Source organism: Mugil cephalus, chromosome 1 (genome assembly GCF_022458985.1).
Source record: "Mugil cephalus isolate CIBA_MC_2020 chromosome 1, CIBA_Mcephalus_1.1, whole genome shotgun sequence".
NCBI lineage: Eukaryota > Metazoa > Chordata > Actinopteri > Mugiliformes > Mugilidae > Mugil > Mugil cephalus.
Genome location: NC_061770.1, coordinates 41,759,596 through 41,982,965, shown reverse-complemented (window position 1 = coordinate 41,982,965; position 223,370 = coordinate 41,759,596). Strand labels below are relative to the sequence as shown.

Genomic DNA, 223,370 nt, shown 5'->3' with positions numbered 1-223,370 from the left:
GCACACCATAATTCCTTGCAGTGTATGAGTGGGGTTGACTCACAGGCTCCTAATGGCTGCTCATAATCAAGCACCATGATTAAGCACTTGGGGAAGTGGGCACACACTGAAAATCCTTTGGAGATGTCCTTTCCCTTAGAGCTAAGTACACTCATTACCTCGCAACAGCGGGTACGTGGGTGCTTCATTAGCTTTTATGCCTATTTGCCTGTATTTGCTCATGGTTTTTCTGATTTCCATAGAGTGAAAAGGCGCCGAAGAGCCCTTGACTGTAACAGTTTGAAGTCTGTATGTGGACCAGGAAAGTCTCAAACTGTAGTAATTTCAAGTTTCATGGTCTCACTCCAAGCAAGAAATGGAAGAACGATTCCTTTTTTTCTACCAAAACCATCCATTTCGGTCTCAATAATTTTACATAATACTCTTTAAAATGACTGAGAATGGCATGAAAACTTCAGTAAAACACAAACGACTGCCCTGCAGCTCTGACATTACAGACACTTTAGTGCACTCATAAAACCTCCTGACTCTCAATATCCCTCCAGATACTGTGCAATGCAATAGCTCTTCCATTCTACCACAATCACAAATCTGTCTGATCCATAACTGTACTTTTGTTTCTCTTGGGGTCAAGTACAACGTTCAGTTGTGTCATTTAAAAAATCTTTTTTTAAAAATGACACTTTTGATAGGTCGTGTGTAACACAAAGGAAGGAAGCTGAACCTCTTGGGATTGCTTTGATTGTAGACTAATTACAATGTCAAACCTGACTGTGGAGACTTGACTTGTAGCTAGAGGACAGACGGTGGATGACATTCTCCACATGGCAAGCTACATTAGATATCAAGACAGATGCTTCAGCAAAACAATCTCATTAGCAAGAGCCTTCAAGGTTCTGAACCAATAACTGCAACTCTGACCACAGCCATCTGTATCCTAAAAACATCGTGGAGCCGTTCAAAGTGCATTATTAAGTCAAAAAAACTGCTAATTTAATTCGTAATAAAATGCTATTTTTCTTTCAAAAGCTGTCATATTACACAGGAATTAATTTGACTCAGCCATTGTTAAAGAGTTATACCTCATAAAAGCAAAGACAGCAGCTCCGCTCACCAAAAATACTCTTTAATTTTCCAAACTATTGTTCGTGTTCCTTGTATTATTCAGCAACAACGGTAGCTGTGCACATTCAAACCTGCCAAATTTGAGCATAAACATGCATACGCACAAACACGCACACCACTGCCTTGAGGCACAGTGGAAGATGGATTGCCGCTAAGTGTTCTCTGAATCATATTAGAGTCCATAGATTATAACCATTATAGGTAAACCTCCTGGCAAAAAGATTAGACTAATTAGTTCTCTCGTCAACTATGCTCATCTTTGGTGAAGCACATTCATGATGCATTGCCTCTTTAAAATTTAGAGAAGCAACTGGAATGCCACTTTAATCGAGTGCTTTACATCTCCCAATCTGTTTACCCTTGTCATCGTAATGAGACTTGAGATGCTTAAATGGCTTTCCAAAACGATTTATTGATGATGATTTTCTTAATATTTGTTTGAGAAATGCGTGGCCGCAAAAACACAAAAAGATGCACATGAAAACAGTTGAGCTGCGGTGACTCTTCCGCGCGAAAGACATTTTCCATCAACTTTGAGCTTCTTTTTTTTTTTTCTCCTCAAAATATAGATTTGATGATACTCATCTCTCACTCCTAAAATAAGCACAGACGAATGCCTGACAAATGTCCTGATATCTATCAAAGTACTATCTCCTTGTCTTGTTTTTCCCTATCCATACTGCTACTGACGATACATCACTGTCTTTGATCCTAACTGTCATAAATGTCTGCTGAATGTCACACAAGTTTTCAGACAGGCTGTCAGCACGCGTTGGGTAGACAAACACTGTGCGCACGTTGAGCGGTGGCACATCTGTGGATGTACCGTGCAGGTGCACAGCTGTGTCAAATACACATGGATGTGCAAAGAGCGCCGTGTGATTTGTATGTGCGTGCGCGTCTGGGTGCGTGTGTGTACATGTCTGTGCACAAGCCTTATCCAGAGAGGGATAAATCCAATCCATTACCTGGCGGGGCTCAGGGCAGCTCAATCGATGGCACTCTCAGTGGCTGCTGATGAACTTCCCTCTCTGACAAGGTGTATCATTCAGACCTGTCGCAGAGAAAGACTCTGTCTGGCATTTCAAAGCAACAAGGAAAGTGAAGGCCAAAAATTTTACTTGAGGGAGGCTGAGCAGGCTTTTTCCACTGAATGTATGTCCACAACGCCTTTGTGTTTACAAATGATTTCTCCCACACTGGTAACTTGAAGGGCTTCAAGTCGTGCTATGTGTCCCCATCACGTTACAGCAGTGCTCGGCAATAGTGAAAGCATGTATTATCAATTCATGCATGAGTTTTACATAAACTGTAATTATGTTCAATCACACTGAATAGGAACACTGAATAATATGCTTTTGGCATGTCGAATCTCGACTCATCTACAAGCATGTTTTCTTATCGTCTGGCTGCCACTTCCCTTCAACCTGAAAAAACGACGGGGATGGAGAGATGGAGGAGCAGTCAGTGTGAAGGAGGAGGAGGAGAAGATCAAATGGCAGGGCGGTTATGAGATGTGTGCCTGATGCCTTTTCAGACTGCACTGTTTTGGCCGGCGCACCAGTCAATCACAATTACAATTGCGAGGAGAGATGGGAGCAGTGGTGCAGAAAGAGCAGGAGTGATAATTACAATGCAAGGGACAAGATAATGGGAACACGCTGCACTCTCCCAATCATTTCATGTATCAGCTGCTGACTGACCCACCCCCACCCCACATACCCCCACTGACAACCAGCAATCACAGGTCATATTTGTGAAATCCAAAATGAATTAATTTGATGACAGCGATGGGGGTTGTGATCCGTCTCTGTGTTCGCACGTGTTTGTCTGTGTGCATAGTTTTGTCAAATGTCAAAGAATATTTACTTCTCCCTTCCCTTCTTCCTTGCGAAAAATAAGCATAGCAGGGCATGGCATTATCAAGACAGCATGGAGAAGAAATGGGCCACGAGCACAGCATCACAGGCAGCTTGTTGTGGGTGGATGTCACAAGGCAAGTCAATCCCCGCCATGAAAAGGAATAACATTTGGCTTTATACCCCTGCAAAATTGGGCATAATTTACACTGTAGCTTTAAATGAACGCAACCTATTAGGCTCCATTAGCATTGCAGACGGCACTTTCAAAACACACTAGTTGTTACTGGAGTCTGTAAAAACAAAAATTACTAGTTCAGGGCTAACATCTATATATCTTATTGGAGAGTTAAGAATCTAAAAGAAAAAAAATATATAAATCTAATGTTAAAAATGATAATCTTTGATCATTGCTAATCTTAATCATAGAAAGCATGCTACAATAAAGTAAGTCTATCTTATGTAACTTTATTACATGCTATGCATTACTACCATTCCTGGTCCCTGACTATGCCAAGAGCTTTGTATGTTATCTGCTAGTTTTAAGTATAGCCTGCTGAGAACATTAATCACAGGATCATCGAAATTAAATTTACCATAAAGCGTAAAGAGGCTTAATGAAAATTAAGTTGTTTATGATGTGCATGATTACAAGGGTATCTTCTCTTTACTGGGAGTACTTGAGATGAGCAATGGGATTGGAGTTATTTGGAAAGGGACAACTGTGACCGCTCAGTGATGCCTAAAAGCATCCAACCACCGGACATGGACACAATCAATCACAGCACCTTCACTGGGGGAAGTTGTTTGTATTTGTATGTGCACGTTCAACATCAAGCGCTGAGCTAGTAAGCTAAGTTTCAATGCTTTTTGTTTTCCTGATACTAATGTCGTACATTGTAAAATATATTTTGTATGTTTTAACAGCTGCACTAGCTGTGCGAAGCTATGATACATCCCAAACAATGAATTAAACATTGCTGTCGTTAAAAACTTCATCGGTTATCTTCCCCCCCACAGCTTTTTTCCCCCCATGCATCTTGAATGACTTTATTAGATTGCCAATGTTGAAAGTATCTACACCAGTGCCACCGTCCATAACTACAGCCTTGTATGCTGTACCCATTAATGTTTTAGTGGGGTATAGTTTTTGCCAAAATGCTGGCTTTTCTCTACCTCTGCTAAGCATTAAATAAATGGATATCAATTTCTAGAAAAAGTAGAGCTAGCAAAATGTGTGCAATTTTACAAATTCACACAAAACAACTAGAGTGGTGCATAGACCGTAATACCTGTAATAAATAAATCCATTCTGGATGAATTTCTAATGTTGGTATCAGAAGAACTATTACGTTAGACGTATTTATAAAAAAAAAAAAAAATTAAATAAAATAATCTGCATGACGTAACTGTAAACTGAATTAATGAATGACCATTTGTCAATGATTTAGGTAAAGGTCTTGACAATATTCAGTATATTCATTACGACAACACTACTGTCGGTGAAAGGTAAAGCACTGTAAGCATCTAAGCGCATCAACGTTGATAATTTGCAGCATTCAAAGAAGCAACACAATAGAATACAGTCACTGTAGACACTAAGAGTCTTTCAGAGCATTAATTGTGTCTGCCAGCACAATGTCAATCAACTTGCGCTTGCAACAAAAGCTGTTCACACAAATACGTGAGGAGTGGATGATGGAGATTATAAATTATATGCATCCATGGCCTGTTTAAACAACTGTCAATGACAACACTGCTTTTCCTCCTTGGTAATAAACAAATGACAAAAGTTATGTCACTTCACATTCAGCAAAACAGAGCATACTCTAAATGACTAGAAGGTAGATTACCTTGTTGACCTCTCATTCAATGTTGGACATTTGCATAATATATATGCTCGACGCTATCTCGTGCATAGATGCATTTGTGTACAGTGTACAGACAAAAAGGTGGAAAAGGCAGCGACCACACAGTTAAAGCTGCTTGAGGGAGAAGGCAGAGCTAATCCACGGTTATCAACACTTTTAAGCCTGCAGTCTTCAGAGCCATTTGCACCCCCCACATTTCTACTCCACATTGCCTTTTCACATGAAGATGCTTGTGTTTCCACCTGAATCCGTGACAGACTGACTGCCTGCAAGTGGCAGTGCGGTAATGGTTTCCAGGGAGACGGCAAAAGCAACGCTCCTAAATGTACCAGGATACAATGCGTCACGCCCCATTTCTGCTCTCAGGCACAATCTACTGAGTCCTCCATCCACCAAGCTTCTACTTGAACCTGTGTTTACCGCAGCAGCTCAAGCAAAAAGAACCGAGGATGGTGTTCCAGCCACTCGTGTGTGTACGAATAATTTCGCAGGCTATAGATGGATTATATAATCACACACACACACACACACACAATAATAATGTATAAAAATATAAAAAATGCAGTAGTATCAGCAATCACCACAGTCCGGCTGGTTGCTCACAGGGAGATGCTGTATAGTCGTATGGCCTGAGGTACAAACCACCTCCTCACCTGTCTGTGGAGCAGTGCTCAAAAACACTTCAATATTACTACTTTTAAAAAAAACTAAAAGTACCCATTGCACATAAAATGTTCTTCACAACATGTTGAATGAGGGAAAAATATATTTTGCAAGAATTAAGTATCAAATTATAATATTTCCTCTATACCGTATCATGGGCAATTGCTGAGCACCTCCAACACAGGCTTACATTTTAAGATGACTTAATTAAATGGCAGTAGTATGAGTTAAAACATAAAGGAACAAGTTTCAAAAAAAAAAAAAAAACAGGATAGCAGGCACATTTGTGGCTGATATCAAAGATTGTAATTGATGTGTTCATTTCTCTTTGTAACAATCAACGTTGATATCTGACCATACATGACGATACTTAAGAATTCTCCAAAAATAGAGAGAAAGAAGCTGTCACAGCATGTGGTCAGAATAACTAATCAAAGACAAATTCAGTCTCAAAGCCCACCTTAACAAAAGCATCTTCAACTCACATAACAAGTTCTCACCGTGATTTGTGACAGCTGATGTCATTTTTGTACAAATATATACAGTTTAATGTTAACAGCTCGGCAGGCTTAGCGATTAGAACCAAAAAGGATGAGAACAGTTTTCTAAATTAGTTTTCAAAAAAAAAAGAGAAAATATCGGCAAGGGGTCAAAGCAATAACATGCAATCAGCGTGGCCTCTGTGCAAAGCAGTAAGATTATGGAAGGCACAAAAAAATGTTTTCTCAGCTCGAGAAAGGATTAGAATTTCCAAATTGCAATTAAAAACTCAAAAGTCAGAGGGAGAGAAAGTTAACAGCAAGTACTTATTAAGGAAAAGACGTGTCAAGTTCGATGTTGTCTCTCTCTTGCGCTGTACATTTTTCCACCATTCTAATCCTTGTAATAGCTTTCGGCATGTTAAAGAGTCTAAGCTTCCTCCTTGCATGATATCGATTTGTTGCAGGTGAGGAAAGCCGGCAGCATTTGTTGCAGGTCTAGAGAAACAAACAGCGTGTCAGGAGAAGGCAACAAAAACTAGTGCAGACAAACAGCAACATGATGTCAGCACAGAATACTATTTTGGCTTGAAATTTACATAAACGTCAAACAAAATATCAGGAGAAATCCATGAATAATAAACTGAAGAAGACAAAAACAAAAAGAGAGACACAAAGGAAGGAACATGCAACACAAATAAGGTGTCATCAACCATCAAAACCATGCCACCTGTGTTTATATCTTTCTAAAGTCTTTGAACGAGGTGTGAGATTGGCGTTATGTGACTAATTTTAACATGTATCCTGCTGGTGTGGCACACCTCCTCCGATCCAGCACTTCCACAATAAAATACTCTGCTCGGTCTGTGTTTTTTCTCGCCCTGTAACACAACTCTTCCCTCTTGGTCTTGTTTCTCCAAACCATGCAATCATTATAGAGATTCTGTTTCAGACAGGGAAGTGGAGGAGGTTCATAAGTGAAAGCAGAGGACTGGCAAATGGCGTTTTGGCCACTCCAGTCTGAAACACAATACTTTAATGCCCCCTAGTGATAAATTAGGATAATGTCAATGAACACATCCCATATATTTAACCTGAGACCTTTGCATGCATAATTTAAATTTTAATAATATATATAAGGATTTTAATGAGAACAAAAACATCCTCATGCAGTTTAACAACAGTGTTTTATCCAAACCAGATATATGCAAAGGGAGGGCAGCCATTTCCACCAGTGCAGCCAGCATCTTCCACTCTCTAACCTCCATTAGGCCGCCCTCTCAAGTCTGAAAATTCGGAAAATCCCCGGAACAGGCTGCACTCAACCACTACATTTCTTCAGCCTGTTTGTATTTAGGATTCCACTGACCTCACAAGGTCTTATTTTTTTTAAATCTGCCAAAGCAATCAGATTTCACACTTTCTTCTGCCCCAAGTAAGAGGGCCTCTACCCGTAATCCTGTCCCTGCCGCTTGTCAGGATGACAACGAGAACAGAAGCCTGTGGGGTGTGTGTGGGAAGTCTGTGAGCAGACACACACGTGCACAACTGGACACACAGCGGTCTGCTGAAGAAGAAGTTCAGACGAGACGGTGAAAATCTAGGAAATCCACTTCTACTGATGGAACGTGGAGAAAGAAAAAGCGCTGGAGAAAATCGTGGAAATGACAGCAGTAAATATGAAGGTCCTTCAAGTTCAAATAGGACTAAATAAACAATATATAGAATCTAAGATGAAGTGAAACGGCTGACAAACATTAATCAACTCAAACTGCTTTGTCAGTCCCATTTGTACAGGAACACAGTGAAAACGTATCCCTCACGGTCAGAGATCTGGTCAGCACTAAAAATCAGAAAGTTGCAGCTTAATGCTGAAAATTCATTACTTTACAAAATGCTGTCGAACCCAAGAAAAGACACCTTAGGCACACCTGGTTCGTTCAGAGAACGATGAAGTATATACGTTTAAACAGACTTAACAGACCATGCACAATGCGTATGATTCCTTGACCATTTAAAACCCAACTTTCTATATAATCTAATTTCTTACTATGGTCATTGCACTGAACAGGAAGGAGTGTCTTTGTGAGCACATGTGGCAATAAATCTGATTCGTCTGCTGTGCCAGTGGACACTTGCAGCATTAATTACCAACAAAGTTAAGGTGCATACGTATATGCCCCTCTTCTCACTTCATTCCTCCAACAGTAGCCCCTCCCAACTGAGACGCAAGCATCACATTTTAAAAGAAAAGGAGCTAGAAGGATGATTTCATAGCTATGGCAATTAAATATGATGAGTGGCAGATCTGCATTGTCCGTCTGCTGCGTTGTTAAAGCTTTCTGCCGTATTTTCTGATAGATTGGGCGAATAAAACGGTGTTCATAAAAACTCGCTCTCTGCTGCCAGTTCATTAGGTACACTAAGGCATTCTAATATAACAGTCCTGCACTACATTTCCCTTTGTGATTCTCCGGAAAATCCATGCAAGTTTCTGCTAAAGTTATTTTAGCTAATCGTGTCACTCAACAGAATCAGAAACTTTTTAAAAAACAATTAGATTTTTATAAAGAATTAAGAGAAAGAATTAAGTCACAAGTTTAGGATACTTTGTCAATATTTCCAGAAAGTTCCTCGTTACAATCATTACAGGATGATTTTTTCCCCCCCTCTCAAAACGGTTTTCTTTAGAGACAAAGCCAAAAGAAAGTGAGAGGTGTTTACATTATGTTGCCTGGCCTAAATTACAAAATACTTTACTACTACTACGAAATGTTAACCTTGGTAGAACTGGGACTCACTGTGTTTTCGTATTTGGAGCCAAGTGTAGCTATAAACTCTGACAAATAACTGGAGACATTGACGCAAAAAAAGTTGGTGTTGCAAACTAAACACGACGTAGTGCCCACACAAACTGCACAATTGTATCCACAAGGAAGAAAACTGACGATGAATTCTTAGGACAGTCCCAACAATATTGGGGGTACTAGCATACCATGTGTACCTTACTAAGCTAGCATTTCGCTTAACTTTTTTTTTTCTTACACTTAAACAAAAACAACTTGACTCACCAAAAGAGAAGCTGTCGGGATGTTTTCAGATATCTTCGGGATGTGGTTTTCCATTTCATTGGTTAACATTTGTTTCTTACTCTCCGGCCGAAGTGCAGGTGAACCTCGGTAGCTTAATTGTTAGCTAATTAATGAATTGCGTTGAAAAGCATTTCTGCTTATCTGAACTACGTTGGAAACATTAACATTAATTATGCCTATCCAATATTGGCTTCGAATAACTGCACACACGTTATTAAACTTTCAATTTTGGACATTACATTTTGGAGCGTTTCCCGCCGGACGACCCCAGTGCTCACCAGGTGTTTCTAATTACCTGGCGGCTCCGCCCCTCAGCTGCTTTCTTACGCTACATTCAAGGGCCCCTTGAAAAATTCACTTTTACAAATTTGAAGGAAAAAAAAAAAGTTGAGAAAGGCCGCATGGAAAAACACTTGCTTTGTTGCTGCTGGAAGCTCAACATTATACATTGTACACACACAGCGATTGCTAAATGTTTTTCTGATTTTGACGTATTGCAAACTGCACACATTTGAGTTCATTTCATTTTAAGTGCCAAGTCTAACAACGGCATGTCAACGTCTCAATATTTAAATAGGAGTTATGTCAAATCCAATCCTGAAGTCCAGTACCAGTACCTTAAATGGACTTCAGTTCATATAAAAACGCACTCCACATGCTTTTGCATAGCCTGCTATAAATATGTAATATTTTGTACTTTTGCAGAATACCAAATGAATTAAAGCTTATCCACTCCCATCACATTCACCTGACTGTAAATGGGGCCTCTCCAACATCTGCTCCTTCAGGTCACATCTTGTCACTGTTGACGGATGAGATGTGACCATTTGCATGTACATTTCCAAGATTTTCCTGACATTTGAGGGAAACATCTGAGCTCAATTATTTCTGCGGCACGGCACGAAACATTTCGAGAGATAACGGCGGCGTTTCTGAAGGAAACTTTCCCTGACGAGGGCCGCGCTGACTTGAAAAGGAAATAAAATCCAAGCAACCCCTGAAAGAAACAGAGGAAGTCTGATGGAATAGAAAAAAGGGAGTATAGGGAGGAGAGAAGACGCATGGGGGGGAATTCAGCAAGGAAGCCAAGACTGAGGTAAGTTGACGGAGTGAAAAATCTGAATGAGGATGGAGAATGTGAGTGAGCTTGAGGGATGGTTTCGGAAGAGAAAGAGGGTGGTGTGTGCTCTGAGAGAGAGCAGAGGGAGGGGAATAGAAAAAAAAAAAACCAGACTGACTCTACTGACAGTGGAGCACTGAGCTCAGCTGATGGCCCCTAATGAAGTACGGCAGCTGCAGAGGAGGAGCCCACACTGACAGGCTGAGTCCCACTCTGACGGATGGTGGAGACACACACATACACCAGAAGACAGCTAAAATTCAAGCATACCAAAAGCCGTGATAGACAGTCCATGCAAGGAGGAGCAGAGCGATGAATGGCATAACGTATTCAGGATTCTCTGAATACATTGCACGGTATGCAGTCTCCCCTTCTGTCCTGCAGCGAACAATGGCAGAATTCCTTTTCCGGTCTGAGGCCATCATTTAATAAATCCTCTGTAATTGTCTTCCCACGAGACATAAATACGCTACGTGCTTCATCTGATTCATTACTTATTTTGGCAGCAGCAACTTATATTTGCTTTGCAATGTTTCTTGAGTTTCTAGGTATCAATGGTTCTGATGAGGAGTCGGTAAAAGCCTGAAATACCTGTGTGAGCACCTTTCATTGTTGCGGCTGACATGTGAGGGTCAGGGTGCTGCAAGATGAAAATACCGCGGTCTACAGAAAAGCCAACATTGCAAGCATCATGCATTAATAGTAATAATTATATATAAAAAAAACTAAATGTAATAAGGAAATCCAGACAATTGTGCAGATGGGCTAGAAATTTGAATCAAGTAAAAGTTACAGTACAGAGTGATATCAAGAGCTCGTATTTTGGTCGCAAAGTCCTCTACTTCCCTCTTGAGGAAGAAATAAGTACTGGATATTTGTGCACTTAATGTTCTGAATTGCAAAGATAACAAGGGGATCAAACTGTTCAGGGTGCTCCAAATCATTGATAAGACTTTGTCAATAATCTTCTATTTTATTTGACATTCCTGATGTAGGTAATGAAAGTGTGTTGTGTTAAAATATCCAAGTAAATTTCACTACTCACATAATTGGCTTCTTCGTTCTAAACGGCCGGTTTGGCTTTGAGGAGCGAGGAGTGAAGAACATCTGCAGCGCTCACCTGACGCCTGAAACTTACACTTCAACTGCAATTGGAGGACTTTGCTTTGTCCCTGTTCTTCGTCAAATGAATGGTGCTTTAACGGCCTGTTAATGGGCAGAAACTCTAGGTATGAATGTGGCTGATAATGTTGTTATTTTATATTACAGATACAATTGTTCATGCAATAAAAAGTATGATACCAACTACTAAAAGATAATTTAAATTAACATTAAATTAAAAAAGATATATATATATATATATTTAAAAAAAAAAATGCCAAGGTGAAGGTGCAACCAGACTACATGACTGCAGGTGGCAGCAAAACACCACACTCCCTTGCAATTGCAACAAGCTTCATGTTTGTTTCTATAGAGAACATACATTCATTAGCCAGCTCATTAGTAAAAACTAGTGCATTCTAACGTATCAGTCCTGCACTAAACCATAGCTTTGTTTGAAGAAAGGTGGTAATTCAGCTGCATGATCATTTTGGAGCATGTAGTTTGTGGTGCTGTATCATTGCATCAAATTAATCACAACAGGGATTTTATTATTTGACTGTCCCGTTAGTTCGTGGGCTAAGCTAAATAAATGAAGAAAAAAAAAATCTAAACCTGAATAAATGAAAAATTAGCATGTTGACAACGGATTTCTTCCAAAACAATGTTGATTTAAGATTAGCACATTGCACTATAAAATAACACATGGTGGGAGACACAGATATGGTTAAATAAAATTGTTTATTTAACAATTGTCAATCAATAAAAATAAAATTAAATGTTACAAAAAATTCTTTAAAATCGAAGACTTGTACAAATCATGGCTCCAATTCAACCTTGCCTCAACATAGAAAATACAAAAGGCACTGCGCATAAGTCTGCTGTATACACATATATATATATATACATATATATATACATATATATATATGTATGTAAGACATCCGAACCGACATTAGTAAACTAGCAAAAAGTACAACATACTTTTAATAACGCCCCCTGCAGATGACACTATTAAACTGTCCATGTCCTACATGGGCAGACTTGCATACAAGAGGAGATATTTTCTATGGAACAGCTCGCCAGAAAACTTGTAAATGTAACTGTAAGGAGTGTGAAAAGAATAAAAGTAATAATAAACCAGAAACACAATGCATAGACATATTAATGCAGTAAATATGTTAAGATAGAATATGTGCAGATGAGAGGGAATCGGGATGTTCCAAACTTTAACGCTGAACAGGCAATCAATCAATCAATACCCATCAGCTCGTAAGCCCCGGACACCCTCACTGGTTGTCAGAGTTATTTTGGTATATCAGGTCTCATTCAGAGACGGTTTGACAGAGGCAGAAATAGAAGGGCAACTATGCTGGTTATTAAACTTTGTGTAAGTATGTTAGCTTTCTCGCCCTAAAGATTGTGCAAAGACATCTCATCAGCCAAAAACCAATGTGGGTGTCCTGGAGGTTCATGTACATACGGATCCGTGGGATCCATTTTTAAAATCGTGCCGTTTAGTGTGCCCGTGATCACGCTTCAAAACGAACCACAATCCATGTCTGGAACGGGAATCTCTTGCGTTCTTCCAAACGCTGAGAGCAGGTATTTTACGTCAAACACAGACAGAATTGGGGCAGACACCTCGTAACACTGAAATGGGAGTAGTTCAACAAAACAAAAGCATTCCATAAGATGTGTGAAGTCTGGAAGAAACTGTTTTCCTCTTCGTGTGAAATAAATGTCTTTATTTCTCGTGTATTAAAGTGGCTTTATGTGACACATTCTTTACCAACATAACCCTTTGTATTTGAGCTCCAGAAGTCCAGCTTAATGTTTTAGGCATAATTCCTTTAGTACCTTTCCACTGTGCAAATAAACCATTCAAAGCTTTTAGTAGCCAGACTGCTATTCCTTTTTTTTTTTTTCTTTTTTCCCTAACAATCTCTTTGGCATCCAGTTTCACGACCAACTTTCTGCTATGACAAGCACATGAGAAAATAAACTGCATTTAGAAGGAGTCAAACTGTGGAGCGTTCGTAGTGCATAACGATTCCTTGTGGCGTCCAGTCGTCATTCAAAGTTTATTGAGCCCAAGGATCATAGGAAACCGTGCTCATCGAGTCCTTTGGGAGTAACTGGGTTCCACTTCGCAGCAGTCTTAGTAGTGGTAGTATAACCTGCAAAACAACAGTTGGAGAATAAGTAAAGCTTTTTTAAAAAACAAATATATACTTATAGTGCTAACAAAGTGTACTGCGCCGTTTGATACCTGATTCTGTTCTGTTTCTGGAAGGCTCTGGTGGCTTGACATCTGTCAAAGGGAGCCCCCTCCCTTCGACATCACTCTCCCCTGATGACGTGTGGTCCTCCGCTTTCATGTACAAGGCGGGCCTCTTATGATATTTGGCCCGGTAAGTGTCCGTCATACAGTTATCCACCGAAAAGTAAGTGGTGGGAAGAACCATGTCCGTCAGGGAGGGGGAGTCCGTACCGTCGCTGTGTCCGGGCCTCGGACTGGGTAGCCGCTCGTCGCTCTCGCTGGCTGACAGGTCGTTCCTGTCCTGGTCTGACGATCCCGACTTGGAGCTGGCGTCGGATGAAAGCCTGTGCTCGGCAGGTGTCTCGATCCACCGCCGGAGGGCGGTGTGCGAGAGGGGGGAGAAGCCATTTTTGGGTTCGTTGCGGGGGCTCAAGCGTGCTGGCACCTCTGGTGGCAGGGAGGGAACACCAGATGGGTCGACGTGGCTATTGCCAAAGGTCTTGTGGGATGGATGTGGGGGGTGGATGTGTGAGAAAGGATCTGTGTGGGTAGTCTCTTCTTGCTCGGAGAAAGGTCCGGCAAGGTCGTCCGAGCTGTTCCACTCAGAACTGCTGGTCTTTGCCAAGTAGGGAGGCACGGGGCTCACAGGGCTGCTGTCCACGTTTTCCTCTTGTTCGCTGTCCAGGCCGTCGTTCTTTTCAAAGATCCCCGGTGTGTATCGGAAAGCTCTTCTTCTGTTACAGGGCAAGAACACAAACATCGTTTTTTTTTACTTGAACTCGGCTGAAACGGTGTGCCGACACTACATACGTTTTATTTTTGTTTTTACCTTTGTAATTGTTGACTTGAGAGGTTGTTGGAGTCTTGCGAATCTGGAGATTTTCTTCCTTGTTCATCTGGAGAAAAACGGAATCTCGTGAGAAATTTGTAAACTCGTGGTCATCACTACCAGATGGCCGAAAACAGAGCCAGGTAACATCTGGTTTCTAGTGGAACATGGCTACAATATATTTTTTTTCTTTTTCCAGTGTCTCTGCAGCAAAGGCATGTTATCTAACAGGGGTCACGGTGAGGCCTGGTGCCTGGTGCTGGGAGAGGAAGTATCAAAGCAGCTTGTCTGGCAGAGAACCCTCAGGCCCCCTGTGTACCAGTCTGACTGTCTGAGCCAGCCAAAGTACGTGGCCCCTCAAAGGGAATTTGGGTTCATATCCAGGCCCTGTTAGCTTTGAGCTAACAGTCCTAATAAAACCAGAACCCTGAATGAACTCCAGCTGGTTCGGAAGCGTAGCTTTACGACAAACGAAGAGAAAGAGAAAAGAGAGTCGCGTTCCATTAAACTATTAAGGGCAATTACATCCTAATGAGATGTAACTAAATTGTGCTGCAGAGTTTGGCGATAACGGCTGATTTCACCCATCGAATGTATGTATGGAAACAGGTCCCCGCGCGGGGGCTGCCGTGGAGGTTTGCCAAGTTAGCAGGGGTGTGGGTGTGATTTACAAGGCCTGAGACAGACAACAGCTGACTAACAGGACAAGGAAGAGAGTGAGTGGCTGAGGACCATCTGTGATGTGTCAGCATACCCTCTTTTTTTTTCTTTTTTTCCCCCCTCATGCGTTCTCTCAAAGCATTAGCGGCTAAATCCTTTGTGCTGGCATGCAATTACGCCAGGGTCGGCCTCCAGACTTTAGATCCCCCTACAACACTATTGCATTTTTAAGCTGCTAAGTCCATGTGGCAATTCACTATTTGATGCCGCTGATCTGCAATGTTGGCAAGCAGCTGTAACAATATCATTCTCAAAAACAAAAAGGGACGCAGCCGACAACGCTTTCTCCTCCGAAAATCGCCCCAGGTTTTTACAGTCGCATGCACTTTCGCCGAGGGAAAGCTCGGAGGGGGAAGCAGCCGACGCGAGGTATCTGCATTGATAGCTCGGAAGGCCGTCTCTAAAGTTTTCCCAACTGCCGCCGTGTAATTATCATCTAAACTTTATGACAAATCAGTTCTTCAGGATCTGGCTCACATCCAGAGGAGACAAATTTCACTGGAATTTTGGTATTACCGCTAAAGCCGCGTGTGCCAGCAAAACAGATGTACTCTTAGTGTCCTGCTGTTTACATGGCCTACTGCACTTGGCTGGGAAACCTTCCATGTGCGGTGATTGCATGGATTAGAGTGGATCTCTGCTGCATTCAATATACTATCAAAACCGCAGCGCGTCCTATAACATTTCCCCGATATTCCCATATTAACTGAAAAGCATAAGTTATTAAACGGGATTAAAGAAATTTCATATGCATGTGTGTTTTTTTGTGGGTGTTACAGTTTCCTGTTTTAATAAGAAGCTTGAACTTCCTCATGTATAAAGCTCAGACCCTTTCCTGCTAGTTATGAATTGCTGTGATAAAGTTGAAGACAGGCGGGTGTTTTCGGGGGCTCCTGTTATTCACTATCAAGGACATTTAAATGAGGGGAACAGAAATCATCTCACATAATTTCAATTACCCTAGCTGCCAAAGTGTGACACTCCCACAGGAAATAATAAACGGGCCTTTATCAAGGCCAGAACTAGGTTTTGAGAATTTGAACATGCAAAATTTCTCTTTGAAGTTCCGTTGACGAGACAAACATAAATAAATAAATAAATGAGAACTCGTCACATTTCAGTTTCTGAGGCTGTCAAGTCGAGATATGAAGTTCTGTGTTCTGCTGTCTGGGGTATTTAAAAATTCTTCAACGTCAGTCGCAAGTGCGAAGCAGTTCGCAGCTCAGCTTGCCATGAGGACCTCAACAACTCTGTGCAGAAGGGAAAAAGTTACCTGTGCAAAAGGGATTTCCACAATATAAATCATCCTGTGGTGTGGATCTGGGCAATCAGATCACAAGTGGCCAATAAGGAACTGACGAATGAGGCATTCAAATGAAAGGATTTTGTCATTAAATAATGTATCAGCATGTGGTTAATTCCTAATGCGGTCATGTTGTATAAAGAGCCATGTGTGGTTAAGTATTTCCTCAATCACAGATGTCTTTATTTCCCTTCATTGCCGGAGATTACGGCGCGTATGGAAACTTCCAGGGCTGGAGTTATAATCTGAGTTCAGATTGCCCAGATCGGATCTTAATGCAGGTTCTGCACAGGCCCTGAATCACCTTCACCCCATAATGTGCTGCAGAAGATTTAACAGAATGGAGAACAAATCCATTTAATGGGGATATAAGATTAAAGTTCCTCAAATGGAAGCATTTATTAAAATACTATTGATAACTGCGGTCAAAGCTCGTGTGGTCAGGATGATACAGCTTTTCAGCCGTGTTTCTATAGACTCTTGATGACATCTGCAGGAGCCAATCAATCAAAAGTAAGATAAAGGTGCGATAGCACAGTCTAGCCGTCCCCTCATCTCCGTGACCTTTTACATCAGATCAAAGTTTTGTCATTAAGGTGATGAAAAAGGGCCCTGGTGTGGATTTAAAAAGTCCCTTCTCTAATGTCATAACCATCACAAGAATGAATGTGGTAAAAAAAAAAAAGAGAGAGAGAGAACTCCCCGCCCACACGATTGGGCTTTCAGAAAGGATTTTGGACTTTAATGGACAACTGGAATCTGCTCGGGCTTCACTGAAACTGTAGCTGACGCCAGACTACCACAGCTGAACTCGGGCCAAATTGAGTCTGGACACATTTACTGCAGCTTGTCAATACAATTTGCAGGCAGCGGGGCATAAATATCCCGTACTGATTTTAAAATCGCTACCGGTCCTCAAAAGCCCTCAGAGAGTTTTAGGCATGTTTAGGATCAGCAATTAACTATGCAGCACTTCAAGCCTTCCATTCAATTCATTAACTGGAAATACACACAAGGAGAACATTTAAACAAATTAAAGAGGGTAAAGGCGAGTAAAAGCAGCTGTAGGAACGGTCATATCTCCTTACAGGCACTAGGGGGCGAACAGCAAAAGTGAGTAAATAGGGGTTTCTTTGTTTTTCAGACAAACGTGCATTCTATTTTAAAGAAATATAAAAGCTAAACTTTAAAAGCCTTTGCAGCGGTGAAAAAATAACCAGAGAAGTGTTAGCCTCTTTGCCAGGAATTCATCTCGCATGAATCACTTGAGCTGATGCTCACAGGCCAATAACAAGAACAGCACTGCGCCTGTTTCCCTCAACACACTTGTGTTAAAGCTATATTTAACTCTGAATAATTTTAAAGACAGATAAAACTGCGGCCGCTGTTTCTGTTGAGAACTTTAAATATCTGCGGCACTGCATAAGAAAAAGGTACTTTATTTGAGCCGCGCTTGAGTACCACCTCCTGACAGGTCCGGTCCCGGCGTGTTCTGCATGGCTGGGCACAGCTGGGTGGCCCCCACAAGCCCACTCATCTTCCTCTCTAATTCGGGATTAACTTGGCGTTGCTCCCGTTGAGGGAATTAGCAAGGCATTTTTCAAAATATTAGTTCATTTAAAAGATTTCCCCCCTCTTTTCCTGCGCACGTCGGCAAGCTCGCGCCGGATGAAGAATGCGAAGGGTGTCTGGGAGACACTATTTATGTCATCTCCTCTCTCTCAATCCTGCCTCAAAGATTAAAATTAAATATTGCGACATGACTTTTAAAGGAGGGAAACTAAAGCGCATTATCCTTCCTGCTGCAAAAGACAATATTCACTGCAGTTAACAGTTAATAAGGACCTGGAGATGCTTTCTTTTTCCCCCTCGTCATTTTTCCTTTGTACTTGTATTTACAAGTTTGAGGAAGACAACCAATTAAAAGCACACAAAAATACAGCGTTGGGTTAGAAAGCCTGTACTCTGTGGGTTCTGCCTTCCTTTGCTGCGTGCCGCATAACATAAACTTTACTCAGGAAAAAAGGTCAAGGCCAGGCAGTGGGGAACCACAGCACACTTATTTCCATACAGTATCCCTTCAATCAGACTGCGACCTTAACAGCACTGATGGAACAATAAATCAAGGAAATTGCTGGGGACTATCTTAATGTTTCAGGTCGTTACAACACACGGAAGTCCATTGAGCAGAGGAAATTTCTTCAATGTCAGGGCCAAGTCTTTGTGAAAGACTGACGCTTCCATACGTTTTCACAAAGCGACGTGGAAAAAAATTTGGAAATCAGGGCAAGATGTCAATGTCAATGTTTTGCTTTTAGTCGTTTTTCCAGCTACTCACCGGCGGGAAACGTAGAGTGCAGCATGTCAGCCTTCGAATTGTCACTCCTTCGAGGAGGAAAGTGATCCCTAAAACGCAAAAAGAAACATTCAGGTGTCGAGGAACGCCGCAAGATTTTCCAGAGCATGATATTTATATCTACTGTGAGCAAACAGGAAATCAGCCCTCAGGATACGAGTCTAAATATATACAGTAGTATCTGATTTAAATCCAAATATATAAATAAGGATGTGAAGACAAACGCTTATTGATGTTTAACTGAGAAAACAGGTTGCTTCCTTCGATTGCAATAAAACCCACAAATTTCACACGTTTTCAGTATAAAACACAAGTCCTTAACCCATCTTAACCCTGTGTTGAAATAATAATAATTCAGGAGGCGCTTTACTGACAGGCCTGAATAATGCAGCAGCGGTAGAGGAAGACAGCCATCTACAGGCTCTCCCCGCTGAGTACAGGAGTTGTCAGCTAGTTGGGATCATTATCTCCAAACAAGACCTGCGCTACAAGCCAACAAACGACAGCCCAGCATAATAAGGTTTGCGCATCTGCCTTGTGAGCATTTATGTTAAATGGGTCTCGCTATTCTTAGAGCGGTTTGTTTATAATGTTTAATTATTTAGAAATGGCAGCACTTTTGAGACTCGGGTCCTCGGATGACTAGGGCATGGGATGACAAAGCAGCTTTCCGACGCTGGCATCACACAGCACAAATTGTGGCAAGCTATTTCTGTATCACACGTCAAAATGCCAAGGCTTTGTGCGCTTGGCTTAGAAAAAAAATGTGTGTTTTACCTCATCAGATGTAACTCGGGTATGGGCTGGAGGTCCTTGGAAGAAAGGTTCTCCACAACAGGTGAGTCGAGGTTTGCCGAGCCGTTGCTTAGCCTGTCGCTGCTCTCATATCCAGATTCAGTTCGTTGGATCTTCCAGTTGTCGCTGCGCACTTTAAGAGTCGCCGAGCCCTTCGATTTGTCCTTGTCGCTGTGGCCCCCCCGGCCGTCCGAGTCCAGAGAGCTTCGGCTGCCGCCGGTTTCGTGCCTCTGCTCGTCCTCGTAGATGGTCATGAGGCTCTTCGGTTTCCGTTCTTCCCGGCCTCCCCACACGTAATCTCTGTCTCGCTCTCGCTCTCGGTCTCGCGAAGGCGACTGGCTGCTGGGTCTCCTCCGCGGGCTGTGCTGCCGTCGATCCTGGCTCACCGGACTCCCGCCGCCGGCGCCGCTTAACACGCTGTCCACGTTCAGCGCCTCGCGCATGGGCTTCCACGGACGACTGGGCCTGCTGCGGCCGTTCCCCCCGCTTCCGGAACGCTCTCTGGAGTCCTGGCTGCTGTCCGTGTCGTACCCGTTGGACAGCTGCTCTATTCTCCGGTTGTTGTGATGGCCGCTGCTCGTGGCGGGCGCGCTGGGCAGCACCTGGATTCTGGAGTGGGAGTGAGGCGGCTCGTGGGACGACCGGCCACCGAGCTGCGGCGTCCTCTCGGTCCGGATGGGACCTTTTCCTTGGCTGCTGTACAGCCGGGTCTCCATGTAATGTTTGAAGCCATTCCCTGGAGGGGAAGCGGAGCGGGAGTAGGTCCTGTCCTGACCTGGTTCTGGGTGAAAGAGGGTTTAATTAGAGGTTAACCTTTTGGGAACTTGAACAGTAAAGAATATGATGGATTTTGCAAGAACACATCAACTATAACCAAGTAATTTAGCAATATATAACTGCATTTAATATGACTGTAATGTCTTTTCTGCTACACAAAAAGACTTTATGAGTAATGTTGCAGAGGCCAAAAACTGACACCTCAACACCAGGAAACTAAACTGTAGAAAAAGAACACAGCGAGCTGGGCAGAAAGTAAAGGAAGGGCATGATGACAGCGGAGTTCCTGACATTTATGTCCACACATGACAGGAAGGTGTAAATTAGAGCCGCTGTTGTGTGCACAGAGGGTCGCCAGCTCATGCACGGACACTCACGCAGATACCGGTAACGCATCGCAACCTTCTTTCCTTTTTATTATAAATAGCTACATGCGCGTTTCTCAAACGGACAAGCAACACGCCTGTACACGATGTGCCACAGATCTGCTATTTCGAAGGCATGTCCAGACTCAACGGCCGCTTTCAGAATACGAGACTCGACATCCTTCAGGACACTTTTTAGATCTAAATAAAAAATAGAAATTTCTTTTTAGATTTGTAAGGACATTGTAGCAGCAAGAGGAAAACATGTGAAGAAATCATCAATTATTTTCTTAACCTAAAGCTGTTTGATTCAGAGGGTGCATGCTTAGTATGGCAGTCATCACCTGAATGATAGGGAAATCTGATTTCTTGTAACCCCACGTTTGAGTGTACAAAAAAGTAAATTTAACACTACATATAACTGTCAGTCCTGGGAAATAAGCCTGCAGGAGATAAAGTCCCTATTGCTTTAGATTTTGCTGACTGCGTCCCACGGTTAAATCACTTCAAACGTGGCTGTCTCCCATTTTTTTCTCGCACATAGACACTACCAGTCAAAAGTTTGGACACGCGTTCTCTCTGAATTCAGCGTGAAGCTGTGTCCAAACTTTTGACGGGCAGCGCACACGCGCACGTCCAAATCAATCAGGGCGCTCCTCTCGAAAGTTAAATACAAGCTGCCCGAGCTTTCCCTGAGTGTTTCTGGGGAACACTTTTTGGCAAAGTGCTAGCCCGGGCATGAGCCGTAAAGTTATACTACTTGCATTAACTGTAGTGTCACCCCTAGCCTTCCCATTAATCACAGCCGTGACACTAGCCACTTTTAGCTCACCGCATTCGCTCGTAATGGGGTGTGAGCTCGGTGCTAACGCGGCCTGCCGCTGCTGACGCGGTGGTGTGTTACACTTAGTCCCCGCGCTGATACTTAATTGAAAGCAATCGTGTAGCAAAGGAGCATTAAATGAGCGCGCCAGTAACCATAGCGATTAGAACACGCAAACTCAATTTGTGAAATGCATGAGAAGAAGTTGCACGAATTTTGGAATTAAACCTCCCCCCTTTAGACTGAATCATGCGGTATTCCTCGCTGTTTGGGTTGATCTGCTTAGTTTCTGCTGCATTTGTTTGTTAATATTAATGTAGAGCACAAAGAGGGGATCCGATGGCTCTCACTATGCGAGGAGGGGGGGGGGGGGGTGGATCAAGGCAGGCCTCAGCAGACGTCAGCACTTAATCCCCTTTCTGACACATTGCTCCCAAACCGACGGTTACATAAGAGCCAGGGAAGTGGAAGGCTAGCCTTTTGTATCATAGCGCCCGGCAGTTCTCACGTGTACGCGTGTCGCCGCGTACGGCAGTCCACTCCTATAGATCCACGCTCCGCGAACAACAACAAACCTCTGTAGCGTGACTCCAGCCTCCGTTGACCGCTCCTATCAGGCTCTCTTCTGGATGAATTCATCCCCCGCACCTCTCCTGCTCTCTGGGCAACTTCACGAGAGATATCCCTCAGGCGACTCTTCGGATCAGCGGAGCCAATTTTCACTAGAAAACCAAAGATAAGTCAGGTATTTTACACATTTTTTTCCCCCCCGTTGGAGAATGAGATTTACGCCGTCGTTATTTGTTTAATGCTGACCTTTATAGAAAAAAAAAAAAAAAAGAAACTTTGCTGAATCAGGTGGAGAGTTCACACATTACAGACACTATTAAATGTACCGCCATCCTAGAGTACATATAGATATCTGCAGTCACTACATCCTTCCTTTTCCTCGCTGCCGTTTTCTACCTCTTAGCACCGTGCAGCTGCTGAGTGCGTTGACAGAGGTGAACTTTACAGCGCACCTTTGTGCTGAGCTACACGGTTGATTTTGTGCTTCACGAGGGGAAAGGCAGCAGAGAGGAAACACGGCCATGCTGAGGCTCCCGTGCCCCGTCTCTGGCAGACATTTGCTTCGACACGCAACGATCAGTCACGGCACCGGAAAATATGATCACACTGCGGTTCTGTTAGCTGTCTGAGATTTCAGAAGCAAACACGGGGAAAGAAGACACGACCGTTGGAAAACACCAGATGTTTTTTTTTGTTTACTTTTTTAAGCTATGTTTTTTGGGGGATTTCAGTTCCGAAAAGAGGAAGGTTTAACAGTTTCCAACGTGATGAATCAGAGCTTATTAATTTGACCTTACGTTTGACTTTGTTACACCCAAAAAGCTGTGAGCAACTGCTGACATTTCCCTGTCTTGCAGTCTTCTCTCCCACAGAATCACTATCAAGTGAAGCGAAACAGTTGAAGGACATCCTCAGCTTCAACAAAACGTCGTGTGCAATAATACTGAAGACAAAGCCATTTACTCATCGCACAAATCTCCTCTCTCTTCTGCTGATGTCCCAGCTCTTTGTGACCTCTCTCTCCTCAACAAGGGAGCCTAATCCCCTTCTGTATTGCTAACATGGCCAGAATTAGTTGAACGAAGCGAAGACATTTAATTATCTCTTACTCTAGTTGCCATGCCAGATCTGAGCATGTTGCCACTCTCCGAGGACAAACATATTTATAAATGAAGAGGGCTGGCAACTACAACCACACAGCATGACTCATCCCTCTTTGCATGTTTTCGTGTTAAGTTCAAATTACTGCAAACCCAAAAAAAAAACTTGCAATTTTTCCAGCCTTCAAGCTTTAATTCGTTCTTGAATCTCTCTTCCACCTATTCAGTCCTTGCGTGTTATATTCCTTTACCTGGTCCTCGTCCTCCACTGGTCTGGCCGCTGCCCCTGCTGAAGGTTGAAGGGGTCTTCTGTTTGAAAGAGTCGTGGCCCAACAAAGTAGTCAGGTTCTCTTTGGTGAGGTCCAATTTCTTGTGGGATGACGCTAGAGGCTCAAAGTCTGTAGAGAAGAAAAACAAAACATGAATATAATTGAACGTGAAGCTACGGTGACATAGTCCTCCTTCATTCATTCATTAGTAGATACACTGTCCTCAGCGCACACAAACAGAATTCAAATGACAAAATCCGCATGGTTCTTCTCGTTTTTTTTTTTTTTTTGGAGGATGATCCGGTTAAGTCCGATGCCCTGCCGGCTCTGACGGACAGTGAGGGGCTGCCACAGCTCGGACCTGGGGCACGGCCAGGGCGGAGAGCTGGAGGAGGATCTTTAAAAGGGGATAAACAACCTCCCCGAGCACACAAATCCACCAATGTATAATCCAAACAGCTGAGACTTTCAGCTGGTGTCATCAACAAATTTTCATTACCGCCCGGCAGCAAAGGCAACTGATTTGAGATCACATTAAGTGAAAAAGCTCTTTTTTTGAATTAAAAAAAAAAATCAATCACAGTTACTATATTTGCAATTAAAATCAAACCACTTAAACTTTTGGGTAAAACCTCCTGTTGCATTTAACTGGTTTTCTTTCATTTGCTGCTCCGCCGCCTGCACCACTCCACCAGCTAAATACTAAAAAAAAAGAAGTAGCTGCAAAGCTTCTCATTAATGGGTGTTTTATGGTAAGACATTACAAGCAAACAGCTCACTTGGGACACGGTTATAGCCACTGAATGCAAAAACAGCAATATCAACCAGGATTTATAAACATCAAGGGAATTTGATGCTTTTACTTCCATAAAGGAGCCTCATCTCGCCTGATATAATGACACCAACTATGATGAGGATATTTAACTCAACGTAACAGCTCTTATGGGAGCCACCGTACCTTCTCCGTTGACAGGAGGCTTGTGGTGAGACTGGCCGCTGTTCTGTCTCGAAGCGTCGTCCGTGCTGATGGCACTCCCGTCAGGGTTGGAGTAAAAAAGGAGGAGAGGCTGGAAGTGACCTTTGATGCATTTGCTGACCACATCTTTCCACCGGGAGCCAATCTACAGCAAAAGACAAAGAAAAGCTGAGTCGATGCACGCGCGCAGTAAATGCACAGACGTTAAACAGAGTAAGTCAGCACCTTTATGTGTGAAAAGGCGAAGTAACGACCCATAATCTTTCACGTGACAGTCATCTGCATCTACGCCCGTTTGCTGTTGGATTTTCATGAGGGATCCTCACATGGTTCAGCGCATCATAGATGTTTTTATTGTCCAAATGAAACCGCTTTTGTTCAATTCATTTTAGGATAATTCACTTTGTTGTGACCCCATTTGTTTTCATTTCACAAAACTAACGTCAAGGTCTAATGGCGTCACTGAAAGGTCACGATCCAAGTCATTCTTAATCTTATGCTTCTAATAAAAGCCACTTCTCTCATATTTACTGTGCAACTTTTTCATTTATGAATGGACACGGCACCAAGGCCGAATCAGACAATCAGACTATGTGTACGGTGCGTGTCTTGCCACAAAAGCAGGCCGCGGGGCTAACAGATGCTTGCTTGCTCCTTAATTAAGCAAATAACGGGGGAAGAGGGGGAAGGACAAAGTAGGTGGGGAAGAGATAGAAAAAATTAGGTAAAGAAGAACTAATCTTGCCTGAACGAAGAGACAAAAATAAATGTGCCAAAGGAGCATTAAGAGTGCCAAGAGAGTATGTACATTTAATGCAGGAGGGACTTCAAAGCACTTTAAATCAAGGGGGAAATTATACAATTTTGTTATTTTAGATTATTATTTCAACTAATGAGGAACATTACTATTATCTTTTAGGGCCCGAAGTCCTTACAGCAACATTTCCACTACTATAGAATACGTTCATCATTTCGGAAACATTTAAATCAATGCCAATACAAATATATGCGCGTCTTCAAAAACTGCAGCCACAACAGTGAAGCCTCAGCACTAACACCAGCTGTGATTTATAACCAGTGCATTCATCTGGAAAAGACATGTTGTAATTAGCACAATGTGTCTATTCCATTGTCTTGTATCCATTACAAGAAAATGATGGGCCCCCGCCAGCCAATCAGAGCTCCGAGCGAGTTATTGTGTTGCGTTTGCAAATCATTTTTATGCACTGGGAAAAAAAACATCGACTGGGCAACACTGCAGCAGTCATTTAGCAGCTGGGACTTGGGGAGTCGCAGAAAACGCTGGCGAGTTTCGATCCAGGTACGGACTTGGCAGGCGCCGGGTGCCGTAGCTCCTCCGTCTCGGCGGGGAGGGGTTGCACACGCAGCACAAGCCGATGATGGATTGACACAGAGCCAGCCAGCTGCTGCTGCTGCTGCTGCTGCTGCTGCGCCACCGTCCCCGCGACAATGGGGAGGATGTGCTCGCGCTCAAATGTGCACATCATGAGAATAAAATCAAGCGTTAAGGTAAAAGGGAAGATTCGTGAGCTGGTGCGCACGCGTCAACAAGCTTCCAAAACGCACGTACACGCCGGCGCGCTGCCGCTCAGCCTTCTCACTGACCTATAAACTTTAACCAGGGGAGTGACCCATAAAAAGTCCTTTACTGGTTAACTACACTTCACTACTGCAATCCTTCGAGAACATGGAGTTGGGGGGGGGGGGTTGCGGTAGAAATGGGGCTGGGGGCTTGGCTGACTCTTCAGTGCCATTAAGCCACATTCACCCACAGGCTCATGAAGTCTTAATCGATGCGAGCCTTATTGGATGATAATAAAGAGACGTAGTAATGGAGATAAGAGATTGAACACTGCTGCTCTTTGCTGCTGCTTCAAAATGTTTCATTACTCCCCAACTGAAAAAAACTAGTAATCTATACAAAGTGAAAAATAACACAAAAAAAAAAATCCTCTGGGAGTGCTTATATGTTGTGCTATATTGTTTCAAAACACTCCATAACAAATCATGCAAAGCCTTCTAGCTTAGTGTGCTCTTCAGCTCCACAGACACTTAGCCCGCAGTGAAAATAAAAGCTTTTCATGTGCATGTTGTGCTACCTCTTACCATAATCACCACATTACTTTGATCCACTATAACTTATCTTTATATTCAAGTCATCGAATGTCAAAGCTGTAAAATCTAAAGCCAAACATAATGTCTTCACATTACTTGTTTTGACTGAAGCGCATCCAAATCCAAAGCCATAAGAAAACAGTAAAAAGCCGCAAATCCCAGCGTTTAGGAAGAATCTGAAATCGGTGACTCTTTGGCATTTAGCTTGATCGATGATTTACACAATTAATTCTAACCGAGACGGTTAGAATAGACTCAATTAAGTCAGTGATTAACTGAGGAATGATTTCGGCACCGCTCTTTCTCACCTCTTTCACGGTCGCGTCATCAAAGAAGACCCATTTGGAGGATTTGGTGTGGAAGGCGAAGGCACAGTAGTGGCGGCTGGAGTAGCAGATCATCCCCACGAGCAGCAGCTCTCCCTTTTTGGCGTGCTCATCTGTTACCCTGTAGAAGAGCTGTGTCCACACACACGAACACACACACAAGCAAACACGCACATATAAATACATACACCAGCAATTTATCCACATCTGCGCGACACCAAGGGGGAAGGCGAGTGAGTAATGCTGATAGCTGGTGGGATCGGTTGCTCCATCTGTTTATAGATTAAGCTGAAAAGGGAATTAACCTGCATCGATTTGAAAATCAGTACAAATAAAGGCTGGTTGGAATCACTGCACTCACAGAAGTGCTCGACATCTTAGCTACAGCGGAACTCGATATTCTTAGTAATGCAGGTCTGTGCTGTTATGCCATATTTTCTCCTGCAAATAATATAAAGAAGCGAGCAGACGCTAGTTTCGCCCTCTCATGTTTCTTGCACAGCCAGTTCCCTCGAACAATAGATTTCAAAGTCGACGAGGTGGTGGAGGGCTCCCTTCGACACCCGGCGGAGTCACATGAAATGTTCCCCTGTGAATAAAGGCCTTTGTGGCACACTAGTGGGAGGGTGGGTCTGACAAATTCTTCTGATGCTTTGGAAACACGAGAGGGGGGTGTCAAATATACGCTTTAATACTTCAGTAAAACAAAAACTTCGGCTTGTAGAGCACATTTATTCATATTCGGACAGTCGATATAGTAGAGGAATATTAAGCGCGTCACACGCCTTTATGTTTTGCGTGAACACGGCTGAGAATTCGTCCAAATACATGGACGCCGTGCAGGAAAAAGGCCCTCACATCTGTGCGTGTTTGTGATCAAGGAATGTGTTCATATAAATACTACAACAAAAAAAGCAGTGTGTAACACTTTTTTTTTTTTTTTTCTCCATGTCTCGGTGATGTCTACTCAGCCCACATGTTCTCTTACACAGGCATGCACACACACAGAGTGACACAGAGATGAGGGGAGGGGCTTTTCAGACAAGCTGACCTAAGGCCAGCAGGGGCTTTTTGATCAGTGGCGTGGGCCAACTGGGCATTGGGCGTTGACTGCTTATGCAACGGCCCCGACTTACAGAGAAATAAATCCCCACTTTAGTTCCCACATATGGTCGCTTTCACCAAAATAAACTGCCCCGAAAAACAGCAGGAGAAGAAATAGCCGACGTTTAAATGAAAGGATTCCACTCGTCCCCCCTCGAATTTGAGATGAAATTATTAGATGATTTGTAAAAGTGTGCTCACCGCAGAGAGACTGAGGTGAGGCCCTAGTGAACGGATGACTTCCTCGGTGAGGTCTGACTGATCGGAGTCCCACACGAAGCCGATGGTAACTATTTCTGGGGAGTTCATAAGGACTCGTCTGATCCTGATCCTCTGGCCACAGTTGCTCTGGAGGGAAAAAAAAAAAAGTACAAGAAAGAGCGCAAGGTTACCCAAAAGCAACCTACTCCCAGTCGGATGAATTTCAAATAAAAAAATAAATTCTAAGACATCCCTCATCAAATATAGACAACGTTTTACACAGTCACACTGGAACACTTGTTGCAGCTATTTCACTCTTCCACATGATGTAAATGCTTCCAAAGGGCCACTTACCGGACAGTTTCGAAGGTCCCCGACCGTACTGGCCGTTTGTAACAGTTCCCCGAAAGACTCCTCTCTGCGCTGTTTTATCTGTTGGCTGGGACAAAACAAAACCGAAAAAAATAAAATAAAATGAGGACTAAAACTGTCAGCAGAAGCATAAAGAAAAAAAAACTGACGGGGACAAATTAAGATAAAGGTATGGTGAGATAAATAAATCTGCTGCAGGGGAAATCATCAAAAAAAAAAGTCAAGTTATGACCTGGTGAAAATGCAAAGTTTGATTGAAAAAATAAGTGAGTAAAGAGAAGCAAAGGAAGTAAGTGTGTGTGTGTGTGTGTGCCTTACCAGAGCGCAGTGGTGGAGACGTAATGCACCAGCTCGGTGAACGGCAGTGGGTCGGAGGACGCCCCACAGCTGCGGCACACGGACTGCAGAGAGGGGAGAGAGTCGGTGATCAAGAGGGCAAGAAACAGAAGAAAAACAGGGGGAATTTCAGCATGCACAACATTTTCCAAACAAGTGAGAACTGAAAGTAGCAGAAAAAAAGAAGAAGAAGGTTTGTATAAACTGTGGTAACTTATACAGTAGTTAGAAACTGTGAGCTATGCAGTATCCCTTTCAGCAATCTACTCAAATCCAGTTTCATTTTGGAAGTTATCAAACTCTATCGGACAAGGGCAATCCTCATTTAGGCCCTGATAATATTTGTCCAAACTGGTCGCCCTGAAGTTGAGGTGGAACAAAAGCCAACGATGGTGCCCCCAAGGGATTGAGTCCAAGGGTGTTTTATCTGTTTGCTTCAGAGATAGGACTGGTTCGGGGCGCAGACAGAGTCAGAGATGAGCATCAGCACCTCAGGGCAGGGTAGTGTATGTATGTGTGTGTGTGTGTGTGTGTGTGTGTCTGTACTGTGATATGCTTTGCTTCAAGTTATGTGTACACCATCTGTGATTTATCTGCCACTGCTGCAGCACAGTGGAATCTGACCAGAAACACCCTCTATATTCCACTGGGGGCGACCCGCTATCAAAACATGACGGATTGGATGTCTATTGTCTCAGACTGTGATGCATGTACCCGTCTGTGTCAGTGTGTGTGTGTGCTGTAATCCTGTCCATGTTAGGTCTGTCCACTTATCTGTGGATATGTAGAGACTCTGGAAACACAACATTTAAAACTAAAACACACGAGGACAACCACAAAATTAACCTTAACGTCTTTCTAAGACGCTTCGACCTGAACCGACACACAGCGTCAGAGCAGGTAAACGCTTCTTAAACTCATGCTGACCTGCTCATAAAGCGTCATAGCAAACTTCTGATGTGTGATGCAAGACTTCGAGGTGCAGGAATCCGTCTCTTCAGGCACAATATGCAGGTGGATCCTGTCCAGTATGTTCTCCTGTAAGAGAACAGGACACATTTCACACACGGGAAAAATAATTATTCAGGCTTTATACCTTCAGATCAACTTTAGAAGTTGTGCGGTGTACGCAGCAGCAGAAGAAACACATTAAAAGAGCAAGTAACGCTCCATTTTAGCTCCTTCCTGTTCCTACGGAGCATTTGTGAGTTTATAAAATATTAAAGCCGCGAGGCATGCCTGCAAAGGTTACAGGCTCAACTTCACAGCCTGTTAACCTGACACTGGCTAACTCCACACATAAATTCTCCACCAGCGCGCCGCTGCCAATGCATTACATGTCCAACGCTCCAGGCCAAAGATCTGTGCGGGTTAAAGCATTAAGACTGTTCATAAAAGACAGGAACTTTGGCACACAAGCCTCTGTCTTAGACGTAAAAAAATAATAATAATAATAATAAAAAATCCTGTTGAGTTTTTATTTGAGGAAATGTTGCAGACGATGAAGTGACTTTCTCTGTATGCAACTTAATTCAGTGTTAGGTTTGCAAGTAAATTATTAGAGAGGCAGAGTGACATTATATATATCACACTCGCATAACTCTGACAGTCCTCTCAAGTTGCGTTCCAGCAGAGACGTTGGATTTTCTCTTTTGTTTATCCATTACTGAGTAATTGGACTTCCTAAGCAGATAAACAATGATGGTAGGATAAAAGTCAGGATACATCTGTGCTGTTTGGATATACACTTAGGATGCAGAAGTGATAAACATCGTGACAGGAAAATAAACTAAATCTGATGGATAAAATTAAACATGGTTTGAAATGGATTCGACGGGATCTGTTTCCTATTCGAGTCAAAGTAAAACTGGAACAAAAATTTTAATTGCACGGGGGAAAAAAGAAGTTCGAGCCAAACGAGGCCGTTTCGTGTGCCAAAAAGATTAGAAAACCTGTAACTGAAACGCAATAACGACGAATGACTTGTAAAAAACCCTGGAAATGATGCGCCGTAACATGGCAGCACAAGACACAGCGTCGCAAATACAACTCTCGGCCCTTACATAACCTGTCACGATGATATTTAGCGCCAGTGTGGCAGGGGTTGATGGGAGGGACAGAAGCTCTTTCTGTGACCTCGCCGAACAGTTTGTTGCGGGCGCGCTACCCAAACCGTGTGGCAGGACAACACACAAACAACGCGCAGAAAAACCCTCCCTCCAAGCGCGCCGGCCTCCCTCAGGACGGGCCGAGTTGCCAGAGGAACTTACAAAGCACTCTGCGGCATCATCCATGAAGCCCAGCTGGAAGCGGTGCTCGTCCTTAAAGGTCTCTGCCAAGGCGTGACGCAGGTTGTCAGAGGGCAGGGCGCGCTCCCGACTGTGCTGGAACTGGGAGAAAATGCCCTGGAGACGAGAGCGAGAAGCTGTTTGCACACGGACGATGGGATATTTGCACAAAAAAAAAAAAAAAAAGCACTTGTGTCACAGTCAACGCTCTGCACACAGACGAGATACGTGACCCGTGGAGTCACACATCCACGGCGATAAACAGGAAGTGTGCGATTACATCTCAGTGTTACACCTCGTTAAATATGCAGCTCACCTTCAACGCGCAAAAAATGCACGACTCTCCCAGACAGAAGTGTCCAGGTAGCTGCCTCAAACTGCGCCTGAAGATGTCCAGCTGCCAAAGCACCTACGGATGAGATCAACAAGGAGGAGGTCAGCAGGCTGCGTGTATTATAATAAACAACCCTTATTTGCAGACTAAGCAAACCAAACAGAGTCATAAGTATAACGTAATTCAGGTTTCTAATTTACACTCCAAATTAGGGTTGGAAGTATCTCAGAAAACTCAACATCCTTGCCTCTTTTCTTGTGCATGGCATTTAAACATCACGCTAAAGTCATGAGTGAGAGGAAAAACTTCGCTCACGAGTCAAAAGTCAAATAATTTTCAACCAGCTCCTCGCCTCGTCTCACCCTCTGACTCACTGAGGGGGTTGTCTGCAGTGACATAATGATGAACTAACTCAGACGGCATCCCACCAGTCAGAAATCAACCTTCGAATCCATTTTAAGAAATGCTGGGAAGCCCTGACGAATTTAAACAGTGACTAAACTTGTAACATAACTGGTGGTTGTATTCCAAGGAGCGTTGGGTTCCTGGAAGAACACATCAGAATAAATAAAGCTTTAGTGCAGCTTAGCCGGTGCCAAAGGTTTCATTCAGCTGAAACGCCGTGACATACCTTCCGAAGAAACACGCTCAAACAAGAGCAACTGGACTTGTGGGGTTTCTTGAAAACGTCGTTTCTTTGAAAAACTCAAAAGTTGCACGAATGACCAGGTATTTACCTGTAATTCGAGGCATCTCTTTTGACCCTGGTTTTCCTCCCTAATGAACATTCCTCTAAAAACCCATTGTCGGCCAGACACTCCAGCCTCAAGGCGTGAACAGGGATGAAACTTCTTTAGGGACCGATGTTAAAACTGCGCGGTGAACCGATGAGACAGACCTACCTGCACGGCACTGTTGAGGAAGCAGCTGTTCTGGCCCGGCTCGTTCAGCAGTCCTTTGGTCGGGGCCAGAGACAGCATGCTCCCCGGCTGGTACGATTTCCCCAGATTGCCCCCCGGCTTCCTGAAGAACTTGACCCATGCCATTGGATAGTGAGGTCTGCCTTTGGACAGGTGGAACAGTCGGATGACAGGGCGGGTTGCTGCCGGGATCGGATCGGGTGGACTCCCCAAAAGTCTGAGGCTATGTTATTCCGAAAGCTGAAGTGGCTGTCCTGCTACACATGGGCTTTTAGTCCAGTTCTACAGTTCATGGAGAAGGCCCTTTAGGTAATCTGCTAATTCAAAGTCTTTCAAATTTAACAAAAAAAAAAAAAAAAAAAAAAGTCCAGACCAAAAAAAATTAAAAAAAAATTAGAATCCAAGTCTTTGTTTTGTCAAGACTCCAATAATTAATGGTATGAAACTTCGGATAAAGTGCATTTTGACCATTGTGGTGCACAGCTCAATCATCCTGTGGTGTCGCTGGTCACAGCTTGGTTCTGCGCCGTCCACATGGTCCTAGTGCTCGAGGATATTTAGCTGCAGTCAATTGTCCCTTTCCGAAGTTCAACGTTTTATCTTGGTCGTCACAGGCCTCTGATGGAAAAGAAGAGAACGAGATTAAATGAGGTCGATGAGATTGTAGAGAAAGTCACAGAGCTCATTATCACTTTGTGTTTGTCGTCTCCTATTTCAGCTTCTTTTTAGTTTTATAGTACGGTTACATTATCGTACCTTAAACGATCAAGAGCTTGTACAGAAAACAAATGCGCGTGAAAGACTCTCCACTTCTGTTACAACATTACTGTCAAACTGGGCTTTTCAGACATGTCAACAAAGCTTATTCATTAACTTTTACAAACACCCTTTGCACTGGAGGCATGACCTTAATTGCAACTAAATGTATTCGAAAAAACACTGGCAGTAGCAGCCAACAGACAAACACAACAGAGTCAGACTTTGTTCACGTTTTATCACTTCATCTCTAACTGGATAATTAATCTGTCCTAGTTCCACCTGATCAACAACACTCAAACATATAGAAAAACAAACAATAATTACATGTTAAGTTACCAGAATCCAAAACAATATCTTGAGTTTTTTTGCGATGTGTTTTTTCTCTAAAACATTTCATTCATTTCCAGTGCTTGGTTGCGATTTTTAAGGGTGAAAGATCTAATAGGAGTTCAAAACCTTTTTTTTTTTATTCAAGTACCTAAAATGAAACAGAATTCGAGTGTATAGTTGTAGCTCCAGATAAATTCATTTCTGAAGAGCTATTTGCAGCCTCAGATTTTTTTAAATCCTGTGTAATATACTGTTTCTTTTGTGTCCGGTCTCATAACTTTGCCGGCCACGGCCACTCTTTTATAATCTCAACCATAAAAAAAAAAAAAAAAACACACAAAAACAAACAGTGACTGGCTTGACCTATTTTCTATACGAGATGAGCGGTAGAGTACATTAGAAGAAACCAATGAAGATGGTGCTCAATTTACGAACACTGCAGTTTCAACGACGCCGAGAGCGGCACCAACAAAATCTACACCGAACGTGCACAGTGCAGAGCTGAACAGATTACTTCAGGAGGTTTGATGGATGAATATGTTTGTGCTGAGTGAGGCGGTGGAAGCTGTGCCTGCGTTATTACATTAGTATATGGCTCAAGAGGTCTATACGGTCACAACCAATAAGTTGTGATAAGCTTATTGGGAAGTTATTATTGGTTACTAATCTCGTCTCAAATCATAGACATGAAAAAATGTCTCCAGCACCAGGAAAAGTAGAAAGAAAAATCACTGTGCAGTAGTGATTCATGCTCTTTTAGAAGGAAACATCTAAAAAGGAAAAAAAAGCCTGAAACAATAAACCTCAAACATTTTGTTATTCGGAGTGAGCACCAAAAAAAAAAAAAAATACTGCCCTACTTAGCACAAACAATGAAACTTCCCTCTTGTGACAGTCTCCAGAGCCAAACAAAGTTTCAGCCAAAACCTGTTGAGCAGCACCGACACCCTGGCATTTCAGGAATCCTCCATGGAAGATGCTGTTGCAACAGCGATGCGAGTTACTTTGCAGCAGGTTAATCGTGCGACCTGAAGTTTAGTATTTACACTGTGGCGTTTACAGTCGTGTCGATTTTGGCAATACAGGCCAACGTCTCTGCCTCTGTGCTTTGCAACTGGCCTCCATAGCAACAGCATTCCAAAGCAATCACTTAAGCTCAGAGTTGCTTAAGAGCTGCTGTTTTCGGATTAGTTTCAGGGCCGCAGTGGCAAGTGGAAAAAAAAAATTACCATCCCACCTATATCCCACCTTTACCGGTGGCACCATGTGTCCGGTTGACATGTTGTTATAACCTGTGTGTCGCACGTCAACAGGCAAACGCATGAACATCAACTTTGTCACAGTGTCGTGAAATGGACAAACTAATTAAACTAGTCGGGTGCGAGGCCTGAAAATAATTCTTTAATCCGTCATTGTCATATTCTAACACCAACACGATTCTTGTAATTGCCGGCTGTCAATCACTTTGTCAGCTGGACCGATGATTTATTCTTATTAAAGACTTTTAGTCCCGTTTTTATAAGACGAAACAAAACAACACAAGAGAGCGTAGCCCCGGCCATAACGACTTACCAGCAGGTTAAAAACAAAGCCGCGCATCCGCACGTCTACATTATTCAACGTCAAACTGATGGCACTGCGAGTGAAGCCAGCACATGTTTTGTATTGTGACACTGCTGACAACAGCAAGAGTAAATAAAGCTCGGCCTTTCTGGTAGTACACATTTTATTGCATTACAGCAGTCCATTTGAAAAACTGCCAACCTCAGTTTTGTTAAACCATCCTTTTGTCTCAGCACAAATTGCACTTGTGGACGGTTATTCGGAGGTGATTTTATTACGCTCCATTGCTTTAGGGTGAAGAGCATAAATTTTACAGAGAGAAATAACATAACTTCATTACTTAATAAAAAAAAACAACTTTCCCTGTCATTAAAGTTTGTTCTCAGCAACTCAGCAACTATTTCGCCACATCAGAGGAGACGCAAACAACCGCAAAAATCAAATTAAGCACAACACCTTTCATTTGAGGAATGTAGTGGTGTCTGCGCTACACAACACGTGCACATTTTTAGACAGGAGTTGGCTGAGTTACAACACAGAAAGGTTAAAGCGACACGCAGAGTGGCTAACCTAGGATACAGATAAAGGAGTGAGATGTTGGAAAGAATGATGCACACACCGTCTGCACAGCTCGGCTTCATGTGTGTTGTTATAATAAAAGAATAACATTTTTTGAAATGACAGATTTCCAAATCAATTTCGGCTGAATGCAGCCGTGTGAAATATCCGCTCCCTGTTTATAAACTTAGGTGGAGAAAATGAGTCAGCTGGCTGGTGACAATATTGTCCAGATGCCAGGTTTACATCATAATCATAATGTAATCTAAAACTGCTGTTGACACCCGTCTGGGTCTCACTGACGAGCGACAATATTTTCTTGTGACGGATATTTCTTTCATCAGGCCGATGCTTACGAGTTAGCTCCCATGAAGCCTTCTGAAGCCCTCGTGTCATAATATAACCACGATGAGCACATGCTGATCCGACACCCATTTCTTTGTTCAACGCCAGTTTCTGTAGGCCTGCCTCGTAAACAAACTAACTTACTCAACTCTTTTATTTGGCTCCAGTGTGCCGAATAAAGCCATATGATCCTCGTGATCAGGTAAGTGTTTTAGCTCAACACACTAATGAAATAGAGTTGCAACAACAGCCAAATGTAATATTCAACATGAAAAACATATACAAAAGTTAAGCACATTATTAAACTTTCCTTTCTATCCTTTAAGAGGCACAATATAAAACAAGTGGAAAAATATGGCATATATTTTAATGAAATTTGTAACAATGTTACTTGACTGCATCCCAACATCAAGGAACCACGTTACGTCCCCTTTAGTGCACACCACGAAAATCTATTTGTCTGAACTGTGTCGTGACGTTTCTTCATTAAAATAATTATTTTTAGATTTTATAGACAAGAAAGTTGCAGTAAAACTGTTCAGGCTTGAGGCGATGGCCGTGTTGGCATCGGTGACGCACACTGCTCAAGACGCGAGATGTTACTCACTTTAATTTGTAATCTTCCTGGATTTAAAACGACCTTTCGAATTGATCTCGAGTGCTCGCTGGCTTTCAAAACTTGGGACGGGCTGTGTTTATTCCATGACAGATGGTGACAGACGGATGGTTCTTCCAATAAACAGCCCAAAAGTATTCGAGAACAACTTCCAAGACCGTTCTAATGTGAGATCTTCCACACTCAGTAAATATTATTGAGAGTTTTTCGCAGCAGATTGATGAGGAGGGTTCTTGGTGGAATGCATGGATGCTTAAATGTTAAAAAAAGTCTGCATCAACACAATCTTTCCAATTACTGGCCCAACAACACATTAAAACTGAATCATGAAAACAGCAAATAACATTAAACTGACAAACACATCAACTGCATCAAAAGACAAAAACTATACTGCCATGAAGAAATGTTCAATTACCAATATTCACTGACATAATAACTTTAAATTCAATAGTGAATGTGACAAAAACATCTTAATGATGAAACTTTCATTGTAACTGCTGAACCCTATGTGCTCACCATGACACATCCTTCTAAACTGAGTCCTTGTTGCTTGTCAATGTAATCACACATATGTAAAAAAACAACAATTACGCAACAATCACTCACTGGTTTTGGAAAGCAGAGCTCGAAATGTTTCGGAGCAGAAGCTAAACAAAAAGAAGCCATTTCGCTTTTTCCCTCAAGAGCACAACCGCAGGACGTCCGGTTTCTCCTCTGTAAACAAAGGCTTGCTCAGACCTGTCAAGCGGTCCGGGATCGACTCCCTCTTTTCCCTCGTCACGGGGAAAATGCCAAGGCTAGCACCTTGAAGAAACTCAGCCAAAAAAGCACCTAGTGCATCAGCAGCTTTGACAAGCCTGGGGAATCTGTAAAAATCCAGACAAATTTAGTGTGAAGGCGTGGAGACCATCATGCTATAATTCATCAATTAGCGATCCGTTGATGGATAGCCTCATTAGGAGAGATTCAATTGATCTCCTCTATATGGTAATGCCAGGAGCCGCTGATGAATCAATCTGCGGTAAATTGAGTCACACTAGTTCGATGGCTTTGAAATAGCAACAGCAGAAATAGAAAAGATTCCACGGACACTCTTTGTTAGAACGATTTAGCTTCAGGTTCACGCTCTTACAATGAAAACTGATGATTCTCTCAACATCATAGTTGCTCTAAACCCTCAAATGCTCGCCACTTGCTCACGAAGCCTTTAAATGAATTCTTAATCCACGCTCACTGAGACACAACGCACGAGGCTCGCCACGTAGCGTGGGGCAGCTTTCAGGCTCTCCGGAGGATTCTTTTTCCTCAATGCAGATCGATACATCTTCCCGTCAAGCTGCTGCATAACACACCTACATGACAGTTCACAGAAGCGCCTCTCATCACCCTTCAGCTGTGACCGCTGATGAACGGCTTCTTATAATGGAGATTAGACTGGAGAGAAAATAGGTTTTCTGCATGGCTTCTCTCTCTGTTATGCTTTGTAACATCTTTTTTAAAAAAAAAAACATTGCCACACCAAGTCCTACTTTAACAGGACTAAAAGTATAAATCACCTGTAGTTCACCTCTTTCACATCTAAACTTGAGCAGCCCACAGATGCATTTTCTTTACTTCAACCACGCACAGACTTGAATTTTCTGCAACATAATTAGATGCCATGGAAAGGTGAAGTAGTTGTTAGAGAAACAATAAAAAAATAACACACACTTTATGCTCCTCTCAGACACCACTTCTTTAAAAAGGTGAGATTCATTGGCCACGTCTGAAAATTAATTTTGTGCTTAAGTTTGGGGGGAAAAGAGCAAAAAAAAGTACCCTAATGAATGGAAGAAAAACTGCTGAGCAAGGTAACAGACGGTATTGTGTTGGTGGTTATAAATTGCAGGTTCTAAGGCTGCAATATTTCTTCTGCCAGATGCACCTCCAGTCTGAGTTTTACTTTAATGTTGAGTTATGCGCCACTGAGTTTAAAATAATCCTATAAAAAAAAAGAAAACAACAGAGATAGTTTACAGATTTCACAAATTTCCTTGCGAGTTTCTGCTTCCGACCCCTCTTTCAACATTTTAATTTTCTCGATCTTAAGACGCGGCTTTCCGCAACATTCCCATCAGTCTGTTTATCTTAATTAAGAGCCGCGACTGGGCAAACGCTCAAAAAGCCGAATATTTACAAAAGCCTGCACACAAGCAGCCACTGCATGCACAGGAAGGAACAACAAAACGTGACCCCGCATGCTTAAACACTGAACAAACAGCAAAACTTACGTGTGTAAAAAAAAAAAAAAAAAAAAAGAAAAACAATTCCCTACGGACTGCAGACATGGTTTAAAGCTTCGGGCAACAATACGGCCGTAGTTTCCTGTGTGGGCTTCCTGCTCTCCAACACACGGTCGCCGCGCTCAACCCTGTGAATCTGAACAGGTCACCAACGCCACGCTGAGTCACCCATTATTTCTCAAGTGCATCGAGCAGAGGAAAAGGCAGAACAAAAGCCAGGATCCTACACTGAATAGAATCTGATTGAAATACGACATCCTCCCCCTTGCTCTTGTAATTGCTTCCTTAATGTCCCCTTCGCTTGACAACAGCTTTCCAATAAGTGTGATGATGACCAACAACGCGGCTCTTATTTTTCAATTAATCCACTGTGAACCGAGGGCCATCCAGGCACGGCTCGGTAGGCAAACAACACCTCCTAAGAGTACACCAGGTGCTCTTGCTCAACGTGCTTGACTGAAGCCCTTGTTTCAAACTGGTTCTCCAGCATGCCTCCATATTTGATTCACTATTTTTGACCCTTGAGGAAATGTTCCCTCAACATAAAGGATGAGTGTGCAGGATGATCTCACTGCTTCATCATCCTTACTGTGCTCACTGCTTCCCCAGGAGCTTTTTTCACAGGGAATGAACTAAAGTGGGAGAAACCAGTCCACTGCAGGGGGGGGCGAGGTCCTGCCTCTGAGTAAGCTCCCACGAAGTGTTTCTGTCCCAATATAAGAACGAGGGTGTGCGCGAATTGCGCAACGTGAAACCTCACAGCTAACAACAGAACCAGAACAACTAAGTTCAGCCAAACATCACACAAGGAATAAAAAAGAGATAAAAGATAATACGTTTTTTTGTTGTTGTTTGTTTTACTTTAATATGTATATGATTGCGCATTCTAACAGAATCAAAAGATTAAACAGAAAATAAAAGCCAAGTAAGAGAATGAGGTTTAAATTAAACCTTGTTATTCCGGGGACATATTTTAATATTTAATATTAGCAAGTTAGCTTTTTAAGAACAGCAACAACAACGCGACAACGGGCGACTTTTTAAAAGGAAACACCGACCACAAGTTAGAAAGAAAAAAACACCGGTAATGCCGTGGAATAACTCTGCGGAGGTTTGAGACATTTTTTAAAGCACATTTTTACAACTTGTAAGTGTGTGCTAAGTGAAGCTAACGCTAGGCCTACCTGGCTTCCTACTTACCTGAGTTCCAGGTACGGGTACATTTCCGCCCCACGTACGCCTGAAAAAACAACAAGTTCAAGAACTGCCCAAGTTAAATAAAAAGACACTCACCTCCGAGAGAATGATACAATAAAAAAGAAGTGTGGTAATATCCTTTAGAGTGGAGTATTAGTATAATAATTATTATTACTGGTTGAGTTTCGAGTGACAGGAGCCGAAGGAGTCGCTGGTTTGAAATGTTTCAAAGGCAGAAAGTAAACGTCACACGGACAACAAAGTGTTGTCTCACGCCGCTTAAACTTCTCCGTCTCTCTTTCTTTCTTTCACTCTCCCTGGCTTTTCCGGAGGATTTCTTTTCTCGGGGGAGGAAAATGTCCACTCCTCTCAGCCGCCGCCGCCTCCGTCCACTTTGCGGTACGGTCCTGTTTTATGGGGAGGCGTGCGTTTGTGCTGCAGGTCGCTGGTGCGCGGCGGTAGTGAGCAATGGTCGCTCGCTCGACTCCGCCACCTGAAATACTGGATTAGAGATGTTTTCAGGGCTGAGATGTCAAACCCCGCCTCTTCAACACTGTATTTACTGCAGTCTGCCATGCTACTGTACACCGCTGCCACAGCTACAGCGCACACACACAGGCTCGGACACTTTTCATGTTTGCAGAGCGCCAACTCCACTGGCAGGCTCGTTAATGTTGCTTTTATGGTGCCGGGATTTGCACTTTGCAGCACAAGACAATGCCGAGTCCGGTTTACAAGTCTTGCCACTGCAAAACTGCAGCGCATGCACGCTTGACGTTTAGTTTGTAGCTGTTGTTTCACACCACTTTGCCTGGAACTCCCAGTGGAATACGTGCACGCATGCATTTGCAGATCATTCTGCAGCGGGCACCGCGACGCTTCCAGGGCTGTGAAGCGTTTTCCTGCAGGCTTACACCCCAACAATAGCGGCGGTCCTGACACTGATGATCATAAACAGTGGGGGAAAGTCATGTAAAGCTGGTGTTACCCGAACACCATCTGCCTGATCCTGTTATATAAAGAAAGCGTTTGAAATGGGTGTAGCTGCAATTAAAGCCGCTCTCCCTTCGTTTTGAACCAAGAAGTGTGCCTCATTTGACATGACTCAAGACTGTAATTTGAAATAACTCTTGAAATTAAGATAAATGATTTGGACTGCCTCCAAAGCAAAGAGAACACTTAAAGGTAATAACTTGTTAACACATACTATGGCCAGAGGGGAAATGTAACTATGTGGGTGCATTTACTCATGAAATGTACAATGTTTGATGTACTTTGCCTAAATATTTTCCATGTTATGCTAATTGATATTTCCTCTCCGCTCTTCTTTTATGATAAATCTGTTATTAGTTTACGGATTAATAATATAAAACATTAGTCAACTAATAAATGATGCAGTACAGTTAATAATAAAGCTACCCAACAATATATAATGTAATTAAGATGCAACATTAGTGTCACATTAAACAAAAATTAAACGCAATAATATGGATTCTGATAGCTAACATTCATATTTTACTAGAATTTGAATTCAGATCTTGTTAACAGGGGTTTTTCTTTTAATATGATGCAGTATTGCAACTTTTTAGGAGTAAAAGATCTAGGCCTTATTATCTCTTCCTAAAAAAAAACATACTGAGACTTAAGTAACTTTAAGTAATTTAACTACTTATTTTATTTAATTTAATTTTTAATTTAATTGCAACTCAAAAACTTAAACCAGACTAAATACACAGAGAAAATAACTTATAATTGCATAGAGTCATGAAACTTTGAAATTCAGTGCAGATCTTCCATTAGCTGGTGACTGATTAGAATATAATTAAGTATCCTACGCCACTTATTTCAGCCAGGACAACATTTGTGTTTTGGAAAAAAAAACACAACTCTGTGTTCAAAAACATTCGTCACTCATTAAAGCCAAGGAAACTCCATGTAATGCTGGAGTGTGCGCTTAGGGGTCACAATGTATCAGCGTGGTCCAGCCTTTCCCCAGGAAGTACTTGAAAGGGCCCATAGAGAAGACAATGCCATTTCCCTCTGTACACATATCCTCAAGGGACATATAATGCTTCCTCTTAAAATTAAAAAAAAAGTTCATCAGTGTAATAATAATCTGTTTGAGTGATGTGAGCAGGTTCTTTGTGTTATTAAGTACTGAACTTAGCACATATGTGCCTATGCATGGATCTGGAAATGTGCTGGATCTTTTATGAAACTATATTCTGTTGTGTTTATTCTATGGGGAAAAAAACTTTTGAAGACTTTTCTGAGATTTTTGTCAACAGGATTTACAGTGTATTTTTGTTATCTCTGTGTTGCTCAGAGCTCTGATGGATTCATATCGTGATCTCGGACATTCGCGCTCTGGGTATAGTCCCCCCTCGCTTTGAAATGGTGCCACTGAATATGTTGTACCCCCCCTATAAATTATGGATCAGACGCCTCAAAGAGATGAGGCCTTTAAACAAATTCCACAAACTTTACTGACCTCAGTGGACAGCATGAAATCCAGATGCTGAATCTAGCAATTTGTGCCCCGTCAGCATTGTTGCCTTTGAGCCAAATGTCTAAAAGGGACTGTATCATTGCACTAACACATCATTGGCTTGTCGGAATCCACTTTCGGTGGCTTCTGCAGAACAGTTGCTTTCAGATCGCTTTTTTGCCTTTGATGTGTCTGCCGCAGTTGTGCATCTCTAACAGCCCGGCTAAACACTGAACTTATGCATGTCTGTGGAGGGCATTTTAATTCAAGATTATTTATCAACACTTTTCCAGCTCTGCAAGGGGACGGTGCACACAGGAAGTGTCCCACGGAGAGCTGGTGTCTCTGCCCCGACTCCTCACCTTGAGAAAGCCCCAACGAAGTGCAAGGGGATTTGCTGAACACACTGAATAAACACTGCTCAAATGACAAAACTTTGCCCTTTCTTTGCCTGCTGCTGCGTTGGGAATTTCAATAGCTTGCACGGTAGCGACAAAAAACTAGTAAAATCTGCATTGTGGATTTAGGTTTACTTGTTTTATTGAGCTCTCAAGCCAAAGTCCCCTGAACAAGTTAACTCATGTTTCAGCGGTGTATAGATTCATTGATTATTTAAGTGGGTCACTGGGCAGCAAAGTTCCCTTTCACCTCAAATGTGCTGTGCTATTTGATGTGCGGTATTTTTAGCACTGCTGTCTGGCTTTTCAATCCATATTTACAGTACCCCGTACCCGCCGCAGGAAAGTTGTTTCTCGCAAAATAATAAGCAAAAGGTGGAGAGTAACTAATTAGTGACAATCTGTTCCTTAAGCATACTCTTTTAAGATGGGGGGAATGTAGTGTAAGTAAATTCGAAAATAAACAAAGCTGCAGCTTCTACTTCTTCTACCCGCTGGTTTCATGAGCTGCAGTAACAGCAACTGCAAAATTTAAGAGTCCAATTAAAATGTAAACTTAATCTGCTCCTGTCTCCGGCCCGGGTAATAATAAATGGCCTAGTTTGCGTGTCTGTTTTTGTACGTACGCGCGCAAATTTGGATGTGTGCAGTATCATGGGAAATGCAAATAATTCAGATGGAACAGCTTGTACTAATGAAAGGTAATGCGAGGGTACAAGTTATCCTGACCGTGCGCATAAACACAAACAAATATGGCATATTTATTTGAGAATACATTGCGGTGTGAGACTGAAAATCAAGTTTATCGCCCTTAATTGACACTTTCTGCAAAAGTGTATAGGGGAATGACTAAAGCAAGCAAAGCTTACGTCATCTGTTGTGTAGTGCTATTGAGTTACTACTAATGAGGAACCGCACAGTAGTGAATGTCCTGTTTTTACGTAACAGATTAGACATGCTTCAACACCACAATGGAGGCGACGGGAGGCGACGCCTCTGAAGCAACTCGTGCTATATTTAACTGGAAATGAAAATCCGGTAATGATGAGTTTTTGGAATGAAAGCACTCCTCAGGTTTCAGAGTAATACTTAAGTTCTTGGAAGGACATTTTGTTCAACCGCTCCTTCGTGGAAATTCCTTTGGGCGTAATCAGGACTGTCAGAAAACAGAGTTTGAAAAAAAAGGAAACAGATAAAAAAACAAAAAAAAACAAAACTGTTTTACTATCTTGCTTATGTTGTGTGGTTATGCTATTGTGTGCCATCACGATGACTTAGCGTTCCCACAAGCACGGCATGACATCCCAGCGTGTGCATGTGTATTTTGCCACATACCATTAGAACAGGTGAGACATCGTGTTAACCTAAGAAGAAAAGACTCTCCCGTGCGCATTTATTTTCCTTTTAATGATTGACATTAATTCACATTTTCTTCCCAACTCAGAGTAGCGTACTTTCGCTGCAAAAAAATGGATGACTTGAGCTTCATTTTTCTGGCAATCGACCATGTTACATTAATTCTGGAGGGCAGCCAAAAGGGTGACTGTGATGTATTTCACTGCTGTGTTTGCTGTATCCACGGTAGCTGCAGCACACGGGGGAAGCATGCTGTAGCCTTCCGTGCTGTCTGTTCAGAAAGTAATAGCCTTCATTGACTAAGATAAGGCACATTAGTTATTCTTTCCCCAGCAACATCATGAGAATGCGCCAAGTCCTCCCTATCTCCACATTAAGAACATTTAATGCTATTTTCTGCCCTTTCGCGGCTATATAAATAGCACATGCTCGTCATCCGAAGGTGCCAGAGATGCAGCTCGCCGAGGCACTTGTCATGCTTGCAGTTGGAAAGTTAATAATTCTTGACTGACGATTAACCACAGAGAGGAGGTTAACATGTATTGACCAGTCAGGAATATAGATGAGCCCCCTGGGGCAACAAACAGAGGCGGGAATACTGTGAGAGAACACGGCTCTAATTGGTCTCGAGGGCTTTTGCAAGCAAACAAGAACACACTTTTGAAAGTTCATTTGTACATACAGGCTAATTACTAGCCTAGCTGTGTGCAACCTTCCATGAAGTGCTTCTATGTCCTTATGTGTTTGATGAAACTGAGTCAGCACGGCTCAGCAGCCATTCTCCGTCCTCACGAATTCCAGATATATTGTGGCATTCACTTCGGAATCCCACAAACGTGTGCACGCTCACCCGTCGCCGTCGCCCGAGGGCTCTTGTTAAGCAGACGCGCAACCTCGCGCACCCAGCTGACTGATTTTATTTTCTCTGGGCGAAACATAGCTCAGCCTGTTGCGTCACTTCACCTCATTTCAGGGGCGGAATGTGCGCCCCGTCACCCCTCACCTCACCTCACGGGCAACCCAACACCACCCGGGTGACCCCCGGGGACGCTTTATGTTCTCCCGTATTTTTAGACATCCCATTGGGCTTTGCACCTTCCTGTGAAAATGACCACCTGCCAAGCCCGTCCCTCGGCCCCAGCGCGTCCATCATGTCATCAGACGAGAAAGACACAAACCAAAACGCTGACGCTCTAGATTAGCCCCATTTGTTATTTGTGGATTTTTATGTCGAGAGGTCGTCCTAAAAGAATATTACGAGGTTAATCCTGGATTCCACCTAAACTATGACAGGCAAGTCCTCAAAAGTGCGCGTGTGTGCAAAAAAAAAAGAAACCTGACAGAGACCCATATGTCTTCCTCTAGCTCATTTGCCTTTGCAGTTGTTATTTCACAGCACATTTGTTTTCTCGCTCGACCCATGCATACTTAAAGAAATCCTTCTGGGATATTGGCTGGTCAAGTGGCTCAACCTTTTAACAGTTCTCTGTGTCAGCAGCACACTGCACACTCAGTGTTGTGGTGCTGTGTGCGCAGATGGAAACCCGAGGGAGTTTGGCTTTAAAACATGACGGTGGATGCAACAGCAGTACTGTCCATTGTTTACTGCTGATGAAGGTGTAGAAAGCCAGCTGCTCAGACAGGGCTGGGTCACGCGGTTAAAAAAAAAAAAAAGAATTTGATGCCTTGTGTGTGTTGAACGCACCCCCAAAAATGGTGGTTTCCCCTTTTATCAAGTTAGTTGTTACATAAGAAGCTAGTTTCAGGTGTTTATGTTCCGTTTGTCTCAGTCCAAATGCAGTTTCCACAAGGATAGCCCTGTGTTTGAGCTCCGTGGCCCCTTTAATTTTTCCCTGACGCTCTTATCCAGAGAGCTTTCAAAGGCTGAAGTATTACATGTTTAGTCTCTTGCTCAAGGACACTACAAGAGTTGATTTCTGGAAATAGCTTCAATCACTCTAAACACTGGGCCACCCCATTGTCCAGGACAAACTCATAACTCATTGTCCAGCGCCTACTGTGCCATCTCATGCCAAGACAAACATGCCTGAGGGGAAACCGGTTGCGGTTTGGGACTAATAATCGAATCGTCTGGCTCCCTGACACCAGCCAACGCTACGGGGCCCTGCCAATAATAATTCCTTTGGTGCGCTTTGATAGCGGCCACGTTCAAAGTTGAAAGAGAGGTCATCCCCTCTCCTGATAAACACTGCTCCATATTCACTGTGGGCACTGGCACAGTTGGGCGGTGTGCTGTACACGCAGTTCTCCCGGAGAGGCTGGTGAGAGGAACTCTGACGGACTCGAAACAGGGAGTGGCACCAGTGGCTGCACATTCCAAAGGCCCTCTGACAGAGGCGAGGAATGCCGATGCTGGACTCACAGCTGCAAGAAATCTGGGAGGCATTTCCTAATTAATTTTTGGAGACAGCTATGGCTTTAACAAATTAAAAAAAAGGCCTTCTGCAGAAGGAAACCTACTACTGAAACCAGATTTCACAACTGCGGGAATCCGGTGACATTCGTGCCTTCTTTTTGTCTTTACAGCCAGTGGGACCATCAGTGGGCATTAACCAACGTGTCTTCTTTTTTAGCTTTTGCAGAAAGAAAGTCAGCACCTGGAAAAGACCTAGTAGAAACACAGAAGAATAAAGAATGACAACAAAAAGAAACATTTGTATAGACATAAACATAAAGAATACTGACAGAGGGGATCTGTAAGTCTGGGCCTAAGGTAGAAGAGTTATTCGGTTCATGTACATCCATGTGTAATTCAACTCCCAAACATATTATGCAGAAGGTCTGTGTTACTTCTGTGTCTGTTTATTTAAAATTGCAAGTCAATACTGTCACTTAACACCCAAAGTGGCCCCCGAGGACATTTTGGCTACACTAAGGAAGACTGGTGAAGAAGAAGTGAGCTGCTGAATTCAAAAAGATGGAGCTCAGTTGTAGCCATTTTAACAGTGAAGACCATGCTATTACCACTCAGTGTAAGTCTAATGTGCGGTTTATGCCTTTGAGTCAATTTGACGCCGTAGCTACGGCGACAGCCCAGGTCATACGCAGACCCGAAAGCTTGCAGCATGAAGTACGCCTCCCCAGAAATGTCGCCATGCGTCACAGCCACTCAGACCTCAAGAGTGACTGGTCTGCTTGGTATTTCCACGTTAGTATTTCCAGCTGCTTCTCGATATCTGCAAATAGTTTTGGATCCATAATAATGGAACACATTGAAGGAAGGTTAACTGAGGAGATTTGGAGACACAAACATTTGTACGACTCGTCCTCCAGACAGAAAAAAAAAATGGTTTAGAAAAGAAACCTCTGGAACATTTACTTCTCCACAGAAAAGAAGGTTTGTTCTGGTTATGAAGCAGTATGAAATGGATATATACGTATATTTTTATCCTGTTATATATGCACACAGAAATATATTAAAGGGAATAAATAAGCAAGAATAGAAGCAACACTGCTAAAATCATTTTTTTTATTCAGCAAAACACTTGACAGCACCACCACTAAAAATAAAAGTGTTTTACTGCGCCATGATCTATTTCCACTTCACTATAAATAACTAAAATTGTAACTAGAACTAACATCATCCGCAATGAAACACACCATATCCATGTAGCCATATATCCTGCTGCTTTAAACCAGGCTGTTTACTGGAGCCTGTTATGTGTGAGATACATTCTTAAGTACCGTAGTAATAAACAGATTCTGAGCAGCTCAGGAAGCTGCTCTCCCATCAGTCCCACTCTTTCCAGTGGGCATAGCCAAAAGGTGAAAGACGCATCAGTCAAGTCGTTCATGTCAGAGAAGCAGATTTGATTTGTCAGGCAGTGTAACCTTGAGGCGCGTTAGAGTGGCTCACATGTATCTGTGGCCTCTCATGCTGCAATAAGCGATGCACAGGACTATAACGCAGAGGCTCAAGTGAGCTTTCAGTGTAGCTGATACCAATTCACTGTGAAAATATCGGCTGCGGGCATGCTGATGAGATATGATGTCCCAACCAGAAGCGTGTATTCGTCCTGTCAAGACTTGCAGTGGCAAAAAACGAAAAAAAAGAACAAAATGACCGATGGGAATTTTTGATTCTACACCACTTTATTGAGCAAAACCCTGTGTTTGCACCATAAAACATTCTTATGCACATTAATATACAACGCGTTTATTCCAGCGGTGTGTCTGTCTACTATACATAGTGATTTGTTTGTTTCTCCCTGCAACACAACAGTTAACATGACTGGAAAACCAAGTGGTGCTGCATACATGCTAACTTGAACCCAACACGAAGCCTTCTCTCAACCTGACTCGGTCCCGACAGAAATGAAATGTCACCCCTCCCACCATAACCTCAAGTGAGTAGACAGCATCTCTGTGTGACTTCATTACGGTATCAAAGGTCTTCTGACTCAGGGATGAGCACAGGCTCGAGGGAAATGGTCGGGAGGGACACAGGACCACCCGTCGACACCCACCCCAGAGCAGCTCTGTTGAAGGTGGGTCGATTCACAGAAACGTCCGCCTGGAGCTCGGGGAGCTCCGGGAAGGTTTCCACCTGCAGGGGCTTGATGGGCGCGGGTCTGGGCGCCTTGCCGAAACCGCCGAAAGGCGTGGCCACCCTGGAGGTGACAGAGTGGTGGTGTTAAAAACAGCCGTCATGTGCTAATGAGAGAAACTCCAGTGACATTTGAAGTGATGCGACTAATTAAAGCTCAAGCAAAGACTTTGACCGGGGGACATATTCTAAGATATAGCTGCTTAGAGAGGCACTATGAGTCCGCTGAAGGACAATGAGCATTTTGCCCACTCTGCACTCACATTCATAATTTATCATTCAAGACGATATAAATTCTGAAACACAAAATGATATGTCTGAATAATGAAACATTTATAACCACTTTTAATCAATTTATTACAGTCACAGGTTCTGCTGCTTACAGCTTTACTTGGTATGGTTCGACCAGTGGCTTATTGTTGCTGATGGTACCAAACCCCTCTACCTCATCTCATGCATAACGGTCATTGTCCCACAATAATAAACATTTGTAACCCAGCAAAGAAAAGTTTAATTCTTTAAATTTGCAATGTTATGGATAGTTGTTACCTGTTAAAGCTTTTGTAACCTGGTAGGTCTTGTCGGGGCTCCATCTCAGGCATGCGGATGAGGAGAGTGTCAGCCAAGGTTGGGTCGTTGATGATGGCCTGCTCCCAGGGTGAATGGTAGGACTTTGGCACTGCTGTGCTGTTAAACCTCTCTGGAGGGATGTCTTTCAAAGGACCTCCATATCCTAGGTAAATGATACAACGCAGGCAGCGACAGAACACAGGGGTGTGACAACAATCAGGCACAACATTATGACCATCTTCCTAAAATTGTGTAGGTCTCCCTTCTGACTCCAAAACAGTTGTGACTCATCTGAGAATGGACATGGACCTGGTAACAGTGTGGTGTTAGTGGGGGCCCTTGGGTCTCATGGGTTGAGGGGAGGGGCCTTTTGTGGATGAGGCTTGTTCCAGTGCATCCCACAGATATCTGATCAGTTTGGGATCTAGTGAATTTGGAGACCAGGTCAACACCGTGTGGTGTTTTTCATGTTTTTTGAGTTGTTACTAAACCATTTGTGTGTGTGTGCCTGTGTCAAGCTGACAAGTGGGTGGTAAATGTCTAAGCAAGATTCACATGAATTCCAGGTCCAAAAGTCTCCCAGCATAATACTGTGTTGTCACAAAATGGTCAATGCTATTTACTCCTACTCCTCCTGTCTCTGGTTTTAATGTTGTGGCTGATGGGTGTACTTGATTTTTCGTGCTCTTACCAAGGCTGGAGATTCCTCCTTACAACGTTCGCAATAAAGTGCAATTTAAGAGCCTCGTTCAAAATCCTTTCTTGAACCATAACAAGCTGTCCAAAGAAAGACGATCCTTCTCTTTGATCACAGGCCAGTCAGCTGAGAACATTTGAGTGTCTCATCATATGATGTAGGAATGCTGTTGAGCTGTCAAAAATCAAAGGTCGTATTGCTTTGAAAAACACACTGAACCAAGAGAAAATGTTTGAAATCCGGCCGCGTGTGATTGAGAAGGAAAAAGAGGTCTGAAAGAAAAATAAGTACTGTGGTAGCGTGCGGTATTCCAAACCTCATCGTTTCGACTCCTTGCAAAAGTTCACAGCAAGATAAATCATAGGACAGCCTCCCTGTGTTTCGTGTGTTAGCATGTGCATGCCTGCATGTGAGTGCCCCTGCACGATCTGTGTGTTGATGGAAGAAGCCTATCCAAAGTACTATCCTTCAAACCCGGCGCTTCACTCAGGGGGGGCTCGCAAGCTGAGGCGTTACATAACGTGGGGCGTCGTGTCATGTCCTAACCTCTCACAATGAACAATCCCCCTTCCTGAGTTTATGTTTTCCCCCGAGGAGGAAGCAGGAGAGACCAAACAGACCTGCGGGGAAGTTTACAGATTTTTTTTTTTTTTTTGGGGGGGGGGCGGTAGGAATCCATTACAAAACATTGTGTAAAAGAGTTTCTGAGGTCACGGAATATTGTGGTGGTGACTGGGTGTTTGGCTCTAATGACTGCTACACACAAATATTCCTGCGCCTTCTCACACAGTCTGTGACTAAAGATATGTTTAATATTTGCGGAAAAGGGAGCGAGGTTTGTAACGATGACGTTTTAGCAAGTTTCAGCACACATTTTTGCATCGTGTTAAGCCCTATTCGAATCAAAAAATGTCCATGCGACTGTAACTCGGTTCGAAAATACTGCTGCCATTGCAGGAACCAGGAACATGCACCGCTGGGTCGGTGACTGCGCTATTTTAGGAGTTCTTACCATTTGATACCTAATGCACTTTGGCCTAATTTCGGCTGCAGCTGGAGTGACTTCATTCAGACACTGTAGGGTGGCGTCTGGTCCAGAAATAACACCCCACCCCAGTGCGGACATACTCATCCTCAAATCAGTACTGGTTTTGTGTCAGCTGGGCAAAATTAAGACACGAGGGAGGATGTGAGTGCAAACCCGATGGTATCAGGGGCACGAGAGGCAAACAGGAAACACTTCCCGTGGGTAAATTTTTTTTTTTTAAAACGATGGTAAAGCCCGATTGTAAAAAAAAAAAAAAAAAAAAGGAGAGCTGGGGGGAGAAAAAAAAAGAGAAAAACTGGGAATGTGGAGGAGTAAGCGTGAAACAGAGGAGTGGGATGACGATGCAAGAAAGGAGACAGGCAGAAAGAGGGTAGAATAAAAATGTGTAATCATATTCTGCCTGAGGCCAGCAGATTCCAGGCAAGAAGAAAATGTTTTCCTTCACGATCAAAGCCTGCAGAGTCCAAACAATGAAAAACCAGTGAATCCTTATCAAAACACGGCACATCCAGTACTTTGTGCGGAGCACATCCACACAACCCCTCCACCAGGAGCAATAACTTTTCTCATGAGCTGTAACAAAAACGTGTAATACAAACTTTATCAAACGCGTTAAATGAAAAATCACTGTTAAGAAGCTGTTTTGCTCAAAGAGGGAACAGGGAGGAGGTGAACTTTAGCTGTGGTATATCACTGCTACACGATGACGGATCCTTGGAACATGTTGCAATGCCCTGTATGAAGAGTGTTACCTACCTGGGGCAATACTGTTTGGATTTGGCTCCACTCTTGTGTCTGGTGTGTCAGATGTCACATTAGGTGGCTGGTTGACGCCCAAGTTGCTCTCGCCGCTTTGGCTGTCTGCGGCAGTCCCATTCTGGCTCTGGGTAACCAGCGCATTCTGAAAGGAAGATCAAAATAAAATCTTATCTGCTGAGATCCAAAGTTGACCACAGACTGTTCTCAGGAAGTTCATTGGTTGTAAATTGTAAATGTTCAACTGTTCGTTGTCCTGAAAACTTTAACTGCAAATCCTTCACTAGGGCCTTGTTATAAATCAGTTTTGGTCTGTTCCAACCAGCCAACTCTACCACGTGTGTTAATGTTCGTCAGATTGGCTGTAAATGTTCCACTTTGTTCACTGCTCGTCATAAACCCCTTTCTGACTGCCATTTGATAATAGAAAGCTGTCATACAATGGGTTTATTAGAGATCTTTTGCTGAAAACACTTGACTGCTACCACAGGAAACAACTGTACCACAATTGAACCAAAACAAAATGCAAAGAAGGGAGGGGGTTGGGTGTTGGGTGTTGAACAGCACAGTTCTGCAAATTGCGATAACCCTTATCCATATTATATGAAGCATCTTTAAAGCGTGTAATCCACAGGTGTCAAACATATGGCCCACGGGACGCCAAAAGCGGTCTAATCTATTCCTCAGCATGAATTTCCAAAGTGACATAGCTACATAGAAGACTAGGCATTTTTTCAATGAAAATAACTTCTACCCCTAATTTTAGTGGACAGTGGACAGAACACAACACTGAGACTCAGGACTACAGAGCAGACAGCAATGGACCCAAATAGCACTTTTTTTCTCTTTTCTTTGAAGGATAGTTTATTAAATGTAAACATTCTCCTAATTTACATGTTCTTCCTTGCACTAAAACAAACAAAAAAATTCTTTAGTTGTTATTACTTTATCTTTGTTATCTTAGTGGTCTGGCCCATTAGATATCAAATTGGGCTGAATGTGGCCCCCGAACTAAAAAAAGAGTTTGACACCCCTGGTGTAATCAATCATTTTGTGACAACAGTATTTCAGCTTCAGCTGACTGGCCTCCAGCTTTAATAGCTCACTCCCACATCTCTCATAGCATTTGATTTTTTGATCTCAGCTGACATCCTCTGAATTATCAGAAAGCATTCACAGTGCTACCACTTTATCCACATTTTGTCATGTCACAGCCGTATCCCAAAATTGATTACGTTTTCCTCAAAATTCTGCACACAACATCCCACAATGACAACGTCCATCCTGTCTGCCCTTGTCAGGGAGGTGAGCAAGGACCAGATGGTAACTCTGTCAGAGCTCCAGCATTCCTCTGTGGAGAGAGGAGAACCTTCCAGAAGGACAACCATCTCTGCAGCAGTCCACCAGTCAGGCCTGTATGGTGGAGTGTGGCCAGACGAAAAACATTCCTTTCGTAAAAGGCACATGGCAGTCTGCCTGGAGTTTGCCAAAAGGCACCTGGAGGACTCTCAGACCAGGAGAAACAAAATTCTCTGGTGAGACAAAGATTGAACTCTTTGTTGTGAATTCCAGGCGTCATGTTTGAAGGAAACCAGGAATCGCTCATCATCAGGCCAATGCCATCCTCCACAGTGAGGCACGGCGGTGGCAGCATCATGCGGTGGGGATGTTTTTCAGTGGCGAGAACTGGAGAGAACAGTCAGGATAGAGGGAAAGATGAATGCAGCAATGTACAGAGACATCCAGGATGAAAACCTGCTCCACAGCGTTCTTGATCTCAGACTGGAGCGATGGCACACAGCCAGGATATCAAAGGAGTGGCTTCAGGACAACTCTGTTCATGTCCCCGAGTGGCCCAGACAGAGCCCAGACTTGAATATGATTGAACATCTCAGGAGAGATCTGAAAATGGCTTTGCACCGACGCTTCCAACCTGAAGGAGCTTGAGAGGAACGGGCAGAACTGCCAAGCTTCTGGTATTCAAAAACACTTGAGGCTGTAATTGCTGCCAAAGGGGCTTCAACAAAGTATCGTTAATAAGGTTAATATTTACAGTATGTGCATATGATTTCTTAGTTCTTTTTTATTTTAATAAATTTGCAAAAATCCTGTTGTCATTATGGGGTGTTGTTAATCAATTCTGGAATAAGACTGTAACATAACATGAAATGTGAAAAAACTGAAGTGCTGTGAGATTTGCTTAACAAAAACCACCGGCTATTCGTCTGTAAGCACCTTCATGCAGCACAAAGCATTGTGATTTTTGTGGTTTTCCATACATATTTTATTGGTTTTGTTTGTTGTCGTTGTGATTTATTTGAACGTTGGCTTTAGTTGTGCATTTTCTACAGAGTGACAGTGAGCAATTACTGTAGCTGGTGACAGCAGTGTTCCTTTACAAACTGAGAAGAAATTGAGACCTAATACTAGCTAAAAGAGGGATGAATGGTAAGTACCAGTGAATTTGTAGATTTGGTCCTTGCTGACAGTTTTGCCACAGAAAATACAGAACTTTGAAGTAATCAAGGAAACAATGTAATAATCACAGCAGGCTTCAGTTTTACATATTTTCTAAACAGAGGCTGTCTGCTCGACCATTTTCTCTCAACATTCGTAACATTGTTTTCTTGGCTTGGATGAAATGCACAGGAGCCCAGGCACCCAGCTTTCATCCCGCTGGAAGATATTTATGATGATTTACTCCAGGACTTCCTCAGGAAATGTTGACAACTTGAAACAAAATCCTTCCATTGCTCGGAGCAATAAACAAACTGAGATATGCGAGTGTTTCTTGCTTCAAAGATGAGAGGGGGAAAACTTCCCTCGAGCCTTACAATTATTTTATCTATGGACTTCAAGGGGGCATTAAAAAGTACATGAGGCAGTCGCACAACTAAATGAAACAGGACATAACTAGTGCTGCTGATTAATTGGATTTAACAAAGTGAAACTTAGTTAATCTTGATTCAATTTGACTGAGAGCTTTGGGACATTAATTGCTTTATGTGCGACCAGGTCAGACTAAGATAAGTGCTGCTGGGAAAAGAAAATGCACACTTGGCTCGCTGCCCATCCATACACAAAGGGACATTAATAAAGCTACTTATGACCAGCTAGGAGACTGTTACAAGTACTGTTCAAGGCCAGTCTCATGCATGCAGCACGAGTCAAATAAACACTCGGACTCATTAATGTTTCCTACATACACCTTTTCACGATGTAAAGTACTGCGCAAATGTTTGTCATGTGATGGCGGGAGAAGATGCAGAGAAAAAAATGGACGACCCTGAATGAAAATGTGTTAGTTGGCTGCATAAACTGTGCATGAAAAGGAATGAAAAGTCTTTTTAAGAGTTTGACGAAAATGTCGTTGTATGTATCCTTAGTTATTACACACATTTTTTAAGGATGTGGTTTTGTCATCCTTTTGATATTATTAAGGTTTTTGCAGGATTTATTTTATTATATGACAGTTTCTTTATCGGCTCTTACAATTTTTTATTTTTTTTACCAGTTTAACATTTCAGTATTTATCATAGCGAGTGTTTTTTACACTTTACATTTCCAGGGCAGCCTAAGCTTGAAAGGACCTAATTTGTGTTTTTAAATGTGGACTTAGCTAGCAACTTCAACTTCATCCTCACACAGTGATGAGATCAGTATTCTTCACTAACTATTGTAAAAAATGCAAACACGTGTTGTTTTTCCGTGTTGTACATTTATTATTTAGCGGCATCTAGTGGCGGGGTTGAATATTGCCATCTGAATAGCCCTCCCAGGTGTGTAGGATAAGCTCAGGTGGCCCTCACTTTGATGTAAAGACACAATCTCTCTACAGACCGAGTTGGGTGTGGAACATGGTGGGCTTCGTGGAGATATAAAGGGAGCTAACAAAAATTAATCATAGGTAAATCACTCATAATTAAGAAGATTTTCTATCTGCGATCCCTCTAAATCCTATTCATATATCAAAAACATCTTTCTTATCACTCCAACCTCCACAGTTTTTCTTACATTGAACTTGTTGTTTTCATTCTGGATGCTCTCGAACGTGTATTTTTCTGAGCGCTTCTGGCGCATTTTGAAGAGGCGGGAGCCCCGGTTTGAGGCAAGAGACAGCTCCTCCAGCATGATGTCCTTAGGCACGCTCACTTTCTTCCCCAGATCCATCTCAGGGTCTGGACAGAACAAGAACGGACAAAACAAGAGGACTGAGTGTATTCAGCACAGTGATCAGACTTCTGACAAGACAAATTCTTATTCTCCCACCTATCGAACCTTGTCGAATACAAATTATGTTCACACAGGGCAAAACACCCTGTTGCTGCTTCTGCTACAAAAAAAAAAAAAAGAAATCCCTCTACACAAATCGCTGACTTAGCACTCCTGCCAATATGATGAACGAGAATTTGTCTCCCCCCGTGATCCACTCATGTCCACCGCTTGTTTTGTGGTTTGCTCTGCATGCTGATCATGGAGATGTCACAGGCCTATATCCAAGTGCGAGGCGCATAATTTGCCAGAATATCTTTCAGCTGTCAGTAGTCTTCAGAGCCTCGCTATCCCCGAGCCACACAGTTGTCCTCGCCCTGAAATAGCGTGTTCAAAGGACAACGACAAAGGGATTGGTTACTTTGGCCCATAAAAGTATTCATTTGCTTATTTATAGCCAGAGTCTTGGAGGGCAGGGTTGGCAACTGCCGCTTTGGAAAATAGTAGGCTCTTGCCTCCTGTAAAGTGTCAGTGTCCAGTGTGTTTTGGGCAGGGTGGGTAGGTGTTTACAGTAAAGTTAATAAGTCAGGGATTTAAATGCGCCTTGTAAATAACGGCGCTGAATCCGTGTCTACTATTTTTAGTGGCCGGTGGGTGCAAGGAGGAGACGAACGTGAGCAGAGGGCGACGTGGAAGCAGCAGCAAAGAAAGGATGCAACAAGAGAAAGCGAGAGGTCAGGGGGATTAGGAAAACTGGGAAGCGAGGAGGAAACGATACGGTTACCTTCCTGGGCTTGAACCTCCCTGCAGATTGCTGCCGCCTGCATTTTCCTTTCCCTGGTTGTCATGGTGGAGAACTGTGACATGGCTGCCCCTGGAGAGTCCCGGGATGATGAAAAAGAAAAAAGTCACAGGAGACGCAGCACATCAGTACAACCTGTTCAAATGTGTAACGACTGGCGAAGGCAAGGCCGCATGCTGGGCATTGATTAGCCGACATCAAGCATCCACGCCGCGCACCAGGACGCGCTGAAGCAGATAGAATTTATAGGGGCGGCGAAAAGGGCAAAGTTAGCACATCCCTTTAAATAACCTTGGGCTGTTAAACGCCGAGCACATGGGCTTCAGACATGGCAACCGGCCGTGTCAGGGTTCTGGGAATCGATATGTTTGAAATTACAAAAGCGGGCCAAAAGGACACAAGCAGGGAACGTGGTGGAAAGTTTACACCGAGGCGTCAGTCGTTATGGAACAAAGAAGCAGTGGAAACCACGGCATCAGGTCGACATCAGCCGTTTCTGCTTAGTAGATATGTTTAGAGGGTTATGTTAGCTCCAGTAAATGTGATTCAGAATCTCCAAAACAGTTTTTTGTTTTACTTTTTTATTAAAGTATGTTAAGAAAAGAAAATATTTGAAACTGTGTTACAAATTCCACCTACGACAGAAGGGAGTTTAATGACTAACGGGGAAAAAAAAAGCACAGGGAACAACAGGCAGGGAGAATCATGCTCTATTCAAAGTGAGAGTGTGACATTAGAAGTGGACAGCACACCTGTGGAGAGGCCCGAGTGATGGCTTACCTGGCCTGAAGGACCCTCAGGGGGTAGTGTCAAGCTGTGCCTGTCTCCTCAGGGTGGGACGTTAGAAAGGTGAGAGGCGAGAGGGTCAGACTGGGGAGTGCGAGCTGCGTGGGCGCTCCCGCTTCCCCCGATCCTGGGGCTCGTCACAGGGAGGGCGGGCGGAGGGGGCTGACGCCTGACCTTACCGACTGACTGACTGACTGACTGAATGAGTGGGCGGGTGTCAGTTTGTCTGTTGTCATTGGTATTTAGTTCACATGCAGGAGGGGGGCTAAATTTAGAGCGCCACCACTACCGCTCGATTTTCCCTCCATCTCTCTCTCTCCCCCGGCTCGTGTTATGAAGTCAGTGCAAACCACTGTGAGCTACTGTAATAACAGGAGTGATCTACAGAGTTGCTTTATAGTTATTCCGTGACAAAAATTATTAAAAACTATTTGAACTCCAATGACAAATAAAGATATAACTTACAGTTTTATTTCATATATATATTTACACCAATCAGCCATAACATTAAAACCACTGACAGGAGGAGAAATTAACATTAACCGTCTTGTGACAATACAACGTTCTGCTGGGAAACACTTGGACCTGGCATTCATGGGGATGTTACTTAGACACGTACCACCAGCCTAGACCGGACAGCAGTGACACTCCCTGGTGGCATCCCCCAGCAGGATGCAACCTGACACGCACACAAGCACAAAAACAATCTAGGAACAGCTCAAAAAACATGAAAAACAGCACAAGATGTTGACCTGGCCTCCACATTCATTAGATCCTAAACTGATCAAGTATCTGTAAGGATCTACTGGAACAAGTCTGATACACAAGGGCCCCTCCCCTCAACCTATAGGACCTAAAGACCCCCCACTAACAACATCCTGTATCCAGGGACACCCTCAGAAGGTCCATGTCCATTCTCTGATGAGTCACAGCTGATTTGAAGGCACAAGGGAGACCCACACAGTACTAGGTCCTAATGTTATGCCTGATCGGTGAACATCCAACTGTTGAGTTAATCAGATAAATCTTTAGCGAGTGTGCAAACAGTAATTAGGAGGAGCGCTGAGAATTCAGATAGTTGACAAACAGTATGAATGAAGAGCCGTCATGTAGTTAAAGGGATTCATGGTTTTGACAGTTTTAAGTAACGCCTGAATATTATAAACATAATGAGTAAGTGGCTAGAGTAGCTAAGAAAGTAATGATGGTTGAAATGTTTAGGTAACTGTGGTTTGTCTGCTTAAATACGCTTTATCTATAACTATTTAAGATGAAATCAAAGCCATTTGTAGCATCGTGGGTGTGGAGAGATCACTGGTGAAGGTGTTTTACCGTACCGTTAATGTGGTAGAGTCAAGGCAGACGCAACACCGACGTTGACTTACTGTACCTATACAAAGGGCAATACTGTGTTGCCACCTTGCAACTTGCAAATGGATTAAGCCGGAAGCAAAACCTCTTTTGGAAACCAGTGACAAAGCTTTAAAAATAAAGCTGTTTCAGCTGCAACTGTCCTCATCAGCTCTTGAGAACTGCCACGCACAGCGAACAATAAATACATTCAGTGACACGAACCATGCAGACCTGGACCCTCAAGGTCTACGTACCAATCAGATTCTATTTGTTGTGAGGACATAAGGATCAAAGCCTAATAGGGTTAACTCACTGTATAACGCCTTGCCCACTACGTTTTAATTGAGCTTGCTAAATTTAATTGACCCATATATTCCCTTTACTCGGTAAAAGCGACAACTAATGGAAGGCTGTTTGCAGCACTCTGCAGAGCTGGAAAGTATCAGGCTTGATGGTAGCATCACGTTTATTGGCAAACCATCAGGAACCCCATACACAGAAAAAATAAATAAATAAAAGTCTTAAAGCCATGCTAGCCTTGGTGCATATTCATATTCTGCCTCACATCCCAATCTTTTAAAAGGTGTTGATATGTATATAAATATATATAAATTTTTCAAATCTAAATTGCTCTGTTTATCCTCCCCAGCTCTCTTCTCTTATCTCTCGTTCTCTAATGGTTCGGCTACACCCGCTGTTATTATGTAACCGGTGGTCGCCATGGGAACGGGCTCCCCCTCTCAAGCTGACTAATCAGGGCAACACATCACACAAAATGCTTCATGGGTCGGTACGGCGAGCGACAAGTGGTCCAGAGCAGGGCATTTCGAACTTGGATTTACAAAGACAATGCAGATCGAGAGACACGTTGCCATTTGGTTGTATTTATTGAGTAAAATACTTCATGTGAATCCCATAGCTCCGTTAGCTCGGAACAAGCACATTTCTGATCATGTATTTTGACCATCGTGTATGTCGTTTGAACGGAAGCAGTCACAGGTATGCGGTAGTAAGTTATGTGAGACAGTTGAAAAACACAAAGCCACGTGATAAATGGTATTCATGTTTATGAGATCGCTTTGGTGAGGATCACATTATGACATTATGTAGCCTATACTCTGTGGAAACACAGACAGAGCTGTACCTTTTGGAGATGATTACAAGTTTATAGCAGAAGCTAAAACCAAATACAAACCCATAAACAAGATATTCTCTGTCCTTGTAAATATTTAATAAACTAAAACTACTCATTATTAAGATTAATCAACATTTCACCGTTCAACTTTCACCATTTAAATGAAAAGACTGCAACGTAGCAACTCTCTTGCTCTTCCAGGAGGTGAAGGAAAATAGTTGGAATGACCAAACATCCTACCTCCTTTTCTGCGAGTGCCCACATGCTGATGCTGTCATTAAGATGCACCTCGCGAATAAGTGAATTAATCTCACTTATTAGAGCTTACATAACAACACGTCCGCCCACAGCGTGTCGAGTTATCGCGCTAACCTTTCTCCCAGCTTCAAGCCTCATCTCTAACGCTTCACTAATTGCGCCGTGCCGCTCAAATGGTTTCCTGGCGCCAAAGCACTGCAAGTACCGTCCTCAAGTTTCACGGATGTAAAAGCAAACAAAACCTGCACAAAAAAAGAAAGAAAAAAGAAAAAAAAAGTGCACAATCACTCCAAGAACCCACATGCTAGGTGCATACATCCACATAAACCACAAACTGCAACAAACTAAAACAAAATAACATTAGCTTGCGTCTCGCTATATGCACAGCTTCCTTCTCTTTCTGAACATCCATAAGCCTTTTCTCAGGACACCGTAGTTGTTTATTCTTTTCTCCAGGTGAACGTAATATGCAGTCACTCAAATCTTTTTCTTTTTGCAGTAAACATCTCCACTAAAACTCATTTTACACAACATACCCATTACCTTTAATGATGAACTTCAGATCCACTTCAGTGTATCTACTAAACTAGTATGCTGTCAGCAACTCAAATAAGTCTCCATACATTGCTCAGAGTAATTATCAGTTTCTCACCTCACTTTCTCTCATTGTGACTATTAAAGTAAACGATTTAATCTAAAACCTTTTGTACAAAAGTTATAATGGCAAAACGGCAAAGAAAAAGTGTTCTGAATGAAATCATTTCCAGGAGAACCTCGTCAGTCTTTTCCACGGGTCACACTTATTATTAGCTCTCTTTCTTTACACTATTCTTTATTGTGTTACTTAAACAATGCTCCGACTTCACTTGCACATGTTATGGCGTTTGCGATTAATGGGACTTTCATGTCAAAGCTGAGTTGTAGCCTACCGCCGCCAACTCCAGTTGTTGCTTGTGTGCACAGGCTTGTACGTTTGCTTTCCAATGGGCCTGTTATACTCAGACGAGGACACAGACGGCCGCAGGTTTGTCTCCGTCGCAGACTTGTGCGGCTGCCACTGTCTGGGCAGGGACCTGTAACCGGCCGGACTGAATGTGGTGGAGGCGGGGCTCCTTGTTGTGGACATAAACGAAGGCAGAGGAGCTCGACTCGGACTGCGGCTCTGGCTCTGGCTCCAGGTCTGACTGCCTGTTTTCTGCGGGGTTTGGTAAGAAACCTTGGCCCTCCAGTCTGCTGGCGGTTCGGGCAGCTTTTTGCGCTGGGCTGCCAAGCAGACATTTGAGGCGAGGGATTGCTGGAGGTTCTGGGAAGTGAAGGCTTCATCCACGTGGCCCAGGGGATGCCTGGAGGCAGCCTCCCAGGGCGTGAGAGATTTGCGGCCCTTATCCAGCCAGGACGTCTGCCTTGATGGGGTGGTTGCGGAGGCCCGAGCTGGAGGCCGAGGGGAGGAAGAAGCTGAAGCTGACTTCTGGCCCGTGGACGGTCCTCTGGCTGGTGGGGAAAGGGAGTAGCTCCTGCCAAAAGCCTGTTAAGAAAGATCCAGACATGTTTATTTTAGTAAGGGTTTCATTTTTTGTTTGGCTGACTGGTCCTTTGGCCAAATCAAACTAGCTCAGAAAACAGTAACTCTTTGTCAGCCTCCTTCATTTAAGAACATTAATATTTGTAAACTGTATACTCTGTCTAAGTGTGTTTTATTCTTTATAAATTTGTGTTAAGAGGTAGAAAGCACAATACAATAACTAAAACAAGCTATTAAAAGTTCTGTTATCATTATTTAACGTGTTTTGGCACTAATTATCTATGGCACAGTAAGCCCCTTGAACCCAGTGCACCTCATTTATCCAAACAGAGTGGACTGCTTTCTTGTTAGAGCACATGACGTGAGTCACATTCCGTTTGTTTTCATTAAATCCCTATTGCCAGACAACAAACATCCGAAAGAACAATAAGATATTAAATCTCCCGCTGAACACCCGGACTGATGAGGGTCATGTCGGCGAGTGGAACAAAATATTTTTCTGTAACCGCTCAATGTCTCTTATAATACGTTCTGCTCTGCTGCATATCCAAGACATGCAAATAAGACAGTGCTGCCATCATGTGGTGAAAGATGTGCAATGTCAGCAAATGGTAAAAGACGACAAATGTTAAGAGTAGAAAAGAAGGGAATGTGATAAATAGACAAAAGATATGCAAGTCAAGGGGTAAGAAGTTATCCACAGACTAAGGTATCTGGTAACCTTAAAGTGCCAGCTATACTGGACTGTGACAGACACCATATATATATATATATATATATATATATATATATATATATATATATGATTGTAAGTGTATGTAGTAAATGTCTTTCTGCAAAATATGCAGAATGTAACACACTGTATGTTCGACCTTGTCCAGGTCTGTAAGAAATTAGCTTTGAAGATCAGAGCATCAGCGTAAATATGGATCATCTGTCCTGCTTTATTCTGATTAACACATCAGTTTATGAGTAACAAACTTAACCGTAAACCTCAGTTTTATTTTTCTATAACAGCATGTTTTAATTTATCTTATATGTAGGTGATAACAGGAAACTGTCTAACAAGCATGTGGAAGACAACGAAGATGCATGTGTAATCAGTCAATGAGGTAGTGGAGTCAGATTTCTCCAGATATAGCTGGAATCTACCAGCGGAAAGGGCCATTTGATATTAACAAATTCCTTCCCTTTTTGAAAACGCATGACGCAACACGGGTGTATATTTCAGCAGAAGGGGCCACTCACTTGACTTACTCGGTGAGGTCACCGCGAAGTCACTTATCTAATAATACCTTGCGGAAATGCATCATCGGGTAGTCATTCTGCAGGAATGTGCTTTGCGAGCAGTTTGAACTGCATTTTGATTTACTGTTGAAAAGTGTGTGATTTGTTACTGCTACACATGTCAGTATATATATAATACTAGTGCAGAAGTGATCAAATTAAACAAGATGAAGAGAAGAGTGATTAAAAGGGCATGCACAAAGGACAAAAGAAAGGCAACCAAACAAGGAAAAAAAGACAATTTAATGGCACTGCAGTGAATCATACAGAAAGTGCACTATGAAGAGAGACACACGAAGAAAAAGGAAAAAGGAAAAAGAAAAGAACATGAAGCAGCCTTGTACCAAAAATATATCTGTGAGCATTACCAGGCTTGTTATCTTTTCAAAAAGTATTCTTTTATATATCATTTGTCATCAGTTCATAGATATAAAACAATTCCAGGAGAAGGTGATATTGTTGGCTATCTGAAAAGACTAGAAGTTCTTAAAGATAGTAGCCTTAACTGGCTTAAGTTGAAACTGAAGCCTACTCTCTGGAACTAAGATTTCCCTCTCACGAAGGCTGGTTAAATATAGTTCCTAACCTGATGCAACAGCTGGCAAAAAGCTTAAAATAAAACTAACCCTCTTAAGTGTGTGCTATGGATAAGACACTGGGGACAGGCACTGAATAAAAAACATAATCTCGTTTTATGTTTCAGCAAGTCAGAGTGAGTTGTCACATGGAGAACTGCTTCCTTCTGTGGATAGAAAATGTCCCGAAACTCCAGACTTGTTAAACAGTCTCAGTACTGACCCCACCCTTCTCAGTAAGTTAGCCTTTACTTCTTTAACTTTATTCATTTACTTGATTAAACTTTATTTTATTTTGCTCATTCGTTTGTCAAATACTATTATGACCATTTAGCATTTTCTTCTTTTCCAAAACCAACTTTCCTTTTTTCACTATCTAGTACTATTCACCTTTGATTTCTCATCACTTTCTTTCAGTTCACACTGAGCATGATGCTCACCCTACATTCTTATACTGCCTCCTCATTAGATCCAATTTTCTATAAAAATGTCAACCGTTCAATTTGACACTTTTGAAAACATGTACTTACATTCTTATTTTCAATATGTTAATGATTCCTTTTGTATTAACTCTCAAAACTTTCAAGCTCTGCCCTGTGACACTGATAACTACGGGCGGAGGTAAAGACAGTCCCAAACATGTCATAATTCTATGAGAATCACTCTTTTTCAACTGCTGTAGGCTTCCACACTTGAGCTGAGCTCTTTTTGGCTGTAAACTTAGGCTTAGGAGCAGCTACAGTGTTTCCACCAGATGCAGATTCAGGCCTTGCAGCCACAGGGAAAGTAGGAGCAATATAGCTACTAGGAGGCTGTGGTTGGTAAGGTACAGAGGGAGTTGCCAGATAGGGAGGGCTATTGGCTGGCTGGTAGGGAGCCTGTAATGCCTGTTGGTAGGGAAGATTTGGAGACTGAGGTGTTTGGGGATGATAAGCAGGTGGGGCAGGTTGTTGATATTGTTGATTGTATGCTTGTTGGTACTGACCACCAGGAGGTTGCTGATAAGGGTTAGGTGGAGGGTAAACATTAGCTTGGGGTTGCTGATAATGACCATCGTGCATCACAGGCTGCATGGGCATCCCATAGGCTTGCTGAGGGTATGGGGCACTAAAAGGTCCAGGTTGCTGGACTGGGGCCATTTGCTCATATCTAATTGCTTGGTTATCACCAGGAGGATTAGGAGGTGAACAGCTAGGTTTAGGTGCAGAGGGCTTGGGAGCCTCTGGTTCTGGGCCAAAAATAAACAGTGAAGAATTAAGTTGATAGGGTTGATGCTTCATGACATCTATGACATTGAGAGGTTTAGGGGCAGGTTTCTTTTGGTCTTTTTTCTTTGCTTTGGTTGAAGGGCTACTTGGAGGGGGCTGCTTTGTTGCTGCTGGGGGATAAGATGGCGACTGAATGGGATTGTATGCCCGTGGAGGTGGAGCACGTACATTAGGAGTATATTTCCACTCATTCGGTAAGGAAGGAGCTGGTGATGTTGGCCGACTTGCTTTGTTTGCTTCCACAGTCTCAGAGTCCACAACAAACTTCTCCATACGAGACTGCCTCTTGGCAAACATGTCAGCTCCTTTTCCTCGGACGGCTGGCATCTCATAAGATGAACCTGCAGATGATGGGTTTAAGACAGTAGCCATTGGGTTGATGGGTGGTGAAGCTCTTTGACCAATGTTAAAAGAGTGCATTCGCTGAGGTGGAGATGGAGGGGTCCGATTTTGTGGAGCACTTTGCGGTGGTTGCCAAGGTTTTGGAGAGGGACGAGTGTTGACTGTTGATGAGCAAACATTAACAGGTGTTTGCTGTGACTGTGGTGTCCACGTATTCACAGGTGTCTGAGGTTGTGTCTGAGCTGGCCATGTATTCATTTGTGGTTGTGAAGGGGTCTTCAAAGTGGACTGTTGCCAGTTAGACTGTGGTGTAGGCTGAGGCGGAGCAGGTTGAGCCCACGGTGGCTGATTCTGGGCCTGATTTTGATCTTGGGTCCAAGAATTCATTGGATGCTGACCACGTTCAGCAGGGTTCTGCACCCATGAAGGCTGAGCCTGGGGCTGGGTAGGTGCTGGTGCCCATGGGTTTAAATTGGCTTGTGGCTGTTGCTGGGGTTGTGCTTGGGCTACTTGGACCCAAGGTGGCTGTGCTTGGGCTTGAGTTTGTGATGAGGGCCATGCACTGCTTGCAGGTTGTTGTTGCTGTTGAGGCTGAGTTGAGACCCAAGGTGGTTGTGGTTGACTTGGTGCTGGGCCCTGTTGCCACGTTGGTTGCATCGTCTGGTGCTGTGGTTGCTGAACCCATGGTGGTTGCAGCTGGGATTCTGGCTGAACCTGTTGAGCCCAAGGAGGTTGTCTTTCGGGTTCTTTCTGGGCTTGTTGCACCCATGGTGGTTGATGTTGAGCTTCTGACTGTAATGGCTGGGTCCATGGGTTCTGGGTTTGAGGCTGCATGGGTTCTTGGGCTTGACCCCAAGTTGGATGCTGCTGGTGTGGCTGCTCATGAGATTGTGTCCAGGTTGGCTGAACTTGTGACTGAGATTGTGGTTGTTCACAAGACTGGGCCCAAGGTGGCTGAGCATGTCTATCTGCTTGCTCCTGGGGCTCTTGAGTCCAGGATGGTTGGATTTGTGGGGTCCAAGTATTTGCAGGAGGTTGAGGCTGCGCTTGATTACGTGTGACCCAAGGTGGCTGTGATGGAGACTGACTTGGAGGTGGTTCCTGTGGCTGCACTTGAGCTGGATGCCAAGAAGTTGAAGATAATTGTTGCTGTGGTTGTGTTCCACCCCAGGTAGTCGCAGGGGCAGACTCAGGCTGCACTGCACAATTAATATGACCATTTTCCTCTTGAGCTGTCACTTGCAAAGGCTGTTGTTGAGGTTGAGGCTCTGGGGCAGTCCAAGCATGCTGTTCTGCTGTGGCTGTGTTGGCAGGAGTCTCCTGGGGGGCAGGAAGGGGAGAGGGCTCAGGGGCAGGTGCAGGGGTTGGCTCTAGTTCTGGAGCAGGAGTATTCTCTGTGGTGGGGGCAACAGCAGGTGTGGATAAGCTATTTTCAGCAGGCTGAGGCATGTCCTGGTTGGTAGTTTCTATTGGTGGTGACCAGGGAGGAGAGTTTGGATTGATCACAGGCTTTGGGGCAACTGGTGGAGGAGTCTTGTGTTTAACTCGCTGAGACTGAAGGAAATTACAAGCTTCAGCCCCAAGGCTAAGGTAGTCTTCCTCAGGTCCTGACTCAAAACCCTTCTTATCACTCCTGTTGAGGAGGTTCAGCAGCGCTGGGTTAGGGGATACTTTTGGAGCTTCCTTAAATGTGAACATAGGCTTGCCAGTATTCCTTTTCCTTGCATCTAATAAAAAGCCTGTCTTAATTGCAGGAGTAGAAATTCGTTCATCACGGGAAGCTATCTGCTCTCCTTGACCCACAGAATCCTGATTGGTCCCACTCATTGCATGAGAATAAGGGGTAGCCACCATGTTTTCTGCTGTGAAAGGCTTTGCAGTACGATTGCTGAAAGAACTCTGAAATTCACTGGTTTGATGTTGGACTGTGCCATTGACGTTTGAAGAATAGTGCTGCATTTGCTGCTGCTCTTGAATGTATTCTTGTTGTTGCTGATATATTTGTTGTTGTTGATAATGCTCATACTGCTGCTGTTGCTGCTGCTGCTGCTGCTGCTGCTGCTGTTGATGCTGCTGTTGCTGCTGATATTGTTGTTGGTACTGCTGCTGATGTTGGTAGTTCTGTTGTTGCTGATAGAACTGTTGTTCTTGATATTGCTGGTACTGCTGTTGGCTTTGTTGGTGCACATTTACATCCATGTAACCATGGCCCTCTGTTGTCGACTGCATGTAGGAGTGCTCCATTATTTTCTTTTCAACCTCCGGCACTCCGTCCACTGGTATCCCTTGGCGCCTGAGCTCCTCATGTTCAGCAGAAATCTCATCCATCCTCTGACGCCGTTGGGCAAACATTAGGGCGCCCTTGCCCTTGGTTTCTGGCAAACACTCCATTTCTGCTTGGTTGTTCAAGTTCCTTTCAATTTCAAGGAGACTTTTGTCCAAGCTGAGAGTCAGCACACCTCTGCTACTATGGACATTAGTGAGTAATTGCTTGCCCAGTTCAGAATTGTCGTCCGCCACAAGGGTAAATTCAACAGTTTCTCCGTTTTCCTCGTCCTCTTCGTCACTGTACTCTGGCTCGTCTTCCCCTGTGCCGTAGCTAACAAGTGTGTATTTCTTGGCCCTCTGACGATGTTTCTTGAACATCAACACTCCTTTGTTATTGGGGTTGGGTGGAGCAGCCGTGAGAAGAAGGGCAATACGTTTACATTTGGACTTGGCCTCCTTTACCTGCTTCTCAGACAGGCTCTCGCTACGCCTGAGCCCTGTATAGAAAAGGAAAAAAGAGAGTTCTGTGTTTAGAACTAGTTTAGAAAAGGGTCCTAGAACAGGAATACAAAAAGTTCTTCTCCTGGTTGAATTTCAGCTGAATTAAAGGTATTAATACCTTCCATTGGAGTAAAAAAATAATTTTACTATGTCTGTTTTGATTGATCAAATAAAACTTTAATTCTTAAAATAGTACCCCCTAGGACACAATTAGTGAAAAGGCTGAAGATTTTCTGTTCTTTGATCGCTGACTTAAGGACAACTTCAAAGCAGTCGCATGTGATATCTGCATTGCCCACGTAACTGTAGTTAACTAAATTACTACATAATATACATGTAGAAAGTGTGAGCTGGAACATACATTCAATATCAAAAGGGCTTGCTCAAGGAACTTAGTGACAGATGATAAAAATTTTGGGAAAAGGTAAAGTACAAGGAAAGCCATTTCAGTTTGTAACAGTACACCGACATCAACTGTCTGTACAAAAAGTTTTAAAAATACACACAATGTCCCAGTATAAGCAGAGACAGAAAATGACAACAAACTGTTAACAGTAAATGAGTGAACTGGTGCCAACAAAAAGACTATGAACTATGCAATTAATTCCTTCACAAAACAAATGATACATGAGTTCACGTATTTAGATGTCTTTTGCTGTATATTTATGTACTCTACGTTTGTAACCGTTGCTCCAAATGTGCTTGTTCAGCTGAACAGAAAATATCAGCGCAGAAAGCAATAATGAAATTCTGTGATCCGTGTCTAATACTGTCATGTTCATTGACAATGCACAACATTAAATCGGTCATTCATCCCCGTAAAGAATCCGACGATTAAAGATAGCCTGCATGCAATAAATCCATCAGGGCTAGAGTGTCTTCACCAGTCCTTATCTGTAAGTCGACAAGTCCTCCACTTAAAAATAAAGAAAAGTTCTTATTAAATCTATTGCATTTGCAGACACTTGGGCCAATTCAGTAACAGACATCACATGACAAAACCAATCTTAAACCTTTCAATAACGCCAGGTTGGAATAAAACAACACGTAGGCTTACTTTTTTATACTATTGCGGGACTAACCTGAAGGTGGAGGAGGACACAGCAGGAGTGAGCAACAGAGTCACTTATTTAGCTCAGTTAAAGCTCTCAGTTTGAAAGGATCAGGTAACGGTCTAGGGTAGCATATGCTGGTGTCTGTCAAAAGGCCACTTCTGCAGGCATCATCAGCGTGCTGGTGTTATATTTATGCCTCCTACATACTCTGAGGAACGCCTCAATCCATATTCACCGCGCCAACTATTTGAATTGATAATTAAAGAACCCCCCACATGACTTCTATTCTGATATTTTTGAGTTCATTTTTCTGACTGTCTCACTACACTATGTCTGTCTAGTGTCATAATTCACGTCTACTTCCATGCAAAGGACTGAGCACCCTCCTCTAACTGCAGTGACAGACGCATACTATTTTGAGGAGTACACACATCGGACATCAAGCTTGGGAATGCACACATGTTGACAAATGCGTATTCCCCCTTAAAGAACAGATCCTTACTACCCACACACTCACACAGAGAGTAAAGAATTGCACACTAGGATGATAGTCAGTGGTACAAATGAAAACGAAACAACGGTACTTACTGGCGTGCTTTGGTCGATGCTTATTGGGTTTGTCTTGATCCCCCTCAGACTCAGAGTCCTGCTCTTCTGCCTGTGTCGCCTCGTCTGAGGGAACTTCAAATGAGACGGTAAAGGACCCAGGAGCACCCTCGTACTGCACTCCTCCTTCTTCTCCTTCACTTTGGGATCCGAGACTGTCAGTGACCCTGGGGCCACCCACACTCAGGATGCCCCTCCCTGTTCTTGATGTCGCTTGCTGCTGCAAAGTGACCTCCACCTGCCCAAGCATTGAAGGAGAGCTGACCACCACTCCATGCTGGCCGAGTGGTTCTCTGGCAGAGCATGGTACATAGTGAGACAGAGTGGTGGTCTGGACAGTCTCAACAGCCTCTCTGTGCGAAAGCCCCCCCTCAATCCCAATTGCGCTCCCAAGGGAGGTGCAGCCGAAGTCATCCAAGGTCTGCTCAGATAAAGCCACCTGGACCTCGACCATGTCCCCTGGGGAGAAGCACCGCTGTACCTCCTCGTCATTCTTCTTAAAAACAGCCTCCCTACCTGTCTGATCGTCACATGTGGAAGCATATGACTGGGTGAAAACTAGCTGACGGCTCTCGGTAAACTCTGTGCGGCTCTCCGACTCCTCATGGTAGGCCTCGTCCTGGGACTCAGATATGTAGAGCTCCCTCGGTATCTGGGACCTGTGCTTTGGGGAGATGATGTGCAGGACGGTGCTCTCTACAGCCTCACCAGAAGAGGACCTCTCAGCACAGCATGTCCCTTCTGATTCAGTATCTTCAGGGGAGGTGGAGTTGCATCTTTCGGAGAAGAGGGGGAAACAGAAATGAAGAATGAGGCAAACCGAGTTCATCATTAATAATAATATAATGTTGCTTCTTATTTTACTCGCTGTGAACAGACTGAGTATTTAGGCTAATACAATCTGTATTTATAATATAAGTAAAGGTTACTTCTACATAGACGACGGGGGTAATGTCCACAAATCTGTCAAGCAATCAAGCAGATTTAGTCATCATGCTGTAAAGCTAATCTAAAAAGGTCAGGGCACTGAGGTGGAAAGTAATCACGTTTCAACATCACCTTGCCTAATTTACACTGTCAAGGTCAGCTTGGAGCAGCAGAATGGCGCTGATGTGACTGCAATGACTGATTTCAAGTCAGTTCCTCCTAAAAGGATCGAAGTTTGCCTCAGAAAGAGTTGCGTATCTTTATGTATTTCAATGACTGTGACGGCAACTGCGTGTAACTGTGTGGATCTGCTAATGCCCCACAGTCCTAAATGACACTACAAATAGCTTCAAACAACTGCAGCTCAAAAAGCAGGCACATTAAGGAACACGCAGCTTTATAAGAGGACACCTGATAAACAGACAAGCAACACCAGCTGATTAATGGCCGAGCAGCTGCATGCCAATCAGACGCACTAATCTTCAACACCTCCCCTCTGCCAGCTGGAAGGTCAGCACGCCTAACAAACATTACCTCATTACAGTACACACAGACATGCTTGCACATACGCACAGAGACGCTCGGGAGTTAGTTGAACTATGCGAAAGGGCACAGGTCATAAAACAATGCGCTATTAAAATGCTAATACGGCGGTGCAAGGATCAGTCTGAAAACCACGGCTCAGTTGTCACGATGCCCGGACTTTGCAGCGTTGTTCATTGTGTTTTCAGGGACGCCCCGTGAATCTGCCGTGGTGGATTGCATGCGTCACATTTTGATGAAGACCCCACAATGTGCGTTTGTCTCAACTTCAGAAGCTGCACTGCTTGCGGCCTCAAAAAGCACCACAACAACAGGCACACAGCGCTACCTCTTGATTAGCAGCTGCAGAGTGTCGATCGACGTGTCGATAAGAGCGAACACTCGCAGGAGGGTGAGGTCGGCGCATGGCTCCCCGTTGACTGACACCACCTCGTCACCGTCCCGCACTCCCGCCTGGAAAGCTGGACCACCCTCCTCTACCTGCAAAACGGGACAAAAACACAAAACAGAGCTAGTTAATAGTCTCAAGTGACACCCAACAAAGAAACTGTGTGAACTCGGATGAACGAGTATTCGGTGGACACGCTCCAAGCGTGAGAAATGTCCTCTCACCCTCACACACAGCTCAGCAATGACTGTGCAGCTATTTACAGGAAGCCGGAATAAATCATGCTTGAAACGCTGACAATTGCTGCTAAGGTCAGAAAACAGAAACTTAACCCTCAGGTCAGTGTCACAAATTCATTTTTAGAAGCTAGAGAATAGTAGTCTTTTAGCATCACTTTAGGTTTTAAAAATATGCCCTCTCATGGGTGTGAAAAAAGACAATCCAAGAAAATGAACTGCAAAATGATGCTCCAGTGAAAATAAAGAGTGGCTGATGCTGAGCACAGAGCTACGTCGAGGGACTCCTTCCTTTGCTTTCTTTAATTAGCCGTCTCCTTTGATGTGTATTAAGCTCAAGCCAGACCAGAACGCCAGAGTGTGCAGAGGGATTCTGGATCATTAATAATTTAAGGACATTAAATGAGCATAAATGAACTAAAAAAATACACAAAGTCACCCTCGAGCAAATCAACAGTTTCTACAACACACAGTTTAGTGTACAAACAGAGTTGCCCGCGTAGAAGACGCATCTCAGGTGTTTAATAATGAAAGCTACCTGGAATTCCAGCAGCGCCGCTGCAGATTATGACTGCAGGCCATCCCCATGCAGCTCCATTATAAGGGCACCTCTTTACAGAGTTAACCTAATGACGGATGGTTTCATTTTCTTGTAATTGGTTCCTGAAGCCTATAAAATGGTTCATTAATTGTGGATTTAATATGGAGAAATGCCCCATAAATTGTGAACAAAAGGCCACTCATAGCGCTAGGGGGGTGAATTATTACTTTACTACAATGCACTTAGAGGATCTGCAATCAGGTTCAAAGGCATTATGTAAATATTACAAGTACACAGTATTGTGTATTTATAGTATAAGGTCTGTAATGCTTCTTTGATTTCCTAAGAGCATAGTGAAAATTGCATTTAATCCCCCCACTTTCTGCCCGCCTCAGAACCACACAAATTATTTGGAAACATTAGAAATATTGAAAAAGCTGCACAACTCATCCAACTAAGTGAGGAATCGTAATCTTTTGGATAATCCCCCCAAGGGAGCCAGTTACAAGTTTGCAGAGTTTTCGACATCAGAATCGATTCTGGTTCATCTACGGCAGTGAGCATGATATAAGCGGCCACGTTAATCTGCCTCTGATTCATGTCCCAGTTTCACTACACAATCCTCTTGGTTTATTTCATCAATGATTTCCTGAGCAACAGCTCCAGATTCAAAGATTTCAAAACTGAAAATCATGATAAACACAACAGCAGAAAACAGATCATGTAAATCGTTCTTTCCGATAGCTAATATTGCACTGTGGGTTACGACTGAAAAATAAAAGTAAATAACTGTTTTTCACTATTCTTTGTTTTCCAGTGCACTGGTGGAAATACAGTATATATAAAATAATAGCTACATCCATACATTAGTGTTGTAATCAATTACCATTGTAATCAAAACTGTATAGTACTATAACTTTAAAATAAGATGTATTTTAATAAATGTGTTTTCCACAGTCGGTAAGATGCAGCTCATCTGTAAAAGCTTGTAGTTATCTAACCTAATCACTAGATGGCAATGTTCACACATGTTTTACTAAAAGGAACCAGAAGAAAGTCCCTGACGGAGCATAACTCAAATAACCCAATGTTATTTTGTTCCCCACTTACTTTTAATCATTAGAAATTTGCTCTACTGTTAACTCCATACTAACACTGATTATAATCTGCTGTGTTCAAACACAGATATAACCAGAGAACGAGAAAGAGTCCACTCCCCTCTATATACAAAATCATTTTACAAGTTACATTATAGAGCTGGTCGTGTAAAACACTCGTGGCGCCCTCCTTACTCCACTTTTTAGGAGTTAACAGCGGATAAAACAGGCCCTATAAGGCAGTCGCTGTGCATGTCCGCTGGGACTCACACCTCACTACGGGGAGGATGGTTTTTGTCTGGAATGCCACAGCAACCACCCGTGGTCCAAAAAAGGAGGGGAAACATTAGTTGTTGTATCTCCTCGCAACACAAAGATACACAGCAGCGTTCAAAGGAGGCAGATAGTGAGTGAGTCTTCTTTGACAGTGCTGCTTGTAAAAGGAAAATATATATAAATAAATGTTACTGTTGTTGTACAGTGTCAGAAGAGACACACAGTTTACTGTGTGTCCTGGAAAGTCCTTTCCAGGAATGCTGTCTTAATTATCACATTTACTGCTAGACTAATTACACAACATTATGTGCCTAAGGAGCCTGTTTTCAAATGATCTACGTGATAGACTTAAACACAACAAAAAAGTGGAGAAAATGCAAAAATAGGGCAGTTCCTGCCGTTTGCAGCTTTGAGCAATTATGCTTTTAACATTTCAGGTAAATATTTTCCAGGTGCCTTGCAGGCAACATGCTGTGAAAAGATTTACATTGAATGTCCTTTAAAATACTTCAAACTCTGGGTAGGCAGCGAAATAATGGCACTGCAAATATAAGTGGTTGAAATTCCTCCATAATGTGGCAAGGGTTAACCTCAGAGGTGGCGTGAGGAGTTCAGACTTCAAGAAGGAGGTCGGAGTGCCGCTACGTCTCCGTTGCGTCTGACGCAGCTGATGTAGTTCGGGCATCTGGCGAGGATGGCTCCAGGGCACCCCCCTTTACAAGTCTACCAGGCATGGCATGCTGGGAGGATTCCCTGGGTAAGCCCAAGCTTTGGTGGAGCAATTACAAATCTTGGCTACCTTTGGATCCCCAGGTGTGACCTATGACGCACTGAAAAAGAGAGGTTCTGGGGTGGGTTGATGATTGAACACAAGATGTCTCCTGCACCACTGGCTGCCTTTATGTTACAAATCCTGTCAGCAGGTGAAGCATGCACAAAGACACGCTTCAATTTTTAAAGAAAACTTTCGACCACACAGTTGTAGTTTAATACTCTGAAGGACTCTGCACAGTGAAAGTCAAACACTCAAGAGGAGCAGCTTAGTAGATTAACCTCAGAAACCATGAATTGATTTGCAATATATTGATATAACAACCAGGACAAGGACAAAGATATTCTACATTGAAGAAACTGAATATGGTTAAAATGGTTATGGTATTCCAAGCATCACATGACCATCACATAGTGATGAATTTAGGAGGACAGTACTACAAAATATGTATTTTAGTGTTGAACTGCATCTTTTTAACACAAAATGTGGTAAAATGCTAAAATACTCAGCAGAACAAAAGAGCTTCTTGCTGTAATTTTACAAAACATTTAACAATTTAATAAAAAAAAAAAAAAAAAGAAATCTGCCATCATCGGGTTGGTTTCATCAGAAATTAGACTCTGCTTTAGCTGGGACTGACGAAGAGCATGCACAACCAGGAAGACTGTGATTCACGGCCCAAACACAAAGCCGTTGGAGCCCTGGCCCAAACTTGTTTACATGATGTGAAACAGAAGGAGCAAACAAGCCCAGTCATCATCTGAGGTCACTGCCTTCTCTCAGGACCACAGTGAGGAATGGAACACAATGCCAGAGCTCTGGTAATGGTCGGAGTTGTTCAGCACTTTATCCTGTCCGGCGCTGAATAACTGAGGCGACGGCATTCTGCTGATTGCGTTGCAGCTTAATCAGGTTCCTATGGTGCACTATTAGGGCGAAAGCAGCAGCAACAGGAGCCCTCTCTGCTCTGTAAAAGGCAATCCTGCCAAAAAGGGGCATTCATTCAAGCTATAAATTTGATTTAATGGAACAGAGATGAGTTCATGGCGTATAGAAACCTGGAAACCTTGTCTTAAAAACACTGTTACTTGGTCATTCAGCGTCCCGGAACTGATCTGATGCATGTTGACATCTCACATACCAGGATGAAATACCTTAGTAATTAGGCCAAAATGTCTTCTTCTAGTTGGACGTATTTTATATATGTATATATATATATATATAGAATACCCCTCTCACAGTAAAACATGTTAAATTGGTAAATCTCCAACAAATGAGTGTTGCATGACGAGACATGTAAAAGTTACAGCGCAGCTTCTGTTGCTTTAAAACTGAGGTGACATCATCAACTTTGTACTCGGGCCAGAACTCCAAATAAGAGGGAAAATACAACCTCCCTTATATGGAAAGAACCGTTTAAGATTGGATACCCCGAGCCCATACACTACACAGCTTGTCAGCGCACAGCGAACAATCACTTTCTCTCGGGGAACAAAACACAGAACCACGGCATTCAACAGGCGCTTTGGAAAACACACTCTGTCAGAGGCAGGAGAGGCTCCAGCCCGAGTGTATTTGAGGTGATTTTGGTGTGTCGGCTCTCTTGGCTTTTAAGTCACTGACTTGGCTCTATGTCCACTCAACGAGAGGAGTTTGAAGGTATGTTTGGAGTTATGCCTTCCAGATGAGGTGGACTAAAACTCCCAGATGTCCCGGGCTCAGGCATATGCATCATTTCTAGCTACTTCACTTTAATAGGCCCACACTTACAGACTGTTACGTAACACATGAGGACACGGTGGAGGCTGGAGTACTCTAAACACCGCATTTATGCCTAAAATTAGAATGTAAAGTTTCACAAGACAATTAAAACTTAACAGTCACTGGAAGTCGGGGGGCATAAAAAAAAAAAAAAAAAAGGGGTTTTGTATATGTTTTGTTTGCTCGGCCTTATTGCTCACCCATGTGCAATGTTTTTTCCTCATAAATCCTTAATGGGGTATTTGTTTAGAATAATGAAAATGAATGGGGTGTTAAAGCTGCTGTGAATAGGCCAAATACCTGACATGAGCCAGGGCTATTTTTCACTATATAGGTTTATGAAATGTCATTAGTATAAGTATATATAAGTATAAAAGACAGAATTACACCATTAAACGTGAAAATCACTTCTGTAATCACACAGAAATCCCAACAAAGGTCACAAATGAACTTCACTTCAGATCCAGGTTAAGCGTCCGCCATTAAAATGATGTAGTGACGCTTTCAGGGTCTCTGAAGCTTTCTATCCGTGGAGCTTTGATGGGGCAGGAATGCAGCTTAACAGAAACATTTACATGTTCGCTGCTCAGGCGACAGTTGATGGGAGGGGGATCTGTACAACGTGAGTGCTCGCGAACATCCATTATGATGCCATATACAGAGACAGCTCTTCATAGTAAAGGCACCTGGCTTTACCTGTTCCAGTGCACAGACACGTCTCAATATCCACATGATTTATTGAAGCCGCTCTGCATGCATTTCTCCACAACTGACATTTTCATGGTAAAGTAAATTTATGCCGAGAACCAAACGCATACATTTAAAGAAGACTGGTTCCGTGTGATCTAAGCTGCAAATGATGGCAGACCCTCATTTTTTGTGGCTGTGTTATGTCCATCACTGTGCTCGCTTACACTGAAAAAGCTGTGTGCAACACTGTAAAGACAATAAGATGTTGTACAAGGAATAAACACACAACTAGATAGTGTAAAAGAGGCCGAATTTGTATCTGAAGCCGCGCATTATTTCCTGAAACATGAAAATACAAATATGCGAAATGAGATTTAAATAAAAGGCAAAGCTGACAAGCAGTAGCCCACAATTTACTGCAATAAAATGTCATTATAATATCTTAAAGAAAGGCAGCTTTGACAGCAGACAGATAAAATTCTCCACCTACAAGATTTATTATGGCATTATCAGGCTAAACAAATGTTAGGTATCCAAAGACTTCACATGGCAAAACTTGAAATTTGCCTCTTATGACCTATTTGAATGTTCTTTTAATGTCACATCCGCATTTTCATTGCTTAGCTGAACCCATGTCCCTCTTTTCTCAGAGTCTTCAGATTAGTTAACTCAGTTTTCTTTCTTGCTGAATTTGTTGTGACTGACACCAGATCACACTGCCTTCAGCTTCACACTCTCCCTTGGCCCTGACCATATAAGGGTGCCGAGGAATCTCTCACCAAAACACGGCCAACGCACACAAAAATGTAGCAACGCTCATTGCTCGGAATAATCCCTCTCCCACAAGGGTATTCAATTTATTTATTTTTATTTTTTTCCCCCTCACAGAACTTCGCAAAAAGAAAAAAAAGTGTGGCAAAACCTTATACCGGACGACCAAACAATAAAACTTATCATTAGAGAGAAAAGAAAAAGATAGATAGATACCTGGGAAACAATGAAGGGTATGTAGGTGACCCCTTCTCCCTCTTTTAGGGTGAAACCCCAGGGTGCGCCACCACGCAGCGTCACGCAGATGTAATCCCCGATGCCCATGCTGCGCGCAGGTTCTCAGCCAAACTTCCACACGGCGCTCATCGAGCTGTCAACCAGTCCTGCTGCACTTTACACAGACTGCCTCCCTTGCACCGCTGTATAATCCCCATCATCCGAGTTTCTCCCCGAGTCCAGCCCGTTTCGGAAACGTCACGACGCACGGACACGCCTGCAGCGTTTGCGTGCAACTGGTGGTTTGTTGGTGAACTCTCAACAGCCCGTGTCCTCTGTTCTACAGCATCAGTGAACTTCGCAGGAAGACTACTTTCATAAATGTCACTCGCACTTTGTAAAACCACAAAGCAGTTGACAAGGCAGCATACACTGGACAAAAATATCAAAAATCATGATACTGAGTTTAATTTCAGATTCCCTGCGCAAATATGAGGTCAAAGTTGCTCGCACGCAATCACCATATAAGACATTGAAGTACTCAATACGCCTAATGGTAGACTGTTTTTTTTTCTCATCCCATTTATACATTATAGCAGACGATGCATTAAACTTAAAATCATTGTGTGATCTGTGTGTAACTTTAAATGGCAGATGTGTTAAATTGTGACACTTATTCTTTCATGGGCTGTGAAGTGTTTTGTGTAAACATCCACTAATCCATTCATTGATCGTGCCCTAATAACGTCACTTTACAGTAAATTCTGGACTGTAATCCGTTTACCCCATGGTGTTGCTTCATACGCTACAATTTCCAAATTAGAATTAATATTATAATAAGAAAGGAAAAAAGACAGTTAAGAAAAAGGAAACGGTAGCCCATGTTTATCCTTCAGGTGACACACGACAACTCAGGTCCACAACATCTGTGCTGACCTGGTGCTGACGTGTATGGGTTCCCGTTCTGCTTTGCGCATGCGCACAGCGTAACCCCGTCAAGTTAGACTAAAGGCACGTTTCTCGCAACAGACGGTAAAGGAACTACTGTTCAAAATAAATCATGGCGTAGGAGTTTTAAAATCAACACCACTCATTTAAAGGTTAATATTATTTTACTAAGTTCTGAAAAGTATCATTTTTAGAAACTAGTTTCGCGTCGTCGTCATTTATAGCGTTTAATAGTGTATGTTAGCGCTTAAGGATTTTATTTTGAAAGGTACAACCGGACGCGGCGCGTCTTCTTCTACGCGTGAATTGACGCTGGGGATTTTGGTAGCGTAGCCAACACAGCGACCGGCGCTCTGGAGGAGTTTGACGTGGCACTCCGCTTTCACTGAGAGCTACAGACGGAGAAGAGGACTCTACCCTAATATTCAGGTAAATGCCAGCACGGTATTATTATGGAGCCACTACAAACGCGTAACTATGTCTCTGACAACACTTTATATGAATATATTCCTGCTTGAAATGAATGCGTGTCTGGTGCCGAGGAAAACTTTGTAGTGATTTCCGCGTAGCTAGCCAGATGTTTTCTGTCAATATGTGATCATATCTGATCAAGGTGCTGTCATGCTACTGCACCCTCTAAGTAAAACGTTGATCTGCATCGTACTATTAAAACTATGCTTTAGCTTTTAACATGTGCGTCAAACTGGATGTGAATTAAAGGAAATGAACGATGCTCTTTTTTTTTTTTTTTTGCCATCATAACGGTCTTTGACGTGGCAATTCTCGGAAGTGGAACATACATTTCACTATTGGACAACACAGTTAATCACGATTATCCTATTTTTTTCCCACCTTGTTTGAGGATTTCATTTAGGTGTTAAAATGGTTTATAGCGTTGTAATAAATGACAAATGTCAACAAAGCAGCTGTTGCTTGTTGCTGAGGTCAGTTTTGCAAAACTTTACCGGCCTTTCCCTTTAATAATTCAGCACTAACTCATTGACAATATGTAGGCCACAAACTATAAAGTTGCATGTGTATTAAATGGCCCTTATGACAAGCCTTTTCAGCTGCAGGAAGAGGAACTATTTTTTAATTACCACTGAATTGTACAGTAGTCCTGATAGCGAAAACAGAAACTCATGCATTTAGTTTCTTAAAGATAATATTTGCTAAGATAGGCTGCTTTATCTCTCCATGAGCAATGCCAAAGGTCCATGTTACACAGCGGCGATGACTGCACGAGGTCAAACATCAGTTGTTGCTGGTGTGGCCTGTAATCATGCTAGCTTTGTTATTACAAATGGATGCGTTCTATGCAAACCATCCAGGAATGTATTTAAAGTTAATTTAAAAATTCCTAATTTTCAACCCGCAGGTCGTCAAAACCCTTTCACCTTGGCATGAGAAGACAGTGACAGTCATCAACAATGAGTCAACAGGGTTATGTTGCCGCGCCTCCGTACTCCCAGGCCCAGCCGGGGATGGGGGGCTACCAAGGTGGATTTGGACCCGGTCCGGCGCAGCCCCTCTACGGGCACTACGGGGGGCCGCCCCAGGCATTCAATGCTCCACCAGCTGGTAAAGCACCTCTACTTTCATGTTTCAGTTGTTTTTTCTACGACTGTTACGTATTTCTTAGACGGATCGTCCATTTTCACTGATTCACTGATGTGCATGGCAGCTAACACGGCCATCAAGCCGTCCACTTTGTGTATAGGGTGCTGCTCAAAGTTGGAGACTCTATTTACAGGTAATTTAAGATCTCCACCTAACCTGCAGTTACCATCTGGCTTGAGTGAAGGAACCACGGGAGCATGGTTGTTATGCTTTCGTTTACAAGTCCAGTCTTGCTGCCGAAATCTGTGCATTTCAGCTCATTCGGCCAAAAGGCTTTCGGTTGTGGCATCGTCTCTCTTTAACGGCAGTAGAATTCAACCTTTTTTTATTTTTTTAACATTATTCTTACATTTAATATGATTATATTATATAATTTGTATGTTTGATTAATTAGGTTTATTCATTTTGCCATGTGTTTGTCTGGCCTTTAAATAAGTTATTGGCGTTATTTGTGCACACTGACACAAAATGATTGAAACCTTTCTGAAGTTTGTAAAATCTGATAAAAAAAAACTACTAAAGTAAAATGTGTAAAGAGATAACTCCAAAGAGAAATTAAGACTTCTTTTAACACCCAACGTGGAGATGCACTGCGACCGCAGTTGATAACAATTTCACCAATATAGTAAAAATCCTTGATGATTGTCTAAATACACTCACACATTGAGGACCACGCAGATAAACACATAACAATGTGTTACACACTACAGGTATGATGAAATCGCCGGTTTCTTCGGCTGCTGGCATGCCGCCGCCTCCAGCGTCCAGTCAGTACAATCCAAATGTCCAGCAGAATGGTGCTCACCCACAAAGGTAACAGTATTCATCAAACATCATTTAAAAAAAAAATCAACACAAAAGTTCACTTTGGCTGAATAAAACAGTAGAAATATTTGTAGCTATCAAATATTATTTCATAATATTGTGCTGAAACTTACTGCATTTCACTCGCCGTTCTTGTATCCCTCAGGTACCCTGCGCCGCCCGCTGCGACGGCTACTTACGGGCAGCCTCCAAACATGCCGTACAACAGCATGGCGTCACCTGGCCCGCCTCCAGCACAGCAGCTCACCAATCAGATGAGCCAAATGAACCTGGGCAGCTATGGTATTTGCACTAAAATCTTTTGATTACAGTCATTCAGTGTCAGAGATTAGGGGAAAAAATGACTGCTCACATGCTTCATGTCTTAATGGCGTAGCCCCAGGTCCCATGCAGAGCCCTCCTCCTCCAACAAACTCCGTGGCTCAGCAGCCTTTTCAGACATCACCTCCACCAGCGATGGGTCAGCCACAGATGCCTCCGGGCCCGCTGTCGCCCCACATGTCCCCCCAGATGTCTCCGACAATGTCACCCCCAGCGTCCATGCCAATGGGAGGCCAGGCAATGGCGGGCCCACCGATGGCAGGCATGGGAAGACCCTTCCAGGGTCCGCCTCCTCCAGGCCCTGGAGGCTTTCAGCAGCAGCCTGGTCCTGGACCTGCAGGTGCACCGGGATACCCGCAGCAAGCAGGTGACTGAACCAAAACTCACATCATTCAAAAAGTATTCCTAAAACCCAGATACATCCAGTCCTGAAAAGCAGCCAAAATGTCAAGCTAAAAGCTTTAAACACTGACACTCTCTACTTTTCGGTGTGTCTTTGGTTCCATTCTCGAACTGCTTTTGTTATGACAGAGCTCTATAATCAGTTCTACACATAACAACCAGTGAGTGCCCACTAATAGCCAGCACGTCTTGTTTCGATGGACAGGTCAGTTCGGGGGACTCATGTCTGGGCCCCAGCCAGGTATGCCAGGGGGCTTCCCTGGAGCGCCAGGCGGACTGGCTGGCCCACCACAGAAGAAACTGGACCCGGACTCTATCCCCAGCATAGTAAGTAGTGGGTAGACTATTAATCCTCCCGGGACTTGCTGCTGTACATTCACACACCAACACATCACGTTTGTAATTCCTCATTTTCTGTTTTGAACTGGGAGCTTATTAATTCCTCAAAGGCTGCTTGGCAAAGCAAGTACGTGTGCTCCGTTTGCTCATGGGTATTTTTAAAGATTTTATAATTAAACATTAGGTAATGGAAAAAGGACTTTTGTCTTCAAATTTGGGCATACACTACATCTGAAAACATCGCAAATTAAACGCTCTTGTAGCTTTCAGCGATGCAACGATGCAGCTGGTTTGACGCGGTTTGTGAGATGGCGTCGTAACAGAAACGTTGTGTCCTTTAGACTCAGGTCATAGAAGATGACCGAGTGAAACAAGGGGCGCAGGTCTTCAGCACAAACGTCAGGGGACAGGTTCCACCTCTGGTCACCACTGACTTCACAGTACAGGACCAAGGTGAGCTAAAATAACACCTCAACTTGCTCCCATTTATCTTCTTTAACACTTTAGCACTTTAAATTCTGTAACATCTGTGTGGTTTTATGAATTTACAAGCTTTTGTACAAAAGTTGAATCTGCAGTACTACACTACTCTTTAGGATAGCGGTGTTAGAAATGCTTCATGTCACGATATTAAAGACTTCTTTTCGCCCACTCCAGGAAACGCCAGTCCCAGGTTCATACGCTGCACCACCTACTCATTACCCTGCTCCACTGATCTGGCCAAACAGTGTCAAGTGCCCCTGGCTTCCATCATTAAACCCTTTGCCAGTTTGCCAAAGAATGAGGTAAGTCAGTGGTTGTACTCGCAACAAAGATGTTGCCCCATCAAAAGGCTGTCCAAAAATGACCCCCCTGGAAGAGAAAAACTGCTACTTTTGCAAGAATTGAAAAATGCCAGTAAACACCATTTATTAGAACTGGTTGTTCTTCCATACCACACTGAAGCTCTGGCTTTCATGCGTTCAATTATGTGTTTCTATTGGGGTGGATTACATTCTCCCATTAATAAAAAAAATCATATTTTATCAAGTGAACATTAAATCTAGCTGGTTTTGTTTTGCCTTGAAGTTATTAAAGAATATAAAAGTTAGTGTTTGGTTCTGTTTTAGTGTACACAGTTACTTCTGCTTTGACAGTTGTCTTATCCACTACAAAAGTTAATGTGTCCTAAGAATGACCTCCTTTTGGATCATGTGTGGTCCAAGAATCCTGCCTTAGATATTTTCCCCCCTCCACTTGCCTTGTCCCAGGCACCAACAGACCTTTTTAGGCAATGTTAGCTTTATCTCATCTGGCTTTAGGCTAATTAACTAATGTCAGATCTGCAGGGACCACTAAAGAAGAAAAGAGGCTCATGCAAAAAGGGAATCAAACCTAAGAGTGCAACATTATCAGATTTGACGTCTTCCAGTGCAACGGGGAGAAATGCTTGCAGAGTTAGCCAGACTTAATCAGCGCGTAGCTTAAAAGATTGTTTCTGAATGTTGTTTCGTCGTCCAACGAGCTTTGTTCAGTGCATGGGGTGAAGAGCCCCAAGATACTGTAAACACTTCTACTCCCTCGCATCCAGTTTCTGTTCTAATAATAAACCTGCGTGCTGCCCTGTCTGCATGTGTTTTACAGTAGTTGAGTTCATTTGAAGCAACTATTCCCAATTTATGTTAAGAAAGCCTTAAGTAAACAGCGTGAATCCAGGCCTGTATTTCGTGCTCAGTAGCAAGGATTTGGTGTAGCTTCATGCTAACCATTTACATTCTAAAACGCTCTGTGTATGGAAGTGCAGTGTATTGTTTGGCTGCCATGGAACCAGCGATGCTTCACACAGAGCAGATATACGGTCCGCGCGAGGGAATATTCAGGATCTCACAGCTGTACAGTCGTGGGTTTCCTTGTAAGGAACGGTTCTGGTGACCCGATTTACTTTTGGAACAGCCGCAAACAACCTGACCAATATGTCTTTTGTGCATGTCCCTGCGTAGACTCCTCTGTACGTGGTGAACCACGGCGAGACGGGTCCAATCCGCTGCAATCGCTGCAAGGCCTACATGTGCCCCTACATGCAGTTTATTGATGGAGGCCGCCGCTACCAGTGTGGATTCTGCAACTGTGTCAACGAAGGTATGCAAGTGAGCGCCGTGGTGCACTGTGGAGGAAAGATTTTTTAATATAATATAAAGAAAACATATTAGAAATCTAGAATATTTCTCTTACCTTAGTGCCGGTCTTCTACTTCCAACATCTTGACCACATGGGCCGGAGAGTGGACTTCTACGAGAGGCCCGAACTGTCTCTGGGATCCTACGAGTTTGTGGCCACTCTGGACTACTGCAAGGTTAACTACTCAAAATCTCTCATTCAATACGCGTGCACTGAATCAGAGTCATTTAATGAGTCATAAGAGATTCGCCACTTAAAATATATTCAGAAATACACTACAAGAGATTGAATTACTTTTTCTGAGGGCCCTTTCCTACGTTACTCAGCATGAGCTGATTATATCAAAGCAAGAGGGAAAAGTGCTTTTGAAAACACGCAAAAAAAAAAGACAATAAACTGTAAGTCTGTTGAGGCTGCGGCAGTTGAGACTAACATTCAACGGTCAAAGTAAGCCGTTAAAGCTGAGTCACTCGGCTGGCCTACTTTAGCTCTGTTTATTTAGCCTTATAAACAACCTGTGAGGGCCAGCTAATAAACAAAAGCCTGCAAGGTGAGTGTCTTGTCATGGATTGTAACTGTGGAAACATAACAGTATCTTACGGACAAGACCTTCACACATCTGGCACGGTCTCCTCGCGGCGACAGTTGGAAACCAGCACAAGGAGAAACCGATAAGAAGTGGAAGGCTTTTATACGCAATGATCAAAATTGAGGAATTTAGAGGACACAAGACTGGAACTTCACACCATAAATGTTTATTCTCTCGTTTGATTCTAAATGGTAATCTTTATGTCAAATGCCTGACAAACTGTTGCTTTCCCCACAGAACAACAAGGTCCCGAACCCCCCTGCCTACATCTTCATGATTGACGTGTCCTACAACAACATCAAAAGTGGCCTGGTCAAACTGATATGTGACGAGCTGAAGACTCTGCTGGAGAAGCTACCCAGGTAAGAACGCACACATGCTCAACCAGTACAGGCAGGAACATGCGTCTTCTGTCCTAACGTATATAGAAAACAGCTCATTCTGCAGATTCTCAGTAAATTCAGAGAGAACGACAACATTTCTAAAATCGCAAACTAGTCCACATACGACATGTGTCCCGCCAAAAAAGGTGCTTCCCTGAAGTCCCACAGCTCAAGCCAAGTATTTGTTCAGGTCTGCTGAATATTTCTGTATGAAGTTTTGCAGACGGTTGGTATCGGCGAGGGAGGGTCTGAAAGGCATCCAAAACAAAAGAGCTTTGTTGTTTCGGACAGCTCTGGTTTCGTGGGCCGCGTTACTCTGGATGTGAGATTTAGACTTTATCATGAAGACGGGATGAACTGCTTCACCTGGCTACTCCTAAAATAACTTCTTTAAGCTGCCATGACATCATCCTTTAGACACTTAGCCGAAGTGTACTTAAGATAAGCACTTCTTCAATCTTTACTTTTGTTTTTCACTAAATTAAACACACCGGACACCTCCATTCTTTTTCGTGTGCTTCTGCAGTATTTTGGCAAAATCCAAGGTTAATTCACTGGAGATAAAGTTAGACCTCAGTTGAATGTAATCCACAGACCAAGTCTTTATCATCACTGGTATTTAGTCTCCTTGGTTTGTTTGCATGATTTAAGAAGATTGACCCACCGGGGTCAGCTGGCAGTGTCAGCGAGGAATGCGTTCAAATTACTTTTATGGTTTTGATTCATAGTCGGCTTCAGTGGAGCTAGCCGCTTCAAACTTGCATCCAGTGTTCTAGTAAATGTCAGGGTTAGCTCTATTCCTTGAGCCGTGCTTAAACAGCTAAAGCCAAAGGAGCTTTTATTGATTTGACTGCGATACTGAGAAACGTACTCAGAAACAGACTCATGATTTAACTCTCTACTTAACATTAAAACATTAATAAACAAGCGCACATGGGATGTTATTCCAGTCCCATGAGGAAGTTTATGCGTGGCTTTTTGACTTGGATGGGAAACGGCCCTTTAACTGAGTGCACTAAATGAACCCGAGGATAAACCAGATCCTTCACTGTTTCCAGTTTTAGCCTTTTAAGTGATTTTAAATATCAACTGCGGTCGCTTTTTGTGGCTGGCCGTCTGCCAGGCGGCGGATGAGAGATGAGCGTTTCAGCGGACGTACTCGAAAAGTCATGAATTGCTTGTCCTCTTTCTCCCACGCCAGAGAGGAAGGCGTGGAGAGCTCGGCGGTAAAGGTCGGCTTCGTCACCTACAACAAGGTCCTGCACTTCTACAACGTGAAGAGCGCCTTGGCCCAGCCGCAGATGATGGTGGTGTCAGACACGGCCGAGATGTTCGTCCCGCTGCTCGATGGCTTCCTCGTCAACTACCAGGACTCAAGGGCCGTTATCTACAAGTAAGGGGCTGTTTTATCTGCCGCTGAAATGCCTCATTAACACACAGAAGCTGCTGAAAGGCACTCAGACCGAACCGTAATCCTCTCACTTCCCCTCCTCAGCCTCCTCGACCAGATCCCCGACATGTTTGCAGACACCAACGAGAGTGAAACGGTCTTTGCCCCCGTCATCCAAGCCGGCATGGAGGCATTCAAGGTCAGCCCGCGACATGACATCTGTCAACGTGGAGCGGACATAAATATTGTTTGCTCAGCTGGCGGCTTTCTAATTTGCCAACGTTTTATTGGCCGCGGAGTTTCTGACTCTAGTAAATGTACACATACACATACAACAACACGACAACACCGCTCGCACGCAGCGCGGCCAAAACGTAATGTTTTTTTGCAGAGGTAGCGGAGCCACTTTAAATCTAAACCAAGGCTTTACACTGAACCCCACCAAAGTGTTCGAGTTTGGCAGAATGCTTCAGACGCGGAGCCCTCGCCAGCTTGAAATCTGAACTCCCTCAACCGATCATTCAGCTCATTCCACCAAAATGACTGAAGCGAGCTTATTTTTTTCTCTCAATCCGGTATGTTTGTGTTTACTTAAAGTCCAGCAAACTCTCCCAGTGATATGAGGTCAGTGTTTTGGCGAACAGCGAAGGAAAAGTTCACACACTGCTTTTAATTGGAAGCAGTCGCATTGTTGCACAACGGCAAAGAGTCAGAGACTTATTTGGTTTCTTCGTGTTTGTCCGTGGGCAGACGTTTGTTTTGGGGCCTGCGACAAAAAGAAGTCACTCTTTTGCAGAATACTTGCAGGCGTCGAGTCTTGAGCGTAGCGTTGTGCCGTAACTAGAAACAATACATCACAAAGAAACTTTTAAACACCTTTTGTCACTTCTCTCCCCATCCAGGCAGCAGAATGCAGCGGAAAGCTCTTCATCTTCCACTCGTCCATGCCCACGGCCGAGGCCCCCGGGAAGCTGAAGAACAGAGATGACAAAAAGCTGGTCAACACGGAGAAAGAGAAAGTGAGGAGCGAAGTTAGATTGTGCAGCTCGTTCTGAACTCCTAACGCAGCAGCGGGCCGTGGAACGGAGGCGTGCGCAAGTCTGACTTCTACCTTTCTCCCCAGATGCTGTTCCAGCCTCAGAAAGGTGTGTATGAGCAGCTGTCCAAAGAGTGTGTGGCGCAGGGCTGCTGCGTGGATCTCTTCCTTTTCCCCAGCCAGTACGTGGACCTGGCCACCATGGCCGACGTGCCCTCGCACACTGGAGGCTCCGTCTACAAGTACAACAACTTCCAGGTAAAACGGGAAGCACGCACATGAGGGACGGTGGGGGAAACTGTTTTTAAATTTTTTATTTCTCGACACACAATCGGAGACGTTTTGCTGCCTTATGGAAGGAAGTTGTATCCGCGTAATGAGTTTGGCACAGAGCGCACGGTCTAATATAGAACTGTCCCAGAGGAATGGCGCAACCACAGGGGGAAGTTGTTCCAAAACAAAACACAGTATCAGCCACTAAGACCTTTCTGCTCTCTTAAAAAACAACTACGTCTTCTCAGTTGTGGTTTTTTGTGTGCGTAAACTGCCATTTTACTTGCCAACTTTACTCGTGATACTTAGGACTATTCGTGTGAAGGTATCCCATGAACTCCAATTGTGATTGACATTGAAGGGAATGGTGACAACGCTGCCATCTGCTGGTTAAAGCCACTGCTCATGCAGTATTTTATTTATTTTTTTGTAGATGGAGACGGACGGGGAGCATTTCCTGAGAGATCTGAGGAAAGACGTGCAGAAGAGCATCGGATTTGACGCCATCATGCGCGTTCGTACCAGTACAGGTAAGAAGCCAGACGAGGACTCTCTTCTTGTTCCGATGCGTCCTGGAGAGTTAAGCCTTCGGAAGCTCACTCTGCGCCGCGTGCCTCGTTTTCAGGTTTCAGGGCCACAGACTTCTTCGGCAGCATCCACATGAACAACACCACGGACATAGAGATGGCGGCCGTGGACTGCAACAAGGCTGTGACGGTGGAGTTCAAGCACGACGACACCCTCAGCGAGGAGACGGGGGCTTTCATGCAGGTACGCGCTTTCAAAACCGCTTCGGCCGATGTTTTTTTTTTTTTACGAGCTAAACCTCAGAGTTTCCCGCTCTTTTCCGTTTCCCAGTGCGCCTTGCTGTACACCACCATCGGCGGGCAGCGACGCCTCCGCATTCACAACCTCAGCCTGAACTGCAGCTCCCAGCTGTCCGAGTTATACAAGAGCTGCGAGACGGACTCGCTCATCAACTTCTTTGCCAAATCAGGTTTGCGCCATTTTAGCATCTTAATTTCAAAGGCCTGCAGGCAGGACACATGTTTTGTCCTCCCATGATGTTTAAACAATCTACCATTTGATGATTAAGTGACTCCAGACAGTCACATTTATCAGAGTGTAATGCAGAGCACAGACATACACTCACGCTTCAACTGACCTTGGTTAACTTGACTCCGTGTATTAGTCGATAATCTGCTAATGCTCAGTGATCTTTGAGTAAAAGAAGAGTGATTTATGGAAATAAGAACCACATGTGATCTGCACAGACTCTAAAAACAGATGTATTACTGACCTTCAATTGCCTCCTTTCATCCGTGCTCCTCCTCTTCACCTGCATCAGGATTCATATATTTTTTTTTGTCTGCTTATCTCGGCGCGTTCCTTTCCTCCCGTTCTCCTGTCTCTTTACTAACCTTATCTCCCGCCCACTCAGCTTACCGTGCCATACTGAACCAGCCTCTGAAGAATGTGAGGGAGATCTTGGTCAACCAGACGGCTCACATGCTGGCCTGCTACAGGAAGAACTGCGCCAGCCCCTCCGCCGCCAGCCAGGTCAGCGCGGCGAGAACTCCTTCGTCCACACGTGCGACAGCGCTTTGGGAACGAAAAACGATCGCGTCTGCCTGCGGCGTTTAACGCCTGTTATCTGTGTTGCAGCTGATCCTGCCCGACGCCATGAAAGTGTTCCCGGTCTACATGAACAGCCTGATGAAAACCGCACCCCTGGTGGGCAGCACGGAGCTCTCCACAGACGACAGGGCCCACCAGAGGCTGTCGGTCATGGCCATGGGGGTGGAGGACACGCAGCTGCTGCTCTACCCACGCCTCATCCCACTGGTAGGCGACAAACACTCTTCTCATTACAAGAGCTTCATCTTCTATTTATTTCCCTTGTAAATCAAGTTTGTGCGCATAAACATTTCAAATACGAGATTGCGTCACAGCAGAAACAATATCCATTGTATTTTTTTTGTTTTTTTTTTTGTTTTTTTTTTTTCAGCACAACATGGACGTTAGCAGCGAGGCGGTGCCCACACCCGTGCGCTGCTCCGAGGAGCGTCTTGTAGACTCCGGCATGTTCCTGCTGGAGAACGGCCACTCCCTGTTTCTGTGGCTGGGCCAGGCGAGCCCGCCCGACCTCGTCCAGAGCATCTTCAACCTGCCCTCCCTCGCCCACCTGCAAGGACACATGGTCAGAATTCTTTTCAAAGCACTTTAACCTCAGCGTACTAACTCTCCACACGCTTTAAGAGATATCAGATGAGACGTTTTACTTTTTTGGCTCCTGGAGCCACTCGTCTGCGGACAAAAAATGTCTGGATGGATCCAATATGCCTTGAAATTACACGTCCAGCTTTTTGATTATTGAAGTCAACATATCATGCTTCAGAAAATGATCTTTTTATTCAGCGTGAATCATTTGAACTCCAAAAGCTTAACCCGTGACATTTAATAAACTGTAGGATATTGTAAAAGTCAAACATGGCATTAAAGTATCTTCAAGGCAAAACTTGATTATACGTTACTGGTCTAAAGGTTAGAAGGCAGACATAATTGAGTATTGTTTTTTTTCCTGGGCGTACTTGAGTGATCTCAGGTTTATAATTCAAGAGTCTGTCCTCAAATCAGTGTTTAATGGTGATGTCAGTGCTCTTTTACGCAGCACTTGTGATGAATGAGTGCCAGTGACCTTTATTTTGGAATTCAACCCATATCTGTTTTTCTCAGTGTGCGCTCCCAGAGCTGGACAACCCGTTGTCAAGGAAGGTCAGATCCATCATCGACGGCCTTGTGGAAAAGAGGCCAAACTCTATGAAGGTAACGTATTTAAAGCAACGGCACTTTGCCCGAAAAATCATGCAGTTTTGTCTGTAAGTCCCAGTAGAACATGAGGTGAAGCGCATTGCAGCTTTTAATGACCTCTGCTTCCCTCTAGTGGAGGTGGGAAGTAAATGCATCCCCAAAAGCAACTACAAAAAAATAATTCAACTGCGCACACGGTCTCATGCACTGGAGGTTCACTGCTATTGAGCAGTTAATTCATAGTCATATATATATACACACAATGGATCATTGTGAATCCATACATGACTCTTAATCCAAAAAGGCCTGTACAGTCCTAAGACTTTGATTAACCTTTGATTAACCTACTGACCTTTATTTGCTATGCATTTTTATTATCTTCAAGGTATTTGGGATCAGTAGGACCTAAGACGTATAAAAACTAAGTAGTCACCAATGTGTGACAAAATATAAAAGTTTATTTTAACACCGGAACATGGCCATGCAAAAGCCAAACAATTGAGTCCTAATGTCCTCAAACGAGTATTTGCTAATTAGCAAAAAAATGCTAATTTGTTAAATTTGTGCGTCATCCAACTAGAAGGGTTAATAAGCAGAAATAAATACGTTTTAAATTTTGCTGCCACTAGATGGCAGACTGAAGCGTCCATTAATGAGGAAAATTGGGTTTAGATGAAGCAGAATAAGTTGCAATAGAACCTAAAACTTAAACGTCCCCATATGAGGACCCAGGGTCTGAGGAGGTTGAAGCAAAAAGTAAATATTAATGTAAAAACTGAGGCGCTAATGGATGCAAAGGAAGAAGGAAAAAAAAGCTGATGTGTTGAGTTCGCTCACCTCCTCCTGTCTCCTCAGCTCCAAATTGTGAGGCAGAAAGACAAACCAGAGATGTTGTTCCGTCAGTTCCTGGTGGAGGATAAAGGCCTGCACGGCGGAGCCTCCTACATGGACTTCCTTTGCTATGTTCACCGAGAGATCAGGCAGCTGCTCACTTAACCCCGCCCCCACCGTACTTGCCCTCCCCTTTTCCAACTGACCTGGGAGAAATCTAAAGGGACCACACACGAATCTCGCCGGGTCAGTCTCAGTGGGTTCCGTTTGAATCCTTTAGGGCGATCCGCAGCAAGTGTTTTTACTAAGACAGAGGGAGGAAGAAGGAACCAAGGAGAGCCTCTTGAGATTCAACCTCCAGACTCCAAAGCTGCCTTTGTCATCGTTTAGTATCCAACACAGTATGATCTTCAAATAGCAACTTGTCACTTTAGGGACCTCTTCATTCCAGAGGAGAGAAATGTACAAAACATGGAGAATTTCCCGCTTATATACTTTGTGAGATGGACTGACCGGAATAACATCAGCGCCAGGGGCTGAAATGCATCTTGGCACGAGGCCCATTGGCATAAGCAATACAATATCCACCGTGTATTCGACTGGTTGAAGTATTTTTCATTTCACTCTGTAGATTGTCTGGATCCGACAAGGGGTTATTTGTTGGCCATACTGTAAATAACCAAGTCTTGTTACCCACTCAAGAGTCTTAAATGATTTGAAGTTTTTTTTTTTGTTAACAATAAATGCGCAATTTTATCAGGGTTTTGCCGTCTGACTGGAAAATACATATCAGGAAATGTTTAAACGATAAATCCACACTACTTGTCAAATCATATTTCAACAGAAACAAAAGCCATCGGCTGTTATTACAACATAAGTGATCCAAAGTATTCAGTTCACACATGCCCCCACCAAAAATCTCATTCTTTGACCATTTATGGCCGAGATTTGATCTTCGCAATGGGCAGTGATGCGGAAAAGCTTTTGTTATGGTGTTCCGAGTACACAATGAAACGAACACAGCTGTCGCTCTACGTAAATGCCAACGCATGCGTCCTGATGAAAAATCACACTTTTAGTTCCCCCTGGTCCCTGAATAAAAAGAATATTTAATAAGGAGGGGCATGAAGGAGGCATTAAAAACGTTTAAAGTTCATGAAATCTTGTCTACAGTGATAATATTTAACATTTCAGTACCGTACCGTCTCATTTGTTTTTATTGTAATTGTTTCAGTGTAATTCATAGTCATTTGGAGAAACGTCGTCTTATCTTGTGTATGTGCAGCCTACGACAAGTTTTTACATGAATGGTGCGACTTGTTTTCAAAGATATTACCACCTGCCTTAAGTTGATGTAATAGTTGTTTGAAATATACACATGTCCTGGAGATATATTACTTCTGTTTGGTCTGTATGCAAACTTATCTCAGGTAATTTCCGAACCTTAAGATGAAAACAGTGATTTGAATCCAACTGGAAAGATGTTGCCTGTTGCCATTTCATCCCTAAACAGCATTTTGTCTAATTAAAGTCTATACTTTAACCACTGTTGTGCATTCTTTATTAACTGCATTTATCTTACAGGTACTATTACCTCACCTCCTGGCCTATATTAAATTATAGACCTGCAACAGTTACATAAAGCAAGATTTAAAGTCCAAAATGGTGATTAAAACTATTACATATAGTGGCAATAAAGTTAATCTTCTTCCTATTTTATGTCAGTTTATCCAGCCCAGGAAGCAAATTCAAGTTTTGTCTCAAAGTGTAATATCATGTCACCACAAGGGGGCGTGAGAAGTCTGTTCTCTCAGTCTGAACCAAGCAATAATAACAATATACTTATTGATCACTGGCCGTAATAAGCTTTTAATGAATGTCAGTCTATATACTTGCGTCTCCTACGGGGGTCACAGAGGATCTCGTTTATCTGAGCAGCTGTTCAGACAAATCCCATCAGGAATCTTTAGCGTTGCATGCTATTTACGGAAGAAATCCGTCCCACATCCGACACACACTGTATATTTGTGTGGAAATGGATAACAATGTTTTACCCTGTGAGAAACATATACATTTCAACGAAGCGACACAGACAACAGATTGAGGAAAAGGAGGCAGATATGATGCTTTTCTTCGTGGAAATAGGCACAAGAACACAACTGAGAAAAATGTGTCATCTTCTTTACTAAATGAATAGACATGCCTCACTGAGGAGATTTATATTTGTGACTGCAGCTCCCAGCGATACAATGACAATAAACATAATCAAATTTGTTGAAGTTTGATGGATACTTCCAGTAGTTAATATCCAAGACACTGCAAATAGGAAATGTCAGATTAAAACTTACTTATGTAACATCCAGACACTTCTCTCCCACAGTCCAGTAGATTCCAACGAGCAAGACGAAGTCAGTAAGTGAGGCTTCTACCCAGCATGCCTTGTGTTTGCTAACATCAATCAATGCTTTAATCGCAGACAGCAGGATCCAATCGGGCTGAACAGGTGTGTGCAGCTGGACTTCAAGTCCCTCAAGATGAAGAGCGGGAAGCTTATTAGCCAACAACCCAAAACATAATAATAGTACAAAGTTTGCATCAACAACCCAAACCCTGTCTCATTAGAAACAGTGAATTATAGGAGCAAATCTAAAGAGCTAAAATTCACCAGCAAGATGGTGAATTTTCATTTAATACTGTACATCTGACAATCTTTTGTACAATGACCGTGGTGCCATATAAATAACCTGAAACTCGCTCTTTAGTGTAAATTCCTAGACAGTGCCCCAAAAACAAAACAGAAACAAATAAAAACATATTGATAGATGGTTTAACTTTACAGGAAATATACACAGGTTAAATGAAATGCACTGAAAGCAGCAGTTATGTCATGACAAAGATACCGTTGTCTAACGTTATACTCATGGTAAATATAGCTACCTGTGTGCTTCTGTAGACAAACCATCGACGTTATGGTCCGATTTTGACATCAATACAATCCTTGCGTTGTTGTCTCTTTCTAGTTGGCAAGTAAACATGAACAACGTTGAAAAGTTTCTCATAGAGTTCTTATCTAATGCTGTATCTATAGTATATACAATTTAAAATGGTACAATGTATTATTATTATCCTTATTATTTATTTCGCCCCCTCTGTAAATGATTCCTTCAAAGAGCAAAGAGACAGACCGCAATGCTGAACTAAGTCGGGTACGAACACTCTGGAACCGAGAGCCAGTCTGGAATGTAAAAGCAGACGGATGCGAGCTCAGATATTTTGTTCTGGGATTTTAGACGCAGTAAAAAGTCACAGTGATTTCACTTGGCAGTAAATAAAACAAGTCAAGACGTGGAGCCGATCCAAACCCTTTCATTAGCAGTCTCTTTTTTATTCTCTCTCTCTCTCTATGTGTTGATTACGTCGGAGGCCAACACGGTTTGCATTAGACACTCCAGAGACAGGAGGAAATCAACCTTGAAGTTAATGTTTTCACTTTGATAATTCAACCTTTTCGCCGTTTTAAATTGTCCTATTTATTTTTCTCGGTAAACTGTAGAGGAGGCTGCTAATTCCAGAGAGTTCACACCACACTGTCTACTCCTAACTGTGGCCAACAGTAATGAACAATATTTATATCTATGGTCAAAAGTCTGCATAGCACACTGTACACAGTATGAGTCCAAGTTAGTTATTGGGCCAAGCTAAAGATGATGTTCTCCTCCAAGGCCTCCACTGTCAGGCCAAAAGTTAAAGGACATTTTCAAAGAGGTGCATTGACCGCATGATATTTTCATCCTGCAGGGAAACAAAAAGAAAAAAGAAAAAGAAGAAGCAATGTAATAATTAACGCTGAATTTATTCGAGCAGCATTAAGGAGCTGGCGTGTCGGAGATCCAGCTTACGTTTTGGCAACAGTCGATGAACTCGTCTATGGTTACCACTCCATCTTTATTCTTATCCATCTTCTATTGGAGACAGAAGAGAAGCAAATAAAGAAGGTTTTCTATCTGTGGCCCCATAAACAGAACAGGGAACACTGTCAACCGCACACTTGCCTGAAAGAATACTTCTACATGCTGACGAGGCGTCTCCTCTTTGAGGACAGGGTATGTACATTTTCCCATCATGTCGTAGATGGCTTTCATGATGTCCAGCATTTCCTGTGATGCGCAGAAAAAAGCTCCGTTCACTCAACAACTTGGAAACGTTTTCAAAAAACTACGCTGCTCTACTTATATAAATGTCTTTTTCTACAGTCAAAAGGTCAAAATTTGCCCAATGCTTTGGTTTTAAGACCAAATATTTTCAAAATGAATAGTTTCCCCTGCAGGCTTAGATGTGCTAGTAATTGCATAATATTCCATTACAGTTAATTCATTTGTCATGGGATATAAAATCTATTAAACCTGCGTAGATTTCTGTCTGGACAAAAGTCAGCCCTGTGGTAAAACAAATGAAACCAAACTGTGAGGCTGGAGGTATGCGTTCTTTCAGAAGCTATGGAGACAGGCTAATGCTAAATTATTGACGGCGGACAAACCTCTTTAGTGATATATCCATCTTTATTGATGTCGTACAGGTTGAAAGCCCAGTTGAGTTTTTCCTGGACTGTCCCTCGCAGGAGGATAGAAAGACCCATAACAAAGTCCTACAATGAGACAAAACAACAAGGACAACAGCAACAGTCTCGCTTAGTGTGTGAGATTCTTCAGCCGATCCCATATGTCAACATTCCTGCAGGCATAAGGTTTTATGTCATGTTTTAATTACAGGCAAGTGATGGAACAGCCAGCGTGGAGGCACTATAAATCAAAACTACCTCATTATTCAAATGACTGGCCCACTCATATTCTATGTTGGCCCTGGGGGAATCACTGTACTTTCTAACGGAGTGGACTACACGTTAGCCAGGGAAACTGTGGTTTGGCATGATGACAGCGTTTCTGTCCTAATGAGCAAATATCTGTCCTTCATAAATATTAATCAAATGTTGATAGCGTCTCGTAAACTTGGTTAGGCCGAATTAACATGACTGAGGTTGCAGGTTATATAATGCTCTCTGGAGTAATGTGTAATAGGAGTTTGCAGCGTCAGTACTTTGTACGTCATGTTTTTTTTTTTTTAGGAGTGCTGGACACTTCTTTTAAAACAAACACATTCAGCGTTGCACAGTGTCTCTGCCCAACCACCATGTCATTGCCTAGCAATCCACCATGAAGCGCTAGAAAACTATATGCTTCCACAGAAATAAGCTGACCATTATTTTAAACTGCAGATGACCCAAGAAATGGAAAAGAGTGAATGTGTGAGCCATTTGTGAATATCCCTGTGAGTCATCCCCATCACTGTGGGAGGAACACTAACTCAAGCTGGCAAATGAAAGTGGGCTTAAAAAGTATGTTTTACACACCATCTCTGTTGGAATTCTTGATCAAAGTAAAAGCTGAATATCCCACGGTAGCCAGGAAAAGCCTGAAAACATTGATTCCATTTCCAACGTGATAATCAGTGCAAAGTGGGATTTTCTGCTAAAGAACAACAAAAAAAAAAAAAATGTGGAGAATATATTGGAAATAAGGAACATGCTTCAGGGTACTGCAGTCTCCCTTCATCCCCTGGTGGGATCTCAGCGATAGAGTCCACATTGATTTATTGGTACTGGTGAGCTTCAACGTTTTTATAATAATTTGATGAAGGCAAAAGTGGACTGTGTTTCATATCAGAACATGACTTAAACGACTGTATAGAATAAACACATTATTAAATGCCGTGTAAAGATGGTTCAGATCATTCTCTAGTGATGAGTGAACCCACTTACAGCTTGACCCCTCTCCTTACCTCGAAACTCACAGAGCCGTTGTGATCTGTGTCAAACGCATTGAACAGGAAATGTGCGTACGTTGAAGCATCTATGAAGAGAACATGAGAGCGTCTGATTACAGCCCAGTTAACAGCAGCAGCAGAATCCACTACAAACAAGAAAACTGCTTTTCTGCACGACTTCAAAGAAACCAGCCCCGCGATGAGGGTGAAGGGAAACATGCTTACAGCCAAGAGTTTTTTATCATTGTTTCCTGTGAGCTGTGCCATTGTGTTCACTGGTCCGCCTTTCTTCTCTGTGAACATATATCAAAGGCTCCTAATGTTTTCTCCCTTCTTCCTCTGGTAGAATCTTTGCATAATGATGAGAGCCAACAGAGAGACCCTCACGGCTGAATGAATGCAAACTACTTTTCTCCCTTCTCCTCTCTCTATCATTTTCTTAGATGGAAGGTTAAAGTACTCTGGACTTGCAATTTTTGTAAACACGAATCAAAGACAATCTCTGCCAGCCCCGTAACACAGAAGAGCTAAGAAATGCTTGTGAGAGGGAAGCTGGAAAAGAGGAAGCGGTGGACACGGACCTCCTTGTGGGAAGAATTGTGAGTAGATGTCTTTAAAAGTTTCCTCGTTGACGACTCCACTGGGGCATTCCTGCAAGACAAGAGGGAATTGGACAGGTCAGATACCATCTACGTGAATGAATCTCCCCTCCTTTGATGTCGATGTTGAGCATGACTGAGGTTTAAAACCATTTCCAACATGGGAACATTTTATTCCGTCGTCTTTGTGACGTCCATGCTCAGTTTGCTGGTTTCTAAACCGCAAACCATGCGAGCCTCAATAGATAACGTGTTCGCAGCCATTCAAAGTCACCCACCTACAGCTGTACGGTAGCATTCAATAGAAAAGACTGAATACTCTTACATAAGTCCTCCAAGGAGGATGTTTTTGTCTCTTTTCAAAGAACTAAAGACATAGTGGACGACCTTGCGCAGAACAGCCTGGTGAAAACGGCAGGAAGTCACGCGGGTTAATTTCGTGCTTCTGGTGTGGAGCCGAACGCTGAAGCCTGTGGCAGGATATTGAATTCAGAAACAGAGGAAATGCTCCAACTATATGGGCAATCTCCAAGGCAGGACATATTTCTCTGGACGTTATAAATTGGAAACGGCCAAGGTGGAGGATGTCATATGAAATCTGAGATAACGAGCGGACTGCACAATGCGTAGATACGGGGTGCAATAACACCAGCACCTCTCCGGTAGATTGTAAAGATCAGCTAAGCACTTCTACATCCACAAAATGTATAGTTCACGTGTTTTCTGGCTGCTCTATTTCTGCGGGATCGTAGGATGTGTGAGGGAGAAACTGTTTTCTCAGTATGAGAAACTTTGTAAGATTTAAAGGGCATGCTCCTGCTTCCTGTGACCACGTGTGATCAGCCACTTTGGGAAACAGAGCGGCGAGGGAGAGAGAGAATGAAAAGATGAAGATGTAACCTTGTTGTCTTGCTTCAAACAGGCTTCTTTTGTTTCAAGGCTAAGAGGATGCTGCAAGGTTGTCTACACAAGTCTCTGGAGACTCTCCTCCTTTGTCTCTTGTAGGTTGAGGGGGGAATGAATTTTGGGGGGGGGAGTCAGACACACAGGAAAAGCAAGTTTGTCTCCTCCTTTGTCGTTTGGCAGTCAGAGGCCTGATTTATGGAGAATGGACCATAATAATGCACCACTGAGAAACTTATTCTCCCTCACGAAGAGAATAAATGGCACATAAACTTTATTGGTTATAACGGTGTGTAAAGGAGAACTTGATTCTCGGTTGAGAAAAGTACACAAAGAAGAAAAAAAAAATGATTTGCTTGCTTGTCAAGAGTTGGACTGTGTACCTGTCCACCGAGTTATTTTTCAGTGCTGCCAAATTTAATGAACATGCCATTCATCTGAAGAAGTGCCTGCTGGCCTAAAACGCCATAACAATAAAAGTTTAAGTAGGAGCTTCGGCTTGTCAAAAATATAACCAGATTGTTATACCACATATACAGTATATTTGCTGGTGGATCCCTTCACTTTCTGCACACTTTGCTATATAAAGAGTTAATGACCTTCACACTATTCAGCAAATTGTGATTTTATTTCAATCATTGAAATTATTCTTGGTTTGCTTATTCTTGTCTATACTACTTGCTCGGCGTCTCCATGTGGCAGATTTGACTGGTCCCAGATTAGAAGGTGAGACACCTGTGTATCTAAAAGGCTCGAAGCCTGAGCCAGGAGGTCCAAGCAACTGTAGATCTCAGATATTAAAACCGTAGCTGTGAGCACAGCAGGTCAGGACAAGAGTCTAAAAACCTCTCCAGAAGCTGTGACACATTAGACTGACAGTCAGCTGTTGGACAGTCTCAGGCTGGTGGTGAGCGTCTGTGGCTCCAGCTTTGGCAGGTTCCCCCCCTCACCCTTGGCACCAGTCAGACCCCCAGTCAGTCTGCGTCTTTTCAGCCGGTTCAACGTGTTGAATCGACAGCAGAACGAGTCAGTCAGAGGTTTTCCCCTTTACAATGACAAATGCAGTTTCCCTTTTTGGCACATTCCTTCCATGGCAGTAGTTCTTTGACACCTCAGTAACTGTCAGATGGAAGAAGTTGGCAACCATTGATTTTTTATTCTTTAAGTTAACCGAGAAAAATGAAAGCTATATTAAATATATTCAGTATTCAATAGAGATTGATTATGGATCATTATGGATTCATTAATGTCGTTTGATGGACTTAGATAGAGCCAAATGAAACAATTTAAAATGAAATAATAATAACTTCTAAATACTATTCCTGCAAAGACTACAGAGGAGTTTTCGGTGGAAACCTCGGCATCAAACATTTCCACCCTAAAAGCCAAACTGCTGTACAGTATTTGTTGTTTACTAGATCTACTGTTAATTAGAACAACAACAGCGCAGAGAGTGGGCTCCCAACTGTCAACCATCTGTTGAAGTAGTGGAAGGAAATGTCATCTGAGGCAGGACATTTTTAATTATACTAAAAACACATATTAGTGTGTGTGTGTGTGTGTGTGTGTGGAGGGACAATTACGGCCGTGAACATCACTAACACTGGTTAACATTAATATTCCAGTGGCTGTGGTTCAAACATCGATTGCAGCTTCTTCTTCTCACCTCTTGAAAGAAAATTAAAGGTGAGTAAAACTGATTGTTGGCTGAATCCACCTGATTGTATTTTATCACGTCTTTTTCAGTCACGTGACGACGACACTGGGAGCGGAGGCAATTTTCCTGCGTCTCATCTCGTTACCACGTACAATGCAGAGCCCCTTGGATTCAATTTAAAGTTGAGAGGAATAGTCACAGAGTGAATAAAGGTCCTACCAGGGTAGGCTTTGATCTTACCAAAGTAAAAATCAGTTATTCATACATTCTGTAAATTATAAATTTAAATTATATCCTATAAATTATAAAATCAATCCAGTGGAAATTACCCAGTTACGGACTAAAATTCTTAATGTTTGGATATTTTAAACTAGAATGTAATTCATTGCATTGCAGTACCTGCTTATGAACCTTTAAATCAAAACTGAAAGAAAGAAGAAGTGGGATAATATAAGTGATATGTTGTGTATGATGGGTGTAATTTTCCACGTACCCTTGGATGTTGTTTCATTATTTAGTGCCGTTCTCATTAAATGGAATGAGAGGTCAGAGAGCGTAGTTCGTTTGACGTGCTTGGAAAAATTAGCTCATCCGTGATAATAAAATCACAAATACAATCTGTGAAATGCAAAACCTCGCCAGGCATGAAATTTCTTTTGGAGACTTGTGAAGCGGTGCAGCTGTAAGATCTGTGGGGAATTAAACAGACCTGTGATCTGAGGCACTGTGGACTGATGGAATAGAAAGTATGAGATCATAATCTAATGCCAAGTCAAAGCACCAGACTGTGAACTGTGAAGCCAAGCCGGTTTAGTAATACGTGAGGGCAGTATTGTGTTATTCCTTGTAGAATGGTGTCAAGGGATTTATGCAACGATAGATTCTCTCATACCTTTAATATGACGCAGACCCACAGGTATTACTGTGGTCCCTGCTGGATATCTGTTTTTGTTTTTTTTGGATCCAAAACAAACTCTTCTGCGCTACAAGTGAAGGACAAGCGAGGCACTTTTAAAGTCTGTTGTCATGACGAACGGCTTAATTCTCCCACCTGTGCTAGAAGTATTTGATCTGCTTTGAATCTCAACGCCAAGGACAAAGAACCAAACTTCTCGTGGTGGGAACCACGCCAGCTTCTATTAGTCTGGCCGGCCTTAAAAGCTCCCCCTCATTCTGCCAAAGTCACCGGGATGGGGCAAGACAAAGACGAGCGGTTTGACCCCAGCGGTTAAAAAATGAACCACAGCAGGCTCACCACGCTGTGATTTAAGTGCAATTACTCTTTCTGTTTGTCCAGTTCAGACATCTACCTCCAAACGCAACATCTCCATTACACAGATATTGTGTAGAGCTAGACACAAACAAATTACAGACGAAGGATTTACAGCTATGCTAGTCGTGTAGCGCAGCTTCTTTTTTATGTCATGGTACGAGAGATGATTGCAAGGAGGAGAGATTTATGTATTGCTACGTCGCGGACAGCTGAAGGACCAGACAAATATTAAGATTTATTATGAATAAGCTGTGCATGTCAGCTGAATGGATGTAACTGCAATTCAGCCAGATATTTTTAGACAACTAACCAATCAACTGGCATTTCTGTCCTCAGAGCTGTGCTGCTAGCATTGCTTAAGCATGCAAAACACAATCAAAATAGAAAACATATTGGTGGGTGTCTATAATCAAATGCAATACTACCTCACTTGGCCTTGGAGACGTCAAGCTAAGTGCATAGCACAAATTAAAGGCCTCATTAGTACATTTCTTACCTTGTCTCTAGTGGAAGGGGACTAATGGGCAGGCTTTGCAGGGACTTGGCTGGGCCAAAGTGCAGGTTCAACAGGAAAGTGAAGCACCACGGGGATTCCACTATCACAGGACTCTTACTATCCTCCTTCATTGCCAGACAATTTGGGCTGAGTTAATTCTGGGCCATCTCATTACACCTCACACCAGAGGTGAGAGAGGAGCGAGGTGGATTTATATGGGATGCTCTAAAGGACTTTGACCTGGATTGTTCGTCAGTAATATTCCAGAGCGGAGTCAAGCTTTGACCCAATTATTCCTGACACAGTGAACAACGGACAATAACTTCCAGGGTAAATAAAACTATATATTTTAACATGTAGTCCTGCCAATGATGCAGTGAAGCCGCATTCCTCAGATGCTTGATCATGTACTGCTCCTATACAGGCAAAGGTCAACATATCTTGCAAGTAGAAGCACTCTCCACTAGAAAAGGTCATGAGACAATACATCGTTCGTATCCAAGAGAGAACAGAGCCTGCTGAGTCATCTGCTGAGGCTGCACGGTGGTCTTGTCACTTACGTTCTTGAAGCCGCGGTAGAGGATCTGTAGCTCCTTACGAGAGAAACGTGTCTGGGCTTCAAGCTGCTCCAGGCCCTCGGGGCGATGGCGGACTGCAGAGAGTTCAAGCTCATCTTCAACGCTGTCTGTGAAGGAGGAGGGAGAAGGTCAGATGTGAACCAATGCTGGTAAGAGTCCTTGCAAATTTGCATTATTAAAAGCTAGAATTAATGATATCCCATTACGAATCTAAATGTCAACAGAAGCTAACATAAATCCATATTCAAAGCGTCTAATTATCAAATGCAAGATAAATTAAGTGAATCAATCTTTACAAAAACCAAACACAAATGCGAACGCTCTATTCTTCTCAAAAAACAAATATGACAGGGCAGTAATTATTGAAGTGTTATTGAGACCCCGGAACACACTATGAGGAACTACAAGTCCTTGTGGCAGAGAACCTCCTCATGAAAGTGGGCAGCTGAACCCTGTGAAATGTTTTAATGGGCCTATAATGATGGCAGATGCTGTCTGGGCACTGTCACTGACTGCACTGTCCTCACAGCACGGCGTTTGACTCGTCTTGCTGGCGCAGGGCCTCTCATATACCTGAAGTGTGACACACTGTCTAAGTGCCTCATTAGCTCCGAGGGGTCTTACTGCAGCCCACAGCCAAAAGGCCCAGTCTTCTCACAGACCACAATTAACCTGCTGCTATAGAGCAAATGATGTGCCTTCATGAGGGATGCTAGGTAATATTTTTAGAATGGAAATAAAACAGCTGCTTGATCTGATTCTCATCATTGCTGTCCAGAAGGTGTAGACTTACATTTGTGCGTTACCTTTAACATAAAATGGCCTATTTGGTTCACACCACATCATTTCGCACATTGTGAAAGCGAAAATGTTCTACATGAAATGCAGCTCCACGTGTGTGGAAGTCCATGTGTGACAAAAGCCTATATTGAAAGTATGTGCCCAAACACCGGGATAAGCCACAGAAATATTTTTTTTATTCTTATTTTTTTTTAAAAAGCACATGAGACGACAGCGACAAACAACCATCAGAGACAGAGACAGACAGAGCCTTGGAGGAACCACTTGCTTTGATTACTGGAGGATGGCTTTTTGCCCGCGGAGCATGGAAAGAGCCTCAAGAGTCGAGCTCTCACCCCGCGCTTGTGGACAATCTGAGGGTAACCTGGGAAATACAGCGTTAGGTCTTGCGGTTACCACGGCAACTGACAGCCTCGAGACATTCTAGGAAACTGGACATGCAAGAGGCTAGGGAGCTATTCCAAGTGCATATAGACTTCGGGCTACCTCTCTGGTTCTTCAGGACAACAACGGTATAATGTGCTAAGATAGAAGAAGGCGCACCAGGCAGGGTCAAAAGGACACGAGAGATGACTTCTTTTTACGTTCGGCAGATGTAAAAATCTTGGAAATGATTTAGTGAAAGCATGAGAGGACATGTAAACCGCAGAAAAGGTCAAATGCCAAAGGCTCCCTGCAATGACTGAAACGACATGTATGGCCGCTGACGTATTTGTGGACATGCTTCTTAGAGTGAGTCAGCTTTTTGGAAGAGAACTGGGTCAACAGGGACATTTTTGCTGCATATAAACCTCCAGGTCTGCAGCTCCAAGCACGGCATAAATACAGGTCATGAGTCTCTAGTTCACTGGGTTACATTACTTAGTAATGAGTTGTACATCATCAGTGTGAAAGACAGGCGCGAACACGATATGCAGCCTGTGATCTCATGTCAGGGTGTAAGCTAATATCTCATCAGGTGTCATCCTTTTTCACACATAATCAAGCATGCTGCTTGACAAAAGCATTTTCCTGCTGTCAGTTTAACAAAGGCAGTTTAGTACATGACTATTCAGCCACAGTGGGCTATCAAAGATAAGAACTGACGACTGAAGGACACAACCTTCTCTTCTGTTATATGCAATATGTCCACGCTGGTTTAAAGCGAACAAACCCATTTCCCCTCTCACTCTGCTGTTCTGAAAAATTTCGTGTGAGGCTCGATGGCAGCAGTGGGTGTTAGGACGAGTCCTCGAGTGCTGCAAATCTTTTGTCAATCATCCAGCACTTTATTACAAGACTGCGCTTGCAGGTAAAAAAAAATAAAATAATAATAGTGGTGGAGCACATTGCATGTTTATAACTAGCCGACCAAACCAAAGCTGGCCGATGGGAGTTGTAAGAGGCCGCTATAAACCTGGGCTATAAAGGGATGGAGTTGTAACAATTACATCACAGAAGAGAGGCAGCGAAAATTGTGTCATAAATCTGCAACCTGGTCTGGAAGCGTCACTGAGGCCTGGTGGGAAACGAGCTATCTGCTGAACAACAGCTCAGTCTAAAAAAAACTAGAAATAGCAGTGATCACCTGTTAAAGATAAGCGAGCCTTAAAAATGTACAAGGGGTAAACAACAGACTGCGTTAATGGCCTACACACAAACAACAGAGCAGATGGTTAAAAGCCCTGGCACACATACTGACCAGCATTACTGTGCAAAGCAAACTTCTCTGCGGATCTGTGTAGCTGAAGGCAGGGTTGATATTGCCCTCTATAATAACCCAATAACTTTGACTTATAAAAGGATGAAGCTCTCATCCGTTCTCGTTACCTCCCTGACACACACCTTCCTACCTGAGAGCAGACGAGACGTCTGAGTGCCCTCACTGAGGTTGAACTGGACTGATGTTACCTTCGTTACTTGGATATATTGGTCTTGACAGCACGTGGCTTTATTTGGAAACATTACTGTACTACGGAGAGTCATCTCTTCAAGGACCCAAGGACGAAGCGGTGGCCTTCAGAACGGGTCTGTGTTTGGGATGCAGCGCAAACATTACGACTGAAAGAAGTAAATCCCTACTATGCGTAATGCAATTAAAAGCATGACTCCCGATGAAAGGCCGGACCGATACGGAGGCAATGCAAACTGATCTCCAAAGTGGAATAAAGCAGGGCTTGAGTGACACGGTGCTTAATCAGCCAGGAAAAGAGCATGCGGCCGTGGCTGTCTGATTAACTCTGCCATTTTATTTTATTGGTCAAATTGATCTGACGTTTGACTTTGAGTGTGATAACGCAGAAGGTGGCTCATGCGGCGCCTCCGTGCCCCCAACTCGCAAAAGGTCAAAGTTCACCGCTTCGCTGGCCATGCGACGCTTGCATCCGATTTCTTGAACACCATAAATGGGCGCTGTTGTCCTGAAGAAGTCCAGAAGCACATGAAATGAAGTCTGTGAAATCTCAGCAGTTTAACTGGTTCAGTCATTACGTGCACACGCACACTGTCATGCCAAACTTTTGCCTTCCTCAAAAGAAAATAAAAAAGATTTTCTTGATTGACAGCTCCTATAATAGCACGCTAGTGCTACAAGCTAGTCATTTTTGCCCTGGAGCATCACACAAGAATGAGACTGAATTCCCTATGAGGATCATAAATAAAGAAAAATATCAGAAAAGCTAAACCACCATGGGACATTGTTTAACTACCTTTGCAGAATATAGGCCATAAATCGGTCTGCTACACAGATTCTTCTTCAACGAGCTGACAAAAAATACGCACACCCTGATGGATGATAACACCCTTCAAAAAGAGTCCTGATTGATCTGTCATGGTTCAACTGCTGCGCTCCCCCAACACTTACAATTCATTTATCTCAAAGGTAAGGTCACGCTGGAGGGTGAAACCTCACTAGCCTTAAATCAACTGGGTCCCTAAACAAAAAGAGTGTAAATAATTGATATAATTGATTGAAGAGTATTTGCAGCAGGACACACGTGGCCGCTTAAAATCAATAAATCCTGGGTTCATTCTCGTGCTGAAGTGTGCACACTTTGATGATCTGTGTTGCTGAGTTTGCTGCTTCTTTGTTGCGGTATATGTACAATCAGGGCAGCACACGGGCAAATCACGGCCTGGGGGGCCACATGGGACACACAGAGCTAATATACTTATATAATATAGTAAATGCAAAAGTCCTTACTCAGTGGTGAGGCTCAAATGAAAATGATCGATGCAGCTTTACTGGAGGAAGTGTAGGTTTAATCTGTGTGAAATTGACTGTTAATGGCATTTAACGGACCCTACATTTTACTTCTCATCATGCGCCTTTCTGTTTTTGTTTTTTTACACAAGTGCTAAAATTGTGTATAAAACAACTCAATGTGTTTTTTTCTCTTCTTCTGTAGCAGCTTCTGTTAGTGTGTGAGGTCTTGACTTATAGAGTTGAGCCTCCTTCCTTTGGCGCGGCGGAGGCAAGAAGGCAGCGCTGACAAAAGTAGGCCACGACTTGAAGGGAGAACAACTTATCTTCCAACAGTAAGAGTGAGATAGTGTTACAGGCAACAACACCAAGGATGTGAGTCTTTACAGCTTCAGTAGTGGTCTGATCTTTGACCAGGATTCAGCAGTGGCTCTGGGTTACAGTTAATGGCCAGCTGTGTCTAATTCAATTAGTCTCAGTGACCTATCTAGGTTTCACCTGCTTAGAACAGGAAGAATTGTTTCCATGCGTGTAATGTGAAATCCTGTTTAAATAATGAAAAAGGTCATACTAGGCAGTTTTGTGGGGAGTGAGGTGAAAACAAATAATCACATATTATCTGCAAGCTACCTGAAATTATTCTCATCAGAGCACTGTCAGTATTATTGTACTGTGCCCTCTTACAGTGTTCTCTGTGTTCTACACCGTCTGCACACTTTGCACACTTTAACTTGTCATGGTTGCTTTGCACAACCCTCCCGAAAGAACATTTTTTGATTTTACTTGAACTGCATCTGCTGCATGGGGTTAAATTAATGATACAAACCTCTTGGGATTCCAACATAAGTGTTAACATGGATGGCTAATTCAATTATTTAAGACAATGTTTATTTGTCCCACGTATGAGCAATTACCTTGAGTATGAAATATATACAAAAAACAACAAAAAGACAATATCAAATTTGAAAGAATATACAAAATATACAAAAATTTACAGCACTCAGACATTCAGTGGTGGCTGGGAATTAAAGAATTGCTAAAAAAAAAATGGAATATAACATAATTGCTAAGATATTAAATGTGGACGTTGTGGTAGTTAGTGCAAAAAAGCAGATTATTGTGCAAAAACAAGAATCTAAGTAAAAAGAACATAAGTCTCAGGTGTGAGTTATTGTTAACTCAGGCTGGTGTTGTACAGCCTAATGGCATAATATATATTTCCAAGCCTTACCCAGAGAGAAATGATTGAATCAAGCATTTACATGGCTGTTACGTTCTAACATTTACTTATTCAAGAGACTATTAAGACGTTACACCTCCCCTGTCAATCCACTTAAAAGTTCCTTTCCGATCTGGCCAGTCTGAGACACATCAGCACGAGACATGTTTGTCCCGATAGGGCTATAATTCTGATCATTAATGGAGTATTAATCACTGATGTACTGATCAGACTTTCTATTATTGTCATTTGTGATTGGTTGCAACATCCCTTATTGTTAAAGCAATCAGTAATTCCTCACATTTAACAACTCAACTGCTATACAGTGAGACCTGCCAATGACACCCCACCTTCCTGTCACTGACTTACTTAACACCTGATCCAAACTCAAAAAAACAAAAAAAGATCTTATCTCAGCCTGAGCTCACTCCTAATATAGGCCGTTCTAAGTCTTGGCAATAAAACACAGAAAACCTCACCAGCAATCTGAGGCTATCAGGTTCATCACAAGGCCGTGCAGTCAGTTTCTACTGATGTCCATTTAAGGACAAAATATGTTAACGTAGTCACAAAAACAGGTACTGGTGAGTCCAAATGGCAGACAAAAGCAACATTACTTATACGCGGCCTGCAAGTTATTTTCGGGCGAGAAATTGAATTTAAATTCTTGGGTTCCAGTATGATTTTATCATTCATCACTTTAGGCATTAGCATACATCATCATAATCAGTAGTCATCATTTTCAGGATACTTTAAATCCCTTCTGTGAGCGATTTTATCTGGCAGTGGACAGCAGAGCTCCCATCCCGTCTTTCTGCATTTAAAGTGACTCTTTGGTGGTGGTTCCAAATGGTTTCTAGATCCGAGGTCATTAATCACTCCGAAGAGAGCTGCTTTTCTGAGCTTCTGAGAGAGAGTGAAGAGAGAGCGTCTTGCTGATGAAACTAATGTAGAAGGATAGGATGGTGGACAGTGACTTTTATCGGGAACTTTCTTTTCAATCAGGGGGCACCAACTTTTGTTTTAGATCCTAAAAAAAAAAAATCCCTAAATTTGTTAGGATAGTTTTTCTAAATGGCAATGACTAATAAGATGGATCTTAATATTAACACTAGTGAACATACTTATTTTCTGATCTCTTCTCACACATCAGGGATTAAAGTCAGTGGTTGCCAGGTGTTAATCTCTTAATCCTTAATCTGTCTCATGCAGAGCTCAAGGCAGGTGGTATCAAAGACAAAATCTTTCATCAGCAAAAACATGGATTTCAACCATAGTTCAATCAAATCATCTTGCACTGCAACACAGATATTTGCTTTCAACATACATAGCATCATAAACATAACATACTCCATAGAAACAAGTATGGAGAATTTACAGACAGAAGTAAAATTCATCGATTCACCTGGAAAAGTGGATTACTTGACTGGATGATGATGATGGAGGTAATGATTGGCCGCCGGCTACGCTGGCTCGTCTAAATCTCTTTCGATTTTGAATTTGAATGTGTTTCCCCTCATATCCCTTAAGGTCAGCTCAATATTAGTAACAGTCTGCACAACATTTTCCCGATGTCATTGTGCCAGTGGCGTAATTGTATAGGCAAAGCCTTTCGGCCCATTTAAATCTAACCCAAGAACCGGGAGATAGGAGGCTACTTTTTACTCTTTTTTTTTTTGTGAAAAGGGGACGAATTGGACAGCCAGCAATTAGCTGAAATTACAACCAGAGGCCAAGGGCAAGGGCGGCAGATGAGCAATGCCTGGCAGCCTGTGCTGGCACGACTGGCACAATTCCCAACAAAAGGCCAATGTGATTTCAAACTGGCCTACTCGTCTCAAGTTAAGACTACAGGCACAAGCCGTCTCCCAGCAGAATACTAAGAGGGAGAAGTGTTGTGTGGCCATTTTGATTTATTGCTCAAGTAATGCCTCTGCCAATGGTAAACATCTGCTTATAGATGATCCTCTGCTTCAGATGTATTGAGAGTCCATTGATGTAATAGAGATATACTGTATACATACACTTGGAGCACAGCCAGACTAAATGGAAATATAGAGTAGAATATATCCAAAGCCTTTATAAATGCGGTGCCTTCCACAAGCCTCAGAGGAATGCTTTCATTGTGCTTCACTTGAATATACACAAGCTGCAGCTCTGTCTAAATTGGAAGGCATGTTTTATCTCAGGTTTTCAACTCTACTGGAGCACTTATATTCGTACAGATAGTTACGTGGAACAGAATTGGGAGGCGTTCGGACCAGATGGGAATTTGTTAATCTATACAGGTGCATACTGAAAGAACTGGTACCATGTGTATGGGAGAGGGCGCATGGCTATCTGTGTAGATAAATATATACAGGCAGTCCCATAGAAATGTGTCATCTGATGTGCGCAAAGGCGAATGGACAAGAATTTGAATTTAGCTTCACTACAGTGGACTTAAGTGTAATGAATTTCCTCTAACAGCATCAAACATTTTCTAATGCACCGAAACTAATTCTAGCAGACATCCAGAACACCAGAGCAGCCAACGGTGGATATCTGCTAAATGCATTTCTACTTTTTGCGAGTGTTAGATCTGCAGATCTGAGTCAATAAGTGAAAAGCAATTCCAGCTCAGTCCCCATTGTGTAATGAGAAAGCATTTTATATCAGATAAATCAGATGGACGAAGAGGGAGGTGGATACGGATCAGGCCATTTGTTACCATTTGGTGGGCGCAAATACAAATAAGCCCTTAAAGTAGAGTCAAGGGGGAAAATATGTGATTGCTGTTATTTAATAACTAACCCTCTACTTTCTTACAGCAGGCAAGCGAAATGTCATTGCAACCGACTCGGGATTTGGAATTATGGGAAGGTGGGGTCGGTATCAAAACTCAGCTGAGCACCTTGGAGGCCAAATGTCGGCGCCACAGTCCAGAATATGTGTGAAGTTGTATTGTGAATCTACACACCCTGAGATACTAGATCAAGATTTGTGTCTTCTTGCCACTGATGAAAGGCAGATCCAAATAAATCAGGGTCCAAGGATACTGTGAACAGAGCTGTGTAAACAGCCAAATGGACTGAGACCTTCTGGTTAGCTACTGCAAGAAAGCAGTAGCTCAACACAGTGGCTCCTTACTGGCAAAAACAAATGCATTAGGCATTTATGTCTGCCATTAGTGCAATTAGCTACAGTTTGTATGGTGCCTCATGGACGAATCGTAATCAGTTTAAGTAAGATAATGAGGACAGCAATACGCTCTAGAAGCTAATTTTTCAGCGTTAGGATGGAAATAAAATGTCCTCATCTGTTGAGTGTGACTGACTGCACTGACCGGTGATCTGGGAACTGGGTGCCAAGATTCTTTATGATTGAGAGCCGACTCTCACGCTGGCCATAATGACACACCATCAGCGGATTGAGGCATTTATTGGAATCTTGGGGAAAGAGCAGTCTATGGTTTTAATTGCTATCATTTGTCACTTGGAAGTGCTTTAATAATAGTCTGTCTCTAAGAAAACCTTGCTGCTGTAATGGGAAAAAGTCCGTTGCCCTTTCTACTCCAATCATTTTAAAAATTATAAGACAAGACAGAGGAAGAAGAAGCGGTTTTATCACACTTCAGCTCCAAAGTTTAGAGCTTTCGTAGCAGGAAAAAAAAAAAAAGGATGTTCGAAGAGGAGAGGTTCTATATGACTCACTTCCAAGTGAGTTGTCCCCATTCCAGCCCCTGACAGGAAACTCGCGACTAGTCACTCAGAAAAATGCATTAATGGATGAATGAATTTTAATTTGACGAGACAGGCAGTGTTTACGTTTCACATAAACAGTCCAACAAACTCCCTTTTGAACTCGCATCACATTTTCTCCACATACCTCAGCCAAAACTTTTCAACATGGTATCCAGAGTTTCGACGTCTGTGTGGAAAAACGGCTCATGAAAATGACCAGGAGTGGATGGTGGATTACCATTTTACTCGCAGACGCTCTTACTTCTCTGACAGGGAGGCTTTTACTCGACACCAGCGTGTGGAAAAGCTGCTCGCCAGTTATGCATTATGTGAAGATTTATGGTTTCCAACACCAGCCAGTAATATTAAATTAAATAAAGTGATTTGTGTTTAAATATATTTTTCTTCTCTTTACTTATTATTTGTTTACACCATAGAGCCTGGGTCTTACTACTGTTAATATATGATATTTGGCAACTTCTATACACTATACAAATATTTTTTAATGAGATATGTTTTGCTCTAAGTACAACTCAACCCCACTTAAGCTCAACAGTTGAGAGGAGGGGCCTCTATGCATCATCCCACAGATATTTGATCAGTTTGGGGTCTAGTGAATTTGGAGGCCAGGTCATATTTTTATTTGAGTTGTTCCTAAAGTGTTTTTGTGTGTGTGTCTGTGTCGGGCTGCATCCTGCTGGGGGCGTCTGCTGCCATCAAGGAGTGTCATTGCTATGGGGTGGGGGTGCCTGGTCTGGTCTAAGTGGGTGGTACAAGTCTAAGTAACATCCATATGAATCCAAACGAATCCAGATGAAGAAATTAAACAAAACAAAAGGCCCATGGAATGGGCCCCATACATTTAGTTGAACTCCCACAGAATTCATTAGCTACGCTCTAAGGTTTGGAAGGAATTGCTGCATTATGCATGAGAACCTATGTCCTTGGTTTAATTATGGAAAATATTGTTCTGAATTCATGTGGCTACATGATTATACATAGCTAATTAAAGCCAAATTAGCGTACTGGTTTGTGTAGCCCCAATAGAAAAAAATAGAAAATCATGTGCAGCTTCAAAGCTCTAAAGATCATTGAAGGCTTACATAACATTTTATTCTTAAACATGGGGCATTGTTTTCCTTTATTAACACTATCACAGTCTGCTGACTGAGATCTGAATGAATGGAAATCACGAAACAGCGTCTAAAGAGGATGCACTGTTGAGATATTGTACATGATTGTGTACCCCTGCTCTAGTAGTATATGGTACAGGTCATTTAATTAAGAGCGCCTTTACGAACATAATCTGTCTCCTGCTCCCGCTCCCTCTCCCTCAGGGAGTCTTCAAGAGCTGCAATCATCCATATCAGGCCCTTGGGTCAGAAGCATCTGTCAAGCTTCTTCCATCAGAATGTATTACCTGTGATGTGTTCATCCAAATTGATTGCTTGATTGATACTTGTCCTTGCCTTCCTGACTCAAATTGACAGTCTAAGTCCGCTTGCTTTCTATAGCTTCTTTTCTTGAGCCACTGAAGACACCAGAGGGACCCGTAACTTAGGACGCCCAGGCAAAGGTTAAGTCAATCAAGCTGTGCTCTAAATAGGCATCATGGAAAATAGCCAAAGGGTAATTGGGTCAGTCGATTGTTGTCCTTTAAAATGACTTGTAAGTGGATGGACAATTACAGGTTGGAGGAGAGCTGCTCGCAAAATATCTCAAACTTCAGTACCTGTAACTGTGTCACTGTTTCTATATTTTAATCTTTTAAGGAGTTGCCAATTTGAATAATAAGATGTATTTCCACAATGAAACAATTAAATTTACTGAACTGATTGTAAATGCCATCGTTTGAAATAATGAAAAAGATGCTAACTACTTGTGCTGACTCAACTTCCATGATGGATGTGTCGCTCTGCAAGGAAAACAATCCCATAAAGATGCAACACAGCTTATACCACATCCATAAAAGTGTGTGTGTACAAACTGAAAAAAGTATGCAATGCACTTAACAAAATGAGCACCATGCTTTCAATAATTACTTTGTAATAAATGCAGAGAGATTAAAGACATAAATACAGACCCAGACTCTGAACTGTAAACTTCCTCTGTAAGGCCAGATGATATGATTGTCAATGACAGGCACGCCAGAATAGCTAAATCACAAATAAAGGCCACCCAACAGCAGCAGAAAGGTCATTCATAATAATGTATCATAAAAATTTGACATGCATGCTTGATGTTCAAAAGCGTGAAACAACAAGTTTGATAGCAGCAGCGAGGCTGTTTTGAGAAAAATGGTCATATTAAGCAGGTACAGTGTTTCCCATTTTCATTATTTCACATTAGCATATTCGTGCCAACCTTTGATAATTAACATTAAACAAAGGTGGCAGCAAACCCTTTTGTACTAGGGTGACGTAGCACAGATAAAACTGCCACTTTTGCCAATGTGGTATTATCATGTTGTTAGCTTTTGCAGATGACATGCTAAACTACTGAAACCACATGTACTGTAGGACCTAGCATGAGACAGCATTTGTGTGTGAATATAAGTGGACCCTTGGAAAAGTTAGGGTACCGCAGGATCCGTAATGGACATATGTTTTTGATTAGCTAATGGTGACAGATGTAAAACCATATGTAAAGCCTGAGCAGATTATCAAAGTTTGAGCTAAATTTGGAAATCCATGCATGACTGGTGGCACTTGGGATACTGACTATCTGTATAACATTTAGTCTTTTATGAGACATTTACACTGAGATACTGCAATATTTCAGAGATGTGTTTTGAACTATGCCAGATGAACGCCTACAAAAAGGTTATTTAGGTAATTATGGCAAATTATTACCATGTAGATCAACGTTTGGTTTTAATGAAGCTGACTACTGTACAAGTCAGCTGACTCAACAAAGTAACACACTTCCAACATCCAAAATACTTTCCAAGTAGTGAAAAATTAAAATCAAGGGCAGAAGTCCAAGTTAGTGCTGACACTAACTCTTTCTGAGTGTTGGTGAATTAACTCTGTAAGTGTTAGCTAAACACATTTAACTCTCTTCAGTTCTACAATGGTAGGTTCTCTGAACCTGGATATGACACCTCCTCAGGTGTTCATTTATTAGCCCCGCCCGTTTATTATACCCATACCTGGACAGTCATCCTGAGAAATGATGATAAAGCTTTGTTTGGTGAGTAAAAGTGATTCGTTTTACATATAGTGTTATGTTTGATGTTAGTATTGACTGTTCTCTCATGACCCGTACAGTGTTGTATGGGAACACTAAGCTAATGCTAACATTTGATTTCTACAGCCATGTTAAAGTCGGTAAATGCTAATTCATGGACAATTGCACGGTTAAAATAACATAGGTAGGTTATTACAGCTGTTAATGCCGATGGCAGAATCAGTAGTGAATCTAACAGCTAGAAACAGCAAACAAAAATAAACAAAGACACCTGTATGAATGTGTTGGTGTTAACATGTTTGACCCGAGCTAAACCATGCTAGGTTAGCACAATCAGTGCTGTTATAATGAGTAGAAAGAGTTTAAAATATCCTATAGGGACATTTAGATGTATTATTTGGGAGCTTTCTGTCTTCCTCATTAAATTATTGGTGAAGTTTAGATTAACAAGACAGCTATGGTAGTAAACTTAGCTGGATACAACTTTACTGCGCTTTTTAAAACCTTTGTTTTGTTTGTGTTTGTGCTATAGGAGCTACATGACTCATTACCACTTATTATACCTGATGTTTAGGAATGTATGTGGAAAGTATGATGTATTGTGGCGTCTAATGTCTTGTATAAACAGTTATATGAATTAGATGTATTTAGTATTTTATATTTGTCACTGTGCTGCCCGGTTATAGATTCACATCAAGGACACAGAGAACGTAAGAGACTTGCTAGATAAATATCAGTGCTAAGTAATCTCAGCTGTCTCAAACAATAATAGAAAACGGCAGGTTCACATCGACACAGCGTTCCATCCTTGTTCACATAGAGGCATTTTTGTGAATGTGTGCGATCGTGGGGGTTAGGTTACGGCTGAGGGTGTTGCTGTCTGCAGCTGAACATGTAATAATTAATCATTGCGTGACATCCTGATTAGTCTGCACTACATGAGGCTTTGCTCGGCAGTTTGCACTATTGCTTTGTAGAAGAGTGCAAGCAGAAATGTAAATATGTGTGCAAAGGATCTGGTTTAGGGCGTAAATAAAGGAAGTAAAACGTGTCATGACACAATGCATCCAACAGAATGAGGCTTGGAAATGTGAAGATAGATTTCTGGGGAAAAAAACAAAAGCCACATTTCTAAACGGGTAATTCATTCTCTGACAAGCACTCTCGTTATGTTGTTTTACTTGCCAAGTTGAACGAACACTTGGCCAGCTGCACTGACACTCTAACACTAGCCTTGGGACAGATAGCAAGACTACATGTGCACATCAGTTCAGCTACATTCATAATTAAACTCAAAGTGGTGATTCTTATGCTGCCTGCCAGACCATGCCACAGTAAAAGACTCTGAATGTGCACGGTCTGGTGCAACAATCTTGTAATTTTTCTCCAATATGGAAGAAAGCCAGTGACAGGGAGGAGGCCATTAAATTATTTTTCCAGGTCTGAAGTCATTTCTGTGCAGTATAAATGATCAGAGTATTAAATCACTGTAGGTCAGTTCCCTCTTGTAATGTGTGGTCTGCTGTGGCATGTTCCTTCACAAAGGGTACAGTCTTTTTTTTTTTTTTTTTTGGCTGGCAGCTGACTGTACACTGTAAAGTGTAAAACAGTAAAGTAGTGAGACTCAAATGTTGCCAGTTTACAACATTTACCACACAAAGTCTTTTAAGCTAAGACCTTTATCCCCAGATGCCCCAGTGGAGCTGCTCAGGTGGCCGGTAGTGGAGGGATGTGATCATACTGGGCAGTCCCCAGCTGTGAACATGTCTGACTGTATGAATGTTAAGCAGAGCGTGCACTTTAAGTGAAATGCTGTCCCTAGATGTTTAGGAGAAAACAAAAAAACATTTTAAGTTGTTGCAGCTGCTACAACAATAATTCCATATGATATGATATGATAAGCTGTGTAGTAGTACAGTTGCTGCATCCTGATCTTAGCACTGGCCATTCTTTATATTATTGTTGAATAATGATAAAGATGTATGAGTACAACATCAAAAAATGTCAATTGATTTGAGTTAGCTAAAGAAAATGAGTATAATAAACCAAAGACATTAACTTGAATCAATACTGATACTGAAGGTGCAGAACAGACTTTGATTTTTTTTTCTTAAAAGGGGAGGAACTTACTGCCTGAGCTACTCACGCCATTTTTAGTGCTAAGACATGACGAACATGCACTAATTCTTTACCAAACACCATCATGCTTCCGAGCATTTTATCAAACAACAAAAAAGTGGGAAATGGGAACTTGCAAATTATGTTTTATCTTTAAATAAGACATTTAGTTACCATACATAATGTTTTTTTTAAGAAGAATCTATTTGTATTAAACCTACATGAATAGATGAGTTGAATGTTTTACAGTGTACTGTGGAGTGGAGTGAAAAAATACATTTAGTATAAACGATAGTTACAGGCGAAACGGCAATTTCTTGAAAATTATTATAAAATAAACCATTTTAAGCAATTTACTGGAAACAGCAGAAATGAGAAGATGTCACCATGGGATGCAGGAGACAGTAGAACATGTTGTGAAGACAAATTGTTGCACCCGTCATTTCTGAGATCATGTATTTGCTTCTGTGGTTTTACTTTCAGTTTCCTTCCATCACAGAAACCTGTGTGATTTTAATACTCCGATTGATCCACAACAATCAGTCTCAGTGTTATTACCGTTTTTTTAAAAAGAGAAGAATTTCAGCCTTATTCTCAACCCCTCTTCCAATCTTTTCAACTACTCAATTCCCCTTTTCTTCTGCTGAGCATGTCTGCAATCGCATGCAGCACATCAATGCCTTTATTGACTGCTTGTCAGGACCAACGAGCTCAGACAGCAGATATTCTCCATCTCATCGAACTCTAAAACACCTGCGTGGAATACAGATTACACCAACAGGCATAAAGCACCCGACGTGCTGGCACTGACGTCTGTATCGTCTCACAGTGGCAAATAATCAATTTGATGTCAGCCACGTTTGGAAACGCAGAGTGAGGAGACCTTGCCACTGTTTAGTGAAGCATGTAAACTGTTAACGCTGAGCATGAGGGCCACTGTTCCCCCAAATGAAAACACTGCTCCCATGTGCCTTTGAAATAACACAGCCACAGCCAATACAGATGCTTACACCTCCGCTTACCATCTAAACACACCTCTCAGGTCAGGTCAGCTTTTTCCAGCCACCCCGTATCACACACGATCACTTCTCTATGTAGTTATCGTCCGGCTTGAGACGGTTTGATTGATTATTCTAATTAGAAGTTAATAAGCTGTTGTTTGACGGAAGGGCTGGTTTTGTGTTCAAACTGCTCGGTTTTATTTATTGTTATATTAAACTGTGTATCTAGGCCTGACACCTTCTGTGCTAAGTGAACCTTACAGCGTCTGTGCTTTATTACACTACGATGGGTCTCCCTGGAGTGTAAAATCAAATGCAGATACAGGAGGCTGGAATATTTTTGCTTTCTGAGCAAACTATATACACAAAAAAAAAGAGAAAACATCAACCAGTTACACTCAAAAGCACTGAAATGACAGAAGCCGCCTCTTTTCTACAGTCTCACGTCCAGAACTTCAGAACTTGTCCCTCAAGGCTTTCGATCATTCAGGACCAACAGAATATTTCCTTCCTGTTACTTCACACATTATCTGGTTTATCCATGGAATAAGATTAATTATTTCATTTGGCAGGATGCAATTAACTGTGCAACTTTTTAAGTTCCTATCTTGTTTAAAGAAGTTCTAGCTATCGAATACTCTTTACGAGTCAAACTACGATACAAATGGGACGGAAATGACTGAAAATGTATTAGGGATATTCACAACACATTACACATCTATCAGCAAGCTTTTTTCTTTGTGTTTACATCCTCTTTCCCCTCGCATTAGTTTTTTTTCTTCCCCATTTTCTCCGCAGTGTCTTACCCTCCGAGAAGCTGATGAGACCCAGAAGGTGCAGCAGCTTGATGGACGCGAACACCAGAACCACGATGCCCACCGTCTGCAGCCCCTCCGTCTCCCAGATCGCGTTCAGCATCGTTCCACCCTCTGCCCACTCCGTGCCACCGTACCCTGACCCGAACCCGGAGCCAGAGCCGGCCTCCTCGCCCTCCGGACCGCCGCCAGGACCAGGACCCTCGCTCCCACCTGGCCCCACGCTCCAGTTCCCCTGCACCCACTCCAGCGCTACGCCGGCCCAAACACAAGGGCCGGGCGCCTCCCGGCACCCACCTACTGCTCGTTCGTTACCAAAATCCAGTCTGTGCAAGGTTGAGATGGGTCCAGGTCCAGAATCAGACCAACAAGAAGCGTCCCCAGGTTCGTGAGAAGCCTAAACTCATTTAAGATCTCAGGGAGTCACTAAGAATCTACAAAAGAAGCCTCAAAGGGAAACAAAAAAAAAAGTCCACACATGCTGATCTCAGAGCTTCCCACTCCCCTTTTCTTTCGTCCCCTCAGCGAATGTGGGGACACATTAAAAGCTGTGGAAAAGCAGGGAGGGCAAACTCTGCTCCTCTCTGACAGTTTCTCGCACTGACTGCCTTGCTGCAAAGTAAAGAGAGGAAAGATGAGAGGGAGTGGATATGAGTGAGGAAGCGAGGAGGGAGGGGAGATGAGGCAGAGGCAGAGGCAGAGGCAGAGGCAGAGGGGAGGTGTGCTGCTAGACGATGAACACCATGTTCACATTAACTTCAAACACGGGAGCACAAATCCCGAAATGCGCTGAAAGACAGCACAAAAAGTGTAAGAGGGTGTTGACAGAATTTAGCGCATGTTGCCTACTGTGTAGTCATATCATTAAATGGAGAACGCCTCAATGTCTGCAACTTCAAAAGGTTTAATAAATGAATAAACTTTTCGTGCTTCAACTTTCTCAAAGCACTTGAGGCTGGTCAGGGTTTAATTTGTAAGAGGAACAGAGGATGTCAGTGTGTCTTCATGCTAACCAATGTAAAAGGACAGAAAAGAAAGACAAAGTGTTTGATCACGGCGTTATTATTAATTTAATGCATCCATTTCCTTCCGCAAGAAATCTGATTGAGATGGAGATGAGCGATGAAGAAAAGCGGAGTGAGAAAGGTGTTCGTGTGATTCATGTAGTCAGCAGCAAACGAGTGAAGACACCACCATCTACTGGTCCTCTTTAGAGCGTTTTAGTCACCATTTCATATGATCAACCCCAATAAAAACAGATCCGGACATAGAAACACAAACAAGGTTGTAAACACGGTTTCCCTGAAAACTATTAGATTATTATGCTTTGTTTCTTGAGCTATAATTCCATCCGCGGTAAAGTCGGCCATACATCACGGTGTAAATGCAAAAAGCCAACTTAATTACAATCATCAGGGCAGCGGAAGGATCCGTGAGTCTCTGCTTACTCGATTGCTCAATGATAAATGTTTGATACGTAGCAGCGGCTTTTTCCTGTGATGGAAAAAGCCCATTTACATTCAGTCCATCTGCCGCTGCGCTTTTCTCAGCAACACAGGACGGAAAATAAGGAGAATAATTTGGTTATTTTTCAAATCTTTGTGAATAATTTAGCATGATGCAGTTTGAATATAATATTCAGCAGACACATCCTGAATGGTTCTGAATAGCTTGTGGCCATTTCAGGAGGCACTGGACAGACATGCACAAAAAAAAGAAAATTATCCACTAAGTGACCAGTGGAGATGTGATGAGGACTGTTACTACTATCAAGGATAATTTTGTAATGGATGCATTCATTTAAAAGCACACCATCTTCACTTGTTTATTAGATTGTTCTAGTACAGCTTGTCCATTTTTGTATTTTAAGGTTTACTATAAAATTTTCACATTGTCCAAACGAACATAAGAATAAAGAAAAGCGAAAAGGAAACAAAATAAATAATCGACATTTGTCATACAGAGAATGATCATCCAACTCTGCAGTTCTGCTCAGCCCCACTTTTTTTTTATATAGTCTCTTAGCTCACTGGTTAGCACGAATATAGAAAGAACACAGCAGGTTTATGTGATGTAATATGAACTTTTGGACATGTATTTTTTAAAATTGAAACCTTTTCAATGCCCCTTAAGACTATGTGTGAATGGTAATGTTTCAAAGGCCTGCTGGATGTTTGGTAGCACTAGATCAACTTTAAAGAGATAACAAGTCACCTCAGCGCTTACAGTTTGTGTCCAAATTAATACAGGTTTAATAGCTCGTAGTGTTTGTTGGTGAACAAATAAATATTTTCCAGTGGCTCTGTAGCGACTCAATCAAAGCCAATAACCACTTCCCATGGGAACCAAGTTTGGTTCAAAGCATTACCCAGCTGTCACATACAATGTATTAATTATCAGCTGACCTAGAAGTGAGATGCTTCGTTGTCTCCAAGCGACAACATCCAGCTCACGGCACTGCTGCCAACATGGCCATTGGCACATCATCAGAGAAGTCAACACATCACAAGCCATTCCAGCCTCGTGCGGCGCACTTGTCAGCAGAGGATTCGTTTTCCTGAACACATCCCTCACATTTCCCCAAAGTCAGGGAGAGAGAGGCATTGCCCGAGGCTTTACCCTGTCACAGCTTGGATCTCAAAATAGTCTCCAATAGACCAACGGTTAATAAAACATGGAGAAATATTTGGGCGATCATGACTTCTCTGCAGCCTGGAAACACTACATCCAAACAATGAATGGTTGAAGTTGGACAGGAGGAGGTAGAAATATATGAGGAAAAATGGGTGCTGGGTGTTTTGAGACAGGGTGTATCTGCCCAGGTATTATAAGAGCCGTGATTCCATCAACGCCGCAGACAGATTAATATCACGACCCTCATCTCGCTCTGTTAATGACACACAAATTGTGGACATTTACCAGGTTAACACTGTTCCAGCATGGCAGGCCTGGCAGATGGAAACCTTAAAAACTGAGACAGGGATATTTCACTTTGCAATATTGTAATTCCAAAGTGATTTTATATTTGAAAATAAAAGCTGTGAAAGTTGATGAAAAACTCTTATGATTCAGTGATGATTGCCACTGAGAGCGCTGCAACATTAGACTTCATGAGAGACTCAGTATCAGGATTAAAAGTGCCATGAAGATGCCAACTGTCTTGGTCATATGGGTCAAACATGTCTGAAATAACCTCATCATTATATCTATTATATCCAATTCAAAGCTTACCCCTGTTGCTGTTGTCATGAGCAGAGAAAAATCATATTACCGACATGTGCACATTTCAATAAAAAGGTTTTCTTAATTTGTGAACAGTGCAGAGAAATATGTGTCTACTGGTCTATAACCTCGTGTACACCAGACAAATCACTTTAATAACGCTGGGATTGAAATTAAAATCTGAAAAATTACCAAATGAGACGGAACAAAAAGACCTGTGCACTTTTTTGAGTTAGTTTTGTTTAAACAAACAAATGTCCATACTGTTTAAACTGATAAACTGGCGTCTTCAAGGCTAAACAATGTCCAATAAATCAACCTTGAGGCCAAAGTTCCTTATCTGTGTAATGAATAAAAGTCAAACTTGATGCCTTTTTTGTTCATTTGCCTCTGTGGACTGATAGATCTTTGGAGGAGGTTGGAATTATAAATATTTGTCACTCACTGCATGTTCTGTATTCACATAGTGAGCATTTTATGGTCTGAGCAGAGTGGACACAGCTGTGCATGTCAATAAATAGAATAAATACAGATAAAATAATAAAAACTTCTTTATATGCAAACAAGTTTAACAGGTTTGTTCAGTACAGTGTAGTTAATGGTGAGAGGACCCTTTAGACTATTAGGTAAGCAGGGGAATGGTAATTTGTGATAAAACCAAATTATAAACCACATCACATGCATGCAGGAGTGACTAAAGTGGGTCTTTGCGACGCCGTTGCAACCTTTGGATTTTTATTAGTTTTTCTTTGAACGAAGCTAGCATGTGCATACTAAGTGGCCCCGCAAGAACGAAATTTCCATTAAGTATTGGACAAATGTTATCTTTCTTTAAGCACACGGTGAAAGTGAAAGTACACAACACCATCAGCAGAGGAACTGGCTTCGATGTTGCAGTAATCAATCAAAGTGACGTCACTAACGGACGGGCAAAGAGCTTGAGATGAGGTCGGGCCGTTGTTTACAGATCACCTTAGGCTACAAATGGGTGATATAATTAGACGACACCTGCAGCGATTTGCTCAGGCATGCAAATCAGCATTAGTGTTTTGGGTTGTGTTTTTCGAAGGCGCATTAAATTGAGGCTGTCATATTTACTGAGGCAGCGCCTGTGAAGGGGAAGGCAATTATGAGCTGTGAACCAGGGCAACCCTGAGTGAAGCGGCGTTTGCAATCAACCATGGAATGCCATGGGGCGACTCTGATATCGAGCACTCACTTCGCGGACTCCGGCTCCCTCAGCCAGGTGCGTGCGCATGCATGCATTTACGGGAATTTGAAAACTTCAGCCATTCAGCCTCAACAAAGACAAACGATTAAAGGAAAGACAAAGTATTGATAAGTATGAGAACAGGTGATTCCGTCTAATTGTGACTATTGAATGTTTTCCAGGAGCCTGTTTACTGAGTTTATGCAGAGCGTGAAACACAACTCGCCCTCCCTATTAAGAGTTCCAAATAAATGTTGTGTTAGAACCCATTTATTAACAAGGGCCAATCTAAGCCCACTTAAAATTATTACTTTTTTGTTTTTACCCTAATTCCACTTTTATCTCAAAGAGCAGCAAGAGCTGAAATAAAGTAAAGGTTCTGCTTTTGTCTATTAGACTGATGGAACGAAAACATTAAAAAGAGAAATGCAAGATCAATGCAGTATGATAACATTGTTAGTTCCATTTTAGTTGAAGATGGATTATGTGGCAGCTCCAAAAAAGTAGACCCCTAGATAGAGGACATTACGTGTGAACAGAGTCTGAAATCTGGAATGGTCTGTTCAAAAAATAAAAAATGAAATAAAATAAAAAATCCAATAGACATTAAACAACATGACATGACAACAACTGTCATGTCTGAAGAAAAAAAAACTGTCCTCTGCTCACATGAAAAACTAAGTTAATATATTTTACATGTCATTACGATATCATTAGCTAAATTGACTTCTTCTGCAGGTAGTGTGACCCTCGCTTTCCCATCAGATCCACCAAGAAACACCAATCAACACACACCAATGGGTCATGTCCATTATTATACACAGTATAAGGTTAGACTTCCACGTTTGAGGACAGACAATGAGCGGCTATGTAATCAATATGAACTAATAGTCCTGTAAGCTCCCGCTACAATTCAGCACCATCTCACAAGATTTTCACAAGAAATGGCTGCTTACTCTCCACAGCAGATGGTCTCTGAGATTTTATAAACACGGCAATTAATTTCAGACGATTACTTCTCAGGCAAAAGGGAAAAGTCAATGGCATTGTCTGACGCATTGGCAGCAACACAAAGCTCAGGGCGGTGTGCTACAGCAGATAACATTGACCAGCTTGTTGCTACGTCTTTGCCATATTAGCTCTGGCACGGTCACCCGGCAGCTCACTGTGGACAACATGTTGAAAAGAGCGGGACACGGAGTGGCCTTCACACAGCCAGCCAGCCGTCCGATTTATGGTACGCTATCCTTCAGCGGCCAGTCAAGTTGAACTTCAAGTGCAAAGGTCAATGGGGAATATGCATTAGCAAGGACAATAAAAAGAGGAAAGACAAGGGCAGACAGAATACAGAATGGCTGGAGCCACTGTCCAGAGGAAGAGATATGTAGAGTATAGTTCAGCAGCAACAAAAGACCAGTGACGCAATCGATGCAGGTGGTTATTACTTACAGGAATCATGAAAGTGGGTGTAATGTTGAGTAACATTAGAACCTGTTGAATCCTGTAGCCCTTAGCAAGAAAACCTCTTTTTCTATTTAATTAGAATGCTTATCCCTGCAGGACACCAGTGGAGAGAATTATAGCGTTTGTTTTCAAGATCTTGTTTCTCAATACAGCATCAATAAAAACCTTTTTACTTCAGATTAAGGTCAGCTTGTAAAGTCTATGGGGTTCCATGGAGGTCAGATTTGGATGGCCATCCCATTTCTGACTAGATACAAGATTTTGGCTAGAGTTCACCTAAACAAATGGTGCCATGAAGTGGGCCATATATCTAGGAGAAAATGAACACACAGAAATATGCACCCACATCTGGAACGAAGGCCCGGGGTACAGATCTGACTGAATTATGATGGGATATGGACTGGAATTATGCCACAATAATTTGGCATAATGCTTTTAGAGCTTCTAAAAAAAAAAAAAAACATCAATATATACATCCAAAAATTAGACACCTAGTGGGACTGGCTCCTGACCCATATTGTTTGTTCTTCCCTCCTGTAACCACTGGCTGCTTTGCACATCCTATTTGGGAAGTCTGTTGGTTGCTGACTGAAACTACATCAGTGCTGACAGGGGTACAGTGTTCAATGGATCCTGCAGTACATTTTTTTAAATGACGACTCTCAGCTGTCTCTTACTTAAAAACATGTAAAATCTGATTGACTGGCTTAACTGCAGCCAAGAAGATTATAGCCCAAGGATGTAGGCCTCCCCATGACGATTCCAGGACTCACTGGTTTTGAAGCTTTCTGGACATTTCATATTTGGAACTGTTTTCAGAAAGACTAAACAGGTCAAAAACAATCCTAATATAGAAGAGTCTGATTTAACTGATCTTGTGCAGTGATAAGTGCATCCTTTGAGAGTATGGAACGCTACTTAGTTGGTTGAAAGGTGGATGGGATGGACTGGGATGGGTATGGATGGGGGACGATTAGAATGCTGATATGAATTCTCGTCTTGAATTTAAACAGATTTTTAAAGGGCGTTTTCTTGCTGCAGTGTCATCAACTGCACTGTTATACCATGTGACGCCCACAAGAAGGTTATAGCGGTCCACTGAGTCTCTTTACTCCACACGACGTGTTACATTAAGGACATAAAACTTCTTGTGTTGGCACAGAGGGTCTTAACTGGACATAAAATTTCCACGAAATCTCAGGACGCTGTATGGATTTCCATTAATTAGAAGAGAGATTCACAAAGACATCCCACAGCAACAGGATAACAGGACAAATATGCGTTGCTATTCAAATGTGAAGAGATTGAATCAAACATTTGTACACCCCCACATGCTCAGTTGCAAATATGCTCTTCTACTTTATTGTGTTTTTGATGATTCTTGAATTGGGAAAAATGTATTTACCTCACTGTCAAAGCAACTCATAAAGAAAGTAAGAAGGAAACCACCATTAACTAAGCCCATGTACTTAATATTCAACGCTAAGGGCACTCCTGGGGCGACCTTTGGTCGAGGTGTTAATAATCTCTCACCGCTAAACATTCTGGTGTGCAATACTGCTTAATTTGTAGTTAATTGTGTGGAGACGTCCCTTGCCATAACAGTATTAAATGAGAGGAAATAATCTCTTTGAGATGTTTGGTCCGTAGATGTTTGAAGCGGATCAGAAGCAGAGCAGCAGGTAGAATAAAGTACAAGGTTTAATGAGCCCAAACACAAACAGAGAATGGAAAAAAGTGAAAGGAGTGACTTACTATCCTTCCAGTGAGCCCACTTAAAATGTTTAGAAGACTTTGGTGTCTACTTTCACTTCCTTAATTCAAATGAAATGTAAACTAATTGTGCTTTGTTCTGTAGACAATGGTTTGAAGTTCAAGAACAGAGCCGACTGCAACGCCAAGGCTCACAAACAATAAATAGCACCATATTTATTTGTGTGGCACATAAGCAGGCATTGTGTTATATTGGGAGGTGGCAAAGGCATGTGAGAATTTTACACAAATGTTGAAACTGAGAGAACACTGAACAACGACTAAATGAAAAGTGAGTTAGTCTGCATTTTCCATGAGTTCCTTCCAACACTGCGTTCCATTTACCTTGGGAATACAGCGGGTTATGCTAATTAGCCAGGTTAGCATTACCAGTTGATAACAATGAATCTCAGATTAGTGCGTTCACAGTACATATAGTGGCAACATGACCATAGATGGAAGTTTAACAGTTGTTTGAGACACAAATGGATTATATAGCTTTCACTACATAGCTAACAGTATATTGCAACAGCTTTTACTAACTTTGAAGAGTGGGGCATCCATTGTGGATTTTCTGGTCAGGGTTTGGTAACTTTCTGACTTGTAAATTTTGGGAATGGAACGCTTGAATATTCATCGACATCCAGATACGAAATATTTAAATAAATTAACAAATTCAAATTCCAATCCACTGTAGTTCGGTCCAGCATCATTCTGGTAGGGAGCAGTGTAATTTGGTTATATTAAAATCACATTTATGTGCAGGCATCTTGCACATTATTCTTCTTGTAAAATTTGGATTCCTAAAATGTGAACCAACAATGCAAATTACAAAGTTTTGCCTACAAATATGTACTTTTTACCCTGCACAGTAAGTTAATTTTTAAAAATAAAGTGCATAAAATGGAATATAATGGAGGTAAATGGTCTTGTTTTGACGTAGCACCTTTCTACCTACTGCAACTCAAAGCGCTTTACAGTCACAGACACATCTCCCCATTCGGTCACACAAGCACACACCAGTGTTTGACATTTGGGGACACAGACAGTATGGGTTTCTGCATAAAACAATCAAATTACAGGAATGTAATTACTAAAGCAGGCAGGAATGTAAAGCAAATTTGAAACATACTAGTCTATCACAATGAGTATTTTCCAACAATCTCATTCCAAATGGTCTGCAGAAAAAGTTCGTCCTTGTATTATTCAACATGTAAACGGGTTAAGGTTGTTAAAACAGCTCGAGGTTGAAGCTGCTTGCTTTTGGTTTGAAAAGCTGACCTCAGGGATAGACATGAATTTTGTATTTCGTTCTTTTATAGTTGATGTCTATTAACATATTCATTAGCTGTATCCAGTGTCCTCCAAATTTAAATGCGCTAAACGCAGAGCTAGCTCAAACGGTACTGAGTGAACAGCTTCCATAATGAACAAGGTGTTTGTTTGTTTTTTTCCCATCTGCAGCTCACAAATTGTGCTTCAATCAGGGTAAAAACATTCTTGTTTTTTTGTTTTCCAAGTGTGTCTGGAGAAAGAGCCTAAAACCAATTACAGCCTCATACATTCTGAAAATCACTCAGTAAGCAGCTCCCTTATCATGGCTGTGATTGATGACAGAGCCAAGCTAATGCCTGTGAAACACCACTAACAGTGTTTAATTCAGTGTAAAGCTATAAGGCACCTAGCATGCCTTCAACAACTGTCAACTGGCTTCAGGCTATAATCAAAAATTATAATAAACTGCTGACTTTTTAATATTCCTTCACTGAATCACATCTAACTGGATTGTAAAAAAAAAAAAAGTGTTTAGAACGTAAAACAAAGCCAACGAGGAGCACGTTGCTTAGACACATGAACAGGGAATTTGGTACAAACATAAAAAAAGGAAGGATAACATTATGCTTGGTAAAATAACAAATTGACAAACGCTAGCTTCCTTCTTATCATCGTGAAGTGTCTATCGTAAATGTCACATCGTCCCTGTACCGCTGAAATTAGCTTCAACCTTTTGAACTATGAGAGAGTACCCCACCCTTGTGAAACGATCCTTGTCTGTGATGCACCAGACTCAGCTTACAAAGATTTATTAAAAAGCAAGGAATAAGGAGAGCGCATGTAATTTTTAACTGCACTGATCTACATCTCAGCCTCTTTAATATGCCTGCTCAAACAGTAACAAAATAAAGGGCGCATTGTGTCCTTCAGCCACGTTTTTGCTCTGCACGGTTTAATGCAGCTGCATTTTATGCTTTGTGCTTTCCTTTATATATAAACTTATATTATGATTTCAATTCATATGGCTGTGCAGCACTTTGCAAGATTGTATTTAAAAGGGCAACATAGAGAAATGAATAGATGTCCAATAAATTACACAGCTAGAGTCGTTATTTGGTTAAACTGTAAACAAATGGGGCCAAAGCTGTTTGCATATTTTATTGGATGTATCTGCACTGAACTGCTTAATATTCATACGCTTTTAGTAGATGAACTTGGCTCTGGTGCAACGATTTAATACCGGCAGATAGTTTTGCTGGTTAGCGCAAGCTTTGGTTCCCTCTGCTGGCAAATCTGCTAAAGCCGCACACTTCAGTGAAAAAGTGGACACTGTGCACAATTATTTGGCAAATTGTATTTATGAGGATTCATGTTATTACTGAACTGTAGGGTTTCGGTCAATCCAAAAGCTTAATAAATCGGTAAATAAATAGGTTTCGGCTTTGTTAGGAGAAAATCTCCGCCCACAAATATCGAGCAAATATTAGTGTGCAGAATTATACGCAACCAAATGAAAGAATGGAAATTCACCCATCACTCAACTGAAAAATTACAAATAAACATTCCTGACAAAAATAAATAAATAAAATCAGTGACCAATACAGACTCCCTTCTGTTCCACAACAGCTTTCGGGGCAGCAGCATCAACAGCCTGTTCAGAGAGTTGTACCGTTTCCCTTCATTGTAAGTCTCCCAGTTAAGAATTTGGTTTAGGTCAGGAGAAGAAGGAGGCCACGTCATTATTCTATCATCTGTTAGACCAGGGGTCTACAACGGAGAGATTAAGTAGGGACCCCCTACCTACGATATATGTTCTATTTTAAACTCAGCCTAGTGCCATTTATAAATATGCATTATTATCATGCATTCAATATTAAGCTATTTAAATAACACACAGGTTAAAATATATATATAATATATATTTTTTTTATGTCAAACATGTGCAACAGGGTGGCCAACTGCCGTAAACATAAACATACCTAAAGTAAGCGGCTGCAACGTTAGCTTCTCTTCTGCTAATAATGCAGTGTGCCTCTGTGATTTCACCTGGGGACTGGATAGGCTCTCAGCCAGCTGCAGGGAACCTGACGGAGTCAGCGTGTAATATGCAGCCTCGTGATTGGCTCAGCAGCGATAGGGGCGGGGCCTACTGTGTACAGGACGCTTTAGATTGACAGGTCTCGGCTACTGAAATGGTGCGCTGTTGAGACAGCTCCTGTATCGCTGAATGTGTGAAGTGCTGACTGAAAGAAATATGTTAGATTCATGTTAGTGTGTATTTACAGAAATTTTAATTTGTGGGGGGAAATTGTGAGTAAAATCTTAAAAAATATAGATAATATCTAATCAACCAGAGATTTTGCGGCCGCCCTGCAGTACCGTGGAGTACTTCGATGCATGCGATGGATAAGGTGTTGATCTCCTTAGGCCACACCCTCCCTCTTTACACAATGCACATCACCTGCTTTAATCTAATAAGCACTCAAATTTTAACAGCTTGAAGTTGTAAAATATGCATAGATATGATGATGTGGTCCAACTATGCACCTGCCTAATGGTTGTGGACACAGTGTAAGAGTTCAAACTGTGCACACACAAGTAAAGGAGTCATCCTGTTACTGAAACACCCAAAGAATTTTTCATTGATTCAAGATAAAATGGAGCCCATGATCTCAGGTTTGAACTTATAGATATAAGTTTTAAGAGCATCTTATGCTCCTTTCCTTCGCTATACTTCCTTGCTGTGAAGTTTATGTGAATAATGTACAGTTATTTTCAACAAAGCGCATTATGTATAAAACCCATGCATATCATGGCAGGTTGGATGCTAAAGATTAAGTATAATCGCACCCACATGCATTAACACTTCCTTCCAGCGAATGCATATGATCTTGCATATGACGCACCATTGTTTACCGACGATAGATGAGTTTGTCTTTGTCCTGAAAACATGTTTTTCCTGCGATTATATTAAGACATGTTCAAAATAATATGCAGTTTGAACGAGATCATTTATTTTCTTTTTTCATCATTTGCAGCATTGCACTTAATAGAAAATCATTTGTTGTGTTGAACTTTAAATCACACAAATGTGCCGCTCACTGCTTCTGAAAAACACATAATGACTTAGGTGCACACAGAATCTACAGTCTCATAGAGAGTAACAATGTGAGGACAATGTCTGACAGTCATGTCTTAAGCAGCTCTGCAGACACAATAACCTACAGCAGAGGAGCCAGATGGCTTGTGACAGGTGAGAATAGTTCATTTGACAAAATTAGACGCAGGCTGGATGTTTCACGCAATATATGAAAAATCAAAGAGAGGAAAGCACAAGTGATAAGCACTTGGTTTTGGGGTTTTGACCATTTATAATGAGAATCACTTGTTACAAAGTCGCGGCTGATGAAAGCTACACATTCGGCAGGGTAATAATTTGCAAAACCTGCCTTATCAAAAGCTGCTCTTGTCAGCTGTCACATCCCTGTGCATCGGTGGCCCACCACTGTCACTCACTGTCAAGCCACTAAAGAGAGGCACAGAGACTCGAAAAAAAGCCCTTTGCATCCGGCTGTGTTGCAAATCTATTTTTATCCAAAAGCCATCAAGTGGGAGAGTACCACAGAGTTATAATCAACCCTACAGATTTCTGCTGCATTTATGGGCTTGTCTGGTTAATTCAATAAAACATCACTATTAAAATATCTCCACCGATATTTTCTTTTTGTAGCACCTTTGAAAAGGTACATATTCTGCATATTCCTTATCAATCAGACCAGTTTATATAGTTTTTAAGCGAAGGGAAGTATTTATTATTATTATTATTTTTGCATTTACTTGGACTTATCTGGTAAACTGAAATGGTGAAATGGAAAGGAATTGAAATGTGCCAGATGCACACTGAGGCGAGACAGACTACATTATTAATCCCTAACTCATCACTTTCCTTTTATATTTGAGAAAACCCATTCAAACAGACTGTTATTAAACCCATGCTCATGACATTTATCAAACACTGTGCATGTTTAATCAAAACGGGACCCATAATGGACTGACATGGAGTTGATATAAAAATAAGTAGGTGAAATTCCTAAATGCCAGACATCAATCAACAAGTTTTTAAAGGCTCGTTAATTATGGATCCAGTCTTTTTCATTATGAGCGATTTGATAGAATTTTATTTATTTATTTATTTATTTTTGGCATTTTAAACCATTTACTATCTGCTGAACTATTCTTTTTAAAAATCTGTAATCTTGCAAAATGTCACAAAGGTTTTATGGATCATGCTGCGAAAAAATGTCTGAGGATTTATGTATTTGGACTTCCAATAAATCAAAAATCCTCAAAAACACTATTAAAACCATTTGTGAGGGCAATTTATAAGAAATAAAACGTAGAAACATACGTAAAGAACCGCTAAAATGTTGGTAAAGATATTTAGCAACAACATCAGCAATATAAAGAAGTTTGAATGCTAACCAGTGATACTACTTTAGACCATAGGATGGGAAAATGAGCAAACATATCATCTGTCAGTTCAACATGATCATCATCACACTGACAGTAAGGGCATAGAGGTACTCCAGCACACTTAAAAAGAAGAGTGTAAAAACGTCATTTTCTTTTGGCTCGTCTCTGATAAGATGACACAAATGAATCAGCACAATTGCAGAAAATATGTGGTTTGAACATAACATTTTAACAAGGACAGACGGGGGATGGAATGATGTAGTCTCTCAGGCAGGGTTGTCCATCTCTATTGAGTTTCATATCTTGTTTGGCGCTTACTGTTCCTACCTCATCTTCTCATTTATATGGAATTTCTTTTCTTTATTTAAACCAAACGATGACTGTGACACAGTAGTTTAGACCTTAAAGCTCTGACCCTAGAATGGCCCCTGCATTTTTCAGTACAAAGAATGCAAACTATGGACTTGCTTATTTGGTAGTTTGGACGTGGTAATTCTGAAAATGGAACGGCACTGTACTCGATTAAACTGGTGCAATGCATTCTGGGACACCTGACTGTCCTAAATTGTGATGCATTCCCAATAAAAAAAACAACTGCACTAGGGCAGCGACTGATGACGTGTCACACGTTCAAAAAAAAAACAAAAACAAAAATGCATATTGATAAATGCCCCGAGTGAGGATATGTGACATTAAACACTAAAATAAGGTGACCATTACCACTCCAGTCCACACCATAGCTTGTTCCAGGCAAGAAACCACAAATTATCACAACAGAAGCAAAACTCGAGCAAACATAAGAACTGCTTTCCATCACTGGAGACAGCTCTTGGCGAGTATGAGACAGAAGTTTGATGGTGGCTTGCAGCATCTTTTCCAGACTGCTTTTGGCAATGCTGTCTATGTAGCTTACTGTGCTCACTGAAAATGGCTAACGCAATTAGCTCCTCATTGAGTTATCTACCAAACTGAGGCCTAAGCATGAAGCAAAAGAGTCCAAGAAAAAAGAAAAAAGTGACATTTTTGGGATAATCTACAACAAGGCAGTTTAACAAAAGTCAGTTCATCAGAAAATGGGTAAACAAACTTTAATGAGACTTCTACTAATACCATGTGTTAAAGTGCTTGTGTTTATCATAGAAAATACAGAACAAACATTAATAATATTGAGAAATAAGCAAACATTAGAATTTTTTTTACACGCTTGCTTGCCTCTCGCTTGTAAAAGCCCAGCCATAAGGCAAACAGCTTGGCAGACTGTACAGGAAGTGGAGCTTATAAATAACAGGTGGTCTCGGGTGCCAGAGAGACCCAATTCCTGGATATTAGATTCACACTTTGGTGGGAAAGAATCAGTATGACACCTTGAACAATCCCCAGTGGGCACATGTTCAATCATTGTTTCTTGCAAAGCAACGTGGAATTAAGAAGCAGAAAACCGTAAACTGCACATTTAAGAGGACACAGATTACTACCTTGAGTGACATGACTTTCTGCCAACGTTTTCGCTTTTAAACTTGCGTTGAACAGGCAGATTTCGTTCGCATTTCAGCCTTTTCATTTCGGCCCTCACCAAATTCAAGGTCCTCAGGGCGATGCTGCAGGATGACATTCAGCCCTCAGCTGTCTCGCTCTTATTTGGATAAACAAGTTAGCCAACCCACAGATGATGCAAATTGAATAAAGTGACAATCAAGTGGAGGTGTCACGATGCCACAAAGACTATTGGGTGTAAAATGAAAGCTTAATATGATATTTAGATGCAATGAAAGGGATTAAAAGAAGAATGTCAGATTCTAATATTTGTCTGCAAGTGCTATGCATGAGTCACCGTAACTGTTGAGCCAATTAGCAAAATCAGGTGACTCAGAGATGCAAATGCAACATATTAAGTAAAAGTAGCTTGAAGGACAGATGCATGAGGCTGCATAACACTCTGGTTTAATGAGTGACAGATGGAGAGTTGACCTGATAGCGTCTATGACACACAGCTGAGGAATCACACCGCAAGTCATCAAACTCTTAAAATAAGTGCATTTCCATAAGTGAAAAATATTCCATTAAGTCCCTTTCTGTGCTCATATACGTCTCATATACGTAGATTGATTTTTCATTAAAAGTCGATATATCATATATTTTAACCGGGACAAGACGAAGGTGAGAGCAACAGATGGGAGCCCTGGAATACAATGAAAGATCTCAAGAGGCACAATTCTAACACAAACACTCACAGATGATGCTTCAGTCAAACTCTTAGTCAGTAACAAACAAGACTTTTAAAAACCTGGCAAACAACAAGTGGTTGATGACTGCCAACAGAAGAAAAAACAAAACATGCATTCAAAAGAGTTTCCTTACCGTCATAGCCCGCTTCTAACAAACCAAACTGCTCCAGCACCTTAACAAACAGGACCACAACTACCAGCACGGCTATCATCTCCAGCCCCTCCAAGTTCATAGTTAACATGACGGACGGGTCACAGCCTGGCCATAGTCCACGATGCAGATGTACAGCGCTGTCTGCAGGCCATTTAACTCCACTTAAGAGCCCTGCATCTCAAGCTCTGATGAGGAGACCGGCACAAGTCAGAGGGAGAGAGGGAGGGGGGAAGAAGTGAGTGGAAGAGAAACGAGGGAGAGGGGGAGATAGAGTGGCAAGAACAAAGACTAGGGGGCGTGAGGAGAGAATGGAAAAAGAGGCAAGGAGGGAAGAGGGAAAGGAGAAGGGCGAACATGATCGTGGCTACGAAGCTAAGCGATGGACGGAAGGCTAAAAAAGGAGAGCGGACGATGGCAGCGATCCACCAGTTGAAGCAGAATGTGAAGCAATGTTTGGGTTTGACTGTGCACAGGTCAAAGGCACTGAGGATGCTACTTGTCATATGTTTGTGACGGTGGCAGGCGCAAGACAGACAATCACTACAGGGATAATTCCAAATGACTTTCCAATAGACTTGGACTCCTGGAGTTTCTCTCCAGCCCCACCATGAGGTTCACCAGTGATGCACGTTATCAATATGCTATCAAGATGAACTGTGATCATTTACAAGAGATACTTCCATAAATGTCCTAGTGTATGTAATCATTCTGGTTTTGCAATAATTTTACTATAAGGCTACATGCTAATGTATAACTATGCTAGTAATTCTGTTTTGGGCTAATATTAGCACTCGTCTTCAACTTACACAGTAACTTTCTTATGCTAGCTAAGACACATGCTAATTGTTCTGTAGTTTCATCCACCATTTTTCATGCATAAAATGTTTACATCCTCATACAATACAGCTAATTCGTATTTAGCGCAGCTGAAAGGGAAGTGAGATTTTATGCAGCTCACCATTTTAACTTTATATGTTAGCGCTCTGCATGATTTAGGGTGCAACCACTTTGAGTGACAGCCGGGTACATTCTCGGGAAGCAACCTGCAGACTGGACGTCTCTACCCGTCTCGGTCCCTCTCATGCTCCATCTTTTTGACCAGTTTTGATTTAACTGGGTCTTTACTTCAGTGTCACTGACCAAATGTTACGCGACTGACAAGGTGAGCCTTTCCTTGTCCTCATTAGGCTATGTATTAAAATGCTGTGAGCAGGGATGTAGACTCTCGTTAAAAGTTTCCAATATTATCTCTAATTTAAAAAACAACATCTTTTACTTTAGTAACATCCCATACACCATTATTTTCTTTAGCCTTTTCTGGCAATAATAATAATAATAATAAAAAAAGCATTATGTAAATATGTAAAGTGCTGCTCTTGATAAGGTCACAGAAGCCAATTGACCTTGGATGAAAAGGCTGTACAAAGTAGGTTATGCATTAATTACAGGTCACATCATATGTGAATTGTATGTTGCAGCACTGACAAATTATAGATGTTCTTGGCCATGATGAAACCCACGTTTTATATCATTTCACATGATGTATACGTCCCCAATTAAAATATACAAACAAAATATCTACATACCGTGTGTCAATCATAATACTTTAGCTGCAAATTTCTTCCAAGTCATGAGAACTATAACAATCAGAACAGGCACCCTTTGAAAAGATAATAATGAAATCTGTGGCCCCCACGGAACAAAAGGCAGGTTGGATCCAGCTGGAAACACGGCTTACCACACATAATCAGACCTGTCTGGATAAAAGCTCAAAATCGACTCAAAATTGCTCCAGTAATTTCACAGAAAGAAAGAACGTCTTTTAAATCTTCCAAAGTCAATGAAGTGAAGAGATGTGCAACCTTTTCAATATTTACTCAGTTAAGGAACTGATAACGCGGCGTGATTGAGGCAAGGCTCCAAAAAGAGGACGTGGGAGGACGGATCAGAGTAAAATGTCAGCTCAGGAAATAACCTGTGTGTCTGACCTTACCGTCCCCTGGACTTTAAATAAAGCACAAAACCTTAACGGAGAGATGACAAGGGAGAGGTCAGGGAGAAAGACAACACGTCAGAGAACAAAGGACTCTGAGGTTCTGAAAGGAAACGTGGCTGCGGTCAGCACCAGGTGGCCGCTGGAGACAATGGAGAGAATTCATCGGGTGTCTCCTGGTAGTCACATAGGAATACATGTTGAGACCTACAGGCACTAAAGCAGACGTTTGCACAATTTTTCGTGTGATTTGTCTAAAGCATGACATTATGACCTATGAGCTGCCGATATCTGATGATTCTGAGCAACATCCACCACTGACTGGTCGTAACAACATGAGAGGATGATCTTTCTAAGACTACTTTTTTTTGCCTACGTAATTAGAAAAAGTGACAATGCAGTTCATAATTAAAAGCCGCTCCGTAGATAAGGACCCTTGCACGTCCTCTCCGGGATGGAACTGATCCCACATTCATCTTCACAGCCCTCCAGCTCAAAGGGAACCGTTAAGATGCCGTTTTGCCATGGAAACAACCTCTCTGCTGTGCATGTTATTGGGCAGCTCATTTATCCCACTATCACTTACTTTCCTTTATTTGTGGCAGCTGAGTAAGAGCCAAATATAGCTCCTGAGCCCCGAGAGTGTGTGTTTAAGTGTGTGTGAGTGTGTGTGTGCCGCCTGTGGACATGACAGGACCGGCAGCTGTGTAGGAAGCTCCCCGAGAACAGAGGTGGTAAAGGTGAAAAGAAGGTGAGATACAAGTCTCAGCGGAAAAAGATGTACCCAGACAGAGAGGAAGAGAACTTTCAGGGTTGTTTTGATTCGAAATTTCACAATTTCCTTGTTTCTGAGGCATTTTCTTCAACTCGAGTACAAGTTTCCGCTTTCACACACCACTCTCCAACATCTGCTCTCCAATCACCTCAGAACTTTGCACAGGGTGTAATCAAAGCCCTTGGTTTAATGGTAATGAAAATAATCAAGGTTGTGCATGTCATCAGCACACAGTGTGCTGTATCAATCAGCGTATGATTGGTGATGAAGGTAATTGCGAGTGCGGAGCATTGTAGTGTGTTCATTGGAGCTGGGAGCATGCACTGTACTGGCAGAAAATGTCTGCAGCACCGACCGAACGCTGAGTTATGAGAGTATCACATGAGCAGAGTACCAGTCCAAATTAAAATAATGTAGTGAGTCATACCCACCGGGACTTGTGATAATTATGATAATGATTACGATATTACACACACAATATAAGCTGGCTAAGAGTTTATTATGCGCGGATACTTGATTGAAAAATAAATTAACTCCATTTTGCTTTTGCCATCAGGTGACTATTACAATCATGTGTCTTTTGAAAGGATAAGCCAAGCCTGATATCTTGTATCACGTAGAGCTTCACTGGTGTAAATAGTTCAATAGATAGATCCTACTGATACAGAGTCTCACTAGATGACCAGAGATGTATTAGTTCGCAGCTAAAATGTGTTGTTTTCATCATCAGAGGAAGATTTTGATGAGTCGACACCACTTGGAATACTATTTTTAAGTCTGACACTACGACCTGTAGTATCTACAGTAACCGCCATACTGTCTTTCCTCTCTGAGCATCTTTCAATGAGAGTTCAGAAAGTATTCAATCAGTTTTACATCCCGCCCACAACATTTATGAGGGAGAATTTCATCCTGGAGTGACTCCCTTGGGAATTCATTATGCCCGACGATGATCTGATTAGATTTCACAGTATCCAAAATCAAAATGATTATACACTCACTGGCCACTTTATTAGGTACACCTTGCTAGTAAAAAGTTGGACCACTGTGGTCATAAAGGGATGGACATGGTCAGCGACAATACTCAGATAGGCTGTGGCATTTAAACCATGCTCAGTTTGTACTAAGGGCCCAAAGTGTGGCAAGAAAATATCGCCCACACCATCACACCACCACCACCAGCCTGAACCAGTGATAGAAGGCAGGATGGATCCATGCTTTCATGTTGTTTACGCCAAATTCTGACCCTGATATTTGAATGTCGCAGCTGAAATCGAGACTCGTCAGACCAGGAAATGTTTTTCTAATCTTCTATCGTCCAGTGTTGGTGAGCCTGTGTGAACTGTAGTCTCAGTTTCCTGTTCTTAGCTGACAGGAGGGGCACCAGGTCTGGTCTTCTGCTGCTGTAGCCCATCTTCTTCAAGGTTGGACGTGTTGTGCGTTTAGAGATGGTATTCTACATTCCTTGGTTGTAACCAGTGGTTATTTGAGTTACTGTTGTCTTTCTATCATCTCCAACCAGTCTGCCCATTCTCCTCTGACCTCTCACATCATCAAGGCATTTTCATCCACACAACTGCTGCTTACTGGACATTTCCTCTCTCTGTAAACCCCTCTGTGACTGAAAATCCCAGTAGATCAGCAGTTTCTGAAATACTCAGACCAGCCCGTCTGGCACCAACAACCACACCACATTCAAAGTCACTTAAATCCTCTTTCTTCTCCATTCTGATGCTTGGTTTGAACTTCAGCAAGTTGTCTTGATCATCTCTACATGCCTAAATGCAATGAATTGCAGTCATGTTATTAGCTGATTAGCTATTTGTGTTAACAAGCAATTGAACAGGTGTACCTAATAAAGTGGCAAGGGAGTGTATATACATGTATATATAATATATATGGGTGGAGAGAGCTTACAGCGATCTACCACCTACTACCTTTGTGATCAACCATTGCAGTGACGTACTGGGCACCCCTGGTTTAGAGTGTATGAGATTATAATCTTCCCTTTCAGATTTGATCCAGGTCCAGAAAATAAAATGTCAGTATGCAGTTGAAAAGCGCTCTCATCCTTCAATAATTTGATCCTCTCATTTTAATCACAGATGTGCTTATCAGTGGAAGCAAGTACTGAAATGCTAAGCATCAACCTACAGCATGTGTCTGAAGACCAAACACAGTTTAAAGTATCTGGACGTGTACATTCTCTCTAGAATGGATTAGCCATTTAAAAGCCCTCCTTCTATCTGTATTTAGGCTGATTTAAATCACTGTGCTTACAGCTGGGATTAGTGGACCCGCAGGTGAAACGTTCTCTTAAAGCAAACTCTGGAAGGAAGGACACCGTTTCTTTACGTGAAATTAAGTTACAATTGAATTCCCATTGGTGGACAAAGCAACATGTGCTGCAACATGGCGTTAAAACAAATTAATGTCTTCCCTTTGTTTGAATAAATTACACTGGAAGGCCCCAGTGGCCTGTAACCTTCAAACTATATGGTTAATTGCAAATTAATGTAATTTTGATCTTAGTAATAGATCATGGTACAATGAGTTTGTAGTGGTGTAAGACATTTTCCTGGAAAGAAAACACAATCTAATATAAAGTGCTCCCAGGCAATGAAATCAGACTGAATTTTTGGCATGTTGAAAACAATATTATGGCCAGCTCAAACTATTCCAGGCAGGAGATAAATAAACAGTGAAATCTCAAGACCTAACTAAATGTTTTTTTTTTTCCAGAACTACTTTAGTGCCTTCCCGAAACTGATTTGTTTGTGTTCAGGAGGATTTAATAAGCAAACACAGCGTCTGCATAGGTTTGAACATATGTGAAACTGGCAGAAGCTCACATTTATTATTCTGAATCTCTGCAAGAAGTGTGTTTGGATCTGCTGCCATCAAGTGGAAACGGCAAGAAAAACACTAACTAGAATGTAACTGAATATCTGTGTTATTTGTTTTTTTCTCAAGGGTCATGAAGATGGAGTGGATGTGAGGTTGGGACTATGAATCAAAATCAAATCTGGGTTTTAATTGATTTGATTATTCAGTTAAAGATGTGTAATTGTTTTTAGTGTTTGAGATTTGGGTTCTCATTGTGATTTCTTGTTACAGTCAGTGGGATTGGATAAAGATTTAAAGATATCTCACATAATGAAATCCATAGCTGATTGCACATCAGAATACAACTGAATATTAAATGCGTTCTGTTTCCTACATTACTTGATTTATGGCAAAATCTGAGGTATATATCTGAAGTATATATTTTTTTAAAAATATAACATTTATATGAACATTCCTTCTGCATAATTCCTAACCAGCAAACGCTGGTCCAAAACACATTTTCTCACTAGCTGTGCATTTATCACATGGCCTTCAAAAAAAGACCATCAAGTATTGTGGATGTGGGAACAATGTATCTACACTACAGTGAGGAATAATCAAAGCAGCGCTGCTCCCCGGGGTGACAGTAAGTACCTGTGGTCGCTCTGTATGTCAGTATGTGCTGCCATGACCCCAGTGTTATCCAAAACACTGTCTGCAAACGGCTAAGCTCACTTTTCTGCACCTGCGGAGCTTCTGCGAGCAGGATGCTCGTCATTAATCCAGTTCTAAGTGAACCCTCTTAATACTGGTCACCGTGCCCTGTGGGAATACAGTGATTAATTTCAGGGAACCAACCGCTGCACTGAGTGCCACGCCACAATGGGGCGGAAAAAAAAAATTACAAAACAAAAACAAGCTGCAGCCCAAAGCCAACTGATGCGTCTTCGTTTTTCAATTTAAATGCTAATTTAGAGAACAGAGAAACCAATACAGTATAATGACACAGTGACATTGAAAAGGGCTGAGATTACATGTTGCTGATACAAGAAAGAAGAAATCCAAAGAGAAGCTGCATAGGTGACCTCTCCTCATTTCCTCACGTAAGAGCTGCCTTTGTTCATTTGCATATCAGAGGATATGGATATCTGACGTCTTTTAATGTACATGCCACCAGGCTTAATGAAATCAATGATGTTCTCTGGTTGGAATCAATTTCGCAATGAGACATTTTAATGCATATATTTATCCATGTGTCTGTCTACAATGCAAGTTAGACCTCACACAAGAACGTGTTGGAAAGTGGAAGACTGGTCTTTGAGTCAGTATTACTCTAAGTGCAGTCTTAGAGTAATACATAAAGAGAGAATCAAGCTCTGAACATCATGCACCCTGTATTAATAACCACCGAGCATTTACTGGAGACCGTACGAGGCTGCTCACTGGTCTGCAGTTAATACTGAGATATGGATCAATACACCTGCAGAGAGAAGAGCGCTAAAAGACCACGTGCATACCAAGTGTTCTCTCGAATCACTGTCACATTGTGATGTCCACCCGGCGCCTCTGAACAAGATGAGTAGTGCTGTGAAAAGTGGTGCATGTGGCAGATGGGCTGGAAAAAAATTAATGAGATCAATTCAAAGTGCTTTTGGCATAAAGTCAGCTTTTACAGTAATTATTTGCCTTCCACTCAGACACTGTGAATGCAGTAAAGCTGGTTACCCTGAGCTATTTTTCCACACTGAAGAAGAAGAAAAGACAACTTTAATTAAGCCCGGTTTCATTTTGGTGCAAGAGCTAACAGCGAACGTTTAGCTTGAATACATCTCTCTGTCGCCATAATTGTTGACAAAAAAAAAAGCTCAAAGATGGCTTCTGTTTTATGGGATTATTTTAAACTTTCACTAGGAATTGCCCTGTTTTTCACATGATCAGATCAGGCTACAAGCGAATGTGGTGATTGGTGGCGTAGCTTCCCCAAAAATGACAGCTGCTCTCCCTGTGGTCGGCCAGAGTCTCCACTCAGTTCTGTAAACACCAGAAGGCCTGGAAGGAGAGGGGGCCAGCAAAAAGTAGCATACTGGACATCTCCGTCGCCCCTTGTGTTAACGTCACACAGACTTGGCTCAAGAAAACAAAGCTTGGGTTACATCTAAACTTAGTTTGCTCATTATTCAAAATACCAGGCGACTGGTTCCGACTGTGGTAATTTCAGCACAGAGGCCTGAGTCATTGTTAATGTTTTAGTGCTTGCATTTGAGCAGCTCTGCATCTGAGTGTACCTAGCTCACTCCTACACAACTGCACTCATAACAGCTCCCGAAACACAAACAGACAAGACAAGGCCAAACACAAGAGTGAATACCACCATAATGGCGCTGGGGCATTTTAAACTCTGCGGGGACACTCAGAGCCGGGTCGCGGAAGTTTGAAAAGGAGCTGAAGGCCAAAGTTCCTACGGGTGCTATTGAACCATCATCTCTTGTCATGTAGATGAGTGCAGCTATCAAAATTAATGGAAAGCATTAGAGTGGGTAGTGGAGTAGCACAAAGGTCTCTCAGACAGTACATTTTTTTTATTATTATTCCGTGCTCATATAAAGAGCTATACGCAGTATGAATAGGTATATTACATGATTTGAGAAAATCTCAGCACAAACACAGAAACAAAAATGAAAAAGTCCATCACACAACAACAAAAATGGCTTTTTTACACTGCTATTATATTTCTGTTTGTTATGCAAAGATGATCAACTATAGATGACTTTTGTGTTTAATATGTTGCTCTTTAATTTTTGCATAGTATCATGTCTGAGAGGCATGTGTTTTACAGCACAAATCAAATGGTATCAAAAATGATTATTATTTACCTTTTTGCATTGAGCAGAATTCAGGTGGAAATAAACTGGCTCATGAAGCCAACACTAGCTTGCTTTTTTATGGACTAGCAGCCACAACAGAAAGTGCATTAAACTCCATTTTTATGCCCCTGACACCATGAATTCAGAAACAAATTAGAAATTTAAATTGTACATGTCCCATTATAGTGACGGTATCCTGACAGATGTTTCCTCTTTCCTCTGATTAAACAGTTTGAAACCTTCCATTTATTTATCTGCACCATATACAAGAACAATAACACAGTAAATTACATGCATGACGTCTACTGCAGGTGCGTGTCTGGATCCCATGTTCTCCTTTCTAGGTCTAAAATGTGCTTATAGTGCACAGAGCTGCCTGCTCCATGATCTATCACTGTGGAGAGGTGCATAGAGTCCCTCATTCATTTTGCTTTCAAGTTCTCTAACAATACCCCAGTGAAATATGACTTGCTGTACTTTAAGTGTCATCCGTTCCGTCTCTCTCCCACTATACCACTAAATATAACCTCTGACAGTTATTGTCCACTGCACCCACTAAATATTTCATTGTTCTTTAATAAAGACTGGACTTCTTTGTCGTTTGCTGCAGTGACAAGCTGCGACTTTGATAAGCACGTTATTGTCGGGAGACAGAGATGAAACATAAGCTTGTGAGGCTGCGTTGGCAGAGAGTCGATGTGACTCGCTGCGTGCGCGTGTGCCGTCACCGTAAAATCAATACTGGGGAGAGCAAATGGAAAAAGTCAGGCAAGTTTTGCGGAGTTCAGCCGAAAATGTGGCCAATTTCAAGTCAATTTCATGGACCGATGGTGGGGGCAACGTGAGCGCAGATTATTATACAGATTATTATCATTCTTGAGAAAACACGAGATTAATAGGGAACTTTCTGGGTTCCCGAGTCCAAAACACACAAAAGGATGCATAACATTCTCAAACACATAGAAATTAGTTATCTAGCTGAATACCACATACAATACAGTGAAAACAGGCTATTGTCTCTATTAGTAAGTGTTTGGTTCAGATGGTAATTTGTATAAAAGTATGAGATTAAACCCATTATTCCTACCTGTTCTCTTGCGTCTCTGTTTAGGCTGAAGAGAAAAGATGACCATTAAAGCACCCATGATGCCCTCCAGACTTTCTCGCTTAGTGATCTGGAAGTCCTGCTAGATTTCACACAGTTTCCCTCCCACACTTGTGTGGCTTGAGAGTGAAAATGAGGAAGACGGGAAAAAAAAAACACACACACAGAGAGAGATGCTGGGAGCCTTGCATGAAAAATCAAGTCTCCGGTCCAAACTTCTCCCTTATATTCTCCCTGACTAGGTGGGCTGTACGTCGAGCAATAGGAGTGGGTGTGAAACATGCGTGCCTCTGTTGAGTTTTGAATTTTGACGCGCACACCCTGCAGCCCACCACCACCACCACCACCACCTCCTCCCCCTCCTGTTTCACCGCTCTCAGAGGCGAGCTTGCTGGCTGATCTCTGCTCTGCAAAAGCTACTTTGTACCAGTTGAGCACCTAGATTAATTGAGCGCACGGAGAGGAAGCCAGTAACACGCTGTGGAGAGTGGTACTGACGTTCTTTTCAACAGATCTCTCTTCACACGGGGAGAGAGAAATTGGAGGCAGGCGAGAGAGCACATGCTGTAGATAATTTTTTCCTTACGAGCTGCCTTGTAACTATATCTCCTGCTGGGGATGGGAGGAGAAAACCATGCTGTGTCCTGTATCTGAAAATGATGTGCAAGCAGCTGACGAGACGTTTTTTAAAAAGAAACTATTGTTAAATCAGCATTATTTGATCCATCTACTGCAAAGGAAATATGTCTTTCAACCACTAGAGGATTGCTGAAATCTTGAACTTAAATCCTAGAATCCTTATTGTTCACCAACAGGTATTGTAAATGCTGCCATACTATCACATAAGTAGCTAACCATTTTTTTTTAAAACAAATTTCATTTATATATGAATGACATATGATATATATGATATGTTTCTGATGCAATACTGATTCAGCTTCCACAGGAAAATTATTTCCCATGCCTTTACATCTATATCTCTTTGAAACTGATCCTCCCGTTACTCGTTTGGCAGACTCTGGATGACTTCGGTGAAGAGACTCTGGATTACACAAAAGTTCCGTGGGTCAGAGGCATTATGTGACCCAAATCTCTGCTGTTGTCATTCTTTGCTTAGAAAGGGTGAAAAAAAAGCCACAGTGATGATTGCCTGATGTGACAAATCAAAAGAGGAAAATAGAAAGAGAAAAACTTCCGCTCCCCATGCCACCCACACGCAATTCATTTCGTGAACTGTGTGACGGCATCCGATTCAGAAACAGAACAGCCAACCACTGCAATCAACTACCAATTTACACCCACTCCATAAACCTGCTCCGTGTTGGCCTTGTGTAGTTAGTCGCTCTGAGGCCTCCTACGGCTGACAGACAGATCGGGAAGTAACGCTGAAGTGACAAAGTTTGCCGACATCCGCAAACCTACTCCTGCTGTCTGGGCCGTGCATAAATAAAGAGCAACGCTAACCAAGGAGGGAGCGCAGCCATGCTGAAGGTCAAGGACCACCATTCCACCAATGTGCACCTTATTTGTTCTGTAATTTGGTTCCTCCTAAAGACGTATGACCAGCAATCGATGCAATAACTTTAACAGGACCCACATTATAATACTAACAACCTCCTTGAACAAAGCCCTTACTGAGGCAAAGCAATGTTACTGAGTACAGACTGACCGATATATCCCCCTGCCGATATTTATTATTTTTTTACTGGTACTCTCATTTACCAACAGGCACATCCACAGGCAGCCCTGTGCTGCTCAAGACCCTGCAGATCGTGCAGCCCATATATTATATATATATATACCCCTCCCCCAGCAGCCGAGTGTGCGCACAAGGAAGCTGGAAAATGCTTGCCACTGTCCACAGTTTAGATCGAAGCTGTTGTTAAGCTTTGGGGGGGAATTCTTTGAGTTCAATAAATGTTTATGTTTTTGGTTAAATTGAGACTTGTAACATTTGTTACCATAGTGTCATTTTTATCATGTAAACGGGGGGAGAATTAGCACTATCGGCTCCAAATATCTGCACAGGAAAATCAGCAGCACGTAAAAAAAAATCCATATCGGTCGATCACTTGACACTAGTTTTTCTTTCAGTGGTGCCAAACAAGATCCAAGGGACGGGGCCACTTTGAAGCAGATTAGCAGCGGACAAGCAGAAGGCTGTTTCTGCACACTGAGGCATTTAATTATATTTCCAATATACTTACAATAAATTGCATTTTTTAAGTATGAGAAAAGTCATTTTTAACAAACCATAACTCCAAAAAAAATACTGACTATTATGCTGCAGGTGAATCAGCATAATCAACAGATAATATATGGTAAATGTCTATCCAAGCGTATCTATAGAGCGTCAACTGTAGTAAACCTAAGTGGTCCTCTGAGAAAGTGTCAAAAGCGTAGCCACATCATGAACCCTTAAGCTGAACCCCCAGTTTGAAGATTGGTCCAAATCAGCTGAGCATGGCTTTTCAAAGGGTAGCCTAATTATGTTGGAGCAGTAATGACTTTTCATTAAATTAGACACTCCGGAGAATAGAACGGAATAATCAAACGTCTCTGGGGTAAATCATCTCCACACATACTGAGGCTTACTTCACACCACTTGAGGAAAACTATCTAAAAACAATCTGATTAATCATAAGGGGTTCCAGAAGGAAATTGCAATGGCGGCACGAGTGTTTTAGAACTGAAATGAATTCATTTTTAAGGGCCCAGAGAACACTTGTCACCGTGAAGTACAATAAGACCTGATTATTTAAATAACCAGTGCTCGGCACGTCATGCAGACATCTTATAAATACTTGCACATCTCAAAAATGCAGGTGCGCTGCCACCCACACATCACCTATCGACTTGAGCCAACTATCCATCATCCTAAGTGAAGGGCTTTATATCTTTATTTCTTCCACCCTGCATGACCTTCCTCCTGTTATTTTCCTGCTCAACAATCTGATGCTCTTTATAGCACTTCATTAAAAGAACTCCAGTTCGACCGTAGGTGTTTGTGACTCAGACAGACTGGGGAGCCATAGGTGACTAGTTGGCCCTACTGTCTTTTGAACTACCGGTGTGCAAAGGCAAATGGAAATGCACTTGAGCCATTGCCGCGGGAAGCTTGCGAACAGCAGCCGGGGCGCGATGAGAGCGATGAATCAGACAAGTTGAGCTGCACAGAGGTGAAGAACAAAACGGGAGGGTTGTATAAGACGGCAGCGAATGTTATACTTTCAAAACTTGACTGAATTGCAGCTTCAAATCCGTTTAAAAGGGTTTGAAGCTCAAAAAAAAAAGCAGCTACTCTGCTTTCATATGACCTTTCTTGACTTTCTCCCAGGCAGTAACTTGTAGAATGACACATAATAGCACATTGATTGGAGCCAAATCCACCAAAGGATATAATTGAGTACAAGGAGTGTGCTGCTACATGTATTTGTCTCAAGCCATTTGGTACGGGATGTTCAGTTTGGAGTGAGAATTCATCTCAGCATACCATCTGATCCAAACCATCACTGACAGGAGTGCATTCATGACAACACAATCTGAGAACCAATTGTCCATTGAGACATTGCCATAGTATTTTGGGAGCTAGAGACAATGTTTTGGAGTTCCTGGTGTTGCCAGCAGATGTCCAGATAACGGATAATGAGAAGAATTCTTGTTCGCAGTACAACTAGGAACTTGAGATGTGCAAATGTAGCCGAGGAACAACATCCATGACTGAAAAGTTAAGACTCAGCCAAGGTTTTTGTTTGACAGATGCTTGTCAACAGGGGATGAACAAGACGTTCTGTCACTTTTGTCTTCTGTCTCTGACCCCTTGGACAGAAACAAATGTAATGGATGCAGACATGGAACCAATGCTAGCTTTGTCTAGTAAATATTGTTCAAACAAGGACATCATTATGTTGTGTATCTCTAATGAAACTGTTATTCTGGCTTAAATAACCGCTTATTATTAATGTGTTTCACTTCTGTTACTGGACAATTTATACAGAATTCATTTTATATTTTTTTAATTCACAATATGCATATGAGTTTGAGCGCCTTAAAAGCTACAGCTCTTCTCTTTTCTCTGCTATACTCAAAACTGCATTATTGTGTTTTCTTTCCTCTGGTTTAAAAATGCCACCGACCATAATTGTACTAAAAGTACTTCAACAAAATGCATTGTATGTCGCAGTGCTGGGAAATGAGCACATGGGCTGTAAGACACTCAAAAAAATGCTCCACTGATTCCTATCCGTTTCCCCTGTCTGTTACATTAACATAAGAGCCAGGAGCGTGGAGAGAACGCCGTTATTCTCTGACAAAGATACATCTTCTAGCACTGTTTGGCTGCCACTTAGTGGACAAAATAAATATTGTTCTTTTACAGGGGAAACTAATAGTCCCTGTGGGGAAACTGGGTCAGTGCACAAACAAATATATATTCTGATGTCTACATTGATATATAAACTAGGAAAACGTTTTCCTCAAAGTACAAATAATTTTAAATATACAGTACAAAGTCTAAAGGTCTTCTCATTTCTAACTTTATTTCTAACTGTAATACAAATCTCACAACAGGATAAATTATATAACTGGATGAGCAAGAAATCTGGTTCAACACAGATGAAACAATAAACTGATAAATATACACTTACTCACTGTCATAATTACATATATACACACAATCTGTACGCAAAATATAAACTGAGTCAGTTCAGAAAGATAAACTATAGGCAAAAGTTTCCAAGTAACAGCCTCAAATAGTCACAACAGGCACGCCTCACCCAAGACGTGTGCAGCGATTAAATATCGGCCGTTTTTGCTTCGCAAATTGACTTCCTGCTCATAAATATTGAGAAATTCCAGTACGCAAATAGAGTTAGTGTCAATACGGCTGTGGCCCATATTTGGCAGCGACTCTAGCATTCACACAGAACTAATCAGCCGATTATGAAATCAGATTAGACTCACTTTGGCAGCCGTGCCGGCAGTCAACAATTTGGAGCAACACAATTAAACATCAGCTAATCACCGCCTCCATATGTCGTACGTTCACGACTGAAAAACAACTTTTTAGACCAGGGGTTTAATAGAAATATGTACGCAATGTATGCAGATCAGCCAGAATATTATGACCACTATCCATTATTGTGTAACCCTAAACCCGCTTTACTTTTCCAGTTCTCCGCGGTCCATACAATAGAATACAACAGAATCCCACAATAGGGAAAATGCAGTTGGCAACAGCATACATAGTGTAGAAAAGTGACAAGAATAAAGAGTGGACTGTGTAAAAGATAAATAAGAAGATTAAAAATATAGAACAAACAATATACAAGTATTGGCATATACACAAAACAAATTGAATTGCAACAAAAAGTAATGGATTGTAACAAAAAAGTAGTGCATGACAAACCTAAAGTATTGAATTGCAAACAGATAACAATTGTTGTATATTGTACAGTATTGTACACAGTAGAGAGCAAGTAATGAATTGCAACAAAAAATATTTGGATTGTAACAAAAAGTATCGTACGACAAACCTCAAGTATTGAATTGCAACAAAAAGTATTGAATTGAAATGAATTGATACTGCACAGGGTTGTACACAGTACAGAGTAAGTAGTGAAATGATGAGAGTATTTAAACCTTGAAGGGTAGTAATATTGCACATTTTATGAGTGTTGTTGTGCAGCCTAACAGCAGTGGGAAGGAAAGACCTTCTGTATCGTTCCTTCGCACGGCGCCGCTATGCAGCTACATTCAAAACAAGCTGTGCGGCGCTGTGTGTTCCGACACCTTTCTATCACTTTTCCAGTTATTTGAGCCAGACTGCTGAATCGGACCACCTGGGCCAACCTGTGCATCAATGAGCAGTGGCCAAGCATGACCCGATCGCTGATTCACCAGAGTTCCTTCCCTGAAACATGTCTGATAACCACTGCAGACTGGAAACCCATCACTAGAACTGCAGTTTTAGAGATGATAGCCCAGTTGTCTAGCCATCACAATTAAGATGTTTTCCTAATCACTTCACAAATCCTTCCATTTGCCCATTTTTCCTGTATTTAACACATCTACTTTGAGGGTCAAATGTTTGATGTGCTGCCCGATATACCCGCCCACTGACAGGTGCCGTGAAATAATCAGTGTTCTTCTCTCCACACGTCAGAGGTCATGATGTGACTGCTGATCTGTGGAAGTTGCTGTATGCTCCAATGCTCCAACAGTGCAACTGACACATGCAGACAAGAGAGACGACATCTAATCAATGAAACTAATGTAGGTGTCTGTTTTTTAAGACGGTGAGAAGACACTGCAGACTGTATTAAGGACACGTCAAGGCTGACAACCCACTAGTCCAAGACTTGTTTTATTCAAATTAGATGAAATAAATAAAGAAATAAAGAGACTTAATAACAAATTTCCAATAGAATGGAAAAGGAAGCAAAAGGAAAGATAGGAAAAGAAAAAAAAATGAACATACTGGATAGAAAGCCCACACCTACGTTTTGGACAGTAGAGGGCGCAATTGGTCTTAAAAAAAACAAAAAACAAAGCAGCACACAAGTAGCCTTGAGATTCTCCAAACACATATCTCTTGTTTTATTTACTTTACAACAGTCTCATGTTATCTTGCTAAAAGCTGACATGCTGCGAATCCATTCATCCTATCTACAAATTATTTAAATCACTGCGCACACTTTAAACATCCCCACATCGCACGTCACAAAGATTTTAAAACAAAGATTAAAGGCTCTTGACGAAAAGAACATTGGAAATAACAGAGAACAGACGTGCTTTTGTCTTTTCCATGACGCAACGCACGCTGCCGCCTGCTGAAAGTAAACTGCGAGGTGTCAGAGCTCTTCCTAAAACAAATTCCTTTTTTTTTTTTCCCCCAATGTACATTTGAATTCAGTAATAACTTTGGGTAAAAACGCAAAGGCAGAAAAAACATGTCAGTGATACTCGAGTGTTTTGATGGCTGCTGAGAGTGTTTAAAACATATGATGAAACATTTCTCCTAAAGTCAGTGCAGCAGAGAAGCATTTTCTTCTAAAGAGAAATTAAACTGAAAGGACAGAAAAATGTTTTCAGTGGCAAGTCATACAAATAAGACAAAATGTGAAAAACCCCACATAAGGGCAAGGACGGGATTGTTTGTTAGAATGACTTCTATTATGATGTAAGCATTAAATGATCATTGCATAACCTAATAAATGAGACTTTAGAGCAGATGTGGGCACAGGTATATCCAACATCCTCCTTTTAGAAAGAATTTGCTGCTGTTTATTAGTAGTAATCAATTAAAGAGTAACATCCTTAGAAGACACATGTAACACAGTGTATACAGAGGTAAGAGGCTTATATACAAAGTGCAGCAGTAGCAGATTATGTGCGAAGGTGTAAGCTTTACTGCACAGTTAATGATATTCATGAGCGACGGCTTGGACGCAAAACAACAACGATCATAACGGCGCAACAATAAAAACGTCAGAATATGCGCACGCTGCACTTTAATTTACCGGCGTGATGAACGGCGCCGGCTGTTTACTACGCCTCCATGTGCAAAGCCACTCTAGTGTCATCCAGAGATTGGTCTAAGCATAATGTGTTGCTGCAGTGACACTGGGCTGCGCTACCTGCCCAGATGGTCCGTATCAGTGGGCATCGGGGCCTCGTGGGGAGAACCGCGTCCAACTGCCACCAATCACGCACGGATACGGTCCAGGAAAAAGGTGACTTCTCTTATAAAGGCAGAAAAAAAAAAACAGAAGCTCAGTTTCCACATCAGGGCAAAGCAGCTCAGATGAGCCACTTAAATGTTAAAGCCTTTAAACCCAAGAAAAGGAGTCATTTGTTTGCCACTATCTTAGCTAAAAAAAAAATCTTCTCCAACAAGGTAGCTCAGTTATTTATCTGAACAGGTAGCCTTGGCAGCAAGCTACGTACTTGAGAACTTCTTCCCTCTTTCCTAAAACTGCTGGCTGTAAACAGAGGAGACATGTGTGACTCAGCACTGCCTTCAATGACGCATCCAAGAACAGCGCTCTCCTCAAGCCATAATAAAGAGGAACCGAGCAGTGGGAGCATTTTAATCAAGCTGTCCTGCTGCATCATGAAGCACAGCCAGCAAACTGCTCAAACAAATAATTATGCCACAGGAAAAAGCAGCTTTAAGACTCTCAGACCTCGCTCCGGCGGTCACACGGGGCCGTCCGACGTGGACGCCGGCCAAGCAGTTACAGTTGGGCGTGAGGCTCGATGGCACCGGCTCCGGTCGTTAGCGCGGGCCCACCTGCTGCTATCGTGTACCCTGCACTCCCAGCCTGTGTCACATTTCTTTTATTACATCCTGACACGTAGCCGCTGTCTATGTGACACCGAGCCCAGTGTTACACATCAGTGTTCGCCGAGCCGTGCGTGACATCGAAACAACATCCAAAAATTACAACGAGGCCGCGAGAGTGTCGCTCCTCTGCTCAGTCAGGTAGGAGACGCACCAGGATTCGCAGTAGACGCCGCTGTTTTTTTCTTTCCCTAAACAAAGCCCTTCATCACTTCTTAATGCTGGGGAATATTGCATTATAGCAGCGTAATGAGCAGTGCGCACTCTGAATCATAACTCCTCACGCTAGATCCGTCTCCAAACAAAAGGCTGTGAAACTCACGCTGAGATGTGAGGACGAACCCAATAAAACTTTCTGTGCTACAAGTGGTGTACAAGTGTGAGCGTGGCAGCAAACAAGCAGGCCCAGATGAAAACGTAATTTAATGCTCCTTTGCATCAGTGCAATCGTAAAACCCCCAACAGCAATAAACTCCACTTCAATTTAGCAACACTGTACACTGTACATTATCATTCAACGCACCGTCCAAGGAAATTGTGTTCCGCTCGAGAAGGCAAAGGAACAGTTTAGTCCGCTGCGTGAGAAATTATACCGCGCTTTAAAACACATGCACAGTTTAATCAGCTCACTCGCTCTCAGTCACATATCTTGCTCAGATGCGGAGGAACGGGGAGAGCAGTGGCGGCGACACATTGAGAATTTGTAATGAGGCTTTTAATGGCACCTACGCTCAGCTGGACGACAAAGAAGCTGTCTGACGGACTGAAAGCACGGGCGCACGGACGGAGGTGGTAGGAAATTATTACATTAGAGGCGACTTCTGGTTCGTAACAACTTGCTTTTAGTGACGGACAGTTAGTTTCACCTGTCACAACTGCAAGAGCAGTTGAGTTGGACTGCATCCTGTGTGGACTGTGGACTTTTAAAACTCACCCCCAACAGCAAATTACAAAAGTACTTCTCAGAAGTGATACACTTGTGCCTTGGGGGAGTACTTCTGAGATAATTCTCAGAAATATAGCTAAATGTTCATCACGTTTGCAAACATTATCGTGAACTACTGTTCGGAGCAAGTGCAGCTCTTCAAGCCAAACCCCTGAGTGTGCTGAGGTGAATAAAGATGAGTTGTACCATTCATCTTTTACTTTTTTTAATTTGAGTTATCCACCTCCTTCCTTTCAGCGATATTGCGCCCTGTCCTAAGAGGCTTAAGGAAGTAAAGTGAATTAAAGCTATTATCACATCGAGTGCGGTGTGCCAAAATGTCTTCTCGTGTCTGGCTGAGGTTTTTTTTTTTTTTTTTTTTTAACCAAGTCCGCACGGGGACAGAGAGGCTGTTTTTGAAATTAATATTTAAAGTAGGAAGTATTTTACGAGCTGTATCTCTGCGCGTGCTTCATCATTTAAAGATGAGTTCATAATGGAAGCTGAGTTTGTCTATCATTATACAGACAACCTTGAGTAGACCTTGGATTTTCCGGGGGGGTGGGGTGGGGAAGGGGAGGTCAAAAACACCCACGAACGGCACATTTATCATCTGCCTCGGCACAGAGTCTCATCTAAAATCTATTAGCCCGGCTCTGATGACAGCTTATCACCAACAGTGACAGGTGAAACACTAACCGTGTCAATGACGCCAACACTGCGGCAACGCTGGAGCTCTGCCTGACGCGCGCTAGCTCTCCGTTCACAAACCACAGAGCGGAGGGGAAACCCTTTTCCCCGGATAAATGGCGAGACGCGTTGCAAACCATCTTCTCACACAGATATTCAGCCCGTAACCAAACGCTCTCTGCACCAGCAGCTTCAGTAACACTTGTGTATCGTTTTATGTTTCAAACAGCAAGGCCGTATTACGTGTCAGTGCTGGGAAGTTGCAAGAGTTTCATCATGCCACGCCAGCATTCAGTTCACATTGAAGGGCTGCAAAAAAAAAAAAAAAAAAAAAAAAGTGATGATGTTCAAAGGAAACAGTCGATTTACTTTGTTATTATCAGTCTCATCTGATAGTAGGGAGACTGGCTGATTGTGAACAGAAACAGTACGAAATGAGATTAGAGGAGCATTCCTTGAAAAGATGTGCTCACCATCTAATTTAAAAGCTGAACTCAAGCCAACCGCTTCTTGTCATTAATCCTAGCAGATTGAGAGGGGGTATTAAGAGTGCGTCTTTGTTTCACGCCTCTCCAAATCGCCAACATTTGCTCGCATTAAATTTCTTTAATGTGACCATGAATTCTGCGGCTCCCTGCATCTGATCTGAAACCAAAAGCCAATCAATACGTGCAATCCGCAAGGCTGTCTAAGGCATAACCAATCTCACACAAAGAGTTCAGTTTCCACAGGCGTACACTTTCAAGCACGGGACTGCAGTTTATTATGCTCAAAGACGGCGCCACGGAAATGCTCTGTTATTAGTTTCTAATGCCTTTGTGATCTATTGTCATTGCAGTAATGTGCCTACTCTGCAGCACACAGACAAAGGCTGCTGGTCACACATTGTCTTCTGAGTGGATGCTACAGCATTGCACATATGTTGTCAGGCTAATTCAGCTGCACACACTTCACACCAACAGTCGGGAATGAAGCTGTGATTAATGCTGTTGGTGTCTCTTAACATGCTGAGACAGAGGAAAGACAATTGCTTCTGTATCAAAAGCAGTGTTAACAGCGTAATCGCTCACTGGGGATAATGTAAAGGGCTGTGTCTCATTTCTTGCTAGCACGATATACAGATGCATTTTTGAGTTAGTGCAGCATTTGCAGGGGGGGGTGCAGTCAGATATTCAGCTGTAATGATTCGTTCCTTCTTTTTATGCATCAACTCCTTGATAATCTGAGATGAGACTTAGCCTGTGGGGACAATGGACAATGTTTTAGGGCATAGGTCTTCAACAGGAGGTCCGTGACTCCTAGGGGTTCGCAGAGGTACTGCAGGGTGGTCGCAAAATCTTTGATTGATTAGACAAAACGTTGAAGACGCCTGTTTTAGGGCTTAGTGTGGTCAGCAGATGTCAGAGCTTAAATGTACTGCAAACTTGAGAATTGAGAAGAAAGTTGAAGGTGAGAGATGATGTCTTTGTTTGATAAATGTGACATGTTAGCTTACTTCCAAAGGGGTATTTGCTCTCCACACAGATTGTTTACCTACATGCAACCAAATCCGACTCAAGCATGTTCAATCAATACTACTCCTACTACAGACTGAAGCCAGGAAGCTGACAGTACGTAAAGCTTGCATCTTGCCTACAGAACCCGTAAATGTATACGCAGATATCATTTCCACACGGCTGTAAAGCCACAGGCGTGGAGGAAGCTGTGCAGCCAAACCATGTTAGAGTCCACAAGTTTTCATTTTCAAAGATATTAGATATGTAAGGCTGATCTAAGATGAAATAAACAAATTAACCGATTCACAAGACATATTGATAAGGAAGTGGCACTATAAAATGAGTACTTTACTCAGTATGATCATCATGAACTGAAACTTGAAAACGTGGAACAAGCTGATGCACAACAGATGATCCTAAGATGATATTTCCACATCTTAAAGTTACTGTAGAGAAAATAACAGGAAGCTACTGAGGCAGAAATGTAACAAATACAAAGTGATCACACTTAAGGCAATAATCTAATTACTTTTCCCTATGCTTGCTTTAGTTACATGACTGCACGCACAGCTATGGTGTGAAAGACGATACAGTAGGTAAACCAGCATATGCGAGCAAGGCACTCAAAGTGAGCCATGCATAACTGAAGGCTCAGATCTATGAATTAATCACACAGTGATCCTCCGCTGTGTAACTGCTGTTGTAAACAGTTTTCCCTCATCTTACACCTTCTGGAACATTTTTTCCTCAGGTTGTCTTCGATGTGACGGGCTCACCTTCACATTCATCTCCACGGGAATATCGAGGCTGACCTTTCACCCTATCGAGGCTAAATCCAGAACCAGCTCAAGAACTAGGCTGATTTCCTCCTTATAAAAATAACATGCGGTTAACTTGACTGGCAGAAATGCCTGTGTGAATTATGCATTACATGGCAAATACTGACCTCTTGGGGCACTGCCTCCTAAGATAATTCAGTTCGACGTAAAGAGGAGATAAAAAACATTGAGCGCTTCCCTCAGGGGTTGGTGATAAAAGCTACACAAATCATATGTATGAGTTCTCCTGACGGAGACGTGCCATATTGACGCCTGCAGCTGTGGCTGCTAATGGGATGTTATGAGTTAGGCCTGTCTTTAAATGATCCCGTCATGGATCATTGATTATCCATATGCAGACATAAGGAAGCATGTGGCGAGGCCAATTATAAAAATGAAAGGGTCGTCAGTGCGTGTAAGTCAACCATGGGTGGGCCACCCAACAGCCATACTGAACACGAGGCCAGGAGCCCAAAGACCAAAGGAGCCCATGAAGGCCTCGCGCACTAAACCGATGTCAAAGATCTACAGGCAGCAAAGGTCAAAGGTGGTGTCACCTCACACTGGTTTCACTTCACGCGCTGTAAAGGTCCAAATCGCAGGTATGATTCAAATGTGCCTAAGAGGAGTCTTAATACCAGCAATGTTTTGTCATTCACAGGGCGAAACTGGAAGACCTAGGGTTATTTAGGAGATAGAGCGAGTCACAAACCGTCATGAAGTCTCTGATTCACGCTGATTAGATTTGCACTGTGCCACTGCCACCCCTAGGCACAGCACGCGTCATAAAATGACAACCAGATGACAAAAATGGCCGACTGCTGGCCTTTCATACCATTTGAACTGAAGGCTTATGTGAAAGTTACAGATCACAGTTAAAAGCAGTGTTTTTCTAGTTGTTAGATATTATCATATTTATTATCATATTTACAGCATTCGAGGCCACGGAAACATTTCACTGGAATGCAGGGATTTCTAGTTCCCATGTAGATTCTCACTGAAAGGGACAGAATGACAACAAAGAGACCTCAAATGACTAAAATAGATGAACAATGAAAACAAAAGCAGCACAAGCAAACAACTAGGACAAGGCAGGCAACAACAATGCAATGTAAAAAGACAAAAAATAAAATGACTTCAAGCGATATGGACCATTTGCATCTCTTTGCATGTGAATGGAGGGTTTGGGGCCCTTTTCCACGTCTAAGCCCAGGGAAGCATGTTGTAATTGAATCTTGGAGTCAGCTCCTCTCCTTCCATGTTAAACTCCCCTTCACTCGCAGGCGGGTGCAGTCTCTGAATCATGTTGCTTGCTCATATTATTACGAATGCGTCAAGCACACACCTGTACATGCACAAGTGTACTCTCCTTCAAATTCACCGCACTCCTCCTCTACTTCCACCCACAAGCTGACAAAAACAACAGGTGAATGCAGTCCAGTGTGTCTCCGCTCACCAGAGGGAGGGATGCTTTTTCCCGGCCTGGCACCAGAACAATATGAGCAGCGACGGCGCCGGCTTGGTAGCTTTGCTCTTTTCACGGGTTCAGATTTTATTCAGAACATAATGTTTGGAAAGCAGCTCTTTTCTCTGCAATTACACGGCTAATTTTAATTACCCTGTTTGCACGAGTCAATTATAGTCACCCAGTCTGCAGGTTTACGAGCCTCGGTGCAGTTTTAATGGGAGGACACCTCAAATTGCGACGAGCGATGTTTAGCAAGCATTTGTCGGAGTGGAACAAGTGAAAGCCACTCAAGTGTCAATACTGTAATTTTCCGTGATTGTGCTGGAGAACACATCTACACACAAATATACACTGCAACCAAAGGTGAGTTTTCACAGGTTCAGATTTGTCTGGTCTTTAGGGAAATAGAGGAATGTGGCTCTGTTAATGCTGCTGCATCATGTCATTTATGTGTTGAAGGGCATAGATCAGTGTGTGAGCCTCTACTAACGCAAAAGCTCACAGCCCACCATCTCTCTCCTCTGCTCTCCAGAGGGAGGAGGAGGAAAAAAATGCATGTCTAAATTCAAGAGAGCACAAATATGAAGAGGGCTGAGGGACAGCTGTGGGGATGATCAGGCAAGTGATCAAATTAAACCGTCTGGAGGAGGAAACGGTTCCATATCATCCAAGTGGTCTGCATTTTCTTAGTTTGTCTTTTAAATATTCAGCCTGTAAAATGTCAGCAAAAAAAATCCCAGTTTATCATTTAAAAGTATTGTTTGCTCATAGAAATGTACTGAAAACATAAATCTGACATGAAAACAGCTGATTTGCAACCCCAACAAAGTAGTGGTTTTAATCTAAACTTTCATTAGTCTATTTATTTCTATACGTGGAAAAGCTTAACGCCAAGACAGACTATTGCTTCGTATTTCAAACTTAAATAAAATACAGTCTGCAAGTCTCCTTATCTAGTGCGGAGTGTCAGGAAAAAACAACACAAACCTACAGTAAACACCGACACGTTTGTTGCTGACAGTGATAGAAAATTCTCACAGGTTTGATGATGTTCTTGAAGTATACTGCAGCCGTAAGTACACGGCTCTTCAGCTGGGAGAGTCGCTGTTATGGCAGGTGTCTGAATTACTGAAGCGTCTTTGAGGAAATAACTTAACCCACACCGGTTGCTGTCACGTTGTGCTGTAGCCAGGCTGACATCAATTAAATATCACAGGTAACTCCCGTCCTCCACTGTCATCAGTCTGCCTTTACCAAGACGGTGCAGAAAGGGTTAAAGTCTGAATCAAACGGTGCAGGCTAGCCAAGCGTCATAAAATCCCATTTCATGGTCAAGCTGTGGCGTCACAGTGCTGTTCTGGATCTGGGCTTGGGGTCAATAGGCAATCGATGAAATTTCATTTCCCATTTTCATAGCTCAACAACAGAAATGCAGCAAACTCACGAGAACGTGGACGGATAAAACTTGATTCATACAGCGAGACATGTGGTTTGACAGCTATAATCTTAAGCATATATGTGCACCAACAAATCGAGATTGGGTTAGTCTTTTAAAACAAGTCGATTTACATGTTCATTACCTCATTTGAGACAAAAGGTTTTTGGATTTACATGAGGAAACTGTTGAGTTTCAACATCACTACCTTTTTTCAGGAAATAAGCCTGGATTTGCAGCAAATTCCTACCTTTGAAAAGATCTTTCATAGCAAGAGCTTCTTTATTCCCTGCAGGACTATAAACCCTTAAGCTCAGTCAGGATCACACTTTTTTTTTTTTTATTCTTGCCCTCAGACATGACTTGCGCATCAATTATTCACATTCTACCATTTGCCAGAAGTGGGGAATTGAATTTAAACCCAATAAAGCCCCAGTGTGATCACAACTCAGAGTGATTCACAGCTTTTAGTTAAGCAGCATATGCAAGGGGAGCTGCAAAAAGGTGAGGGTCAAGCTTCCCCTGAGTGGTTGTTGTGTTGCATAAAGCAACAGATACCGGAGTCGGCTGAAATATGAAATAATAATGAGAACGCAACTGTCTCGATAGTGAACACGAAGCCTGTTTTGTGAGCTGAATTTGATGTGGTGGGCTCAAATGAGCAGACTCAAGCTGAGGTCATAAATAAGAAATCAGCAGAGGCACTTGCAATGATCCCACATATGAATCTACTCGACTTGACTATAGAGGGAAGAAAACAACCGTTATTTTAGAGCGTGACCAGATTGTCTGAATGAGTTACTTTCTAGTTAAATAATTTTTCAGCAAAACACTCTTGACCTAAATGCAACGGACCGTATCTACGCTGTTGACACGCAGTTGTATTGTGAAAGCCCACACAAACGCGCACAAGTCCCCCTTGAAATGCACAAGTATTTTTGCACTGTCCTGCCAAAGCAGGAGCTGCCGCAGCCCCACCGCTGTGACACGAGCCCACTCACGAGCCCAGAGAAAGGCACTCTGAAGCCTCCACAGTGGCAATGTGCCACAACATGCTGGGTCCATGAAAACAAACACACAGATCCGATCAAAGAAACATGCTACGGGTTTACTTATGCTATGGAACCTAATTCAACTTTCAATGCCCTTCTCCTTACTTATTTTGATTTCCCATTGTAAGACTATAGCCGACTGATCAGACTTGCAAAGCAGGGGCAATCAGCATGTTATAAAACAGTGGTAGGCAATCAGAGCAGCTGCACGTGAGGTGACTACGCAGCGAGACCCCAGTAAAGTCTCTTCACTTCGGATCAAAAAGACATTTATGTTGTGCTTTAATTGTATGAGAGTCCAAATTAAACTAATCATTATGTATGTGATTGGGGTTCCTTGTCATCTTCCCTTCCAATCAGGGGGCGGATTAAAACCTCACCATCAGTCGTCCTTACGCTTAGAGTTTAAAACTCCAAATTAGCCTGAGGATGTTTTCAAGCGGAAGGCCGCCTTTTGAACCCCCGGCTTCCTCATTATTCCAGAGCTGTATCCACCCTACCAGGGAGTCTATTTTAGCGCGTCCCAGCAAGTGCCGGTCAGCCCCGCTGAGCGCATTGATCGTTTTGTTAAAAGACAAGTAATTGTGGGTGAGTGGTGTGCGCTGATTGCCTCTGGGCTTCTTCAAGACCAATTTGTCTGCTTGTCACTTGAGGGCCGGAGGCTCAGAACTCAGTGTGGGCAGAGAAGAAGCCTCGATGGGAAATGTGATCTCCTTGTAATGCGTCGAGGCTTCCTCCTAGTCGGTTTGTGCGATGACGATGTATGACGGAAGTGTTTTGTGAGTTTCTGATGAAGAGAACCCTGCGTTTGAGTTTGCGCTTGTTAGAGATATTGACAAATACATTTTCAGATGGAACATCAAGAGAACAGAAATCAATTGATCCTCTTCTGCTGATTTATTTATCCTCCATGATCCACCTTGACTCGCGGATCACCTCGATCGCCACAACCTCCACAAAGTCTCGTTCAAAATGCCGATACCATCCTTTCATATCTCACCCCCACACGATGAACATCTATAAGAATCTATAAGAAGCTCACCCGTTTCAAGGTGAATGGAATTTCACAAATCCCATCAGCACATTTCTCCAATAAAAGCAACATGCTTCGAATGGATTCTTTGGTGTAGCACCACCTGCATACAGATTCTCCAAAAAAAAAGAAACCTCATCACAAAATATCAACCAGCATCCTGAACAAATAAATCATCGCCTTTAAAATGTCTTTCCCTCTTAAGAGAGTTTTCAGCGCGGTTGCTCCTGGCTCTGGATTTGGCCGGCCATTACAGAACAAAGCCCATTTTTCATGTATAATGGGGTCCTCCATTAAACATGAACCTGGAGCAACTACCATTTAGCTTGGCGCCATCACTTGCACAAACCAGCAGCAGATACTACTACAGATACAGCTTTCTATGAGACACGCTGACAAAAGGCTAATCCTTTAAAGGGAACAAGTATCCCTTTAAAGTATCATGTTTAAAGCTGTCCACATGCAGCCCTGAGTCTTTTTTTTTTTTTTTTTTTTTACAGATTCAAAGCTTTCAAGTGGCTATTTACCACTTGAGAAATTCCACTCACTTATGGCGATGAGTAAAAAAAGAGAAAAAAAACACTGAGGAAGAAGAAGCAGCTTTTCATTTATGATTTAACATGTCAACCACCAGTTCCTTCAATGTCCATATGCTGTAGAAATGAAAGAAAGTCACACTAAGAAACCAATGCTACTCCTGCTCTTCACAATTATATATTCATAATATTATATAACATATTTATCTGTTGTCTGCGTTATTACACAGGATGAAATGTTACAATCCCTTGTGCCAAGATCCAAGGCAAAACGCATTTAGAAAGGAGACACCAGCTAACTAGCCTAGCCAACAGCAGTAGGCTGTATGCGGCACATCATGGGGTTTTCAAGTGGGCACCTCCCTTTGTAAAATTATGCCCATGACGCCTCAAGAAGGCTTAACAGTGAGTTACCCCCTCCATGCAGTGACCATACAACCGTGTGACTCTCAACCGAGAGATTAGCTTAGCCCTGGTACTAACTACTAAAACTACTCTGCTAGCCTTACCTTTAGCATGCTCCAACGGTTTAAGTACCCCTTTGTCAGTATTTAAACTCATGCACATAGTAGAACAACACATCACGATGAAAGGTTTCAATAGTAGTAACTATTTATTAGAAATAACAAGAACCTTATCTGAACAAAAAACTATTTTACAACTTGCTCCTTTAACATGATTTCAGGAAGTGATACAATTGCAACATAATGTGCCGCTCGAGGCCTGCAAACAAAGGTGTTCATTCAGAGATATCTGGTCCTTTATTCTGGTGGATTATATTTAATACATGGCTGAGCTTTGAATCTATTCAAATTGGGACTATGCGGCGAGATATAAAATCAGCTAAGAGATTTAATAAACCACCGGTTGCTAGTGACCAACCCTTTTCCTTTTCATAATACCTAATCAAAACCCAAGAGTGTCTGATTACACGGACAATACCAGTGTGAAACATGGCAGAGAAATCTAGCCTCCTCCTGTGCCACACTGAAACCCCACACCAATACCCCTACAAGACACACAATATCAGGCTCCCCTAAGAGGGCCTTGTCTTTGATGGCACTTTCCATCAGCACAATGTGAAGTACACTGCCTCAGCTCCAGACGCTGAGAGAACACCGGCCCTCAGCATTTGCCCTTTATGTATAAAGTCATATCTCTTCAGACGGCCTGAATCAGAAAGCATGAAAAGTTAAAGGAGGACACTAATATTTTTCTTTTGACAGACCAATCTGAGAGGTTGAAAGTGGACAAATATGCTAGGATTGCGGTGTATGTCTACTTTACACTATTACGAATTTCAAAAAACTTATAATATATATAATTCCCCCGATATTTAGTACAATGCTTATACAGCAGACACTCCTAAATGCAGACATCCATCATAAAAGTTTAGCAGGTTTTATATTCAAACAAATTGTAATAGCATTGAAAGTGAAATGTAATCTCAAAGACATGTGGATAAAACTACCTGCTGTGATGGATGCATTTAGTTTAATAAAAGCTCTCAGTTGCCACTTAACTGGAAACCCCACTGCTGGAACCTAATTCAAACGTCTTTTAAATTTCTCTATATGACAGTATGCGTTCAACGCAGAGGACCACACGTCGGCTTCTTTCCAATATCACAGAGGATTACATTCATGGGACACTGGGTCAATCAGGAAATCTATGAAAGTGTGCTTGCAGTGCTAGAGTGTCTGTAGAATGTGCACAATTACTCAGAAAGTTGCTTTGTGTAACATTCATTTTTCCATCCTGCTACATCAAGCTCATCCATCTCCTTTGTCATATCAATAATCCTGATGCACACATGAAGTCATTAACTGTAACTAAGCTGCTTAATGGTTGTGTGATGGGGTTTTTTTGACGACTATTCCCCTTTCACATTATTAAATGTCACAACATGGAGGAAAAGCTTCACAGATGGATTTTTATTTTATTTTATTTTTTTTTAACATGGTTAGTATCAGATTTTTTTCCCCCTCTGGTTTGACATAATTATAAAAGCAAATTTTCATTTTAAAACTTACCGGCTGTATGAAAAGGTTTAAGTTCCTGACCATTTCCTTCATGTATGAGTCTGTTCTAACTTTTTTTTTTTAATATATATAGAGAAAATACTTATACAAGCACCAGTATCATGTGTAGGCAAAACTAAAAAGACAATCATCACATTCATCAACAGAAGCTGCTTGCAATTATTTTTTAATGCTCTTATCTTGAGATTACACAATAGTCTTTATGTAGCAACAGAGCTCTTTTTCCTGATGATATCTTGTTACTTATGTGTTGTTCCCTGAGTCAGGTAAGATATAATGAAGAGCGATAAAGTCTCAGTTGGTGCGTGGTTAAAATGCTTGAACAAAGAACTTTCATATCTGTTTTTTATTTTGGTTTAGGCACCAAATCCACTTGCTTAGGTTTAAAAAAATATCATGGTTTGGGTTAAAATGGACACTTTGACAACATTAGGCAGCATTTCCGCCAAAAAGCAGTTAAGGTAAACAATAAAAATCAGATCAGAGTTTGTTAGATTCTCCATTTCATCTTTTTATCTCAATCTATTATCTTTTGTTTCCGATTCTAATGAGATAAACAAAAGATAACTGCTAGAATTTGTTATCACCAGATAATTCAATTAGCTCAATTAGAAAACGGCAATAAGAACAGAAATGAATAACCATCATTCTCTGTTGTTATTTCATTAGTATTAGATTGGTAAGATCCAATTGATCCAATCCCCTGTAATTAAAACATGTCAAGTCCCCTGATAAACAGGAAATAGAGACCAAACTAAATGTGTTTCCTGAGTGTTATTCTGGTTCTTGACTAACCTCAATCATATAACAAGATTATAAAGCAAAGCTCCTGAACTGACCCCATAGGCCTGTTTACGCCAGCGCTCTCAATATTGCAAAGGGAAAAATTGGGGTTGAGACTCGGTAACAGAAACAGATTTTTAATCACAAGTTGGAGACACTTTTTCTGCTAATGGTGCATCACTTCATGTACCACAAAAATCTAGGAAAGGTTGAATACTTTGTATTTCTCCGGACATTGTTTCCAAGACACTTGTCTATTTGAGGTGTTACACTTTGATTTCATTTATCAAATCAAGAATTTATCACATCTCTGCACACACACACAAACAGGGTTACAAAATAAATATTATTACTTCTGTATTAAGATATGTATTAAGATCCACTTCTCAATAAATGTGTCTGTTTTTTTTTAAACTTTGTTAGAAACTGTCTAGGGACTTCAATTAAAATTAAATTAAAAGCACTCTTTTACTTTAGCGCAGGGGGATGTGGGAAGGCTTCAGAGGCAAAATGAACACCTCAGAGAACGGTTCCCTTGGCTCATTCCCCAGCATCAAGTGACACGTTTCACAACCGACAAGAATGGAAATCCAGGAAGCAAATATTGCTTTGCCTGCAACTCTATTTTCTACCGCCGGTTATCCGTCTCCGCTGCACTGACTCCACTCTCTTTACCCTAGCAAAGTTCAGATTACACTCTTTTTTTCCCCCCTCTACAAACCAGAAGGTTTTTATTGTCAATAAGATATTTGAGCCGTACGCCACAAGACAGGAATCCCCAGGCTGAACAAGGCATTCGCTGTGTAGATCCCGTCTGCTTTTAATGAATATCTTACTGCTGTGATAACTTTCCAGGGTTGTAAAATCCTTCCTCGAGGCATTATGAATTGTGTTATCCATTGCATTGCCTCATCAGTGTGTGACAGAACTGTACACTATGTAGAAGGTGTGGTTTTTGTTTTTGTCTGAGGGCAGCATTGTAGCTGAACCAGACCTAGCCGCAAATATCTATTTGCACTGTCCTCAAGCTGGTTGACCTGATGTGACCAGCTTAAAGCAGTCTGTCAACAGCAATACTGCAACTGCCAATGAGAAATACATAACACCCTAGCCTCGACCCGTTTCCTATCAAGTAGAAAATGTCTGACTTTACCTTTCAATGGATGCGCCATTGGTTCATTTAAAGGTAAATAGTTCATTTGGGTGTACACTGGTTATAACATTGCAATGATATTTTCTTAGACAACTGAATCAATGCGATAATAAAATCAATCAATGCGATAATAAAATCTAATCTAATCTAATAATTTGACAGAGTGCATAACTGCAGATCTTTTTCTTATGCCCTGTGTCACACTACAATCTGTTACAACCAAAGGACAAGTCTGATGAAAAGGCACAGGTTTCCTCTAAGGGCACAGTTTAATCACAGAAGATAGCATGAAGAAAAATAGGCTGAGGAACCTAAAAGAGGGGACAAGAGCAAAGGGGTGATCCATCCTTATTAGGTAAAAATCTAATGTATCAAGCAGCCAGTCAGAGGCAACAGGACGTTCGGGGGGGAGGGATCCGTGAAGCAGTGCACAAGACAAGGTGGGCCTGTGTGGTACCGGCCAAAGCTTGGTGATTGCTGAGGCAGATGTACTGTAAATGGCAAACATAAATGCCTTTTTCTGTGTTGCTTTGCATTTAAATTGAATTGCAGTGGTTTCAGTAGTGCATGGAAAATGCGGGAGAAGAGAAATGACACCTTGCTTCCTTGGAGAATTCTCTGTTGCGTGGAGTGCCATGCATCACCTCCACTCCTTGACGCTACGTTCGCAGGTTGAGGTTGCCATGGTTTAATCTGTTTTCGTGAAAGGAAATGGCTTGGCAACTTCTCTTACTGGCAAGCTTTACTAAAATTACAGCAAAACTCAAGTATTCATGGCCACGAGACCTTATGAAGTCCATCCGGTGGGCACTAAGGTTGCTTTTGGGAATCAATGTCCTGATTCTACTGTCAATGTGTAAGTCTACTACAACAACTACTACCTTGTATAATGATACCACATAATAATAAAACCTTCCCGGTCTCATGGCTCCGTACTACGGTAGGGATATCAAGACTACTTAGACTAGCTTCACTTTTGCAGCTTGGCTAGTTGCTAATTTTTCATTCACTGACCAGCAGCTACTCAACAAGGTTTCCTGATGAGCCATGATCGGCTCTGGACATCCCTACGGTTGCGATAAATCAATCCAAACAATCATTCAAGGATTAAAATTTCTCCCACACAGAGGTTTCAAGTTCATCCGAGAGTGCTTAACAAACAAAATCACATGAAGATGCAGAACATGTGAGGCTGCGTTGTTGTTTTTCAAGGTCAAACAAATATGCCAGATGACAAAATGAAATGTGTTGTGTGATCGTTCAGGGAGGCATGCTGTGGAAGGAGCGCTATCCACAGCTTTGAAGTGAAGAATGTGCAAATGCAGATTTAAAGGTGTAAAATGAATGGATGAATAGATGGATTAGTGCAACTTCTTACAAAGCTCAACTAAAAAGTACAAACCACAATAGACATTTGGCTCTTGCAGGGTGTAGGAGTCCAATGAAAACATTCTTTTATTGTTCTCAAAATGGTCCAGCACCAAAGTCTTAGAAAGTATTGTGAAGCATACAAAAGTTATACCGCAACCGATCACTCGGCTCACTCTAGCTACCTTATCAACGAATGTGTTTCTTCTCATGGAGACATCTGAGCTGCCTTGCTATCCTCTAACGGTGATGTTAGACGGGTGAGATCTTCTGTTTACACCTGCCTGGTGTTGACACAGAGTTAGGCAGGTAAGTAATGGGGCTACGGGCAAATCTGTCAGCAGAATGATCGAGAAGGAGCTCCATTTTCTGCATGGTCGTCCACGACGAGCTCTGCCAGCGAGAGTGAGCGATTACACCGGTTTACAACAGAGGTGTGGGGAGTTGATGGGGGGAAATGTATCTGGGCTCAATCTTGGCTTGAAAACAGTCAAAGTCCACACACACACACATACACACACACACCCACACACACGCACTGAGGCCTTGACTCCAGCAGAGCAGGCTGTTATGTGTGGCTCCGTTTTAGTGTCCTTGACTTAGAGCTTATATAGTCAAGATCATGGATTGCATGCTGAGGATAGGCAGAAACATTCTGGTCACATAACAGCACTTTATCCTTTGCACTCAAACCCGTTGAGCTGTCTTTATTGAAAAAAGCAAATAAACCATTGAAAAGAGAGTTCATTTTCTCAGTTTGACCTCTCGAGCAGCTGAGGCTGTTCACAATAAATTGGAATTATGCAAATAATTTGATTACAGCGAACGCAAATAATCCCAATGTGGAAAACAAACAATAAACGAGGAAATGTTTGCAAGAAAAACAGTAGTTAACTGATATTAATATTCAGATGTTATGATACCACGATGGTGTGCTTCATCTGCAGAATAGTGGTTTAGCTGACATCAAGGAGTGCGAGGTGCAAACACTCTCCACAGGGATGTAAGGCCAGCTGGACTTTCACTCAACCACACACCTATAGGAGAAACAAACCTGCTCTACAGTGACACGGTCCAATGGGGTGTAATTAAAAAGTACAAGACTGTTTACTCTACCTGTCTAGATAAACGATGCCCGCCCACATCCAGTTTCATCTAGCACAGTGCACTTCATTAAGTCGTCGCTGTAGCAAAACCCCCCCAAGAAATAACAGGTATTGTACAACATTATTATTACCTGTCCAAAACCAGCACTGAGCAGCAACATTAATAAATTCAAGGAAACACGAGACATGGGTCCCACAGAGAGCGCAGCACAGTGAAAATGTCAAAAACTACAGTTCGAAAGCCGCCCTGTCATTTACATCCCGCCTCTTGTCCATCCTTTCATTTCCTCTGTTTATCCGAGCGCTTGACATTTCACGCAAACCTCCGCTTTCGGTGAGGGAGATTGATCTGTTTGAAATTTCAATCTGTGGCCAATCTGAGAAGACATGAAACCCATTTGAGAACGGCCATCAGTGGATCCTAGCAGCGCCTCAGGAAAATGAAATATGAAAAACACAAAAGCCCAGATTCATGTGGGACCGCAGCGAGAAAAGTCAGCAATATCAGAGCTTCTACTTTTATGAAGTGCATGAGGGAATGAACACATACTAATGATCTTATTGTTTCCCTTTAGTCTTTACTCTGACCCTCAAAGGTGTATTGATTTTCTTTTGTCAGTGGGAGCTTGGAGCAGGACTGCAGTCCCAGTAATTGTCAGCTAACAGTGCGTGAAGAGGACATTGTCTCTTGTATCGCAGAATGTCTGGCACATCCAAGGCAAGTGAACGTTGGAAATATTTGAAACAAAGAGCCTCAACAGGATCTTAACATTAAGTGATTAACAGTGAGACGAGGAGGAGTGGGGACACAAAGCTGGAAACAGGAAGGAGAATGATATGGGCAGTGAAAGGGAAACCAAAAGAAAGGTGTAAGCAGAGGAGGGGAAAACTTTTTAATCTAAGTTAACAATAGTAATGATTGCCGAAGGGAGAGCCAGAGAACACAGGAAGTGCACTGGGGTAATTGAACAACTCTCTGAGGTGATAACAACAATGAGCAAGGAAAACAAATCCCCACCAACCAAATTACTACCCCTCTTAAAAGCATCTCAGGGCACAGTCTTATTTTAGCAGTTCTTTACTGATGTTTAACTTTGGGCCCCTGACGTTGCCTCTTTCCGCAGGCTTAATTATAAAATGTTGAGAAAATATTTTGTTTCCGTTTGATTTTTGTTTTTTCCTTCCGTCTCTGGGGTGAATTTCGTACTGAATCCTACGATATGATATAGGGCTGCACGATAAATCGTTATAAAATCGCGATCTCGATTCACACACACACGTGATCTCATTTCGAAACAACGATTCTGGAGCATTTTATTTCACGAGCGGCATCACAAACAAAACGCTCTCATTTTCAAGGCAACACTGCCGCTGACTCCTCCATCAGCCTATGGTAAAGCGTCTTTACAACACGTGATTCCGTCAGCGCAGGAAGCCCGTCTGCAGTCGAGTGTTTGGAAACAGTGAGGGAGAGAAGCAGAGAGTAGTCAACGGTAAAGAGAGGAAAACGTACGCTCTACATTCTAAGGAAATCTCAATGTTTGATACTCTACTTGAATTAATATTTTAACGTTTAAGTTCATCAGTGCAATAAACATTTTGTAAAAAAAAAAAAAAAAAAAAAAATCGTGCTATAGAATCGTGATCTCAATTCTAAGCAAAACAATCGTGATTCACAATTTTTTTTCCAGAATCGTGCAGCCCTAATATGATACCTCGTACACAGCTGCAGCCTGTATCCCTCTTCATGCACAGCCAACTAAAAATATCCCAGCCGCTCCTTCCACTCAGAAGGACCTTCATTTATGAACATTAGTGCAAATGGGAAAACTGATTACTCGGCTAGCATGGGTGAATTCAAATGGACAGCAGCACGTGATGACCGCAGACCAACGTTGAAAGCAAACGGAGACAAATGAGGAGAAAATCTGTCTGGGCAATCTGAAGGATGGGCCCATGTTGTGGTATTGAGACAGAGCTGATTGATAGAAGCAACGTATATCAGATCTCTCTATTCAGAATATCTGCCCCCACCCCACATTAATTTTAATAGGGTCAGTTTAGCGAGTCTTGTGGGAAAGAAATCAAAGAAATAGAAATAAAAAAAATACTCACCTGGCCAAATCTGCACACAAATTTTTGACTAGACTCCCTTGTCACATCAAACATTAATCACTCTTCAACTATGATGGTGACACATTAGTGACAAGCTCATTATTGCCTAATTAGTTCTAGTAATTATTACTATTATTACGCAATGACAGGGCTGGTGAAGGACAATAGTACTTCTCTGTAACTAGTGCGAGAAAGTGTTGGACATCAGCACTGAAATGGGTGTTTTGCAACGACCAGGGACACGTTAATAATTCAGGTTGGTAATAACTCATGTGCGACTGCTTTCCAATCACGACCTCAACAATAACAAGGTCAAAGAATATTTTCGCTGTGGTTGTAGTTTAACACAGGACCCGTTAGCTAGTCATTTATTTTCAGCAAAGCAAAGGAGGATCTGGTTGGATCTTTAACTACTGTAAGGCATCAACAGATGAGTGTGCAATGCTTTGGTGTTGGACAGACAGAAACAAGAAACCAGAAGGAGGCAAAGACACCGTGAAACAGAGAGACAGTGAACTTGGCCTTCCAGGAAGGTGATATGGACAGACATATCACAGTCAAACGTCTTCGCTCGCCAACGGCAGTGAACCTTGGGAAAGGGGTCATGATGAAAGGTCGCGAAGCATGTTCACAGAAAGCCGTTATCAGACAACACTGATACTGGTTCTTCTTTTTCTATTATGTAAGAGGCTTGGCAGATGTGCCTTCATGTTGTGGATTACTACAACATCCTAATCTGCTGCTTCATGTCAACCTCTTTGTTATTTATTTCTAAATTTCTCTTCTGATGTTTATGAAACAAATTTGACAATCCCATAATACAAGATACACATAATGACGTATCATCACTTGTCACAAAGTGTTGAATCTTAAAGACCACGTGGACAATAATTTAAATCTGCAAATCTATTTTTGGGTTTACATTGTTTAATGCGTCACATGTTAGTGAATTAAACAAGTCATCGATTTACAAGTAAACTTTATGGCAAGAAAGAGACATCCAACGGCAGACTGTCATAAAACCACCTGCTTGTCAGGTGAAACAAGCTGATGCCTTGTTGGTTCACTGGATATGTAAGGCAGCGTTATGTAACATGGTTTTCCATCTGTTATCGTTTCGCCTGTCCAAACAACATGAAGAAATGTTCATGCACCACAGATAAATGCAGTGCTTAATTTTATGACATCTTAAAAGATACACTCCAGACAAGAGTTAAGCAAAGATGAAATGATAATGAAATGAAATGAACCTTAGGCAGTTTTTCTCTGCATTAATATTTCTATGAGCTCTTCAGAGGTTGAAAATGTCTATAAACTTTAGGAAATCATTACACACAGTGGCAGTTAATTAGCGATGCAGATGAAATGTGAATATATTAAATGTTTGCATGTACAATGTCCTACCACTGTCTACAGGTAATTTGTGTACATTCTTTGCCTTCTCTAAAGCAAAATAGTGACATGTCAATTTCCATTCAGAATGGGGACACTACTGCACAGACATGATGCCAACCCAACCTAAGCCGTGGGTATCAAATATTCAGTGTTTGGTCAGGGATTATGCGCTTTGAACGTGCTGTCCTCATGGGACAGGTGGAACATGACCTGCTAATAGCCATCAGGAAACCAAAGAGAGGGAAACAAAGAAGAGCCCTCGTGTCATTGGGTAGGCCCCCACATGTGCTCGCAGGCACTTGCTGAAAAGTCAATGAGTGCACTCTTTTAAGTGTTGTCTTGTGATCATATATTGGTGGAGTAACAGGACGTCCCAACTCACAAAAGATGGCATAAACAATATTTAAATTATTAAGCCTAAAACAGGCTGAATAATTTAAATATTCTATAAATTACTCCAAGCAGCAGATTAATTGGTTCATTTCTGAAGTAATTTCCAAGGAAGACACCACCAGTAGTTTTCAGTCTGCAGTGTCTCATAGAACCTCAAAACAGCTTCTGTAAGAAGAAGACTGAGTTGCCTTGGGGGTGAACAGATACATGACCCAGAGTTCATTTAAATATGCAACATCTCCAAACTCCTGTCCAGGGTGTACCCCCGCCTGTCACCAGATGACAGCTGGGATAGGTTTCAGCCTCCCATGACCCTCTAGAGGACAAGTGGTTAGAGAAGATGAGAATGAGAACATCTCCAAATGAGATAAGGCTGTTGAAAATTTCAGGGGGAAATATGTGGTCATCTTTCTTCTTGGTCACTCGCCACTGCATCAATCTGATATCAATCTGAAACATAAAAGCCTACATTGTGGTCAAACCACTGGCACAATTAACTGTAAGTTGAGTTGGTGAATGGTTTAACCATTTAACGCTGAAACTGAGCATACAGGTGATTTTTATAGCTGGTGATGAAGTGGTCAAGCTAGCTACTGTGTCTCCAGAGAAACTCACTGAGCCTGGTTTTAACAAAAAAAAAAAAAACTATTTGATAACCAATTAGGTTGTACTTGGTTAACAACACTGGCCTGGATGTTCATCACATTGTGGACAAAATGATGAGGATTAAGATAGAACCTGCCTTCCAATCACTGCTACACCATCTCTATCACCAATTTCTTCATTGTCCAAAATCCTTTTTATAAATCTCGACTCTTTTTCATTGAAAGAGGCATATGAGAACTGTCTTTGCATAAACAGATCATATCCAATCTAGCTGATTTAGCAATAAGAATAAACAAAAGACTTTTTTAAACAAGATTTAGTGCTACGCCCAATATAAAATCACAGACACTGCAATTCCTCACCACTGTTCAAGTCCCTAGTGAAGAACGCAGCCAAGGAAAAATGTACCTCCACTGAACACAAAACAACTGCATTGGATTACGCTACTGGAATCAATACAAACTGGTTAAAGGCTGATCAAAGGCTTTAGTCGTGCAGAGGAAGCAAACTTATACCATTCTATGCTACAAAAAGGTTGGGAGGGCATGTGCAGCGGCGCGCCAAACAATATGCTTGGAATCAGTTCCGAGCATGTGAGCCTGTCCTGATGAGAAGGATGATCTATTACAGAAGCTGGGACGCATGACAGGAGAGAAACAAACTGTGAAGATGTGGTGGAAAGATTCTGAAAACGATCACTGATCCAGAGCAAATGGCAAATTTAGTGTGCACTGCAGTGCCACCGAGCAGAGTACAGAGGTGGAGAATAATATTTCTCCACCTCTTCTCCACCGCTAAAATATTTCATCGGACAAGGGTACCGACTACGTCACAAACAGACATGGAATTTACGCCACTTAAGAGCAAGCAGCACTAATAACCCAGATTTAAGACATCTTAATGATCTCCATGGATACTCTGGTGGACTGGAAGCTCACCCTGTGTGTCTGACACAGAAGCCGGGTTTTAAATATCGGAGCAGATGAGAAGATTTCCCCTGGTGTAGACAGCCAATAACTTTCTGCTTTTCAATGGATGGAAATTTTGCTGACACAGCTATTTGGATTTATAACCTGTGCATCTCTGATTTGTTTCCTGTCCTTTTTCCCTTACAGTCAGAAAATTCCAAGACCTACTGCAGTGCTGGCATGAATATGAATCTTATATATATATATCAATAGCATAAACAGTGTATGTGTAAGCATGTCTGGTCCAGAGATGGTCTCCTGTGCTCACTGAACACATCAAATGATGGATAACTTCATCACAGGTACAAGGATGTCCACACAGAACCTTTAATATACATCTTGTTCACCTTTATAAAAAAAAAAGGCCTTACAGATGAGCTGTACATCAAAATCTGTTCAGGTTGGTGGTTCTGTTGCGTCACACACATTACCCTCAAACTACTCTTTGTGTTTGTACTGGCCTTGGCAAATAAGTGATCAATGAGGCAATGACTGTGAGGCGGTTCTAGGACAATGAACATCTCAATTAAAATCTATGCCGTGCTAACCGACTTCATCTATCATTCCCTTCCCCTGGTCATTCATATATGGCCAAGCCAGCCTCGCTCTGGTCAAACTCTATTTATATAAATCCGGCACAGCACAGGCTGTGTGAGATAATGCGTGTTTGTGGAGAAACTGATCCACTCAAGTGGAAACTGTCTGATAAATGACTAGTAATGGGTTTTATAATGTAAAACATGTCATGTCTTTTTCCTGAAATTAAGTTGCAGTTAAACCATATGAGTCAAAGTCAGTTTTATGCACCAACACCACACTTAACATTATCTTCATAGGTCAGTGGAGGTAAATTTGTTTTGACAAATGGAAAATAGACGACAATCTTCCCCTGTCCAATGTACAAGTTAATCAAAATATACATTCACCACCTGTTATAGCTGGAATTGGTGTACATATACACGCACCCAGTTTGAGGATGCTGTGCAGTATCTTAGCTGTACCTCGGACTGTTTTCTTTTGGACTGAGACTTCAGGTTCTATTCCTGTTGGAGCCACTCTCCCTCCCTGTGACTCCAACAGATCCGTCGCTCCTCCTACCACAGGGACCACGCTGCTCTTTGTCTACCACCACCACCACGTCCGGTTGGTTAACCAAGAGCTGTCAGTCTGGAAGCTGAACCTTGGCCCTGTTGCTGTTGTACCACCGCCTGTGGTACGGCCCATATAATGTCCATGTTTGTTTGGAGGTTCATAAAAGTAATATTCTTCAGACAGCATAGTCAGTAAAAGGTTCTTGTTTTTTCTCTCTCTATTTTTTTTTTTTTTTTTTAACAGTAATTGGCTTAGTCCAAAGGGAAATAATGTCCTTCCTTGTACTTAACATGATCAATAATTGATAGGTTCGGACATGCACCATACACATACTATGGCCTGTAGAGCAGTACAAAGCAAATCCACATAACATGAGCCAGAGCTTCGAGGACATTAAAGGAAATCACTCCAGAAAACACACTAATCACGTTAACACCAAATGGGAATTGCAATCTGACCGAAATGACCTGCTTGTAACTATGGAAACCAACAGCGTACCACCGACAAATACGGTTTCTTCGAATTTCTTCCAGCTTAGTAACATCCACAAGCCTGTATTTGTTGGTATGATTAAAAAGCTGAGACCAAATTTTCCCTTTATAGGGCACCTCACTGATGGGGCAACTCTTCTGTGGCTGCCTCCATCCTCCCCAGTTGTTCTCACGGTCTCTAAGGTCAAGGAGACTGCAGAAAGTAGGCCATAGCTGGATGGAAATACTCCATATGAACATTTTTTAGTAGTAGTAGTAGTAATACTAGGAATAAATACTAGCAATAAAAAATAATGTAAGGCTTATGTGTTCATCAGCATGTTCTTCAAGCACCTCTCTGGGGCTTAACAACGTACAGTGTGATATTCAACAACCTACTCGACAGCACCTCAATTAAAGCCAGAACAGGAGTCACACAAGCCGAGGGTGTGAAAATATGCCAGTGGCTCAGTCACATCTGTTCAGCTCTCCGGCACAAAACACACACAGTGCACTACAAAGTCTTAAGAAAAATCAATACATGCACATTCTGAATGATAGACGTGAATAATCCATATCACCTTTGATGCACAATGTGCAGAGATCAGTGTATGCTGGTAATCCACTATAATGCGAGATTTAATCTAATTAAATCCATCGATTCACTTCCCGTCTTATTAGAAAAAGCTCTTAGTGTGTTATTGCAGGAAAAAAAACTCAGGAACTGAGAACTGCAGATTGGTACTATGGTGAATAATGCCGTCTGTACACGGCATGTGTCAACTTCTTGTTCTGGGGATGAAGTCTGAAGAATGTCTTACTTACTGCCCATTATGCCTCCTGGCATGTAGGGCAGCAAAGGATTTCTGCTGCACATCTTTTCAGCCGCTCTTAAACTACATAATATAGTAAAATGCATAATAATGAAAGGTAAACTTTTAATAAAAGCTGTGTGCAGTGCTGCTGAATGCCTGATGACCGTCAATCACGCATAAAGTCAAATGAATAATCATACGGAAGCTGCCGCTCACTTACGCCGTGAGTTGTTTGATTACGAGTCGTTTGATTATATTTCTTCATTATAATGACTTGCCTCTAATCATAGATAGTCCTTGAGTATTTCTATAGTTCCACATGCACGTACAGTCACACAAATTATGATGCAGAGTAGGTGATAACTCCCAACACTCTGGAAATCCTCACAGCCCTCAGGTAGGCTTTGCAGGGGCACATGTGTACGTTATCTAAATACTGTATGGAAATGCAACATGTCAAAACTTTGTGAAGAGCTAATTTTATAAAAATGAAACGGAGAATGTTAATTAAGTGGATAAACAAATGAAATCAAAAATCTCTGCCGATTAAGGAGAAACACGAGAGGGGATAAACCCGCCTCTCAATGTCTTACCAGTGTTGAGCGAGCCTGTGATAAGTCTGAACAGGTACTGTGCGAACTTGAAAATCTCACGCTTGCACCTTTTCCTGCAGCTCATCTTTGCTCCTTGAGGGGGAATGGTTTAAAAGGAAGGACGACTCTGGCTTCAGGTTTAAAAAAAAAATAAAAAAATATCCAGGGAAGACTTTTACTTTGACAAAGTCCCACAACAGAGTAAGAGTCCTCTTCTCTCCTCCACTCTTCTGGCTGTGTCAGCGTGGCCTTTGTGTCTTTGTGAGGCAGGGCTGCTGATCATGAATGATTGGAGAGCTTCTCTTGCGTGTGTGTGGCTTACTGTATATGTATCCAGGCTCCTCTGTTGCACGGCTCCAGGTTAAGGCTGTCTGATCAGCACGGGGATGTTGTGTGCTCTTTTGTCAGGTCATTAATATTTGCTTACCAGCGGTTTACCTCCTGCTCTCTGGGGAAGGTGAAAGGGCTTCTCTTTGCTTCTCTTCCAACTCTCACGCCTTCTCTTTAGACTTTACCTTGAAGTACTCTGAGCAAACACTCTCCTACTCTCCGTCTGTGTTACTACAGGCTACTCTGCTGCCTCCACAATACAGTGGTTATCCAGTGGGTCTCTCCCTCTCTGTCTCTCTCAGACACACAAACAAACACACACTCCCACACTTGATCTCGTAGTGCGCCTGCTGCTCGCTCTACTCAGCACCATCTGTGGATGTTTTACCCTCACTGACGGTTGCTATGGAGGTGTGGCCTGATTGGCCGTAGAGGAGAAGGAGGAGGAGGAGAAGAAGAGGAGAGATAGAAAGCACACAAGGAGGAGGAGAGAAATAAAGGAGAATTAAGGGGAAAGTGTCCACCTCAATGAATCAGCAATGACAGTAAATCATGGCCCCTCTGCATGAATGTTAAAACAATGACTGACAGTAATGGACTATTGCAGTGGTACACCATGCGCTCTTGAGACACTGGTAATGAGCGGTTGGGGAAACGACAAACACAGCGCTAAAATCAAAATTTCACCGTCAGGAGGCGGGTAGCAAGAGAAGGCGTGCAGCCCAGGTTGGTAAGCTTTCCTGCAACAAAATGTCAAGGTCAGGATTAATAATGACTGACAGACTACGCCCAGTGTCTATCGTGACATTAGGCGCAGCCGAGTGCATCATCTTCTCCGCTAATTAGCCTGCACTGTACCTAGATTGCACTCATCAATCAATGCCAAGCTCCGCCATCTAAAAAGGACTGTTAGCGGTGTTATTAGCGCAGTAAATTTACTTTAGAAAACACATTCCCCCATCATTACATGTCCATGTGACAGACTGGGCTTCAATATGCTCTGAAATGGGGCTAAGATTCCACAGGTCACTTGATATAGAGGCAGTTCTATTTTGGTGAATCCAGCTCTGCGTGGAGACTCTGCAGACTCTGACCTTGGAGTTCTTGTTAGCGTTTTATACCACACACACACTTTCCAGACAGGAAAGAGCAGCGAGGGGTTTGTTCCACAGGCAGGAATTTTTAAAAAGGTGCGCTTATAAATTATGAGGACTTCTGGGGAAACTTCTTACTGGGTCACAGTGGCCCAGAGAACTGGTACAGCATCTCAATTAGATGAATGATTTACAAGGCACCTGTGGGGCGAAGCGGTGCCTTTGTGGCTTGTTTGCAGAGACATTGGCAGGAGCCGTGACAGACAAATTCAAATTGTCAAACACTTTCAAAATAGTGTCACAGTCTTGCAAAGCCGTGCCGCCCGGTTAATGTTGGCAGTCGAACTTTCCGTTCTTACGCGTTCGCATATACAACATCACAGCTGAAGCTAATTCATCATTAAAATACACAGTGTTTTAACACATGAGAACAAAAACAACGCAACTCAAGCGCTGTCAAGAGCATGCCATACCGGCAGCCTAACCCGAAAAGCCATGTTAGCCAATGAGAAGGCGAACAAAAAGCAGCCAGCTGGCTCCGTTCAGCTGGGTTCCTGTGTTGTGGGGCGTCTTGGATTGTCTTGCAAGGACCTTCAACGAGCATCCGAAGCCTCTGTTTCTCTTTAGTGGAAGGGTAACTGAACATTTATCTGCAAACATGTAAAAAGTCCTGTCATCAAGATTAGCACCGGTGCTATTTCTGGCCACACGCATCATAGAACAAAGGTCGCCTCGTGTAAACAAATGAGATAATGCCGCCCGCTGTGACATCAGAGCGAAAATTACTCTTTCCCCTGTCTACACAACAACACTGCAAACTGAGCTTCTAGGCATCTTTTCTCTGGAAGGAGTTTTTGAATAGATTTGCCTTGGCTGTTTTAGCAAAGTGAATGGCAGATGCTCCTTATACTGTGACGGCTAATAATTACATAATACTGCCTGGATGTTTTGAAAAACATATACGTTACTTTATGTTTACTTGTGTTTAATGTGTAGGTAATAAATGTGCTTGGGGATCAACTTCCTGAAACCAGGACAGAGCTGATAACGTTACATTCTACTGAGGTCTGAATCAGCATCACGAACCCAATGCACTGGATAAACATTTTCTAATGTAAACAATAAACAGTTTGCTTGGCTTTGTGAAGTAACGCTGCATTATAACTGGCACTGTAGCTAATGGGTGGGATGTATGAACAACCGCAGCTTACAGTGTGTTACAGCAGATAAACCCTATGTAAAATCCATTCTTTACACTCGCTTGTATTCTTGGATCCAAGAAGGCTTTAAAAAGAACAGGCTTGGTCATGGGTTTGCATTAGGTTCACATTTAACCCCTGAGGAAAACCTAAACATGTGTGCAACTCCATCACCTGTCACCTAGCCCCTGGTTTCCATTTCTATCCATGTTTCCGATAAACGAACACGCCCCTGAACACTCTGTAATTTCCATAGAGGCGCTTGAGAGCAGCTACACTTGAGTGTTTTCAGGTCGCACAAGGAACACGCACAAATGTCCGTGACAAAATGAGCACAGTGAGGTTTATCACCTCGCGGTTTTCGGAGGCGGACAGATGGCCTGCTGCTACTCACTTAAGAATGACAAACACGGACCAAAAACACGCCATTCACGCACACTGTGCTGCTGGAAAGCAGCGCACTTAAACCAAAACTCATATATTTCTCCTCACAGATCACTCTCAAGGCCTCCCCAACCCCCTTAGCCGAGCGTGAAGTCTGATGTGTGGAACAAATCACTACATTCCAAGTCCATATACAGTCAGGAAAAACTCAACATGAGTCATGTTTACCTTCATGAGCATGGACAAGGCAAAAAAAAAAAAAAAAAAAAGTGATATTTAAGTGGTGGTCAACAGAAACACGGCTGAAATCAAAAGAGATATTTAAATAAGAGTAAAGAGAAAAATAAATACGAGTGTTATCTGGAGCACAAGAGAGGGTTTATACTTTCACAATGTCCCTAGTTGAAGCCGCTCCAACTATAGCCTTTTATCTTAATTAAGAATCAATATATCTAGTATGTCATCTAAACCCAATGGACATATTAAAGAATCAGACAGTTCCAAAGTTTTAGGTAATGTAGACAAAGTTCCACCGATATATCTACAGCCTTTAGGGCTTCGGGGCCATTCATCTGCTTCAACTGAAAATCATCACTATCATTCCCACGGCACAGATAAATATACTGTAGCTACTGAGCTGTATCAGTGAAAGTAATTGTAGCTACGCCGCAGAATGATTTGACTAAACCATGTCTCTGCTCTGAAGTGCCCTTAAACCTACGGAAAGAGTTCTCTTGAAGAAGTATGGACTGATTTTGTATCTGTTCCTGCAGAGAGGACTGGAAAATTCGCACCACAAGGTAAATTTGGAAAGTTGAACAGATGATTCAGGTTGTTTAAAATGTTTCTCAACATTTTAAAGTAACATTTAGTTGATCCTACACATTTTGCCCGAGCGCATATGTTTCATATCTTAGTCAGAGGCGCAGTTACTCAAAGCATTAGCGTTTCCTTCATCATCTACGGTATAAAGTGTTCTTTCCTTCTGGTTTGATGGAACACAAGCGTTTTCATGTTGCACCCTGCAGCAATGACGGGAGTAACATGAAAAAGGCCCCACTCAGGGAGAAGCTGACAGATATATTGATCCATCTAGAAAACACTGACTGCAGGTGCCCAGGGGTGAGAGCCACCGTTACTACAAGAGGAGCTTTTTTCTTTTTTTCGTTTCTTTCTCCTTACTGTGTAAAAGCCGCTCAGTCGGCTGAAATACTGCAGAGAGCAGCTTGTTGTCAAACATGGGAGCGCAACTTTAAGACCGCTGACGTCTATGGCGACTCCTTTGCATGCTAAATAGAACACACAGACCGCTCTGACACTTTAAAGTAAAAATAGATGATACACTGCAACCACAGCAGGTCGCAAACTGGGAGCTTTGGGAAAAGCAGTCACCGAATTGAACATCGCGAGTTGAGCCACAATCTATGAGGCAGCCATCTGTCATCAAGTCGTACAGTGTGATTCACAATGCTGGTTAAGTGTACCTTCTCGTCCTCGCTTGCCTGAAAATATATATTTGTAAAAAGGTCCTGAAAGTTGCTGGACTGGAGCAGAGCACTGTTGTTATCCACAGACCCATTCTGGTATTATATAAACCAGTTAATGCTATAAATAATTCTGGCTTTCTAATTTTGGATGGGCTTTCTCCTCCCTAATGAAGAGGTGGGCAGCAAGATATTGTGAGGTGGTTAAATTTTATGTTGTTTGTTTTTCTCACTGCCAACAACAACATAATTATCACTGGCCTCATTATTCATGCTGCTGAAGGAGTGGAAGAAACTGATGGCAGCAGGTCTCTCTGGCAGGATACAACCCGACACACACACACTCACAAAAATGCTTTAGGAACAACTAAAATAAAAACAAACAAACATGAAAAACAAGGGGTTGACCTGGCCTCCAAATTCACTAGATCCCAAACTGATCAAGTATCTGTGAGATGATCCACAGAGGCCCCTCCCCTCAAGCCATAGGATCCAAAGACCCCCCACTAACAAAATCCTGTTCCCAGACACCACAGGACGTCCATTCTCTGATGAATCACAAGTGATTTGGAGGCACGAGAGAGAGCTACACAATACAAGGAGGGTGGTCATAATGTTGCGGCTGGTCAATGATAAACAATAATAATTGGGTGATGGACGGCAGTTGTGGGCAACTTCTTGAAACCAATTCACTCCCATAAGACAACTACTACAATTCAGTATATGTTCATGAATTATTAAGTGTTCTATTTCAGGAAGACAACTCTTCTACTTTCTATTTAATATTGATTAGCTTTCTATCAAATGACACATCTGCTATTTACACCACTTTAGAAGTAAACATGAAAAATTAATCAGGCGATTAACCTGTTTTCTCTATTAAAGAAGAAGCCTCTCTAATGGCAAAGCTACACAAACTCTGCTCGTCACTCTGCAGGTACAGTGTCTGCAGGGGTTTGAGCGTGATGTCTTCCAGCATCTGAACATATCACAGAACAGCAGCATGCACCGAGATGAGCAATCTGCACCGCCGCTCGGTTTTGGTAAACAAGGCAAACGCCAATGTGCCATCAGCACAGTATGAAAATCTCTGGGGGAGCAGGAGCCAAACCGAACAAGAAGTTGATGCCGAAGCACGCGGGGAAGCCTGAGAATGGAATGAAATGAAATGAGGAGGAAGGAAATAAGCGCTGCAGGTTCATTACTGCACCCACAGGACTGTAGAACCGACTGACCGTCAAACATGTTTTATTTTAGATTAGGTTTTTCTTTTTCTGTTTATAGCATATATATTCTGAAAATTGTCAACCTAAAAAAAAAAACATAATGGAGGTATTGATCCATAGCTTAAACATTATGAATTTCAAACAGACTCAGTATAAAATATTGATGGATCACCGGCTTTTGTTCATCCTACAAACATCCACCTTTCACCACACGGTTGATTATAGTTCAGCGGAAAATATACTCACAGCAAAAGTAATGAGCAATGGTTCAGCGACCACTTTTTTCCCCCTTTTGTTTTACTAAAAAACCAATAAACCTAAAGCTCCTCGACGTATGTCTGTGCACAACTACACAACACATTGTGCTGAGCACACAGAAACCTGGGAGGAGACTATAACTGCAGAATCGCTTCTGTTTACTGTTTTATATAAAAATAAATCCTAGGAGACTGCCTGCATAAACACTTCTACTGCAGCTGATTTCAACAGTACGGGGAGAAAGAACTGCAAATAGTAGATATACTGTAGCGTGCTGGTGATGCATTCAAATTCAGACAGAACAGTTAAGTCTGGGCGCTCTGCCCAGAATTGCTTACTGAATGCACAATTTCATGAGCCTCCAGAAATAAGGTGGTAATATGATACATCATTGCCAAACGCGCAGAATGACGGTGAAATGGGACAGCCTCACAGCAGAGAGCAACATCACGGAATAATAAAATAAAAATCTTGGAAAATGTACAGGATGTGCTTTAGCAGCAACCGCCGATATGTGAACATTAACAGAGGCAACACAAAAATCAGCACATTTCTGAGCTTTCAAACTAAAATGGCCATAAAACTTGATCCACATCAAGAAATGCTTTTTGAAATAATCTCATTATAAAGCCGATGATGAGTAAGCTGTAGGGGAGCGCGTACTTTCTGCAGATTTCTGTCCTCCACATTAACTTTGTAGCTTTGCTCAAAGGCAGAAAATGACTTCCAAGTATTAGAATGTCTTTTTAGTGAAACCGACTCACTGGCTAATATTACGCTTCAAATCATTTTAAATACTGAGACTGAATCGTGCAGCCGGATCGTAACGAAGAGAAGAGTCGTGCTTCAGAAGATGCAGGACGCCACAGAAGTCAAATGGTCCTATAGTAACCTTTAAGCAGAAATAAATCACACGATGGGAAAAGTTAATTCGTTTTTTTTTTTTTTTTTTTTTTTTAATCTATCATTAGGTAAAAGGTTAGCCAATTTGTTAAAGCATATAAGGAGGAAAAACAGCCTTGCCAACCGTAGTGATGACAAACTGCCCCATAAATCTTAGGATTAATGCTCCATCGTCCTCAGCAAATCAAGCCTCACATGAAAGCAAGGTGGGCTTCAAACAATACACGCAGCTATGATCAATCAATGAGTGCTGATAGATAACTAATTCTCCTTGCTGACCAAGACTAACTCAGCAAAAGGACCGTCATGAATTTTTAATGAAGCTTTAGTTTGTAAAGGCAACTTAGACACTTAATGACCTTTGAAGGCATGCAAGATTAGGGGGGTCCATGTGCTGGACTTATTTTTCCAGTATGCTGCAGATGATCATTTAAATTCAGATCTGTGGGATCTGGAGAAGGAGGCTACTGCAATCGGGGAATATTCCTGCCATGAATGAGTGTATCTGTTACAGTAGCTTTGTTTACATGGAGACTTTATTCTCGTTCCAATTGAAGGTTTCAGGTCAGCTGTTTACATGTGAGGTGATGTATTCCGATCTGATGTTTACACGCACCACTACTTTTAATCGGAACGGCCGTTTTACGTGTGACATACGCCGATCGATAAAACATCCTGTGACTGATGTCTCATCTAATCAGCATAGTAGTTGCCATTGTTCTTACCCTTCTATTGTAAAGCAACAGCTTGATTCTGAACGTTTGTGGGGTCATATCCACTTTTGTGTTGCTTTACAGTAGCCGGTCTTCAAGGTTTTCCAGCGGTTCCAAAATTGTTCCACACTTTGGTCTATCTCAGCTTCAATTCATTTTTTAAGGACAGTTCAATATTTCTATTTTTATTGCCATCTGTGTGATAATGCCTAGTACTTTCAGAGTTGTTATTAAAAACAAGTTCTCTGTGGATCAGTTGAGGAAACGTCGCTCGAACGTCACTGCACATTTACGCATGTGCAGACAGAACGGAGCCTGACTTCATTCCGATTCACCGTTTACATGACTTTTAATCAGTTTGGGAAATGAAATACTCTATAACCCTGTGAAACTGAATGACATTTCATTCGGTTTGAGCCCGTCTATTCCGACTGAGGTGTTTATACGGAGCATTTTCATTCGGTTTGGGCTTCTAAAATGATAAACCCTACTAGAGTTTTGGGAGGAGGTATGTGTCAAAGTAAAATTCATATAAATGCCAGCTCGCTGCAGAGCATTCCCCACAGCATCACATTACTCCTTCCTCCTGCACTGCATCCTACTGCCATTTCTTCCACAGGTAAATCACGGACACGCACCCAGTCAGCCAGATGATGTAAAGGAAAATGGAATTTATCAGACACAGGCACTTTTATCCACTATGGTCAAACCTTGTTGGTAATTTCAGTGCTGGCAAAGGACTGTGCAACACCTTTCTATCACAAACAGCATTAAGGTTTTCAGCAGTCTGTGCTACAGGAAGTCTTCTGCAGGATCAGGCTTCACATAAGTTGTCCTTTCTTGGACCCTTGTGGTAAGCACTAACCACTGCACAGCAAGACCACCCTGCAAGAGTTGTTTTATAGATGCTCCAACTTCTAATCATGACAAGTTGCTAAATTGCTTATGCTTGGCAATTTTTCCTGCTACCATCCATGGGTTTTATGTTGCAGTGAATCACCAAATACAAAAATGGAAGTGGATCACGGATGCAGGAAATTGCTACTTAGTTACTACTGTTACAAACATTAATACTGGTCAAATCAAAGGACAAGCGGAGTTGAAATGCATGGATTAATTTAATATTAACAAATTACAGGAAACACTCGGGTTCTGTGCGTTTTTGGAACAACGGCTAAACAGCCGCTTTGACGACGCAGGGTGTCACTGCAGATAAGAGCCGGGTCGATACCTGACGACAGTAATGAATTGCTCATGACATCAGTGTACAAACGTTAGCTGAACTGTTCCCTTAGGGTACTCATGAAAAGCATATGAGAAGCCTCCTCGCATTAAAATCCTTTTTCCTGCTCTGTATGCACTATACATAGCTCTCTGATAATGTGTGTACATTCTGCTTTACAAAGTGATGGATCATCACACTGAACACAAAGCAGGTCTAAAGTGGTGCTTTGCACAGATTCTTATCAGGGCCTTCTACAGTCTGTCTTCATTGGCATCCATTACCGCTGCGCTGAATTAAGAAGAATTTGGTTTGAAAAGGTCAGAACGGAAAAACTGACGTAATCTCCTTCATTATAAATCTGCTGATGGGATTCTTATAACGGCACAGTGGAACATAAAATCCTACCTCGCTTTCCTCCTGGTGAAAACACAGCACTATATATCTCTGTCATTACTCTTTGGATCTCAGACGACGTTTTATCAACATTCGGGAATCTTACCGAGGCTATTTGGGGAGATGAAGGTTCTTAAACAAGAGACTGATAAGGGTGACTCACTTTGTTCGTCCCTTCGTGTGCAACTGAAAGGAGGTCTGTACTGAGAAGCCTCAGCCCCAAACGTCACTTCAGAAATGAATTCAATATTTCCTGCTTTCATTTCAGTAGAGGCTCTGAAGTTGTAAAAGTAACTTTCAGCTCTTCTTTTTCATGGGGAATTAGTTCTTGTATTAATGCCTGCTGACAAAAGCTACTTTCCCACTGCAAGGCCTAGCGCTCGCTTCTCATTTATTGGTGAGATCTGATTATTTTTTTGATACACACATTATGAACTCAGTGTAGCCGATATCTACCAGCTTATCAAATGTTAGATGAGTACAATAAGGCCACAAATTCTTCTTTTGTTGCACTCTTTAGATGTCTGAACCAATCCCTAAGGCTCTTAAGTTTGCATTGACATTGGAGCCACATTCACCTGTGATCCCGTTCAGCTATTTCTTTTGATTTGCTTTCAAACACCAGGCCAGTTATGCTAGGTGCTGGAATTTCGCTTGAAGCCTTTCTCTAAATCCTTATGAATTACACCACCTCATTATACCTGGACTGAACAGTTTCCTTCATGCTTACTTTTCTTGTATGGCCAACAGTGTATAGACTAAATCTACACTACTGCGGTCATGAAAAGGGGAAGTTGAATGAATTTTAATATGATTTCACAGAGCATTTAAAAGAATGGCAACAAATCAGATCAGGAAAACAAGTCAGAGTTGTGCCAGATTGTGACTTTTTTTCTTGATACAATATATTCAACCAGTGATACATGAATTTGAACCACCTTCACATGCTTTTAGTGCTTTAGGCACTGAGCTAAAGACAGCTGGCTCTTAACCAGACTCAGCACTGCCTACATCTGTGAGCAGAGCAGATGGTTTTCTATATAATTTGTGGACCTATCAACCGGGTCAAAGAAGTTGATGCATGAGGCTGCTGCAGCTTCACAGTAAGGAGACCTGACTGAGAACATCAGTGACTGGTGATGTCAGTACTTAAGAGTTTTACCCAATAATGGGCAGCACTGGTGAATATTATCTAACAGGTGTTCTATATATACTCACTTGCCACTTTATTAGGTACACCTGTTCAACTGCTTGTTAACACAAATAGCTAATCAGCCAATCACATGGTTGCAATTCAATGCGTTTAGGCATGTAGAAGTGATCAAGACAACTTGCTGAAGTTCAAACCAAGCATCAGAATGGGGAAGAAAGGGGATTTAAGTGACTTTGAACGTGGTGTGGTTGTTGGTGCCAGACGGGCTGGTCTGAGTATTTCAGAAACTGCTGATCTACTTTGATTGTCACACACAACCATCTCTAGGGTTTACAGAGAATGGTCTGAAGAAGAGAAAATATCCAGTGAGCGGCAGTTGTGTGGATGAAAATGCCTTGTTGATGTGAGAGGTCAGAGGAGAATGGGCAGACTGGTTGGAGATGATAGAAAGGCAACAGTGACTCAAATAAGCACTGGTTACAACCAAGGAATGTAGAATACCATCTCTAAACGCACAACACGTCCAACCTTGAAGAAGATGGGCTACAGCAGCAGAAGACCACACCGGGTGCCACTCCTGTCAGCTAAGAACAGGAAACTGAGACTACAGTTCACACAGACTCACCAACCGGGACAATAGAAGATTACAAAAACGTTGACCGGTCTGATGAGTCTCGGTTTCAGTTGTGACATTCAGATGTCAGGGTCAGAATTTGGCGTAAACAACATGAAAGCATGGATCCATCCTGCCTTGTATCAACAGTTCAGGCTGGTGGTGGTGGTGTAATGGTGTGGGCGATATTTTCTTGACACACTTTGGGCCCTTAGTACAAACTGAGCATGGTTTAAATGCCACAGTCTACCTGAGTATTGTTGCTGACCATGTCCATCCCTTTATGACCACAGTGTACCATCTTCTGATGGCTACTTCCAGCAGGATAATGCACCATGTCACAAAGCTCATATCATCTCAAACTGGTTTCTGGAACATCACAATGAGTGCACTGTACTCCAATGGCCTCCACAGTCACCAGATCTCAATCCAACAGACCATCACCTTTGGGATGTGGTGGAACGGGAGATGTGGTGGAACTGTGTGATGCTATCATGTCAATATGGACCAAATTCTCTGAGGAATGTTTCCAACACCTTGTTGAGAGTATATGCAAATGGGGTCCAACCTTTTACTAGCAAGGTAATAAAGTGGTTTGTGAGTGTACATGCACCTCGATGAACAACAAGAATATGAAGAACAGTAAATGTAGCAGTATTTTTGAAGAAAATGTTTGTGAAACCATCCTACTTTATGTGATCTACATATAACTGTGACTGCAGCCCAGATTACATGCAAAGGATCCCAGCTGCTAGCATATTACAAAAGCAAAAACTAAATATATGAATTGCCAATGACTATGAAGAGCAACAAAGGATTGTTTAAAGAAATTACATGCAAGACTTTTTACAAATTTGCGGCTGAGGTAGCATAGAGCAACAATTTCTGCCTTCACTGGAGGAGAGATGAATGGTGGCATAAGTCAAATGAAGAATTTCAACCAACAAACTCAGAGCTGTGTCCTGTGACCGTTTTGTTTTTCTCCACTATATTTTGGCTACCGTGGTGTCCCACCCTAGCGGACATAAAGTGTACTGTTTCAACAACAGGGCTTGCCCAACATCCTTGTGATGTTTCTCAAATTTTCAGTTGGTTGTCCGGATAATTTAAATCTGTCACCACTGACTCTGGAACATTATATTAAGACTTTTTCTGGTATTATTTGACCATGTTCATATGAAAACCAATGCATCAACGAGCATTATCAACTAGTCTAATCAGTAAAACACAATGAAATAAAAGAAGCAACAAAGTAAGTGGGTTTTAAAGAGAAGTCACAATGGTTGTTTAAATAAATTTTACATCACATTGCAAGAAATGAGACAGGACAGCAGTAGCACACAGAAAGATGACAGGATCGCAAAACCATGTGGTTACAATCCGCTCTATGGAAGTGAGTGATGAAACAAATATTAGAGTAAAAGTAACTCCTATGCAGCCAAGGATACCAAGTGGCACAATCCATAGTGTTAAAAAGACAGACTAATGCAGTTTCCAGAGATATAGTTCTTTATAGTCTTTACGACTCAAAAAACCTTGGTCTTGGATGATTTTCAGGACATTTGAGGATTTAAAATGTGAGTTTGTGACAGTGAAAAACACAAGGACAGGACAGAGAGAATGAAAAGGGAAGAAAGGAGGAGGAAATCACAATATATCTGGGTAATGAACATGTCAGGCCCAGAGACAGTAATGAACTTCACTCTTCGCTTACCCCAGAACCCCATCGCTCAGTGTGATTGAGAGAGTGGTCAGCATTCATTTTCACCGAGAGAGAAAAAAACAATAATGATTTGAAAAGTGTCATTACCCCATATTTACTGTTCCTCAGGCCAGCCGGGTCTTTAAATATGATGGGACAATACTAGACACAGACATCATGAATCTTAAACTGTTTTTTTTTTGTTTTTTTTTTGTTTTTTTTTAGGCGACTGAAAGAGGAAAACAGGACACCAAACTTCACCCTCAAAAATGGATTTAGAATTTAAATGGGTCTGTACTGCAGAGCACTGTTTCTATTTAAAACAAAGTAGACCTAGAGTTGAATACTCAAATAACTTCCCAGACTCTGAACAGTCTTTTGTTTCAAGAGCATAATGGCTGAAATTACAGTCCGATATGTATTTATTCGTAATAATTACATATGTATTGAGGTGACAGTGTTTTAATCCATATTCCCATCATAAGTCAACACATAATATACAAATGGTACTGTTATGAATGTCAGTTTACTGCAAAACCCTTCCTTTAATGTTCCTTGGTATCCAGACACACAGAAAAGAAAAAAGGAAACATTAGAAATGTTCAAAGGGTTGTAAATGCCATGGAATTTGATGCATATCATGGGCTTTATTGCAATCACAGCATTTCTAGGGCACAGATCTTGATATGCTGACAGGACTCACTTCTTACAGTATGTTGAGCTCGAATTCATTTTCATCAAAGGGAAAATGTTTCTCTGTTGAATTCGACGTGTCTTTTAAATATTATTACTTTGATACATTTTCAAATTATCGCATAATTTTATCTGTATATGGTCATCACGTGGGAGTTGGGTATGTAAATAAACATATGAGTAGGAGCCATTTCTGCCTCTCTCAAACTCTCTAGAGCGCTCAACGTGAGGCTAAGCTGAGCCAATAACTGGTAGAATCCTTGTTAACATACAGATGAAAGCCAAGAAAGATCCCTATACATGCACTGGATTTATGTCATCTACCCATCCAGGAAATGTCTCTTTATTTGAGTTTGGTTTTATAGTTGTTTCACCTTGTAAAGTCCTCGAAAACAGATTTTCCACAAAGCCTGGAATCGCTGAACCTGAGTGTCTGGATGGAGTATGAACATCAATCCTGACATACTAAATCATTGATAAGAGCTATAGTGTGCTGGGGCAAATTCACCAAGGCCACCTTTAGTTGGCTCACTAATAATGTGGCAGATGTAGCCCTGGGCATGGATGGAGAGGAGAAGAAAATACGAGGCGGTGGGCTGGGGGTAATGCTGTGTGGCTGTTTTTTATGTCGTGATTCAGAGCCAAACCACAAAGGCTCACTAACTGCCATTGTTATGGATCACGCAGAGACCGCGGCAAATGAGGAGTGACGCGCTGATCGATACTGAAAAATCGATATCTCCGATACCAGATCTTTATGCTCTAAAATAGATTCTCAAATCAAAATATCGATACTTTTGTTACTAGAGTCATTGGAGCTGATGTATATCATTAACAGGAACACAGTGGAAAGTAACTAAAATATTGAGATGTGGCAACACAACAAACCTTGTGAAACACCGCAACGCAGAATACATTTATGGCATTTATGATGAGGCAGACAGAAGAGGAGAGCACAGTGTCACTTTTTTTTTTTAAATGTAGTTCTCAAAAATTACATGATTTATTTTAATGGTCTTATTATTTCACTTATTTTCACATTACTTTCACATATTCTATACGATTGTGTCCTCTGGTTTTTCTGTTGTCGTATTAACTTGGCTATATAGTAAAAGAGGCCACTACCTCAATATGCTTTAGAGTTGAAAAATAAATAAATTACTCTGATGTCTTGTATTATTTATGAAGCTATGATTTGAAATACAATACTTTTTTTTTTTTTTTTTAGATTTACCAGACACATTAGGTGTATTTGGACAAAGTATTGGAATTGGATCGGTATCGCCAACACCAGCCTGAATTTTTATGTGGTATCGGATCAGATTGGAGATCGTGGTATCGAGCACTTTAAAAACAGTGACTTTTTATGACGGTGCTGTGCATAGAGCCATTATGAACTATTCTCATCCTAAAATATTGGTTCTAAGTTTACTACCATCTTAGTTTAGCATTTTAGCTTGTTAGTATTTGCTACAGCAAAATAAAGTATGGTCAAGGATACCATGATGAGGTAGAATGAAAATGCAAAGGTGGCTGTTGAAGATAAAATTGCTAAAAATTGTCAAGAATGTCCACATTAAATTTCATGACATTAAAGTTCATCTGTTCAATACTTGTTGATTTTCATTAGACTCATCCTCAGCGGACCATGGATGCCTGCCATTTATTGATTCATGTATTTTTGCAACCAATACAATAATTTGAAGTCTTGACCAAAGTCATGGACAGCCTGACCAATTAAAAAAAAAAAAATGTATACCTCATTCTAATGCATGACATAATTTAAAAATATTTCACGTGCTTATGAAAGCTGGTTTTACTCAAACTCCACATATAGTAAAATACACATTTATTCATCTCAGGTTACTTTCAAAACCTTTCAAACCGTTCTCTACATTTCCATTATCAATATTGCAATATGGTGTTAGGAGTGTAAATACTCCACACAATATAAAATTCACAGTGGTATTTACAATGGAAATGTTCCCAGTAGTAGGAGCAGCATGAACTAACCATGCTCAATATTCCAATCACAGCTGCCATTATACCACAAGTTAAGTCATTCACAGTCTCCAGGGAACAATTATCACTTGGCAAATGGTCCCTCGTATTATTAACCAGCCCAGAGCAAAGGCAAAAAAAAACCTCCCAGTATTGTCGGAGAATTTCATTATTCCTCCAAAAGAAAAAAAAAGAAAAAAATCCCCCACAGGTAGCAGCAATGTTTCTTATATCTTTTGAAGATGTTAAATATTTTCTATTGCAGTATGAGCTTTTTATATATTTTTCAGTGGAACAAATATGTTGCACTGGATGCAATAAATAAAGTCCAAGTTAACGTAGTGTGGAGGAGGTAGCTCATATCTTAGCTCCAGAATTTGAATTTCAAACAAATGGTGAAAAGCAGTGTTCTCTACACAGAAATGAGCTGGTCGTCCTTCGCCATAAACTCTGTAACACTGTTGACTTTATCTTGAGAAAACTTTTTTTTTATATACCTTTTCAACACACTAGCCACAAGAGGGATGTAGTTTTGGTTTATGACAGACCTACAATAAATAACAGTCGGGCTTGGCTGAAACCAACAGGAATCTGATCATTTTAGAAATCCATGGATCACAAATAATGTAACATCATTAATAAAACTAAATTACTTTTTTTGTTAGACAATTAAAGTTGCAGTTATTTAAAACACATTAAGCAATAATCCAGAAAACAGTGAATATGCCTACAGTGGAAAATGTATTGTAAACATGAAGCAAATCACATGCAGTGACTTAACATTTGAATTTGTAAAAAACTACAAGGTCATGACAGAATGAACCAATGAACATTTGGTTCCTTGGGCAGTAAACATAAGAGATTACATTAAGACTGCCTTCAGCTTTACTCTGCAAGATGTACATTGGCATGTGTCTGTCACTATTTATTGGTAAGTACATGTCCAGAGGCAGGTACACATTGTTAATGTGCACCAATACACTTCTGGAAAGCACGACTCAAAACTAATGAAAGCCTTTTCCTGAACTGATAAAGTTTGCAGAACAGCAATCATGTACATCTATTTCTGCTGAGCAGCAGTTTCAAGCAGCTTGACATCAACTGTGAATAAGTCACTCTGATCATGCAGGCGGGGCTTGCATGTTATCTTACATAAAACCATTAAGACTGAAGTCTAGTGGTTAGGTTATATACTCATACATGCTTCAACACTGCTGATAAAGGACAATATATATATTTCTTTAGAAGTGTCCAACACATCTTGTCAAATCCTGTTTATTCCAGAAAGTATTGCAGTTGATATGTGTACAATACTATGGCAGTTCAAATATTACACACTCATGCCATCAAAATTTTAATTCAATTATTCTGCAGCTACTCATGAAGGCTTCCTTTGAACCTTTTAACACTCAGGGCCACAACACTATCCTCTCTTGCAAAAAGCTATTTACTGAATGACCGGCTTGAAGATGAGGAAAATAAAACTTAGCCGATGCAGTACAAATGATCATTAGCACTGTAATTACTGGGAGGCCATCATGTTTGAAATTCATCAGGAGAAGTGGATTGCCAGTAAGCACTCCTAGAAGTACAAGGAAATGTGTCACAAGGGAATTATGTGGTGGACTAATGTCCCGTTTTACAAAAAGGTGCCAATTCTTCAACAAGCAGTTAATGGAAAAGAGACAATGTTTCCTTGTAAACAATCTTGGCTCTTTCAACATTATCTGATTACTTGCTGACGCGCCAAATGTTACTTTTGATAAACTCACTATCTGAGGATTTCCCAGACTTTTTAATAATTTTAAAGATGCTGAACAGTTTGAGCCAATCTTGGCCTGTGTACTGCAGTCCACATATCATGAAAAAGTATTATTACTCCATAATAGGTGCTGTCGCGTATGCTGGTTCCACGACGTCAAAGAAGCACATAGTAAGAACTCAAATGGACAATTTATTCTGGTGAGTGACTGTGTTAGTGTTAAGATAGAGTTAACTGTCATAACAAACCGTATATTGTGCCATGCTAAAAAGCTCTGCAGGCCAGCTGAGAGCCATCTCTTTTCCATGACCTCATTTTGTTTGGTTTCTTGCAGAAGGTCTGGTGTGGTTTGTTGACCTAATTTCTACCGGGTACGTGTCTGCCGATGGACCGACATGCACAGACTACAACAATTACTTAAGAAGGATAGGCTTCGTCCACAGGGAGCACTGATGCTCCTGGTTTCCACCCCAAGTGAGAACAAATGGGACTGGAGCCATTAGCAGAGGAGGAAATATAGAGGTTGCCCTTAATGCGTTGCTGCATGGTCGAGAAATTTCCCACCTTGTCCTCTGTGAAAGTGAGAAAAACCTAGAAGTGCCACTTAAACGAATGTTCTTGATTACCAAGAGGTTAACAGAACACTGATTTACCATCGTACAGTGAAAAAAGAAATCTTCAGCGAGCTTTCTTTTACACGTCGATGACATTAGATCAATCAAAACCCAAGGAATGGGTAGGTGTTTGTTTCAGTCTGACAAAAAAAGCACAATATAGAGTTGAGCATTATTTTAAAATGATTAAAATAGGAGTATATCTATACTTAATCTCTATTGATGGTATGATTGTTAAAGAGTTTTAACTGTCCACTGTTGTCATTCCCATCACAACTGGGAAACAGTGGTTTACCTGCAGTGGTTTACTCTGAGGGTGTCCTATGGTGTCTGGCACCAGGACGTTGGTAGGGGAGTCTTTGTGGACCTGTGGGACCTGTGAATCACGCTTGTTCCAGAGCATCCCAGATACTTGATCTGTTAAGGGTACGGGGAGTTTGGAAGTTGAGTCAACAGCTTAGTCCATTTTTCAGTTGTTTGTTTTTGTGTTTTTCTTTTTAGCTGTTCTCAAGCAGTTGTTGTGGTGTAGAAGGTCACATTATGCTATGGCTGGGAATCACTGCTGCCATTAATGACTGTATTGGGCCGTGTTGGGGTGGGGGTGCCAGGGTAAGGAACGATGTTTAGGTGGGCGGTACGTGTCTGAAGAACATCTACATGAACGGCAGGACCAGATTTCCCAGCAGAACATTGCTTTCCAACAAGGTTTCTAATATTATTTCCCTCACCCGTTATTGGTTTTAATGATGAGACTTATTGGCATAAGTGTACTTATTAATTTTAATTTCCCTCAACTAACTGTATCTATAATAGATTAAATAATATAGCACTGATTCAAGTTCTTTGATGAGGTGATTTATCTGGACTGACAACACTCAGACAGCGTACAAGAAGGGCCAAAGCAGACTCCATCTGCTGCGGAGACTGAGGTCCTTCAGAGTGCAGGACGCCCTCCTGAGGACTTTCTACTATCTATGAGCAGCAGCATTATGACAACAGAGAGGAAGAGACTTAACAAGCTGGTGAAGAAAGCTGGCTCCGTCCTGATGTGCAGCCTCAATCCTGTGGAGGTGGTAGGAGACAGGAGGATACTGACGAAGCTGTCGTCAACCACGGACAACGCCTCCTACCCCCTGCACGAGGCTGTCAGAGCCCTGGAAAGCTCCATCAGTGACAGGCTTCTTCGCTCACGCTGTGCAAAGAAAGAGGTATTGCAGGTCCTTCCCCCCCTTCTGCTGTCACACTCTACAATCAGGTCTGCTCCCAGTAGACCAACAACCACATATGTGCAACACTCCTCATCCACAAAAGTACTGTTCTATATGCAACACATGTACATGTATATTTATACATGTAGTTTTGCACTGTGCATCCTTCCCAACGGGTGTGTGTGTATATATATATATATATATACATATATATATATATACACACACACATATACACATACATACATACGAAAAAGCATACCCAGTTTTCCATTTTTTCTTACTTATCTCACCTAAGGAGGATGTCTTGGAGGATGTCAAGAAACATGCATGACACTGGAACCAATTCAGGCTTGTAATCCGCTTTGAGCAACAGAATACCAACTGTCATATGTACTTCTTGTCCTGTTTATTGACATGGACATTGCTGGAAATCACTTTTTTTCCCAATGGAAACATATCTGAAGTCAATGAACTACAAATGTTATAGAGTGCTGAAACTTATCCACGTGTTTTTACATCCTCATCCTACTAGTTTGGGATAAAGTTCTGGAAAACCACACTGTCACTTTATTTGGTCGATCTGTTAGAAGAATAGCAGGAAATGACACATCTCTTGAACATAACCAAGCAGCAGAAACATCAGCAATCACTCAAGGATGGATGTGGGCCAACACTTGGAAGGTAGATAATTCTCTTAAAATCATCAGGAGTTTATGAGATGGAAAGATTGATTCTTCTACTACGATTGAGAAATGATTTATAGCTTGAGAGATGGACAAAATGTAAAATATATTTGCTGTTGGTTTGCCTCCTTGCAGCTTAAAATCCCATTTGGCTTCCTTTAGCTGCATACTGTGTCAATTGTGATTAATAATGTGCATTTATGAAGAGATGCATCAAAACCTCCTATCCATAGCCTATTATAACATTTATCATATACTGCATGCCAGGTGTGGTGTTCTACACCAATGGTTTTAATATTAAATGATTTCCTTTTAAAATCTGCATCCAGTCTAAAACAAATGCACAAAATTACATCTAAAACGGTCTCATCCACAATCATTAAAGTGTCAGGTACCTTCCGCTGAGAGGAATTCACTGTGTATCAGTGAAATATGAACTTTTGTCCTTAAACTTTTTTTTTTGTCATTGATGTTTTGGTTACTGGCTTACAGTAATGGATGTCCAGGTTTATCAGAGCAGCTGCAGCAGCCTCCAGTCTGTTCAAAAGCTTTCTGCTCATGTCTCATAGGAGCAGGTTTTCATCCTGCCACAGCCTGCCAACTTCAGACTGTGAAATATAACTTTTCCCTGCCATTTCGGACAGAGCTTCCCCCTTTAGCCATCTGTCTCCGTCTTGTGTCCTCCAGGTACATTGTCCTCATCTGTCTCTTCCACAGTTTCTACCATTAATTACTCGAGCTTCTCTCCCTCATGGTGTATTTCTCCGAGTCATCTGTTCTTCACTTTCCACTATGTGTCTCCTCACAGATGTCCTTATTGGTTGCAGTTGTCAGCAATGCTACCTCAACAGTGTCAAACTAGTCTCAAAGGGAACACTGCAGGGTATTGGCACATCCAGGAGCTCTAATAGGCAAAGGGCGGGGGAGCATTCAAATGACAGCAGCAGCATTTGAAGCAGAAACATCTTTCTCAAATCCTCCCAGAATGAGATTTATATCGTAACCTAATTTTGGATTAAATAAGCTTATTTCTCATTATGCTTTGCTTGGTTCCTGCATCAGGGAGGAGCTGCACATTTGTGACAAGAACAGGACAGACAGATAACAGGCAGGCCAGTCAACTGCGTCCCATATATTACCAAGGTGGTGAATTACCTTCCTACTGAGGTTGCATCATTTAATTATTCATTTTTGTCTGACTTCCAAGTGCAGCACAAAGGCTTCCCAGGAAAGAACTGCACTAGTAATATCACAATACCATCATCAAACTGAATCAATATCATACTATTATTTTACCACAAGATGGTTGGAAGTAATTTGAAGTAATAATCTCAACTTGCAATGTTGTAAGTTTCAAATATCTCCCTGCTGCAAAATTGCTTTTAGATGGTGTCTTATAATAATAAGTATGAAGCACAATAAAACTCTAATAACTAGACAGCTAAGTATCTGGCAATTCTTCCAACTGAATTCACATATTTATTATTTAATCAAACGCCGATTAAACTGCGGAGCACAGTTATTGCAGTAAAACTAAATTCTAATCATATCACAAACTGGCATATACACCAATGACTCGCAGCATTTTTCTACTCTGTGCACCAGAGACATAGTCTAAAGTTATACGGGACTGGTGAACTGTTAAATGACAGTATCATTGGGAGAGAGTATGAATGATGTTTGTTTTGGCAGCTCGTTGCAGACGTGTCACTTGTACATCAGTAATGTTTGTAATGTACGTATATGTCATGGCCAATAGCGCAGGTAAACCACTGTCATTTTCAGTCGACAGTAAAAAATTTTAACAATCATATCATCAATAGAAATTAAGTACATATATAACAGATACATAATATAGAAGCCACAACGCCTACTATCAAACAAATTGCTTTGTTAATATTCCCATACGATGCAATTTAAAATTGACTGGCGTGAAACTGGTTCCACTGGTAAGTACAGATTAATGCCAAAAAGCTGTTCATATTGGAGGAAACAAGAATCATCATGTTCTGTGTGACATAAGTAGTGAGTAGTGGTGGGAGCAGCAGGGGTTATGAAAACAACTTTGAACTTGTACAGTCTGAATCAGACTGATGGTTTAACTTATTTAACATTCACTTACCTTTATGTTTAACACCTGAGGCTGAGGAGTTTGAAATATTGGCAGGTGTGTGCTGGTTAACTCTGAAACTGTTGTCATTTCAGTAGAAAATAATTAGGTTAAAAGGAATAATTATGTTTCAAATTCTATCTTTGTAAGCATATTAATAATTAATTTAGGCTAATAATGCTATCAGCTAGACAGTACATGTACAGTGACCCATAAATTATTCAACATAAAATGTGCGGATTTAGTTTTGGCCCATGACCAATCAATTAGTGGAAGAATAAATTAGCATTTTATTGGGTTGGAGCCCCAGATTAGAGACAATGTATTGTGTCACTTTAAGCAGTTACAATATTGGATGTTAATCTAAAAAAATAAATAAATAAATCCACTGAAAACATTCAAATATCCAGAAATATCTAATTACATGTGACCAAATGTGCCTATTCTTCATGTTGAACATTAATTAGACATTGTCTCTGGGGGAAATGCGAATGAACTGATATATTAGGAGCTGTAGCAAACCTCTGCCTGCTGACTGGACGGTACCTGACAAAGAAAAGCCAGATAAATTAGACCATGACAGGGACAGGTGTGTCAAAGCGGAGTGACAGACACCAGAAAGTCATTTCTGCCCTGCAGCAGCCAAAAGCTTACGAGGTTTCTCTGCGCTGGGTATCAATCAGGAAGGCCTATTTATAGAGGGCCCAGGCCGCTGCTAGAATACAAACACTTGACTGAAGTAGGTTACCAGCAAACGACTGTATCACCAGCAGACATGAAGAGAAAGGAGGACTTGTGAGGGAAAAAAGGCAGCCAGAAGGTTAAGGGTAAGTTATGCAGAAGCAGACAATGATTAATGGCATTCACAACTCCAAACAAACTTTTCACAGAATAATGTCTTAATCTATAACTATATTTAGAACATTTATGTCTCAAAAGCTTTCTTACTGGCCTACTTAACAAATAACCTCCATTTTTTGGGAATATCTTTGATGTTGAGTATTATTTTCCTTACAATTATTATATTATTAGACAATTATTTGTTTTTCAATTAATGGAACAGACCCCAAGGCAGCATATTCAGTGTTTCTGACTTTTTCTCAGAAATAAAGTTACTAATTCACCCAATTCATTATCTGACATAATAATCCATTGGCCAGTATTATTAATCTTAAGTAGTATTTAGTTTGGTCTAACAAAGAAGTAAACATTGAAGTAATCCTGAGACAACCGTCATCTTGTTACTGAATAGAAACAATTAATATTAAATTACAAAAATAAACATTATATTACATAATCCTTTGAACAACTATTTCAAAGCAGGGTCACATGTGTCTTGCTCTCAGAAACAAACACGAGTCCATGGAAAAACACCTGCATGCGGTAAGAAATGTATCTTTAATGATGTGTAGAATGAGTCCCTCCAAGGACCCGGCTTGGTTACAGCTGTGGTTAGAGCAGTCACATGGTGAACCACCCGGCATCTCAGTTATCCAATTGACAGGTGGAGTGTTACTGCCTGTCACTGAGCTACTTAAAGGTGTTTTACAAACAACAAGCTACGTTGGGGTCGCCCCATTCTCAAGCTAATCCATGGCTGTTAGCTGCTAATCCCTGTTTATCAACAAAGAGCTGCAGGTTGGGGCCAAGACTAAGAGAGAGAGAATGGCAGGCTCCCTATTGTGTGACATAATGGAAAGTACTTCTTGACTCACGTGTGCTTCAGGCTGGGTGACATTTAAGCCATATATAGAATTATTAAGACTGTTTTAACTCAATTGTGCACATACAAGTAGAGCGTTTCTGTGCTGGCAACAACACAGCAATGATTTGCATAAACAAGTACTGCAGATTTATTTTAATAGAGTTAAAGATCATGAATGCTGTAAAAGCCCATTTTGAAGGATAATACACTGCCTGGTCGAAATAAAAATCGCCACCTGGATTTCAAGCAAATGGGTATGAGCCTTCTATTGGATAATTAACATATGGATGATTATCTTTCAGCTGACAACAAGTTATTTAACTGCAACTGACGCAATGAGTAGCTTCTTATTTCTTTCTCAGCTCTCTCTCTCTCTCAGCTTCTCATTTCATAACAACCACGTCCCGTGGTCGTGGAAAAGATGTTAGTCTGTTTGAGAAGAGTCAAATCACTGGCATGCACCAAGCAGAGAAAACATGTACGCAGATAGTTAAAATTGGGTTGAGAACTGTCCAATGCATTATTAAAAACTGGAAGGATAGTGCAGAGCCATCTTCATTGAAATGTGGTCAGAAAAAAAGTCCTGATTGATCTTGATTGACGACCACTTAAACGTTTGGTGAAATCAAATCAGTAGAATTCAGGGCTATGTTTAATAGTCAGAGTCAGAACATTTCCACACGTACAATCCAAAAGAAATTCAAGAATCTTTGGGATGTGTCACAAGTTAAGGCATACACCTGATTGTATAGCGTATGCTAATTTGAAGATATTTGTTGCTCCCAGTTATGCACGGCCTCAATGATATGCAAAACCTTTCAGTGTGCCCTTTGCGAACAGGGAAACGCTGTTGTTGCCGAGATGTTGTTTCTTATCGAAGCAACGCTGCAGCAAATACGTGTTGTAATCAAAGCTAAAGGCGCTCTAATGAAATATCTGAGTGTGTGACCTTTTTTTTGGTGGTGACATTTTTTTTTTGGACAGGCAGTGTATAACAAAAAATCTGAAGTTCTGCAAGTGACATTAAGATTATAAAGGTGCAGACACTGCATTTCAACAAGTTTGACTATTTGTTAAAGGCATGTAGCATTTTGTCACTGGGTGCCACCAGTGCTAGCTCGAAACATGAATAAATTTAATGACTTGGAAAGGTATCACTGTCGGATCCCCTCCACCGATTCCCCAGCAGCCCTTTTCACAATATATGAACCAAATGAATGACAACAGTAGGACATGTCAGCATCTCAGCCAGCAGTTCCTAGGCAATCACTCTTTTTCCCTTCGCCTCCAAACTGAGAGGCTGCACGCTGTCTCAACTTCCACTCTAATCCATCATTGCCTTTTCTTATTTCCACCTAAGTTCTACAGAGGCCTGCACTCTTGACCAAGTGGGAAATAGATTAAAATGGAAAGAGTGTTGCTTTACCAGAGGTAGACATTTGGCCCGAAGCTCCTCACCAATTTCTTATTTCTCATTCAAGAAAGTTTGGACAGGATTATGGTCCTCTAGGATATTCCTGCCAAGACTTTCTTAATCAAATATAGCATGTTCTCCATAACACAGGAGGCTGGTGGTTGACATTACACCTCAAGGTTCAAGAGTCCTTTAAGCAATGTGTCTCAGCATGCTACTCAACTCCTTACTGGGAGCAAATTCTCAATAGTTCATTTCTGATTAGTAAAACCTCACTAATCAGAACCTTAAAATGTTTTGTTTGACAAAAATTGGGGTACAAATACATCTTGCTCATGAATACGTATTACCACTGACAAACGTAAATCAATAGGCCGAAGCAAAGTGATGGGATTCTGGTGCTTATAACGTCAAAAGTAAAGCTATGGAGAGCATCAGTGCAGGACAGGTCCAGACTGCACGTCTCAAATATTGATGTAACAATACTGGGTTGTGTGTAAACATGCAGTGAGAATGAAATGACACTGAGTTGTACCTTTTCCAACAATTAATATCCTGATTTGAAACAGTTAGTTTTTTAGGGTCACAGTAAAACACATAACAGCTTTGTGCACACGAGGATATCTGCTGACGAAAGCTGAGGAATACACGTCCCAGAGCAGCAAATCCCACTTGAGCAATATTTCCAGTTGACGAACAGCGATATGCTCCGATCAGTGTCTCGGATTTCCAATCATAAAACAGAACGTTAGTCAAGCACCCATGTTCATATTTTCCTGTCATCATACTTCAATACTGTGCTGCAATATCAGGAATGAGCTGCATCTTGGCCACAGCAAGTGCATCTGGGGCCAATGAATTACTACTGCAGTGCAGACATACAGAGACAAGAGTTTGACTAGCTGAGAGTTAATACACCCTTGATGTTTCACTATCTTATCTTGCAGCATTTTCTGACTGAATTATATTGGATTCTGCCATTAATGATATTGTGCACACAAATCAAATTTATGTAACAAACAGCAGCATGGTACATTATTGAGAATCCACATTTGCCATCTTCAAGCCACCTATATGAGGTCCATTATTTTTGCTTTTCAAAATGTTTTGAAAATGTATGCTTGTTTAATAATGGCAAAAAACACATATATATACGTTTTCATAATGCTGCTGAAGATCCCTCAATGCAGCACACCAGACGCCGTCTCTGATTAATTTGGTCTGTAGCGTGCTGCCCTCTCCTGGCAGCAAAGATGAGGTGCAATGATGGAGCTGAATGATAAACTGTCTAATGAATTTCTACTGATTTATGTAAAAAACAGACCCACCAATGGTAATTCCTCATTTTACTGTAGTACAGAAGATAAATAAGATAAATAAACAGTAACGTGATTCTGGCATAGTGTATGAGAATCTGTGCCTTCACCATGTGAAGTAAAAAGTTTCTCAGTCAAAAAAAATAAATAAATGCTCTAAGTAAATTATCTACTGTTTACATCGAAGTGTAATCCAAACTCTGTCTTTAAAGGCTTTGGGACACAGAGCACTGTCATTCCTTTTGTGTATAAAGCAGATGACCCGTTTAAATGCGTCACAGAGACAGCAGGGATATGTAAAACGCTCTCTCCCAGCAGACGCCTGTCCCAGGAACACAACATGGGGCTTTTATATTTGTAGAAACACGGCTTTATTGAGCATGCTCATTTTCTGGAGACTGCTCCTACATCCAGAGGGTACGACTGCCACCTGGCAGGTTTATAGTGTGATCCTCTGCATGCTGTGAGGTTGTTCTAGGCCACACAGGGGGATAATGTTATTAGTCTGAGATGCCATCTCATGACAAGAACACCTACAAGAAAACCATATGTCCCAAGAGGAGAAAAAAATCCAAAATTACTAGTGTCTTGTTACTCTGCGAATCAAAAAAAAAGCAGTTTTAATATTGTCTATATTAAACACATACATTATATGAAGAAAGAAAATGAGATATTCCGTTACTGCATCGTCATTCTTTTTGCAGTATGCTGCCGTGTTATTTTTTTCCAGCTACCTAGATCCGCCTGAAAATACTGGCCGCTCTGGGACTGCAGCATGTTTTCAATGAATGAGAAGCAGTGAACGGAATGGAAATTCCAATGTGGCCGACAGAAACACCTGGGTCCTGGTGTAGATCCAGCTGTGGTTGCCAGCTTGCATGTTATTAGAGGGATAGTTTCAACTGACAACGCAAACACACACACAGAGGGGGTTATACATAGCCAACCCAAGGCTAAGTACAAGAACAACTACACTGGTGATGTGATCCAGATCCTGCACCTGCCACGTTGACATCAATCTAATCAATGCAAAATAAAAAAAAAGTTCTCTTTTTTTTCCCCCCATGAAAGGTGAATATTTGTAATAACGCTTCATGCTTTATTCATGACCAGAGCTTGTTTTGTAGGCCTTCTGCTGTTTTCTTTTTTCAGCCTGCAGAAAAATCTTTACTGCACATCCCATTCAGGCATCCCCTACAGTGATATTCATTACTGTTTAATAGCATGCTAAATCATAGCCTAACGTAACCCATTTAGAGAGCAAGTGCACCTATCAAAGACAAAAGGCTCCTGGTTGTATGGTAATTATCGACATGTCACTGATGTATAACACAATCATGGGAACTATACTACTGTAACTAACGGCCACAGGGAACGGGGATAAGGACAGAAAATGCTCAGTCTGCCTGTAGTTTATTACGGGCAAATAAAAGCTCTCCTCTGACATCCATTTACAACAAACGCTTCAACAGTGCTCTATACCACTACTTTTTAGAAGACCTCCACACATTAAATAAAATCTTCGAGGCCCTTAGATGCATTAAAATATTGCCATATCTAGTCACATTAGTCACAAACAATCATTTCCCTTTTAATGTACCACAGGGAGCCATTTTCTAAAACATGAAAGGGGGTTAAGGAGATGAATGTAAAAGGTGGCGTAATGACCAATGTTTTCTCTCTGTGTCTTACAGCCCATTTCAGGAGCAGGATGATGGAGCTGTAAATCCTACTCTGTACAGCTATGTGGCCGTTATGAATATATATAACTTGAGAAGTAATCAATACTGATATAAGTGAATTCACCTACAGGAGCTGTCGACTGTAACTCATGGTGCAGTGCGTTCTGATCACCTTTCATCACAGGAAAATCATAAACTCGTTTGCTCCAGTAAAGTGAAAGAACGACTGATCAGTAACACAAGAGTACATTTTAAAGGTGTGAGCAGTTGAGTATCAAATCCAGAAGTAGTACAGTCATTGTGTATATATCATTAGGGTTAAAAATCCAGTCTTGAATATATGTCATTTGCTTTTAATTTACATGAACTTAAAGTTCAAAATGTAACTGTGTAGGATATAAACATTTCCCAGTTTGCTGTAACACTGTGTGTGTGTGTGTGTGTGTGTGTGTGTGTGTGTGTGTGTGCGTAATTTAAATCAGAAGCAATTCAGGCTTGGGATTAAAGAACTAAATCTACCATCTGTGTACCATCAGTGTAACTGTGTACAAAATAAGTTCTTAAAAACATAACTTCTTTGAAGCATAAATGAGGCCAGATATACGGGACCCAGTAAATAAACTAAAATTACTAAAATTCTGATTCTGAGTACAAAACAAGTAGTTGCTCGAGATGCACATTAAAATGCTAGTTCTGTTTTATGGGAAATTGCCCGATTAGTCATTCACTTTAAAGGTCAAGCGACTAACACAAGCCAAAGCAATTCTCCTCAATTTTCACAGCTCTAAAGCTGCTTTATTTAACAAATAATCATTGGGAACAAAACACACTCAGGAACACCACAAATCTTTCTGTTTGTGTATAAGCATAAACTGGTGGGCTGCGTACCTTTGGGATTTGGGGAGGCCCAGGTGATGATGCGTCGCACCAGGCAGCAGTTGAGGAGGACTCTCTTAGAGAAGCCATAGTCTTTACGCAAATGCTGTAGATCCTCCCTCCACTGGGTTCTCTTACTTGGCGTACACATGGCTGGAGGTACACACTACTGTGAAATATATTGTACAATTACTTCTAAGGGCAGCAGGCAATATATTTAATGAATTAATAAATAGGCCTATTATTTTAGCAGAGTTCCATTTACAAGCATGAAGCATTACCCCAAAAGCTCAAGGTTATGAGTAAGCATATTGAACACGCAGGTGATTATTATTAGCCTTATAATTCAGATCATGATTCACAAGTTGACCCCTTCACAGCCTCCGGAAATTATTCAAACACAAGCTACAGCCTCTGCAAAGTGCCGGGCAAACTGTCACAAGTTAAGGCACACACCTGATTGTATTGCATATGCTAATTTAAGAGTATTTTTTGCTCCCAGCTATGCACGGCCTTAATGATATGCAAAACCTTTCAACGTGCCCTTTGCGAACGGGAAAACACTGTTGTTGCTGAGATGTTGTTTCAAGACTCTTTGCCTCATGCTAGTACATTTTCAAATTAGCACCATCAACACCATCTGTTATCATCGAGAAATAGTAATTCCAGAGTAAAATAAACTGTATTTTCTGACACTTCTAAATAAAACACAACCTAGTGACACCCTATCTCCGTCTGTACCATCATTACAGCCCCCTAAAGGTCCCATATCAAGTTTCAGACATCAAAACATCATACAGCTCCTCTGACTGCATGGCTTTTGGTCTGCTTTCAGGAAATGTACATAAGTCAATGCACAGAAACTGAGGTCCAGATCAGACTAACTGTCACCAATGGTTCCTTTGAGCATCATCTTACCTTGCAGGCTAAAACAAGACGCGTAGCGCACTCTCTCCGCTCCCTCAGTCTGCAAGTGATCCTCAGGTTTCACACAGGCACTTTGCCTTTCCTGAGCTGATCAACAGAGTGTGAAAGGAGGTGGAAGGAGGAGGAGAAAGGAGAGGAGAGCGAGGATTGCTCTGTGAAGCAGAGTGAGTGAACGAATGGGCTCGAGAGAGAGAGAGAGATAGAGATAGAAAGAGAGAGAGAGAATTGCTTAAAGACAATGTGGCTTTTGCTTCAGGTTGAAGGGCCATGCAAGTATCAGAGGAAGAAGAGAGGTGCTAGTAGCTGTAGAGCCTTTTAATTGTTCTCCTTGATTATCTTTGGAAACAAAAGCTTTCAGCACACACACTTTTTCAAACCCACTCCCTCAGACCACTGTCACCATTAAAAAACAGCTCAAATGCATCAGCATGTTCAAACAAATGTATATAGCTAGCACTGATGCATGGATTTCATCAACCCCATTGAAATCCATCTGATTCCAATGTAGCGGTTTACATGGACATTACATAAAAGAATCTGAAAAAGATATATACATTAAAATGCCCCAAAATATCAAACAGAATATACTTTTTTAACATGTGCAAATCTGTTCTGCACCCTGTCGAGCATCATAATCTGCATAAAATGAGTTCATCTTTTTAAACAGTACCACCATGTTTCTGTCCCTCCTAATAACTCATCACCTTATTTCTACTCACATGGGGCAAAAATGCACAGAATTAATTTATTTATCAAAGTGAGAGATGATCAGAAATGATAAGATCAGGAGTTTACATTAGTTACCAAGTATTAATATAAATCATAAGTGATTATCAAAGCTTTACAGCTCAGAGAAAATTCAATTGCTTACATGAACACTTTTGTTCTGAGTGGTCTATTACTCCAACAAAAGTTGGCAGAGGAAGTATTAGTTTTTACTGCACTCATTCATCAATCCGTTTGTTTATGCTACATACAGTAAACGTGATGTATCTTATATGCAAATCATTTTGTCCCAGGTCACTGACCAAATAGGCTGAAGGCCACATTTAAATGCAAATAACATTAATTTGTGCAGAGTGATGGATGGCTATGGTTTAGGGGAGACAGTAAAGCTAAAGTTAATTGCTTCCCCTGGGACGATCAAGACATATTTTTGTACCTGAGAGGACGGGGGGGTAGAGAACTGGGAATAAAGCCCATGTTTTCCCAGCAGGCTGAGACACACTCATGATTGAAATGAAGCAACAGATTGTGTTACGACATGTGACATATGTATCCATGGACATTCAATCATGTTGGGTGAACACATCTATAGAAACAGTGTACACATGTCCACATCTTAAGGGAGGGAGCTTGAATAATTTATATTCAAGCGGTTGAGGATATTTAAGACCACTGCTCATTGATATTCAAGACCACCGTAGCTGAGTACAAGTCAAACAAGACGAGGTAAAGATGACTTGATCAAACTAGCACTGAAACTAAAGCAAAATGTGATGTATCTCTTTGTCAATTTCTTTCATTCAAGCTTGAGAGAAAATTCAAAATTGACTGACAAGCAAAAAGAATACAAATCTGAATGTAAGCGAGGGTGAAGTACTGTTCTCATCTCATTATCTTAGTTACGATTATATGTCCTACTTAAAGCCACACCATGAACATTACTGAAAGCCCTGTAGGTGTTATGTGGTTTGTGCATGAGTTGTATGAGTGAGCTTCTAGATGCCTTCACACTTAAATCTTAATAGTTGCTTTAATGCAGACATCCATCTGATATGCTGGAGGCACTTTTCTACTATGTGTTCTAAAATCAATTTGGACAGCCAGCTCCCGTGGAATGAATTTATGGTTTTATCAAATTAAGTAAGAACAGAGTTACTGTTGTATTTCACATCTACACTCTGAAGTTGTTACTCCCTACAGCAAGCAGGAGATCTAGTGATAATAAATATTCCCCGGTTTCTTACAAAAACTGATGGAGACTCCAGTATGAGTGGAATAGGAACCAGACGTTGTGGTTTTATGCAGAAACAATACAATCATCACTAATGAGATGGCCAACAAGAAAACACACTAACATAAGGAAATCAAGATGTCTCTGCACAACAGCTGTGTTAACACGCGAAGGAAGGTTAGTAGAGCTGTTGTGGTCCCAGGCAGTACACACAGACAGAAGGCTCTGCAGCAGAAAGAGAGTGGTACAAACAAGACTACATATCTCTATTAAACCAACCTCATGAAGCTGACAAGAACAGAGTTAACACAAGCATAAAACTGGGTGACTAGACAGTTCAACCTGAGGCATTTAAACATATTCTCCAGTCTCTGTGCTTTAGCATCATCAGCATCAGCATTTCTTGGATAGCAGTCATAGCAGTTCAGACTTAGCTGAGGTGTTCACCCAAGACCCAGTGCTGTCATTTAGAAAGAGGTGCCATCTGTCAATGTAAAGGGCAGGGAAGATGAGAAAGCTGAACGGAGGAGCATACCAGAACTAGAAAATCTCAAATTGACTGAGGCATCTTTGTTGTGTTTAGAACTGCACAAGTGTTTGCATGATGAAAAATAAGTAAAACTGTACAACATGTGCCAGCTGTTTTCCAGAGTGTAGGTATCCTTAATGTCTCCCTTGACTCCATGACCAATAAGAGACTTCCAAACAACATCAAAGGATTCAACAATCAAAAAGAGAGAAAACTGCTTACAAAAAAGAATGTGGTATAATTCTAGACCAGGGTTTAGTGCCTTAATGAAACGAGGCTCATGAAAACAAGCATAGTGTCATCATTTTGTGCACATGCGAGACAAAGTGTTGATCCAGCTGACAGTTACACAGACAATGTCAACCACTGCCTGTGCTTTTGAATTTATACAAACTTCCCTTTCAAAGCAGCATATACAAAAAAAATGTTTTTGCTGGATTTGAACTTCTACTGTACAGAGTGCCTCAGTGGATAAACAGTGCAATTGGGTTAATAGCTAAAATGAAAAAATGGCTTGTTTGCAGAAATATATATGTATATATTCCATTTGACTTGTGTTTATTCTTAACTGGTATCATAACCAACAGGAAGGACAAACATCTGAAAATATACATAATACGGGGAACTTGTCAGAAGAACCTCTCACTCCTCCCCTGTCCCTTTAAGAGGACCTGTGACTCCCGCCTTTTAAACGTTAGTGCAGCCGGTGAGTTAAAAAAAAAAAAACTAAAGGAATATTAACAAACCTGCAGTGTGATGATGGAAGACACACATTTAAGACAACAGGGTTCATTTGAACCAAGCGCTGCATTTCCATAAAACCTTGCGAGGATAATGCAATAACCCATTACAGAAACCATTACCCGTAGCAAAGGGGGTTGCTGCCCAGCAGCATCAGCAACACTGAATCAGCTCTTTCATTTTCTTAAATGTTCTCCACCACTCTAGTGAGCAGAGTTCACTAATTGTCTTTACTACTCAACGCTTTGTTAATTGTTTTGGAAAATAAAACATTAATTTAGGCAGACGTGTAACTACTGCTACGAGTTGTAATGGAATCTGCAGAGAAACACACTCGTTTTAATACCCATCTGCATAATGTTAGGTCATATGCAGGTCATAATGAGATCATAATATAAAAGGGTGTAGGAGGAGAGTGGGTTGAATCCAGAAAGATGCAACGTTTTAGTGTTTTCTTTTTACTACGTTTACAAGGATTTCAACTCATGGAAAAAAAAATATTATGGGGAATTTGGGCTGCGGCACTCATTGCAGCAATGCATCTGATTTACTGTTTATAAGCTGCACTAACTGGAGTTATAATTCTGCCACTTACATTAAGAGAGGGCAGAAATGATCACTCTACTGAACTTTACAGTATTTCTGTTTCAGCAAGAATCCTTCCAAGACAAAAACGTTACATTCTAGGCTTTCTAAACTTTGATGAATTGTTGCCTCATCCTTGACCACCCTTAGTAAAACACACACAGAGACCAGCAACAGCCACTGCAGAACCCTATAAAAAAAAAAAAAAAAAAAAAAATGCTGTCCTAGGCTGGAGCCATAAACCAGACTGCTCATTATTCTCTGTTGCAATAGCTTGAAATGAGCTGCTACTTTCTTTTCCTTCTCAGCTCCAATGTCACAGTGGTCAGAACCCCTGTGGTTCACTGCTACAGGGTCAGCTGGTCGTCAGACAGAAGACACACTGAGAGGTGTGGCTGTACTATAAGCTGGCTGTCTCTGCCTTCCTCCAAAACACACACACACGTCCCACACACGCGCACATATTTTTTCTCCTCACAATTTCCACATCCACAGTGACCTTGTCCTCTAAAGTGGCAGCTAAAATTAGCAGAATGCATAAGGGAAACAGCCGGATGGATTAAACAAACTGCAATGCAGTATTTAAAGATGAGAGATGAGGGCTGGTCTTCGTCTTCATCGTATGAACCAGAACATCACAGATGAACTTTTCCTCCTGAAACATGAGAGCTCCATAAAGCAATTATTGAGGAAACCGGTGTTGTTCTCTTACTTAAGCTGACCTGAAATCGATACAATCACCTTTTCAACCACGGCCGAGTAATCCGATGAGAGGAAGAACATACAGAGCACAAGGAAGCAAAGATCAGTGTCTGATATAATGAAAAAAGGACTCTCTCTATATAACCTTGTATTAAGAGAAGCTTTTTTTCCCCCTCATCTAGGTAAGGTGCCATGTAGCCCCAGGATGCAACAGCTTTGGTTGCAAATGCTTTGAACTGAAAGGTCGCAAAAGATAATGAAAAAGAGGTGCAATACACACCTAACAATCTGCCTGTATAATTATCTGTCAGTCATGGTATTTATTCATTATCATGCTTCAATTACATACCTGTACTATTGTGTAATTATTGCATAAACAAGTGTTCAGCACTTTTTATATGAGCAACTGACAAGGCTCCCTCTCAGCAAAATGACAATGAATGGTGCAGAGTGTCCATCGGTTCATATTTGCTTGGTTTCCGTCTCACTTGCTCCCTCTTCCAACTGTTAAATGAACTGTGCCGTATAGACACTAACCCAATTCTCTGAACCAACTCCTTCACAGACACAACCTCCAAAGACACACGGCAACCTTTTACCACTTCTATACCCTCTGCGGGTGTGTAGTAGTTTTTTTTTTCAAAGTGTTGGAAAGGCTCCATAAATTATTCAGCTGCAGTGCCTGCTATCTGAAGATAACAGAGGGTCTTTATCGGTCAGCGTGTACAGAGACACTGTGCTTGTGACTCGACAAGCACCCAAAGGGATTTGGGACACGTTCTGTGTCAGGATGCGTGTCACTGTGGCAATCAAGCATACAAAAGAATATAGCCTTTCTGCAGGTTTATGTTGTAAGGTCACTTTCATTTTCCCTGGGGACATTCTTGATTTTCAGCTCATCAAACAAAGGACACCGTGTTTGGCACTGCATGACTAATGCAGACTTGTCCGGATGGTTACCTGCCATCTATACTTCTTGGACGCATTTTGGAAAATGGCAGTGTCTGAGAATAAAAAGGCAAGCCTAAATGCCACCTGATGGGGATTAAAATATACCTCATACATTCAACTTCTAGTATATTACTACCAGTTCCAACAAGTAAACTGCTATTTGGTTGCCCATAGTGCTTCAAACTCTAATAACATACTGTACTTAACTCTGTATAAACTATCTGTCAAAAATAAATATACAAATATATTTAAGACATATGAGACAAACCAGCAACAGCTGAACATTAAGAAGTAAAACATTCTCCCTGTACTGAACATTTTGCATGTTATGATAATATTCTGTTAAATTCTTCTAAGACAATAAAGAGAATATCTATAATATGGAAGGTTGTTTCATTTCATTATATTAATTATTTTAGGAAAGGTGCATTGTAGGAAAGGGCTTCACGAGCAGGTGAGTACAAAAAAAGAGAGGAGGGAGCCTTGACATGAGAATGAATATATCTTAAAATGCACAATTTATGCACAAGTACAGGTATTGAATGGTATGTAGGGCACAGAAACGGATTGGCTCATAAGCTATTTTGGGAGTGATTAAGGAAAATAACTGTCAGGTTTAGAAAATAAATAATGACTTCACAGTTCCAGCTTTAAATAAAGTTTTAAACCAAAATATAATAACCTAAACCTGGTCTGGCATCATATGTAAGTCAGTATCATCTAATATGTTTACATTAAGCCACAGCACAAGTCGTACCTACCAGTACTGTACTTGATCTGGATGGCTCAACTGAGGCACTTTGTTGTAGGCACTCTTTATCACACCAGTTTAAATAAAATAAATGGGATGAATGTGCTCACCATTAAAAGTGCAAGAACTGTTTTCAGTACTGCATGAAATTGTGTCAATAGCTTTCATAGAACAGAGACGCCACTTTCTTTATACTACCACTTGGTGTCAGCCTTGCCCACTGCATGGATGCCACAACAATCACGCAGTCGATAAATTCTTTCCAGCATTTTCAAGGTTGAATATTAACTGGGAGAACTGAAAAAGATCAAATGATAATTACTTGAAACCAATGTACTGTGGATAAGCCCATAACAGTTGTTGTTCCCATCTATTTTCAGGTCTACCCTAATTATCAAGGCTGGCATATGGCACATGTGCGTATGCTTTACATGTTTTAATCTCCTGATGGAATGATGGGTATGTTTAGTGTGTTGAGTCTATATTAAGTGTTGGCAGAACCCTGTAGGACACTGGTTTTTGAGGAACCGAGTCTCAGAATAGGCTTTGAGCACCCCCAATTGGGAGGAGAAGAGACAGAAGGACCATCCAGTTGGCCAATCATTCTAGGCCTGCCTCCACATATGGCCTGGATGATGTTCAGCTGTGACACCATTTCATCAAGGAGTCTTTGGGAAAAACTCATCCTACCAGACATGTAGCTGGTCAACTGATGTTGCTTTAGATTGTATAGGGCATCGTAAAGTAAAGATAACCTTTGGGGGAGTGAAATGTGGTAGACACCAGTGACGACCAACTAACACATGTAAAATCAAAGCTAGCCCAAATGAATGGTAAACAGTAAATGGTATTGGTTTTATATAGCGCCTTTCTACCTATTGGTTCTTAAAGCACTTTTACAGTCACAGACGCATCTAGCCATATATTCACATAAGCGTTCAGTGTATTGCTCACAGCCGCCCCAGGTTTGTAAATGACAGGTTCGTAATGGCAAGTTGTCAACTGTATACTGCCTTTCATAATGAAAGACAGTATAGATAGAATAGAGGGATACTGCTGATTAAAACTGTCTTAATATAAAAGATTAGGTCAATTAGAAAGTTTGACAAAATCTATTTATTTAGTATTGCTTCAGGACTTCAGGATTATAATTTCAAGCAGGCTCCAGTCTAAGAGAGCGTGTACAGGGTGGTTACACAAGTCCATAGACGCGTATTAGAGAGTTTTCAATGAGAATGTGATTAAATAGACCCTTAAATTATTATTTTAGACAATACGTTTTGTTAAAATCTATATCAAAAGTGTTGAAACTGATTTGTGCTTTCAGAAAATTAACATTATTATTTATCAAGATGTTAAGATGGCACAAGTAAAATGTTAATGAGCAATATTAAAAAGTGATTAAGTCCAGCCTTGAAATATGCTATTATTTTATCTGGGGGTGCAAAAAAAAAAAAGAAAGAAAAGAAATTGACTTGTTGTGTATTATAAAGTGCTTTATAAATGCAGAACTGTATTTTGGAGAGAATGGTAAGAAATTCCCAAGGTCAACAGGGTTTCTTTTTTCTAAGGTGTGCTGTTTATCCTCAGTGTGACCTTGGCACATACTGAGAACGTTTGCAAGCTGAGGCCAAACGTTACCACCCAGTTGGCACCGGCTGTTTGGCACTCTATCCGAAGAAGTCAAATAGAGTGAATCTGTGGCATAAACAAGCCTGTGGGTGGAAACATAAACATGAAAGGCAGTCCACTTATTTCAGCCTTCGGAAATCATGAACAAGCACATTATGTTTCACTGTCCCTGGTTACAGCAATGACATTAAAACCTTTTTGTTCCATGACTTTATCTTCCCCATCCCAGTCAGTCACCCCTCTGTTCATACATCACTGTCTTACTCCACCCTCCCATGCTCTCGTCTCTGTATTCTCACCCCACCCTCGTTTCTTTGGAATATTCCTTCCCCTCATCCTTCTCTGGCCGGTGTCCCAAGGCAGATGGTCCATGCAAGCAGATGCTCCCCACCCAGTCCGTGTGAAAGAAAAACAAAGCCTGGATGCAAAGCAAACAAAACCTGCTGGAGGGCGTCCAGGGGATAAGCAGGGAAGTTCATAGTGTAATTAATGCTGGGTGTGACCATGGACTGTCTTATTGACAGGCAGGCAGAAAACACACAGGTGATCAAGAAAACTTAACCAAGAGCAAAGTCTTCTTTCTTGATGATGGGGCGTACATATAACTCCAAAGCAGTTGGTATGGCATTAGTACTCACTACATCCAACTGTTTAATAAGTCAAACACTCCAACTGCAATCTATTTAAGGACAGGATAAAAACAAATCCTGAGCTAAAATGATCTTCACTGTCAAATTCTTTGGAGATAGAAAGTCAGAGTAAAGGAACACCATTAAGTCGTAATCAAACAAACTGCCAACATCGCATCTTTAAAAGCTGCTAAAACGACAGATCGTGAAAACAACATGAGGCCCAGTTCTGTGTTTCTTTAATTTGCCTCTAAATAGGTTTATTAACATATTGTTCATTTCATACTTTCAAGTCAACCCGCATGGTGTAATTTGACCCAATAATAATAATAATACATTAAACGACTCACTCACTGAGTGCAGCAACAAAGCCACAACTTTCATATGTTATCCTGCAATGTCAAAACTTTCCTTTGAGAAGCCGTCTGACAGATTTGGAGCAGTCTCTTCAATCTGTACCTTTGCTTTGCTGTGATCTCGAGGCCTCTGACTGACAGATGCTGAGAAAACACACAAACACGCATCACTGCATGTGGTCAGTTCTCAACCTCAAATGACCTCAAAGCTGATGTCTACAAGCATAACTCTGCAAAACAAACACGGCACCTTTGCTTGATACTTCACAAATACTAAATGCCACATATATTTAACTGTTATTGATCTTATATAGACAATAAGCCAATAAGTCTTTCCTGGTCAGGGATTCAGATGCTTCCAATGATGGTTTTCCTAGACGAGACTGATTTAACTAAATTCTTCATACTGACATCTTGACATGGGGTGATAACATTGATAAACAAAAAAATAAATCATTACACAATTAATCATTATTGCACCTGACTCAAACATTAAACTTATGTCCAACACATTAATTACTGTTTCCAGTTGTCATCCTAACTCTTGAACTTTGATTGGCACTTACTTGGCAATTTGATCATTATTAACACTGTATATACATGGAAGGTGTCTACATGTTATTTTTTTTTTATTTTTATCATAGACCAGTTCAGTTGGAAGACATTATGTGTGCAGCAGACTAAGAAAGTTCAAGTAATTAAATGTAAATTAGAGTAAATGAAAGTGTTGGTTCAAACATACTGAGGTAATATTCAATGGTATTTATTTTTGTTTACCATTTTTGTGCTTTGAGATGTTCAATACCCAATGTGATGCATAATTAGTTATGATAATTGCAGCGTCATGAGGAAAGACAGTACATTCATCACCAAAACACAGCTCTTACACAACCATCTCAAAAAAAAGAAGAAAAAAAAGGGGGGAGAGTGGGGTTAGCATTGGTGGTACAGCTAAATCGGAACAATAAATGTCACGGTGCAACGTTTCTTACACTATATTTAGTTCTTTGAAACATAGGGATTCGGGACTAAAGGAGAGAAATGTCTGGGGAAGCCTTTGGCAGGCACTGACAGAAGTTGTAATGGTGATCTGAGAGAGCTGCAAGGCACTGATGCAAAGAATCACTGCACAGAGGAAGCGGCTCTTGGGAGGATCAACTCATGGATGGGTGACTGTAGCATTTTTATATGGGCGATTGTTACATTTTAAGATTTCCTTCGGGAGGGATCATGATGTGGTGGCCCACCGGGTAAAATGAGGGGGAGCATCAGAGAGCGAGGAGAGCGAAAATGGATTAGAGTTGGGGGGGAAAAACAAGCGGCGAATGACAGAATATAAGATTGAGTCACTACTGAGCAATGTACATCCACTAGACAAGCCGTCTATAGCATCCTCGTGAAATGTATTCCGACTGAATAAAGAATGACATGGACAAAAGTGACAATTCCAGCAAACAAGGGAAAGTGGGTGACTCACGCACTGCCACTATCTGCCTCCAGCAGCAAGTGACTCACTCAAAATTCTCAGGTACGAATCCAAGTTTTAAAATAGCCTATATCAGTAAACAGCTTCGATACATACAATGATGCCAACAAGTTTACAATCTAAATGCAAGCGCCCTACAAATGAGACACAAAAGACTTGACTTTAACCAACACGACGCTCATTGCGCCCACATCAGTGACCTGGATCACTCACCCCCTTTGGAGGCATTTGTCCTCATTTGTCTGCACGAGTTTAGCCACTCGACAGCAGTTAGTCCCATACATTATTGCTTCCCGGTCCTCGAGACTTCATCGCGGGAAGGGCTACTAAAGGGGAAACCGCAATTTCTGCGCCACAATCAAAGTGGGTGAAGATCTCTCAACGCTGAAAAATCGGTTTCAGTGGATGTGAGCATGACTCACGTCCATAGCGAGGGGACAATTTGGAGTCGGTTAAGTGTGCAAACAAGCATTAACCTGAGTCAGCTGTGATGAGCGGCTAACTGCTGCTTCTGGCCCTTGGAGAGGCAGTAAGGAGCCTGAGGGGTGATCATTATTCTGGCTGCTGGCAGAAGATGCTGTGAGCCAGGAGAGGGAGTCTGCATTCATTAAGTTTTTTTTTACCCCAACACATGTTTATGTGAGGTTAAAAAGTTGTTTATTTGGGGAAAGTAGAGCACAGTGGCAGATAACCGTGAAAATACCCATGTTCGTAAGGCTTCTTTGCAGCAGACATTTTGATTTTGTCAGGAAGCAGGAAACGCACAGGTGTGTTAATTGCGGCTGCGTTCCACTTAGCATGGGCTCCGTTATTGTGTATAAGATGCACTGTCATAGGTTGCTGTGAAGCTAAATGGAACTCTATCGTAATTAACGTAATTAACCCCACCTGCGTTTTGCCTAAAGGAGGCCCCTGTGTTTTAATCTGTTAGCAAAATATATAAATAATTTTGCTGCTCGGTTAAATTCTAACAAATGAACCAAAAACGTCAAAACGTTGACCAACGAACAACCAACATCTTCCTTTCAAGAGAAGGCAAAAGTCCAGACATGACTCTCCGAGCACCACAAATATTACCAGCTGGCATGCAAGCTAAGCTTCAGCATGAGACTCGTTAAAGTGTCAATTTAATGTTGCCTTGAAAAACATTGACCAACTTTCTGCCGTGCATTTTGGTTTCTCGCTAAACTTAGCTGAAGTTTGCGCTGAAGTGGCGTTTTTTCTCGAATTGACGTGTTTCTTTTGCAAACAATTACAACCCGAATTTAACAGTTTTCTTGCAATTAGACAAAGACAAATTGAAGTTAACCCGTAGGAAGGTGTGTATTTCGGGCCGCTACGCAAGGCAATATTAAATTGTGACTACGGTGTTGGGAGTTTTGTTTGCTCCATGCATAGCCGAGCAGAACAGACCCATTAAATCACCATTTTTTAACCAGTGAATTAAAACATGCCACCACTGTCCTACCAGCTGTTGAAACGGCAGCGTCCACCCGGGCAGAAATGGTCTCCACTCTTTTTGCGTCCATTGTTGTTTGCGAAGATGGACTTTTTTTTTTTTTCCTTTGTAGTCGAAATAGCCTTGTTTCCGGCGACAGGAGCTCGTCTCTGCGCTGACCTGTCAGTCGCTGCTACTACTTGCTGCTCATTCAACTCCCAAGTTTCGCAGCGAGTGACACAGGGACGGGCGAGCGCTGGAAGTCTGCTCGTGCGCGCGGTTCTTTCTCTGGCGGGCGCGAGCACAGGTGGGTGGCAAGTGATGGTGGTGTCTGTGGATCAGAAGAAAATGGTGTTTACCTAATTCCCTAATATGCTTATCTGTGTCGAAACTGTGCAGATGACTTACCTTTAAAGAAGATAGGGCTTTATTAATTCCTAAAGGGAAGTGAAAGCTAAAGGCACTGCTGGGATTCGAACCCAGGATCTCCTGTTTACTAGACAGGCGCTTTAACCAACTAAGCCACAGCGCCTTGCGTAACCGACATATAGCTTCACCTTTCAGTGCACCATATTACATGTAGTTTTGCTATATTTAGGGTCTGGTCCTTTCATATGAGTCAAACTCAATTTAACTCTGGAAATAAATCAAATATAAATAATGCCTCACTCATAACATAATGACAACTACACACGTTTGAAAAGGTTGCAGATATGCAGCCTACTGAACAAGCATTTAGGACCAAAAGCAGTCGTAAAATATTCAAATATTTGCATATTTCTAATTATCCAATAACTCTCCGGTCCTGGTGGTTTTATTTAATGTGTGCATATCTCCATTTGCCATACAACTCAAACCGCATTCTCCCCTCAAAGATTTTGCAGTCCTCTGAAAAAAAGATTACTTGTATCTCTGTCTGCGCGTGGCCCAGGCGTTGTCGTCCAAAATTGGATTCCAAAAGCTTGAATAAATCCTATCCCGCAAGAGCTGAAGAGACACAATGCCCACTGTTTTGGAATGACACGTTCAGCGATCGCATATGGACATTATGTTCTGGTGTCTACTTATTATAGCAGATGGTTCCTCTAAAGTACACTCACACCATAATTAGCAGTTCCATCCACTGTTATGTTCTGAATTCATAGCATCTCTGTTGCAGTGTGGTCTTTCTGGCACGCCATAAGCTATATTAAACTTTTAGGTTGTGGTTTCAGAAGTGGGGTTCAGGGACCATCAGGGGTCTCTAACAGCTTTTTCATCGTACTTCTCTCCAATTTCCCAACACGCCGCGCGCAGCAGATAGTTATATAATTCTGCACCAGTCCAAAACTCTTCGGGATGCTGGCTGATAAAATATGGATCTGCAGATAAGTACACACACCAGTATGTTTGATGGAAATCGTGCACATCCACGCGGCCACCCCACCCCCCCACCTCTCTCTTTATATAATGCACACAAACTGCAGCAGCACACGTCGGACAGTGGAGCGGGCGTTTTCCCACACATACCGCAGGTGCTCGATGCACAGATAAGCCAGGCAGCTATTTTGAAGATTGGGCCACTTTTAATAGCGCTGCACATCTGTTTCATGGCAGCAACAACTGAGAGGCTGCAAACTGTCGACTAAGAACACAACAAAGCATAGTTTCCTGTCATCTTGTAAAGCACACACTCAGTTCAGTTAAACACAATAGACTTTGGATAAATAATGAAACGGGAGACGGCTTTCTCAGCAGATATGGCAGAAAATTACTGGCACATCTTAAAAACAGGAGTTTCGTACTTAAACGACTTGGACGAGTGCGCTGAGCGTTTTTAGACACATTTATTCCGGGACTGTGCGTCACAAACCATAAGGATGATGAAAGGGAAAACGCATCCATCTGGTGCTCACTCGTTCCTCGTACCTGACGTGGTTTTCAGCGGGCTTCTAAAAATATAAAGAAAACGGGATCCATGAGCTTTCTCCAATTTCAGATCACAGGGTGATTCATGTGGACAGATTTAACAGGGTGAGAAGTGCACAGTAACTCGCAGTACGCCGGGTGTCTGGTGTGTTTTCTTTATGCTCTGTCAGCATCCTTCTAACCTGGACAGTTAATTGTAAATCATAAAACTGCTGCGAGATTTAACCAGGCATGGACATGATAGATAGCCCTAAATCAGGTCTTCTGGAGAGGAGGAGAATTATTTAAGACAGGGGGTTTTCAACGTTTTTCAGGCCAAGGATCTCCAAACTGATGGAGAGATTAAGCAGGGACCTGCTACATACTATATGTGTTCTATATTAAACTCAGCCTAGAGCTATTTATAAATATACAATATCATTATCATCATTTTGCGTTCAGTGTTAAGCCATCCCTCAACCCTTTTACTTAAATATGTCGGATATATATTAATGTATATTTAAAGAAATATAAATTTGTCGGGGGAAATTAAAAAAATATATAAACAATGGCTAATCAGCCAAAGATTTTGCGATTTTAAGAAATTGATAACATTCATATATGTCTGTCGACAATTGAACGACACCACTCTCAGATTGATGAGCTACAGATTTCCAGTCATGTAGGATGGAAACAGCTGAATACAGTTAGCCGAGCTCGGATAACCAAACCAAACTCTCAAATAAACATAGTACATTCTGCTTTGTTTCACCTGGAACACGGTAATCAATAAAGAGTCAAAATTTGTCCTTTAGCGTTCCCTGCTAGCATGCGCTGCATTAAGCTAACTGGTTAGCTGCAGCCTTTTTCGTTTGTTTTACAATTCTGAAAAACTAAAACTAAAAAGTGATATGAAAGATGACTTCATTTCACAGTTTGAAAGGGGCACCATTTTATGAAAAGTTTGTACCAACGTTGCCCAGACACACTCAAGTTTTTTGGCTTGCAGGCTGTGCGTATGGTTCATCAGAAAATCCCGCGCTGGCATCAATGCGGCCAGGATGATGAACTGCCTTTATATTTTTCAATATTTGGTCATCTCCATCTATTTAATGCCTCGTCCAAAGCCTTGCGGCGCACGGCACGGACGACCGCAATCCAACAGACCAACCTCAATTTCTAAGACGTGCGTGTGTGTGTGTGTGTGTGTGTGAGAGACTGTGCCGCTGTCTGCGACTGTCACCGTGGAACAATGACTGATGCTTTTTTGAGCTGTCTATGTATAACGGAGCACCTGGAGAGAAAGGCGAAGCCAAATCAGGCGCAGACTGGCACAGGTAGATGGATGGCAATGCGAAGGCATTAATGAGTGCACAGGTCCACCGACACATGGGGGCTGAGAGCTCTGCAGATGGCTTGTTGTCATCATTATATGGCAATGTGTCAGTGTGTGACTTTGTGAAAAGAGTGACCACGCTTTTTCACAAAAATTAAGCAAGATCCGGGTGAAAAAAAAATGATAATTTCAACAAATATCTTACAGATTAGACACATAATGAAACACATTCCTGATTAAATCAGCAGCAGTGGCTTCCTCCTCTCACGCTGCCCTCCCATCCAGATCACCAAATGAGCATCTATTTTTGTCCTCTCTGATGGTGCCCGAAGTTTAACCAAGATATATTTGGGTTTGCGCAAGATCTCCGCTCTGTATTTAAGGAGACGGTGCCGATAATAGAATCCCATAACCTCGATTCATCAAAGCGCACCGGTTAAATAAAACGAATCAGTGCAACATCTCAATCGAGCAGCGCATTTTGAGCCCGGACTTAATGGCATGGCTCACAACTAAGAGAAGAGGTCATCACGAGCTGAAAACTGCAGCTGATTTTGTGGTCGAGGGTGATTTGATGGATGAGACGTGGAGTTGCAATTCCCAGTCAATGACAGGCAGATCGCACTATTTAAGATGACAGTTACAACCAGCTCCTCTACAAATAACTCATTTGGACACTTTAATCGGTTTGAATGAAACCAGGCAGAAAGGTGAAGCATTAATATAACATTTTTAAGTAAATTACTAACGACAAGTGTGTTTCAAAGTCAAACAGGAGCTTGAGCCTTGATTACAAAATAGGATTTTTTTTGCATAAGAAATATATTTCGCATTCCAGGATGAGAAGCCTTTGAGGATTAGTGTGCAGTGCTGAGGTCACCTTACTCCACAGTCCTGTTGGTGCTCGCCTCCTGAAAACACAAAGAGAAGCACACTAAACAGAGAGACTGACCTCCCAAGTTTTTAATCCGCAATTAGTTTTAGTGCATTTAAAGCAGATGCATAATGTGGGCAGGCGAGTTTCTCCGTCTCCGCTTTAATTCACCTGAAATGCATCTTTGGCACAATCGACATAAAATAATCCAGTTTGCAAAATGCTAATTCGTGCAGTCACGCACTGCGGAGAAGGTGTGAGTCAGCTTGTCTTGGGAAGAAAGAAAGAAAAGAAAAAAAGATGTGCGAACAAAACATTTTCTG

The 223,370-nt window shown here is 41.8% G+C and overlaps 5 protein-coding genes and 1 non-coding gene across 14 annotated transcripts; 1 reads left to right on the top strand and 5 right to left on the bottom strand.

The window, feature by feature from the left end:
* Positions 1-12,032: 12,032 nt before the first annotated feature.
* Positions 12,033-40,604, bottom strand: LOC125017050 (inactive ubiquitin carboxyl-terminal hydrolase 53). Its single transcript, XM_047599896.1, has 17 exons — positions 40,220-40,604; positions 32,456-33,091; positions 31,536-31,628; positions 31,202-31,336; positions 29,859-29,969; positions 28,914-28,996; positions 28,578-28,662; positions 28,224-28,370; positions 26,901-27,050; positions 24,439-24,601; positions 23,463-23,609; positions 22,117-22,263; positions 19,559-20,357; positions 18,764-18,831; positions 14,403-14,469; positions 13,583-14,307; positions 12,033-13,490 (listed from the first exon to the last, which is right to left on the bottom strand). The coding sequence occupies exons 2-17, from the start codon at positions 32,597-32,599 to the stop codon at positions 13,411-13,413; spliced, it is 3,144 nt and encodes a 1,047-aa protein (XP_047455852.1). The 5' UTR covers positions 32,600-33,091; positions 40,220-40,604; the 3' UTR covers positions 12,033-13,410.
* A 7,855-nt stretch (positions 40,605-48,459) lies between these two features.
* LOC125022819 (myozenin-2-like) lies at positions 48,460-58,010 on the bottom strand. The gene is made up of 6 exons (XM_047609765.1): positions 57,798-58,010; positions 57,000-57,089; positions 56,018-56,181; positions 52,004-52,148; positions 49,482-49,665; positions 48,460-48,996 (listed from the first exon to the last, which is right to left on the bottom strand). Exons 2-6 carry the CDS (start codon positions 57,079-57,081, stop codon positions 48,771-48,773), a joined length of 801 nt encoding a protein of 266 aa, XP_047465721.1. The 5' UTR covers positions 57,082-57,089; positions 57,798-58,010; the 3' UTR covers positions 48,460-48,770.
* Positions 58,011-60,024: 2,014 nt separating this feature from the next.
* Positions 60,025-78,544, bottom strand: LOC125006091 (synaptopodin-2). 2 transcript variants are annotated; one of them, XM_047581835.1, is made up of 5 exons: positions 78,192-78,544; positions 71,772-71,923; positions 69,956-70,749; positions 65,370-68,308; positions 60,025-62,074 (listed from the first exon to the last, which is right to left on the bottom strand). In XM_047581835.1, the coding sequence occupies exons 1-5, from the start codon at positions 78,297-78,299 to the stop codon at positions 61,475-61,477; spliced, it is 4,593 nt and encodes a 1,530-aa protein (XP_047437791.1). In that variant the 5' UTR covers positions 78,300-78,544; the 3' UTR covers positions 60,025-61,474. The 2 variants fall into 2 exon arrangements, with proteins under 2 accessions (XP_047437791.1, XP_047437784.1); XM_047581828.1 differs by lacking the exon at positions 60,025-62,074 and having other exon boundaries at positions 63,583-68,308; positions 78,192-78,439.
* Positions 78,545-79,453: 909 nt separating this feature from the next.
* On the top strand, positions 79,454-93,659 carry sec24d (SEC24 homolog D, COPII coat complex component). The gene is made up of 23 exons (XM_047580879.1): positions 79,454-79,568; positions 80,518-80,720; positions 81,470-81,572; positions 81,730-81,866; positions 81,961-82,272; positions 82,513-82,634; positions 82,988-83,099; positions 83,304-83,431; positions 84,626-84,764; positions 84,863-84,978; positions 85,630-85,754; positions 86,977-87,168; positions 87,271-87,364; positions 88,068-88,184; positions 88,289-88,459; positions 88,908-89,004; positions 89,100-89,245; positions 89,333-89,471; positions 89,916-90,034; positions 90,140-90,319; positions 90,483-90,674; positions 91,211-91,300; positions 92,141-93,659. The coding sequence occupies exons 2-23, from the start codon at positions 80,570-80,572 to the stop codon at positions 92,279-92,281; spliced, it is 3,123 nt and encodes a 1,040-aa protein (XP_047436835.1). The 5' UTR covers positions 79,454-79,568; positions 80,518-80,569; the 3' UTR covers positions 92,282-93,659.
* Positions 93,660-94,280: 621 nt separating this feature from the next.
* Positions 94,281-219,408, bottom strand: kcnip4a (potassium voltage-gated channel interacting protein 4a). 8 transcript variants are annotated; one of them, XM_047580891.1, is made up of 9 exons: positions 218,981-219,408; positions 104,512-104,607; positions 103,425-103,549; positions 98,518-98,587; positions 97,952-98,022; positions 96,654-96,761; positions 96,169-96,273; positions 96,016-96,078; positions 94,281-95,908 (listed from the first exon to the last, which is right to left on the bottom strand). In XM_047580891.1, exons 1-9 carry the CDS (start codon positions 219,039-219,041, stop codon positions 95,861-95,863), a joined length of 747 nt encoding a protein of 248 aa, XP_047436847.1. In that variant the 5' UTR covers positions 219,042-219,408; the 3' UTR covers positions 94,281-95,860. The 8 variants fall into 8 exon arrangements, with proteins under 8 accessions (XP_047436847.1, XP_047436864.1, XP_047436856.1 ...); XM_047580908.1 differs by lacking the exon at positions 104,512-104,607 and adding an exon at positions 206,279-206,435 and having other exon boundaries at positions 218,981-219,403; XM_047580900.1 differs by lacking the exons at positions 104,512-104,607; positions 218,981-219,408 and adding exons at positions 206,279-206,435; positions 207,185-207,322.
* On the bottom strand, positions 219,409-219,482 carry trnat-agu. Its single transcript has one exon. It is a non-coding gene; the product is annotated as a tRNA-Thr (tRNA).
* Positions 219,483-223,370: the final 3,888 nt, after the last annotated feature.

What these genes read in the sequence shown, in the direction of transcription:
- LOC125017050 (XM_047599896.1), bottom strand. Translation starts at nt 32,599, where the DNA reads ATGGCATGGGTCAAGTTCTTCAGGAAGCCGGGGGGCAATCTGGGGAAA. An exon ending in GGGACCTTCGAAACTGTCCG is followed by an intron (nt 28,371 to 28,577) that starts GTAAGTGGCCCT and finishes TTTTCCCTCCAG; the next exon opens with AGCAACTGTGGCCAGAGGAT. An exon ending in TCAAGTCAACAATTACAAAG is followed by an intron (nt 14,308 to 14,402) that starts GTAAAAACAAAA and finishes GCCCTGTAACAG; the next exon opens with AAGAAGAGCTTTCCGATACA.
- LOC125022819 (XM_047609765.1), bottom strand. Translation starts at nt 57,081, where the DNA reads ATGTCACAGTTCTCCACCATGACAACCAGGGAAAGGAAAATGCAGGCG. An exon ending in GGAGGTTCAAGCCCAGGAAG is followed by an intron (nt 56,182 to 56,999) that starts GTAACCGTATCG and finishes TGTTCTGTCCAG; the next exon opens with ACCCTGAGATGGATCTGGGG. An exon ending in GGTTACAAAAGCTTTAACAG is followed by an intron (nt 48,997 to 49,481) that starts GTAACAACTATC and finishes TGTCACCTCCAG; the next exon opens with GGTGGCCACGCCTTTCGGCG.
- LOC125006091 (XM_047581828.1), bottom strand. Translation starts at nt 78,299, where the DNA reads ATGGGCATCGGGGATTACATCTGCGTGACGCTGCGTGGTGGCGCACCC. An exon ending in CTGCAGCTGCTAATCAAGAG is followed by an intron (nt 70,750 to 71,771) that starts GTAGCGCTGTGT and finishes CTTCTCCGAAAG; the next exon opens with ATGCAACTCCACCTCCCCTG. An exon ending in GCATCGACCAAAGCACGCCA is followed by an intron (nt 68,309 to 69,955) that starts GTAAGTACCGTT and finishes TTTTCTATACAG; the next exon opens with GGCTCAGGCGTAGCGAGAGC.
- sec24d (XM_047580879.1), top strand. Translation starts at nt 80,570, where the DNA reads ATGAGTCAACAGGGTTATGTTGCCGCGCCTCCGTACTCCCAGGCCCAG. An exon ending in ACCCACGCCTCATCCCACTG is followed by an intron (nt 90,320 to 90,482) that starts GTAGGCGACAAA and finishes TTTTTTTTTCAG; the next exon opens with CACAACATGGACGTTAGCAG. An exon ending in CCCACCTGCAAGGACACATG is followed by an intron (nt 90,675 to 91,210) that starts GTCAGAATTCTT and finishes TGTTTTTCTCAG; the next exon opens with TGTGCGCTCCCAGAGCTGGA.
- kcnip4a (XM_047580891.1), bottom strand. Translation starts at nt 219,041, where the DNA reads ATGGACGCAAAAAGAGTGGAGACCATTTCTGCCCGGGTGGACGCTGCC. An exon ending in ACAATTCTTCCCACAAGGAG is followed by an intron (nt 98,023 to 98,517) that starts GTCCGTGTCCAC and finishes TTCTCTTCATAG; the next exon opens with ATGCTTCAACGTACGCACAT. An exon ending in ATGTAGAAGTATTCTTTCAG is followed by an intron (nt 96,079 to 96,168) that starts GCAAGTGTGCGG and finishes TGTCTCCAATAG; the next exon opens with AAGATGGATAAGAATAAAGA.